The sequence below is a fragment of the Microcebus murinus genome, chromosome 11 (genome assembly GCF_040939455.1).
Source record: "Microcebus murinus isolate Inina chromosome 11, M.murinus_Inina_mat1.0, whole genome shotgun sequence".
Lineage (NCBI taxonomy): Eukaryota > Metazoa > Chordata > Mammalia > Primates > Cheirogaleidae > Microcebus > Microcebus murinus.
This window is the reverse complement of record NC_134114.1, coordinates 56709910-56998267: the sequence shown is the minus strand read 5'-3', so window position 1 is coordinate 56998267 and position 288358 is coordinate 56709910. Positions and strand designations below refer to the sequence as shown.

Here is a 288358-nt window from a genome sequence, read left to right as displayed (position 1 = left end):
TTCACTCTGTCACCAAGGCTGGTATGCAGTCTTGTCATCATAGCTCACTGCAGCCTCGAGCTCTTGGGCTCAAATGATCCCCCCTCCTCAGCCTACTGAGTGGCTAGGACTACAGGTGTGATCCACCATGACTGGCTAACTTAAAAAAATATATTTTTTTGCAGAGACTGGGATCTTGCTATATTACCCAGGCTGGTCTTGAACGATTGGCCTCACTCAATTCTCCCACCCCAGCCTCCCAAAGAGTTGGGATTACAGGAGTGAGCCGTCGAGCTTGACCTTAAGCACCATTAATAGAATATTTCAAACACTATGCTTGGTGCTGGAGGGGAAGGCTATCTCCCCACCGCCTCTTTTTCCTAAGGAGGAGATAGACACCATCTAAGTGCTAAAATATCCCTTTTATCAATATGTAGGTGGGAAAATGTTAGGACTTTTCATTTTCATGTTTAACACTATGTTAATGAGGTTTTATGTTTTAACACCGTGTTTAATGATGTTTTATGTTTTAACACTGTACAGAACAGTGTTTGCAAACTGGTGACATGGAAACGGAGCCAACCTCTGTGTTTCCTTTGGCAAGGCCAGTGTTTTTAAGAGTCTCACGCTCTACCGACTGAGCTAGTCAGGCATCTTGGGCCAGTGTTTTTTTTAAAAATTGAATGCAAATTGCTTTATGTAGAGCATCCCTCCTTCCTGTTTGCTGATCTGTACCATATCCAGATGCCCTACACTGGTCTGGTTCACAGATTCACCTCATCTTCAAGGCATTTGGGTTTTCAACCTCTACTGTAAATAGAAGGTATATTTGGGGTTATCAAATACATGTTCCCCCATTAGCCACCAAACTGTAAGTTTCACTTGCCTTGTATTTTCCTGCTGCCACTAACCTCAGTTATTTTTCATTATCACTACCTAGGATCACAATAAAATGATGGTGGGAGTGGATTTTCCTTCTAAAACTCTCCCCTCCAAGTGTACAGGTTTTCCTTGGTTTATCTGTGCTGAGCATTCCATTCCTCTGTCTACTGCCATGAATGGCCACACGCAAGCATTGTCTCAACACGCCAGGCATATCAAACCACATCACACAATCACTCCCCTTTAAAGGGCCTTGGTTTCTTCATATGTAAAATTAGAAGTTGAAGGTAGGTGACTTTTCAGCTTTGTTTTTGCTATTGGCTTGGCATCAATTTAGAGCACGAAACAGCCTTTTCCAGAGTGCTTTCTTTGCCTTCCCCTTGTGGTCCGCTAACCCTTCCTCGTCCTGGCTCTGACGGTGCCACTGGCTCCAGCTGATGCCTTCAACTTCTGCCCACGGTTGAGCCTTTGCTTCTGATTCCCGCATTCTTACAGAAACAGCAGAGCTTTTCGTTTTGCCTGGGCTGCTCAGGGCTTCCTTCCATCACAGGTGAAAACGCTTCGCTCAGGGCTCACAGATTGGCTGGCCTGGCTAGTGTCTCTTGGCTTTCTCCAGAGGAGTCCTCCAGCCAATGTTCCTGCTAATTCTGGACACCTCCCAGCATGGCCATTGCGACCTGATTTCTCTTTCTAGCTCTGAAATCTCTTTTCTCCCTCCTTTCCTTTAATGCTTTCTAACAGGATAATGAGCCTGTCACACGCCCTTCTGCTGCTTTTCTTTAAAAAAGTAGATAACTATAACTTTATGAGCACTTACTATGTGGAGTTGGCTGTGCTGCGTGTTTTGTAAGCTTTATGTAATCTTCACAATAACCCCACGAGGCAGGGACTTTGCAACCCGATTTCACTGATGACAATGCTGAGGCGTACAGAGATCAAGTGAGAACTTTCCCAAGATCACATCAATAGTTCGCACAGAGCCGAGGGGTTACTTCAGTCCAGATCATGTAAAGCCAGAGACCATGCTCTTTAAAGTTACTCTTTACTTTCTTTTCAGTGAATTGTTTTTCTAAAACACTTCCCAAACTCTTTATAACTTCATCCATAACTCATGGCCATTCCCACTCACCTGGCCCAACACAGAAGTCCCTTCTCCTGGTTAGGAGAAATTCAGATTTACCAGAATACAATCAGCTACCAACAGAAAACAGTCTGCCCTGTCCAGGCTGTCCCTACTGAATACACCATGACATTTGGATTGTGTGTAATCCCTGGGTTGTTTGGTCATTCGGAAACTCTGTTTTTTTTTTTTTTTTGAGACAGAGTCTCACTTTGTTGTCCAGGCTAGAGTGAGTGCCGTGGCTTCAGCCTAGCTCACAGCAACCTCAAACTCCTGGGCTCAGGCGATCCTCCTGCCTCAGCCTCCCGAGTAGCTGGGACTACAGGCATGTGCCACCATGCCCGGCTAATTTTTTCTATATATATTAGTTGGCCAATTAGTTTCTTTCTATTTATAGTAGAGACGGGGTCTCGCTCTTGCTCAGGCTGGTTTCGACGCCTGACCTCGAGCAATCCGCCCGTCTCGGCCTCCCAGAGTGCTAGGATTACAGGCGTAAGCCACAGCGCCCGGCAGGAAGCTCTGTTGTTGTTTTAGATGGGTATTGGAAGAAGAAAGCACCAAGTTCTTGGAATAGCCATACAAATCTTGGTTTTCCTCATCCTTGTGAGCTGCTGAAAGATGAACTAGGACATCTGTTACCTCTTTGAGAGGTTGAGGTTGAGGGAAGAGGTTGCAGTGGAGGCTGAGACCCCCTTTTCGCAGTGTCTGTGTGGTCCTTCTGCTCCAGCACATGGTTCTTGATCTGGGAGTCGTGCACCAGGGACAACCCTGTGACTTGGTCTAGACCCTGCAGAGGAAAATACGCAGCAGGTTGGTGGGGTGTGTGGTATGAGAACAGAGAGGTGGTGACATAAAGAAAAGATCAACCTCAGCTCAGAGAGTATCTGGTTACAGTGGTATGAGGTGTGGTTTCTGACCCAGGGAAACGTAGACACCAGCACCACACTGCAGAGTTTTCATTTGACGGGAAACTCACTACCACTACCATATTGGAATCAAAGGTTTCCTCCCCTCCCCATTTTTTTCCACAAAAAAACCATGCTGTTTTCTTATTTCCATTTCCTGTTGGTTTGCACAGAACTGTTTTACTAGTCAGCTAGTAAAACTGAGGAGTATTTACTGAGAGCTTTTATCATGGTGCTGATGGTAGAAATCTTTGTTTATGCAAAACATTTCTTTGGGGTGGGCTGCTACATGACTTAAGATTGTTACTAGTACACACTCCTCTGTTGACTAGCAAAGTAATAGCACATGTCTGAGTAGAAAAATTGTCATCCCAGCAGCTTCTGAACCTCAAGAATACAGGAATGTATATTATTTTCAAGTTAACACATGCCTATAAGAACCCCAAGTATTAAAAAATGATATATATAAAAATAGGATTTTTTTTTGAGACAGGGTCTTGCTCTGTCGCCTGGGCTAGAGTGCAGTGGTGTCATCATAGCTCACTGCAACCTCAAGCTCCTGGGCTCCAGTGACCCTCCTGCCTAAGCCTCCAGAGTAGCTGGGACTACAGGCATGCACCAGGACACCTGGCTAATTTTTGTATTTTTTGCAGAGATGGGTCTTGCTCTTGTGCAAGCTAGAGCTCTCTTTAACTTGCACTTTCTAGTTTCAGCTTTTTTGGTATTTATAACCTATCCAGCTTAAGAAAATTCTGAAAAAAGTTAGTACTTCCAAAGAGTGGCTTCCAGTGATGCCCTACACACCCACTGGAATAACTACAATGAAAAATATGAAATGTTGGGGAGGATGGGGAGCAACTGGAACTCTTATCACTGTTGGAAGGAGTAAAAATTGGTACAGCTGTTTAGAAAAAATGTTTGGCAGTATCTATCAGAGCTTCGCATATCTGTACTGAACAATTCCACTCCTAGGTAAAAATGTATACAAATATTCTTTCAAAAGACGTGCAAGAAAGTTCAAAGCAGCCCATTCATAAATGGCCCCAACTGGGAACTACTCAAACACTCATCAACAATAGAATGGATAAATTGTGACATATTCACTCAATGGAATACTATACTCAATGAGAGTGAATGATATAACTACAATATGAACGAATCTCATAAATATGGTGCTCAGTAAAAGAAGGCAGATACAAAAGGGAAATACTATAAAATTATATTTATATGATGGACAAAACATGCAATACTTAACTATGCTATTAGAAGTCAGAATATTGATCATCCTAGGGGACAAGAGAGTGACAAGAAGCGATTGAGGTGGTGGTGATGTTCTTTTTTTTATCTTAGTGCTATGTACATGACAGTGTTCAGTTTATGAATAGTCATCAAATTGTACATTTACAACTTTTATGCTTTTTGTATATATTGTACTCCAATAAAAAATAAAAATAAAAATGACATAAAACAGCTTCTTGGCCTTTTGTGGATTCCAGGACAGGCTCAATAAATTAAATAAACTAAAATAAACTAATCTAGATTCTGAATACAGTTGTGTCACTGGTGGTAAGCAATTATTTTGACAATGTTAACTCCAATAAGTTTTCCTTATTGTAAAAGTAATCCATTTTGAAGTATAAATTCAATACTTTGCCTATATATGATATCCAAAACTTAAAAGGTCATTAATTTTTTTTTTTTTTTTTTTTTTTGAGACAGAGTCTCACTTTGTTGTCCAGGCTAGAGTGAGTGCCGTGGCGTCAGCCTAGCTCACAGCAACCTCAAACTCCTGGGCTTGAGTGATCCTTCTGCCTCAGCCTCCCGAGTAGCTGGGACTACAGGCATGCGCCACCATGCCCGGCTAATTTTTTTTTATATATATATATCAGTTGGCCAATTAATTTCTTTCTATTTATAGTAGAGACGGGGTCTCGCTCTTGCTCAGGCTGGTTTTGAACTCCTGACCTTGAGCAATCCGCCCGCCTCGGCCTCCCAAGAGCTAGGATTACAGGCGTGAGCCACAGCGCCCGGCCAGGTCATTAATTATTAATGAGATTAACTATACAAACATGATCTAGGATAAATAATAAAAAGGAAAAATTAAAATGCTATTTCAGGTTGTCAGTTTCATTTTATTTTTAAGTGGCTGTTAGAGGAAACCGCATAATGTGTGGAAGATCCCTTTTTTAAAAGTTAATTAATCTCATTTAAATTAATTAGTTAATTGATTAAGACAGGTAAGATAGCCATGTGGTTCAAAATTCAAAAATTTTTTTTTTTTTTTTTTGAGACAGAGTCTCGCTTTCTTGCCTAGGCTAGAGTGAGTGCTGTGGCGTCAGCCTAGCTCACAGCAACCTCAAACTCCTGGGCTCAAGCGATCCTCCTGCCTCAGCCTCCCGAGTAGCTGGGACTACAGGCACGAGCCACCATGCCCGGCTGAAAATTCAAAAATTTAAAAAGAGCAATCTGTCCCTAAAGCATCCAATTTCCCCAGTCAATTAAGTTCCAGCTCTTTTGTGTCCATTTAGAAATATTTTATGCATATACAACAAAGATGGAAACATTCTTTACTCCCCATTTAATCAAGTGATATTGCACTATAAACACTATAAGCTGCTTATATCTTGCTTTTTTTGTTTTCTATATTTTTTTTATTCTTTTTTTTTTTTTAGCCGGAAAATCTTTCTTGGCCACACCTGTATCTTGCTTTTTTAACTTACAACATATCTTCAAAATCATTTCCTATCAATACACAAAAAGCTTCTTCTCTTTTTAACATCCTGTTGTATATGTTTACTAGAATGTATAACTTGTCCCTACCAATGGACAATAACATTATTTCCATGATTTGTTACTTCAAATAAAGCCAGAATGAATGAATAACTTTTCACATGCATTATTTCAGATATTTGAATAAATATCTATCTGGTAAATCTGGAAGATGACTTAACGTTGTATTGTCAGATATTCATTTACTTTCTCTACTAGGTCATTTTTGTTTTGAACTTAGAACGATCAAAAGTGAGTTTTAGAGTTACAAGTTATAAGGATTTCCGGTAGGAGAGAGCCATTCATTCATTCATTCATTAAGCCCTATTTAATGTCAGACACTATTCTCTGTAACAGACAAAAGAGATAAGATTTCCTGTTGTCTGGGGTGTGTGGGGAGGTGGAGAGAGGAGACAGACAATACACAACATAAATAAATAAATTACAGTCAGTCATGTGCCACTTAACGTTTTGGTCAATAACTGACTGCATATGCAATCGTGATCCCATAAGATTTCAATGGGGCAGAAAAATTCCTATTGCCTAGTGATGCTAGCCATTGTTATGTCGTATTGCAATGCATTACTCGTGTTTGTGATGATGCTGGTGTACTAAACAAGCCTACTGAGCTGCTAGTAATGTAAAAGTATAGCACATACAACTGTATACAGTACACAATACTTGCTAATGATAATACATGACTATGTTACTGGTTTATGTATTTACTATACTATTAATATATTTTTATTGTTATTTTAGAATGTATTCCTCCATCTACTTATAGAAGAAAAGTTAACTGTAAAACAGCCTCAGGCAGGTCCTTCAGGAGGTATTCCTGAAGAAGCCATTGTTATCATAGTTGATGACAGCTCCATGCATGTTATTGCCCCTGAAGACCTTCCAGGTGGTAGAAGACAGTGACATTGACGATCCTGACCCCGTGTAGGCATAGGCTAATGTGTGTGTTCATGTCACAGTTTTTAACAAAAAAGTTTAAAAATAAAATAATTTAAAAATAGAAAAAAGCAGCTGGTCACAGTGGCTCATGCCTATAATCTTAGCACTCTGGGAGGCTGAGGAGGGAGGACTGCTTGAGCTCAGGAGTTTGAGACCAGCCTGAGCAAGAGCCAGATCCCCCCCCATCTCTACTGAAAATAGAAAAAAATTAGGTGGGTGTCATGGCACAGGCCTGTAAGTCCCAGCTACTTGGGAGGCTGAGGCAAGAGGATCGCTTGAGCCCAGGAGATTGAGGCTGCAGTGAGCTATGATAACACCACGGCACTCTAGCCTGGGCGACAGAGCAAGACTGAGTCATCCACCCCACCCCTGCCAAAAAAAGAAAAGATAAAAGCTTATAGAATAAGGATATAAAGAAAATTATTTTATTTATTTTATTTTATTTTATTTTTTGAGACAGAGTCTCACTCTGTTGCCCAGACTAGAGTGTTGTGGCATCAGCCTAGCTCACAGCAACCTCAAACTCCTGGGCTCAGGCCATCCTCTTGCCTCAGCTTCCTGAGTAGCTGGAACTACAGGCATGTGCCACCATGCCCAGTTAATTTTTTCTATTTTCAGTAGAGATAGGGGTCTCGCTCTTGCTCAGGCTGGTCTCGAACTCCTGAGCTCAGATGATCTACCTGCCTTCGCCTCCCAGAGTGCTAGGATTATAGGCATGAGCCACCGCATCCGGCCAAGAAAATACTTTTAAACATCTGTACAATGTGTTTGTGTTTTAAGCTAAATGTTGTTACAAGAGTCTAAAAGTTACATTAATTACCTTGAATTAGGTAATTAATTAGGTCCCCTTCTCCCATCGACATTAGGAAGCTTCCTCAGGTAACATGCAGGTAGTGGGAAATAAAACCCCACGCCCAGCCATGAGGGGCAAGAATGAAGTGATTTCAGGGTGATGTCTGCTGCAACACTCATATTTATCCTCATCTTCCTCCAGGACTGGCTCCAGGCTTCTCCACTCAGAAGCTGGGAAGTGACAGGCGGGCGTTTCTCGTTGTCTCCTCTGTGGCTACACTGGTCTCAGCTCCCATCAATGCTACCTGGCATGTTACTTCTTAACCTTGTCTTTTTACAATCTAGTCTCAACCCAGCAGCCAGAGCAAACTTTTAAAATGTCAGTCAGTTGAATATGGGCTGTATTTAGTGACTGGCTTCCAAAGAACAGAAAATAGAAAAGGAAAAATACTAACTTTATAGTGGAGAAACCTGGCAGACCCACCTTACCCTGGTTAACCTCAGGTGACTATCCTGTGGTCCTAATAAAATGTGGAATTCTTTCCCAAAACCCACAACCCCAGCCTAATCATGAGGAAAACAGGCAAATCTAAACTGAGGAACATTCTACAAAATTCCTGATCTGTACTCCTCAAAACTATCAAGGTCATAAAAAACCCAAGAAAGACAGAAACTGTCAGAGACAGGAGCCAAAGAGACATACAGGCAATGTGATAGCCTGGACTGGATTCTGAAGCAGGAAAAGTAACGAAAAAACTGGTGAAAACCTTTTAAAGTCTGGGGTTTAGTTAACAGAAATATGCTAATGTTGGTTTCTTCGTTTTGAGAAATGTACGTAGATGATGACATCAGGGGAACCCTTGAGGTGAGCGCTGTCAGCGCCAGGTGACTCCGAGCTGCACGTGAAGTTCAGTCAGAGGTGGTGGAGGGGATGGGACATGGGCACCAGACCTGTCTGCTCTATGTCGGGGGTCCCCAACATAGAGTTGTATAATTATTTCATTATATATTACAACATAATAGTAAGAATAGAAATAAAGTGCACAATAAATGTAATGCACTCTAATCATCCTGAAACTTCCCCCTTCTCCATCCAAGGAAAAATTGTCTTCCATGTGTGGGGGGAGTTGGGGGAAAGGACATTTATTGAAACCTTAAAATTTGTACCCCCATAATATGCCGAAATTAAAAAAAAAAAAGAAAAACAAAACAAAAAAAATTGTCTTCCATGAAAATGGTCCCTGGTGCCAAAAAGTTTGGGTGCCATTGCCTGTATGATGAATTGTCATATACAAAACGGCAGGCACTGCTGTGGCTTGAAATTCTGGTCTGAAACCCACTACAAGGTCACAATAGGAAACCAATTCTGGAGGCTTACTACTGCCCATTTATTAATATCTGTACAACACCCAAATTAACATCTCTGTGAGATATTCTAGGAAGATAGTATTCTCCTAATTTTTTTGTGGTGAGAGATATATAGCATAAAATTTACCATTGTAACAATTTTTAAGTGTACATTTCAGTGGCATTAAGTATATTTCATTGTCGCACAACCATCACCATCATCCATCTCCAGAATTCTTTTTCATATTCCCAAACTGAAACATCATACCCATGAAACATGAAACAATAACTCCTCAACCTCCCCCTTCCCAGACCCTGGAACCATTTTACTTTCTGTCTCTTGAATGTTAGTACTCTGATGCTATGGTTTGAATGTGTTCCCTTCAAAATTCATGTGTTGGAAACTTAATCCCCTATACAACAGTGTTGGGTGGTGTGGTCTTCTGGGAGGTGTTTGGGTCATGAGGTTCTGGCCTCATGAATAGATTAATGCCATTATAAACAGGCTTCCTCCCCATTCATTCATTCATTCATTCATTCATTCATTCACTCACTCACTCACTCACTGACCCTGCATCATAAACAGGCTTGACATAGGGAGTTTGATCCTTTTTTTGACTTTCCACCTTTTGCCATTTGAGGACACAGCACTCCTCTGGAGGATGCAGCATCAAGGTGCTGTCTTGAAAGCAGAGAGAAGCCCTTGCCAGACTGCCAAAGCTGCCAGTGCCTTGATTTCGGACTCTCCAGCCTTCAGAACTGTGAGAAATGGATTTCTGTTCTTTATAAATTACCAAATCTCAAGTATTCAAGTATTTTGTTATAGTACCGCAAAATTGACTAAGATATCTAGATATTCTTTTTTTTTTTTTTTTTGAGGCAGGTTCTATTGCCCAGGCTGGAGTACAGTGGCACCATCATAGCTCACAGCAACCTCAAACTCCTGGGCTCAAGTGATACTCCTGCCTCGAGTAGCTGAGACTACAGGCTTGCACCACCACACCTGGCTAATTTTAAAATTTTTTGTAGACACAGGGGTCTTGCTATGTTGATCAGGCTGGTCTCAAACTCCTACTCTTAAGTGATCCTCCTGCCTCAGCCTTTCAAAGCGTTGAGATTACAGATGTGAGCCCCTGTACCCAGCTGGTGGATAGTCCATGTAAGTGAAATCAGATAGTATAATATTTGTTCTTCTATGACTGGCTTATTTCACTTAGCATAATGTCTTCATGGTTCACCCATGTTGTGTCATGCGACAGGTTTCCTTCCTTTTTAAGACTGAATATTATTTCATTGTATGTATATACCACATTTTGATTATCTGTCCATCTGGTTGATGGATACTTGAGTTGCTGCTTTAATGCAACTATGTTTCTTTAATGCTACTATGAATACAAGTATGTCAATATCTGTTTGAGTCACTCCTTTCAATTTTTGGGGGTATATACCCAGAAGTGGAATGCTGGATCATAAGATAATTCTATTTTTAATTTTATAAGGAATTGCCTTACTCTTTTCCATAACAGCTGTACCATTTTACATTCCCACCAACAGTGCACAAGGGTTCCAATTTCTCCACATCCTCTCCAACACTTGTTATTTTCTGTTGTTTTGGGCTTTTTTAATAGTAGTCATCTAATGAACTTGAGTTGACATCTCATTGTGGTTTTGATTTGCATTTCTCTAATGATTAATAATGTTGAGCATCGTTTCTTATGATTGTTGGCTGTTAACAACTTCTTACTATTTTACATGGACAGCTGATGGGTTTTCCTACCACGTTTTGAAGAAGAGACTTATTAGGTGACTGCAGGCCCTTCAGTGAGGACATCCACTTTCCCTGCTCTCCAGATTAATCCTGAAACACCAATGCTAGCAAATGCAGGCCACTTCCGGGTATGGTGCCTGCCACACAAATATTTGTCAAGTGAATGCCACGATGCCACACACAAAAAAGAGAGGCTTTGTAGGGAAAGTGGGCCCAGGTATTTGATTTATCCGGGAAAAAGGAGCAGTATTTCTACACTGTTGCCCCTGGGGAAATTGGTTTTGTTCCTCTCATTCTTCATGTCTGAGACTTTGGGATACAGCTCTCCTGGAAGGGGGAAGAAATAAATGTCTCTGAAACACAGCCAGCAAAGGAGCCTCTCTAGCTGGATATTGAAGGGAGCAAAAACCTAGGCCCTTTTGACCAAAGCATCCTGCTCCATGACTGTATTGTAGAAGGCTCTGAAAAAGGCTTCTTGGAAAAACAATGAAACTATTTAGCCTTTCAACATGATTTCTTTTTCAACAATGAACTTCAGTAAATTTCTGAACTTCCCTCAGCCTCTGTTTTCTCACATCAACAATTGTGGAGTTGAACCAGAAAAGATCTTCTCCTTGGGTTTTAAAATACTGTATATATATTTTACTATTTCAATTGAAAGAAAAATCTGCAAAAATAAATCAAGCAGGTCTAATAGTTAAATATAAATATTTTAAATCCAATCCTCATGGTCATTAAAATTTCTGGAAAACTTAAATGGATTCTCATCCCCCTGATTATTTTTTATTTCTATTATCTCTGATTTGTATTCTCACCTTATGAACTCAAATATGTATTAAATATGATATATATATCTCCTATTAATACATATGATTTGATAATTACATAATAATATCATTGGGATATTTCTAGTCAATTGAACATTTGATTTCTTTTTTTGTTTGTTTGTTTGAGACAGAGTCTCTGTTGCCTGGGCTAGAGTGCCGCAGTATCAGCCTAGCTCACAGCAACCTCAAACTCCTGGGCTCAAGCAACCCTCCTGCCTCAGCCTCCCAGAGTGCTAGGATTATGGGCATGAGCCACTGCACCTGGCCCAGTTGTAGGTTCTTTAAAAAGTTTTTAGTCCATAACATACTGTGACTGATGCTTTAGTATGCTTTATTTATTCATTCAACAAATCTTATGCTTAGAACTGGAAATGATATGGTAATAGGATATCAGCCCTGTCCCTGAAAGCACACCTGTGTTATAAAGCTGAGCATCTATTCCTGGGTGACTTAATAATTATAATAATGCTGAACATTAATGAGTGCTTACCCTGCTCCAGGCTCACGTGTTAGCTCCTTGAACACCTCCTACGACTCTAAAAGTAGGTACAGCTACTATTCCTACTGAGGAGAAAAGCAAGGAGCTTCCTTCCCCAAGCTAAAATCACTTGTTCAAGGCACCCAGCTACTAAGTAGTAGGGCTGAGATCCAAACTCAGGCAGTCTGGCCCCAGATCCCACCTCCTTAACACCCCTCTATGGCTGGATATTCATGTCACTGTGAGAGTTTTGATTTAGCTAACACCATTTATAGTCTTCATTTTTGAAACTGCTTCCCTGTCATTGTAAAATTGAAAGTCAACAGTCACAATTGAACCAGGAAAGAGTAAAGACTCCTACCACCTACTCTCTTTTTTTTAAAGATGAAACTGAGCCCACAAAACCAGACTGTAACCTTTTCCTCAGCTTCCTGCCACAGCTGAGAGGGACTAGAACTTTCAAAAGGATTATTTAAATGCTAAACCTCCCTGTCTCCGCTCTTACTCCTTTGTGGGTTATTTTTAACACAACAGCCAAAGCGAGCCTGTCCCTTTGCTGTTCAAAACCTTCCGTGTCCTCCTATGTCACTCAGAGGAAAAGCCAAAGTCCTCACAGTGGGACTATGCTTGTTTCTCGGGTTTCATCTCCTGTTTCCCACCCGCCTCACTGTGTCTCCAGCAGCCCTGGCTTCTTGGCTGTTCCTGGAACATTCCCAGGATGGAATTCCCTTGGGGACAGGAAGCTCCTTGCTTTCCTCATGGGTAGGAATAGTAGCTGAACCTACTTCGAGAGTTGTAGGAGGTGTTCAGTGAGTTAACACATGTGCCTGGAGCCGTGTAATGTTCCTGCCTCAGGCTTTGGACTTTCTGGACTGCTCTTCCACGCGATATCCACGTGCTATTGTCCTTAGGTGCTCCAGGTCTTTTCTTGAAAGTGACGTTTCTAGTGAGAGCTTTCTGGGGCCTCCCTAGCTAAAATTTCAACCTCACCTCACTGATGTAGACTCTAGGATGACCAGTGTTGGGCCAGGACACAGGAGTTTCCCAGCACACAGGACTGGCAGTGCTAAACCTGGGTTAGTCCTGGGGCAAACCAACCAGGGCAGTTGGTCACCCTTATGCAATCCCAGCACCTTGAACAGTGCCAGTCTCATAACAGCCTTCACAAATATTTGTTGAATTGAATGAATGAATGAATGAATGAGCAAGTAGGTCAGATAAAGAAGTACTTTTAGAGGGAGCATAAGATGGTTTTTATTGACTCTAAAATCAGAACAGATAGGTATATCTGTTCAGTACAGAAACTTGTAAGATTTCTTTAGCATGGAACGAGGCTCAACTTCCCTGAATGGGTGATCAATCTTTTTTAGCCCTCTAATCAGAAAAGTGATTTATTCGTTTTGCTGTTATTGAAAGTGGTTTGGAATAGTGCGTCCCACACTCGTCTTTTAGATGAGCAGTTAAAATGGCTGTGTTGGTTTTACGTTTTTTTAGACTTTCAAATGGTTCCCATGTTTTATTTTATTTATTTATTTTTAAAGAGATGGAGTCTCACTATGTTGCCCAGGCTGGAGTGCCGTGGCTATTCACAGGTGTGATCACAGCACACTACAGTCTTTAATTCTGGGCTCAGGTGATCCTTCAGCTTCTGCTTCTTGAGTAGCTGGGACTATAGGTGCGTGCCATCGTGCTTGGCTTCCATATTTTAAATGGCAATGATGCATATTTAAATGTGCTTTTTTCCCCTATTGCTAATGATCCTGAGCCCCAACTGTCCTAAATACTTCCTCCATCTACTCCAGTTTAGAACTTCCTGGGGTTGTCCCCCCCGAGCCATCCTCCTTTACACAGTCTGCCATTCCACTTCCCGATGCCTCCTCTTTCCTCCTACCAGTCTCAACTTCAGCTTTGAACGACCACAATCTGATGCTGATCTATCACACATCATGCATCTGTTCTTCAAAACACTCTGGGCAAGAGAATTCAACAAGGCACCATAAGACAGTTGCTTATTCATCCCTGCATCCCTTGACCCTAGCATAGTTTGTACATTTATTCACCATTAAATGAAAGTATTCATTCAATACTTTTGAAAAATTTTATAATGTGCCAGGTACTGAGAATACAATAATTAACAAGATATTGTCATTGTCCCTTTGAGTAGGGGGCAGGCAAATAAACAGGAATGACCAAGAGAATATTAAAATACATTGAACTTATTCATGGTAAGTATAGGATACTATTAGAACATATAGGAGTGACCAACATAGTCAAGCACTAAATAAATGTTATTTGAATAATGAATGAGCGATTGAATGGATGAATAAATGAATGAATGGGTAAATATATTATAATTGATTATGAAAACACAGAACCCTCAAGGTAAGTAGTCACCATCAGGTGGAAAGATGCTTCTCCAATTTTACTATTTGGAAGAGGCCAATTCAGCCGGAACTATGTCATGAAAAATACATTTATTTTCCTTTCTCTCTTATTCCTTCCTCTCTGCTCCAACTAAATAATGGAGGTTATAAATGAAATGGGACTGTCAGAGAGCTGCAATGCCACCATCAGCATGCTATCTTCTCTCAAGACCCTTTTAAAAAAAACCCTGATGTCAGGCAAAACTGCAACCTTCTGCAACTCTTTTCAGTGTTTTCATTATAAGTCAAACAAAATGTGTGCTCACCTTCAAGGCAGCTGACTGTACAGCCAAAATGGGTTGCTTAACTTTGGTTACAGTTTTGCATAAGGTATCAAATCATGGCTGTGATCATTGCAAAGCAGAAATTGTTTTTCCAGCTGACCTTCACCTCTAGTTTCAATGCTCTCTTCCAGGTGGTTTCCATGCCAGTGATTTGCTGGGCTGCGTTGCTGATTCTGTGCAGAGCAGGGTTTATCAGAGGGCCATCTGCTATTCCCGATAACTCCCTAGTACTGCAAACATCTGCTGTGAAACTGGAAAGAGCTGGTTCAAACCAGTTTCTCTTAGTTTCACTGGTCACTCTTGTTTTTTTTTTTTTTTTTTTACAATTAACTCCTTTTTAATTTCCCCTAATCAAATCAAAACCTATGGAAATGTTGCCTTAAAAAAAACAGACCTCATTTTTATATGCTGAAATAGTCAAACTAAATTATAAATAGTAATTTAACATTTGGTTTGCATTAAAAATTTCACATGCATTTCTAAGAATCAAGAACATTTTCCTATATAGCCCAAATGAATTTTGATTTCTCAATACCCATGGTATTCCTCAATACCATGTTCAAATTTCTCCAATTGTTTCCCAAACAATTGCTGGTTTATCCAAACCGGGACCGTGCATTGTGCTGGTTTTGCAGATAGATGAACAGACTCAAGATACTGACCTATGGAAAAGACCAAGCCAGCCATCCTGCAGAATACATGATTCACCTGACTGTGGTGTTTACTTTGTTCCTATATCCCTTACATTTCCTCTGAATTGGAAGTGAAATCTAAAGGCTTGGTTAGATTGCCCACAGGCATTTTTGGCTGATACACATCATGGGTGATGTAGGGTTTCTCATTCTGTATCACAAGAGGAAACTCATATTATATGGTTTTTCCCTTTGCAATCAGAAATCTTGACATACATTTTAAAGCTAATTAATAAATTGTAGAAAAAGTAATACCAACCCATATTAACAAGTTTAGACACTAAAAGCAGGATCAGAGAAAAAGAGGTCTTTCTCCTATACCACACTTTCAATCACCAGTCCTTCTTCCATAGGAGAGAAATATTCCTTTCCAAAATATCCTATGTGTACGCAATGGGAGCATACTTCCGTTTAGCAGCATATCTAGGAGATCCTTCCATTTTAGCACATATTGATCTAATGTATTCTTTTTAGTGACTCCATGCTTTAACATCCTGTAGATGTTCCATAATTCACTTAAGTAATATGTCATTGATGGCTATTTAGGTGGTTTCCAGGCATGCACTTTTGCAGACATATATGAACATAATTTCAGATTACATTCCTAGAAGTGAAATTGATCATCTAAGGGTATATAAATTCTAAATTTTGGTAGATATGGCCAAATTGCTTTTCAAATAGTTTGTACCAGTTGATATTTCTACAAAGAGTGTACGTATTATATGAGAACACCTTTTTCCCCTGCATCCTCATCAGCATAGGATATTATTAACTTTATGGTCTTTGTTGATAAGTGAAAAAAGGTATCCCATTGTTGTTTTGCTCTGTAGTTACCTAATTTTGAATGTGTTGCTTATTTTTTCCTATAGTTAGTAGGTTAAGGTAATCTATTTCCTCATTTATAGATTCAGAAAAGTCTCCCTTAATTTATCATATGTGTGCAAATATTTGTGGCAACATATTAGCATTCAGATTGCTTTAATCTGTAAATTTATTATTCTCCCCCACCCCGTGTTTCCCTGCACCCCTCGTTTCCCCACCTCTAATAAGGGTGCCTTTGAGGAGAGAGTACTTCATTTTTCCATTGCTTTTGGTGTGATGTCCTATTGTAATAACAGATCAGGAGGAAAAGGGGTTTTTATGAAAATCTTAAATGGTTGTGGGCATTGAGGGAAATGGGAAGAAGCAGTATGAAGTGTATGTGAGGGACACAGGTGCTGAGATCTGATCCCTAGAAGTTGCCCAAAAAGGGAGAGGACCTACTACCTGGGATGGGAAGAGTCAAGTGAAGTCGGCAGGTACCATGTTGGGGGACAAGGTGTGAATGCTCGGATGTTGTCTGGGCTCCTTGTCAGTGCCTGCAGGTCCAGCTCCTTGGCCCTCTCATCATCCCCACTAGCAGCTCTGTGCTTCCTGGGGCACCTGACTCACTGCATCCCATCCTGCACCTGCAAGAGTGACCAGTAAGTAGGGGTGGTGGCGATAACACCAGTGCTGACCCCAACACTTTGCTTGGTCCCCAGCTGTATATCTCCCTCTCATAACACTGGTAAGCCCAAGAAAATGGGATGGAGTAGGGTTCTGAATGCCAATCTCATAGGTGAGCACCCTTATAACATCCGTGTGGGTCGGGGGAGGGTTGAACTAAAGCAATTCAAGAGTGGTTACTCTGATCCCCATTACACAGTTTTCCCATCTGACTTCACCTTTGTTTAGAGTATTTTTTGTATGTGTTCATATATTAAAATTTTTTTTTTTTCTGAGACAGGGTCTCACTTTGTCATACAGCCTAGAGTGCAGTGGCATCAGCCTAACTCACAGCAACCTCAAACTCCTGGGCTCCAGCAATCCTCCTGCCTCAGCCTCCTTAGTAGCTGGGACTACAGGAGTGCACCACTATGCCTGGCTAATTTTTCTATTTTTAGTAGAAACGGGTCTCGCTGTTGTTCAGGCTGGTCTCAAACTCCTAGCCTCAAGTGATCCTCCTGCCTCGGCCTCCCAAAGCTCTAAGATTATAGGCATGAGTCACCAGCCTAATTTTTTTGTATGGTAAAATTTACCAGATTTTTTTTTCATATGGGATTTTCTTTTATAGACTTATCAAAACTTTGATCAACCTTGAACTTATTCTAAGAGATCCAGCTTTTTGTTTCTAGGTGGTTGATCAATGGTCTATCATTGCTAAATAATCCAGCTTCTCCTTACTGACCTGAAATGCCCCCTTTATCATGCATTAACTCTATTAATATGTAATATATATTAGCCTGTTCCACTGATTTTTTTTAATACAAGTAACCAGTGATTTTAATTACTGTATGTTATATATGGTGATTGTCCAGCAAGGCCACACTTTCCTCACTATCCTTCTTTTTCTAACTTTCCCATAATCCCTACATTTCTTTTTTGCCTATGAACTTGAGAGTTTGCATGTCTATTTCCCCTCGATCCTGATGGAATTTTTCGTTGGGATTATATTGCATTTATTAAGCAGTTTGGAATAGCTTGACATCTTAAAGTAATTGTCTTTCTATGAGTATGTGTACAGATTTATTCAAATCTTATTCTGCATACTACAGTAGCATCCCAAATTTCTTTCAATAGCTCTTGTATATTTCCCATAAACTTTATTCCTAGATATTTAATCATTTTGCTAAAAATGTAAAATAGACCTCTTCTTCCATTGTGCTTTCGACATAGTTGTTGAGTGTATATAGAAAAGCAATGGCTTTTGTAAAGTTTTTAATCAGCCACATTACTGGATTCTCCTATTGTCTGTAACAGTTTTTCAGATGATCTTCTTGAAACTTCTAGCTGTATAACCATTTCATCTGCATAAAATCATAATTTTGTCTCTGTTTTTCCAATATTTTTAACTATTCAAATGTGTTTTCTAGCATTTCCAGAAGACAGAAAGTACTAAGCATACTTTCTGGACCTTATTTTGTTGGGGCATAGTGATTAAACTGGAGTTGAAATGATTTGAAATACTTTTTCTCAATACGTTTTTAATATTACTTAAGGTGTGATCCAATCACTATGTAAATTTTGGAGTCTTTCAATGTAGGAAATCTTTTAAATTTTTACTTTATTGGTCTACTTGCTTATCTCTTGGAAGTCTTATCAACTTTAGCCTCATCAACATCCTATTCCAGGCCATTGTACTTAGTATACCCAAGGTGAAAATGCATGTTTGAGAAACCATAATGACTTTTGTCCTATCAATAATGTTCAGACTACAAGTCATCAAAGCAAAGCAGCACACACAATGAGGTTATTAAATACGCTTCTTGAACACAATTTTCCATGGCTGCACACAATTTCATCAAGTGGGTGTAGCCTACACTATTGCTCAGGCTGATCTTTATGTCACGTCTCATCTTCTCTTGTTACTCTTGGTCTGTCTGCATATCTTCTTCAAACTCATTTTTCCTTATTATTGTCCTTATTCACATCTTTCAACCCATGTCACTCCTGTGACTAATACCTTCTGAAGGATGTATTTTAATTCTATTTTTGCATACATCACAACTGTCAATCTGAAAAGCTGATGATTGCCTTTACTCTTTCTGAAAGTCTAAATGAGCTGCTCTCTGATAATATGGGCCTCCACTGATACTCATTTTTTATGGACCAATTGACCTAAATTTAAAAACACTTCCTTACTACTTAACCATATGTAATTTATTTTTGTTATACCACTTTTAAACTGTATACTGTGAAACCAGACGAAGGTCTTAGTTTGTGCTGGGGCAAACCCAAGGAAGGGATTCAGAGTGGAGGACCACTCCCCTGCCCTACATAGCCTCTTCACGCTTGCTCTTCTCACAGTGCCGTGCACTGCCCTCTCCACACACTAAGCAGGCAGTTATAGTGTGAGCAGTCCACTCCTGGCGTGTGGTGTTCAAGACCAAGTACTAAAATAAGCAGAGGGTTTGATAACAGAGTATGCCCAGAAGAGAGTCAGTCACCATGAGGATGAGGGCTGAAAATCAAGTCACATAATTATATTACACTATATAATGTGCAATGGCTACCTACTATATTCCAGGCACTGTGCCTAAGTATCTTGTTATCTCATTTAATCTTCATAGCACCCCAATAAGGATGGTTCTATTTCATTTTTACCATCATTTTACAGATAAGGAATTTTTTGTTTTTTTAAGAGACAGGGTCTTAAAGCTCTGTTGCCCAGGCTGAAGTGCAGTGGTGCGATCATAGCTCACTGTAGCCTCAAACGCCTGGGCTCAAGTGATCCTCCCACTTTAGCCTCCTAAGTAGCTAGGACTACAGGTGTATGCCTCAATCCCCAGCCAATTTTTAAATTTTTTGTAGAGGCAAGATCTCAGTAAGTTGCTCAGGCTGGTCTCGAACTCCTGTCCTCAAGCACTTCTCTCACCTCAGCCTCCCAAAATGCTGGGATTACAGATGTGAGCCACTGCACCAAACCCAGATGAAGAAATTAAGATAGAAAAGTTAAGTAATCATCTAATATCACACAGGTTAATATATGACAAAGCACATCTTGAAAACCTTTGCGTTTTTGTTGGAGGAAATCAAGAGTAAGTATAGGAAAGCATTAACAGCTATCTTTAAATTTTTGAAGATTTATCACTTATCACATGGAAGAAACCATAAATTTGTTCTATGGGTGTCAAAGTCTAATATTTGGGCCAATAAGTGGAAGTTGTAGATAAATAGGTTTCTGGTTGCTATATGGAATAATGTTCCAAGAATGAGATGCAGCTTGAAAAGAAGTAAATAATCCTGAGAGGTAGTGAGTTCCTGCTGGAAGGTAAACAGAGACTGGATGGTCCTTGTTGGAGATGCTGGCAAAGATATTCAGGCGCTTAATTAGCAGTTTGGATTAGTCACTCTGAAGGACCCCAGAGGCCTTGAGATGAAGGTAAATTATTCATTCTCTAATTTCCAGCAGGGTGGGGTTGTGCAGTATTATGGGAAAGTGGCAACATTGAATGAATTCTAGGTTGTCAACATTACAGGAACAACCATGTCAGGACTGAGGGAGTAATTTATAGCAAGGGAAGTTGATAAAAATACCTTAAACTCAGCAACAGAAAAATGTGGACAGACTTTGATAAAAGCAGCAGCTGTGTGCAGTGCAACAGGTTGGTTGAAAACATGGATTCTAGAGCCAGACCATGTGAGTTCAAATCCCAATTTACTAATCCCACATTTACTAATTGTGTGACCTCAGGCAAGTTACTTCATTAGACCTCAGTTTCCTCATTTATAAACTACTACGTTAAAAACACATTCTCATTTTTAATTCTTGTGGAAAAAATATATGTGTGTGTATATATATATATATATATAAAACAGTATATATATGTGTATGTATATTTGTTCTTCTTTATATATATTAGAACAAAGTTTAGGACATAATAGGTAATAAATATTTGTTATTATTGTCCCAAAGAGTGCCTGTGAAATTTTAAATATTCAAATGCTACAAAAGGTGAGTTATTCTTAATTTTACTAATTGTCACAAATTGATACATTGTTGTGAAAAAAAGAGAAACCGGCATATAGCAAATAACACAAACATAAGAAAATATTAGACCAAGATAGATTTGAACTCTGACTTTTAAAAAGATCTTCTGTTTCTCTATTTTTACTTATTTTAAACAATTAACAGTAAGTATTTCATTGAGCATCTAGTATATTATTATGTCTAACACAGTGCTAAATAAGGAGAATTGTAAGAAACTTATCACATGATCTTCACCCTTACACAGTTTATAACCTAGTTATTTGTGATTGTAAAGACATTTAAAAAATTCCAGGACCTAACACCTTTAAGTGAAAATCATCTTTGAAAGTAATCACTTTGGAAGGTTATACACTTATTTCAATACTCCTGACATTGTTCAAAACATTTTCTCACATCTTTTCTTTTGGGATTGTCTTTGGAGTTATAACACAAATCATTTAAAGGAAAACATACACATTGCTCTAGAGTGTTGCTCCATCTCCCCCAAGCATCTAGCTTAGTCGCTTGAGCTATTCACTAGATTTGGTTTTCAGTGACTTCTGATTATTTTGAAATGTCAAATTCACCCTAGACAAGTTCGGCTGTTCTCAGTGATCTCCAGCAGAAGGCCCGGCAGCATTCCCGGACGGTAAGTCCGTAGGGGACGAGCGGCATCTCCCCCTTGCATCCCCGGCAGCATCCAGCATCCGTGGAGGGGCTTAACCACAGCACGAGCTCAATATGCAGGCATGGGTCAAACTAAAGGGGCTGCAGCACGTCACCTTCTCAGCAGCTGGTGACAGCAGGACAGGCAGAGGATGATGGTGAGCAAGTGTTCCACGTGGGGCGGAGGACAACTTCTTTGATCTTTCTGATCTATTATTTCAGTGTTTTCTTTTACTACTCATTAGACATCTGGCTTTGATAACGAAGGACAGAAAGGCCTGCCTGAAGCTGGCAGCAGATTTTCCCAGTACTCTCTTCTAGCCCTGTGGTTTAAAATGTATGTGATTAATTAATTAAAAGAGTCATACCTATTTTATAAGTCCAATAGGTCACACATGTGCATACACATACACACACACACACACACACACACACACACACACACACGCTCAAAATTTGGTGAACATCCAGGATAAAGTGAACTTTTGTTTCAACATACAGACATAAAAACATATCCATATCTGTTAATGCCAGGGGATTTTCTGACGCTTTTATCCTCAATAACAATCCTTAGGTTTCATACCACCTTTCAGAAATAGACAATGAGCCGGGCAGGGTGGCTCACGCCTATAATCCTAGCACTCTGGGAGGCCAAGGTGAGTGGATTGCTTGAGGTCAGTACTTTGAAACCAGCCTGAGCAAGACCCCGTCTCTGCTATAAATAGAAAGAAATTAATTGACCAACTAATATACATAGAAAAAATTAGCCAGGCATGGTGGCGCATGCCTGTAGTCCTAGCCACACGGGAGGCTGAGGCAGCAGGATCGCTTGAGCCCAGGAGTTTGAGGTTGCTGTGAGCTAGGCTGATGCCATGGCACTCACTCTAGCCTGGGCAACAGAGTGAGACTCTGTCTCAAAAAAAAAAAAAATAGACAATGTTTCAATTTTACATGCTTTTATGAATTATATTCATTCTGAAATTTCTAAGAGTCTTTCTAACTCTACTCAATATTTCAATATAGTGAGAGGTATAGTATATGAAAACAGTTTTTAATGTAATGAATCAAAGATCAAAAGTAAGAAAGTAATACAAATTATTTTTTTTAGTATTTATTTCTTGTTGTTAGACAAAGAAGAGTTCAAAGGTTTCTGGTCAGACCTTTGTGTTAAATATATTTTTTCAATTTTTGTCACATTATTTACAAAACAATAAATCAATATTTTTAGATGATGAAATGTCAGAAATCTGGGGTTTATACAGGTTTTTTGTGTAATCATAAATTTCTGCAAGTATCAGTAAGTTTGGGAGTTCAGGGTATAAGGAGTGTCTTGCTTTAGTCTATAGAATAATGTTTGTTTGTTTGTTTTGAGACAGAATCTCACTTTGTTGCCCAGGATAGAGTGAGTGCCATGGCGTCAGCCTAGCTCACAGCAACCTCAAACTCCTGGGCTCAAGCAATCCTCCTGCCTCAGCCTCCCAAGTAGCTGGGACTACAGGCATACACCACCATGCCTGGCTAATTTTTTCTATATATATTAGTTGGCCAATTAATTTCTTTCTATTTTTAGCAGAGATGGGGTCTCGCTCTTGCTCAGGCTGGTTTCAAACTCCTGACCTCGATTGATCCCCCCACCTCAGCCTCCCAGAGTGCTAGGATTACAGGCGTGAGCCACCTCGCCCGGCCTAGAATAATGTTTTGATTCTAATAGCTAATGAGCTTTCAGGATTCCTAGCAGATTATAATTAAATAAGCTATTTTTCATTTATTTACATTATTTTAATTATCACCAAAGTATGCTTTCCCCACTTTTTAATTATATTTATATTTAGTGCTTTTTTATTTTTTCTAAATGTGACACCTGTAAAAACCATCTTCTCTGGTAAATATCCATATCTCTCAGAAGAAAGGTTTGGCTAAATGGTTTCTTGCCTACTTTTACAACCTAAATAAATTTACATTAGGAACGTTGTTCCAGTTCAAGTATAAAGGCTACTTCAAATCCCACTGAAATGAATAAAGAAATGCAAAGTGGATTAAATACATAACAGCACTGAACAGAGGGGAGAATATAGCACAGATTGTACTGGTTTCTAGGAGATGGGGTGGCATTGTGTTGATAGATTTTTACAAAATATACACATAAACGTGTGTGTATATATACATATACATATATATTATGTGTGTGTGCATGTGTGTGTGTGAAATATATATATATATAGAGAGAGAGAAAGGGAAAAGAGAAAAAGTATATCACACATGCAATAATCCGAAACAGAACAGTAATTCAGGGGGCCCTAAGAAAAATGTCTTCAATAATAAAGGATTGACTGTAACAAATAGTATAATTTAGAAATTGGAAGACCTCAGAGAAAGTGAAGGCCTGTTATTTTTTTCAGCAATGAAAAAGGAAGTTAATTAGAAACCCCTAAAAAACCAAATGCTGTATAAAGTCAGTCCAAGTCTGAAGCATAGTGAAATACTGCATGGATTTGGATGGCCCATAAAATGTAAGAGAAGAGAATCCATTTGAACTTGACCCTTGGAACATTCTCCTACAGTGGTTCTACTTTTACAAAATAAGATTGTTTGTCTTTCTCCATGGTCTCATGCATACCACTTTGTTCTGCAGCGAATGTTTAGAAAATCACTCATTGAATAGGCTATTAGTTTAGAAGTTCTATTGGAGGCACTGAGATATGATAGAAATCAGGTATTAAAGAGAGTTGCAAGACAGACACTTTGCAGAAATTTCAAATTTGGTGGCCAAGAACCAGTCAGATGACTTACCTGACTCTATACTAGAATGTTTGGATCACAAAAGAACAATGGGCCAGCTACTTTGCTTGTGAGCAAAGAGGGTGCTCACAAGCACAGGTGTGGGGTCAGACCACACTCTCAGGATCTGCCTATAGACAGGAGGGGTGAAAGCCATTTTGAGCCTAATGGGAGCGAGAGAGCCAACTTGAAGTATCTAAAATCTGGCCCAAGAGAGTCACCCAGAAGGAAAAGGGGACCCAAGAATACGTTATATCTGGAGTGACTTACTGATATAGCCAGGCTCTGAGGGAGAAGTAGCAGTCAAAGAAAAATGCCTGTGGCACGAGAAGTACAGACAAAAGTTTCCAGTGGGTGGCTCTGATGGACCATGGAAGTACTCATGAAGACCTGCCAGGCTCGGAATGCAGTCTTCCTGTCAGGCTGCCAGTCAAGCACTAATAGTCTTACTCCCTTTCCCATCCTCTCTCTTCTTACTTGGAATCTGCAGAGGGCAGATACCCTGGTAGCAAGATGAGAAGGGAGGGTTGGAGGCACAAAGCAGAGAGAGAGAGGGGCAGATTGGCCTTTCCTGGTTTCCTCCCTGTTGAAGGCTTCTGCTGGACAAAAGGAGAAGTTTTCAGTTCAAAGTAAGTTTTAAGTTCCAAGTTTTGGTTTTACATGAAATCAAACACTTTTGATTACTGAATTGAGACTCTGTCTGTTAAATAAAGTGATTATGGGACTTTCCATTGTCTAAGAGTGCCCAGAGAAGTCCTGGGGCATGTCAGTGTTTTCAAATAGGCACAAAGGAAGGAATTTACCCATTGAGCAGGTTTAAATAGACAAAACTAAAGTTGAGTTCTGATTCTATTTCATGAGTCCTGCTTATTTAATAACAATTATAATAATATTGTAATTGACATTGTCTCCCCCCACAACCACGCTTGACTAGCTTAAAAAAAAAAAAAAGAAAAAGAAAAATAATATTGTAATTGTTATTCACTGGCTTTATATTTTTAGCATCAACCTACAGATAAAGCTTAGAGGAATTAATGATAATAACACAACAGAACATGATGGTTATTAACCTTGATGATGTAAAAGTAATGGCTTAACTTAAAGAAGCCAAGAGGTAGATGAGAGAGGAAAGGTGGAGAGAAGCAGAAGGGAATCAATTCTTATTTTACAGACAGTGGAGTCAAGAGATCCTGCCTTATATTGATGAATTAAGAAGCAGGTGGTTAAATATATAATTTCAACTTAAAAGATAACCAATAGAAGAGATAAGAATATAGTGAATCAAAACTGGGAAAAAGAGAATGGGGGTGGAGAGGAAAGTAGAAGATTATGTGACTTAAATTTCTTAGCTTTCATAAAAGTTATCAATAATTACTGCCTAAAACTGATAAAACAAGAAATAGTCACGAGACTTCAAAACACAAATAACAAATTGGTTTCCTCTGTGCTATGGTCTGAATGTGTCTCTCCAGAGTTTACATGTTGGGACCTTTGGGAGGTGATTAATTGAGGAGGGTGGGGCCCACACGAGTGAGATTAGTGCCTTTATAAAAGAGGCCCCAGGAGGCTGCCTTGCCCCTTCTACCACGTGAGGACACCGCAGGACAGCACTGCCTATGAAATGAAGGCCTTCACCAAACGCCAAATCTGCTGGTGCTTTGGATCTTCAATTTCCCAGCCTCCAGAACTGTAAGAAATAAATTTCTGTTGCTTATAAGCCACCCAGGTTATGATATTTTGTTTCAGCAGCCCAGATGGACTAAAGATACCTCTAGGAATGAGACTGGTGTCAGGAGGGGGCAACTTTTGTTTTTCATTTTATAAATTTCTAAACTTTTTCAATTTTTATTAGTTACCATATGCATGCATAGAGTTTACAACAATAAAACGAGATTAAAGAAAAATAATGAGAATATAAATTTAAAAATTCCTACCTTGCTCTAATCCAGGGTTTGGTGTGCATATTGAGACCACTTCCCCAACTACCATGTTTTTCAGATGCCAAAGGCAAAAATCCCCTTTCAGGGGCCAGCTCCTCCGCGATTGCCCTGATGTGGTAGGGCTCGAATCCACAGCACCCGCCGATGTACCTGACCCCCAGGTTGTAAGCCTCTCTGGCGTATTTTTGTATGTCCCATCTGGTGGCGGCTCTGGGCTCCAGTCCTGTAATGAAATAATTATGGCGTTTCCATCACTGTTCCCATTTTCAAATGAGAGATACCCTGATGGATGTTTGTTTTCCCAGTTAAAACACTGTAAACTTTACATTATGCATTCTTCGGACAGCTCATTTTTGGCTAACAGTTTTTTTTTTTTTTTTTTTTTTTTTTTGAGACAGAGTCTCACTTTGTTGTCCAGGCTAGAGTGAGTGCCGTGGCGTCAGCCTAGCTCACAGCAACCTCAAACTCCTGGGCTCGAGTGATCCTTCTGCCTCAGCCTCCCGAGTAGCTGGGACTACAGGCATGCGCCACCATGCCCGGCTAATTTTTTATATATATATCAGTTGGCCAATTAATTTGTTTCTATTTATAGTAGAGACTGGGTCTCGCTCTTGCTCAGGCTGGTTTTGAACTCCTGACCTTGAGCAATCCGCCCGCCTCGGCCTCCCAAGAGCTAGGATTACAGGCGTGAGCCACAGCGCCCGGCCGACAGTTTTTATCTTATGCAATCTTGTATTACAAAACTTTACAATAGTTTATTGTAGCTGTTTGAATTTTGTCATGATGACAAACACAAGGACCTCAAATATGCACCTGAGCTTACCAAAGGGATATTCTGGGAGATCCACAAACCCGCCTTTGCCACAGTCCGGCGTGTGGAACCCCAGGGACTGCACCATAAGGTGGGTCTTCAGCCCCGTGGCCCCAAGGCCCTCCTTCATGAGCTCCACCGTCTTCAAGCTGGTCCCGGGCCCGAATCGGCAGTTCACACCAACAATGGAAGCCCCTACACAAAGAAATAAAGGACTTTTACATTTTATTACCCATTTATTTGTTTGTTTATCCTATGTTTTAATAGTTTTTAATAGGTGCCTTAGAAATTAGTTATCTCCCTCCACCTCCCAAGATTTACAGATAAGGAAACCAATTCCAGTTCATTCTTTTATTTCCAAACTACTCTCACAATACCAGGCAGACTTTGTTAAATTTCATAAACAACAACTGAACTTTCCCACAGCATGGGTCCAGATTACCTGCCTTCACCAGCCTCACGGCGCATTCCCCAGGCGGTACACCGTGCATGTCTCCCGCGGGGCCTATGCACATGGTCGCTGCCACCGGTTTACCCGATTCTTTTAAGACTTCCACAGCCCACACAGCTTCTTCGACATACTCAAAATACTAAGAGAAATGTCACTTTTTCTAGTGGTCCAAATATAAGGCAGAGTTTGAATAGTAGAAAGCAAATTGTTGCAAAACAGTTGTAAGAATTACCAAATATATAATTGTGATAAAACTTGCTAAGAAATGTGTCTCTATCACATTGACTAAAGAACACTTTTCTGAGTAAATATTTTAATTCCTTTAACAATAGTATATAGTTTTTCATTCAGGGGTCATTGATTCAGTGAGATGATGACTGCTATTTTTAAAAGGGTTTAAAAGTAATTGAGTATTTAAAATCATAATTTTGAAGGAACAGAGGTTTTACTAACAAATTTTGGACTGATCTTTTATGGAACTAGAGTAATCTCTGAAAAATAATATAGTTTGGGCCAGGTGGTGGCTCACGCCTATAATCCTAGCGTTCTGGGAGGCTGAGGCGGAAGGATCACTCAAGGTCAGGAGTTCAAAACCAGCCTGAGCAAGAGTGAGACCCGTCTCTACTGAAAATAGAAAGAAATTAATTGGCCAACTAAAAATATATAGAAAAAATTAGCTGGCCATGGTAGCTCATGTCTGTAGTCCCAGCTACTCAGGAGGCTGAGGCAGGAGGATCGCTTGAGCCCAGGAGTTTGAGGTTGCTGTGAGCTAGGCTGACGCCACGGCACTCTAGCATGGGCAACAGAGTGAGACTCTGTCTCAGGAAAATAATAATAATAATAATATAGTTTGCCATGCTTTATACTTCAAAGTGCTTTTAATTCACTTCTACTTAGATAATCACAAGTGCTTCACTAAGTAGGAGGGGAAATATGATGATTCTCCCAGATAAGAAAATTGAGGCACAGAGTGGGAAAGACAACAACTAAGTTTCTTTGCCAGTGGTGGGTGGACAGGACGCCTTGGCTGGTAAACTCCACGTACAAGGTGCTTCCCAGGAACACCCTTTAAGTGACACAATTGAAAAGCTGACCTTACAGGCAACTGGGAAAAACCCAGCAGAAATCTCCTTTTTCCCTCTTGAGTTAGAACTGCTTTTGCAATTCTGCAAAAACAGGGTGTGAAAAGTGACAGACAGAATGAAAAGACAGGTTCTTAAACCAAGCTGTGTTCCCATCCATCTGGAAAACACAGAGGGCAGAGTCCATGCCAGTCTCCGCAGGTGACTGTTCCCAGGTGGGCTGGCCAGCCTTAGGCAAAACAGAGCCTTAGGGAGGCTGATGAGGTAAGGTTTGCATTAGAGATCAGTAGTGTGATTGGGGCAAATAACTATTTGGGGGCTACTTTCTTGTTCAAGGGGAAGACTTAGGTTTAGGACTTGACCCCAGGAAGTGGCAGTTGTGTTGGGAAATGGGGAATGAGGGCTTTCTTTCTGGAGGTGGAGGGAAGAGAATGTTCTGGGCCTTCATGTCAATCAGTGACAATCAATTCTTACTGATTCTGTCTTCAAAATGTCACTCATGTTACAGTTTGAGCAAAAGCAGAGAGGCAGGAGTGAGCACGGCATGGATGGAGAAGGATAAGGCGGGCAAGTTCTCTCGGTGCTAAGAACTCTTGGTGGGGCCCTCATGAGGCTGAGTAGCTCCCCTCTCCCTGGGTTTTGCTCCCACACAGCCCTGGCCCACACACGCAGAGCCTTCCGGCCTGGCCTCTTCCTTGGGAGAAGGTGCTCCATGAGCCACTGTCCCCTCCCTCTCACCCCAGGCTGTAGGGTGCCCTGAGTCAGCTGCTGCAACCACCAGACCTTAGAGAACCAAAGGCCATGGTCAGGCCACTCCCGAGTCTGTCCTTTGGCTCCACAGAGCACCTAGCACCCAAGGGAGGGGACGTTGGCCTTGACTTCTGTTCATTTAAATAAACCTTTGACCACCCACACAGAAGAAATGAGGGCATGAGCCAGTCCAATACCCTCGTCAAATGTGAAGACTATGCAGTTATTCTTGTCAAAACAGGTTTAATCTTTGTCCTCTAATACTAGGCTTACCTCCGCAATCAAGAAGTCCACATTTTCCCTGGTAAAAACCTCTAGCTGCTGTCGAAAAAGTTTTTTAATTCTAGCTTCATCCTTGTGGTATTTGTACATTGATGTCTGGCAGATCCCCCCTGCCACCAAAGCATCACCTTTGCCAGCCACTTCCTTGGCGAGGTCACAGGCAGCAGCATTTACATCTTCCCACTGGGGTGAGAGGGCAAGAGTTCAGATGGGGAGCCTGGCATTTGAAAGGTAAAGTGTACCAGATAACCAAGGGGAGCCATGAGCAAGTAGGATGAGTATAAGTCGCCAGTATAAACCACAGTATGAGAAGACCAGCAGAGCAGGGGTTCATCTCCTCAGTTACCATGACCTTCTATTTCCAATATCGTACTCACTACGCTGGATTATAATACCTTTATTTGTTTGCCTCCCACACTTGACTGTGACCCTCTTCAGAACAGGGTCTATGCCTTTGTAGCATCTTTGTATCTAGCAGAGTGAATGGACTACAACAGGCACTCAGTACATGTTGGTTGGTTGAATGAGTAAATGGGCATTAACACTTACAAGTATTAGTATTTTACATTTGCAGAATATTTCACAATGCTTCCACATCCTTCATCTAACCTATTCTTTGCAGCAGGTCTAAGAACTTAAGCATTGCTGTTACCTCCATTTTGCAGAGAGAAAACCAGTGTTCAATGGAGTTAAGTGTCTTATATAGTCACACAGCCAATAGGTGGCAGTTGGATGTCAAATCCAATTTTTCTTATTTCTAGGTCAATGTTGTGGTTTTTTAAAGGACCTCCTTGTCTCCAAATGGACAATGGGGAAGAGAAGAATGTGAATTGAGAAGACAATGAGAACATCTATGAAGTGTTCTTTCTCTCCAAAAAATAGCACGGAAGGATGGCCATGCCTTTCCAGGGGTTTATTCTCTCCCGGTTATCCCTCCTCTACCTAAAGGGGCAGGAAAACCTCATTTATTTAGTATATATGTTTATATAATAAGGAATCAATAGAAATTTATGCGCATTTTGTAACAAAGTATAGTAAGTTTATAACAAAGTATAGTAAGTAACTGACATCAAGTCAGTTCCATAGCTTCCCACAAAGAGGTTATTTTTGTTACAGGCGATTCCTCCTCTCCCACCATCGCAGTTACCTTGCTTTCCATATTGTCTTCACTGGCAGAAAAGGTGAAAGTCTGCATGACATTTGCTCCGGCTCTCAAGAATTCCATGTGAAGCTGACGAACTACAAAGTAGTTTTTTTTTTTTTTTTTTTTTTTTTAGTTGAAATAAAAAATTAGAGAAGCTACCATTTGCAGCAGCAGCTCACTCACTCCCATCTCTTTCAATCACACCCAAATTCAAACCTGGTACTGATAAAAAGTCACAGATTAAAATCAGTAGAATTCAAGGGCAGGGCGTACAGTTAGAGGAGGCTCATTTTGTCTTGCTGACCTCAGGGCCTCAATGGCCGGTGCAGACACATGCAGAGATTAAGGCCTCTTTGGCCAATCGTCCCTGGGTCTCTCGGTTCAGAGAGGTCTATTCATAGAGCAGTGTGGTGAAGGATGTAGCTGGTCCACTGCAGTCAGTGTCGGCAGCCCGCAAAGTAAAATGAGGAAATTCGCACAGAGAGCAGAATGCACCTGGGTGGCACCCACATCAAACCCATTCAGCAGCAAGCGTTGGGGGACATCAGAAAACAGTCTGAAAGCTGTCCTGGGCCTATCGGAAAGCCATGCCTTTCTCTCTCTTCACTACCTTTGACCCCATTCCTATAGCCTTCATTTAGCTATTTCAATACTTTCTTCCTGGTTTAGCAGAAAGATCATTTAAAACTAAGAACAAGTCTTCTTCGGTCAGATGAAAACGTCCTGCTGAGCACCAGAGGCACAAACTTTGTCCTGTCCTACCACAGAATTCTGGGTGTCTGATGAAACAATAATAGTGGCCACTGGGTCGTATGATATGCTGGGCACTTTGTCTGGGTTAACTCTCCAGTTCTCCCAATAAGTCCATGTTGTGCCCCCATGCAACAGAGGAAGAAATGGATTCTTGGAGAGGTCAAGTAACTTGTCCAAGGTCCCATAGCTGGTCAGTGGAAGAACCAAGACAGGACCCTGGGTTTGTCTGATACACTTTGCATATATGAATAAAATCAGAGTGTTGAATCAAAAGTTCCATTCTCAGCTTGTACTCTGTTTCACCCATTCATTCTTTGGCTTTCTTCTCCCACTTTAACTAAGAGAACAAATACATAAAGATGGGTCAGAATAGAATTAAAGTTCCAATTTGATGTCACAAACCAATCCCATCACATTTTCTACCTCCAACTAGTTTTTGTTTTTTTCCAGCCAGGAGTATGACGTAAAATTGCATTTATTTCTTTGCTGGTCACACCCCCAGAACCGGGCTGTCCGTACTCTGTTAAGCTGGTGCCTCCCACTACTCATCCTCACTGTGCACACGGTTATGCCATCGTATGCACATCGTCAGCAGGATGAAGACGAAGCAATAACAGTTTCGCTATTTTAAGGAAACTGAACATCTACCAGGTAAATCTTCATGGGACAAATATTAAGGTATATATTTTAGCACTGCCTATACATGAAGATGCAAGTGTGTGTATGTGTGAGAGAGAGAGAGAGACAGAGACAGAGATAGAGACAGAGAGAGAGACAGAGAGAGGTCATTTTCTTCCATATGCTTCAGCCCACATACTGCCATTGTCTCCACATCTTGGCAATTTTAGCAGGTGAAACAGAGACACTTGTTATAATTTCTTGATCTTCTCTCAATCATATTTAAGCAAAATGTCACTCAGATAAACACTCTCAGGGAACGTGGGCACCGACCTGCATCTGGATGTTCCACTACTGCCTCTGGAGTCCAGAGCCCAGCTTTCACGTAGCCTCTCTTCTCCAGAGTAATGAGAAAGCTGCCATCTCCAATCACAACCTCCCCACCATCCAGACGTTCCAAAATACCCTGAAGAAGAGAGAAAAAAAGTCACCCAAGCTCCCCTCCACTTGTTTTTTTCTAAAAGCAATTTCTAATTTTAGGTAAGGGGGGTATTATGTTCTCAGGGCTCTAGTTCTGTTAACATCATGTCTAGTAGTATTTCAGAAAGATTGAGCATACTTTATTTCTTGGCTAATCCAAGTACCTATTTTGTGTAATCAAAGGACTGTGACTATTTTTTCCTCAATATTTAATGAGTCAAATTAGAGTGAAAATGCTGACTCCATCATAGTTATTTTGGTTTTTCAACACGTTTGTGGTGACACTGCCAGTTGCCTAACTAATGTGCATTCTCTCTCCTCTTATTTGGTAATGTATTCTGTGTTGGGAGACAATGTTCCCATCTTTTAAAAAATTCCCAGGCTCCCTTGCTGCCAGGAATAGACCTGTGACACAGTGCTGGCCAGTGGGACTCAGGGGGAATTAGCAGAGGGTTCCTGGAAAAGTTTTGCTTTCTTGTTATGGACACTCACTCCCTTCTGTCTTGTCTATTTTTCTCCTTCCTTGCTGGAATGTTAATATAATAATGCCTGGAGGACTCAGCAGTCATCTTGCAGCCACACCATTGAAAGCTGCAAGCCAAGGCTGGCAAAATCAACTGATAATAGTTTTTTTTTTTTTTTTGGACAGAGTCTCACTCTGTTGCCCTGGCAAGAGTCCCGTGACATCAGCCTAGCTCACCTCAAACTCCTGGGCTCAACCAATCATACTGCCTCAGCCTCCCGAGTAGCTGGGACTACAGGCATGTGCTACCATGCCCGGCTAATTTTTTTTTCTGTATATTTTTAGTTAGCCAATTAATTTCTTTCTATTTTTAGTAGAGACGGGGTCTCGCTCTTGCTCAGGCTGGTTTTGAACTCCTGACCTCGAGCGATCCTCCCGCCTCAGCCTCCCAGAGTGCTAGGATTACAGGCATGAGCCACCGTACCCAGCCTGATAATAGGTTTCTTAACAACATCCTTGCCTAGCTACAACAGCCATGGGCTGCCCACCTCTAGACCTCCTGTTAGGTGAGAAAAATAAATCTCTTCTTTGTGTCAGTCACTGAACATAATCCTAACAGGCACAATGTTTCATAATCATGCCCTACATCTGTCCAGTGTGTTCCTGTACATGTTATCATTTAGCACTCCCAACAACTCTGTGAGTGAGGCAGGACAGACGGTTTTCATTCCCATGTATAAACGAGGAAACTGAGGCTCAGGAAGGTTGTGACTTGCCCAAGATCACAGAGTTAAGTAAGTAAAAAAGCAGACTGCCTAGCCTTTAAATTCCTAATCTAGTCTCTTTCTAGTTTACCACCTTTCTATTTAGCCCACCCCTAACTTACTTAGGAGGTTGTGTACAGAGCAGTTAGCCGTGGATTGAGGTTCCCTTTGTCTAAAACACGCCTTTCCCAGATGCCTGCATGGCTCACCCCCACACCTTCTTCAGCTCTTTCGTCAAGTATCATCTTTTCAGACATGCATTCTTGATCACTGCAACCCTCGACATCCTGCCCCCACTCCACATAGCAATCCTGATCTCTTTTGTATAGATTGCATGAGTTGAAGATACAACCTGTTCTTGAAAATAGGCCAATTCATTTCAGACCTGCCCATAGCTGGACACAAGGCAACATATGGATTGGGGAGAAAAGCCTCAGGTGCTGGTTCTAACCAGCCATAGCAGTTCTGTGAAATCACTAGGAAACCTATCAGTTCCTGAATCCAAGGAAGACAACAAGCAGGGTATATAGAGGCAGCTTATTGGGCTACGTGTTGGGTTTCGGGTGAAGCTAAGCTGCTATAACAAAAGAGTCCTTCCCAAACAGTGGCTTAAATAGAAGTAGTGTATTTTTTTTTCATGTAACAGTCCCAAAGTGCACAGCCCTTTCATCACAGCACTTTGCCAACCTCCACAGCACATGGACACCTACAGACCGAATCTGGCACACAGCCTGTGTTTGCAAAGACAGTCCTACTGGGACCCTGCCCATTGGTTTGCATAATGTCTGTGGCCACTTTTGCACTACAACAGCAGAGCTGAGTAGTTTACATCCAAGACCTTATGACCTGCAAGGCTGAAAATATTTACTATCTGGCCCTTTACAGAAAGTGTTTGCCAACTCCTGCCCTAGGGTACTGTCCTCTTCAGCATGGTTAGAACTGGATCAGAGTCATGTTCATATTCTGTCTCAAATGGTGGGGAAACACATTATGGTAAAGCTCATTCTAAAGTTTTTAGCTTGGACCTGGAAGTGACCCATATCACTTATACTCACGCTCCCCCTCTGTGAGAATTTAGCCACATGGCTACGCCTCACTGCAAGGGAAGGCAGGAAATGTCGTCAGCAAATGCCCCTGTGTCCAGCCACAACTCTGTTATCATAGAAGGAGGGAGATAGATTTTGGAAAGAAACTGGCTTGCTTTGTTCTAGCGTCTGGCACCTGCTATTTCTCCTCTAATCAATCATCACCCAAAGTCACTGGCCCAAGGTGTCAGGAGCAAGCTTCCTAGGACACTGAGCAACAAAACAATTGTGATCACATTTTGGCCACAATACAAGATATATTACTTTCTTCAGTCTTTTTCCAGGAGGCTGGAACACCATAAAGGCAATAAAGAATAAGAGTGAAACTAATTTGATCTTGGTTACAGGAGTCTTTGTTCTTACCTGAGTTATTCCTGGATCTAATAAAAGCAACCAGGAATTCAAGCAGACATGTGAGGATCTTCCCACAGAGCCCCTTTTGTTCTGCTTCTCAGGACAGCCCTGTTAACAGTACTAAACCAAACGAGAGACAAAATATGGCTTGAACAATTTCTCAATCTGCATTGAATGACTGACAAGGGAGGGAGTTCATTCTGGCTGTATCCCCTGTGTCCAGTTCAGCTGCAGGAAATACAAACCACTGCAGCTATTTTGAGCAGAAAGGAGTTTAATATAGAGTAATGGGTGCAAAAAATTTTGCACTGGGCCCCCAGGAATGACTACTGGAAAAACACTATTGAACTGGCCTGCCTGGAACTACTTCCTCTGCTACAGCTAAAAGAAGTCAGTATGGAACTGCTGGCTTCAGGAATATATTATGCAAATGCCATATAGGGCGAAAGAGGCTGCTATAGTTACCGACACTGGAGTGCTGCACTATGGCCATGCTGTTATACTTCTACCTTCCCAGACTCATACAGGTATATCTGATTGGGGGTCCTAATTCTTATCAGAATCCTAGCTGCAAAGGAATCTGGAAATGTGTTTAGCTTTCTTTCTTCTGCAGAACAAGAGAGTACATTACACAGGGTACATTTGGGGCTAAGTACCAGGTCACCATATCTACACCATCTCCTTTTTGCTGTCCATGCAGAAGGCAGGCAAATGAAACACAACTGTGTGAGCTGTGTTAATCATAAACACTGTTTTGGCAGAGAGAACCCCTGATTCTGGTTATTTTTCCATTTCTATATCTAAAGCTAAATTTTAGCTGAATATGGCATAAATGTTAATATTTACTATGATTCTCACCTCTCTACTTCCCCCATAAAATGCAATTCATTCTTTTCATTTTGTACTTTTGAAACATAAAAAAAAAACCAACCTTAAACTTTAAGCTTTTATTGAGACCTTCCTACATGCCAGATATAGTTCTAGGCAAGTGGGGTAAACATTGGAATAAGACAAGGTCTCTACCTTCAACAAGCTCAAAGTCTGGCTACTTTGGGGAAGACCAATAGGTCAACAAATAATCGCAGCATAATGTGATAATTGCTACTGAGAAATATAGAAAAGAGAATCAGAGGAATAGTCATTCTAGACAAAATGTCTTCTTGAAAATCTGGTATGTTTTAATACACTAACCACATTAAGAATCAAATTTAATATTACACACCAAACAATTCTAGAGGAGAAAAACATTGGCACAGAATTTGGGTGTGATAGGTTAGTCTCTTATCTCCCACATCCAATCTGTCACAGGGTTATGACAAGAGCACCTATTAAACTCTTGTCATATGTCCCCCCATCCTCCCTCCACTGGATTCACTCTAGCTCTCCTCTAAACCATCTTCCTTTGCTGCCAGAGCAAAGCCTTGCCCAACCCTCGCTCACTTGTGATTGCCCGTCCTTTGTGACTTCCTTACTTTGCAGATCCCCCATTCCTGCATCCACCTGTCTTGCAGTGTCTGGTTACTTACCTGTCTCCTCAGTTTGATGGTAAGATGCTCAGTTTGATGCCAGATGCCGGATGCCATATCTTATTGGTCTATATCCCTACCACCTCATATTGTACCTAACAAGTAGACCGTTAGTAAACTATGCTAGGAATAAACAGAGAGACAGGACTGTTTTGAAATTGTCAGATACATCATATGCTAGATTTTTTGTCCTAAACAATGAGAAATAATGTCACTCTTCAGCAGAAAATTAGCCGGGGTTTTAAGGAAATTATAGTACATATTTTCGCCTTGTCTTCATGTAAGGAAATACATTTTCATTTGTTATCTGGATGTTTGTCCAACATTTAAAATTTGCCATTTTTCTATACAGCCATCAGCAAAATAAATTACAAAGATTTGAATCCAGAGCATCTTTTAGCTCCTCCTTCACTGCTTTTTTTTTTTTTTACCACCTCAATTAATTACTACACCAGTATGATCTAAAGACAGCTCTGGAATGACAAAGATTGGAATGCATAAACTAAAGAGCACGTTAAATTAATTTGCAGTACATTTATATTTTCATTCCATCCTCCCTTCAGTTTGGCAGTGAACCTGCCTTAGATCTGATAGTGAGCTCTGGGATGCATTTATGCCTCCCTTTTGCAGATATTAATTCCTAAGACCTCCATGTGTAAGGTCTGGCCTCAGGGCAACTCCATTCATACTCAGAGGAGGAGATCAATTTTACCCTGTGGTGGGAAGTGACCATAAACCCAATCTTCCTAAAATATCTCCCTCTCTTGCCTAGATTTGCCAATAGGACTGCTCTTTTGGATTAAAGAACTACTTGGAGGTGTTATCTGTGGCAATTAAATGAATTCTTAAAACGTACCTGTTAGTTGAGGTGAGAGTTGAGATTACGGTCCCTTCCTACTAACACCTGAATTTATAGGTACACATTAATATAGATTAGTGTGTGACGATCTCACAGAGTCCCTGGATAAATTGAATAGGGACAGAGGATTTTACAAACCTTTTTTTTTTTTTAATGAAGAGTAAAAATGAACACAGCATTAAAGGAATTTGAGAGAAAGAAGTCAGCACAATGTTCTTTGCTTCTTTTTCTATTGAATTTATTTCCATTAATGTCCACATTTCACTTTAATAATCCGAAAAGCATATTCCCAAACATATTTTTAAAACCCATATTCCACTTCCTATGTAACTATTACCATTATTGTGTCCTTCTTTACAGTGTGTACATATAAATATTTTTTGTACAGTTGGTGTCAGCCTTGTGTAACTTAACATTGCCAAAGCACTTTGCCTGTTCCCATGCTTAATTTTTTAATTGGCTGCCTGATAACCTATAAAGTGGATGGACCTTCATTTATTTAGAAAGTCCCCTATTGTAAGGCATCTTGGTTGTTCCTTTTTAGTATAAATAAATCGAAGGTGCACATTTCCAGGTATATATTCCCCTCGTCCCTGCCTTCTGAATTAGCCGGCTCAGGTGAGTTACTTTGAAGGGTTCCAGCATGTCCTTTGTCCAAGTTGAGGCCCTTCCTAATCTTATTGAGCCACCCCTTCCCTCCACCCCCAGCCGCACTCTCAACGTAGAAATGGGGGGTTGGGGAATAAAGCCAACACCTGGGGACCTTACCGGGAAAGGGGCCTGGAGCCAGGGACCGCCAGGTGAGAGGAAGCCGAGCCCCCTCCCCGCCCCCCGCCCCACCTCCACCCGCCCCTCGGCTCCGGGGTGTCTGCCAGCGACTGGTTTCAGGTCGGCCAGCGACGCGCAGGGCCAGGCTGCTGACTTTCCCAAAACGTGAGGGAAACTCTGAGGAGCTCTGGGGCCCATTAACCCGAGGAGCTGTGAGTGCCGGTCGACTGAGGGAGGAAACTGTGCGCGCGCGGCTGAGTCCCCGCTCCACCCGACAGTAGATCGGCGACCCCGAGCTAGTCGCCTGACTCGCCGAGCCTCAGTTTCCTCACCTGCAAAATGGACGTAATTTATGGAGCTGAGGAGATGATTTGCGTAAAGCACTCCGGTTACAGTGCCAGGCACCGCACAGGGCTCCGTAAATGTCAACCAACTCGCGGCTGGGGAAACCGAGGCTGGGAGCCGTCCAGCGCAGGTGCTTTGTCGAGGCCCCGGGGCTTGGCTAGTGGCCGAGGCGGGAGTTGAACTAGAGTCGCTCAGAGCCCAGGGACCAGGGGCTCCGCGAGGAAGGCAGCAGGGAAGACACTCACCTTCTTGGCCCCCGGGGCTCGGGTTGATGCCATCGTGCCGGCGGTGGCTGTGCCGACCGGGTCCCCGCGCGCGCCCCTGTCCGGGAGCCCGCCCTTCGCGGGGGAGGGTCCGACCGCCCCCGTCCCCTCCCCCACCCCACCCCCCACCCCCGCGCCTCGGGCGGTCCCAGCCTCGCAGCAGGTGCCTGCGCCCTCGGCCTCCCCTCCGCCTCGTCCTAGCCATGCTCCGCCCGGCGGCGCAGCGGCTGCGGGGCCTGGCGCTGCGGCGCGGCCCGCTGCGGGGCTGCCCCGGGCGCACGAGCTCCGGCGGCGGCCGGGAAGGGTGAGTGGGGCCCGGCCAGCGCGGAGGGGCGGCGGCCGCCGGGTGGGGGCGAGCGGCTGAGGCGGGCTGTCTCTCTGGGGTGAGGAGCTCCGGCCTCCTCCTCCTCCTCGGAGAAATGGGCCTTGGAATTTCTTCTTGAATTACCTTTTAGTTATAAAGTGAAACGGTATCAAAAGGTTCTTCGCGTAAAGTCTCTCCTGCCGCCACCCCCTTGCCCAGCCAACGACTGTTCATAGTGTCGTCTGCGTGTAGGCAAACGCGGGTGGATATACGCTGTTCCTTGGCTTATGGAAACCTTGGTTTTCACAGTTATCGATATGTCTTGGAGACTGTTCTGTTTCTGCACATATCGATTTGCCTTATTCTTTTTAAAGGCTGCATAGTTTTCCATCTTGTCAATATTCTGCACTGTAAGCAATCTATTCATTAGCATTTGACTTGCTTCCAGGTGTTTATTACTGCAAATAATGTGCATGTGGAAATTCTTATGTACATGTCTTTGGGTACATAGGGCAGACTGTCTGCAGAATCAATTTTTAAAAGGAAAATGGCTATGTGCATTTGAAAGATTCACAGACAGCAACAAATTCTCCAAGTGGGTGACAATCTGCATGCCCCTACCAGTGTGTCTATTTCCCACATCTTTCCTGGTTCCTAGAGTAGCAGGTTTTTTTTTTGTTGTTTGCTTTTGTTTTGATCTTTGCAAACTCTTATAGGTGAAAATGGTATTTCCTTTTGATTTCCTTATGTTTATAGATTATTCTTGGCTGTAAGGTAAGGCTTCTCTTTACTGCATCGCTCAACATTATTATGAGTTGACTCAACTTTTACTTTACACCCTATGACCTGAAATTCTGGGATCAGAGACCTGTTTTGAGTTACATCCATCCATTCTTTAATTCAGCAAGTATTTACTGAGTGTCTGTGATGTGCTAGTCTTGTCCCTGGTGCTGGGAACTGTAGCTACCAAGTCACAATTCCTGCTCCATCAGTTATGTAGAATGTGACCTTACACTTCAGAACTTCAGTTTCCTCATCTATAAAGTAGGGATATGAATATTTGCTTTGCCTAACTCACAGGATTGCTGTGAATATTAAATAAAAGAATGCATGTGAAAGTGCTTTGTAAACTGTAAAGCATCACAAAAATATTTATAATAAAGATACATTTTTATACAATGCAAAACGAAATAGAAATTTAACAAACAAATTGATCTGTTTAAAACTGATAAGACAAATAAAATTTCAGGACTATCCAAACATAAATGTTTTGCTATATTCCTTTTGCAATGTGTAGTTCTATATTGAACAAATCAAAATTCAAATTATTTTATTTCTTTGTATTCTCTCTATACCCAATTCCAAACTATCAAAAGGATTTTTTTTATTTTAGAAAGCACTTGGACAAGCACACAGATAATTAAAAAATTTCCATTTCTAATGTAGAAGATAGGTGACCTGGGTTTTTAGCAGAGTTCCTATTTTACTTTATTTCAAATACAGTTATGACTATCCCTGACTGCATCCAAAAGGAATTTAAGATAGTTATCCTCATAATTAAAAATACCATACCCAGTCTGGAACATATTATGGCATGCTGGGCAGAAGGAATATTATACATTTAATACAACTTTATTTTATATTGTCAAATGGAATCTTCACAGCCCCATTTTGTAGATGAGGAAATTTTAAGATGTTTGTCTAAGTTTCCCTAAAATAGTTATTTCACTGGACTAGGGACTCAAACCCAGGTTCCTGATTTTTTTTTTCTTTTTTAACTTGACCACTGTCCTAAAAGAAATCATCTTCTTCCTTTTGAACACACTAAAAAACCTTTAACATTATTACTGTTTGTTACCACTATAGTGATTTCAACTAAAATACAAGATGTGCCTAGGCCATTTAAAATTGCATTTCTATGCAGAGTAGTCGAGTCATATGTGCATTATTTTTTTCTTACATGGCACACAAAGAAATGATAAAAGTCATTTAAAAACCAGTTAAACAAAAGTACTAGAACATATTGTGGCACCAGGAAATGAGGAAGTACTCCAAGAATCATGTGGACATGTCAAAAGGATGCAGGAATCAACATAAAGAACCTCCTCTTGGCCAAATCTGAGACAATTTGGCATTAAAATAAATGATGAATAGTAATGGATTGTAACCCACCGAATACAATAAATGCCCATAAGTTCATGTTAATATAAACAACAAACAGAAGTGAAAGGAAAACCCTTACAGTAGACTGCCAGCTGATAAATACAATAGAAATGATGGGATTAGGAAATAAACAATAGATACTAAAACCACTCAGGAAAAGTTTAATAAGGAACAGGATATTTACGTGGCCTCGAAGTAACACTCTACATTATTACTTATACAAAAGAGAGAATAGTAACTTTACAGGATAAATCTGACAGACACTACCTTAAGCAAGCCATCAGACATAACACCAATACTGGGACAAACCAACGTCATATGCTTCCTAATCATATGCACTGGGAAGGACACAGCATCACTTCTGTGATATTTTTGCCAAAACCGCATAACCTAAATCTCATCTGAGGAAACACCAGACAAACTCAGAGTAAAATAGATCCTATAAAGCTGAGGTCCCCAAACTCCTGTCCACAGATTGGTACCTGTCCACGGGCTGTTAGATACAGGCCGCACAGCTCCGCTACTCTCCTTCCCACTCCTGTCCTTAGAAAAATGGTCTTCTATGAAATTTAGGAAGAGGAGCTTGCACAGCAGGAGGGGAGTGGTGGCAAGCGAGGAGGGAAGCTTCATCTGTATTTACAGCTGCTCCTCGTCGCTGGCATCACCGCCTGGGCTCAGTCTTTCACTGGTCCCAACCCGCCCCCCCCCCCCCCCCCCCCCCCCCCCGCCCATCTGTGGAACAATTGTCTTCCATGAAATGGGATCCTGGGGCCAAAAATGTTGGGGTTATACTGCTATAAAGTAACTGGCTACTATTCTTAAAAATGTCAAGGTCATGAAACACAAAGTAAGTCTGAGGAACTGTTCTAAATTAAATGGGACTAAAGAGACAGGACCGTGGGTTTGGTTCTTGACTGGAAAAAGTAGCTATGAATACATTATTGGGATAATTGATTACACTTTAATATGGATTATAGATTAGATAATACTATTGTATTGATGTTAAATTTCCTGATTTTGATAACTATGATGTAGTTATGTAAGAGAATGTCTTTTTTCTCAGGAAACATAGCACAGAAATATTAATATTTAGAAGTAAATAGGGTTGATAGCATCAATTTACTCTAAACATTGTACACATATGTAATGTACGTATTATACATATATTTACAGGCATGCACTGCATGACGAGGTTTTGATCAATGGCAGACCGCATATACAACGGTGGTCCCATAAGATTATAATGGAGCTGAAAAATTCCTATTGCCTAGTTTTTACTATACTATACTTTTCATCATTATTTTAGAGTGTACTCCTACTTATTAAAAGAAAAAAAGCTAACTATAAAACCAGCTCAGGTAGGTCCTTCAGGAGGTATTCCGGAAGAAGGTATTTCTATCCTAGAAGATGACAGTGCCATGCCTGTTATTACCCCTGAAGACTTTCCAGGTGGTGGAAGATGGTGATATTGGTGATCCTGACACTGATCCTGTCCATAAGTTCATATTTAATATAAACAACAAACAAACAGAAGTGAAAGGAAAACCCTTACAGTAGACTGCCAGCTGATAAATACAATAGAAATGATGGGATTAGGAAATAAACAATAGATACTAAAACCACTCAGGAAAAGTTTAATAAGGAACAGGATATTTACACGGCCTATGATCCTGTATAGGCCTAGCCTGATGTGTGTGTTTGTGTCTTAGTTTTTAACAAAAAAGTTTAAAAAGCAAAAAAAAAAAAATTGTAATAGAGAAAGGCTTATAGAATAAAGATATAAAGAAAGAAAATAAGCTCTACAGTGTGTTTGTGTTTTAAGCTAAGTGTTATTATAAAAGTCACAGAGTTAAAAGAAATTCAAAAGTTTATAAAGTAAAATGTTAAGGTTAATTTATTATTGAAGAAAAATTTTTTTTGTTAATTTATTGATATTTTAGCCTAAGAATGCAGCATTTTAAAGTCTACAGTACTGTACAGTAATGTCCAGGCCTACACATTCACTCGCCACTCACTCACTGACTCACCTAGAGCAAATTCGAGTCCTGCAAGCTCTATTCTATAGTAAGTACCCTCTACAGGAGTACCATTTTTGCTGCCACATTTTGACTATACATTTTCTATGTTTAGATATGTTTAGATACACAAATACTTACCATTGTATTACAGTTGCCTGTACTGTTATGCATAGTAACTTGCTGTACAGGTTTGTAGCCTAGGACCATATAGCCTGGATGTGTATACATAGTCATGCATTGCTTAACAACAGGGATATGTTCTGAGAAATGCATCATTAGATTTCATTGTTATGCAAACATTTACCTACACAAATCTAGATAGTATAAACTACTTACTATACAGCTAGGCTATATGGTATAGCCATTATAATCTTATAGGACCACCATCACATATGTGGTCTGTTGTTGACTGAAATGTCCTTATGTGGTACGTGACCATATATAAACTATATATAAGCGTGTGTGTGTTTATTTTGAAATATTTGAGAGTAAATTGCAGATATCATTTCCCTTCTAAATATTCTAAGAGTTCATTGTACAATTCTTGTAGCTCTTTTGAAAGTTTGGAATTATATAAAAAGTTCCTCCTCAAATAAGTTAAACCAATAAAGAAAACTATAAGTCTCTGGTCTAGAAAAAATGTTGAAGGCAGATTAGAATTTAGATATTAAGACTCTTTAGCAATGTTATAGTCATAAATATATCACCTCCTTCCAAATAAAGATAATAAAATAGATAATATAATTAGTATCATTGTATCAATCCTAAGGAAAGTTTCTATCTGGTGTTTTTTTTTTTTTTTCAGTTTAAAACTCATCCTCAAAACTACAATTTTTAGACTGTTGTGTTACCTAAGTAAAATATGAGGAATCTGCCCAGAATTCTTTTTTTTTTTTTTTTTTTTTTTTTTTTTTTTACTGACTGTGATATTAAGCCAATCTGCCCAGAATTCTTAGTAATTCATGTTGTGAAATCTCTAAGTTGGAAGTTAACGTAAAAAAAGGATTTGTGACTAGGAAAGATGAAAATAGCAAGAATCAGGTATTAAAAGCCTATCATTCATTAATATATTCAACAGCATTTATTGAGGACCTATTGTTTTTGGTGCTCAACATACAGCAATGAAGCACTAGACTGAAAGACAGCCCAGGGCTCCCTTGGGACCTTATCTCCACACAGCAGCCTCTGTGGCCCTTCAGTGCCCTGGATTCTCCCAGTGCTTTCCTGCCATGTAACTGTCCCCATAACCTGGAATAGCCTTTCTTCCCCTCCCTCCCTCCCTCCCTCCCTCCCTCCCTTCCTTCCTTCCTTCTTTCCTCATCCTTCAGACCTCAAATAAGCCACCTTCCTGCATATATACTCTCATGGAGTCCTTCATTCCTCCGTTATAGCAACTTTTATTATTGTAGTCTCCACATTTGTGTTCTTATCTGACTGCTCTCTCTCCCCTCATCTATGTTGTTCACTTCAGAGAGTAGAGATGATGTTTATTTTGTCTAATCACTGCTCTGTAGTATAACACCCTGTTCATGAAAGGAAATACTCAGGCAGTACTTGATGAATAAGGGAAGAATGGATGAATGAAATGTACGTATACAAAGTATAACCTGTGGTGATAATTAACAACACCACACCTCCACCCCCACCCCCACTAATGAGTGCTGCCTCTGCTGGAATTGAATTCTTTGGGGGATTTATGCAGCAAAATACGATCAATAGAGGCTAGATTATCAAATGTATCCATTCAGCATGCATACTAGAGATGGGCACTGTGCAAGGGCCAGGGATCAGTGACGAATAACACATTGGCTCTGCCTTTAAGAAGCTCATAGTGCAGGTAGGAAGACAGTCATGCAAATAATCGTATTAACCACTGAGTAATATTAATAATTACAATTAGAGAAGCAGGTACACAATTAGAGGAAGGCAAGTGAGGAAGATCATTTTATTCTGTCTGCCTCTCTTCAGCCTGAAGTGTACTGGTGGCAGGTGGTGATCCAAGATCTATAGGTGCTGAACTTCATGATTATGGCTTCTTTATGGAACAAAATGATTATATATGTGTTATTTAGGTAGGAAAAATTATTCTCTAGGTTCTTTGAAAAAGAAAAAGCTGCTTGTTCATTTCTTTAGCTATATTAGTTAGAGCGCACCAGAATCATTATATGGAATGGGGCTCAAATGTCCCCTCCCCCTCCACTAACCAGGTTACCTAAGTCAGGGTTTAGATGCTCCAAATTATAATACGAAATCAGCACCATGCAAATTTCACAGTCACAAGGTGTTAAGTACAGAGAAACGAGTAAGAGGAAGCACATTAGTCAGACCAAAAGTGTAGTTACCATAGCTGAGTAACGTTACTATTTTTTTAAAAAATTTCTTCCAGAGAGGAAAAACCACCTTTATCTACAGAAACAAAATGGAAAGACAGAGCAGAAACAGTGATAATTGGAGGTGGCTGTATTGGCGTGAGTCTGGCCTATCACCTGGCTAAAGCAGGGATGAAAGACGTGGTCCTGCTGGAGAAATCGGAGCTCACAGCTGGATCGACTTGGCACGCAGTAAGAAAAGCACCCCAAAACTGTCCTATGCACGGGATTGTGCACGAGTGTGATCCATTTCCTTCCCATTCGCAACTCCCCAGTTCTTTAGAGCAAGTTCCCTTTCAGTAGGGCTGGAAGTACAACTGCAGTTTAACTGGCATACTTCCAGGCAGGGTACAATATTTATAATGTCCTTATCTTGAACAAATGGTGTCTGGATGCAAACCCTGGCTTTACCATTTTCTACCCATATCCATATGACTTCTAGCAAGTTACCTAAGTTTCCATTTTCTGATGCCTTAATGGGAATATTAATAATATCAACCTAATAGGGTTGTGATGAAGATTGAGTTAATATGTATAAAGTTATTAGACACATGGTAAGTGTTTAATAATAAATGCTAGCTTTTGTATCAAAGGATATCATCTGGGTGATCCTGAATATGGGCCCAGGACATTTACCTATACTCCCCTTGCCTGCATTTGGTGGTCCTTTTATTTATTTATGATTTTAATTTTATATGGTGAGACAATAGCCTGGCCTCATGAGGACTTAAATAGGAAGGCTACGAATGTGTGCCACAGCTTCTGTGTTAAATAAAACACAAGACCAAGTCAAGCTTGCATAGTGAATGGTACATATAATGGTTCCAGTGCTGTACTACAATTGGGCTTAACTAGAACGCTGCTCAAGTCAATGAGGTGTTGGGCGCGGCTCTCTTATTGCCAAACTAATTATTTCTGAAGCCGGCCAACGATAGGAGAGGAAGTTTTTATGACTGCTGGTGCAATTTGCTTTTGGGGGAAGATTTGGGCAGCATTTGCTGATGTACATCATGCCTTTTTGTCATTAGCTTTCCTCTGCTGAGAAGAGGGAACCCTGCTTTCAAGGGGCTTTTGGATATTCAGCACTTGCTCAAAGATGGGGTTGAGGGGAGTTTTGCACAAGAAAGATCTCCTGCCTCTGGCTGACTCTGGGGGACAGTGCTGCCCAGACTGAAGCCCCATTGCAGTCTTTGCCCTCATGGAGGTCATATTCTAGTGGGGCAGACAGAAAACACACAACAGTGCTAGAGAGTAATCAGCACCATGAAGTAAAATAGGGGTAAAGGATGTAGAATGATGGGGAAAGAGGAGAAGGAGAAGTTAGGAAGGCTACTTCAAAGAGGTGGTACGTGAGCAGGGGCCCGGATACAGTGAGCAGAAGGGCAGTGAGGCTATCCAGGCAAGAGCATTTAGGTGGAGAGAAATTTAGGCAAGTGGAAACATCCTGTGAGGGAGGGCTTGCACCCCTCACCACTTCTGGAATGTTAAGGAGGGCATACACTTTAATGTTTGAATTACTTATTTACTCGTTCATATGCTGATTGAATGTGGCCTGCATTTTAGAATAGGTTGTAAGATTCCCTGGGATTTTATTTCTTACATGTCCCATAAATGAAAAGCAACATACCCTTAATCTAAGTCCTTTTAAGAAAAATGAGCAGAGTTTTTAAGGTGATAGCTTCTTGTTAAAAGTCAACAATGCAAAATCATTTTCCTTAAGCAAAAGATACCAAAGTGAGTGGGAAAAGGCATTATCTCACCTTATAGACAAGGAATTATGCTGTAATTTACAAAATGAGGCTTCATGCAGTATGAGGTCAAGGTGGAATCAAGCATCAGGAGCTAGAGGTCTTTGGCCTCCTTGGAATAAAAGAAAAGATGAGAGAGTTGTCCTAGGAAGCTGATTCTAGGCTTTGTTTTCTTTTCTTTTCTTTTCTTTTTTTTTTTTTTTGTGGAAGTCAAAGGGGCCTCCCTGTGAGGAGCAGCATGAAGAAATTCCATATGTTATGAATTTTTAACACAGAGAAATTTGTGGAGCAGATAGGAGAATATGGAAGGTTGGGAGCCAGATTTAAGGGGCAGACTATAAAAATCAAGGCAGTCTCACTGAAGTATAATATGTGCTCAATGACAAAAGCGTCTGGAGAGTGGAGGAATCAAGTGCTTGGGGAGGAAGGCACGGCTTGCAAAGTGAATATTCGAAATAGAATCACAAATCCATAAATCCTGAGGTTTTGATATATTTTAACAGGACTGCTTTGTCAGCTCATGACATTGCTAACAATATAGAGCATTTCATGTCGGGTGGAGGGAAAGGGGAGAGGTTGGAGTGAGAAGCAGTTTGGAGCACAGGGTCCCCAGGAGAGGGTGCCCCTGGGGATGGTGCCAAAGCGGGTGTTTCGGAGAGCCAAGGACTAAAGATGCAAGGCAATCCATTTGGGGGTAGGAAGACGATATTAAAACTTTCCATTTGTTTTTATCTACAAATGTAAGGAGGAAATTAAGCTTTACTAATATTTGTAAATGGCCCTTGAATTTGATGTAGGTGACGTATTGTGTACAATTTCAAGGTTGACTAAGTGGGAGGTTAGCAGTCCATGGTGAGAGTATCCTCGTTTTTTCTTTTGTCTTCTGTATATCGTGACGTAGTGCAGATTACATGTTATAGGATATCATCATTGTGATTAGTTTTATAGAAACAGGGCTTTAAACAATATAATTTGTAATGAAAGGGTGAGGGGATGAACTTGCGAGGGTTATACTACACAGAGATTTGTTGGTTATCTCCCAACAATAGTTAAAAGAGTTTTGAAACTTAAAGATAAGTTTTTCTTTTACAAAAAGACAAGTGTCTCACATTTGCTGACCTTTGTGATGACAAATGGATGTCAGTCATTTCTACATAGCAGATTATATATTAAAAAAATAGATGCAGTCTTTCTCTTCCAAGTAAAAGTGAGGCTTTCAATAAGGGAGAAATAACTGCCTTTTTCAAAATAGTCCTTTTGGGAAGAGAGCATTTTGAAAATGGATATTTGTAAACGTCGGTATTATTATTAGATTTTCTGCCAAAATAATACGTATCACCTAGAAAAACGCATATATGTGAGAAATAAATTTTTTAACTCACATAACATTTTTCTGAACATTTTTCCAACTGAAGAGTTTCATTGAGCTTTGTCACCATTTATTTAAAATGCAAAAAAAAAAAAAAGCAATATGTAGTCCAGTTAGTTTGTAACAACAACAGATGGACAAGAGAACATGAAAAATTACAGTCAAATGTCAACAGAAACCTTTGTATAGGTGTTGACTGGGATGGAGGAAAGGGTGTCAGGATGCGGAGAACACAGCCAAGCCTGCCCCTCCCCCACCTGTGTCTGTGTGTCACTGAGGGGTGTCTGCTTCAGCTGTCGCAGCCACCAGAAGCAGTCTCAAAGTAAAACAAACCCAGAACCAGGCCTTTACATTGATGTATTACACCTGTTAATGTAGTATATATGTTTTAATAATGAAATACGCCAATCACATAGCTCTTGCTAAAATGTTACCAATAAGCTTAATATTCAAAAGCTTTTCTACACAATAAATAACTTACAAAAATTAGTTTAAATATTTCACTCATTCTAGGTTTTTGTGTGTTTATGATCTCTATTACTATTTACATATCATGTGTAAAGGAAGAAATATACATATTTTAGTAGTTATGCTCAAAAATGTTCATAGGATATATAAGTGTATGGATAAAGGATTTTTAGCCACTGGAATATAGGATGGGTTGAGATCAGTCACTGGACTCTTTGAGGCAGTTGAGGTTCCTGAAAGAGGGAAAGGATTATTGAAGAGTAAGGAAAAGCTGCACTAGTAGCACCCATCGTGCTATCCTTTATTTAGTATCCATTGATGATTTTTCAACTCCATTATTCTTTTCATACTTATTGTCAGTCTAGTATAAACAGGAACTTTCTCTTCTCCCCTACTGATTTACTTATTTATTTATATCAACAAGGATTCATAAATTCTTCATTTATTCAAAAGGCTATAATTCTTAATGATTACATCTCTGTTTTATCTTCCCTCCTTTATGTTCTCCAACAACTATAATCATTTTCTTTCTTCAAAGCTAAAACCTCTTCCTATTGAAGACTTCTGTGACCCTTCTAGCATCTTCTCTTCCCTTGGTTACCCTAGTTCCCGTGTCTTTCCTGTGCCTTTGATTTAACTGTTTCATGTATAAAAGTTTCATGACCTCAACATAAAAGTTTTATGACCTCATCCATCAGACTATAAAACTTTGAAGGAGAAGATCAATGTTTTCTCCTTCTTCAGACTTCCTCTTTAATATGTTGTTGTTGAAATCATAGAAGAGTAAGACATTGTGCCCTCTTTATATTTAATGTTGCAAGACTAATACTTAAATTAATAGTAGATACCATGCAGATGTTACATTCAAATAATTTAAATAGAAGCACTAATGTAAACCCTAGATTTTGAATACAGATTAAAAGGCAAAAGCCAATTCATAAGAGTATAAAAATTAAATACTTTTTATGCCTGACTGAGAAAATGGAATCCATAGCTTACTTCTGTCTATCCTAGCAGCAAGAAGAAGAGGGTAGTATGAATGTTCAGTAGAAGTAGGTCTACTATGGCAGTAAGGGAGACTAACTTTTCCTTGACCACGAGTTTCTAAAAGAATGAGTTACCTAAACAAGTACACTGGGCCAAATGTCTTGGATAAACTCACCTTTACAAAAGTGAGCCAATATGACTGTTTCAAATGAAGCAAAATTAATTTATAATTTTAGGGATGAGGAAGATGAGGATTATATAGTGTAGACAGATAACTTTCTGGTGGTCTGGCTTGACCCAGGTATAAAACTTAGAAGATCTTGAGGAGTGAATGGCAGTCAGAACCCTAGGCCAGTTTTCTCACTGACAGGAGATATACTGAAGACAAAATCTGGGTCACTAGCAGATACCTGAAGGCCAGGGGTTCTCTTTTACGGAATCAGAAAAGTTTGTTTGCACACTGGATAACAACACATAAAAGGAGAAGGGGATGTTTGACCATGAAGTCAGAGAGTCTGACTTGCAGTTCCATTGTAGTGGAATCCCTTCTCTCCTCCCACATGGAGCTGTGCTGCAGGATGACTGATAAGTCAGACCAGGATTGTTCTCAAAAAAAGAGCTCTGTGTATGCTCAGATGCTTGGACAAGTACCAGGTAGAAGCCCAGGGTTTGGGTTCTTAAAGGATGAATTATAAATTTTAATGGGGTGTTTCTGAGTTCAGAAGGACCAAATGCTCACTACTATCATAGAAGCACTGTATAAATACTCCTAAATAGATTTTATTGTGAACAGGTTGTGTTTTGATGAGCTTTCCAGGATAAATTAGCTGCAAAATGAGGTCTCAGATGCCTAATTAAGAGAACCTACTTCATATCATTGCTTAGAATTCTTTGTCTGGATACTAGAGTGCATCTTCCAGAGTTGGTAAAAAGGGTTTTGGTGTAGCTAATATTTAGATATTTTTCCTGAGAGTAACTAATCAGTATTTACTCAACAAATATTTCTGGAGTACCACCTATGTGCTTATGTAACAGCTTAAGCTTTGACAAAAATCTGTTCACCTAAACACCAGGCTCTGATTAGAAGGAATTTTCTCATTGTTGAATTTTGCAATTTCAGGAAAGGGACAGGAGGGCTGCTTTATTCAAGTGAAAGGTGGGGATGGGCTTTTAAAAAATCCTTTGCTAGTCCCTTCCTCTTAAGGGAACATACACGGTTTGCTGGCTTGAGCCACATTGTATGCCATTCCCCTATACTCTCCTTAATAGTGCATATTCCTAAACCTTCCATCTAAACCATCCCATTTCTGATTCTCTAAACAGCCCTTTCCTGGTAACTCTTAGGGACTGAATGTGTGTGTTTGCTGGCTGGCTCTCACTTTACTTACATGGTTCAAATTGCTTCTTATAACCCGCTATGAGCCTTATGCTCTGGTGTGCTCAAACTGCTGCTGATGCGTTCTCATCCCAAAGAATTGGCTGGTGCTTCTCAGTTTCTTGCCAGCATTAAATTACTTCTTAACGTATAAACTATCAACATTTTAAGAATGTTAACTTTTTTAGTATTTCTTTTCCTCCTTGCTTTTAAGGCAGGTTTAACAACTTACTTTCATCCTGGAATAAACTTGAAGAAAATACATTATGATAGCATCAAACTGTATGAGAAACTGGAAGAAGAAACTGGGCAGGTAAATGCATTTAACTTAAAACCATCTGTTAGGTCATTCTCTCAGAAACATGTATGATTCTGAAGGATTCTGACAAATCATCACGTGTGTAGAGACATCATTGCCATGTGTGTTTAATTTGGTAGAGAAATATGATGAGAGTTTATAGAAAAGAACCCATAGAGTTTGCTTGAAAATCAATTTAATTTCTTGATTTAATTTCTCTTATCCATGTAATTAACTCTTTTTTATTTTGTAAATGAAGAAAGAATAAAAAAGAACTTTCAAAAACATCTTTAGACAGTTACTATATCTAGAAACTAAGAAATTGGAGCGTTTCGTCAATTGGATTGCAAAGGATCTGAGAGCAGCGTGTGCCAGATTGTCACACGGCTTTGAAAAGTACTTCACTAAAAGCTCCCCCCAATTTTTATTTTTATCTGTTCTCATATTTACTTGTACTCTCAAAATAAAGTGGCAGGCAGAGGGTATTCATAGGCTTCAATCATAAGATTGAAATCTACTCAAATTTGTCATGCTCTCTCCCTTGCTTAAAACCATCAAATGGCTCCCCACAGTCTACAGGATAAAATCAATGGATTAGCATGGCCTTAGGAGCGTGACCTTCATCGGCTGACCTCTACCTGCTGTCCCAACATTTTCTCTTGCCACTCCTCCCTTGGCTTATATGCTTCAGCTATTCTCAATTACATTCTGGAATGTGCTAAGCTCTTTCAAATCACTGTTTTTTTGTTTGTGTTGTGTTCTGTTTTCCCTGCTGCCTCCTCTGCCTGAAACTACACTTCCCCTGGCCCCATCTTCAACATTCACCCTCCACCCTTGGGGGGGGGGTCCGCCCCTTGGAGAGGCCTTTCTTAACTGTCCCTGCCTGCCTGGTATGCCAAGCTGGGGACACATCTCTTGGTTCTAAAAGCAGTTGGGCACACCCTCTCTCACAACATCTCTGTTGTAATTGTGGCATTACTGGTTGGTTTTCCCTACAGATGATGAGCAACTTGCAGGCAAGGCCTGCATCTTTTCTCTCTGTAAGCCAGGGCCTACCCAAGTGCTTGGCAAACTAAAGGACTTCAGTAAATGTCAAATGAATGTTTAATTGAATTCAGACCTAATCTCATCGTCATGACATTTTGCTTCTTTGTAATCTCTCTGCAAATCCTTTATCTTTCTCTTTTTCACATAATTTTCTTTCTCTGTGTACATTAACACTCATCCTATGTTATTGCAATTATGCATTTAGCTGTCTCTCTTCAACTGTAGAACTGTTCATTTTGACATCTCTGGGCTTGGCATAGAAGGAGGCACTTAAGGTATAATCACTGAATGAATTGTCTTTTTATAAGATGCAAATTTTTATATAGTTATTTTTTTTGCTCATAGTAAATCTCTTTTCTTGTATAGCTCAATTTTCATTGTGCTGGAGAAGAACCAGGTTTGAGTGCCAAATAATGATTTATTTATGGACTTTTATTGGAATTATTGTCACAGGTGGTGGGATTCCATCAGCCAGGTAGTATCAGACTTGCTACAACTCCTGTGAGGGTAGATGAATTTAAATATCAAATGACTCGGACTGGCTGGCATGCAACAGAACAGTATATTATTGAACCTGAAAAAATTCAAGAAATGTTCCCTTTACTCAACATGAATAAGGTATTTGTCTTAAGGGCATTTTTACCATTTGTTGAATTGAAATTAGAAAAAGTTATTTTATGAAGTTAATTTAAAATAGAAAAATGTTGTACACATATTTTGAATGGCAAAATCAGATGATTAATGCTGGAATTTGTATAAATTACAAGGTGGGCTGTTATATATGCTGAATAAAATATGAAAAATATTATTAGTTTGCCACCTATGACAACTGAGAAAACATTTGTAATACTTTTCTATTACTGCGTCCCCCAGATCTAAGGGTTTCCATACATAAACATTCTGTTTGAGAACTGTAGAGAGAATGATAACTTAATATGATAAATAAATGTCTAGAAAGATTGTGTTATTAAAATTTTTTTAAAATTCAAATTAAGAAGTACCATGCTATATTATTCCACAAATATCACCTAGTTCAAAGCTGTACTTCCCTTACAGACTCTGTGCCAGATATAAATCTAGATTTATACCACGTTTGCTCGAGAGAATCCACTTGACAGGGAATTTTGTGTTTTTTTCTACAGGAGGATAAACTCTTTTGAATAATAATACCAATGACTAACACTTACTATAGTATATATTTATGTACCAGTTACTGTGCTAAATTCTTTACATGCAGAATTTCATTTAACTTCACAACAATATTATGAGGTGTATATTATAACTAAACAGGAAATTGTAGCTTAGACAGGTTACATAGTGAGCCTGAGCTCGTTCATTAGGAAGACCTGGAGCAGAGATCTGAATTCAGGCTTTCTGACTCCATTGCACTGTACATACTGCCCAAGTGTCCCAGGTGGGACTGTTTGGGAAGCAGATGTTTGTTTCCCTGCTGGTAACTACTGCAGTCCTTCTCATCTCCAAGGAAGATTGATTTGGCCTGGGGTCATTTGCTCTTGTGGATTTTCACAGGCAGCTGGCACTCCCCTGTCTGTAGTTTTGTGTGACACCAGTGTGATGGCAGATTGGTGTTGCACTGCATTGCTTGCATGGAAATTCTATTCCCACTATAAGTAAGGATTCACTTTAATCTGTTTATGTGTCAATCCTGGAATGCTTTGCTGGAAGTCCTCACCATCAATAATTTTTCTCAAGGGCCTTAGGCAATGGAAATACGTGTCATGGGCATTCTCTGGATCTTGGGCAGGGGACTGGATCAAACAGATATGGGATCACTGCAACAAGGATATATCTCTGTCAAAGCACCAATGTGACATTTGCAAGCCTTCAGAAATGTGAATTCCATTAAAATCAAAAGTCCCTTGCACTAGACCTATACTAAGTGAAAGGATTAAATTAGTGATCAAAAACTTTCCTCAAAGAAAAGCGTGGGCCCAGATGATTTCACTGGCTAATTCAACCAGACATTTAAAAAATTAATACTAATATTTCACAAACTCTTCCAAAGATAGAAGAAAAGTGAACACTTCTCAACTCATTCTGTGAGGCCAGTATTGCCCTGATACCCTATCCGAATTAGTCAAAGACATCACACACACAAAAAAGAATGACTGGTATCCCTTATGAATATATATGCAAAAATCATCAACAAAATACTAGCAAACTGAATTCAGCAACATATAAAACGGATTATACAGCATGACCAAGTGGAATATATCCTAGCATTTCAGGGTTGGTTTAACATATAAAATTAATCAATGCAATAATACCACATTAATAGAATAAACCACACAATCATTTCAATAGATGCAGGAAAAATGTTTGACAAAAGCTTCTTGCTTGTATTTTGTGCTCAGTAGATTTTTCTTGAATAGATGAAACCTATCAACTCATTTCATACTCGTTTCTTTCTCCTTTGTTTTCCTAGCCTAGCCTGAAGCCCTAACACAAAATAGGGATTCAAGTCATTGAATCAAGTATAAATTTTCCTGACACCAGATATGTATTTAAAATGTGAATTTGACAGTATTAAGCAATTAAATTTAAATTATAATTGATATATCAGTTAGGATTAGATTTGACTTCAAATGTCAGAAACCAAAATAATAATGCTTAAACAAGTAGAAGTTTATTTCTCTTTCATTTCACAGTCCAGGACTTGAATGGTGGCTCTTTTTCATGAAGACTTCAGGGGCTCATTCACTTTCCAGATCAAGAAACACTTTTAAAGTCCAGTTTTATTAAATATTTGCTAGCAGAATATATTTAGTCTGAGTAATAAATATATATTCATTTGAATATTGACTCTATTATGGTTGATTTAGATTTTAGCTGGATTGTATAACCCTGGAGATGGTCACATTGATCCTTATTCTCTAACTATGGCCCTGGCTGCTGGGGCTAGGAAATATGGTGCCCTTTTAAAATATCCTGCACCAGTGACTTCTCTGAAATTCAGGTCAGATGGAACATGGGACATTGAAACACCACAGGGATCTATGAGAGCAAATAGAATTGTGAATGCTGCAGGTAAGCATCTTATCTTTCTTTTAAAAAAATCTGTTTTTTTAAGTGGCAAAGAAATAAAATAGCCATAAAGTAATGTTTTATACTATGGACATTGGTATGGAGCACTGTGGTGCTCCCAAGATAAACATTTTGTCTGTTCCTAAGCTACAAAACCCTCCTTCCACCATTTCACTCTTGAGATACTACTCTGTCCTTGGTTATCCACAAAAAGTTGATATTTTTCTCCATTCTCTGTTTTCTTTTGCTCCAGATTATGTTTTATTAAATTCTACTTCTTTTTTCTTCCTGTGTTCACTGTTTATTTATACTAATAACCAAATTCTGGTGTTCAAATTCATGAGCATTCTCTTTGTTTTCAATCTGCTTATTTAGGGCAGATTTGATCACTTGTACTATCTTATCCATTTCTGAATACTTTTGACGTTAATCATAAAACTCTTAACCCTTTTCCTTTGAGAACATTATTAAACATATTCCATAATCTTCTCTTTAGATTGTTCTGTTACAGTTTAGACTCACAGAGTAATGAAGCCAAAAGGGATATTTGGGATAATCTAACAACACATTCATTTTCCATTTGTAGAGGGCAAGGTCCAGAAGGGTCATGTTACCTGGCCAAGCAACACAGCTAATTTTGTCAGAGATAAGACTGGCATCTGGGTCTTTTGATTCTTGAGTTAATATACTTTCTAACAGATTGATCTTATGTGAAGCCATTTTAAACTATCAGATGTGCAAAAATAAATTTTAGTGAAAATGCTTTTGAAGCCTAAATAGGGCTAATAGTTTGTATTTTCTTATAATTCATAAGGGTTCCTTTAGAACCTAAAATAAGCATGAGGCAGTGACTGATTTTCTTTGAGTTATTGCTTAAATTACTAATAAAAACAATCTTTATTATTTGATATGCCATAAGGACATGCCAGAAACACCTTACCCTTATGATTCTTTCCTCTAAATTATAACTTCTGATCGATTTGTTTTGTTTTGTTTTGAGACAGAGTCTCACTCTGTTGCCTGGGCTACAATGCCATATAGTCAGCCTAGCTCACAGCAACCTCAAACTCCTGGGCTCAAGGGATCCTCCTGCCTCAGCCTCCCGAGTAGCTGGGACTACAGGCATGCGCCACCATGCCTGGCTAATTTTTTTTTATATGTATATTTTTTAGTTGTCCAGCTAATTTATTTCTATTTTGTTGTTGTTGTTGTTGTTAGTGGAGACGGGGTCTTGCTCTTTCTCAGGCTGGTCTCAAACTCCTGAGCTCAAAGGATCCACCCACCTCGGTCTCCCAGAGTGCTAGGATTACAAGTGTGAGCCACCGCACCTGGCCTGATATTATTTTTTAACAAAGCATTTTTAGTGGTCCTAGAAAAAGTCATGTCTTCAATACGTGAATCTAAGTTAGTATTTCTGAGTCTCTCTAATCATGCCTCCCATTTGAAAAACATAAAAATCCCATGGTTTCTTTAATAGAATTTGAAATTAACAATAATGTAAAATGACTTGCCTAAAAAATAAGAGCAATGGCATAAAATAACATTGCTTTGTTTCTGAACCTCACTTGCCTGTCCAATCTCCATCTGATACTCTCCTCTTTTCTGTCTTTGGGAACCTCTGGTCTAAATTCTGTTAGAAGATTTAAGGCAATGGAATTGTTCATGCTTTTTTTCCAAGTAGCAAGGATTCTTTGTAATCTTACAACTTTTTTTCTAGTCTCATGAATTCAGCCTCTAAAATATTTGATTGTTTTCACAGTGATAGCATATGCTAAATGAACATACTCAGACTCCCACATCCGGTTGGTCCCTGAGGCAGACATTGATAATCAATCACTGCACTTATTTCAGATGAGCTTGGACAAAGCCCCACCCCTTTTCTCAACACAGTACATTAGGCAGTCCCACATTCCTAGTTGATATTTTGAAAAATAACATAGAATACCTTAATTTAGCACATTTATCCATTGTCTTCCTAGAATGGATAAACTTAATTACATAATAAATTGCCATTATTATAATACATTTTTTCTAAACCACACACTTTAACAAATAAGGAATTAGTGAGAAGGAAGATAGAATGATCTCTAGAGAGATCTGACCTAAACCCAGCACAGTGGTTCCCTATGGAAGTTTTCTGTGCAGCTGTGAAATCTTGTGGTGTGATGGGGTTGGGGAGAGCAATGGCAGAAGGTCCTTGAGAACCGCTGTCTCCTGCTGGCCTGGGAAAGCATATCCCTGGAATTAGGTTGACAGTGTGGCTCTGTGTGGAGTGGTGATGCCTCCCCGTGTTCTTTGTTCCTGGTGCCTTTTGCCCAGCAACATCCCCTCCCTTGCCCTGGTAACTCCAGGCAGCTCTTTGCTGAAAGTTGTGCAAACTATCCTGTCTCAATTTTCAATTCTTTCTCTCATTCAGATCAGATCTCTGCCCCATAATCTCCTTTCCCCCCCTTTTTCTCCTCCATCATTTTTCTTCCATTGGGCAAAAGTTACTGGAGAAACTCTAACTGATTACATATTTGTCATCCACAGGTGGTATGGAGTAGGGTGTGTGTGTGTGTGTGTGTGTGTGTGTTTTCAAAAACACTTTATTTAAAAGATAGAAGCTCTCCAAAGGGTGAGCCTCAGTAGCTGGAGACAAAGGTTTGTATATTTCTGCTTCTAGAATTGAAACTAACAAAGATCAATTTTATGAATAAAAGCAACCATCTGCAGAAGGCATCATGCTGAAATGGTCTGAGAATGTGTGGCTGGTAGAATGTTTCCCAGAGTTACTCAATGAGACCAGGAAGTCTCACAAATTTAGGCAACCCCCTCGGGCCAGCTCTGAAATCTGATTAAAGTAACCAGAAAAAGCACTTGGAAATATAACCGAAATGTAAATGTTTCTGGGTCTTCAGGATATCCATAAAAAGTCTAACAGAGTCTAACAGAGAGTTGAATGATGGTTACCAAAGATTCTGCAGGGGGGATAAAATGGGGATGGTTAATGTGTGCAAAAATATAGTCAGATAGGTAGAATGAACTGGTAGCACAACAAAGTGACTATAAGCAATGATAAGTTAGGGTATACTTTAAAATAACTAAAAGAGTAGAATTGGAATGTTCCTAACACAAAGAAAAGTTAAGTGCCTGAGGTGATGGATACCCCAATTACCCTGATTTGATTAATTCACATTTTATGCCTGTATCAGGACATCACATGTACACTATAAAGATACAAAACTATTATATTTTTAATTATAATTAATTAATATAATTAAATTTAATAGAATATATTTGATATATTTGACATAATATAATTTAATTATATCTTTAATTATGTACTTATAATAATTAAAAATAAAGTAAAATAAAAAGGACAATCTGAGAGTAAAGATTTGTCAGTTTGCTGATGTGCTTCTAGCATTGCCCATGGTAATGGTGCTCTCTGACCCAGAGACATGCATTGTCAATTAAGTGACTCAGGCAAGTTACTCATTTGTAAAATAGGAATAATATTGCCCATCTTGAAAAGTTATTATGGGTGGCAAATAAGCTAATGATGTATAATACCCAGATCAGGGATTACCATGTAGAAAGCACTAAAAAAATTAGGTATAATAATTATTATGAATGATTATTACAATTATTTCCTTGATAGTCTATGCCCTAGTCTGGGGTAGCATCAAGCTATGATAGCTTCTTACTACTAGCCTTAAGATTGCTCAATTTCTTTCTTTTGCCCTGTAGGCATCCGGCCCCTATTCTGCTAGTAAATTGGCTTCTCAAAGAGCTTGGTTACCAAGCTAGTGTGCATAAGAATCACCTTGGGAAGTTTCCCAGGCTTCGAAATGATTCTAATTCAGATGTTCTGGGTGGGTGCTCAGAAGCTGCATTTTAAATAAGTACTCCAGGTACTGTACTGCCCGTACCAGAAAATTTGCAAAAATTCTATGTAGAAACAGCATTCTATGAGTGTTCCTACAGGACAGAGAATGTAGTGAGTGTATTCTTTTTTTTTTTCTCTTGCCATTTGACTTTGCAATAAGTGACTGTATTCTTTTTTCTTTTCTTTTCTTTTTTTTTTTGAGACAGAGTCTCGCTTTGTTGTCCAGGCTAGAGTGAGTGCCTTGGCGTCAGCCTAGCTCACAGCAACCTCAAACTCTTAGGCTCAAGCAATCCGTCTGCCTCAGCCTCCCAAGTAGGTGGGACTACAGGCATGTGCCACCATGCCCGGCTAATTTTTTCTATATATATTAGTTGGCCAATTAATTTCTTCCTATTATTTATAGTAGAGACAGGGTCTCAATCTTGCTCAGGCTGGTTTCAGACTCCTGACTTGGAGCAATCCACCCGCCTCGGCCTCCCAGAGTGCTAGGATTACAGGCCTGAGCCACCGAGCTGGGCCAAGTAACTGTATTCCTGAGCAAGCAGAGCTGTGGAAGTTTCTGACACTTCCGGCCTTTTGGTGTGCGGTAGTCTAACTTGCCTTTAGCACTGGAAGCTTTCAAAATTGGCTTCATTCTACTCCTTCCCTCAGGTGCAGCTCAGAGACATGGGCATATGCTATTTATTATGACACAAGCTTTTTCTCTGCATGGTGTTGTATGTTCCTCTTGACCTCATTTCCAATTGACTCATTAAGCCCAAGATAACTTTGTAAAATTTACTTAAGAATTTTCCTAATATGGTAAATCAGAAATGTGCTTGGATCATGCTAATGTGAAGCCCAGTGCTCAGCCAAAAAGAATAGCTTGATTTTGTCTGATATTCTTCGTTAAAGAATAAAACCATTATTGTCACTGTATAAACCATCTAGTAGAAGTAAACTTGTCCATGAACCTTCAGCCTGCATTTCATTTCTATTAATCACTGCTCTTTTAAAAAATGGAAGTCATTGCCAGTGGTCATTTTTATTGACTCTTCTGTTGTTTTTCAGGTGATAGTGGTAGATTTTAGAATGAGTCTCCCACATTTGTCTCTTTTCCCTTTGATCTTGGTGGGTGGGTGATCTAGTAGGAGATGAAGGGTAATCCTGGCTAGATTTAGGCTAATTTGATTGACATAGAGAGGAAGGGAATGCCAACAGATACCACCCCCATAGGGTAAAGCAGCATAGAGCTTCCTATGGGATTTGAAGTAATATAGTTATATGATACTTATGCATACATTTCTACTTATTTAATGATACAGTGCATTAATAAGCAAGTAATTAGACTCAGAAATTCATATATGTTTGGATAAAACAGAATTTATTTTCTTCAATTTATGTTTTTCTAAATGTTAAATAATAATTTATTAGTTTTAATTAACCTATGCATTGTCAGTGAGGGTCCTACCACCCCCAAGGGGGTAAAAATGGGTTCTTTTATGTACAAAGTACAGATACAGTACATAAATAGATATACAGTACATCTGTGGTATTAAAATTACATGGGGGTTGGCTGGGTGTGGTGGCTCACACCTGCAACCTAGCATTCTAAGAGGCTGAGGCAGGAGGATCACTTGAGGCTAGGAGTTCAAGACCAGCCTGGGCAACATAGCAAGACCCTGTCTCTACCAAAAAAAAAAAAAAAATTACATGATAGGGGAGGCAGAAAAAAATGTTTAACAGTTCCTGGGTCAGTAAGAAAACAAAGTTATAAAAAAGGGCCTTTAATGTAGCCAATGGAGAGATGCATGGGATGTCAGCAACACGGACAGGGGAGCCCTGGAAGTACTTAGGGGTGGCTCAGCAGACTGGGAAGGGCCTGAAAATTTATGTTTTTAATTGAAACAAGTATATTGAGGATACTGCAGTAGTTTGAATTGCTAAGCTAAATATTTTGACTTTTTATATTTTAAAACTGCTCAAGCATGTATAACTAGAACAACATGTGTCTTTACTACATTTTCCTACAACATCCTGACATTGGTAATTTGTATCTTCCTACTAGCAAGAATAAATTATGTCCCTAAATTATTAAAAGACCAACAAATAGCTCTAATGCCCACAGGTCAGATTTCTAGTTTGCAAACAGGTACCCATTTCTGGATTTATTATACAAGTGTGACCAACTTAGCTGTTAGGCCAAAACAAAACAATAAAACACAAGGGTAATGTTTAGATGATTAAATGGAAATAAACTTTGGCACATATGAGCACGTACTCTGGATTCCCAGACTGAGTTATAATTGATGATTCGGTGTCTGGCTCTGAACTTCATAAAGATGGAAACTTCATAACTCCTTATTAGATTCAGAAAGAAAGAAAACAGAAATGGCTAAAAATTTAGAGTGTGCAACACTAAAAAAAAACTTAAATAGAATTCTCTAATCATTTGAATAATTCCTCAAAATTATTATGAAATGAATAAGCAAATAGAACTCCCTCCCCCCCAATAATCCATTGATGAGTCAGATGATACCATATCCTTGCCAAACAACAATAATTTTTATTATTTTAGATTCTAAAATACCTTTACACAAGTGGAGGTGCCTTAGATTTTTAAAATAAAGTCTTCTGCAGCAAGAAACCCAATAAGATGTGTTGCTTACAGGACATCCCCATGTGACCTTGGGTATATCTTACCTGTTTGGACCTTGGCTCCCTCCTCTGTGTTCTGAAGGGTCAGCCTGAGAAAGAATCAAAGGTCCCTTCAGCTACAAATTATCCAGTTGTGTCTTTTTCAAATGAAAAAAATAACATTAATTTCCACCAATAAAGCCCTGTTGTGGTGGCTCTTAGCACTCTGGGAGGCCGAGGCGGGTGGATCGTTTGAGCTCAGGAGTTCAAGACCAGTCTGAGCAAAAGTGAGACCTTGTCTCTACTAAAAAAAATAGAAAGAAATAAGCTGGACAACTAAAAAATATATATAAAATATTAGCCAGGCATGGTGGCACGTGCCTGTAGTCCCAGCTACTTGGGAGGTTGAGGCAGAAGGATTGCTTGACCCTAGGAGTTTGAGGTTGCTGTGAGCTAGGCAGATGCCACAGCACTCTAGCCCGGGCAGAGTAAGACTCTGTCTCAAAATAATAATAATAATAATAATAATAATAATAATAATTTCCACCAATAAGACAGTCCCCATGCAAATCGTGAAGTGAGAAACGTTTATTTGGGGAACTCCCCACCTACTTTTGAGCCCAGTCTTCCCCTTCCTCTGGCTTCTCTTCTTCCCCATTTTTGACTCCTCATGCCTTCGTGCCCTTTATGAGAAAGGATCTTGCAAACTTACTCAAACTAAACTTTTAAAACAGCAAATATTAAATAAAACTTAATGTGCTCTCTCTCCCAAAGTATACACATTTTAAAATTTTAAGTTAGCAGCACAATTTTGTGTTTGTAGAATTTTAGGCATCAACAACTTGGAGGGAATAGGGTTAGGGGATAGAGGAGTTGACTTGCAGGGCTTTATCGTGTGCTGTCCTTATGTATTATGTTGATTACATCAACATGGGGCCTCTTTGCCTGACAACCTGTCCACAAGTAGGGTCAGTCTCTTACCGTACTTTCTATCAACATCAGTACATTTTATATATTTGGGTTGTTTGTTTTTTCTCTCAAATAAAATTTTTTGGGTTGTTTTCTGCCTACCTTTGCTTATGGGCAAAATACTTTTTCAGGGGTTCCCTTAGATTCCAGATATCTTCAAAACTCTGGGCAATGCAAACTATTGTCTTGTCTTCTCTTCCCCTATTTAATTTTGCAATGACGAAAATGTTAAAGATTCTTATGACATTCTTTAGTCCTTGCCATGAGTACTCAAACCTTCTATTTTATTTTAATAAAAATTGCTATCTATATCAGTGTCTGATATGGTATGCTTATATATGTGCTGACATTTTTAAATGGTTTTCTCGTTTAAGGATTTTGGGCACGTGAAGTAGGTAAAATGATTGGACTAGAACATCCTCTCATTCCGGTTCAACATCAGTACGTTGTTACATCAACCATACCCGAAGTGAAAGCTTTGAAACGAGAACTTCCTGTGATCCGTGATCTGGAAGGATCATTTTACCTCCGACAGGAAAGGGATGGGATTTTGTTTGGTCCATATGAAAGCCAGGAGAAAATGAAACTTCTGGACTCCTGGGTCACCAATGGAGTTCCTCCAGGTGGGTTCACCAAATGAAAGTGTGTGCGGGTCCCACACGTATGGTTCATTCTCTCCATGATGGGGGCTGGCTGTAGAATAAGATGACACTATAATATTAGGCTGTAATACACCAGGGGCTTTGGAAGTGAGGGGTTTGAGGTGAGCTCTGTTCTTTTATCCCTTTGAACAATCACGGCAGGGAGTAAGGAAAGAGAGAAGATGTAGCAGGTGGTAGAGAAGCTGAAGAAACCTGTTCCAGCTGCTTTGCAAGGCACCAGGTATATTTTTACCAGCCTCCTGCCTTCTCCCTTCCACCTTGATCTGCCGCCAGCATGGTTACTTTCAAGATTTGAATATAGCTGCTATTGTGCTTTTACAGTTGGAAACATGACAGGTATTAGAGGCCAGATATCCATCCTACTAAGAATGAAAGCCTAGGCGTCTGTAACAGAGCAGGGTAGGTTGGTACTGCCAGCTGAGGCCCTCCCGTGCTCGCTACATAAATGCACAGGGAAAATGCTCAGGTCTCTCTGCTAAAGCAGGAGGTACTATGTAGTTTCTCTTTTAAGTCCTGTCAGGGAGGCAGGTCTGTTTTTTTTTTTTTTTATTTTTCATCAAACATTTTTACAGTGCCAGATTAAAGATGGGGTGGCCTAAGGAGGTACCTCAGGTTTTAATCCAAAGGGAGCCAAAATATCGTTGGGATACTGAAATGTTACAGGAAATATAAAGAAATAGAGGTAATGGTACTTTCTAGAATTGCATTTTGATAAGCTCCTTGACATAGGAAACGAGTCCTCCTACTCCTCAGAGAGTAGGCGCACATCACGGCAAATGATCACTCAACGGCCTTCCCTGGAAGTTGGGCCGGCTAGCTTCAGGGCTTTAGTTTTGCTGAGTAGGTGCTGCACATTTGGGCTAGAGCAGAATGGTTCCTGATCCCAGAGGGAAGGACCTGCCATCTGGAGCTCCCTCTCTGCTCTTCCCCCATGCTGCCAACCTTTCCTCCAAATAAATGTTGAATAAATATTTAAATAATACCGGTTAGAGGGAGAGCCATATTGTTAGCTGTCTTTGGGTATAGGTGCCTTTATGTCCTAGTCCCACCCTGGTGGTCTCCAGGCCTCCACGCAGCTGACCCAAATGCAGATACCAGGAGGAGCTGCTGCCTACCATGTGGGAATGTCACCAGTATTTGTAGAGACTTTCTTCTAGAAGCTCATCTCTTGCCTTGCCTGCAATCACAGTGACTTTTAGGACAAGAAGACGACGATTGCACTCCAAGACCCTGCCTCTTCTCAGAGAACTCCAGCCCTTGCATGTATGTGGGAGCAGGCTGGAGGAAGGAGGCCTCCATGCCATTCCTTCCCTGCTCAAAGGAAAGTCAAAAGGGATATAAAATCATCTTAGATCCTAGAGTAGTATTCCACTTTTCCCAGTGTCCTGGCATGACTTTGTAAACTCCCATTTGCCCTCATCTGGGGGAAAGAAACAAGATCTTATGATTAATTAAAAGATAAAAATATCACTTGACAAACCAAATTGCTTTTTTTTAATTTGTGATTTGATCAAATATGGGAAACTGTTAATAGGCAAACATTTGAATTTTCTATTAATTAAAAAGATAAACTTGTGTAATTTTGCTTTAAGAACAATAACATTATTTTTCTCAGTGATATCACGGGCACCTATCTGTTGATAGTGAATGTCAAATTTAGACTTAAAAACAAAAGGCAGTACCTTCCTAACAGGCTGTCTTTAAATCTAGGCTGTGTCAGAGACCTAAATCACTTTAGAGTACTTGTCCACACAGCTAGCGCATCCTGACCACAATGCATATCTTTTCAGGTTTTGGACAGGAACTCTTCGAGTCTGATCTAGACCGAATCATGGAGTACGTCGAAACTGCCATGGAAATGGTTCCGGTCTTAAAAAAAGCTGACATCATCAATATAGTCAATGGCCCCATCACCTATTCTCCTGATATTCTGCCTATGGTGGGGCCTCATCAGGGGGTCAGAAACTACTGGGTGGCTGTAGGCTTTGGGTGAGTATCTCCATGTAATTCAACATTTATAGTGGAGCCACTTATTTTCAATAAGTCTGGTTCCATAATCTCAGACCATAAATGGAAAATGTGGGAATTGGTGGAAGAGAGAAAGAGAGAGAGAGAGAGAGAGAGAGAGAGAGAGAGAGAGAGAGAGAGAGAGAGAGAGAGAGATTTCTCCCTTTCATGACCAAGGAATAATACAAGGAATAAAAACTTTCAGTTTTAAAACACTGATTATACAATGGTTCAATCACTTGTGTAGGTTTTAAATATTAGCACACAAAAGGGCAATGATTTCCTGGAACTTTCTCTTTGCATATTTCCTGCCATTTCCATTATTTGTGTCTCTTTTCATGCTGTGTATCTTCAGATAGATCAATTTGCCCCAATTTCATGAAGATGTTTTCATAACACAATGTGACAAAGATAATTCAAAATATCAAATGTATAATACATAATAGCTGATGCATTTTTCACCATAATTCATGTTTCTCCAACATGATTTGTTTCTTTATAATTCCTCAGATTGCTTCCTATTTATAATTCCATTGCCTCTTTGATGTTTCATTTCTAATATTTGTTCCATTAATTTGGTGAATATTGATGTCAAGCCCACTTTACTATCATGTCTCAGCTTCTGAGATTCTATTTTTCTTGCATACTTTATTTGGCAATATATTTAACTAACAGTTAATGATTTCCTGCTCTGTGCCAGGCATAGGGCTAGGCGCTGGGCTGCAGCTGGGGCCAAGGCAGCGCGGTCTTTCTGGAGGTGGAAGGCTGGCTGGGATGCTGTTCCGCCGATGCGGTAGAGAGTCTGGGTCTGAACTAAGATAGCAACAGTGAGGACTGAGAGATAGGAGATAAAATTTTTTGGATTTGATGATTGATCGCATAGGGTCTTGAGGGAAAGGAAAAAACAGGAAGTAATGGCAACCTTTCTAACTTGAGCACTGCCTGGATACTGGAGCCATGCATGGGGAGAGAAAACCAGGAAAATAATGAGTTCCATTTTTGATGGATTGGGTTTATAGTGTTACGTTTGGGTCTGTGGGACACCCAGAGGGAGAAGCCAGAAGGAGATATGGGACGGGAAGGTGTAATGTAATTGAGGGCTTACATGATCACCTATCCTATAGAGTCCATCTGTAGGCATGTACATGTAGGAGTGCTTCTCTTGCACATCACTTGTATATCTTCTTTGGAGATATGTCTATTCATGTCTATTCAGAAGTGTCCTTTTCCCATTTTTATAATTAAATTGTCTTTTTATCATTAAGTTATAGAAGTTTTTTAATATATTCTAGATACAAGACCTTTATGAGGTTCATGATCTGCAAACATTTTCTCCCATTCTGTGGGTTGTCTATTCACTTTCTTGATGGTGTCCACTGAAGCACACAAGTTTTTTTGTTTGTTTGTTTTTGTTTTTTGGGTTTTTTTTTGAGACAGAGTCTCACTTTGTTGCCCAGGCTAGCGTGAGTGCCGTGGTATCAGCCTAGCTCACAGCAACCTCAATTTCCGGGGCTCAAGCAATCCTTCTGCCTCAGCCTCCCGAGTAGCTGGGACTACAGGCATGCGCCACCATGCCTGGCTAATTTTTTGTATATATATTTTTAGTTGGTCCATTAATTTCTTTCTATTTATAGTAGAGACGGGGTCTCACTCTTGCTCAGGCTGGTTTCAAACTCCTGACCTTGAGTGATCCGCCCACCTTGGCCTCCTAGAGTGCTAGGATTACAGGTGTGAGCCACCACACCTGGCAGCACACAAGTTTTTAATTTTGATGAAGTCCAGACTCTTTATTTTTTCTTTGGTCACATGGACTTTTGTGTCTTTTATAAGAAACCATTGTCTAACCCAAGTTCATGAAGATTTAAACCTTTGTTTTCTTCTAAAATTTTTATAGTTTAAGCTTTTACATTTAGGTTTTTAATCAATTTTGAGTTAATTTTTGTATATGATGTGAGATAGGTAGCCAGCTTCACTCTTTTCATGTCTATAGCCAGTCGTCCCAGCACTATTTGTGGAAAAGACTATTCTTTCTTCATTGAATCGTGTTGGCATCTGAAATGTCTTTTTTCTAACACTTCTCACAACAAATGTGTGGCATTTTCCAACACCACCAACAAATTCTTCAGTTCTTTAACACCAACTGAGTGTCTAACAATTCAATTCGATTCTGACACCAACTCCTGGAGTTAGTGTAGATTCCACAGATTGAGGGATCAGTCCCACAATACTGCTCCCACTTCAGACACCAGTCTCAAGTCTCAGGAGCTACCCATACTTCTGACCACTGCTATAAATTTGAGTGTTCTGACAGCCTTCTCCTCAGTTTCAATAATTCACTAGAACCACTCATGGAACTCAGGAAAATGCTTTACTTATATTTACTGGTTTATTATAAAAGATGCATCTCAGGAGCAGACAAATGGAAGAGATGCCTAGCACAAAATGTGGGGTGGGGGGAGGAGCGTGGTGCAGAGCTACTGCACCATTTCCAGGCACGCCACCTTCCTAGAACATCAATATCTCACCAACCCAGAAGCTCTCTGAATCCCATCATTAGGATTTTTATGGAGGTTTCATTATGTAGGCAGGATTGATTAAATCATTGATGGTTGAACTCAATATCCAGCCCTTATCCACTGCCTGGAGACTGGAGTAGGGAGTGGGGAGTGAAAGTTCTAACATTCTAATCACATAGTTGGTTTTTCTGGCAACCATCCCACATCCTGAAGTCATCCAGGACTGCTCTCCTCTCCCTACAAGAGCCACCTCATTAGCATACAAAAGATAATGAATTCCAAATGTTTTAGGAATTCTGTGCAGGAACTGGGGACAAAGACCAAATATTTATTTTTTATATCACAGTGTTCTTGTCATAAATCAATTGACTCTAGAGATATGGGTTTATCTATAGACTCTCAATTCTATTTCATTGATCTATGTCTATTCTTATGCCAGTATTACACTGTCTTAATTACTGTAGGTTTGTAGTAACTTCTGAAATCAAGAAGTGTGAATCTTCCAACTTTGCTCTTTTTCAAGACTGTTCTAGCTATTCTATGTCCCTTAAATTTTCATATAAATTGCAGGACCAGCTTGTCAATTTCTGCAAAGAAGTCAGCTGAGATTTTGATAGGGACTGCCTTGAATCTGTGGATTGACTTGAGGAATATTGCCATTTTAACAATGTTAAGTCTTCTGATTCATGAACATGGGATATGTTTCCATATATTTAGGTCTTTCAAAATTTCTTCCAACAACGATTTGTAGTTTTCAGAGCATAAGTTCTGCACTTCTTTTGTTAAAGTTATTCCTAAGTAGTTTATTCTTTTTGATATGGCAATTGGCTTTTAGTAATAGAAATTGAAGATCACTGACTATAAGCCTCAGAACTGACTGTTCTGAGCTGTGAACAAGTGACAGTGTCACTGATCTCATGTGGAATACCTAATAACTAATTGCCCAGGAAATTAGGAATGAGCTCCCTTTAGAACACTAGTTACTTATTATCTAGGAATTGTATCTACTTGCATACAAGCTGATGTCAAACTCCAGCTCTAATTGCTCTGGCTAATTTTTCCAAGTTGTAGATATTGGGAGGTGGATGGAGAAGATGACCGGTGGAGAAGGGAGGTGGGCAAAGTGCCTCACTCTCTCTGACAGGTTTGTTCTAAACCAGAAAAACCTTCCCATTACCTAAAAGTTGAGGTCTCTAAGATATTTCTTATGTAAAATGATGGAATACCCACACTGGCTGTCCCTCCTGGCCTCCATCAGTGTATCTATCCCATGGTTCTGGAGGCCAGTGGTTCTCATACCTGAGTGAGCAGCAGAATCATCTGAGGAGCATGTTAAAAAGCAGCATCTCAACCATGTGGTTAGTCACATGCACATTTTTTATCCTCCCATACCTCTCATCCATGAAATTCCTGTTGTCATTAGAACCCATGGGGCTTAGTTTGCTTGAGCTGCCATAACAAAATACCATAGACTGGGTGACTCGGACAACAGAAATTTGTTTTATCATGGTTCTGGAGACTGGAAGTCTGATATCAGGATGCCAGCATGTTTGAGTTCTGCAGAAGGTTCTTTTTCTGGCTTGCAGATGGCCGCTTTCTCGCTGTGTGCTCATGTGGCCTTTTCTTGTTGTGTATGCGTGTAGAGAGAGACAGGACACTCTCTATTGTTTCTTCATAGAAGGGCAGTCATCTTATCATGAGAGCTCCACCCTCGTGACCACATCTAACTCTAATTACCTCCTAAAGGCCCCATCTCCAAATACCATGACATTGGGGGTTAGGGATTCAACAGATGAATTTGGGGTGGTGTGGAGACACAGACATTCAGTTCATAGTATCATGAAAGAGGTGTTCAATCGGAAAACAAGCAAACAAACAAACAGCTTTCCAGACATCATTCCTATAGATTCCAATTCAGTGGTCTGGAGAGGGGCCCAGGAATCTGTGTTTCAGTATTGTCTGTAATTTTGGTACAAACAGTTCAGGAAATAGGTGTTTGCAAACCATCTACGTATGTACCAGTGCTCATTTACCTACTCACAGAATATCCTTAATCAAAGCTATTTTACTTTGGACATTTGTTGCAATTCTAACAAGTTTTTCTGCTTCTAGGTGATCAACACAATGCCCCCAAAATGTTTTATGAATTGGATTGGATTGGATCTGGTTTTCTTGATTTAGAATAGATTATAAACAGCAAGTTTAAAGAGAAGAGAGTGCTCTAAGATGTAACATCTGATAGTTTAACAGAGTTATCATAAAAATCAGACATAAACACTCAAAAAGCATAGCAGCCTGAGGTCATACAGAAGAATCTGGTTTTGCAGATTAGTGCTAGAGATAGAAGAACCTGACTCTGTCTGCTGTTGGTCATAGTAGGGCCCTATAGCCACCATGTATTGCTTGCTTACTATGTGCCGTGCAGGGTACTAAATGATTTTAAATGTCATGATGATTAATTCTCCACCAACACCATAAAGAAAGTGTCCATATGAGAAGACTGAAGTCCAGGGTGGTTATATAACTTGCCCAAGGTTATGAGGCTAACAGTGGCAGAACAGGAATCATACCCAGGTCTGTGCTGTTATACTTTTAGCTACTAAGTCAGGTGTTCTTAAGAGATGTTTTGCAACACTCAATTGTATGGCGTTTTTTACATATAGATTGTTAATGGTTAGAGGGCTGGTTTCTAGAAGATTTACTTTTTAAAAATGAGTTAGATTTGATTCAGGATCCCCCCAAGCTCCTCCCAAATAACCGCAATGAGCTGCATTTGTTTGCTCATGTGCATCGTTGAAAGGGAAAGAACACGGTGTTGTAGCAGTTGGACTACAGGAAACTAAAGTACCATCTTGGCTCTGCCCTGAGTGTCTGCAAAGATGTAAATACTACAGTATCTGTCATTGTGTCTTGTCTGAACAAAGATCGAGAACCACTGAAGACAGTAAAGTCCAATAGCAAGGAGTATATTTTGGGTCAGATAACAGAATATGTATCCTGAATCTGGTCTTTATTGCTGTGTGACCCTATTTAACCCCCGTGTGGGGGAGCTGATTTTCTCACTGGTAAAATAGACTTGCTAGAAAATAAATCAGCTCATATATGGTAGATGGAAACAATACGTGGTAAATGGTAAGCACTTGATTAATCTCAGTAAAACTTTATAAGGCTTCAATTCTTGTAAACAGTATCTATAACTCAAAAATGGTAACTGTTCTACATATATCAACATTAAGCCTGGTTAAGTGAATGTGCTAACTTTAATAAACATTTTAAGTACATACTTAATAATTTTTCCTGCTTTCTTGAAATTTAGAGAGGTTGGTTGTAGATCATTTGAATGACCCATGTTTCTGTTTTAAACTGCCCAGGGAATTGCAAATTGTTGCCTTTTTTTCTTCCTTGAGAAATAGTCTTATAACGAATTTAGTCACTCGTTTTTATAAAATAGCAAAACTGGTGTCTTGTAGGAAAGTTAGTTAACATTTCTAGCCTTTCTAAAGTTCCTCCCATGCTCTTCGAACCGGTGATCCTGAGTTTCTGTGTCTTGATATCTGCTATGTAGCCCCTTTTCTTGGTTCTCGCCCCATGCCTCCTGGCTCATTCAATTCCTCAGAAGCTTCTCTTGACTTAAGCCACAATGAACCCACCATCAAGGCCTTCGTTAGACAAGAGCTAGGGGAACTGCATGTGGCCAATGTAAAACTGTGATCCCTCCATTCTGCCTGATAACAAAACCCCTTTATTTGACACAATCCTGTTCTTGGTTTTAAAGCATCTTCTTATGGAAATAGAAAACAAGCCCACCTTCCCCACCAAGTGACCCATTAGTTGCAAAACACAGGGGCCAGCATTCCTTTCTATGTCTTCCCCATAAGTCTCCAGTGAAGGACTCTTTGGCTAAATGCTCCTAACATAATGGCTCAAGTTCCTTGCACAGAAGTCATTGCCTAAGGGGATCAGAACTAAACTGAGTCTGAGAACAGGTGGACAGACAGACACTCTAAAGTACACGTTTCTCCCACAAGGTTGCCTGTCAGTCAGGATAATCATAGCCCAAGACAGCTGGTAGGTATCAACCACATTTGCCTGTTTGCTTCCTCCCCTCAGCCTCTCATTTTCTTAAAGAGAAAATCCTTACCAGCTAGAAATCAAGGATCATTGAGCCTTTTCCCAATAAGGAGCTATTCTGCAGGTATGCCTCTCTTGAAACTGCAGAAATAAACTAGCTATCAAGTCAGGCACATTTAACTTGGATGCTAAATGTGTCATTTTTAAGGAAAAAGTTGGTAGCATAAAGATTATGTTGTTTGTGTGTTCTGAATAGCACAGAACACTCCAACTTTGGGGTCCTGTGAAATATTTGGTCATGTTTCATTATTTGAAAACAACACGTGTTAGTAACAGATTACCTGTCTCTGTATTTGAAAGATATGGCATAATCCACGCTGGTGGGGTAGGGAAATATCTCAGTGACTGGATCCTGCATGGAGAACCTCCTTTTGACCTGATAGAATTAGATCCTAATCGCTATGGCAAATGGACGACAACTCAGTATACTGAGGCCAAAGCAAGAGAATCGTATGGATTCAACAATGTTGGTAAGGTGCAAATTTACTGTTGTCTACAAAGTGCTGACAGATTTGATTTGACTTGTAGCATCTCTGACTTTAGATGCTCTTTATTCTATTCATTGAGGTGTGGGTGGTTAGGGACTTTAAAAAGCATTGTGCCTCTAAGACACAACAAGGAATACATGTGAATATATGTATTTAATGTGTGAAGTCTATCACTGGTTTTAAATTGTAAGTATATTTCTACATTACTCTTTGATGATCAATATAGGTGACAGCTTTGTGTTTTACACAAAGATTTATATATATTATTAATATTATGCTTCTGGATTTTAAGTGCTGTGTTTTACATTTTGTGAATTCTGTCAACGTATTTTATTGTTTGGGTTATATGATACTTAACATACCAATTTTCCTGTTTCAGTTGTTTATCCTAAAGAAGAACGGTTTGCAGGTAGGCCGACTCAGCGAGTCAGTGGGCTTTACAAAATCCTGGCGTCTAAGTGTTCCATGGGGTTCCACTCGGGCTGGGAGCAACCACACTGGTTCTACAAGCCAGGCCAGGACACTCAGTACAGGTAAGTGAATGAGTTAACCTGCCTGTGGTTCTGACCGAGGGATGAAGCAACAGGACAGCAGAAGTGCTCACTCCCCCCTTCCACCCCATCGCTCCACCACATTCCAAGGAGCATTGAGCCTTTCCTACGAAAATTATTTTCTGGCATTGGAGTCATTATTCTAGCCCACATAACAAACTGGTCCACATCTAGGACCCATGTGGCTCTGAGAATCTCATAACTAGCCCGGGTGAAGCCTATTCTACTTGGCATTTACCAGAAACTCAGAGGAACCTTCCTTCCCCACCCCCCTTCCAAATGCCCACGTGGCTCCAGTTGGCTCCTGAAGGTTTGCTTTGATTTAGGATGTTTGGTCTAACCACGTAGTGTACAACCACAAAGTGAAAGGTACCTAGAGTTGTGGATTTTCTATTCATCATGAAATAGCTCAGAACAACTGCTTTCTAAAGTGTGTTCACTGAGCCATGCAAATTGTATGTACATGTATATGATAAATTAGGGGAAAAGATCATTTGCATAGCATTTCAGATTAAGCTAAAACATAAAGTATGTCACTGAAATGATTTTCTGAATTCCTGTAAACTGCTACATGCCACTGTTGCACTTGGGATTAATAGTGATTATATATATTTTTTTCCCATGAGAATCTATAATACAAGAGAAAACAAATTGCAAATATGTCAGTTAAGTTACCTTTATTTCTTAGCTGTCTTTTTGCTTATCTAAACAGGTTTGGGTTTTTTTTTTCTTTTTCTTTTTTTTTCCTTCCCTTTCCCTTTCCTTCCTTCCTTCCTTCCTTCCTTCCTTCCTTCCTTCCTTCCTTCCTTCCTTCCTTCCTTCCTTTCTTTCTTTCTGTTTTTTTTTTTTTTTGAGACAGAGTATTGCTCTGTCACCTGGGCTAGAATGCAGTGGCATCAGCCTATTCACAACAACCTTAAATTCCTGAGCTCAGGCGATCCTCCTGCCGTAGCCTCTAGAGTAGCTGGGACTATAGGCATGCACCACTGTACTGGGCTAATTTTTTTATTTTTAGAAACTCTGTTGGGTTCTACAAAATTCTGGAGTCTAAGTGTCACTCAGGCTGGTCTCAAATTCCTGACCTCAAGCAATCCTCCCGCCTCAGCCTCCCAAAGTGCTAGGATTATAGGAATGAGCCACCGCGCCCAGCCTTCACCAGGTTTTGATGACTTTTTAAAGACCAGATCTAAATGGTACAAAGTGTAGTAGAGGGCCAGTTGTTGAATGAATTTGGGCTCTACAGGCAGTCAATCTAGATTATTTGGTGGCCAAATATTTGTTTGGTTTTTCCTAAATGACTCTGATAAATGCCAGCTTTATTCTTCACTGTGTGATATTTGGATCTGGCCCATGCTTCTTTGACCATTTTAATAATTAAACTACTGAAAGCTTATTTTGCAGACTTAGCATCTTGCTTTGAAGTTAAAATATTGCATTAGAAGTCCACATCATAAAGTAGAAAGGATCCTTAGTAATGAGTCAGGTGACATTTGTTCCTGGCCCAGCATATTATTAACTAATACAAAGGCCTCAGATGTCACTCTGTGCCTTTTCTGTGAAAAATGAAGATATTGGACCAGATCTTTGCTTGCTCCAGGTGTGAACCAAGAGCATGGGCATTGCCTGAGTGCCTGTTAGGATGCAGACTATGGGGTCCCACCTCAGACCTACTGTATCAGAACCTGGACTTTAATGTTCGAGAAAGCACTGGATTAGATAGCTCCACCTCTTAGATATTCTGGTTTAATTACACCCAACCACTAATATTTTTTAAATGCTCCCCAGGTGATTCTAATATGCAACCAAGGTAGAAAACCATCAGACTGGTTGACTTCTAAGCTCTCTTCCAAATCTAGGAGACCACATGTCTATCTTGTTTTCTAGTTAATTAATACTTCATTCACTGTAAAATGGGCCAAAGGAATAGATGAGTAACTTTAAACAGTCAGATTCCAACATACATACATGTATGCTTTGCAGAATATAATTTTAGGTTGCATGTTGTCTTCCCTAGTAGGATTTTCCAGATGAGTAGAGTTTATTAAAATATCCTTATTCTGTAATTTAAAAAAAATGAATGATAGTTTTAGGACACTAAACGTTGTGTTTCAGGCCAAGTTTTCGCCGCACAAACTGGTTTGAGCCGGTGGGCTCTGAATATAAACAGGTTATGCAAAGAGTAGGGGTGATTGACCTGTCCCCGTTTGGCAAGTTTAACATCAAAGGCCAAGATTCCATTAGATTGTTGGACCGTCTCTTTGCAAATGTCATTCCAAAGGTAAATAGCCTTGTAGGGATACAAGGTCCAGGATTCTGACCTATTTAATTCTCCATCCTCTCATTCTCCCTCCCCAAACCAATATGTTATTTTAGTTCACCTATTGATTTCAGTATGAATGCTAGAACTCTTCAACTAACCAAAAGTACAGAAGCTAATTTTCAAATTTGAATATTTGTTGAGTAAATTATCAGGAATATTTGTTGAGTAAATTATCAGCCAAAGACCTTATGACTTTGCTTAATTGTATCAATGGGAACTTAAAATTGACTGCAATTAAATGAAGTGTAATTTTTATGACAAATAATTTTAAATGATTGTTTAAGTTGAGAACTTCAAATTAATTTGGGGTTTAGGTTTATAGGTAATTCATACAGTTGATAAAAATGCTAAGAGTCAGATGATTTTTATTATTAACACTCACATTTTTATTTAAATGTGTGTTAAAAGGATGCATAAGATTTTTATTTCATGCTATGGTAAATTTAAATTTCTTTGTGTAGGTGGGTTTTACAAATATAAGTCACATGTTAACACCAAAAGGTCAAGTATATGCTGAGTTGACTGTTTCTCACCAGTTTCCTGGGGAGTTTCTATTAATAACTGGTTCTGGATCAGAACTTCATGATCTTAGGTAAGTGCACACCAAGTAAGAAAATTTTGTACATATTTTATATTGACTCAATCTTACACTGAGTTTTTCCTTTACAGTATTTGAAATTATAACTTTAATTATTCTTAAATATGATCATTTCAAATAAAGTTCATGTCTTTTGTAGAAAAATATTTGAAGTGAGGGTCACCACGCTCACCAAGATAATCTATCCATAGGAATCTAACAATATTAACTCCTATCTATTAGGCATAATCAATGTGCCAGAATCCATTATAGATATATTATAATACCTCAATTAATACTCTTAATATTTTGCAAGATATGTGTTATTTCCATTTTCAGATGAGGAAGGTGAGGTTTGGATTAAAGTAACTTGCTCAAGCTAGTCTTTTTGATTCTGTCTCCCACATTCAGTTCACTTCAGTAAGCTGCCTCCCTGAGTTGTCTTCTCCCTTTGTGAAGCTTTGTGCTTTCTGGCCCACAGCTGGATCTAAATTGTTGACCTGCCAAGTAGAGCCTTTGAATGAATCTGTAATCTACTATAAAGACATTAGTTTAATATTGCAAAAATGTTTGGAATATTATTATTTAATAAATGTCTTACTCTAATAGATTCTCACCTTAGTTGTAAAGTGATGCAAATTATATGTTCCAATCCAAGGTGTATTGGGGGCTATCTTCATAGCTTAGCCTTGTGTAAATCCAGGTGAATATTTTGTGATAGACTTATATAGCTCCAGGGACTGTTCAATAGATTATAAACCAGCCCTATAGCTGGGTTCCAATAACTCACCAAGACTTAGACATTGAAACTAGAGTTTTTATCTTTTCCTTTTTTTTTTGAGACAGAGTTTCACTTTGTTGCCCAGGCTACAGTGAGTGCCGTGGCATCAGCCTAGCTCACAGCAACCTCAATCTCCTGGGCTCAAGCAATCCTACTGCCTCAGCCTCCCAAGTAGCTGGGACTACAGGCATGCGCCACCATGCCCAGCTAATATTTTTCTATATATATTAGTTGACCAATTAATTTCTTTCTATTTATAGTAGAGACGGGGTCTTGCTCTTGCTCAGGCTGGTTTCGAACTCCTGACCTTGAGCAATCCGCCCGCCTCGGCCTCCCAGAGTGCTAGGATTACAGGAGTGAGGCACCGCGCCCGGCCTATCTTTTCCTTTTGATTGTCAGAGCAATTATGTGTCTGGTGGCAGGCACATTATTAACCTTTGGCAACACAAATGTGTCTCCTGTGTATAGGCATTGGAGAAAATTTGGATTTAAATTAATTTTTTGAAGATTGAATCATTAGTTTAAATGTAATAGGTCTGTCACTATTTAAAAGAACAGTGTGGCAAAGCTCATTTGAATGGAAGGATCCTTCTGTACTGTGGAAAATTACCCCCAAATTTATAAGTGGCCGATTTAAAGAGAATCACTTAACATCTCAGACAGTTGGGTTCCTCAGCTTTAAAAATCAGATGATTTTATGAAATAACTCCATGGGGACTTTCTGATAATTCTAGACACAAAGCATGTCTTCAGAGAAATAAAGTTACCAAAATGCATTTATTCAAGCAATATTTAACACAATGTTTTTGACTCAAATACAGATGGATCGAAGAAGAGGCGGTCAAAGGTGGATATGATGTTGAAATTAAAAACATAACTGATGAGCTTGGAGTCCTTGGAGTTGCAGGGCCACATGCAAGAAAGGTCCTTCAGAAACTGACCTCTGAAGATCTTAGTGATGTTGTTTTCAAGTTTCTTCAAACCAAGTCCTTAAAGATTTCCAACATTCCTGTCACTGCTATTAGGATATCTTACACTGGTAAGAATTGGAAAATAGCCTAGAGTAAATCTCTGAAATGTAAAAGATGCTACCAGAATTTTGTTTGTGTGTCTTTGAAGGAAGATTTCTTCTGCCCAACTCTTACAACAAGTCTGTCTATTCACTCCTAGTCTGGAGAGTGCTTCCACACATTCCCACTGTTGCTCCAGTCCCATAGCTGCCTACCAGCTATGGAGTCTGGAAGGGCAGATAAGAAAGTAGGAAGAGGATGGCTGTTGGAAGAGGTGGAATACTCAGGACAGCAACTCTACCTGGGAACATTCGAGCTGGTCTCCTGGAAATAGAATCTCCCATAGAGACCATCTTGCATGTATCAAGCACCTCTCCTAGAGCATTGCCAACCATCCATCTTTCCTTTCAGACTGGAAGTTCACTAGGAAGTCTTCACTAGCACCTGACCTTGCACGTAGTAGGTATTTGATACAGAACAGAATGAATGCTCTTCAGTTCCCCAGTGGTGCTGTAGGTTTACTTTCGGCTTCCTATAGACTTTCTCATCCCTTCACAGGGGGAGTACTTCCTGCCCAAGCATTTGCTCAATTACATGTTGCTCTTATTCTGATGTCGTCCCATAAAAACACATCACTATGAACCCTTGACCTCAGGGAACAAGAAGAACACATAATATTAAAGACCAAAGATCTTCCACTCTACCTGTCCCCTGCCCTTCTTCTACCCAACCTTGGCAAATTGGTGACCAGAATAAAAAATAAGCAGGACTGCTTGGGTTGGTTTCATTTCTTCTGATTTCTGCCCACAGCTCTAATGGCGAATGAAATGACCAAATAGGGAAGAAATGGGGAGTATGGGAGTCAGAGACTATGGCTGTCCCACAATGTAGGCAATTTGAATAATTCTCAGTTGACTATATTTTTAAGCTTTGTGATTCTTAGGCAAGGGCTTGGGATTGGGGTTATGTAAACTGTGTACACCTTATCTTGGTAAACTATGCCATGGTAATTATTCACCTAACATCATTGTCCCTGAAAAATAGTCAAGCCTCATTTATGAAGTGAGGGTCAAGGCTGGAGATTAACTCCTGCGTTCCAGTCTTTCTGTGTCATGAGAAGAGGTGTCCTACATACCGCTCTCTGTGTGGGAGTCAGGATTGGACAGAAATGCACCTGTGATTGCAACTTTTTATGAACCGGTCTTTTAAAGATGGACAATGTCTATGTTGCATAAGTAGAATTTCTCCTGCTTCCGTGTGTTTTAGCTAATACACATTAGACCTAGTGATCACTGTTCTCACTCTGGCATGGCACCTGTGGATTTATTTCAGGTGAGCTGGGTTGGGAGCTGTACCACAGACGAGAAGATTCTGCAGCACTTTATGACGTCATCATGAATGCAGGCCAAGAGGAGGGAATTGACAATTTTGGAACATATGCCATGAATGTCTTAAGACTGGAGAAAGCTTTCAGAGCCTGGGGGTCAGAGGTTTGACATGCTAGCATCTTCATTAAAATTTTATGTTTATTGTATCTGCTTTTTTGCATAAGAGATAGTTTTAACTGCATTAAATTGGCTCTGGCTATAAAAGAAATTACATATTATTAGATAACTTTATTTTATTTGGGGAAGAGGTATTTCTCCTCAATTTCCCAATCGAAAGTTCATTGAAATTCTGACATAATGTTTATTTCTGCCTTAATCCCTCCTGGTTGGCCGCAAGCCCTGGATGTCTCTGCCTGTGCAGAGCCCGCCTACCCCACAGAATTTGAGTAGCACTTCTTACATTCTCTCCTCCTCCTCTGTCAGTGGTCCATCCTCATTTTCTTCTTACCTTGCACCTTTTGGTGAATTAACATTTCTTTCTGAGGGGCAGGAACCATGGTCTAGGCTTCCTCCACCATTAATAATGGCAACTAATAAAATCAACTACAGAATCAAATAAAAAGAAATAAATATTGGCAACTAAGAGTTAGTTTCTATTTGTATAGTGCCTTACCCATTTACACATTTTCATATGCATGATTTCATTTACCTTCTTGACTACCCCTATTCTATACATGATCACACGAAGGCCAGAGAACAACTTGGTCTAGATTACATATAACAGTAAGTGGCCCGACTGTGGTTTTCAAACTCTGTTCTCCTATTTTATCTCCAATGTGGCAGGCAATCTCTGGACCCGTTAACTTTTTAAGATTCAGTAGTTGTTTCCTTGGGAGACATTGAGGCCTGAGAGGTGAGAAAACGGATAGAGGTTAAGATGGACTCAGAGTGGGGACTCTGGTTTGAATTTATCCTCCACCGCTTGTACCAGCTTTCTGGCCTAGCCCTCCAGAACCTGTTTGCTTTTCTATAAAATGGAATATTTATCCTACAGAATTATCATAGATATTAGAGATAGCTTATAGAGTGCCAAGTACATAATAAAATGAATTTAACTGGAGGGCACAGCATATTTGAAAGGCCAGGCAGGGACCCTTGGGCATTTAGAACATGGGCAGAAGCAAACAGGCTTTGCAGGGGAGAGGCAGCCTACTGCAGCCCTCGGTCAAGGTCTAAGTGAGAGGTGCTCTGGGAGGGGCTTCTGACCTACAGCTGGGGCCTGGGCTCAGGCTAGCTGCAGGGAGAGAAACAGAGGACAGCTCTGTTCCCACACTCTCCAAGGAATGAAGCAGCAGATTTCTCAGCCTTCCTCTCCCTGCTTCTTCCTCTGGATAGCTTTTCTCCTTCTCTGTCCCCTCTGATTTCCCGGCAGTGCCATGGCGCCCTCTAGTGTTGTTACAGAAATCAATCTTCTGTGCTTTTTATTAACATATATTTTTTTTTCCTTGAAGAAATTCCAAAACTTTGAGCAGATAGAAAATAATTTTAGGGTAGCTCAAATTGATTAGGAAACATGAGACCAAGTCTTATATCATGTAAAACAAGCTTATATTCATTTGATTTATGTGGTGCTGTGTTGTCTTTAAAAGTTTGACTACTTTTTAGAGGTTTTAGACTAGTTCTCTTACAGCAAAGAGAACTACAAAACAAACAGAAACTATTAACTCCGGATCTGTTACCCAATACTGGCTTTAGCCCCTAATTTGAAGTATATTGTAATGACTCAACCATATTTGAAAAGATTGAGATTCAATCTCTATTTTTTCCTTTTTTTCTTTCCTGAACTCTAGAAGTCATGTTCCTACCATCTGCTTTTCTCTGACCTTACTCTGATTCTTGGCTAACTGTAAGATAAGTAAATTACTTAATAACTTTTCAAAAATGAGTTACGTAAAATTGTTATATAAAAACATGTGAGAGCCTTGTTTCTGGAAAGGAATATCATGTGCTATCCTCAGATGTTTATTAAAATGAAAAAGCTATGGGAACAAACTGAATTTTAGTTTCTATATTTGTTATATTCAAATGGCAGCATTTGCTGAAAGGCTACATTTGAATTTTGGATAAAAAATTGCTTTAGAGATAGTCCCTAACTTGCCTTTTTCAGAATTTGTGTTCAAAAATCAAAAAGTGTTCTTTCTCCTAAAAAAAATATATGAAAGTGATGTTACTGAAATGATTCGCACTCATCTAAGATTTAAAAATGTGTGTTTCCTCTTTAGATGAACTGTGATACAAATCCCTTAGAAGCTGGACTGGAATATTTTGTAAAGTTAAATAAGGTATGTTTACATTTTAAAGTATGCTTGAAGTCAATTTTAAAATTTCGATGCTATTTCCTGAGAGAGCCATGCTTTAAAATTTACCCAAGTGTGATTGTAGGGGAAATGAGTTGAACAGAAATAGTAAGCATTGCTTAATTGCTTCATATTAACCTTTTGTCAAAATTTAATCAGTTCAAACTATTGGAGTGTGCTTGTAGATTTAAAGTAGCAGAATCTAGTATCTTTAAGGGGTAAGTCTAAATTCTAAAATGAAAATTAGTGAGAATAAGATGATTATCTGTCAGATTTTAGCAGACATTTTTGTTGGAATTGTACCATGTGTGTATGTTACAATAGCTCCTGGTGACTTGGGAAGCTAGTTGCACATTAACTGATCAAACACACTACCGATGCCCTTGGCACAAAGTGGCCTTGCCTCAATAGATCTATCCATCTGCTTGTGAAGCATCTTTGTATGTAGTAATTGCAACATCTGACTGTAATAAATGACACGTTTCAGATGTGTACAGCATAAGATGGATATCAACTGAGAAGCCAGTACAGGCCAGAGAATCATAACTGAGGTGAACACTCCAAGGGGAATCTATATATCAGTGGTTTTCAAAGTGTGGCCTCAAACTAATAACATCAGCCTCACCTGGGAGCTTGTTAGAAATGCAAATTCTCAGGGCCCAGAATGTCTACGAGTCAGGCCAACAAATCTGTGTTTTAACAAGCCCTGCAGGGGATTCTGATGCATTTAAGGTTTGGGAAGCTCTACCCTAAATAATTATTGTGAAAAAGCATATCATGAGGCCAATTTATTATGGAGTAGCTCGTCTCTGAGAGTCTTACAAATATATATGAGGTTATCCCATTGAGCATGACCTGAGTTCTTATAACAAAAATAGACTTGCAGTTAGTGGTACTATGAAGGACAGGAACAGCAGCTGCTGCTGTTTAAGGTACCTGTTAGAATTACAAAAATAAACCATCCTGCCCTGGGTGCTTATAAGCTAAAGGCTGTTTTCCCATCCTGTGCAAATATGTGAACACATGTATATGAATCAGGCTAAAGAGAACTTTTTCATGTCCCTGCATCAGTCTCCAAATTCTAAGCTAAAATGTTAACATAAAATATGTGTATTTATAGTATTAGATTTAAGGAAAAAGAACCCCCTAAAAGGTTTTAAAGGGAATATCTTTCTGTACAATTTTCCCATGGCTTTTATTTTTATGATGTACCATCTGCCTCCAGACCAGAGAAAGCAGGTGCTTGGAATCAGGCAGACCCTAGCAGCAGATTGCTCCTTCTGATAACAGAAGTTTTAGTTTAGCTGTTTAAAATAAGGATAAAAATGGCCTGACTCTTGAAAGCACTAAAGTTATGTTGTTGAGAGCCAATAGGTAGATTGATGACTGATTCTTTTGTTTCAGTGTTTGGATATTATCGTTTGGGGATAAGGCATAGATAAATGATCTCTTCATACTAAAATCAGATTTTTAAAACTCTCTTTATGATCATTAGCAGGTGTGGATTTGGTATTTACTAGTTCTTTGAAATTATATAACCAAATAACCAAAATTTGGCTCAGAGCAAAGTTGTTTAATAGATACTTATTTTGATTTACGGTATGTTTTTACAACTTCTGAATTTTTGGTTCCCATTTAGGCATCACAAAGTTAACTCTTAACAATTTTATTGGGTAAAAGTTCAGGTAGCCCAAGGACCTGGCCCTAACTGAGCCAGTCTTTTTCTATGATGTTGATTCAGGTGGTTAGTTGGTATCAACCTAATCATAGTGATGCTTGTTAATCTCTGGCGAGATTAGATTGACTGGCGAATAGATTGACTCAATTTTGTTTAGACCCTATTTGGTGGTTTCACAATAACTTTATCATAGTTTTGTAGCAGTCTATAATGTGAAACAGGTTCCTGAAAAACTTAGCAAACCAAGCTTTGTAACTTGGTAATTCAAGTCCTATGCCTAAAAACCAAAATGTTACCCAAACTGGCTTCATACAACATTTTAAAACATAATGCATTATAAATCTATATTGCTCAGAAAATTGATGCTATATGAAAACAGAAGCAGTGGCTAATACAGAGGGATATCTATATTTGATGCCAAAACAAACAAAACAAAAACCCTGGCATTTTACAATTGTTTGAAAACAATTCTTTCCTTTCAAAGCAAACATATAGAATTCTCTGCTTGACCCTTATGTGTTTACACTGTGGTTGTATAGGCCATAATGTTAGGAAACGAGATAGAGAGGCAGACTGTGTAAGAGTTAGAAGGGTCCCCTAGAAACCCCTCCCCAGCACCCCTTCTTTACTGAGGGTGAGGAAACTGAAGCAGAGAGGTAAAGTGACCTGGGGGAGGTCATTGCTTTACCTCAGGTTGAACTCGGATCTCTGACCTCATTATGGAACTTTGTATGGAACTTTCTCACCTGCTGCTTTTCCCAACGAGGTCCTTTTCCATAATGTGCTTATCAGACTTGAAAGATTGCCCAGGAATTTTTCTGGTAACATGTATTATTTGCATGGACTATCTTTTATTAATTGATACCTCTTCCGGTCATGTTTTTGTTATAAGTAATTTTGTGTTTTATGGTAGGATCAGAATAGCTGCTTTGCCCATTTTAAGGAGGAAAATGTCTGGATGAGGAGATGGTTGATAAGGCGTCCTTAGGTTGAATTGTGTTCTTGTTAAAATCTGTAAGAAAGTAGGAAAAAGAAAAATGGAGTATTGAAGAAATCTTCGACCACAAAGGAAGATGTTATGATGGCTCTTGCTTCCTTCCTTCTCAGAGTTGTAAGAGCCTTAGTCACCACTGGCATTTGGTTTATGTGAAGCTGATAGACATGTACACACATTCATTCATCTAGTAGACATTTATCAAGTACCATTTATTAAACACCTTGCTAAGCCACAGATCTAAAAAGTAAAGATACATTCCTGATGGCTCTCAGATCTCATGAAGCTTGAAACAAATGGTATTTCAGGAACTAAAGTCGTAGGGGTATGTTCTTAGCCTTGAGAATACCATTCCTCACGAGCAGGGCTGTCTAACAGTAAACAACAGTGCCATCTCGTGGAAAGTGAGCCACAGGGCCCTGAAAGGAAGCATTTACCAAAACTGCGATACAAGTAAAAATAATTGAATATATACTTTTAAATCTCCTTAACTAAAAGCCCTTTACCTGAAACAACTCATATCATTGTGATTAATGCTATTTTCATATGTTCCAAGTAACTTGGGGTGGGGGTAAATCAGTGACTTTTTTTTAAAGTTGGAAATGGAAGAAATACATTAATCAAGAGCAAAAGAAAAATCAGCTGCCTTAGGATGGAGTCATAGTTTTCTTTGGAATTTTCCTCTTGGAAACACTGAATCTTTGTCCATTTCTGGAGAACACCCACCAAGATTCACAGAGACTCAAGTACTAAGTGTAATGTCTTTCAGATCAGAAGAATAGTTTTATTTTTTCCCATAATGTATGTTTTTCCCTCTTTTCCCTCTCCCTTTCCCTCCCCACTCTGTGTCTTGAGCTTCTAACCAGTAGAAACAGAATAAAATGTGGTATATATTAACCACAAGTTAGAAGACAACATTGATTCTAGAAGATGCAGGGTCTCTTTTTGAGGAAAGATTATTTAAAGCATTAACTATTCAATAAGCAGAAACAAAACAACCAAAAAAAAAAAAAAAAAACTGGAAAAGAGGTAAATCACACCACTAGGTCTACTACATCCTAAGTATTTAATGAATAGTAGCTAGTATTAAAACATCAAAGTCGAAAAAAATCATTGTCCACAGGCAGTAAGTTAGAAAGGAATTTCTAATATGTTATAGTGATAAAAAGTATCCAACTCTTTTGGGGAAATTTGAGGTAAATGTTTATAGGAATTGAGAAGGCAGAACATTTTCAGTGATTCAGTCTTGATTGGACATTAGAATCACCTGGGGTATGATTCATTTAAATAATACGTTGCTTTAAAAAAATCCCAGGGCCCAGATTGCACACAAGAGCAATTAAAAAGAATCACTGGAGTGGGGACTCAAGCATCAGTTTTTGCTTTCTTATTTTTATTTTTTTCATTTCCCCAAGTGATTCTAGAAAAGGCTGAGAATGACTGTTTCAGACCAATGATTTTCAACTGGCTGAAGATTACTATCCTGAAGAACTTTTTAAAATTACCTGATGCTCTACCCCAGTGGTTCTCAAAGTGTGGGCCACAGACCAGTAGTACCAATGTAACCTATGGTTTTGTTAGAACATCCAAATTGTTAGGTCCCATCCCAGACCTAAAAAAAATCAGAAACGGCCAAGGCAGGGCCGTTTTAATAAGCCCTCCAGGTAGTTCTGATGCAGTTTGTTTAAGAACACTGATCTACCCCAAACCAATTAGATCTACTCCGGGTTATAGGATCCAGGTTTCTTTTTAAAGATCCACAGATGTTTTTTATGCAATGAAGATTGAGAACCACTGTCTTAGTTCTCTTAACCTCATACCACCTGCAATCCTGAGAATAAACAGGAAAGAAGAAAAACAGGTGGACCTGCCAGAGAACGGTGCTGTGGAATCTGTAGTGGATTGGAATTAAGTTAGCAGATCTGTAACCTCCTCTGGCTAGGCCACCAGTTAATGATATTCTGCCCCACATCTTTGTTTTTTCTTTTAGAACTGGGAAGTAAGTGAATATTTTTATATCCAGCCACCAAATTCTAGTTGGGTGGCCTGGGAAAGCCATTTAGTTTCATTTTGTGCCAGAAATATTTAATCTATAAAATCTCCCTTTGCAAGTCTGAAATTCTATGAAGCACAGTGGTTGAAGACATTGGTGCTATGTTATCTTTATGAGCCACATAATTGTGTCATTTTAATTAAGCCATCCTTATTCTCTCACCTACTTTAGTTACTGAGTGATAAGGGGAAGGAGAGGAGTGGAGAGGGGAGGGGAAGAAAGGGATAGGGAAGAGGAAGGAAGTAAAACTTAGGCTGAAGTATAGTTTATCATTCCTGAAACATCTGTCAGAATGTATTAAAATAACAGCTATTGAATCATTATTCTCATATATATCCAATTTCTGTTATGAAACAATACTTTATTTCTACCCTAAAAGCTTAAATATGCTGTTTAGCTGACTGCTTTAAAATTTGGATATCCATGGAAACCCAGATCTAGGAATGACTGAAGTAATTTTTTAGATTGCTTTTATTTTATTTTTATTATTTTCATTTTAAAAGTGTAATTGAACATGTAATACATTGACATATTTAAAGCAAACAATTTCATGAGTTTTAGTACATGCATACACCAGTGAAACCCAAACCACAATGAAGATAGTGAACATATCCCTCATCCCCAGAAGGTTGTTCTTGCCCCTTGGTAATCCCTATATCCCAAACCTGCCCACAGCCTCCCATACCCCCAGGCACCCATTTATCTGCTTTTTGAAACTATACATTATTTTGCAATTTTTAGAATAAATGAAAATCTATATAAATGGAATCACACAATATATACTCTTGTTTGTGGATTCTTTGACTTCACATAATTTGAGAGTCATCCATGTTGTTATTTTTATCAATAGTTCATTCCTTTCTATAGTAAATACTATTCGTTTGTATGGCTATACCACAATTTATTTATATACTTACTTGTTGATAAAAACTGAGTTGTTTCCAGTTTAGGGCTATTACAAATAAAACTACAGTTGTGTCTCTATAGATCCAAGAGATTGGTTCCAGGACCGTGCAAGGATCTGAATCTGCCTCAAGTCCTGAGGTCAGCCCTATAAAACCCATAGATAGGAAAAGTCGGCTCTCTGTTTACATAGATTGTGCATCCTTCAAATACTTTAATCCTCTTGGTTGAAAAAAATTCACGTATAAGTGGACCCATGCATTTCAACCCCATGTTGTTCAAGGGTCAACTGATACTATGAACATTTGTGTACAAGTATTTATATGAACATATGCTTTCTTTTCTCTTGGGTAAATACCTAGGATTGGAATGGCTGGATAAAATGGCAAGTGTATGTTAACTTTTTAAGAAACTGTCTTGCAAAACAGTGTACCATTTTATATTTTACCTTTCTACCAGCAGTATATGAACATTCCAGTTCCTCTACATCCTTGCCATACTTGTCATGGTCAGTTTTTATTTAACTTTAGCTATTCTAAGACATATGTATGGTGTTTCATTATGGTTTTAATGACTTAATGACTAATGATGTCAGACATTTTTTATGTGCCTGCCTATTTACCATTCCTAGCTCTTCTTTTGTGAATTTTCTGGTCAAATCTCTTACTCATTTTTACTTGGGTTTGTTTTCTTATTATTGAGGTGTTAAAGTTCTTTATGGACTCTAGATATGAGTCCTTTATCGGACATGCTTTGCAAATTATTTTTCCAGGCTGTCTTGACTTTTCTTTTGTCTGATGGTGTCTTTTGAAGAGCAGTTTTTGATTTTTGAATTTTTAAAATTCTTATCAATTTGTTCTATTATGGATCATGCTTTGGGCTTATATCTGAAAAATCTTTGACTAACTCAAAGTCACAAAGATTTTCTCCTTTGTTTTCTTCTAGAAGTTTTATTATCTTACCTTTTATATTTAGGTCTATGATCCATTTTTAGTTCATTTTTGTATCCAGTGTGAGGTGTAGATTGAAGTTTAATTTTTTTGTGTATGGATGACCAATTGTTTGCCAGCACCACTTGTTTAAAAGATGTCATGTTCCGTACTTCATTGTCTTTACCTCCTAGTCAAAAATCAGTTGTCCATCTATTTGTAGGTCTATTTCCAGACTCAGTTGTGTTCCATTGATCCATTTGTCCTTCTTGATGCTGATGCTACACTGTCTTGATTTCTGTAGTTTAAATAAGGTTCGGATAGTCCTGCAACTTTGTTCTTTTTTAAAGTTGTTTTGGCTATTCTAGGTCCTTTGAGTTTCCATGAATTTTAGAATTAGTTTGTCAATTTATACCGGAAAAAAAACAACCTGCTGGGATTTTGAATGGGATTGAATTGTGTCTTATAGGTCCATTCAAGTCTTCCAACTCATGAACAAGGTGAAGGGATGGAGAGGAGGTTGTAGGACATTGTCGAGGAACTAGGAAACACAGGACAAGGGGTGTGGTTTGGTGATGGGAGGATTTGGAGGATGGGAGGGCTGTGAAATAGCCAAGTGGAGAATCCTGGAAGGCAGCTGAGCACACTGGTTTGGAGAGCTCTGTTCTGGAAGTATGGCTTTGGAGCCTCATATATAGTTGGTAACTGAAGTAGAGGAGAGTTGGGAATCCCTCTTCTTAGCACTCTGTACTTACCACTGACATTGTGCCTATCTCACCCTCATTCATGGCCACCTCCTCAGCTAGACAATGAACACCCTGGGGACAGAGGCCGAGAATCCTTAGTACCCATTACTGTGTCTGATCATTAGTAGAGACTTACCAATTTTTTTTTTGCATTTATTTGTATTTACTTATTTATTTGTTTATTTTTTTGAGACAGTGTCTTACTTTGTTTCCCAGGCTAGAGTGAGTGCCATGGCGTCAGCCTCACTCACAGCAACCTCAATCTCCTGGGCTCAAGCAATCCTACTGCCTCAGCCTCCCAAGTAGCTGGGACTATAGGCATGCGCCACCATGCCCGGCTAATTTTTTCTATATATATTAGTTGGCCAATTAATTTCTTTCTATTTATAGTAGAGATGGGGTCTCGCTCTTGCTCAGGCTGGTTTCGAACTCCTGACCTCAAGCAATCCACCCGCCTCAGCCTCCCAGAGTGCTAGGATTACAGGCGTGAGCCACTGTGCCTGGCCCCAAATATTTCTTGAAGCATTTGAATTGTGGCTGTGCCACTTACCGCTTCTAAGACTAAGCAAATTGCTTAATCCATAAGCACTTTGGTTTTCTCATCTATAAAATGAAGAAAATACTCACCTCCTAAGTTTGTTATAAGTATTAAATGAGACATTTGGTTTCTCACTAAATGTCAGTTCCTTCCTATCTTATAGAATTGAATCTGAACAAATTATTTAGGGAAAAGCAACTATATGTGAAATCCTTTCAGTTTTTTGAGACCCCAGCAAATAAATTATTAGGTCCTTATTAAGGACTCAGTTCGTCATGCTTTTCTTATTTCCTTTAATAATGACTTACTTTGCATTTTGGCTTAAGTGCTATGCTTAAAACACCAAACAGGCAATTATTCTTCGTTCTAGTGTAGAGGATGAAAACTATTATGAAAACTCTATATGTAATAGTTGCTAAAGCAGTTAAACGTAAATCTGATAAAGCCACAGGTCCATTTCATAGTTTTCCTTTGAATCATTAGATTAAAAAACTGAAAAATAAATGTTCGCTTTAATATTGAATCTAGTAAAAGTCTTAGAACACTGGTAAGGAGGGCTATTTTAGTTTTGAATAATCTGGTTTGGTTTGAATGTTATTTAACCTGATTATTGGCCTTACTTAGGAATGATATTTTAATTTTTTTCCCCAGGTTTCTATTTTATCCTCTCCTTTTAGCGAATAGTGTCCCTTTTCAGTTATACTAAAGACTTTTTTTTTTTTTTTTTTTGAGACAGAGTCTCACTTTGTTGCCTAGGCTAGAGTGAGTGCCATGGCGTCAGCCTAGCTCACAGCAACCTCAGGCTCCTGGGCTCAAGCGATCCTTCTGTCTCAGCCTCCCAAGTAGCTGGGACTACAGGCATGTGCCACCATGCCCGGCTAATTTTTTCTATATATATTAGTTGGCCAATTAGTTTCTTTCTATTTATAGTAGAGACGGGGTCTCGCTCTTGCTCAGGCTGGTTTTGAACTCCCGACCTCGAGCAATCCGCCCGCCTCGGCCTCCCAGAGAGCTAGGATTACAGGCGTGAGCCACCGCGCCCGGCCTATACTAAAGACTTTTGAGAAGGACTTCTTAACTGGTCAGTAATTTTGGTTAGAAAAATGCTAGACAAGTTGTTTCTTTTAAATTGCTAAGTGCAGAGAATGAAAACTTCATGTATGTGGGAGTGTTCATTTCTCCAGCCAACAATAACAGACTTTAGTTGCTAAACTAATAATTTAACATTTTGCTATCAAAGAGATATTGAAATTGTGGTGGTTGTGAATTTGTGTGGAATGTTAAGAAGAACTGCATAGTGGAAAAGAGACCAAGAGTTTAGAAGCCTGGGTTTGAGGTTTGGTGCTAACTCACTTTGTCACGGTAGCCAAGACCCTTAACTTTGTTGGGCTTAAGTTTTCCCATAAAAAATGAGATTGAACTAAGTTTTCTGCTTGCCTAAGGACTGCTGTGATTCTAATTCTGTGAATATGAAGTGAATAATGCTATACTTTGGGCCAGGCATGGTGGCTCACGCCTGTAATCCTAGCACTCTGAGAGGCCAACGCAGGTGGATTGTTTTAGCTCAGGAGTTTGACACCAGCCTGAGCAAGAGTGAGACCCTGTCTCTACTAAACAAATAGAAAGAAATTAGCTGGACAACTAAAAATATATAGAAAAAATTATCCAGGCACCATAGCACATGCCTGTAGTCCCAGCTACTCAGGAGGCTGAGACAATAGGATTGCTTGAGCCCAGGAGTTCGAGTTTGCAGTGAGCTAGGCTGCCACCACGACACTCTAGCCCGGGCAACAAAGTGAGACTCTGTCTCAAAAATAAATAAATAAAATAATTCTATATTTGTCTTGATGGGGAGTGTTAAGTCAATCCGTTCCCCCACAGGAATCCAGTATACAGCTTTATCAGTGTTTGTGAGAGACGCACAGGTGCATAGGGCACTGTTCAACTGATGGAAGAAAGTTAAGATTTGCATAGACTGCAGGTGAGTTACGCCCACATGCTTTACAAAGGGATTCCTGCCAGTATTATTTATATGAAGCCCATTTAAAATGAGAAACTTTTCAGGAAAGTATTGAGGGACGGTGGCAGAGGCCTGCCACCCAGATCTCCTTCTCTGCTCTGCTACTTGCAGTAGCTGGTGACCAGCAGGGGCTCTCTGCAGCTGTCCCCAGGCCTGTAAAACCCAGGAGCATGATTCCACGGCTGGTGCCGGGCCTGCTTTCCAACGGAAGCTTAGCTGGGATGCAGGATGTTACACTGATTCATTCCCTTATGTTTTTAGAACTTTTGATATTTAGGTGAAGAGGATTTTGGCCAAAAAGTTAAATCAAACTGATGACTTCCTTGACTTTTCTGACGGGTTCTGACCCCACACAGATGGAATAGAAAAGGTCTAAGATCACATTTTCATAATCTCTGCCCTGATCCCAGATAGCCTGCTACCCTGACTCTTCATGTCAGACCCTACCACTGCTGCTGTCAAATCTGACTTTACAACATATCTGAGAACTCTCCATTACCCTAAGAACCACAACCAAAAATATGCTGATTGAATTTATTTCATTTACATGTCCTTTCAGGTAACATGTATGCTTTTAATAGGGCTAATAAGAGATAGGTAATTTTATTTCACTTAAAATCTACTTAATATATTTTCATATAGGTGGATGTTATATTTATGTTAATATGTAGTACAAATGGCTCTTATTGTAATGGCTCTTATTGCTACTTAAAATTACTAAGTTTTTTTTAAAAGTCAAGACTATTTTTAGGCTATAGTCCCAGTGCCCCAGCAATGTGTACATTTTTCAAACACATTAACAGCTAGTTATATAGTTAATTTGGCAATGACTCATTAAAGAAATATATTTCCATTCTTGGGTCATCCTGAAAGCACCAATTTTAACTACAACATTAACCTTCAGACACATTTTCTTCTCATTTATAATTAATAACTATATAGTAGAGTAAAATCTACAGTCTTGGGAACAAAGCCAAGTAAAATGAGAATGAAATGCCATTACCTCACTTTAAATCTTCCTAAGTGAGGAGCCTAGTTATTTTGGGAAAGGGGAATTATGTCAAAGGGCAGGTGCCATCTCCTATCTGTGCTGTAAGTCTGTGTTTCTTGTTTTCAATGATTTTTCTTGTTGTTTTTATTTGTTAGAGTATTGTTTTCACTCATGTCTGAGGATGATGTTACTGACAAAATCACTTCCTTATTCGGGGTTATATGGATATAGATGTCAAATTTCATATTAACCTTCAATGATGTTTTAAAATACTTTCACATAGTACAAAAATATTATTATGTAATAAATGTCATTCAAAATTGATTCAGATGACCTAGAAGAAATTTAAAAGAAACATTCTCCATTTAGAGCATTTATATTAAATATCAGCTGTGCTTTCCAGAGACAGACTCCAGGCCCAACATTTTAAAAAAGATGGATAAAATCTAAAAGTGCTGATTTACATCACCATGTAACTGAGCCTCAGTTTACTCTTCCATAAAGTGGTGATCCAAATATTGGTCTGATAGGGTTGTCATGAGAATTAAATGAGCTCAGGAATGTGATGCTCTAAGCACAGTGTCTGACACACAGCAACTGCCTAATAAAGTGTAAATGTTACTTATTAATTTTTTAAGTGAATTTACTACTGTAATTTTTTTTCTAAAGAAAGTTTTCTGCCCCTACCCTTTGTATTTCTCTCCTGATTAGCTGATACTTACCTGATGTTCCTCCTTAGCCTTTAGTAAAATTGCGAATTTGGCAAAGGTAGAGTTAGGCTCCCCTTCCAACACATCTGGCCCCTCTCCCGGCACTTACCCCCACAGCTCTCATCTGGCTCCCCCAAAGGCCCCCCTTTCTGAAAGCCTTGGTCGTGGCCAGCTTGCCCCACATCTCCTCCAGAGATGGAGCAGATATTGGCTTGAGTGGCTCAGTTAGGGTCACTTTCAGTAGAGGAAAAGAACAGGGTTGGGACTCCTGAGGTCTTGGTTCTTAACCAGTTCGTTGATTGCCTATCCTAGGCTGAGTTAATTCACTGCTTTCAGACCCTAAATCCACCATCTGTGGGCTGTTGTGAAGACTAAATTATAATGTAAGTACAAGCACCTGTGGACAAGGCTGTGCAGACGATAGTTATTATGAAACTTACTCAACTTTCAAAATGCAACTCAAGCAACTCCTCTCTGTGCAATCGGTGCTGACAGAATGCTGCCCTCAGCCCAGGTAGAATGCGCCATACTCTTCCTTGGGCCCCCACTGTCCACACCTCTATCGTAGCATCTATAAGCTTGCATTTCTGCTTCCACATAGTAGACATTCTTTGTTTTAAATTTACAGAACGTTTGTGATTTTTACACTCTCATACAACAAACAGAACCAACCATGAGTCATGTTTTAAAATTGGGATCACTGATTGGTGCCATATACTATCATGTGCCATGTTCTACCATGTTTCCAACAACCTCAAATTGTTCTTTTCTCCTCTGGTATGTTGAGGAGATATAATAATTTCAGGGCTGGGCATGTTGTGATGTGTAGGGAAGAGGGTCACATTTCCCCAGGGGCTCCCCTGAAACTATAAGACCATGTTCTCTTAAGATCTGAATACTCCATGCCTAACACAGAATCTGACATACAGCAGGGGTTTAACAACAGTTGAATAAATAATTAAAGAAAATTCTTTAACAGAGGACTCAGAAGGATTAAGAACCTTCAAGATCTGAATGAGTTCCAATAATAAAGATTCAGATTTTATGACAGGAGGTGAAGAAACAATTTAGGACCTGCTGGCACTCCGCAAGTCACACTGTATAGTGCATTGGAGCTCCATATTGGTGTAAGTGCTTTTCCTCAAAATAAGGCACTTGTATTCATTGTTGACTCCATTATTGACTCCTATGTAGACAAGAACTCTAAAAAGTACCCCTTGTCATCATTTATCTATGGTGGCACGTCTCCTTTTAAAAAGATAGCAAAACATTTTGTTGTTATAGCATTCTTTCTATATTCAGATGTACAGAATGTATATGTGGGGGATTACACCAATACCGTATTTTCCTTCAGCATTTGGTTCGAAAAAATCTGAGTATAAGTAAACTCATGCAGTTCAAACCAGTATTGTTCAAGGGTCAACTGTACATGTTTTAACTATAGTGAACTTTGGTTTGTGACTTTTGTTATCATGAATTTATCCTACATATGAATTCAAATAAATCAAGCTCTTCCTGTGGTTTTTTTTTTTTTCCTGTGTGAAATGACATGAATTCTAGTCTTCTTTAAATTGTTTTGATCTAGCTTCATGATAAAGTTTTATCATTGGTTCTCAACATCTGGATCACCCTGGGGAAGGAGGGAGTATTAGACTTTGATTTTGGACATTATTTTAACATTGCCTAATGGAAACTAGCTTCCTGTGTAGGTCGGTAATTTAAAGTTCCAATAGCCATAGACATCATATTTCATTGTGGGGTCATCTTTCAGGCTCTGAATCAGTAAAGGAGCAAACTAAGGGGGTTCTCAGGTAGAGAACCCCTCCTGCCGCTTCTCTGGGAGGTTAGGGGGTTTTACTGCACTTAGTCCTAAGTATTTCATGTGCAGAAAGAACTATATAAGTCCTAAATGTTAGTGAGGGGGGACATCATTGGCAAGAAATACTGCCAATTTCTTACAGCCAGTGAAGAAATTAAAGTTTGTGCTTGCTTGCTCTCTCTCTCTCTCTCTCTCTCTTTCATCTGTATATGGGAACTGTTTTGAGAATCTTGCTTTCCACATTGTAATCTCTCATTAAATCTTCCTCGCCAGAGATATGACTTGTATATCACAAATTCCCTCTCCCCTCAGCCAAGATAAGAGATGCTTGTCTGAGCACAGCATTTAGAAGCCTCACCCTAGCGTCCCTCAGGGAACTCTCCTTGCTCTCTCTTTACCTCTGACTAGCTTATCACACTTGCCTAGTGTCCCCTGGCATCTGGTTGGGTAGAACTGTATCTCCCTCATTAGCTAAGTGTCTCCACTGAGGATCATTGCTCACCTCCATACTCTATGCAGTTGTAAGTTGTATTACTAAAAAATGCAAAAGTCTTCAAGTTTGTCTGATTCCTACTTTTTTTTTTAAACACATAATGGATTCAAGGTTATCCCTGTAACAATGTCACTTTTACTCACTTGCATGGCCTTGGGAATAACCCTTACTGTGCCCAGGGGAGTGTATTAGGACTCTGTCATGTGTTGCAATGGAAGAAGAAGGGGGAAAAAAGGTCAAAAAGAACAGCGTTAGAGAATAAGCTCTTTCATCGAAATGTCTGTGTTTGTTGTTGTTACCCGCACAGGGCCCAGCTAGCATGATGCCTCACACAGAGCAAGGGCTCAATAAATATTTCCTGGATGAACTAATGAATGCAACCCAATGGGTTAATACATTCCAGGGACCATTATTCTGAAGAAGGAAAAAAATATTCTGCATTTTGGGGTTGTTTTAGTGTCACACTAAAAAAAAAAATGTCTTTGCTTCTTGTAAAAGCCTTCCTATAGGTAGAAATTGAGTTGCACTGTGCTCACTGACAGCCTGTGTCACTGTCCAGCCCTATTACATACAAGGGTCACTTTCATAATCCACCATCACAACATGCCTTATGTTTTTCCGCCTAGGTGGTTGTGATAAAATTGTCGTCACAAGTTATTACCCTTAAGTCTAACATATTCTGAAGGAAAGGGTGGCTGAGACTGTCATTTGAGGACTAAGAAATATTTGTCTAGACATTTGATCCAATCTGTATTTTTATTTAATGTGTAATTGGCGAGAAAATAGCAAAGACAAATTTAAATGCATGCATCTCTAACCTTGTCACAGTGTCTGAGCATTCATTCATCATCATTATCTTGGATTCCTGCAGCCCGCAGACTTCATAGGAAAGCAAGCACTGAAACAGATTAAAGCCAAGGGGCTGAAACGAAGACTGGTCTGCCTCACCTTGGCAACAGATGATGTTGATCCAGAGGGAAATGAAAGCATCTGGTACAATGGCAAGGTGAGTGCCGAGGACCCCACTGCCAGGGGACACAGCGTCTGCAGCAACAGAAGCTCCCCTCGGTCCTATATGTTTCCTTTCATACTCTTTTGCTATTAATTGATTTATTTATTAGAGGGAGGACACACTTGATTTCTGAGCTGACATTGAAGAAAGACAAAGCAATTAACTGAGAGGAAAATGAAATGCTAGTCATTTTTGGAAATATAAAATTCTTTATGTTTTGTTTAAGGAAAACAAACCCAGAGATTAAAAAATACATTAGACAACGAGGGAGGCACAATTTAGAGGGTAAAACGATCGATTTGCTTGCCACATCCGTATCTGTGAATGCAAAAGATGGGTTTTATAAAGAATTTGGCCTTCTGATTTGGCTTCCCATGAATCTTTCAGAAGGAGGCAATTAGCATATTAGCAGGAAAAAATTCCACATGAAAACATCTTTGACAATAGAGGGCAAGACTTTAGAGAGTAAAGTGAAAAGTGGAAACCATTTGATTCTTCAGGAGGAGTAAAATTACCTTTTTCTCACTTTGGAATACTTTGGGATTACCTTCTCACTTTTCATTTTCTCTGTTTGTACTCACTAAAACCAGGGTTAGTCAGATAACTTATCAGTGGGACTTCATTTTCTCCACTTTTTATCACCATTTGTAAAGCCCAGCTGGGCTCACCATGTGGACCTGTTTTGGCTGGTGCTTTCAGGCATATGTGGGACCCCTCCCTTAGGCCATGGGCAGGCACGGCCCCGGCAGGGCTCATCAGAGCAGCTGTTCCATATTGAACAGGGTCAACTGGTCCATGCCCAAGACTCAGAGATTCTGTGCCCGTGCTTGTTCTCATTTACTGCAGGCTGCTTAATATTACTTCCATTTTCTCCATCTCTGTAGCAACAAAGAGAGTGCTAGCGGTGTGGAAAGCCAGTGGTGTCAAATCACAGCCTTTGGGTTACTAAAAAATTAGCAACTTGGGCTAAGGCATGGACCAGTTTGATGTAGAACTGACAGCTCCTGAGTTCTTATTCTATACCAGATATTTTTCATGTACTCTCTCATTTAATTTTTTAACACCCCTGCCAGATATGTATGAGCATCTCCATTTTAAAGATCAGACTTTGGGGGCTCAGAGAGGTTAAGTAACTTGCTTGAGGTTACACAGCCAGTGGTTGATGGAGCTGATTTCTAACCCAGGTCTAGTTGGACTGTGAATTTCTGGTCCTTTCTTCTAAGGGATGCCAAATATTCCAACCTGTTCTCTTTTCTGCCTCCACTGATGTTCCCCTGTAGTCTCTTAAGAATTTAATTATATACTCACAATTCTTGTACATCTGAGTAGCAGGTGGATGTTATCAGACACTGTGAAGCCAACAGACTTTTCTCAGATCTCAAGTTCCTTCACCGTTCTGTCAGACTTGACAACTGACCTTCTTCCTTTACTTCCTTCTGAAATTGGGTCGAGTTTGCTCTTCTGTTTGAACTATTCCTACTTTCCTCCTTATCTTCTCTTTGTGTTATGTATCTCTGGTTCGGTCCTCTTTTCTTAATATATGTTCCTCCTCCAATTTCAGATTTGCCCACAAGAATACTACTGATAACCAGCTCTGCTACTAACTAACTGCTTGACCTGATCCTGATCCTGATCTCTGAGCCTCAGTTTTCTCATCCATAAAATGGAGCCATTGGAAGAGATAATGTCTAAATCTCTTTCTACTGTAATTTTTTCTCAAGTTGTTACATTTCCTCCATTTCATCTTTCCATTGTTTTACATTCTTTACTCTATGCCCATCCAACTTTCTCAGTACTTCCTAATACAGTCTATACTTATCCTTCCACCAACATCCTGTTTCACTTAGCCATGAAGTGAAAGAGATATTATGTTATAATACTCTACATGCAACTCCTGCATCAACCATGATCAAATGACAGATTTTTAGCCATCTTAAATATGATGATTCCCCAATTAAAGTTTTAAAAACTCTGAAAACCCAAGTTCCCAAAATTTTATTTCCTTTGCCCTGTTTGTACACTAAGTTTATATGCCGTATATGTCATCTTTCCTGCCACATGCCATCTGCTTATAGAGCTGCTAATCTAATTATAGGATTATATTTCTTGGATTTCCTAATGTGCACTTGCCTGCTTTTTGATGCTTAGTAGGGTCATCATTTTATCATGCAGATGGTTCTCTTTTTGATCTTTTTCAGGGGCCCTCCTTTGATCCTCTGTATACTCTGGAATGATAGGGAATATTTTTTTGCTTTTTATTTCCCAACTTTGTCCTGATTTGTCCTGCTTTTTGTATTTGGTATTTTATTCTTGCAAATATCCCCAGTGCTGGAGATAGAGTCCAAATTTATTTATTTGTTCAACAAATTTTTGAGTATCTACTATGTGCCAGCACTATTCTAGGCACTGGGGATATAGCAGTGAGCAAAACAGACAAGAATCTCTGTCCTCATTGAGTTTACATTCCAGGGGAAAGAGAGATAATGAACAAAATAAATAAAGTATGACATATGGCATATCAGATGGCAATGAATGCCTTGGGGAAAAGTAAAGTCCAAATGGCAGTGCTAGAGAGATTATAATTTTAAATTAGGTTTAATTTTTAAAAATCAAGGCATAAGACTGGTCATGAGAAGAGTTTGTTTTTGTTTGTTTGTTTACTTTTTTGAGACAGAGTCTCACTCTTTTGCCAGGCTAGAGTGTGGTAGCATCAGCCTAGCTCACTACAACCTCAAACTCCTGGGCTCAAGCAATCCTCCTGCCTCAGTCTCTGGAGTAGCTTGGACTACAGGCATGGCCACCACAACTAGCTAATTTTTTCTATTTTTAGTAGAGACAGGGTCTTGCTCTTGCACAGGCTGGTCTCAAATTCCTGAGCTCAAGCAATTCTCTGCCTCAGCCTCTCAGTGTGTTAGGATTATAGGTGTGAGCCACCACATACAGCTGAGAAGGGTTTTCATTATGTTTGGTGGCTTAGTTATAAAAGAAGCTTAGCTTGGAAGGAAGTTTTTATAAATTTTTTTTTATTTTAGCATATTATGGGGGTACAAGTGTTAAGGTTACATATATTGCCCATGCCTCCCCTCCCCCCTCAAGTCAGAGCCTCAAGCGTGACCATCCCCCAAACATTGCACATCTCACTCATTGTGTTTGTATATATGGAAGGAAGTTTTGAAGAAGAGGTTTGTGGGGGGAGTTGGAAGGTTTAGAAGGTTTTTCTTTTTCATTATTTATAAACTAAAACACACAGGGACACCAAAAGAAAACCATGATACATCATCCAACTTAAATTATGTTAACTTCCTTCAAAGGCCATTTGCCATATTGTCTTCTATAAGTCTGTTAGAGACTTCTCATAATTTAAGAGAGGAATGAGAGAGGGTTAAAAATAAATGGGAATTATTTATGTTGGTAAAAAAGATAGTCAATGTTCAATTTAACAAAGAATAAGAATCCACTAGGCAGAGGGTGGGGACAGGTTGTTCTTATACTTTATTGAGCAAAAAAAAAAAGAATGGATTAATTGAACCTGGAAGATTTTAAGGTAGAACTATTTAAAATTTATGCACAGGAAAACATTTTCCCTGGAGATTTAGTAATAAGATAAAAGGAAAAGCCAGACTTCTAAAATACTCTGGGCTGCTAACCCCCGGATTAGAGAGAAATTAAAGTAGAAGTGAAAGTAAATTCTAGCAGAAAGCAAAGCATATTTTAAAAATAGCACTCACAAAATAAGGACTCTATTCCTTTAGGTTACTAATGCAGAAATGACTGCAAGATGCATTACTGCTGGGATGTTAGGAGGTGCGAAGGGCTGAGGAAATGGTGCATGTAGTCTCTGGAGGGCAACTGTGGGCTTTTGACCCAGTGAGTCAGGGGATAGCACCCTGAGACTTTGCTCAGGTCTTTTCCTGTTTTCTCAAGATAAGGCACAAAAAGCAAATCATGTTAACTCTCCTAGGGCTCCAAACCCAAAACTCGGTTTTACAGACTGGGAAGTGAAACCAAGGTTACCAGGAAAGCCTTTAAAAGCAATGATCCAACCTCCCTGACCCTATTCCCTGCCTATACCACTTAACTATGATCTAAAAAAGAAAAGCAATTTTAAAGCATGTGTCATATCTCGACAAATCTATTCAAGTTTGTTGCTGTTTTTAATCAATCAGTTCTCACCAGAATAAGTTTGGAAATCATATGGAGAGCTTCTGATTTGGGGTTTCAAAGAGATAATTTAAAAATGGGACTACAGAGATAGGAGTCTACCTTTAAAGTCATAAATGTGTTAGCATCTCAAAGATTAGAAGTGTTATAGTAGGACTGTTGACTGTAGTGAACAATTTGCTGAGGCAGCTAAACAATCACCAGGCTGATTCATATCTGTGAACGTTTTGAACACCAGCTCTGAGCACTCACTGTGCTAGACAGCGGGGCTGGAAGGAGCAGCGCAACATTGTGTGGCCAGGAGAAGCCATTGTGAGCAGGGGTATATATCATTTTCTGTTTTGTTGTCTTCCTTTTATTTTTTTTTTCTATGCAGTATTTTGACTTGACAATTTTTCAAATTTTCTGCTTTTCCTTCTCTTTCATCTTTTTTATTAAATATGGTTTCCATTAACTGTCTTATCTTCTAGTCAGGCTTGTTATATTGATTTTTTTTTTTGATGGCATAAATCCTTTGTTTTTATCTCCTGAGATTTTATTTTGTTTTGTTTTGTTTTTTGAGACAGAGTCTTACTCTGTTGCCTGGGCTAGAGTGCCACGGCCTCAGCCTAGCTCGCAGCAACCTCAAACTCCTGGGCTCAAGCGATCCTCCTGCCTCAGCCTCCCAGGTAGCTGGAACTATAGGCATGTGCCACCGTGCCTGGCTAATTTTTTCTATTTTTAGTCGTTTTGGCTAATTTCTTTCTATTTATCGTAGAGATGGGTCTCACTCTTGCTCAGGCTAGTCTTGAACTCCTGAGCTCAAGCAATCCTCCCTCCTCAGCCTCCCAGAGTGCTAGGATGACAGGTGTGAGCCACCGTGCCAGGCCCATCTCCTGAGTTTTGATTCCTTATTTAATATTGTTCTCTGTTTTGCCATCCCAAGTTACCTTATTTCATCCACTTTAGTTTTCATTGTTTGCTTCTTTGTTCATCCCTAACGCCATGTCTTCCCTCATCCTGGAAGATTTCATCCCACTTCTCTGCCAACCTAATTCTACCCACCTTCAAGTATAGAAGAATTTTTTGTTTTGTTTTTTGTTTTTGTTTTGCAATGAGATCTCACTACATTTCCCAGGCTGGACTAGAACTCCTGGGCTCAAGCAATCCTCCCACCTCAGCCTCCCGAGTAACTGGGATTACAGGTGTGCCCCACCACACCCGGCTCTTGGCTCACTCATTACTCTTGAAGTGTAAAGCTGTGGCTTCCTGATTACATTTTCTTGTATCTCTTTGTTAATTTCCCACTTAAGCTGTATGGGCAGGTACCAGGACTCCTCTTATTTCTCTACGGTGTCTAGCAAAATATTTTGTACATGGTATGACTAAAAGTGTTAAAGTTACCATTTATGTAAGTGCCTTATACTGTTAAATATTAGATATACTACATATAGTCTTTCATATAGAATGTTTACTTCACACTGACTACTGATATATTAAATAAATAGTTTAATTCTGCACTGTTTTGGCAGGCAATTTTCTAAACCCCAACGGGGACAGTTAACTAAGTTTCCATTTGGATTTTTAGATGTTCCCTCCTCTTATCTACTATTGCCATGCTAGTTTGATGATAGAGGAGAGGGTTTTTTAAGTTTAAAATGAAGGTACCTCAGTCTTGTTCCTATCAGATTTCTTGGTGTGAAACTGAGCAAAATGGTGCTGGGTATTAAGAAACTAAGTGCTATTACTTAAAAATGAGAAGTTTCAGAGTAATACAGATGTGTACCTTGAGAATTATTTTTCATAATTTGTAAATTTTCATTAATCTTCTCAAAATGTGAAAATTTTCTCCTGTGTCTTTGGTGTTATCCCCACAGACAGCATTTCATAAAAATTCCATATTGTAAGTTGACTCTATAGTTTTTTCACCTGGGGATGTGGAGCACAGAGCTGTGACTGAGACACTGGGGATTGTCGGGTCTTGTTTTCCAGGTGGTCGGCAACACAACATCTGGAAGCTACAGTTACAGCATCCAGAAAAGTCTGGCTTTTGCGTATGTCCCTGTCGAACTAAGTGACGTGGGACAGCAAGTGGAGGTGGAACTATTGGGCAAAAATTACCCAGCAGTCATCATACAAGAACCCTTGGTATTGACAGAGCCAGCCAGAAACCGGCTTCAGAAAAAAGGTGGAAAAGTCCCTTAGCAATCAACTGAATTATAGTTTGCTATATGACTGTATTTGAAATTATTATAATTGGTTTTCAGGGGAATAGAGGAAATCAAGAATTCATTTCAGAATCATCATAATCTAGATTTAGAATCTTAACAAAACCTCTGATTTTCTAAGCAAGATAAAATAATGGATTAGTGACTTACATTGTTCTTTCAAATGAAGAAATTTGAAATGAATGGTTTTTATTACCCCATATTACTCAATCAGCAAAACATTTAGGTGTTTGCTAATATACAATCATTGTTGTAACTGAATTTAAAGGACATTATCTAATTTTAGTAATATATGCAGATGATTCTTGATAGCTGAAAACAAATTAATAAATTATCTTTTACATAAAAACAAATACAATATTGTTGATGGATTTACTTCCTTGAGAAATCTTTCCTTAGGTGGTGTTAGTTTTAATTTTTCATAATATATCTATGATGAGAACAGTACATTTTATTTTTTTTTTTTATTTATTTATTTTTTTTTTTTGAGACAGAGTCTCACTTTGTTGTCCAGGCTAGAGTGAGTGCCGTGGCGTCAGCCTAGCTCACAGCAACCTCAAACTCCTGGGCTTGAGTGATCCTTCTGCCTCAGCCTCCTGAGTAGCTGGGACTACAGGCATGCGCCACCATGCCCGGCTAATTTTTTATATATATATCAGTTGGCCAATTAATTTCTTTCTATTTATAGTAGAGACGGGGTCTCGCTCTTGCTCAGGCTGGTTTTGAACTCCTGACCTTGAGCAATCCGCCCGCCTCGGCCTCCCAAGAGCTAGGATTACAGGCGTGAGCCACAGCGCCCGGCCAGAACAGTACATTTTAACATCAGTATATAACTAACATTTGTCTTCAATTCTCTGAAATATGTATTATTTTCTTAATGAAAGCACCTTTATAGGACATTAGTATTGCCTTTTCAAAGGTTGTTTTAGAAGAGAAATTACAAAAAAGAACAGAGTCTTCTAACAAAAGTGGTACTTGTAAACCTTCAGAAATGAAGCTGAAACATAAATAGATTGTGCCAGTACAAACACAGTTTGAATACTGAGCACCTCTCTTTGGGACAGAATTAATGCAAGTTGACATCACATGGTAGTGTTGCGAATATCATTTCGCAAAGCATTTGACAAAGCAGGTCAAACAAAAACTTAAGAGCTGACAGGATTGTCCTTAGCTCTATATACTGTAAGAAAAAAAATCTACTTAGAAATAATTCTTTGATATGCTTCTTGAAATTATTTGGGTTTAGTCGACCAAATAAATAAAACAATTTTTGTAAAAGGTGGTTTTTCATTTATAATTAATTTATAAATATGCATTTGTTACACATTTATTGAACTTTTCCTAAATATTAAAAAAACTCAATGTGAAACATGATAATATTCTGTAATTAGAGTAAACTTTAAAATGATTTGTTAACTTGTAAGTTTTGAAATGGTGCCAAGTTTACATTTTAAATGTTTTATAACAGTAATCATGTATTAGAACTTTTCAAGATGCCATTTATTTCTGTTTTGTAAATCCTCTTACATAAGCAAAGAGGGAAATCCCCTCGGTAACAAACATTTCCTAACTATCTCAAATGTTATGTAGGCTCTCTGTCCTAGTTCCCGTGTTGGGTGCTGGTTAAAGCCTTTGTCTGAGAATTGGGAGATCCACTTCTCATCCTCTGTCTTTCTGTAGCCCTTTAACTTCATGATGGTTACTCACCATTTCTGGGTTCTTCTCTGTGAAATAGTAATAGGTTTAGACTCTCCCAGTCTTTTGCATATTATAATGGCAAGAAGAAATAAAGTTCAGCAATGAATTCATGTCATAAAGTTAAAACAGCACTAAAACCAATAAATAATAAGAAAAGAACATTTAGACAAATATTAAACTTTTAAGGAAATTCTACCCGCAGCATAAAAGAAGTCTGCTTCCTAATTTCCTTAAGATTGTTCCCTCTTTTATAGTATGTTAGGTGCTATTAGGTTTTGAAGGTCATCCAACCCCCACGCCCATCCGACCATTGTCCTGGCCTCAGCACCAGGTTTAGCATCCACTGACCAGGGACCTGCAACACAGCTTGTCCTTGAAAAGATAGCTGAGTCAACCAGATTTCTTCCATGAGAACTTGAACTGTGAACCATCAGAGAATAAGCTGATTAGTACTAAAAGCTGAGGCTGCAAAGATACGCAGAAAGAAAAGTCATGAAGCCTAGGAGCAATAAGCGCTCCCCAAAAGGAGGAAGACCCTAAGAGAGAGACAGAGAGAGTGAAAGGTCAGTTCCTGAAGCTTTCAGCTTCTTGGCCAGTTCTTGAATAAGAACCTTGACTTAAAAGAGCCCAGTTAAAACCACTAGCTTCTGGAAAGTGGACCATACACTGAGAGAGGCCTCAAAGGAATGGGCTCAGGGTTAGTGTCAGCCTTGAGCAGCCAACAACCAGCATGTTTGAAAGTACTCCAGTAATGTACAGAAGCCTGTGTCTACAGCTGAGAAAAAACATTCTCAAGAATGTGATGATGAATGATAGGCACTTTCTTCCCTTGAAAATACACAAGGGTTGGAAAACACTGCAGTCTTTTCAACTGAGACCTTACAAGCCAGAAGCAATTGGGGCCTCATTATTAGTCTTCTCAAATAGAATAATGGCCAGCTTAGAATTTTATATCCTGCAAAGCTAAGTTTCTGATATGAGGGAGAAATAAAGACTTTCTCAGACAAACAAACACTGAGGGAATTTGTCAAGATGAGACCTGTCCTGCGGGAAGTACTCAGAACTGCATTATACACAGATTAACACGATAGACACCCACCAGTGTAAAATTACCCAAAAGCTAAAGGTCAGAGCCCAGATACTACAATGGCTCAAGAGGTGAAACAAAGCAATAAAGATCTACTCAACAGAATGAACGGAAATCCACCTCACTTATCAATTCTTTCAATAAGTGTGAATGCCTTGAAATCCCTATACACCAATAACACTTAAGCTGAGAATCAAATGAAAGACTCAATTCCTTTCACGATAGCAACAAAGAAAATAAAATACCTAGGAATATATTTAACCAAGGAGGTGAAAGGCCTCTACAGGGAAAAATACAAAACACTGAGGAAGGAAATTGCAGAGGATATAAACACATGAAAAAACGTATTATGCTTATGGATCGACAGAATCAGCATTGTTAAAATATCTATACTACCCAAAGTGATTTATAGATACAGTGCAAACCCCATTAAAGTACAAGTGTCATTTTTTTCAGATCTAGAAAAAATAATTCTATGCTTTGTATGGAACCAGAAAAGACCTCAAGTAGCCAAGGGAACCTTAAGCAAAAAGAACAAATTGGAAGGCATCACTTTACCAGACTTCAAGCTATACTACAAGGCTATAGTAACCAAAACATCATTATATTGGCATAAGAACAGAGACCTAGACCAATGGATCAGAACAGAGAATGCAAATATAAAACCATCATCATATTTCCATCTGATCTTTGACAAAGCAGACAAAAATATACACCAGGGAAAGGAATTCCTATTCAATAAATGGTGCTGGGAAAATGGGATCGCCATATGCAGAAGACTGAAACAGGATCTACATCCCTCACCACTCACAAAAATTAATTCATGACGGATAACAGTCTTAAACCTAAGGCATGTAACTATAAGAATTCTAGAAGAAACTGTTGGAAAAACTCATATATGTATTATATATATATATATATATATGCATGCGTAGGCAAAGAATTTATGAAGAAGACCCCAAAGATAATCATAGCAACAACAGAAATAAATAAATGGGACCTGATTAAATTAGAACGCTTCTGCACAGCCAAGGAAACAATCAATAGAGTGAATAGACAACCTACAGAATGGGAGAAAATAATTGTATGCTACACATCTGATTAAGAGCTGATAACCAGAATCTACAAATAACTCAAGCAACAACCCCATTAAAAAGTGGGCAAAAAACACAAACAGAAGTTTTCAAAAGAAGATAGACTAATGGACAATAAACTATGAAATAGTTTATCGAAACTAATGAAAAACTACTCAACCTCTCTAATCATTGGGGAAATGCAAGTCAAAACCACAATGAGATATAATATAACTCCAGTGAGAATGGCTTTTATCAAAAAGTCCCAAAACAATGATGCTGGCATGGATACAGAGAGAAAGGAACACTTACACACTGTTGGTGGGACTGCAAACTCTATGGAAAGCTGTATGGAGATACCTCAAAGAACTAAAAGTAGACCTACCATTTCATGTAGCAATCCCATTAGTGGGTATATACCCAAAGGGAAAAAAGTCATTTTATCAAAAAGATATGCTCAACCATTTATAGCAGCACAATTCACACTCACAAAGATGTGGAATTAACCCAAGTGCCCATCAATACATGAGTGGATTAATAAAATGTGATATATGTATACCATGGAGTACTACTCAGCCATAAAAAATGGTGAATCAATATCTTTTGTAACAACCTGGATGGAACTGGAGACCATTCTTCTAAGTGAGGTATTATAAGAATGGAAAAACAAATACTACATGTACTCACTATTAAATTGGAACTAATTGATCAACACTTGTGTGCACATATGGTAGTAAAACTCAACAAAAATCAAGCAGGTGCGAGGAGGAGGAGGGGATAAGTAAATTCACACCTGTGGGTATAATGCACACTATCTGGGTGATGGGCACACTTATAACTTTGACTTAAACTGTACAAAAGCAATTCATGTAACCGAAATGTTTGTACTCCCATAATATTCTGAAACTAAAAAAAAAAAATAAGGTAAAAGGGCCTCAAAAACACTTTTTTTAAAGTCTGGTTTATGATCTTACAGGCCTTTAAGAAGACCTTCTCCTCCTCATTTAGATATAGTAAGAACAAATCCATCTCTAATAATTTCTAGAACCAAATGTATCATGAAAGTAATTTAATAGCTGGCATCTTAATTAACAAAGTTTGGGTCTTCTTTCTTATGTTCAAGTCTATCTCCTTCTGAACTGGTCAGAGTAGTAATGGGGCAACGAGTAACACCAACCGCAATTTACCACATATAGTTAGTGAACTTCAGGTTTTCTCTCTGAAGAAACACCTCTTACCATGCTTATCTCTTTATCTTTTCTTCTTCTATCTCAACGGCATTAGACATCTAGAGATAAAGTGCTTAAAATTGCTTAGTCTTTGTATGCAATATTTATCATATTCAAAGGCATTGGAAAAAAACGGTTGGTGAGAAGCACTGAAACTCCGGAATCCTGACTTCTGAGTATAACCTATAGCCAGTCAGCACAAGCCAAGAACTAGGGGCTTTGTAAAGTACAGAAATCAAGAGGCATTAACGTTAGCATCTATGAGAGCCTCTTAGTACACAGCCTTCAGGTTATATTTTTTTTTATTTTTTTAATTTTTTTTGGAGACAGAGCCTTACTCTGTTGCCCTGGCTAGAGTGCCGTGGCATTAGCCTAGCACACAGTAACCTCACTCCTAGGATTAAGCAATCCTTCTGCCTCAGCCTCCCGAGTAGCTGGGACTACAGGCATGAGCCACCATGCCCAGCTAATTTTTTCTATATATTTTAAGTTGTCCAGCTAATTTCTTTTTATTTTTAGTAGAGACAGGGTCTTGCTCTTGCTGAGGCTGGTCTTGAACTCCTGACCTTGAGCATTCCTCCCACCTCGGCCTCCCTGAGTGCTAGGATTACAGGCATGAGCCACTGTGCCCGGTCCTTCAGGTTTTATTAATACAAACTTTTTCATAGGGGAAGACTTACTCTTCACACTCTGTTCTCACTTATAATTAATTTTACTTTCTGTTTAAATGTATATTATGTTATTGCCATTATTATTAATATTAGAAAGAGATGATATATGCACAAAGTTTAACATTTAGAAGGTATTAAAAGGTATATGGTGAAAAGTTAGTCTCTTTCCCATTCCTGTGCCAAATCAACCAATTTATCAAAAGACAACCAATCTTATAATTTCTTCCGTATCTTTCTTGAGATAGTCTATAAATATGAAAGCACCTTTCTCTCTATATATGTGTACACACACATACATATATTTCTGCACACAAATACATATATTTTTAAGCAAATGAAAGCATACCAATCATGTTTTTTGCCTAACTTGTAGAAATTAATGGTATATTGGGATTATTTCATGCCATCCTTTTAAATGATTATTGAGTATTCCATGATTAATTTAAACAAGCCCTATTATAAGCCTTTTTCTATTACAAATAAGGCTAAAATGAACATCTTGTTGTATATGGTATTTCTTACATTGAGTATATCTGCAGGATAAATTCCTAGAACTGGAATTGCTGGATTAAAGTGTGTGTGCATTTTGATAGATGTGCAAAATTGTTCCCTTTAGAGGTTGTACCAAATTTCATTTCTGTGATTAATGCATAAGAGGGCTTGTTTCTTTACACCCTCCCCAAGGTAGTGAGTTATCACTAGTATTAGTGGTATATTATTGATGTTTCTATTTGAATTTCTGAGCGAGGTTCAGCATCTATTCATATATACCAGACACTTATATTTCCTTTTCTGTAAACAATTGTGTTTTTATACTTTGCCCATTTAAAAATTAGATTGTTATTCTTTTTCTTATTGACTTTAAGAGTTATAAGAGATTTTCACTATGGGTTGAATAGGTTTTGTGAGGGTTAGAATGCAAACCAGGTGATTATGTATAATGTTTCTCTGTAAAAAATACATTCTGTGTTGCAAGCACCCAACCTGCCAAACAATTAACTTTTATCCCACTTGTAAATTGGGAGATGCTTTTATTTATGTACCAATCTCTGCATCTCTTAACTAATTTAAATTGTTTTTACTGATATGACTATGTACTGGGAAAGCCCTAAAAATACTAATGATTAAAGTAACTCAAACAATAGAAGAATTTAGTAATTAGTAGGATGCAAATTACCATACAGAATTATCATACTATCAGTAGCCTTCAAGTCCACAAATAATGACGAGGTAAAAGTTATAATGATAGAGAAAGCCCCCATTTCAACAGCAAAAGTGAAGATAAAATATCTAGGAATAAATCTAACAACAAAAACACAAAATTGGAGGAAAAATTTTAAAAATGAAAAGACATCCCTTGTTTTTAGATATGATAACTTAATATCATAAGGATTTTGGTTCTCCTCAAATTAATTTATAAATTTAATTCAATTCCAATAAAATTTCCAACAAACTTTCTGATGGAACTAAATAACTAATGTTGCTATCAAAGTTCATATGAAAAATAAACATGTAACCCCATAATATGCTGAAATTAAAAAAAAAAGAAAAATAAACATGCAGGAATAGCCAGGAAAATACCACAATTGAAAAGCTATGAGGAGTGACTAGCCCTGCTATACATGAAAACATACTGTAAAGCCTCTAGAACTGAGCCAGTCTGGCACCATAAGTAAACAGATAGGCAAGTGGATAGAACTGAAAGCCCAGAAATAGATCCAAGTGTATATGGAAATTAAGCATATGATAAAGGTAGCATCTCATATCACTGGGGCAGAGATGGACCTCCCTATGAATAGTGCTAAGATAACTGACTAGCCATTTGGAAAAAGAAAATTAGATCCATATTTCACATCATACACAAAAATAAATGCCCATGGATCGTGGATCTAAATATAACAACTGGAACCATACAAGTGTTAGAAGAAAACATGGGTAAATCTTGTTTTCCATTTGGTATAAGAATAGTCTATGACTCAAAATACACATGTAATAAAATATTGATAAATTTGTCTAACATTAAAAAAATAACTTTTGCATAGTAAAAACACCAATTTGACAACTGACAGACTGGAAGAAAACATTTGTGATACACATCACAATTAAAGGAGTAACTTCTCTAATATATAAAGAACTCAAAATTGAGTGGGAAAAGACCAAAAACTCAATCAAGAATGACACAATTTACAAAAATGATGTAAAAATGGCCCTTTATCACATGAAAAGATGTTTAACTTATTTATAAGAGAAATGCAAATACAAACACAAAGAAAAAACTACAAAGAAAAAAGACACAAAGAAAAAATCATTTCTCAAATCAGATTAGCAAAAAGTAGAAAGTACAGTACTTTTTAAAGTACTTTTTATAAGTAAAAATGTACTTTACTTTTTTTATAGAGAGTACAGTACTTTTTTATATTTTTAGAGCAGTTTTAGGTTCATAGCAAAATTGAGAGAGGAAGGTACAGAGATTTACCATATATTCTTGGTTCTTATATACATTGCCTCCCTCTCTCATTATCAACATTTCCACCAAGGTGGTACATTTGTTACAATTATGAACCCATATTGACATGTAATCACCTAAAGTCCAGTTCACTTTAGGGTTCATTCTTGGTGTTGTACATTCTGTGGGGTTGGATAAATATGTAATGACATGTATACACCATTATCGTATGGTAAAGAATAGTTTCACTGCCCTAAAAGTCTTCTATGAGTCACCTGTTTTTCCCTCTCCCCACCCACACCCATACTCCCAGCCCCACCTGCACACTCAACCCTTGGCAACCACTGACCTTTTTTTACAATCTCCATGGTTTTGTTTGAATATATTTTGAATCATATAGTATGTAGCCTTTTCAGAGTGGCTTCTATCACTTAGTAATATGCATTAAAGGTTCCAGCATGTCTTTTCATGGCCTGATAGCTCATTTCTTTGCTGAATAATATTCCATCATCTGAATGTACCACAGTTTATTTATCCTTTCACCTACTAAAGAATAACTTTGTTGCTTCCAAGTTTTGGAAACTATGAATAAGGCTGCTATAAACTTCTGTGTGTAGGTGTTTGTGTGAATATAAGTTTTCTACTCTTTTGGGTAGATACCAACGAGCATGATTGCTGAATGACAGGGTAATAGTATGTTTAGTTTTGTAAGATACTGCCAAACTGTCTTCAATATAGTACTTCTTAGTTGCTAATGACAATGAAAACTGGTATAACCTATACTCATATGGAAGGGGGGGAGAGAACTGGAGGTATTCACTATGAACTCATGGTTATATATATATATGTATAGATATTTTAATAGTATGTGGGTGTGTATATATAAACACATATATGTGTGTATGTATATACGTACATCTAGTTCTTACCTTTGTCTTGTGAGAGATCCTAGAAGCAATGACAGCCCAGTGGGCAGTGAGCACACCTAAAGCACAGATCTTGGTTTCTAAATACCATCCTCCACTAAAAAGAATTAGGGTTCCTTGGAGAAATGCCTCATTCTAGGGATAGGGAAGCACAAGTACAAGATGAGCCTAGAAAGTCTCATTGTACCAAAAAGTAAGTAAATGCTCAAACATTAAAGAGGATATGCTGAAAGGATATAAGAGCCAGATTAAAGGGGCTCCCACTGGCCAAATCAGGGAAAATTTGAGCATTGAAATAATTATAGTGAAGGATTATAGCATATTGATTAAAACAAGAATCCATGAGTTCATAGTAAAATTAAATAAGAGAGAAAGGAAAGTTCTTTCTTACCATAGAAGGCTATTAATACATATAGAAGAAATGACAGAAATCAGTAGCCATCCTAATTATAACTAAGGTAAAAAGCACGATGCTAAAAACTAATAAGCAAAAGTTTGAGGAATAGGATATTTACAAATTCTCAAAATATCTCTTAATCTTATTAATAGGGCAAACTATTAACTTACAGTGGAGAAACGACAACCTTAACAAAGGTATCCCATAAGAGAGCAAATCAACATCATGTGCCTCTTAATAGAAAGCATTGAGGATACCACATCACAACTGTGATATTCCTGCACAAACCCATAATCTGAATCTAAGTATGAGGAAACACCAAGAAAAAAAAACTCCAATAGAGAGATTTTACAAAATAACCTATACTACACATTATAGATGTTCAATACATAGATGAAAAATAAAATTAACTCTCCCAGGGCCAGGCATGGTGGTATGCACCTGTAGTCTCAGCTACTCAGGAGGCTGAGGGAGGAGGATGGATCAGTTGAGCCTGGGAGGTGGAGGTTGCATGAGGTAAGTTAGCACCACTGCACTGCGGCCTGGGTGACAGAGCTGGACCCAGACACACACACACACACACACACACACACACACACACACACACACACACACACACACAAATTAACTCTTCCACTTGTATATTTTCAGAAGCATTATTAGTATAAGCTTTTATTTGAAAAAACAAGATGTAAGAAGGTTCAGGGTAAGTTTAGCTAGTTTCAGGAGCAGTTGGTTAAGGGAATAATTGTTCCTATAGATTAGCAGCCATTGTTTGGGCAATCTGATTTTTATCAAGAAGCATAGGGAGGAACAGTTATGGGAGAGAAGGACCATAGTGGAAATTCTCAGTTCTTCAAGATCTCTTATAGAGTAAGACTAAAATTTTGAAATCCTTAAATTGTAATTTTTTTCTGTTAAATTTCATTGATTCCACTAGATAGGAAAAGTGGGTATAACATAAATTAATCTATTCATGGAAAGAAAAAATTTATAAGTATATAAGAGGGAAACATTTCATGTGTTAAAGGATAATTCTCAAATTAGAAAGGTAAAATCATGTTGCAGCTCAACGAGGTTCATTTGCCAAGAAGCCAATATGCTGAGCCAGCAGGTTTTTTGGCACAGATCTTTATACCCCATAGCACTAAGCCAGGAGACAGGAGAAAATTCTCAAATCCATCTTGAGAACTTGAGAGAGAGGGTTTTAAAGGATAGCTTGGCAGGCAAGGGATTAGGCAATTAGGTTTGTTAGGGCAAAATTATTAGGAGTATAGGAATCATCTTGTGTGATTTCAGTCCCTGGGGTCACAATTCCAGCTGAGTCGGTTTCTTGGTATGGGCTGCTGGTTGGGGTGGGTCAATCAATCCACTGGAATGCTGGCTCTGGAAAATATCTTAAAAACTATCTTCAGGTTTCAAAACGGTGATGTTATCTATGGAGAAAATTAAGAATCTTTATGGACACCAGTTATAGGGAGAAGAATCTTATGACCACCAGCTGCATGGTACCGGAGTGGCAATTACAGAGGACAGTTACTAATTATTATCATTATTTTTAGCTAGGCCCTTACCATAGCTCTCGTCTTGCACCCTGTTATTGAAGGGCGGTTTCAATTATGACCCTCATACAAATATAAAAGTGAATACATGATAAGATTTTATTTAAATAACTAATCAATGAGGAAACTGGTAAGGTGTTCAAAAGACAATCCAAAGAAGTTATTAGGAATATTAAAATAAATGTGCAAGTGGAGGCCAAACAATTTTTTCCTTGGTGGTGGTGGAGGGGGTGGGTTGTCACTTCTTTGGATAGAGTTCATTTGCATATGTATAAACAAAAATTATTTTCTATTGTCATCATTTATCTACAATTTATAAACATGTAAAATAACTCCCATGGAATCAGACTTGCCTGAAAGGATGTGTTCTCTAGGCAATACAAAACATTTTTGCCTATTCCTGTTAATAGCTATAATCTTTCTCCAGACATAGAGTAGACAAAAAGTCTTGGATAGCAACAGGAATACACTGGTCATAAGGTTAACTTCCCAATTCAGTAAGCACGTGGTTAAAGGGATTTTTTTCCTTCCACCCACAGATATTTTAGGCAAATTTAATATTGTACTTCTCTGATTCACTGTGTGGTCAGGAAACCAGCTCTGAGTGGGCTCACACCTGGATAAGTGAATGAGCTACTTAATGTCCACACACTTCAAAACAACTCCCAAGGCGACCTGGAAGTAGAACTGCATCTTCATAAAGGCACTGGGCAGCCGGACTGTGTATTTGGCCCCGTTTGCTAGTGGGAAGTGGTTTCATGGCTGTACCCTATTCATAAATTAATCTGAAACACCATCTAGACCTCTCCCTCTTCAGGTCCTCTCACCGTCTCCAAGTTGGGCTCTTGAGCTAAAAATGACTCGCTAGTTAAAACATCATGGTTAGGATCTGGAGTCAGAGACTCAACCATTTACAAGCTTTTTTATTCCGAAAAATGAGCACCAATTATAATGCCTAGCTGCCAGGGTTGTTGCAAGATTTACAGGAGCCGAGGGCTGTGAATGTGCTTTGTAAACTGTCAAGTGTTATTAAAGGGAACACATCCCTCTTTTAGGATGCCATGGTGCAAAGTTCATCGATGGGCCTTGGTCCCTTTCAAGCGTCGGCCCAGTTTCCACGGAGGTGGGCTGCGGGGGCCCACGGGTCCGTCGCGGCTGGCTCCTCCCCCGCCACGGCCCGGCCGGTCGGAAGCAGCGGGGGCACGCGCGCCCGGCCTCGCCAGCCCGCGGCCCGCTGGGGGTGCAGTCCCGCGCGGGGGCGGGGCAGGCCCCGGCCGCTCAGTTCCTGCTTCTATCAAGCGGTACCCGGGGCTGGTGGCGCCACAAGCGCCCGGACCGCGGGCCGCTAAGATGGGCCCGCGCGGCACGGCGAGCCTGCTCCCAGGCCCCGGCCCGCGGCGGCCACTCCTCCCCGCCGTCCTCCCGCCGCTGCTGCTGCTGCTGCTGCCGGGCTCGGGCGCCGGGGCCGGCCGGCCGCCCCACCTGGTCTTCGTGCTGGCGGACGACCTGGGCTGGAACGACGTGGGCTTCCACGGCTCGCAGATCCGCACGCCGCACCTGGACGCGCTGGCGGCCGGCGGGGTGCTCCTGGACAACTACTACACGCAGCCGCTCTGCACGCCGTCGCGGAGCCAGCTGCTCACCGGCCGCTACCAGGTACGCCGCGGCCCGCGCTCCGCTCCCGGCCGCTCGCGTCGGCCCTCGGGCTCCCCACCGCACCGCTTCCGGCCCAGCCGCGGGACCGCGCGCGCTGGCAAACACGCTCGGGGTCCCGAGCCGGCTGCAAGCCCGGCGCCTGCGCCCTGGAGACCTCGCCCCTCGCAGGCCGGCGCCCGCCGCGGCCTCTGCGCATGCCCGGCCCAGGCGCCCCGCCTCTCCGGGCGCCCAGCGCGCGTTTGTGTTTCGTTTTCTAAAGCGGGGCGCGGGGTCGGCGTGCGCGCGGCGGGCGGCCCTGGAGTGCGGGCGCGGAGAGGGCGCGGGCCGGGCGCCGGGGGCAGAGCAGAAACAAAGGGGGGCGTTAAAAATGAAAGCGTGCCCGCAGTGGGTGCGACTCCTTTCCCGAGAACCCAGAGGTCATAGGTTAGGACTGTCAGAATACAGATTAAAGTAATTTTTCCAGGTTCTCAGCACCCGTGGAAGGAAACCTGCTTATGCTGGTGTTTCTTGGGCTGCTGACATTTAACCTTGCATTGAACTCCTCTAAGCATCTTCATTAGCTCTTTAAAAGCGCTCTGTAGAGGCCTCTCTGCAGTTAAAAGAGAAAATATGCAAGTAGAGAGTGCAGAGGTGTTAGATGACTTAGGATAGCGAGAACATTTGCATAGTGCTTTGCTGTTTTTAAACTTAATTATTGAAACAGCCCATGAGGTAGTGATTATCTTCAACCGCCTTTTACAGATGAGGAAATAAGCCTGCATAGATTCTATGACATGTTGACAATCACACATGTGATTCATAGAAAGTGGTCACGCTGAGTGTTACGCTTTTCCTGCATCCACTAGTTGTCCCAGGTCTGTAAGACTGGAGTAAAGGGATGTTCTAGCAAAGAAGGAAAGGGAGGCCAGGCATGGTGGCTCACGCCTGTAATCCTAGCACTCAGGGAGGCCGAGGCGGGTGCATCCTTTAAGCTTGGGAGCTCAAGACCAGCCTGAACAAGAGCGAGGCCCGTCTCTACTAAAAATAGAAAGACATTAGCCAAACAACTAAAAATAGAAAAAAAAATTAGCCCGGCATGGTGGCACATGCCTGTAGTCCCAGCTACCCGGGAGGCTGAGGCAGGAGAATCGCTGGACCCCAGGAGTTTGAGGTTGCTGTGAGCTAGGTTGATGCTGCTACGGCACTCTAGCCTGGGCAACAAAGCAAAGTCTCAAAAAAAAAAAAAAAAAAAAAAAAAAAAAAAAAAAAAAGGAAAGGAAGAGAAGGCAAGGTTTGCTGCAAAGGGTTGTGCATTTGCTCTGAAGTAAGAGAACTGAACTCAAGTTGCAAAAGAATGGAAGGGCCATTCATTTCTCCAACTTCCTCCCTTCCAACAGACTTAAACAGAAAAGCAAACACCAACTTCAAAAACCTGTTCCCGTAATTGGCTGCTTTTTGTCCCCCAAAACCCTCCCCTACCAGTCTTGGATAAAAAAATTTGAGGATTTAGAGTATTCCCTAATAAGTGAAGAAAGAGAAGAAGCTAGGTGCTCCCCAAACAGTTTAGAGACCTCTCAGTGTCAAAAAAGCAGGCTACCCTCCCCAAACATTTTTCATGACTTTTTTCATCCACTTTATTTTGTTAAAGTTCAAGAGTCCCAATTAGAAATTACCTTGCATTAGCAAGCATTCCCTTTTAAAGGAGTAAATATTTCAGAGAGGGCTAAGGAGCCACATTGCCTTCAGGTACTAAATGCTGGTACTGTTCTGAGCACTTTACAAGTATTAACTCATTTCCTTCTCACAGTGACCTTATCAGATAGATACTACTATCATCATTTCATCACACCTATTTTATAACAAGGAAGCTAAGGCAGGAAGAGGTTAAGAAATTTGCCCACCATCACAGGACTATAACTGGTAGATGAGAATTTGAACTGGGCATTGTGGCTCCAGGGTTGGTGATTATAACCACTAACCCATATCACAAACTCAGAATTATTAAAAATATCACAACAGCTGCTTCATATGTACTAAGTTATTCCCTATTATTTTTGGACATTTAGGTCATTCCTAAACATCTCAATTTAAAATCAACCTGTAATATTTCTAAGTTAGGAATTGCCTACATTATGTGTAAAATAAAAATGGATTTTATTTCTGAATCATTTGTTGTGCATAATTTTAAACAATAAAATAAGGGACATTTTTGACTATTTCAAAATTAGGTACTTCAAAGAACTGCATAAGTATTGTATCTGTAAACTTGGAAGTCATGCTTTTAAGTTAATGTTTAGAGACTCCTTTCCTATAAGTAACTTTAGAGAAGACAAGCACAATGGTAAGCCTAGACTAACTGATTGGACTTTGTATTCTCATGAAATCCTGAGTTTTTTGGTTTTTTTTGTTTACAGAAGTATGTATTGAATAAAGAGGACCGGTTAGGAATTATGAGATGTAGGTGTCAGTCTTGGCTGTATCCAACTCTGACCTCACTGAATATCATCTCCACATCTGTAAAATAGAGGAGTTGGACTGAACTTTAGGCTCTTTCTGGCTCTAAATTTCTTTGACTCTAAGGCTCTTGTGTCCCTTTGGGCAAGTTTCTCACCTGGCAATATATATTACTATACCTATTAACCCTATTGGTAGAAAAAGAGATTAATCTTGTCCAACACAATACACCTTACAAACTGCATGAGCTACTTGTTTTGCTGCGAGAAACTTATTTAAACAGGAATATAAATTCTGCCTTTTATATTGAGATGTTTAATCATTCAAAATCCTCACAAATGAACCTTTTAAAACCTGTATGCTTTGGTGAAAAATGGATAGAGCCTGGGTGGGGGTCAGGGGGTCATGGGGAGATTGATCAGCGGATCAAGTAAGTAGTTACTGGTCAATCCAGGAACTAGAATTCAGGCCTCTCTATACTCAGGCTAGTCATCTTTCCATGGCGCTGAGATTCACTCATTCATTCATTATTTGAAACATCTTTTTAAAAAAATCTATATTTATTTTTAAAATAGAAAATACATTCACATGGTTTAAAAACTCACAAGTTACTAAAGGGCTTGTATTGAAAATCTCCCCCAACTATACACACACACATACTCTCTCTCTTTCTCATCATCAGTTTTTATATCTGCATAATATTTTATTAAATGGATATATTGCAATTTATTTAACCAGTCACATAATGATGGACATGTAGGTTGTTCCCAGCCTTTTGATATATCAAAGAATGGTGAAGTCAGTACCTTGTATATATCCCATTTTGCACGTTTGAACATATTTATAGGATAAGTTCCTAGAAAAAGGATTATTGGGTTTTAGGGTAGATACATTTGTAATTTTGATAAATATTGCAAAATCCCACTTCAAGAGGTTACACCAATTTACATTTCCACCAGCAATATATGATACTGATTATTTTCCTCATTCTTTTTTTTTAAGTTGTAGCTCACATACTACAAACTTTACCATTTTAAAATGTACAATTCAGCGGGTTTTTTGGTATAATCATGAGGTTGTACAATTAATATTTTCATCACCTCAGAAAGAAACCACATAACCGTTAGCAGTCACTCCCTAATCCCCCAGTCAATCCACCAGCACCTGGAAAACCACTAATCTACTTTCTATCTGTGTGGATTTGCCTATTTTTGACATTTCATATAGTTGGAATCATACAACAGAGGTCCCTTCATCTATGTTCATATCCTGTACGTTTCCCTTTTATGGCTCAATAGTATTCCATTGTGTGTATGTGTGTGTGTGTGTATCACATTTTGTTTATTCATCAATTTTTTTTTTTTTTTGAGACAGTTTCACTCTGTCACCCAGGTACAGTGCCATGGTGTCATTGTAGCTCACTGCATCCTCAGATTCCTGGGCTCAAGTGATCCTCCTGCCTCAGCCTCCCACGTAGCTGGGACTACAGGTGCTTGTTATGACACCCGGCTAATTTTTTTATTTTGAATAGAGACGGGATCTTGCTCTTGCTCTCGCTCTTGCTCAGGCTGGTCTCCAACTCCTGAGTACAAGTGATCCTCCCGCCTTGGCCTCCCAAAGTGCTAGGATTACAGGCATGAGCCACTGTGCCTGGCTTCTATTCATCAATTGACGGAAATTAGGTTGTTCTACTTTTTGGCTGTTATGAATAATCCTGTTGCAAATATCCATGTACAAATTTTTGTATGAACATATTTTTTTTCTAATTCTCTTGGGTTAATATCTAGGAGTGGAATACCAGATCATATGGCAACTCTATGTTTAACTTCTTGAGGAATTGCCAGACTGTTTTCCATTGCAGCTGCACCATTTTATGTTTCCACTAGAAATGTATGTGGGTATTAGTTTCTCCACATCCTGGCAGGCACTTGTCATTATCTGCCTTTTTGATTATAGCCCTCTGGCCATCCTAGTGCTATGAAGTTGTATCTTATTGTGGTTTTGATTTGCATTTTCCTAATGACTAATGATGTTTGAACATCTTCTCACATATTGTTGGCTATCTCTATATCTTCTTTGGAGAAATATCTATTCAGATCCTATATTTTTTAATTGGGTTATTTATCTTTTCATTGTTGAGTGATGTGTTCTGGATACTAAACACTTACCAGATATATGATTTGCAAATATTATCTCCCATTCTGTAGGTTGCTTTTTACTTCCTTTGATGTACATCAGAAGTTATAAATTTTCATGTAGTACAGTTTACCTGCTTTTCTTTGGTTGCTTGTGCTTTTGGTATCCTAAGAAATCATTGTCTAGGTCGGGCACGGTGGCTCACGCCTGTAATGCTACCACTCTGGGAGGCCAAGGCAGGAGGATTGCTCAAGGTCAGGAGTTCGAAACCAGCCTGAGCAAGAGCAAGACCCTGTCTCTACTGAAAATAGAAACAAATTAATTGGCCAACTAAAAATATATAGAAAAAATTAGCTGGGCATGGTGGTGTATGCCTGTAGTTCAAGCTACTCAGGAGGCTGAGGCAGGAGGATTGCTTGAGCCCAGGAGTTTGAGGTTGCTGTGAGCTAGGCTAATGCCACAGCACTGTAGCCTGGGGCAACAGAGAGAGACTCTGTCTCAAAAAAAAAAGTTTCGTTCATGTGTGTGTGTGTGTGTGTGTGTGTGTGTGTGTGTGTATTAGAAGACCTTTTCATCCTGTCTCCCAGACTTCCTTCTCATTGGTAGCCCCTGTTTATTAGTTTCTTGGTATCTCTTGGAGGCAAGGTATGCATATACGGAGATAGATTTTATAATTATTTTCCTCTTGTTCAAAATCTCAAGATTAAAAATATTAACATTTAAATCCTTCGGCTTTTCAAATAGAACTTGTAGACTGCTTTTAGTTCAAATAGAAGACTTGAAAATACTAATTTTCCATATTCTTACACATTGACTATTCAATACAAAATATTTATCATATTTCTGTGTTCCTGGTACACATGTAATTACGGTCAGTTGTTCTGAGGTCTGAGTTCTTGGTGAGATTGCCTTGTTTGTCTTCGGCCTAGAGAAATGCGTAGTGTTGAACAACTAAGTGAATGAATGCATAAGCACTTTAACACAGGAGCAGTTCCTGAAAGAGCTCACTATCTGAATTAAGCTGCTCAGGACTGACATGTCGTTTCTAGTCCTCTTGCTTCTTTGTTAAGAAATTTGAAAGATTAAAGGGTAAAAAAAAAAAAAAATGATACGCCTAAGTGCAAAACACTTTTTTTTTCTGGGAAAAAAGTAAAGAAAAGTAACTCTGGTTCTCAACTGGGAATGTTCTTACCTTGGGACCACGGGGGCCAGTCCCTCAGAACTCTGTAAACCTTGGCGGAGAATAGAAGCAATGAAAGATGACGCCAAGGCTTCATTCTTAAGGGACCCAAACCACATCTTTCTTAATCACATTGATAAACGGACATGACACTTTCACGGCTTTTCACTCACCCCTGAAGCAGAACCTTGGACAGAAAATATAGGAAGGAGGCCACGAAGGAGCATCGTGGATAATTTTTGAGTTTTGCTTCAAGAGCGCGAGCAGGCAAGAGCCACGCCTGCAGGCGGAAGGAGCCTAGCAAGAAAGGCGCTCTGCCCGAGGCTGCCATCCCCTCCTTGCTCTGGTCCTCGTGGCCCTCACTGACCTGCCTGCTCTCCACATGCCTGTCCCTCAGTGGACTCGTGTCCATGGTCACTGCTCCTTGGGCTCTGAGATTAGAAGTGGAGCAAAGAGGAGTGAAGAGCTGGAAGAAATGGGTGGAAGGCTTGGGGAGCGATGCACGTCACAAGCTGGGGCACTCCCGGGACCCCCTGGCAGAGGCATCCAAGGAGGGAGATGTCAGAGAAGCCATAGGTGCCTCTGAAGGGAAAGCACTTGTTAGTCTTCCTTCTGTGCTCCTTTTGGGAAGAAACAAAGGATGCATTAGCCCTGTAGTGACAAGCACATCAGGGCTCTGAAACCTAGCTAGGGCCAAGGGGCATTTTCCCTGGATGGAGAAGCATGCCTGGAGGCCTTATTCTGCAAGTATTAAAGATATTCTAATGAAACAATTCCAAATTTTATATCTTTTACCTCCCAAGAAATTGAAAATGAGGACATATAAAAATAAGTTTGGGGCTGAGTAGAATATGACCAATGGACGTAGGCCATTTTTTTGTTGCTTGATTTATGAGGTTTATTATTTCAAGAATTAGTTTGAGTAGACGCTGTTGCTCTTTGGTCCTTATCTTTTGTTTTTGGTTCCTTAATCATATCCCCTTACTAAAAATTCTTTTTCCTCAGCTTTCTTCATATTTCCCTTTCCTTTTTTGGGCTTTCGGTTGGATTTATAATTTAAACACAGGAAGACACTGAAATCATTTCTGCCTTGTTTATTCTTTTTACAAACAGTGTCCCCTTGTGGGTTTAGTTAGAGATTTGCACTCTTTACTAATCAACACCAAAATAAATAGACCCTTAAAACTGTCAGTGACATGGGCCAGTTCTGCAGCCTGAGTCCTGAAGGGCCAGGCCAGATGGCAGAGCCAGGCCCCTAACACACATAATGTGTGTTCTGTAGCTCTTGGCTTCAGCAGCATGGGCAGCTGACTGCTTTTTAGAAGACTTCCGGGGGAAGGGAGCAGATTTTCCACCATCCATTTGTTCTGTGGGGCATCTCCAGGAATAAACCCTGAGGTGGCACGAGTGGTACTCGACTGTGGTTAAAACCTGCCATGTGCCGGCCAAGGCACAGGCTGGAAATTCTGAACTCCCGCTTGGCCACCAGCATGTCCCATGATTGTGTTCTGGTCCTGCAGCTTCCTGCTAGGCTCTCTGATGTGTAAGATGGAGGGGAAGAGCTGCTCATTTTTCTGAATTTTCAAGCACTGTAGCAGGAGGTTTTGCACACATATGAGTGCAATGAGAATATGAGTTCTTCTCATGTAAGTCAGATTGACCGAACAAACCCTGTAGGCATCCTCAAACTATGGCCCGTGGGCCACATGCGGGTATTTTTGCCCGTTTGTTTTTTTACTTCAAAATAAGATATGTGCACTGTGCATAGGAATTTTGCTGCACATAGGAGATATGTGCAGTGTTCATAGTTTTTTTTAACTATAGTCCGGCCCTCCAATGGTCTGAGGGACAGTGAACTGGCCCCCTGTTTACAAAGTTTGAGGACCCCTGGAACAGACTCTCCCTTGTGTTCCACTAGATATTTGTCAGTACTGTTGAGGTTAAATTGCATTCATTGCCTCCTGTGTAGCAGTGGTTCACTTAGACCCTGAAAGAGTTTATTACGAGTATAGCTGAAATATTGTACTCTGAGCTCACCAATGGATAATTAATCGATAGACTGCCTGGATCTCTGAGTGGGAGATCATAAGAGGTTCTGATGTGGGTGCTACCTACTGTCTTCCTCTCCCCCAGCAGGAGGCTGGTTTTTCTCAGTGAGCTCATGAGACTACACTGCTGGTGTTTCCTGAGTCTGCAGAGGACAGAATAACTCACTGGACCAAAGACATTGTTACATGCAACTAACATGTAAACAAAGATCTCTCACCAGTGATTTCATGGAATGAACATGGAAACAAGCCAGATCTCCACTAGGTTTGCGGTTCATTGATGGCCAAGTAAGATCTTAGGAGAAGCCGGTTTTTGAGAGAGGATTTCATTTAATGAAGAAGAGATAGTCACACATGGCAGATGGGGAGGCAACTCCTTTGGACTTTCACATATTATTAATACACACAGGGCTTTCTGCATTCACATATACTCTCTGCACATGGAAGATGGGTGTTAGGATAGAATATGTTTTAGATCCTGTTTTGTTTGCAAGGGTACCCCCATTATTTCTTTTGACTCCTATTTGTGCCCTGTCACTGTCTGGCCCCACAGGGCATGGCGCGGCTCTATCATTCTGCGCTATGCAGAAGGGCTGGGCTGGAACCAGCTTGACATTTGTCTGTTTATTGCTTCTCTACACATTACAGCTTCCTTACTTCAAATAGTGTTTGAACAGACCAAAAACATGTTTTTGGCTGTCATCCAGAGTTTGGCTTCCGCTTCCCAATAATGCCATAAAAATGCTCTGTCAAATAAATTCTCAGGAACTGAAAAGAACAAATTCCCTGCTCCATATGAGTGCGGATAATGGAAGCAGGCTTCAGCTGACCACCTGGCCTGGTGCCTGTGGCTTCGCAAAACCAACTCACAGCGCGTCCCTTGGCAGTGCTTCTCGGCGATCAGAGTTAATTCTCCGCGTGTGATGGATGAGCTTCCCATTTAAGGAAATTTGCACATAGCGTTTGTCTCCACTGGGGCTTTTGGATTCCATAAAATATTATCTTTATTTATCTTGCTTGGTTACCAATTAGCGTACTGGACATTATAAGTTTTTGAGCTCTAGGATCAGTTTGCTATGGAGAAAACTTCCAGTGTTAACCATGGAAAGAATCTTTCTTTGATTTGGGGTGTGTGTGTGTGTGTGTGTGTGTGTGTGTGTGTGTGTGTGTGTGTGTGTGTGTGTTGAGAGCAATTTTTCCCTTTCCCAGCCTTATCATTGAGGGTCCCAAATGGAAAGAGAGGGCACATTCAAATTAAGATCATTTAGGGAGGGTTTATTTAGAAAGGGACTATTTAAAACCCAAGTGCCTGTCAATTCATGAGTGGATTATTAAAATTTGGTGTATATATATACAATGGAGTATTACTCAATTATAAGAAACAACAGTGATCTACCACCTCTTATATTTTCCTGGATTGAGCTTGAGCCCATTATCTGAAGGGCGGTAACACAAGATTGGAAGAATAGGCTCCATTTGTACTCAACATCAAATTGGTACTGACTGATTAACACTTTGGTGCTCACATGGTAGTAATATTCTCGAGGGATTAGGGGGTTGAGGGGTGGTAAAGTCACAACTAAAGGACATGGCGAGCATTGTAGAGGGGAAGGGCGTGCCTCTAACCTTGGCTAGGAAGAGGCAAAGACATAAAATGTAACCAAAATGTTTGTACTCTCATAATAACCCTGAAATAAAAAAAAAAAAAAAAACTCGTGGGAAGGTTGGGGAAGCACAAAGGACAGTGTAGTAACTCAGGGGATCTGTTACTACCCTAGGCCATACGGGAGGAAAGGAAGGGCGGTTACCAGAAGCTAGAAGGAAAGAGGCAGGTAGAGAAGGTGCCTCCAGAATGACTTTCAGTAGAGACATACTTGGACAGGCTGAAGCAGCCTGGCAGCCCGAGGCCACTCACTCTCTTCCTTCCTACTCATCTCCTGTCGGGGCTCCCCACTGGCTGAGTCCAGAATGAATCCAGAGGCACAGGGGTCCTTTGATTTGGTCCTCAGAGGTCAGCCTCGCAGGGTGGAGGGCAGGACAGAGAAGGCAGAGAGGGAGTGGAAGGCACCCGGCACACATCCCAGTGTAGGTGCCCAGCAATTTCTAGCAGAGGCGTAACAGTCTCAATGGAAAACTGAAACTCACTTTACTTTTAGACAACTTTATTGAGTATGACTGACATACAATAAACGGCACATATTTAAGTAAACAATTTGATAAGCTTTGATAGGTACATACCCATGAAACCATCACCACATTAAGACTGAGCTTATCCATAACTCTCAAAATAGACCCACTTTAACTTAACATTTAAGATATTCCATATGGTTCCTTCGAGAGGGCGTGGAAAGATATCATGAAATCAAACAATAGTAGGTGCAGTTCCTAATGAATACAGTTACTGAAGTTAGTGAGTTACTGAAGTTGCCGCCCAAGGTTACAAAGCTCATTAAGTGACAGAGCTGGAACAGGATTTAAGTCCCTGAGCTTTATGCTGTGCTGTGTTACATTATAAGGCAAATCACTGGCAAACACATTTTTTACCATTTATTAGTAACAAATTGCTTGCTGCCCACCTTACAGCTGATAGAAGCACCAGGCACGGCCCAGTTGAGAACTGGCACTCTCATCTTCTGTGTCCCCAGAGCCCATTTATTCTGGGGAAATCAGGAGCTCCAGGGCTGGAGAAGGCTGGCCTCTGGTGCACTTCATACAGAGAAGAGCACCGCCCTGGCTAAGCCAGGACAAGGCGGGGAGGTGTCAAGTTTTAGGGAAGAGTAAGGTTGGGCAGGCAAGGAGAGAAGCCCCTGGGGACTCCCTGTCATGTTGCAGTAGGGGAGTAGTGACCCCCATCAGCACTAGAGCTCTGGCAAGGGCCACACTGGCACCCGTGCTGGCCTTTTGAACTTGCCAGGCAAGTTCAGGTCTCGGGGCCTTTGTTCATTTCATTCTGTAGGCCTGGGTCACTCTTACCCAGATTTCTGCAAGGCTTATGCCCTTGTTTTGTTCTGGTGGCTGCTCAAATATCTCCTCAGAGAAGCATTCTTTTGCCACTCTATCACAAGTGTCACTTCTGTCACTCTGTCCCTCTCCTACTTTATTTTTCCTCATAGCAGTGATCACTGTTGAGGCAGTAGAGCTTCTGTTCTCAAACTTTTTGGTCTTATGACCTCTGCACTAGCTTAAAATTTATTGAAGACTACAAAGAGCATACATTTATGTTGGTTACACCATTCAGAATTTTACCATGTCAGAAATTAAATCAGAAATTGTAAAAAAAAAATCTTATTCAATGAAAAACAGCAATAATAAACACATTATAATTAACATAAATAGCTTATGAAAAATAGCTGCATTTTCCAAAACCAAACAGTTAAGTAAGAAGAGTGGCATTGGTTTATTTATTTATTTTTTTTGGTACATCTTTTCTGCTACTAGAAGATAGCTAGCTTGTTGCATCTGCTTCTGCATTCAATCTGTTAAGATACATTATTTTGATAAACGTCGATGAAAAAAATCTGGCCTCACACTGATATGTAGTTGGAAAAGAGAGGGATGTTTTTATAGCCTTTTCATATAACTGTGGCTATTCTATTTAACATTACACCGAAAAACAAGTGGTCATTTCTTAAAGGTTAGTTGTATGGACCTTGTACTCCAGGTATACTCATGTAAGCCATTCCCAAGCAGTCAGAGGGTTGCTTTTTAAAGGGAGAGTTGATCATTATCTATTGAGATTATGGTTTATATAAAGTGGGATCAGAAATGCAAATCATCAGTTTCATTATACTGTTAAATACCTCTTTTAAAAATCACTAAGTGTTGGAAGATTACAGAAGCTCCTTCCAATCAAACACCACCTTCTTATGTATACAGGAATTGGAACACTTTTTCTTTGATAGCTTCATGCCTCAGGTTATTGCTACTTTTTTTGAGGTTGGAAATGAAAACTTCCAACTACTGGTTTCTAACATACTGCTTTAATGATTATTTGTTGAAAATATCTAATGTTTGTTGGAATGCTTTTGTTCATCTTTTCAAATCCCATTTATGTCCATTACCTTATCCAATTAAGAGGATTCTGCCTTTCAGAACTATCCTTAAGCCAGTGCAGGAATAGAGTTAAAGCATCCAAGTCAACAGATGTGTCCAGTAAATTAGGCAGCCACTTTATCTGCGTGTTCACAATGTTTCAGTGTCTTTAATCCATACTTTTATATTTATCTCTTTAAGATCCGTACAGGTTTACAGCACGAAATAATCTGGCCCTGTCAGCCCAGCTGTGTTCCTCTGGATGAAAAACTCCTTCCTCAGTTACTAAAAGAAGCAGGCTATACTACCCATATGGTCGGAAAATGGCACCTGGGAATGTACCGGAAAGAATGCCTTCCAACCCGCCGAGGATTTGATACCTACTTTGGTAATGGAAATGCACATGTTTCTTTAACAACTCAGACTAACTATGGCCATCTCGTAAAACACACCCAAGTGCAATCAAATGAAATAACTGGAAACTTGAACACAGAGTGAATCAGCCGGCACCACAGTGGGCCACTTTCTAATGTTACCCCCATAAACGTGGCTCTGTGCTCAGCTCATGGCATGCATGCACCCACAGCAAGGCAATTACCTTTGCCTGAGTACTACATGCCACCTTAGGGCCTTGGAAGAGTTTACTACCTCCACATAGGAGACCATTGTACTCTCAGAGAACCTTAGTTCCAAAAGGGGATATGGATTGATTTTTTTTTTTTAATTTCACGCAAAACCTAATACAAGAATATTTCCTTCACAAAGGTTAGGTACATTTTTTCCCTCCCCGTGGACTGCATTCAAAGGTTTTTTTTTCTCTGGGGAGGGTGGGGAAAGACTCTTTTCCATTGGTATCCCTCTGCCATCTGTGAGATCTGGTTTTGAAATCCCTACGTTGAGGAAGATAGATTTAAATAAATAAAATGGGCCAGGCTGGATAACACATTGAGACCTCAACTCTACAAAAAAATTTAAAAAATTAGCCGGGCATGGTGTCATGCACACTGTAGTCCCAGCTACTAGGGAGGCTGAGGTGGGAGGATTGCTTGAGCCCAGGCATTTGGGGTTATGGTGAACTACAATCGTGCCACTGTACTCCAGCCTAGGCGATAGAGCGAGACCCTGTCTCACAAACTAAACTAAAATAAAATGGGAAGGGCACATAACAAATAGTAATAGGAAGGATAATAAGATATAATGAGAATTATTTTATAAACTTTATAGCCCTCTAAAATGAATGTGAAACCTAGAGTTTGTTTTAGAATGTGTCCTCTTTAAACCTGTTATAAACCATGCCTTAATTAATAACCTATTTATCTTGCCAGTGGCTATATAACTTTCTGTCAAGTTCTTTTTATATTGAGCTTTCTTTCTGTCTAGCTACCTACCTACCTCCCATCTGTTTCTTCATTTATTTACAACCTGCTGTAACCCAAAAGGAACACATATTGAACCCAAAAACTTTAAATAGAATAAAAAAAATCAGGGTGAATAGAAAAAGATGGAATAGTTTAATGGCACCAAATTACAAAAAAGGGTGCATGTCTATAAGCAGCCTTCACATTTAAGTCTGAGATTTGAGATTTTTTTTATGTCCAAAGTAAAAAAAAAAAAATAAAAGGAAAAGGAAAAGGCTATAAGAATTACATTATTTACAAGATAAATGGAAACCAGCTGTTCAGGAAGAGCAAAGCATTTTTTGGCTCTTAGGTCTGAGAGAAATTTCTCCTTTGGGAGAAGGTAAGGTGGACAACATCCTTAAAAATATATTTTTAGTAATAAAGTGGTGGTGTTCTTGTAGGTGTTTCTTGAGGTATTTACTTCCATTCAAGCTAGGGCCAAAGCACCAAAGTGCAATTCAGTAAAAATAATTATGTGGGGGCCAAAACTATGTAGTTGAAGCACACAACTCTGAAATGCCTCCTTGGACGTAGGGTTAAAGTCAAGACGCAAGAACATCAGACAGGAGAGAACATGTGCCCCTCACCCATCCAGGTCCTCTGGCAGACATCACTAATCAATCGTAGCGTTTTTTTCTTGATGAGCCTGGATATATTCCCAGTTTCCTCAGATAGCTGTTAAAAATCAGACTTGGGTGTAAGGTCACTTTGTGATCTTAGAAATTCTAGAGCCTGTACATCCTTAGAAACAGCCTGTGCATCCTTAGAAACTTTCAGTCAGGTCTTTGCTTAAAAGATAGGTCTATATATACTCTGGAAAGGGGGTGGACTGCAGACATTTTGAACTTTTTATTAAAATCAAGTTATGTACTTAAAAATTTAGTTGTATAGAAAGTAGAAATGATATCTTTTTATGAGAATTAGGAAGCCTAACCTGGACTTAGATGAATATGCACCCTGCATTTATATAAAGGGAGACTTGCAGCCAAGAAGGGTATGATGACCATGCAGCTGTTGTCACTGCTATTACTCAGATTTTCTATTAAAAAGCAGTCAGATGATTGTGGGATGGTTGGTTTGAATGCACTAAAACCAATGAACTGTACACTTTCATTGGATGCCTTGTATGGTATCTGAATTAGATCTCAGTATGGTTGTTAATAAAGCATTCAGAGATGTAGTTGTTCAAGAAATATTTTCTAATTTTTTTCTCCAAAAAGCATAGGCTGCCATCATCTTTAGACTTAGTATCAAAGTTCAAGTTTGTGAATCACCATTATGATGAACAGCTCTATGTGACTGTCACATGGTTGCTTGGTGTCAGTCTGGCCAAGTCCGTGAATAATAGTTTTATTTCTAGAATTCTCCTATTTGTAATATCTTTTTAACATTTATAGTTTGTACATTTTCTAATCAAGTATATCCTATGCATATACTCTCTCAGCTGAGAGAAAACTGTTTACATTTACAGATAAAGACCCTGAAGTGGTTTCCTCAAGCTCTAATACCCAGTAGTTATTAAAAACCTAAAATAGAACTCCAGCGTCCTGGCTGCTCTGATCACCCATATAAGGGCTGAAATTATTTTTAAGGATACATTTCTTTCTCTGTTACGCACTAATTAACAAAAACTTTGCATTTCCCTTTCTGTTATAAATGCGGGAGAAAAAATTACCAGATATAAAAAAAATTACCACATAAAACGTTATCTTATGACCAAGGTAATAATTGTATTCAGGACCTTGAATTTATTGTGTTATGGAAAAGGAGGATTTAATTAAAAATGAATTGGTGTATTATATAGGCTATGTAGGCTCTTAATTGTCATTATAGGGAAAGTTCAGGACTGGGAAAGGGCTGGGCCAATTTTATCATCTTCAAGTTAAGGTTAATAAGCAGTATATGTCAGGAGATAGCTGAGAGTGCAGCAAAGCTTATTTCTTTTTAATAGCTTTATTGAGTTGTCATTCACATACCATACAATTCACCCAATTAAAATGTTCAATTCAATGACTTTTAGTAAATTATAGGGTTGTGCCACTATCATCACAATCCAACTGTAGAACATTTTCACCACCCCAGAAACCCATCTCCATTAGCAGTCACTCTTCGTTTTCCCCCAGCCCCTCCAGCCCTAGGCAACCTCTAATCTATGTTCTGTGTCTGTGGATTTGCCTTTCCTGGACAGTTCGTATAAATGGAATCATGCAGCACAGCTTATTTTAATACTTCAGGAAAATAGGGGATGTTTGCAGAAACAACTATTAGATGTTTCTTCCATTTTCTTCCATGTTGAAGTCTAGGTTGTGGGATAGGCAGTTGATGCCATTTAAATTTGGGGCAAAATTGAGATCATTATAGTTAGAAAAATCTTATTTCAGCGCCGCACTTTAGTTTGATCTCCTGTCTCTGTTGTATCTAGAGATCCTCTATTTGGAAAGGTTTGTATCTTTCACCAGTGGGTGTCAGCATCTGACTAAAGATGACTCCTACAGCCGCTTCTATAAATAACCTTGAAGCCAGTCTCCCAAAGGCAATCACAATAAACATTATTAGAATTCTGCACTCACTGATGTGATCACCTTAGAGTAAAAACTCGTAACAAATCACATTAACCATATATTATTTGTATCACTATGTAGCTTTAAAAGATCAAGACGTTATCACTTTTACTGAATTTGAACTCTGATTTTTTTAAAACTTATTTACTTGGAATTACTCATTTTGAGAGTTACATGATAGAGCCAGTGTTCTAAAGACTTGAGTGAGGAATGGATTAGAAATTTTATATAATAATGTTTAATATCTTCTGCTACCAAATATAGAGATGTTAAGAAATGATGTTCTGATTAGCCTTGTCATTTGATTAGTCTTGTCACGGGTAATCAATTGCATTAGGCAATTAAATACTGAAACATTAGTTGAACAAGTTTTATGTTATGCTGACTATTTTCATCTTCCATTCTTGTTGTAGGATATCTCCTAGGTAGTGAAGATTACTATTCCCATGAGCGCTGCACATTAATCAATGCTCTGAACGTCACACGATGTGCTCTTGATTTTCGAGATGGTGAAGAAGTTGCAACAGGATATAAGAATATGTATTCTACAAACATATTTACTGAAAGGGCTACAGCTCTCATAACTAACCATCCACCAGAGAAGGTAAGTTTTGCCTCTTTACTGGTATCAAAATCTTATTAAACCAACATCGCTTCAGATGAATGTAGGAAAAGGCCACTGTTGTTTAGGGGAAAAAAAGCTAATATGTTCTAGGGAAGTCGTTTTCAAATTTTAGAGCACATCCGAATCAGCCTGGAAGCATATTGAAAATGAAGATTCCTGGAACCCACCTCCAAGCGTGTGATTTATTAGGTCTGGGCGAAATCCATACGTCAGCATTTAAAAGAAACTCTTAAAAAGTGATTCTGATGAGAGTGGTCCCCAGATCACACTTAGAGGAATAATGTGTCTCTAGTGTTCCAGCAGAAACACAGTTTTTTAATTTTGGTGCATGTGCTATGAGTGATTAGTAAAATGGCTCTTTCTTTTGATTGACTGTCTATGTATAAGATGAGGCTTTAGTATGGCAAACTTTCTGTTAAGTGATCCACAGATTTTCCGTTCAGGGCAAGTTCTCTAACTTTGTGTTCCAGCCTCCTACCACATGAATATTTGACTATTTTAGATCTTTTGCATTCTCATGTTAATTTTAGAATCAGCTGGGCAATTTCTGCTCCCCTACCCCCAGGCCAAAAGAGCATGCTTGGATTTGGATTTCATTGAATCTATAGATCAACCTGGAGAGAATGGATGTCTTAACAATGTGAAGTTTTCCAACCTGTAAACTGGTATACTGATGAGCCTGTTTTTCACCTATATGTACTGAATCCATTGTTTATGTCCTGTGCTGAAGTCTTTTGACTTATCTATAGGTAAAAATAGAGTCTGAATGGCCTTTTGTCTCTATCATGTCTAGAGATCTCTTTATTTGGATTTTTGTTGTTGTTGTTAACCTAGAGTTAACCTTATGAGCTTAAAGTTTAAGCTGCATTCTCTTACAAATGCTTTTGAAATGGGGTCAAATATTCAAGTTTTCAGACACTGGCCTCAACATATGGCTTTATGAAGAACTCTGTTGGTATATCCACAAAATTGGTACTTCAGTGAGACCCTGAAACACAGCAAATTGCAGAATGTGCAATGTTATCTGGTTCTTCCAATTTCCTGCACTTTGCCTCTTTCACAATGCCTGAAGGTCCTCTGTTTGCGTTGCTATAAAGGAATACCTAAAGCTGGGTAATTTATAAAGAAAAGAGGTTTGTCTGGCTCACAGTTCTGTAGAATGCACAAGAAGCATGGCACCGGCATCTGCTTCTGGTGAGGGCTTCCGGGAGCTTCCACTTAAGGCAGAAGGTAAAGGGGAGCTGGAGTGGGCAGATCTCTTGGTGAGAGAGAGAGAGGCGGGAGGTGTCAGGCTATTTTTAACAACCAGCTCTGTCAGGAACTAAGCAGATCGAGAACTCACTACCATGAGGACAGTGCCATGCCATTCATGAAGGATCCACCCCCATGACCCAAACACCTCCTACTGAGCCCCACATCCAATATGGGGGATCATTTTTCTACATGAGGTTTGGAGGGTCAAATATCCAAACTATAGCAAGGTCACAGCATAGACTCCGGTTGACATACCTGTTGGGACTTAGTACATGGCTGCTGACTCCTTTTTGGTTTCTTCCCGGCTCTCTTTGCCTACTCTAACTCAGCAGCGGGGATCTTCCCTGGTGTCTGTCATCAGCTCTGCCCTACTTTTGGCTTTTTATCACCTTTACATGCTGATGTCTTTGAGCAACCATGCTTGTTGTGGGACATGAAGAGATGGGAACATTCTCAAATACATAGAAATTACACGAGTTGTAAATCTAGATCTAAACAAACATACGGATAGTTAGAAAGATAGCTGTTAGGCAATTGGCTTAAATTCTCAGTTTTCTTCTAGATACTTGGCATTTCATAGATGCAGCCTAACACTTAAAGAACTAGGTAAGGTCTTGAGGGAACTGTGCGTTATCCTCGAAGAGAGGCATCATTTCACACATAAGCAAACTGGCTTAGAGAAGTTAAGTAGCTTGTTCAAAGTCACAGATCTACTGAGAGTCAGAATCAGAATTCAAACTCCTGCTGTCTGACTCTAGACCTCATGCACTTAATTGGCCTCCCTACTCCACAGCTAATATCCGAACCCTGACTCTGAGTCCCAGCTCATGATTGGGCTTAGTGCTTTCAGCCCTGACCATATATTAAAATCATCTGGGAAACTTGTAAGAAATAGTGATGCCACATATTGTGATCCACTGGAGTGAGGTAGGACCCAGTCATTGGTGTTTCCTTGCCTCCAACCCCACGCCTCCCAGGGATCTTGACATGCAGCCACTGTGGACACCCTGCGCAGTTAGAAGCATTCCACGATGGGCCATTCAAGGCACTCCTGACCTCCAACAACACAGAGGCAAGCAGAAGCCAGCTACCTTTTACAGACTCACAGTCCAACAATGCTTTAATCAAGCAACAACTGTAAGCTTCCCATAAAAAAACAAAAAACAAAAAACAAAATCTCATTCCTATTAAGGGACAATATAATATTCTCTTACAGGGCTCCGGGAACATTAAGCAGATAAGAGGAAGCAGCTGGGGTGAAATAGTTCTTTGTGGGTGGGCTGCGTTACCCTGGTGGACGGGAAAGCACAGGAACCGAGGACAGGGGGAGGCCCTAAGAGCTTCCAAGCCGTGGAAGGAGTGGTGTCAGCGTGTGGGTAACAGTTCGGAAATTGCCAGATGAGAGGCTGGTCATTTCCCTGCAGAGTCTGAAACGTTCTGCAGCAGAATTCCCAGTATCCCCAAAGGGAAGTTTCAAGCGTAGCCATTAACCAATGAAACAGTCACTAGTCAAGTAGTAACCCAAGCATGTTTGTTGAAGATAGCCAGGCAGATGTTTATATTTTCAGTTCTCAACAAAATGATGCATCTCACCAGTTTGAGGAGCTGCACTTTTCACCATTTTATCCTAGTGTTTAATTTTGTGCTAATTTCTCAGGTCCTATATATAGATTGTAGCATAGACAACTTGTTCTAAGATGAAAATCATTAGAGAAGTGCACACGAAGCATCCACAAGCCAACTTAGTATTTTGCCAATTTTAAAAAGCCCTGGAGGGGAAAGAAGCCTATGGAGGAAGTTTGTAACTGAAACATGTTGATGCTGGACTCGGGGAGATGCTGCTGACAGCCATTTCACATGTGTTAAGAAGGCATGTCCTGGCCAGACGCGGTGGCTCACGCCTGTAATCCTAGCACTCTGGGAGGCCAAGGCGGGAGGATGGTTTGTGCTCAGGAGTTCAAGAACAGTCTGAGTGAGAGTGAGACCCCATCTATACTAAAAATAGAAAGAAATTAGCTGAACAACTAAAAATATATAGAAAAAATTAGCCGGACATGGTGGCACATGTCTGTAGTCCCAGCTACTCGGGAGGCTGAGGCAGTAGGATCGCTTGAGCACAGGAGTTTGAGTTTGCTGTGAGCTAGGCTGATGCCACGATACTCTAGCCCGGGCAATAGAGTGAGATTCTGTCTCAAAAAATAAAAAAAATAAAAAAGAAGGCATGTCCTCTCTCACATGTGTTAAGAGGTCAGGTCCTTTCTCTTTTTCTGCAGGGTAATTCTCCATAGCAGAAGCACTACAAAGTGGAAGCAACATATTCATAAAATACCTTCCTGTTAAAAATAGTCCCTCCATAGCACTTCACAGAATAAAACCAAATGTTATCTCACATGCCTAATCTACTAGAAGCTTCCTAAAGAAAATGTTAATTTGTAGTGGTAGACTCTTATTTTTCCCTGACACAGTTTGAGAAGAAATGTCTTAATTTGGAAGTCAAAGAGAAAAAAATAATTTCAAAACTGACTATATGCTTTTTTTTTTCATTTATGCTTTAAATTAGGAAAATATAGTAAGAAATGAAAAATAAGGCTTTCTTCCTCACTGAAATAAAGTTTCTTAGCACAGTGAGGATATTTAGAGCATGTATCTTAGGAGCCATATGGCATACTAAGAAAGGGAACAGAACCCTGCAGCTTAAACATGAACATGCTAATAGTCTTACATAATGATGTCTTACTTTTATGTAATTCTTTCATGTAATTCTATGAAATCATTCGGTCACGATTTCACATCTAGGATTCCATTTCTTATTCCTAGGACACCTGAAAGGGTTACAGTTTGGGTTGATATAAGGCTGTGACTGAGTCGATCAGGGATCTGGACCCAAGAAAAAGCAAAGGGAGATCAGGCTGTAGCCTAAACCCAGAGACCGATGGCAGAGACATCGGGCCCAGGACTCCGGTGTGGAAATCAGGCTGTCAGTAGGTTGGCGTGGATGGACCAGCAGGCCTCCAAAGGCCAAGGCACGGTAGAGCTGGAACTCACGTCAGTAGACATCTCGTAATAACGAGCTCAGCCCCAGCGGGGCGGCTGCTTTGCTTTTTCAGCTGGTGGTGAGCTGGGGCTCTAGTTGGCAGGACTGGGGAACTGGCCACAGCTGTTCCCAGGCAGGTTCCAGGACTAGTGGCTGCAGGTGGTGGTCTTCTCTGTGGTTGGAGATCCTTGGCGCCCTAGTTAATTGTTCTTTCCACTGGGCCACCATGTAGCATTAAATACACTACTTTCTCTCTCTCTCTTTTTTTTCCCCCAGTTTAAAAATAGTATAGAAATGCCTCCCATTCAGCACTGCTGAGGATTGAGTTCTTTCACAAATAAGGTCTACCTTCTGAGTGTTAAAACTTTATTTTTTGCAGTGCGGGATGGAAATATCTAAAATGAGTTGTGTCGGTCCTCACATCCCGAAACGGGCTGCACTGCTCATCATTCTGCCTCCTCCCGGGGCCCACAGCCAAGCCGAGTGTGCGGGGCTCTCTGCCGCTCGCGGAATAGCCCGCCGCTGCCCATAAGATGGGAGAAAAGAAAACTTTTTTGTTCGAGGACTATCTTTATACTTCTAAGTTAGTAGGATCTGGTCTGCAGGGAGTACACGCCCTTTGCATGACCTGTGACGGGCCGATCCTCACCCCTCAGAGGTTTTTTTCACTTCCTTGTCTCATTTATGCTCCCTATATTTGAATGGATAGAAGTCTGACTACTGGACTGGATGGGGACTGCTGTGATTTTATATTTTTAACCCCTCCAGAGTGATAGTAATGTCTTTGACCACAAAAGCAATAATTATCAGATAGATTTTCAGATTACTTTTTGCTATATTTAACAAAATGAGTGCATGATTTCCATACTGAATGTTTATAGGACTCTTTATTGATGGTCCCAGAATAATGTTTTTACCCTGGCACAGTTACTCGAACTTTCTCCCATCACCCTCCCCAGCCGTTGCTGTTAGGAATCAATTGTTGGCAGGGAACCACCTGCCCTCTCTCACTTTCTCTCCCCCACTGCGTGGGTTGCCATGTTGCTGCTAATGACCTGGATGAGAACATCTTCTTCTTAAGCCATGGGCTCCTTCTCTCGTCCTTCCTTTCTGCCCACTGTCGAGAGTCCAGACAGGGGTCACAAGCTCTCATGTTTGCAAGGGTCAGGCTGCTAACCTGAGTAATTGAAGTAGTTTACATAGAACAGTGGGAACATTCTAGAAAATTGGACTGTGGTTGGGGTTGGGGCCTCTGTTTCTCATACTCCAGCCTTTTGTTATCAGATAGAGTATGGACATGGGTTTTCAACTCATTAAAGAATTCTATAGGAGCACAATGAAGAGGAAGCCTTCAGAAAGGCTCATGAAAAAGGAGAGGCTGACCTGGACTATCACTAATGTTAAATGCTGTCAATTGATGTAAGAGGGAAAATTGAATCAGCATGTCATATTTCTTAGTTTCTAGAAACTAAGAAATGGAGTTGTCAGAAATTCTTATTTTTTTTAGAAAATGTGTGTAAAAACAGATTTCTATGTGACATTTCCTGATTTTGAAAAGTTCATGTGGGCTGCAAAGTATTGTAGCCTTCTGACTTTTAATCCTGTCCCCTTCTGGACCTTGGCTGGGGCTGGAGCTGGCCTGACCTAGTACTGAAGACCCTGATGGCTGCTCCCAGCACAGGCCCACATGGCGCTGTCTGTTGGGTCAGATGCCCCAGCATGTCCTTCCCTGCAGACGTCTCAGATGGGTCCTTCCTCACCACCCGGGCAGGTGTCTGCTGGGACACCACGGGCTGCAGGAACACAGAAGTGTTCCCATGTGACTTGTGTGGCCGGAGTAGAAAGTGTGTGTGTCGGGAGTAAGTGGAGGCGGAACTAACATAGTGTTAAAAGTTGTAGTGTAGACTTTTGGAGTGGGAATTTGGGATGTTTTCCCATGGAAAAAATGTATAAATGAAGCACAAGTTCTCCATAATCATTGTTTTCATTCCATCACCTACCTCCTTAGTTAAATAGGTTTGAAAGCGATGACTTTATATTTAACAGCTACTTTTAACTTTTTGATTTTGAGAAAAACATAGTTCTAAGTTCCTAAGATCTAATCTACAAATAAACTTTTGGGCATCTAGTTGAGCACTATAGATGGATGCTCTTTACTCTATCAAAGACATGCATAATATATAATTTAAAATAACTTATAAACAATGAAGAGTGAAATATGAGCCCCCACACCCCAGTTTCTAACTTTTTCCCATTCATTTATTTAAATGCCTCAAATACTTTAACAGAAATATGTGTTTATTCCTGGGTTGGACCAGTTGTCTCTTTGAGAGTTTTCAGCTCATGAAAGAATTCTATAAGAGCACAATGAAGAGGAAGCCTTCAGAAAGGCTCATGGAAAAGGAGAGGCTGACCTGGTCTGTCACTAATGTTAAATGCTATAAATCGATGTAAGAGGGAAAATAGAATCAGTATATCACATTTCTTAGTTCCCAGGAATTAAATTGGTCATATATTTGGTCCTACATCAAAGACTAACATAGCATAGTATTCACTCGTTTTTCTCATAAAATATGTCAAAAAATCCTAAACCTTTCCTAAAAGATGGGGATTTATTTTCAGTTAAAGCAAAAACATCTCTTGGTACATAGCCACATTGTAATAGTGGGGTTTCCAATAGGAAATTGCTCTTCAATTTACCCATTCATCACTTGATGGACATTTGAGTTGTTTGTACTTTTTGGCTGTTATGAATAATGTTGCAATGAACATTCATACCAGTTTTTGTGTGGATATATGCTTCTATTTCTCTAGGAATGGAAATGCTGGGTTATGTGGTAACTCTATGTTTAACAATTTCAGAAACTACCAAACTGTTTTTTCAAAGTGGCTATATACCATTTTACATTCCTACTAGCAATGAGTGAGAGAGAATTCCAATTTCTCTGTATCTTCACCAACACTTGTTATTTTCCATTTCTTAAATTTTAATCATCCTAGCAGATGTGAAGTGTTATCTCACTGTGGTTTTAATTTGCATTTCCCTATCAATGAATGATGTTGACCATCTTTTTGTGTGCTTATGAACATTTCTATATCTTTTATGGAGAAATATCTATTCAAATTCTTTGCCCATTTTGTAGTTGGGTTAATTGTCTTTTATTACTGAGTTGTAAGAGTTCTTTATATATTGTGGATGTTAGTCCCTTTTCACACATATGATTCACAGATATTTTCAATGCATTCTATAGGTTATCTTGATATTATTTTTATTAACTGATAAATTTGCACCTTCTTATCCTTCTACATTTAATGCTTCTATGCCTTCCCGACTGATTTGCACAAACTTTCTTTCTAGCCTCTGTTTCTCTACCTCGCGCTCCAGTCTGTCCACGAGCCCCTTCAGGTGCCTGAGGAATACCTGAAGCCATACGACTTTATCCAAAACAAGAACAGGCACCACTATGCAGGAATGGTGTCCCTTATGGATGAAGCAGTGGGGAATGTCACTGCAGCCTTAAAAAGCCATGGGCTCTGGAACAACACGGTGTTCATCTTCTCCACAGGTAAGCCTGTCAATAGGAAAATCATCTCTTGGCAAAGCCTGGGACATGGCGTTCAATAAATGGAATGAAGACAGATTGGAGCAGTTAGCATTTCCTTATTAAAATAAATGCTAAGTGCAATAGTGGAGACATGATAATAATGGATAGAAAGATGTGTCTAAGGAAAAAGAATTATGGGCTTTCCCTTCTCTTCCTTCAGATATCAAAATATTCTGGGAGTGTGCTTGAAAACAAGCATTTGCTAACTTAGTGAATATGTGGGAACATCACTCATAAGCAGGGCCGCGTGGTGGCAAATCCCTGGAGTGGCTTGTCCTCAGCTCTCTCTACAGCCTGGCCATCTTCCATGACTACAGTTCTGCTGGCTAGGAGGGTCTTTGTGTCAGTGCAAATAGACAAACTGCGACATTATGAAGACAGTTAAGAAATGGAGCCATTCAAATCTAGGCTTGAGTCTCCAAGTTTAGACATTTTTTGTATTAAAACTGTTTTTTGAGAATAAAAGTCATACATATTGATTATAGAAAACTCAGAAAAGAAGGGGAAAAAAACCCTCATAATTTCATGACTCAGAGATAACGTTTGGAAATCATTTTTGTTATGGCAATGCCATTCTGACTCCTAATCTGTTATATAGGTGATTCTTTTCCCTCTTATTAGACACAGTTTTCTAAAATTATACCACGATGTACTTTCGGTATAGATCTTTGTTTATTCATTGTCCTGAGTATTCAGAGAGCACTTTCAAATTGTTATGGGAAATTTCCTTGTATTATTTACTTTGGAATTGTTCAGCCCCTCATCACACCTTTCTCCTATTCTCTCTTTGCAGAAGTCCTGTTATTTTAGTATTAAATCAATCCTCTAATTTTCTTAGTTTTTTTCATTTCCTGTTTTCTTTATTTTCCTTCTACTATTTGGGAAATTTCCTTATCATTGTTTTGTAAACTTTCTATTGAATTTATTTCAACCACCATGTTTTAATTACCAAGAACTCTGTCTTGTTTTCTGATAATTCCTTTTTTGTAAAGTCCTCTTTTTATTCTATAGATGTAATAACTTGTTTTTCCAAAGCCTATGCTCCTAACCATTAATTTTATATGTGTGCATATGTATGTGTATATATACATATACACACATATGTATGCACATACTTTTTTTTTTTTTTAAATATGCTTATATTCTCAACACGGTCTCTCTTTCTTTTGAGCTCTTTTTTGTTTGTGTCTTTGTTTTGGTTGGTCTTTCCTGAGGGTAGTTTTCTCAAACCCACAGTGGCCCTTGGCTAAAAATCTAAAAATTTGATTGGAAACCCCAAGTGTGAGGTCAGAGCTTGTCATCTGGTGAGTGTTACTGTAAAGTGACTGTGGAGGGATGAGGTGGCATGTTGAGGTGTTGAGGAATTAATCTTGGTATTCTACTCAGTTTTTTTTTGTTTTGTTTTTTTAAGAGTTGTTTTGCTTTGCTTTTAATAAAGCATGGTTATTACATCTAGCATCTATTGAGCACCTGCTATGTACAGGGCACAGTTCTAAGTGCTTTACATGAATTAGTTCAGTTAATCCTCACGATAACGAATTCTCTGAGGACTGTTATTATCTCACGTTGCAGGTGTGAGGACAGAAGCACAAAGACACTAAGTAACTTGCCCAAGGTCACGGAGCCCCAGGCAGAGCCAGGCTTCAGCGTTTGGGCTTCATCAGTATCCTGTCTCTGAGATGATGATCTTAGGATCTTTTTGGGTCTCATGATACAGCAGAGATTTCCCCATGGTGTCTGCAATGTTGATCTACTGAGGAGACCCTGGGCATGTCCGGAAATAGTGTCTACCCTGAGCAGCCTTATTCAGTTGTTTTAGGGCTATCCTAATGCTATTTTTTTCTAAGTATGCCCTGCTGTGAAAAAAGATTAGATATAAGATAAAATTTGTTTCCCCCCAAAAAACTTACCCTTCAGAAAAGAGGGAGATATCTTCTTATACTTTTCTGACAAGATCACTCATATCCTAGGAGTCCTTTTCAATTTACATTATTTTGAAGAGCCTAGTGTAGCATTTTGATCAGTTTATAGGTTTGGAATGCCTATAGAGGTCTCTAGAAAGAATCAATAAAAAAAGGAGGCCAGGACATTTAACACTGATTTAGTAATTATTCCTGAGAAATGACCTCACAGTTGCAAGAATGAGAAATCATAAGTTTATAAAACAAGCCTTTGTTGTAGAGATCACAGTTACACAATTTCAGGACAAATGATTTCTTGAAATGAAAGCATATATGGATTAATGTATCATACTGGGGCTAAAAAATGCTCAAACAGAAGTGAAGATGGTAGCTCTGCAAAACTGTTGAAGAAGTGGCCCTTGTGACAACAAAGATATTGATGTCAAGAACTCATGGGAAGAAGTGGAATAAATTTTTTCATGATTGTGAGAATGGAAAAATATTTAAAGTCAGTATTTTATTATGTTATTTCAATGTGTATGCATAATTATATTTGAAAACAGTTGACTCATAAACATCTATAATGTTTTATTTATTCAAGTTGGCAGAAATAATATTTGGAGATTCAGGGATTACCTTATAATAGGGTTGTCTTATATTCTGATACTATGTTATGTTAGTAGATGATACTAATCTTGGACCATCTTTGTTTTCTTGGACTAAATTCAACTTGATCATGGGTATATATTTTTATTACCCATTGAATTCAGTTTGGTAAGGTTTTATTTAGGATTTCAGATCAATTCAGAAATGAAAGTGGGGTTAGTGATTTCTCTGTCAGATTTTGTTGTTTTGGTTATATTCACATCATAAAATAATTTGGATGGTTTTTCCATCTTTTTCTATGCTCTGAAACAGCTTGCGGAATGTTTGAAAGATCCCTCTGGCCAAGGGGGTCCCTGGAACTGTTTTTGGAGGCACTTAAAACAATTATCTCCATAGTTTACGTTTTTTGCTGAATTATATGTATGTGTGAGTCTTTAAAATGTTTTTAAATTAATTTTGTCTGAAATTTAGTGAGTCCTTTAACTGCATGCTGAGATTATTATTCACTCCAGGAAGTTTTCCTTGTTTGCACTTAAGCTTATTGCTTTTGTTCTGCTTGATTTATATTCCAAAAATGTCTTTAATTAATAGGTTGACTCACTGATTCGGCTTTTCTCTCATCCATTTCAGCTGTTAGTCTTTTTTCTCGGCGTTTTGGAGCTCTTCTGCATTACCAGTTAGACATTTCTGTAGCTTTAGTTCTACTCTTTAGTTCTGCAGTGTAGACTAGTGTATATTTAAGATTGTGTTTTTAGTTTTTTTGCAGTCCTTTCTTGGCCTCCATCAGTTCCTTTTTCTTCTAGGCTTGTTGGTATGATAATGACCACTGTTTATTAAATACTGACTGCCTGCTCAGACCCTGTTCTGGTGCTTTTCCTATACTTTATCGCGCATGTTCTAAGCATTAAAGCTCAGAGTAACCTTGCAAGATAGGTTTCTTGATCCCCATTTAGTGATGAAGAAATGCAAACTTCTTTAACCACTTAAAGAAGTTGAGTGATTGCCACACATCTAACAAACAGAAGAGCTAGAATTCAAACCCAGATCTACTTGAGGTCAAGACCTAATTACCCTAATCAATTGTCCTTTTACCACTCATCTTTTCCTTTTCTGTCATCCCAATGTCTTTCATTTCTTCTTTTGGTTTTCTACACATCTGTTCACAGAAACCACCCTTTCCCTGAATCTTTCTGAATAGATAGAACTTTTCTAAAATAGTTTTATATGAAATCATTACCAGCTACATACTATTCCTCCGAGTACAGGCAATGAAAGATCTGCCCACACAGAGTGTGGGGCCATCTCCTGGCCTTGGGTACTGTTTCCTAGTTAATTCCTTCCCAGTTCCTTCCCAAGTCTGTAGCTTGAGGTCAGGTTGATGCACACAACTCACTGAGGTGGCTTTTAGGCATTAAGTTGGCCTATAGACTATTGAACCTGATTGACCTAGTTCCATTTTCTTCTCTTTTGGCTACCTGGTTCTTTGACAGGCTAAAAGAACCCCAGTGTGCAGTTACCAGATCTATCTACTTACCTTCAGGGCATTACTTTTGGGGACATTACCCAAACAGTGTGCCCACTGTCAGACTCTTCTCCTGCCCCCTGTCTTCTGGGAGCTGGGATCTCTAACTGCATATACAAGTTGAGGAGATGATAATTTTCAAGTTATGTCAAAAAGTATCACCAAGGCCAGGCACGGTGGCTCACGCCTGTAATCCTAGCACTCTGGGAGGCTGAGGCGGGCGGATTGCTAAAGGTCAGGAGTTCGAAACCAGCCTGAGCAAGAGCGAGACCCCGTCTCTACTATAAATAAAAAAAAAATTAATTGGCCAACTAATATATATAGAAAAAAATTAGCCGGGCTTCGTGGCGCATGCCTGTAGTCCCAGCTACTCGGGAGGCTGAGGCAGAAGGATTGCTTGAGCCCAGGAGTTTGAGGTTGAGCTAGGCTGACACCACGGCACTCGCTCTAGCCTGGGCAACAAAGCGAGACTCTGTCTCAAAAAAAAAAAAAGTATCACCATCCCCATCCCACTCTCCAGCTGTCTTCCTGCCTCCTTTCAGGTAGGTGATAGCTCTGTGTCATGAGACAAAGCCAGGCAGATCTGTCCTTGTTTCCTCAGTCCAGGTTCTTTGGCCTATATCAGGGGTCCTCAAACTTTTTAAACAGGGGGCCAGTTCACTGTCCCTCAGACCATTGGAGAGTGAGCACTGTGGGCCCCGGACAAATCGGCTGCTAAGCAGGACACGCAGCCATGCCAAAAACACCTGGAGGGCCAGATAAATGTGCTAGGTGGCCTGCATGTGGCCCACGGGCCGTAGTTTGAGGATGCCTAGCCTACCTATATAGTCTAAGGCAGGGATGGGGAACATTTTTATTTTGAGGGGCTACATTAATTTAGCTGTAATCAAGTAAGGCTGCATTCAAGAAACTTCCATTAACTATACTTAAAAATGTACATTATTTTATAAAAATCTAACTACTATGTACTTAATAATTTCAAAAAAATGAAAATTATTTGCTAATTTTAAAGTTAACTAACCTTTTAAAGACTTTGTTGTGTCTGCTGTTTGTTGGAAAGCATTTGAATATTTGGTTGCTACATGGAAGTCCGCAGTATCAGTTGATCCTCTAAGTGGGTGTCAGTCATTTGTGACTTTAAGGGTGTCTTGATTTGGGTTAGGTGGGAGAATGTAGATTTGCAGCAATAAGTTGTTGAAAAGCAATAAAGCGTTTTTCAGGCATGTTGCCAAAGGCATGGGTATTCTACTGCATTTTCCACATTTCAGTTGGATCTTTCTTAGCATCAAACAGTGACTTTGAAATGTCATCTACTAAGGGCTCAACCAATTTCATCTGTAATTCTTTAGGTGCCTTGGTGATATCAACTAGGAGAGGCCAAAATGCTAATTTGAATGTGATGTCATGATTCTCAAAGTCAGTGAACCTTTCATTGTATTCTCTAATTAATAGGTCTATAATAGCTGTGTATTTTTCAAATGATTTGCATCATCGTCCTGCTCATCAATGATCTTTGCTAACTGGGGAAAGTGTTCATCCAAAATTTCCTTTTGAAGAAGAATTATTTTGAAAAAAGATAGCTTTTTTCGAAATGCTTGGATTTTAGGCCACATATCATATGTAGACTTATAATAGTCTTACCTTGCAAAGAAATATTCAATTTGTTTTGATTTGACATAATAGCACACAGAAATGCCACATTCCTGTAGAAATCTTTCAGTAATTCACATTGCTGATTCTGCTCTTCATAAAATTTAACAATTTGTTCTCACAGAGATAAAATTTTGGCTAACACCTGTCCCTAAGATAGCCAACACACTTTAGAATGATAAGGCAAATCGTCGTTCAACTCTGGCATGTTACAAAACTGATAATACTGTGTTGCATTTGCATGAGTATAGTTAACAATACTTACAACTTGTTGCAAAATGTCACTTAAAATAGTAGCTTTAGCATAAAGATTTTGCTGATGCAAAAATAAATGAGCATGTGGATCTGTTAATACTTTTAAAAAATCTGTGCAATAAACCCTTCATGTTTTCCTGTCATGGAAGGTGTACACCCATCTATACATACACTCACTAAATTTACCAAATTCAGTCCAACTTCACAACTTCTATCTTGAAAATTGTTGAGGATATCTTTTCCCTGTGTTCTATTTGTAAGAGTGCCCAAAGTGAGTAACTCTCTGTAGCAAAGAAAATCTCTGTTATGACATGAAGTATAAAACCTGCACCAAGTCAGTAGTATCAGTTGATTGACCCAAAGCAATTGAATAACATGTATTTTCCTTTTGAAATATTGCATAAAGTTGTTCTGTTAAGTTGAAGGTTAATTCATGCTGCTGATCAGTTATCGTTCTCCTTAAAAGAGGCAGTTGTTTGTATCTTGAAATGTTATTGGGGTCTAAGCATCTTACAACTTTGGCAATACATTCTTTCACAATTTCTACATCACTGAATAGTTTCCTTTTTTCCCAAGTATATAAACTACTTCATGAGTTGATTCAGTGGCATTATTTTTGGTTCTTATTGCTGCTTGCAAGAATTGTGTTTGCTTTTGCTTTTCATCTTTTAATTTCTGTAATACAACCTTTCATGCCTCTCCCTCTAATTTAAAATATTTGTGGTTCTTATGAGTTTTATAATGCTGATGAGCATTGCATTTCTTTAATGCTGATATTGCAGTATCACAAAGCAAGCAAATCATCTTATCGTTAGCAGAAACAAGGTAATATTGCAATTCCCAATCCTCATTAAAAAATCTGTTTTCTTCCTCCAGCGTTCTCTTGGTCTTCTTTGACATGATGGGCTGTTAAGCAGACAGAATTAAAAAAGACTGTCGAGCTATGCAAATATTCACAAATTCCACATCAAACAGAAACACAGTGCACTGTTGTCAAAATCTGGTAACAGACTGGCATACTCGACCCCCATAAACTCTTGCCAACCAGCTTCATGCAGTAGTGGCACCAGTCAGGGAAGTTAGAACTAAATCTTGAACATAGCAGCTGTCAATTTAGCCCTTATGGCTGACTAATGTTCTAATTGTGCCGGTCAATCTGGGAGGATTCAACCAGGGATTCATAGTGTACTTGACACTGGGAGCAGACAGCATTTAGAAATGTGCAGAAATGGCTTTGGTTGTCACAGTGACTTAAGGGAGAAGTTGCCACTTGGTGAATAGGCACCCGCAATGCTCAGGCTCCTTCTGCACAATGGAGAAGTGTTCTGCTCCAGACATCGGCAGCACCGCCAATGAGGACCACTGACTGGATCCTGTTCAATAGCACGTTTCTGCATAGACATGAATACAGTAATTTATGGCGGAACCTTAACTTTTAACATTTATGACCTGAGCTTTCATAATATTATTTGTAACTTAATATCTCAAATGGAGTTAATAAGGACTCTTAACTAATTCTTCTAAATCTTATGTCCCTTTCTCCCTTACATGTAGAATTCCCTTCAAAACTGGTAGCTGGCAAAGGGAGAGCTCCTTAAAGGTTTTAAATGTACTTATGCAATTGGCAGACTTATTAAAATATTACAGAAATTCTCTGCCAGGAACAAAGTAATATGACTGCTAGCAAACCAGTCTCACTAGGTTCTTCAAACATTTAAATGACTTTCTGACAAAGCTTAGGAAAAGCTGTTAAGTGAATAAATCAGATAGTATGTCTGCACTGTCTTTTTCTTTGCAATTATGCATTTATTTAGCACATCTCTCCTAGAGGGAAATAACAACACGTGACTCAAAACTGTGAGACTAGAATGATCCTTTTCATAGCCAGACATTAATCCATGCCACCTCTTTAGATTTGACCTGTTAATGTCCATACAGAGAGCATGTTGGATCACTTTAAAATTTATTAGTAGAGGTACTAACTTGTTGATTATTTTATAGGGTGAAAATAATAACCAATACGTTTTACTGAACGGCCACTCTGATTTGGCGGCTCCTTTGGGCGAGTTACAGAGCAGAGTTTCCAGGGTTGGGGATGATCCTGACTCCCCCTTTGTCTCTGGCTGTCCTCAAGGGACATGTCTCCCTGAGGCATTTCTGATGCTTCCTGCGGGACAGGCAGAATGGACAGGTCTCCTGCCAAGGAACTCGTGATGGCGGGGAAGCTGGTTTTCCACCCTGATCTCACTTTTTCCAGTGTAGAAACTGTGAGTCGGGGGAAATTTTCTGTGCACTTGGTGCTGGGCAGGGTGGGGACAAGGGCGTCACAGATCAGGACATCTGATTCTCTGACCATGTGCTTGGAGTTTTTTCACTTCTCTGTGGCCCGGGGAACAGACTCATCCTCAAATTTGATTCGAAGATATTGCTGGTGATAATCTCGGCACTGGATATTTGTTTTCCGTTTTCTGTGTCAGGGAGAGAAGCCTGCTCGCTTCTGTGCCGCCATTTTGGAACCAGAAGTTCCAAATTCAATAACCGATACATTTTAAAGCCCTCACCCCCCCAAACAGTCTTGCATTTATATTCTCCATGACAAACCATTGCCTTCAAAATTCCAGAGTCTAAGGCAAAAATGCCTCTCAGTCCCTAGGCTTATCAGATCTTCAATGTTTTATTATATTGCTTAATATGTGCTGGAATATAATATTGTCTTGTTGATATTCTGAATTTTTAGCAGGAGAAACATGAGGTAATCATTATTTTCACACTTCTGTGAGAGGACAGCACTGTGGCCTTTCTCTGAGTTTATAATTAATGGAAGATACATATTGAACTGAGCATATTTATTGACTAAATTGCAAGAAGCTTTCCAATTTGCTTGGGTTCACTTTCTCCTCTGCTTTTGCATTCCATTTTAAAGGTCACATCTGAAATGAATCCATTTCTTATATTGTACACTCCTTTCAGAATTCATTGGAGCCAAAATTCCCTGTGAGGCGAGAGGAACGTTGTGGGGGACAGGTGGCGCTGGAGGATGGAGCGGGATGAAATGTAGATTCTGTGTAGAAATAATCACCTGGAAATCACAGCCACAGCAAGAGGAAGGGGTTAAAATAACATCAGGTCACCACAAGCTGGAAATGCATGTATTACATGGCATCTCATCTAGTACCCACATCTGCTGTCTCCTGCAGCAGTCTGACCAAATATTTAAAGATATAAAATATAGAGAGACAGACTAATTGTTAATGTGTGTCTGTGAACTCTGCAAACAAATGTGATTGAATGTGTTATTGTTAGGACTCCCATGTGGACCAGTAGCTAGGGGAGCCCTGTCTGAGCATAAAGACCTATGCAGCTTTTCAGACCTCAAGATTCTGCTGAATAGAGATGAGCAGAATCAATAATGAACTAATTAGAAGGCATCTGTGAGACCTATAGCCTTTGAGAAACCTCTTGAGATGTATGAGCGTGGCAGCTTCCTATGTGAGCAGAGGTTTGTTCATTTGGATTAAATCAAGTTAAAGGCAACTTGACCTTTTGTATTACACCTGTCTACCACCCTTGCTTTTTGAAAGAGTTCATCTGATCTAAGAAAGATGATCTGAGATGATCATTTTAAAAGGAATTCCTCATGGTTTTCAGTACACAAACGCTAAAAAAGATCTAAGATGATCTAAGATCTTAGAGATGATCTAAGATCTAAGATGATCTAAGATAATCTAATCTTAGAAAAAAATCAAGACCCAGAGAGGGACTGGTTTTGTAATACTTATAGAGCAAACTGCCCGGGTCTAACACTCAACTCTCATATTCTGTTACTTAGGCAATCTTGGACAAGATACTTCAACTTTTGGTGCCTCAGTTTCTTTACCTGTAAAATGTGCATAAAAATTATACCTACCTGATAGGACTGTTGGGATTGCAACAGCTGCTGACACACAATAAGTGCTTTATTGTTGTTAGGTTGTGGGATATAACAATAGCTAAATGGCTAGCAGCCAATCCATTTCCAGCCTTTGGTCTCAAGTTTGCTTTTTGTTTGTTTTGGTCTTTATTTTGTCCTATATGGCTTCTGTTTCAACCCATTGCTCTCATCAGGCCATTCGGGAATACCTATGGCCATTCATTACTCATGCATTCATTTACTCTCAGCTGCACGTCTCTATGGGCCATACTCTCTGCGGAGCCCTGAGAAACAGCGGGAAGGAGGCTGACCATCCACAGGAGAAAGTGGTTTGTTTCCTAATTTAACAGTCTGTTAGTGGGCGTCAGGAATGTCAGGAATCCTCCTTTTTCAACTGAAGATGGTTAGCAGTCTACAGCAATTATTACAACAAACTTTTTGCTTACATTTTTTAGCTTTTGTGTCTCCAGAACCATGAGGAATTCTTTTTAAAAGCAGTCTTTTGTTTTAAAGTTTGATTACTGAGAATATAACATGTTTTGAGAACCTTATTGCTTCCTCTGATACTTTCTTTTCTTCATATTTCTTATATTCTTTGTTATGTTTAAATTGAAAGGTGACTTATGGAAGCTATTGGATGTATTTTGTAGTTGTTGCACCATTAATTATAAAGGTAGCAAAGTTCAAATTCTGCTTTAAATTATCTCCTTTTATTTGGAAAAATTTATGACCTAAAGGACATTCAATAAGCAAAAATTGAATGTGATTCTTTTAAAAAAATTTTTTAGATTTAAGGGATACAAATGGTTTCTGTTACTTGGATATATTGTATAGTGGTGAAGTCTGAGCTCTTAGTGTACTCATCACCCAAAAAGTGTGCATTGTACCCAATAGGTAATTTTTCTTCCCTCACCCCCTTCCAACCTCCCTCTACTGAGTCTCCAATGTCCATTATGTCACTCTGTATGACCATGCAGACCCATAGCTTAGCTCCCACTTGTAAGTGAGAACAGGTGGTATTTGGTTTTTCCATTCCTGAGTTACTTCACTTAGGATGAATGTGATTCTTAAAGATTGTTTTGTTTAATGTCACAATGCTATTTTACCAAATACTACTAGAAAAATTGAAATTATATAATTGATTTTGTCTTATATTGTTTAATTTTTATAAATAATTATGGTTTTATAGGGATATAAGATTATTCCTAAAGTTACTTAGTTGTCACACTTTCTCTTTTATTAACTATTCATTCATTTTTCTATTTTTTAACTATTTTAAACTATTTAAACTATTTTTAACTATTTTAAAGTTCTTAAGTATATATAATATTAGCAATTATATATATTATTTATATAATTATTATATATATCAAAATATATAACATTATGATATTAGCAAACAGTTACCATTGATGATTGAGGCATTTTACTCTTAAAATAATAAATTTTTATACTTGGTTAGTATTTTAACATATAAAGCAAAGTACCTAGGAGTTTTTGTTTTTTTTTACTCAAAATAACATCTAGAATGCATATCTATATTTGAAGGAGACTAGTCAGATATCAGTAATACCAAGTATGCACCTGATTGTTTTACTGATATAGTGACACTGATTAGCTATGACGGTAAACTACAGCTCATACCATTATTGATCATGCTCAAGTTCAAGGATGCCAGAAATGACATTAAAGTGGGCAATGGGCTATTTGGTCTTCTAGAGGCTAATGCAGAAGCTGAGTAACAGATCTGATTGCTTATTGAGTCGAATCCATATTTACTATATATATTTTTTTACTTTAACACGTTAGTGATTCTTTTTTATTCTCCCATTTCAGATGCTCAGTCCACTTTAAAAAGGCTTTAAAAAATCCACTGGCGTACACATGGAATATATGCAAATTTTCTGCTTATTCTTACTCCTCTGATTTGAATTTGATTTGCAACGTTAACCCAAAATGTTCCTAACAAATTTCTTATACAGAGCCTAAATGTCATTTAATTTCTCTACCATAATGATTCATACTTTTTGTTTAAATAATGTAAAGTATTCTACTTTGCATAAGGCAGCATATAATAAATAATAAATAAATTTACCTATTTGGGGAATATAGTTCGATTATTTTTATTATTTAATGGAAATGTAGTGCTCTAGTTTTCTATTGCTACCATAACAAATCATCACAAAATGTAGACAGCTTTAAACAAGACATTTATTTTCTTCCAGTTCTTCAGGTCAGAAGTCCAACACAGATCTCACCAAGGTAAAATCAAGGTGCTGGATGTGAGGGTGATCTGGTTGTGACGTCTGTCACCCCGTTGATTGCCAGGGTTGATTTGACTGATCTAGCTGGCTAGGCGGGTGGCCCCTTCTTCCCTCACAGCGCCATGTGTGTCCCTTCTGAAGCTGCACGCTTGGTTGAAGAGGACGACCTTCCCCGATAGAGGAGGACCATTCGTCTTCCGTCAAGGGATATGAGCAGCTGCACTCCTCCACTAGAACCTCTAAACAAGCTCTCAAAATCGAGGTGTCAGCAAGGCCACATTCCTTTCTGAAGGCTCTAGGGGAGGATCTGTTCCTTCTTATTTGGGTTATTGGCAGAATTCAGTTCCTTGTGGTTGTAGGACTGAGATCCCCATTTTCTGTCTGGCTGTTAGCTGAGGGCCGTTTCTAGCTTCTAGAGGCTGCTCCTTCTCTAGAAAGAAGAGAAGACTCTCTTCTTCCATCTTCAGAGCCTGCAACAGTGGGTTGAGCCCCCCTCATGTTTTGAATTTCTCCACCTTTTTCTGCTCCCTCATTTCTCTGGTCTTTGGGGCCATAATTCTACTTACCACATGCAGTCACTCAGGAATGATGGACAATTTTCAGTATTCTTTCTGATCATCTCTCATCCTCTACTACTGTTCCTGGGAAAACCATTCGCCACAAACATGGATGGTCACACAGATACTTTTGTGGTGGCACTAGAGTTCCCTGCCCACAGGGCAGAGGGCTCAGCTGACTGCTCTGAAAAACAGATGATAGTGACTCCCTATCACCATTTACCTCCTCAAGAAAAGCAACTGCTGCAAGCCCAGGACCTCTGAATGATAAGGATAATTAACTGTTTAAAACATTGTCACTTGTGAGTGACTATGAAGATAAGAACAACTCAGAACAAATAGATGCTTTTAATGGGGATTATACCTGAAAGCCTTTGAAACTTGAGGAGGGGCTGGCTCTAGTTTTCTTTGGAATCCATGGAGTCATTTCTTCTACTTAGGAATTTTGTTGTACATCCTGAAAAATACACAGGAAGCTCTAAATGATTATAAAAATTGAGTTCTCCAATCCACAGCCGCACATTTGACAACTTGGAAATGTGCATTAATACTTTTTTGTAAGATAAAAACCTCAACTTACCTGTATTTATTGAGCACCTTCTGTGTAATGAGCAATGCGCTCATCTCTGTGTTTACACACATATAAAAGTTCTAGATTCTGCTTTCGAGAGCTTACATTCTCATCTGAGCAGTAAGACTGGCCGTCTGACCCCATCGCGAATAGCATAAGGCTTGATACAACTAAGTTGTGGGTGGTGTGGCAATGACAGTGACAGCACGTGCTACAGCATTTCCTAGTGGACGGGAAATACGAGTGGGGGTAGCATGGGAAGACTTCGTGGAGGGGGTGGGATTCGAGCTGGAAATGGAAGGGTGCTGAGTTTGGATAGGCAGAGGGAGAGAAGGGTCCATTCCAGATGCCTCTATGAAGATGATGATGATAATGCTGATAGTAACAGCCAGTGATTCAAGAGCACTTGCTGTATCCTAGGCATTGTGCCAAGTATTTTACACGTGTCAACTCATTTCATAGGTACTACTATTGTCCCCAGTTCCTAGACGAAGAAATAGGTACTTGGAGAGAAATGTAACTTGTTCCAGTCCTGCATGGCACTGCAGGGGTGGACTCAAACTCAGGCCTGTCTGATTTCACAGCCAAGCTAATGATCACTGTGTCAGAGGCTGTGATCCCCAAGGGGAACGCAGGGCAGCTCAGAGCCTGGTACCCACATAGACGAAGTCTGGATCAGCAGAGTTCTGGAAAGATAGAGCTGGAAAGGAATTTTGGAGACATTTCCCCTATGATCTTTTTTTTTTTTTTTTTTTTGAGACAGAGTCTCACTTTGTTGCCCAGGCTAGAGTGAGTGCTGTGGCGTCAGTCTAGCTCACAGCAACCTCAAACTCCTGGGCTCAAGCAATCCTCCTGCCCCAGCCTCCCGAGTAGCTGGGACTACGGGCATCCACTACCATGCCCAGCTAATTTTTTGTATATATATTAGTTGGCCAATTAATTTCTTTCTCTTTATAGTAGAGATGGGGTCTCGCTCTTGCTCAGGTTGGTTTCGAACTCCTGAACTCAAACGATCCGCCAATCTTTTCATTAAAAAAAATGAGGAAACAGAGGCCTAGACAGGCTAAGTGATTGACCGATGTCAGAATTAGACTTAGCCTGTCTCTTGCTCTAACCCCATGCTCTATGCCCTCCCCCACCACAGCGGGGTGAGTCCATCTGATAATACTGCAGAAAGGTTTGTGTCGCCCTGGTGGTGCCAGAGTGCAGCTGAGGGCTGCTCAGTCACCTGGGAGGTAAAGCAATATCTTTTATAAAACCCCCTGGGAATGGATTCCACATGGGAGAAAGTAGCTCACTGAATTCCAGCTGAAACAAAGAGCTACTTGACTGCTCTGGCAACAGTATGTCTTTTTGATATACATGCAACCATCTTTAAGAATTGGGTGAAGATCAGCATAGAAAAAACTGTATATACCAATGATGTGGAAACATCATGCTTTATAGAATTCCATTATTCTTGTCTAGCTTTCATTATACCTCCCACCCCAACTGGTGGTGAAACGGGCTGATTGTGTTTTTATCTTTCCCTACTTCTCCTCTTCCAGTGGAAATAGGAGTGAACAGTGAGATGGCCAGAGGCAGCTGGAGGCGGAAAGTGGGGACCAAATGAGGAATATGAGTTTATGAATCAGCAGAAAGTAGATTGTGTGGCGGGTGTTTTGGGGCTGGAATCATTTTAACATTGTCGTTAGTAATAATAGATGCAAGACACAACTTTAGGTCTCAAAGGGGGCCACCAGTATTATCAGTTGGAAAACACAAGCTGTGCCTTGTTCATACTCATCTCTTCTAGAATATAAATATAAGGATTCTACCCTCGTAGTGTTATTAAGAAAAAAACTACAAGAGTTGTTAAATTTTAGCTACTAGAGAACCAAAGCAGTCTAATTCTTTCCCATTTTCCTCTCCTCTGTGGGGTTCTCCTCGAGGGTAGTGGTGACTGCCAATGCATATGTGTGGAATATACTTGTAACAAGGCATTTGCTCCAAAAAATAAGAGAGTTCCAGGGCTAGCTTTTGTGGGCATTCTGTCCCAGATTCCTCTCCACATTGGGTTTATACAGAGATTGCTGTGGTTTTCTGACTTGGTTTAAGGCCCTCCCTCAGACAGTGGAGGAAAGACTGCAGTCTCCTTCCTCCCCAGGAGTTTATCCGAGACTTGCTCTTCCGAGGAGGCCTGGGAACCGGTGCCTGAGCTCTTGGCAGGAGACCGCCCTGCTGTGCTTGGCCTCAAACTGGCTGCTCTTGTCCTTTGCTTTCAGAAGCATGAGTTTGCCCCACCAGGCCTAAAAACAAGAATAAAAATATATTGAAAAAATCCCCGGTCGCTTCTCTTGCTGACTTTGGCAATTAGGTACAAAGCATCAACAAAACCTTGTATATAGAAATTCTGCCTTCCAGGCTTGGTCCCTTCTTACAGAACAATCCTTAACCTTGTAGGGCTCCTTTTTCATGTTTTCTTAATGAGAAAATATTTCAGAGATTATTGGCACCACAGGTTTATTCCTTTCCGGTGGTTTTCACTTTTTTAACCAACTACAATCTCTATGATCTCTTTTGTATTTTTCTTTCCTAGTATGGGCCACATCTAATCTGTCTCTCCCAGGATGATTATTCAAAGAGCAGTGTCTTTTCTTTTTCTTTCTTTCATTGTTTTTAATCCTTTTCATCCCAGAGCACTTTTAAAATTATGTGTGTGTATATGACTGTATCTATATATTTAAATAAGTATTGTTTTTAAAAAATTTAACCATTAAAAATAACATCTGCTGTGAAAGCTACCAAAAAAGTTATATATCTGTTCTCAAAACAGCCTGTGATCTGGTGACATGTTCAGACACACTCCGATTAGTCAAAAGTATAAAAGGGGTAGGGGGTGAAGGAGGTGCTCTGTTTGGACTGACAATGCTGGTGGTATGGTGCCATTTTAAATTCCCACTTTAGTGTCCCATTTGTGGTAGAAGGTCCTTCTCAAGTCCAGAGATAATAGCATGGGCTGAATTGCGGGGTCCTACGTAAACCCAGTCCCCAAAGATGCCTTGTGGACAGTATGTGCAGCTCACGTCTGTGAGGCCTGGAGGGAGTGGTGTCTGTAGCAGGTGTGGTCATCAGGCTGTTACCAGGTAAGGTCACCTGACCACTCATCATTTTCTTTTTGGTAACAAGAATTAGTTAATGAGCGTGATTCTAACAAGCATGATTCTATACTTTATTTCAGACAATGTATTGGTCCTGGGGAGATCCGAAGCTAAATAAGATATGGTCTCCTGTCTTAAAGAACACCTAGCATAGTGGTAGTGGTCTTTCATTCAGTGTGAGGCACAGTATCAGATTCCCCTGGGGGTTGGAGGGGCCAGGCAAGCATAGGATGTAGAAAAGGCCTTTCCCATGTCTGAGGCCATGATCCACCCCTTGGAAGGGCTGTGTTTATTCCCTGACCTCCAGGTTGAAAATCACTTAGCATAAGGAGACATGTTACCAATAAGAGTGTGAATTGTAAGTCAGGGACCAAAAAATATGCTGGGCCACTCGTCCAGCCCAGTGCCTGGCAAAGAACTCAGGGACTGTCAGAGGTGCAGGAGTGTGCATGGTTTCTAGAGTCATCCGCATGCTTGCACAGGCCACAATTTCAGGTCAGAACAGAAAGATGAAGTTTGGAGGGGAGAGGGGTCCCCAGGAAAGGCTTCCCAGGGAAGGTGGGTCCATTCATGAACATTCACCGGTGTATGGACACTGAGAGCAGGACATGTCGGGCATGTGCAGTGGCACACGGACGCGGGAAGAGGAGAGCAAAGGCGTGTTCTGGGCGCGGCAGCTCGGCCAGTGTAGCCTTCCCATTGGTGTTCACAGAGGCACACGAACCGCAGGAGAAGCAGGGCGCATCTTCCTGAAATGTTCATTTTGCTTGAATACAGAAGATGGAAAATTAAACAACTTAACTGGTTAATAATTTAAAACATTTTTATATTTTTATATAATAATTTATATATAATTACAATTTATATATAATTTATAATTTATATCTTATAATTTATAATATATTATAATATTTTATTTATTTAATATTATAATATAATATTTATAAAATTTATAATATTTTATAATTTATAATTTACATATAATTTATATATTTATATAATTATAATTTATATTTAATTTATAATAATTTATATATAATTATAATTTATATATAATTTATATAATAAAACATTATTATATTTTTATATTAAAACAAAGGCAAATTATGGAACAGAATGCAATTTAATTTCATGAATTTTTTTCAAGTTCAAAATCTCAGGTTTGTACTCTTTTGATTCTTTGATGGAAGAATTTAAACTTCTTTAAAGGAGATCAACTCCATTCTTTCATTCCCCAAAAATAGCAAAACCAAACAGGGATCACCCATCAGCACTTGGCTCTTGAGGCACAGGCTCTGGCTCCTCTCAACTGCCTGTGGAGGCTGCAGGACTTTGCTGAACTGCGGGATGCCCCAGTTCGAGGCCCAGGAACTCGGGACTCATCCCACTTGTCCTGTGCTCGTTGACACCACAGGTTCTGGATGGCAACTCTTGATGGTGGCTAGTGTGGCTCCCCCTAAAGGACGTGGCTCCATCCCACGTGACAGGCGTGAAGCATCCCAGCGCACAGGTCCTGGCCAGGGAATCTGCACTTTCGCTGAGGATGCAGAGGGGCCTGGCTGCCTTGGTCTCCCTGGACAAAGAGATTAAGGGTCTTCAGAGGCACTTCCTGAGTCTTCAGTTTCCTCTCCTTTCTCCCCCACTGGTCCTAAGCGTGCCATTCCCATCTTCTGGCCTCTCAGGCCCCCTGCTGTCCCCAGGTCCTTGCCTCTTGTTATTCCTTTGTTTTCAGCTTGTTTGGGTTGTGAATCATTAGGTAACTGAGATAACAGGCGCTGTTTTTCTTAGACAGAGACAAACCCTTCCTTTTCAAAGCTGTCTTTGGCCTTTTCTCAGCTTTGAGAAGGCCGTGTGCAGCCAGATCCAAGCTACCTTGGTGACAGAGGCCAACCAGAGGCAGATCTAGAGGTGCCTCTAGATCTTTCTTTACCATTTCTGTTTTAATTTTTGTGCTTTCTGGTATGTGTTGGATTAACTTTAAGATTTTCTTTGTTAGAACACCAAGCTCTGCCCAGTGTTATAAATAGTGTTCTTGTACCATAGTCATCCACTCACAAGTTAAAGGAATTAAGAAAACGACAAGAAGAACTCATTAATCCAATACTAAATAGTGCCCTGGCCTTCATTATTCAGGGACGAAAAGGGGCCTGGATCTGTGCCATCCAACAGGTGGCCTCTAGCCATACATGGCTGTTGAGCATTTGAAATGTGCCAAAGTTGAATTGAGATATGCTACAAGTGTAAAATACTGAATTTCAAAGACTTAATATGAAAAAATGCAAAATCATATATCTCAATAACTTTTTATATTAGTTACATGTTGAAATGGTAATATTTATTGATATATTAAGTTGAATAAGATATGTTATTAAAATTAATTTCAATGGTTTTTTATCTTTTTAAAGTGTGGCCACTAGAAAATTTTAAATTATATTTAAATATTGCATATTTCTATTGGACAGTGCTACTTTAGATTGTAGCTGCGTAATTGCAGTAAGTTGTACCTCTTGGGAGTTCTTGGGGATTGTTCATTGAAGATTTTTCTTTCAGTGATCAAGATGAGATGAGAATAACACATAGTAGACTATAAGGGCCTACAAGGCAATTGCCGTGTCTGTTTAATATACTTCTTTGGAGTCATGAGTGATATGGTAGTTTTGCTTAGTTTTGCTCATAAACTGGCTTTGAAGGCATTTCCAAAAACAGCTTTGAGCATCACCTTTGAAATCAGGGTATTGGCTTCCAGTGACTCCATTGAAAAATGCAATTCATTTGGTTGTATGAGTCTGGGGTTGGAATGTTTAAAAAAAAAAAAAAAGGAAGCAGCGGCAAGTTTCATGCTTCATTACTTGAAGTCCTTACCTCCAGTGGGCCTCAGCATGGAGGAAGGCACTTGGGCAAGAACCGTGATCATATCTAGTGTGACTCTATCAATGCAGAATGTGACATGATGGGGCCAGAAAGGGGCAAGAAAACCTTTTCCAATGGCTCCGGAGAAAACTCAAAATGTTTAACTTGTTCACTGTGATGTGACACTCCTTCCTCCTTGGTGCCAGAAGAAAAATGGTTACAACATATAATAGGATTGTGGAACCCCAGATCAATGTGTTATTCAATGCCCATATCATATAACACATTTTCTTTGAAATTTTTACCCTTAGTAACTACATAGTTCAAAGATACTACATAGTTCAAAGATAGTTTGAACTACATAGTTCAAAGATACTGAAGGTTAATGCATCCATGTTCAGACATCTTTTTCTTTTTTGTGATTATTAAATCTTTCTTTAGACAAGTTCACTATTAGTGAAGTATTTCTCCATAAAATAGAAATAATATTTTCCAAAAAAGAAGGCTGTTATTTTCCAAGATCTTTAAAAATACCTTTTGTTGTGAAGCATGCTTTGTCTTCTACTTCTCTGCAGTAAGTTAGAAATATCACCTTTTTATAACTAGGGAAACGAATGCAGGGAGGTTATTTGTTGGAAAGCACAGGAGAGCAAGGATAGAAATGGTTTGAGAATGTAGATATTTGTTTTCCACTTCAGCGACTGCATCCATGGTATGACGTGGCTATATGATTACGAAAGTGTCTTTTGTTTGCAATAGAATATGCTCTTTTGAAAAATGAGGAGGTGTGTCTCATTTTTAGGTGCATTTCTTTTTCTTAAATTCTACACTGTGCTTTGGTTAGTAATATAGTTATTTATAAAATATAGGGAAAGTTAAGAGTGGTAAGGGAGAATTGAATTATTGATCTTGATCCTTTTCCTTTCCTCCCAATGGTAATAAAAAGGACTTAGGCATCCTTGCTGGCTTCTAGGAGGCGAAGTCACTGTGAAGCCGTGAGACCTTCAGTTGTCACATGCCCACTGCTTCGTCAGCTCATATTTGTGAGGAATTTAATCAATTTTATTGCTATGAATGACTGAAAACTGATGGCATTTATTTTCTCTGCAGGAATTTATTTACTCTTTTCCTTGGATGGCTGTCCCTTTGTTGATAATATTTTCCCAAGTCTTGAAGTACTAATTGATTTTGGAGCTTAAGCAAGATCACTTTGTACACTGAATGCAGACACTGTTTTCCTGTGGATTAGTGCAGGGTTTGTGTAAACATCAAATGGAGATCTTGCTGAGAATTGTAAGTGAGAAAGAAATTATGGGTCATGATAATAAGGTGCGCTGATTCTGAAGATTCAGAAAGGAGCAGACATAAACAGCCTCTTCCTTGGAGACACCCAACCAGTCATCCAAGGCATGTTTCCTTAAGCATTCAGGACTTGAAAAATGTATAGAACCTTGAGAGTGTGTCTGCAGGTGTAAAAATAATGGTCAATGGATCTTTCTCCCTGTCATGTTTATATACAATGTGGGGGAAGCCAGAAACACATTTTTGAAAAGAAAAATGATTTTTAGTGTTGACATTTCAGGACAATGCTTTGCTTTTAAAGTTACTTGCCATTATTTCAACCCCAATTAAGTCTATTCCCTGAAGCACATTCTACTCTTCCCCTTGCTCTCTTTTACTATTCTTGGCTTTGGGCATATATTTCTCATCATAGAAACTTGATAACAATCCCAGATTTAATCCTAACTCAAAGAACACGTGAGGAATTTATAATAAATTTTAACTTCAAAAGACTGCCCAAGTCAAATGACCGATAGGGCAATATAATGTGCCAAAAAAAGATTCCAGGTCCAGACAGTATAGAATTCCTTGGAAAATCTTGTTAGTAGTAGACTTAACTATTTGGCATGTTGGGAACAGGGAGAGGATGGGAAGCCAGGTCTGGAGGAAGCCATGCATAGGAGGTGGAGCTGGCTATAGGACTGGTTCCAGAAGGTTGACAAGGAGGCTGATTTATAATGGCAAATTTGGGATCCACCTTGGAGAGACAGCTTGACACAGTGGTTAAGATAGAGCAGAGCTCTGTAATCAGACAGACATGAGGTCAGATCCTCATTGTACCACTTACTAGTTGGGCGACTGTGGGGTAAACTCCTTTTCTGAGCACCATTTCTGCAAAGTGGGGATAAAGCTTATTCACAGTACTATGGTGAGGATTAGATGGGAGAATTCACATAGAGCACTTGGTACCAGGCCTAGCACAAGCAGGAATTTAACAAATATAGCTATTATCATTATTATTTTATCTATATGGGCTTTTGCCATTTGCACTGGTTGGTGAGGACACTGTAGCAGTATTCTCTGTCTGGGCAGTATGTTGAGGACCTTATTGTACCTCAGGACCTTATTCATCTGTGCTGTGTACACAGAGCCCAGCACCCCCTGGAAGAGGAGGTTCATAAGGGCTGGGAAGAGTTTGGAACCTCACTTTCGGGAAACTGGAATGCACATTTGGAAACCAGGCAGAAGCCCACACATAACACTGTAGTGGCAGGGGTAGCTAGAGGAGCGAGAGGTGGGAGTGTGGGTGACAGGGAAAATTGTGGGCTCCAATATGGAGCAGAGCTCCTGAGCAGAGCTGAACCTATAAGTTGAAGGCTTCAGAATCTACAACTGGGTGGGGCTGGAGCAAACAGGAACCAATGACCCAATAGCTTATTCCTGTCTTTAAATATTACCAGAGGTTCTTAAAACTACTGAATGGCAGCATTCTGGTTTTAAGCCTTCTCCAGAATGTGAGCTAGGTATGTTATTCTCTATTTTTCAGATGAAGATATGGGCTTAAAGGACAGTTATCCATAATTTAAATGGTAGCATCAGCATTGTTAAAATGTTCATTTTTTTTTTTTTTTTAATAGAAACAGGGTGCTCAGGCTGGTCTTGAACTCCTGGCCTCAAACTATCCTTCTGCCTCAGCCCCTAAAGTGCTGGGATTACAGTTGTGAGCCACTTCACAGGGCCCTATTTCTTTTTCATACCTAATTGCTCTGGCTAGGACTTCCAGTACTATGTTGAATAGAAGTGGCAAGAGTAGGCACTCCTGTCTTGTTCCTGATCTTAGAGGAAAAGCTTTCAACTTTTCATTGTTAAATATGTTTGCTTGGCCTTGTGATATATGGCCTTTATTATGTTGAGGTACATTCCTTCTATTGAGAGTTTATTTATCATGAGAGAATATTAAATTTTGTCAAATGCTTTTTCTGCATCTATTCATATGATTGTATGGTTTTTGAACTTCATTCTAATGAAGAAGTTTGTTTAGTATATTGCATTTATTGATTTGTGTGTGTTGAACCTTCCTTCCCTCTTAGGAATAAATCCTACTTGATCATGGTGAATGATCCTGATGATGGCGTTGAATTCAGTTTGCTAGTATTTTGTTGAGGATTTTTGCATGTATGTTCATCAGGGATATTGGCCTGCGATTTTCTTTTCTTGTAGTATCTTTGTATGGCTTTGTTATCAAGGTAAGACAGGCCTCATGAAATGAGTTTGGAAGTATTCCCTCTCTTTTCTTTCTTTCTTTTTTTTTTTTTTTTTTTCTTATTTAGCCTAGCTAAAGGTTTGTCAGTTTCATTTATCTTTCTAAAAAACCAACTTTTAGTTTTGTTGATCTTTCCTATTATTTCCCTAGTCTCCATTTTATTTATTTTCTAACTTTTGTAATTTCCTTTTTTCTACTAATTTTGGGCTTACTTTGTTCTTTATCAATTTCCATGAGGTGTAATGTTATGTTTTTGAGATCTTTCTTGGTTTTTAATGTATGCATTTATTGCAATAAACTTCCCTCTTAGAACTGCTTTTGCTGTATCTCATAAGGTTTAGTATGTTGTGTTTCCATTTTAAAATATCTCAAGATATTTTTGATTTCCCTTTTGATGTCTTCTTTAGCCCATTGGTTGTTCAGGAGCATCTTGTTTATTTTCCACAAACTATATTTGTGAATTTTCTAAATTTTCTCCTGTTATTAATTTCTACTTTCATACCATGTGGTCAGAAAAGACATTTGATATGATTTCAATCTTTTCCATATATGTAATTTCAAATAGCCACATTGTTGAAAACTAAAAAAACCGGTGAAATTAATTTTAGGAATTTTTTTAGATATTGATTATATCTAAAATGTCATTTCAACATATAATCAGTGTAAAAAGTTATCGATGAGATATTTTATAGTCTTTTTAAAAAATGTACAAAGTCTGGTGTGTATTTTATACTTGCAGCACATCTCAATTCAAAGTAGTCACATTGCAAGTGCTCAGTAGCCGCATGAGAACAGCTCATTTGAATAGCTGAGTTCCACAGTGAGTGAGCTAGAAAGATGGCTAGTGGTGATTGGAGAGTGTGATACTTGAAATTGAGATTATGGAGGATTTGCAAATATTTGTAACCTTAAGATCTGGGGTATAACTCTGGGATTAGGTTGTGGTAGCAGGGTGGAAGATTAGATCATTGAGGGAGAAACAGTCATCTCATTGAGGGTTCAGGTTTTTGGAAAGATCACCTGTGTCAATATTGAAATCATCAAGGTTTATGACAGCAATGGTACCAGAGAGAGTCTAGGATGCTGGGTCTTAAAATCTTCAAGGAATATAGCTGGAGTGATCCAGAAGTTTATACCTCTATTACAAAGTAGTTTAGTCAGTTGTATGTATAGTCTGATGGCATGGGCTTCAAACCTGGGGGTGTGGCAATTAGAAAGGAGGGCGGGAAAAAATTAGGAAGTGCAGAGATGAGCGGTGAGGCTGCCAGAGGAAGCAGTGTCCCCAGGGGAGAGCCAGATTTCAGTGTGAGCCAGAGGCTCCGGGTGTAAGGACTTCTGCTGATGGTGGTCTGTGAGGAGCAGAAGCACAGAGGAAGGGCTTGGGGGCTGGAAGAGGCTTGGACTTGGAGTCTGACCCCCAGATGTGCAGAGCTCCACAGGGACGAGGTCTGTGTGCTAAGGGACGTTGTTCCCCTCCGCCGTGATGGAGGCATGCTCCCTGCTGTTCCCCAGCCTCACTGCCCTCTGAGGGTTCTGATAACCCCTTGGGGACAGCCATGCCCAGCAGCATAGATGGCCTCTGAGACCTGAAGTCCCGCAGTGTATCCTTCCACCCCTCGCTTCCATCCTGCCTCCTGTTTGAAGTGTTCCTCAGATTACTGCACGGTAATCTTTTTCTAGATAAGCAAATTCATCCAGAGTTCATTTTCAAATAATAATTTATTTTCTTTTTTGAGCAGATAATGCATGAAGTACAAAATTTTAAAATTACAAGTACATTTGAGTGAAAATTAAGCCGGTCTCCTTATCGCTGCCCTACAGCCACCTGGCTTGTTTCCCAGAGAGCAGGATCATTACCATTTCCAGAATTCATTTGTAATGGGCGGCTCCTCTGCCCCGTTGCCTCCTCCTGCCTCTCAGTGTTGGGATGTGACGGAGCTGGTCTTTTCCCCCTGAAAATGCATTCATGCTCCCTTGGACAATGCCTTGCTAAGCAGGAGTCTGGGCACTCAGCAGCCACTGGGAATCTATGCTCCGAATTCAGATGGGACCTTCATGGTTGCCTTATTGGAAAGCCCTTGATTTCTGGGCTCCTGGAGCTGCATATAACTCAAAATTTCTGCGATTCTTTTAGGGGTAAATCTTCACTCGTTGATATATTTAACAAATAGTCTCTCAGTGGATTCTCTGTGCAAGGCTCCGTGGCAAGCCTTGCACAGAGGGGAATCCGACTTGACCAAACTCCCTCAGGTATTGGACTGTACTTTAACCCTGCCCGAAGCCAAGGCCAGGCCAGCTACTAGCAAGGGCAGTCTCTCCATATTCAGGAAGCTTCAGGGTGTTGCAAATGTGCTGACATTTGTAGTGAGTAGACATTGTTTGATAGAATAAGGACTATGTGGTCCCCCTGTCGTGACCACTGTCCAGTCGTGACTGTGTCCAGTCTGGGCTGTCACAGGCTCGCTGGCACATCAGGGTCACTATAAATTGCTGTATAAACTCTGAGAGGCGCTCCCATGAGGACGGATGGAGCTCCATTCTCCCTGCCTCACCCCCTCCTGCTCCCAGCCTGGAGAACGGGGTTCTGAGCTTCTTGTATGGAAATTGTGCCAGTTATAGGACATCTCGCACTGAGGGAAAATCCCAAAGCTTACTTGACTTGTTTGTTCTTTCTCCTCTGCTGTCATGACGAACTGTAGCATTTTACATTGATGGTGTCATGCAGAAGAGAAAGGATTAATTTCGGTAACCTTTATCAGCAGAGAAATGAAACAAAAAAAATATTTGCTCGAGTACTTCACACTTCTGGGAAAACCCAATTAACACCCTTTTGTGGTTGTAATTTCTAATTACTTTTTGAACTGAGAAAAAATGTTTTTGCTAATTAGATAATTATTTGTTAGTGATCTTTTGGTAAAAAAAATGCTTTGACTCTAAAAATATCTGGAGACGAATTACTTAATTTAATAAATCGCTGTTATTCTAACATTTTAGAAAATCAGGCATTCTTAAGAAGGGGTCTTGAAAGATTATAATTTTCAGAAATACCACATTGCGTTGGAAGTTTTCCAGGTGTATGTATGTATGTGTGTGTGTGTGCAAATGAAATTGAAATTTTTACAGCCCAAAATATATGGGGTTTCCTTTTGGTTACGGTATCAATATAATTTAGAAAAGTCTTTGATGATGTAACTGAGAAGCTAAAAAAAAAAAAAAAAGAAAGCTAAGGGCCTAGAAATGTCAACTAGATAGATTGTTTCAATTTTAATTGATTAGAAATGGCAGCAGTAGTTAGTTGGTCAGGTAATTTTCAGATAAGTCAAAAAGGTATCCAGGAAATGAAGGGGAAACAAAACCAAACTGATTGCACATGGATAGTGAAGACCAGATTATATGACAAAAGGGAAAATTTCTGCCAGAATTGAATTATGTCTCTTCTAGGCAAACATACACATGTAAGGAACAAGGAACTGAAGAAAGTAGTCCATTGCTTAGCTTAGCAAATTATTAGAAAATTAACAGAAATGTTTAATATCCCTAAAAAGACTTTCATGAAATATAACAAATAATGAGGTTTCTCTGGCGCCATCGTACCGGGTCTGAGTATCTGTGGGCCGCTCCATGCTGATATGTGACCCGTTCTGTTCCAACAAGGTGTGGTATTGGGAAGGATGGATGGAGACGTTGAGAGCTTGTTTCATTTTGTATTGTTTAATAATATGGTGCTAAAATGTTACTTTTTTCTCTAAAAAAAGGTAGTACTCTCTACTTCATTTCTTTCTTCTTTGTAAGATAACATTTAAAATAGTACTTTTGGCCAGGTACGGTGGTTCATGCCTGAAATTCCAGCACTTTGGGAAGCTCAGGTGAGAGAATTGCTTGAGATCAGGAGTTTGAGAACAGCCTGGGCAACATAGTGAGATCCTGTCTGTACAAAAAATAAAAATAAAACAATTTAGCTGGAGTGATGGCACATAGTTGTAGTCCCAGCTACTTGGGAGGCTGAGGCAGGAGGATCACTTGAGCCCAGGAATTTGAGGATGAAATAAGCCATAATCGTGCCACTGCACTCCAGCCTGGGCCATGCTTATTTTAGATTTAATGTCAGCTTTTAAAAGAAATCCTTAGTATTTCCTTGTTAATTTTATTTGAAAATTACTTTAATCATGTTTCTGATAAAAAACTAATATATGATCATGGTAGAAACTTAGAAAACTGTTGAAAGATATAAAGAAGAAAATGTAAATTAATACTATCCTACTCCCAAGGTAAATGTTTAACTTTCTGTGGTGAAAATTTTTCTGACTTTAAAAATTCTTTAAAAACATGGATTTTAATAATAACAGTCATTTCAAGAAATCATGATTTAGGTGGCTACAGCTAGCAAAGAGAGCTAAGAGAGTTCTTTTCTTCTTTTTCTTCTTCTTCTTCTTTTTTTTTTTTTTTTTTGCTAAAATCTTGGATACCTTAATATGATACTTTGGCATAAACACACGTAGTAGCAGAGAATAATTGTGATGTATCTAAGATGGCAGGTCTGTGGATTTCAGCTCCAAACACAAATATGCAACATTGAACAAGAGACTCTAACACACTTTTGTAAAATAAACCAATAGGAGCCACATTTGTGTTTCATCATAGCATGAGAAGCTTGAGAATCAAATGAAATACGTAAGTTCCATCACATAACAGGGTAGGAAAAATACTAAGTCTACCCAAAACTGATATATTTGTCTGTGATTCAGCCTACTTATGAAACTCAAAGTGAATTAACACTGTATGTTAAAAGCCTGGTTCACATCACCCTTTGGGCTGGCTGGAAGAGGAGTGTGAAGGCAGTCCTGTCCTGGCTGACCAGGGGAACAGTCTAGAGGATCTCAGGGATTCGCTGAGCCCTAGTTCCTAGCTCTGAACATGTTTACAGTAATCTTGCAAAAAGCTTTTAAGTGATCGAAATGATACAATGATTCTAATGCCTTGAATATTCTTTCAGCAAAGCTGCTTTAAAAATAATTTCTGATTGTATAGATTTTATAAAGAAATTGGCTGAGCGCCGTGGCTCACACCTGTATTCCTAGCACTTTGGGAGGCTGGGGCAGGAGGATCACTTGAGGCCAGGAGTACAAGACCTACCTGGGTAACATAGTGAGACGTTGTCTCTACAAAAAAAAATAGAAAATATTAGCCAGGCATGATGGTACGTGCCTGTAGTCCCAGCTATTCAGGAGGCTGAGGCAGGAGGATCACTTGAACCCAGGAGTTTGAGGTTGCAGTGAGCTCTGATGACCCCACTGCACTCTAGCCCAGGTGACAGATGAGACCTTATCTCAAAAAAAGAAAGAAAAGGAAAAAAAATAAGAAAAGAAATAGATGGAGGTATTGCAATATTGCAAATTGATTCCAAGAGGAAAAAGTTCCTATAGCATGTATGTGCTCTCATCAGATAGTTGGAGAAGCTCCTGTCTGACCTCTATTCCATGCTATGAGCTCAGAACATGCCTCTTCACTGCTGAGTGATGTCACGTTGGTTGAGTCAACTGTCACTGTTGCAATGGTTTGGATCAGTGCTGTGCTGCCTGACCCACCTGCTGTGTTGGTAAACCTGAAACCACCATGGCAAATACGTTTATTTGCTTTTTCCCGAAATGTGCTGTTCCTTTTTTACCTCCTGTAGATAAAACTGACAGGTCCTTTTCCTGCTAGCCAAAAACAGTGATGAGAACCAGGTGGAAGATACGGCTTTTAAAATGTAGTTTTAATTCACTTTGAGTCCCATAAAGTGGGCTGAGTCACAGACAAGCTGTGGGCCTCACCGAATCACTCCATGACCTCACTTTCCTCCTGGCAGCCCTCTCTCAGTGCAATGCTGTGCTGTCGCTAATGGAGTGTCAGAAACAGCTTGCTGCAGAGAAGCATGCCTGTGAGCTGGTGAGGTTGCCAGACATCATTATTATAGTCCATCTTCTCTCTTTTTTCTTCTTCTCCAAATCTGCATGGTCTTTGTGTACTAAAATAACGTCAGTAACTAACCTTACTGGAACCACTTAGGTTGTAGATGGCGAAGGCCTGGTGACATTAAAGTTTCAGAATTGATGAAAACCTGTGTTGATTCCTCAGTTTCTTAAAATGGGTACTTTGAATGAAACCACTGGAATCTCCAAGATGATAATCAACCTTTCTGGTGTGTACTGAAATCTCTCTTTTGGATTTTCCCCAAGTACCTCCTTTTTCTATCTTTTTAATTATTAGTGCAATCTCAGTCAAATAATATGGTAGGCAGAGATTTAGATGGGCTTCCAGAAAAGAGGTTTGATTGTGGCTTTGGCCCTAACTAGCTGTGCAGCCTCTAGAATGTCATTTAATCATTCTTTACCTCATCGTCTTTGTGTCGAGATTCTGTGATCCAGTCGTGGAATTCAAATCTTCCTCCGTAAAAAGCTGTGTCTCTCCATAATTCAACACTTTCTCTTTTATGCAGGGCAGAGCATCTTCTAGGCAGCTTCACAATCTTCTCTGCATTTCCCAAGCATCTTGAAAGTCCTTTCCCAAGGTTCCAGCTGCCCAAGTGATACTGTGGTGTAGCCAGGATAAGAACCCCTGGTATAGGGTCTACACTCAGAGACTCATTATTATAAAACCTCCACCTTTGCCACACCTTTTCACCCTTAAGTAAGGGACAATTTTGACCTTCAGAAAGTAAACTATAGTGCCTTTATAATTTACTCCTTATAGAAGTTAAGATCCAGCCATTTTTTCTTTGTGTGACTTTTCTGAATTTTCTGCATTTGACTCTGTCCCCCATATATTGCCTGTTTTTCCAGTCTTACCATTCAACTTGACCAATGATGCAAAAGAACAATAACAAAAAGATACAGAGTAAAATTGGTTGATATTAATGCATTAGCCATTAAATCTCTCTCTGAAGAAGTGGTTCTCAAAGTATTGTCCTAGGAGTAGGAATCTCACTATTTCTTGGGAACTTGTTAGAAAGGCAAATTCTCAGACCCCTCCCTGGCCCAGAAACTCTGGAGGGGGGACCAGGCAATCTGCACTTTCACACACCCTCTAGGGGATTCTACATGCTGTTGTTTGGGAGCTGTTCTAGAGAGATTTTATATTTTCAGTTAGTGGGATTGTGTGTGTGTGTGTGTGCACGCGTGCTAAAAAATCTTGAAGTTTTCATTGCCTGGACTTACTTGGTCTGGAGATAGAAGGGATGTTACATTTCTAAAGGGGCTATTTCCCAAACCTTCCTATCTTTTTATCCTTTAGAAGTTTTCTTATTCTTTTCTGCTCTTAGATCTATTCATATGTCCGCATATTTGCACACCAAAATTTGGTCTTAAGTTCTATTATCATGGAAACTTCGAGATAATTGATGCTATTTCAGTGATCTATTGTGACACATGATGTCATGTGACATCATGTGTCACAATAGATGCAGCAGTGACTAATGAAACATTTAATTTCTACTTATTTATTTATGGTTTATGGGAACCTTAAGGTGGCATTCTTTTTGCTTTAGAACCTAGACACAGGTGACTTTTTAAAGTGATTTTCAAACAAATGGAATTGTTTTATAATGGACCCAAAGCTTGCTCTTGTCAGAGGGAAATGTTTACTAAGTCGAGCAGTCACTCGGAGGGGTGTGAGCATTAGCTAATGTCATAAATTAAATGATGAAGAAGAGGATAAGGGCATCTGGGCCCAGGAGAGGAAACTTTAACCCAGAAACCTTTTGCAGCAGCAGGAATAGACTGAGAGTCCAAGTCTCCATGCTTCCAGTTCAGTATTCCTTGCATGCAATGTCACTGCCTTTAGAGACTATGCAGTTTACCTAATTGGCTGGGTCTTTGTCAAGAGCTCAATCCAAGTGGGTTTTTTTCTTTTTTTCTTTTGGTTTAATATATAAAGCATCTGCAAGTTCTTTCAAGGCAGCACATAGCTTGATTTAACTCCCTCAAGCCCTCTCACCTCTGTCAAGTTGCACCAGGAAATTCAAGGTCTAGCCGGAGGCCCCCAAAAGAGTTAAAAACCCAAACAGCCTACAGAGTAGAAGAAATTGATGTCAAAAACAGATGTTCCTCTGTGGGCCTCGCTGGATTCATAAGTCAGGGTAAAGCCAGCGTATATGCATGCATGTAAAAAAAAAAAAAATCTTGGCCAGTATTGTAGAGAAATGAAGTGTTGTCTCATCTGCAATTCCTCTTCAGCCCTCGCTGAAGGACTTAGTTGGGAGCACTGGCTCCCCAGAGACTGGTGGCTCTGACACTCGGGCCATTAACTGAGAACACCCTCTAATCCCTCCTTTTCATTGTTGGTGTTCGGTGCTGCCCGTGCAGAGCCCGCTGCGTTTGCGTTGGCTGCGGGGATTGTTATTGGAGTGGCCGACAGCTGTCTGCCAGGCGGCTGCATCGGCCTTCCTGTGCTCTCCCTCCGCTGCCGCTCCCCTTCACAGCGCTATTGTTCCTGTGGAGCCTTTTTCTCCAAATCTTTCCCAGCTGTATCCTGATATGGTAAACCACTTAAATTAGCTCCAGATTGTTCTGTTTATTTTGTGTTAGATAAGCGACAAAATACAGTCTCAGCAGCAGGCCAAGAGTGGGGAGCAACGTGGAAGTGGGAGGAGGGGGATGGGAGGACACAAGGTCTTTCACAACAGGAGGCCGGGCTCCCAGACACCACCGTGAACAGGGTACAAACGTGTGATGCAGTCACCGGTCCCGCCATTTATACGTGGCTCCTCCGATGGGCTGGAGCTGAGCCCACCGCATTCCAGAAAAGAGAATCAAGACCCCAGCATCAGGCCACACTAGAAGGAAGCGGAATGTCTGTTACTGGGAATAGAGACAGCATCTCTGTGAGGCTGGTTGCTGTGCCCGGCTGTCCAGGTACCAGGCTTGATGCCCTGACTCGCACAGGAATACACCCCACTTTTTAAGTACCCTTGTCTATTGCAAGGCATGGTAACTGGTGGGCTCAAAAACGGGCCCAAGTTTGCCAGTCTCCCTCCATGCTTTCTCCTCTGCTGTAATTTAAAGCTAGAAGTCCAAAGGCCTTAAGTCACCAGCATGGGTATTTTCCACACAGCTGCAAGTGGAACTGCACAATGGCCCGGCCCCCGTCTGCTCACGCTCTCGCCATCTGTGCCGCCCTGCGACTGCGGCGGCCTCCCATGCTCGCGGTTGTCTTCTTCTTCTTCTTCTTTTTTTATTTTTTGCTAACCACTACACAAATGAGGATTGTGGTTGTCTTCTAACAGGGGCTCTTCATGCAAAGCCTTTCTGAATACTCAACAACAAAAAAATACTTTCAAACATAATGAATGCTGTCCTAGAATGAAGACACTGCCTTTGTGATTTTTAGGAATTCACCCAAATCAAATATGAAAAATAAACTTCCGAATGCTTTAACTCGGCTTAAAGCACACAAGCGATGCCAGCAGCCGGCTGAGTTACGACAGTCACGGAGAGTTTTGTCTGTGGTAATTCAAGATTCCCCGGGAAAGAGCTCACGACTCGCTGGGCGTGGCGGGGCCTCCAGTCCTCACTCTGAACCGAAGTGCTGGAAGCCCTTCCCGCCACGCGGAGGGGAATGCCATCTGGAGTAACAAAATGCCCCTAGAAACCGCCTCTCACTTTCCTTTTGGGAAAATAAACTCACTGTGTAATAAAAGGGCACCAAACCAACTTTGGAATAATAATTCTAAATTAATTCCCCACCACCTCCCCTTGCCCTCTGGTGGAATGCGCCTTGTCTTCTCCACCAAGGTCTAGTGGACTGGCCTCCGTGTCACCTTCCAATCCCCTGGTTTTCGTCTCTCCCCGGTTTATCTGTGTCTTCTTTCGCCCTTAGTTGTGCACAGTCTTGTATTTTTCACACGGGCTAGGCTTCCTTATAGATGTGTCCTTCAACAGCAGGGACCACGTGTTGGACTCTGTTGTCTTTCCCAGCAGGACCAACAACCGTAGTGGGTCCCCAAGCCAGGGCTTAATTCAGGTGTTTCCAATAATTGATTCCTTTTTATTCTTACCTGACATGAGGCATCATTCATTATGCCCCCATATGAATTCAGACAAAGGTTAAAAAATAAAAACCAAGACAGACATCACAAGTCCCCATGGTCCCTTCTCGTTAAAATCACCAGCATAAACTCCCTGTGCCGGCCGGGATGGAGTGGATCAGTGAACGCCTGCCTTTCTCACTGATGACAGCTAAAAACTCTGAATAATACGGAAGGCAACTACGGGAGGCTTCTTAAAAGTAAACAATAGCGGGTAAATGGCAAGTGGGGAATGAAGTCACAGCTGTATTAGTCCCTTGTAAAAGGGGTGAATTTTAGGGTTTGTTTTTTTCCTGGCTCTGACCCAAGGGCAGATGGAATTACAGGACTACGCAGCAAGCATTGGCAGCAGAATCTCCAGGAGAAACTCCCTGTTTCTAACCGGAGGTCTAGGGAAAGCGTCCATTGCTGGAGAAAACAGGGGATTCCCATTCTATTTTTTTTTTTTCTCCTTTCTTTCTTGACCCTGCCCCAAGGTAAGCCCCAGCTGAGGATCTGCCTTGCTGTTGCCATGGGGTCTGGGCACCTAAAGCCCTAGGAGAAGACCCACATTTCTGACTAGAGTGTGGGAGAATGCCCATTATTTTCTCTCTCTCTTTTCTCTTGCTGCCTTGCTCCCGGTTATGCAGAAGTGCAAGACAAAATGGGAGACTAAAAGCTGAGAGAAACCTGTCTTTACGACCATAGACACCACACAAAGGGGGCCCTGGGAGCAGGAGAGTGCAGGGAATATACAGAGAGGAGAGAACTAGAGAAGAAGGTCCCCTGATTCTGTGTACGAGCTAAGTCCCAGGCTCACCCCTCCAGCTGCGCATATGCCACACAGACTCAAGGGGACAAAGCAGAAGCTTTGAGAACTCAACTGCCATGTAAACCACTGCCCAAGTCCCAGACTAACCCCTGAGGGGAGCATGTACTGGGCAAACCCAGACCTCATAGCAAAGGCTTTAAAAACTAAATTGACATTAGAACCATTCTTCACAGAAGGTGAGACAAAAACTTGGGGTCTGAATCTAACCGGGTTGATTGTCTGCACAAACAAACATCAGCATCCTTGATAGGATTTTAATAAGATTATTCTCTCAGAACATAATATTCAAAATGTCCAGGATACATGGCCAGGTGTGGTGGTTCACACCTGTAATCCTAGCACTTTGGGAGGCTGAGGTGGGAGGATCACTTGAGGCCAGGAGTTTGAGACCAGCAACTAGGCAACATAATGAGACCCCATCTCTACAAAAAATACAAAAACAAGCCCCGTGTTGTGGCACATGCTTGTAGTCCGAGCTACTCAAGAGTCTGAGGCAGAAGGAACGCTTGAGCCCAGGAGTTGGAGGTTGCTGTGAGCTATGATGATCCTACTGCACTCTAGCCTGGGCAGCAGAGTAAGACCCTGTCTCAAAAACAACAACAACAACAACAACAACAAAAAACCCAAAATGTTCAGAATACAATCCAAAATTACTAATCATGAAAAAAAAAAAAAAACAACGGGAAAATGTGAGCAGTACTCAAGGGAAAAGACAAAATATATGGCCAGCTTTGAGATGACCCAAATATTGTAGTTGCCAAACAAAAACTTTAATGCAGCCATTATAACCATTCTTCATGAGATAAAGTTGAACACTCTTGAAATTAATGGAAAAATAGAAGTTAGCAGAGAAATAAAAACTAAAACTAAACAAATGAACAAACAAAAAATGAAAATTGTAAAACTGAAAAATACATTATCTGAAATTTAAAATTCACTCTGGGCTGTGGGAGTGTGAGGGGAAACTTCCCCTTAGCTCCAAAGGTTCAAAGGTTCACTGAACGATCAACTCACAATAAGGCAGATTAATAAGAAAAAGGTTTATTCACCCAGCCCATGGAGAAAATCACAGAGTATTTACCCAGTATCCCAATGGGGTCCAGAAATTTATATACCCTCGGTTTAGTGTGCAGATGAGGAATGTGGGTAATTCTGTTTAGGGGCCATAAATGGTTACTAGGGAGGATGAATAGATACTTGGGAGAATGAACGGATTGTGGAGGGAGGGAAACAGATTGACTTGTAAATGATTTTCTTTGGAAATTAAATTAACATGAGAGACAGGTATTATATTTAAAATGGTTTTGGACCAGGTCTGGTTGCATTCTTGATCTTCTTTCCCATAATATATTGAGATAACAGGGAGGGGAGAATGAAAGACAATTGTTCCTTTTGATTGGTCTGTTGATCTCTAAGGGCCTTTAATTCAAAACTGTTTAATACCAAGGAGTCATATGTTGGGGTGAAATTCCCTGAGCTCCTTCAAATGCATTATGCCAAGTGAAATAAGCCAAACTAAAAAGGTTACACACTGCACAATTTTACTTTTTTTTGACATTCTGGAAAAAGCAAAACTTGAAAAGATGGAGAAAACATCAGTGGTTACCTGAGATTAAGGCTGGGTGTACTGTTTGGCTGCAAAGGTAGCACGAGGGCCTTCTCCTGGGGTGATGGAATGTTCTGTGTCTTGATTGTGATGGTAGTTATATGATTCTATCTGTCAAATGCATAGTGATATATGCCCTAAAACAAGTGAAATTTGTTGTATATAAATTTACAAAAAAGAAATCACCGGCACACCATTTCATATCTGATGGGGTTAACATATCTTCATGACTGCATGAAGAATGAAAAGATTCATGTAATGTCTTATCTATTTTGAAGTCATTTCTCACTTGATTCCATATTTAAACTGTTAGGAAGCCAAAAATGGAATCAACAATGATGCAGTCTCTGAGTACATACAAAAATCTTTCCAAAAAAGAATTTTGTGTTCCATGTGCCAGGCAGATGTTTTGTAGGGTCAGCTCACTACAAAAAAGTCCCTGATGAAAAATAGAGGTATAAAAGTTGGAGTCTGTCTGTAAGAGAAAGAGAGACACGTTGACTCCAGAAAAGATCTGCTGTGTTTTAAAAGAGGCCAAGTCAACATGATAGAGTGGTGAAAACCAGGACAAAGAATCTGAGGTGGCCTGGAAGCGCTGAGTTTTGATAATTGGGGTGGTATCTAGTTTGCACTATCTGGAGGAATCACATCTGTTGTACTGAGATATATCCTGGCCGATGTTCTGAAATATGCAGGGAGTGGGCAGGCTTGGATTGTTTCCACCGAGCAGAGTGTATACATTCTTGTGACAGCAGGAAGGGTTTTCCTCAATGTAGGATTTCTTCTTTAACTCACCTCTCATGCAAAAGGCAAAACCTGCAGGGTGAGTGCTTCATTGCAGTGAGATCCCAGCAGCTGACCAGAGCTGCAGTTTTCCCAGTGCTTATTCTCTCTTTGAAGTTATCTCATCACTCTGCTTCCTCTTACACCATCACGGGCCTTATCAATTTTTATATACAAATGTGTAAAGAAAACCTGTTGGTTTTAAGAAACCTTTGACCTACCCCAAGTTACAAAGATAATACTCTTATGTTTTTCTACAAAAGTTTTATGGTTTCAGCTTTTACATTTAGGTCTTTGATCCATCTTTCTTAATCGCCCCCCTCGTACAATGCTGTTTTATTGAGATATAATTCACATACCATAAAATTCACCCTTTAAAAACATACTGTTCACTGGCATTTAGTATATTCATAAAGTTGTGCAATTATCACTATTATTGTCTAATTCCAGAACATTTGTATCACCCCCAAAAGAAATTCTATACCTATTAGCAGTTGGTCCCAATTTCCTCCCTTCCCAGCCCCTGGCAACCACTAATCTACTTTCTATACAGATTTTACTACTCTGGACATTTTGTATAAACAGAATCATCAACTATATGGCCTCTAGTGTATGGCTCCTTTCACTTGGCACATTTTCAATGTTCATCCATTTGGTAGCATAAATCAGAACTTTATTCCCTTTTTGCTGATGAATAATATTCCTTATATTGCTGTACATGGCTGAAAATATACTGTATTTTCTTTATCCATTCATTAATTAATGGAAATTTGTGTTGTTTCCATTTTGGGGGAACCCTTGGAAATAATGCTGCTATGAATATTCATGTATAAATTTTTGTGTGGACATATATATTTTCATTTCTCCTGGGTATATACCAGGAGTAGAATTTCTGGATTATAGGGGAACTCTATGTTTAACTTTCTGAGGTACTGCCATCCTATTTATGTGGTTTGAACGTGTCTCCCAAAAATTCATGTATTGAAAATTTAACTCCTCTGTCCTCATGAATGGATTAATGAATTGATGAAGGCTGTGCCCTCATGAATGGATTAATATTGCTGTGGCAGGAATGGGGTCATTATCTCAAGAGTGGCTTTGTTATAGGGGCAAGCTCTCTGTGACTCTCCTGCTCTTGCTCTCTTGCCACGTGATACCACCCAACATGGTATGACTCTGCAAGAAGGCCCTCAACAGATTCCAGCACTATGCTCTTGGACTTCCCAGCCTCCAGAACCATAAGCTAAATGAATTTGTTTCTTTATAAATTAACTAGTCTGGTTTTCTGTTACAGCAACAGAAATGAACTAAGACACTGTTTTTCAAAGCAGTTTCACCATATTACATTCCCACCAGCAATGTATGAGGGTTCCAGTTTCCCCACATCCTTGCTGCTACTTGTCATTGTCCATCTTTTTTATTATAGTCACTCAGTGGGTATGAAGTGATATCTCCTTGTAGTTTTCGTTTGTACTTCCCTGATCACTGATGTTGAGTATAGTTTTATTTGCCTATTGGTTATTTGTGTATCTTCTTTGGAGAAATGTCTATTTAAATCTTTTGCCCATATTTTAATTGAATCCTTTGTCTTTTTATTATTGAGTTGTAATATGACCTATCTTTAATTAATTTTTATGTGTGCTATGAAGTAGGGGTTGGTCAAGATTGTTTTTATGGTTTTGGTTTTAACATATAGGTATCCAGTTACTCTAGCATCATTTGTTGCAAAAACGATATCCCCCTTTGGTTTGTTTGGTACCTTTGTTAAAAATGAAATGACCATTTAAATGTGGTTATTTTACTGGGTACTCTATTCTAGTACCATGATGTCTTGATTACTATAGTTTTATAGTAATTCTTGAAATTGGGTAGTATAATTCTTCCAACTTTGTTCTTCTATTTGAAAATTGATTGTAATCCTGGGATAAACCTTAATCATCATGATTGAGGTAGGTAGAGAAACCCCCCCCCCCAATCTCCAAATGATGTGCACACCCCAGAGCCTAGAATCTGTGAATATGTTATGTTACATGGCAAAGGAGAAGTAAGGTCGCAGACCAAATTAAGATTTCCAATAAACTGACTCTAAGATGAGGGGGTTATCCTGGATTATCTGGTTGAGCCAATATAATCACAAGCACTTTAAAAGAAGAAGAGGGATGAAAAGAGGAGGCCAGAGTAAAGTGATATGAGAAGAATTCAACTAGCTTTGCTGGGGCTTTGAAGATGGAGGAATAGGGCCATGAACCAAGGAATGGAAACAGCCCCTAGAAGCTAGAAAGGCAAGGAAATGGATTCTCCCTAGAGCTTCCACAAGGGAACGCAACCCTCCTGACACTCTGATTTTGGCCCTTGCATCGGATTTCTAACCTGTAGAGCTGCATGATAATAAGTTTGAATTGTTTAAGCTGCTAAGTGTGTAGTAATAGAAAATTAGAACAACAGAAACTAATACAATGATGTATTATCCTTTTTATATACAGCTGGATTTGATTTGCTAAAATTTTGTTAAGGATTTTTACACCTAGCTTCATTGCAGTTTTCTTTTTTTGCAATGTCTTTGTTAGGTTTTGGTATCAGACTAATGCTGGCCTCATAGAATAAGTTGGAATATATAGGCTTCCCTTTTACTTTCTGGAAGAATTGGTTTAGGACTAATATTATTTCTTTCTTAAATGTTTGGTAAAATTTACCAGTGAAACCATGTGGGTCTGGAGTTTTCTTTGTGGGAAGGTTTTTAAGTATTAATTTCACTTTCTTTAATGGATATAGGGTTATTTAGGTTATTTGTTTCTTCCTGAGTGAACTTTAGATTCATCATTTTTGAAAACTTAGTTGCTGGAAAAAATGTTTAAAATTTGTTTAATTTCCTTTTTAAAGATAGAAGCTTTCTTTCAGTGCATTTTTTGAATATTTATAGTACAATTTAATGTAATATATTTTAGATCTGAAAAATGATTATTATGAAATTGCATATATTACAAAAATACAAATATTTATTGGGAATAAGACATACCAAGTCTCTGAGTCCTTGTTCACCAGGAGATCTGATTATGATTTGGCTTCTCATGCATTTATGCCACTCACATGGGCCATGAACTTGCCAGTCGCTGTGGTAGATAAATTTACTTTGTATGTCAATTAATTGGCCACCTGATCATATATGTATCATTTATAATAGTTCTTCTGAGAGGTGGAGCCTCATCCCATATGCTGATAAAAGTATTTATAAGCTTACAGAGCTTTAGGCCAGATCCCAAACTGTTAAGTTCACCACAAGGTGTTAAAGTACTAGCCTATGCAAACCTCTTGAAAAAGAGGTCCTACCTGTGCCTGGCCATGTGTCCCAATCTTGCCATTATGTTGGGCAGTGGTTCTTACTGGAAGCATTTTAGAAATTCAGTTGAATACTACTGGCACTCAGTGAGTAGGGATGCAATGCCCCTAATGATCCTATGCAGTGAGGAATTGTCCCAAGTCATATACACCTGCACACATCCTGCTCGTTAGTCATGCAGTTTGAAAACCTATTTATAATTTTCTGAGTCTAGAACCTAAGTCTGTTTTTCATATAAACACAAAGTAATTTTTGTATGATTTTTAATACACACTTAGTATTCTAATTTTCCTTCTAGCATTCATTCCCTGTTGCCTTTTGCTTTTCTTCTAGCATAAAATGAATGGCCTTAAGTCCAAATTTATTCATCTATAAGTACATACAATCATCTAACCACTTTGCTATGTCTTTTAGGATTGAACCTGTACATTTTCATGTGAAAGACATGTTTTATTATAAATTGCTTTTTTATCTTCTGTGCTACATGGAGAGTTATTTTTAAAATTAGATGTATTATTTATGAATTCCATTTCAGGATAGTAAAAGGAGCATGACAAAATATTTGTTATGAAAAGCAGGTATTAGTTTGAAAGGCTTGAGAACCATGTTATAGAAGCAAGCTTTCTTCTGATTTTCATACTTTTTCTAGCATTATAGTTGCAATTATATGAAAAGGTAAAGCCTGTGAATGAGTCCATAGGTGGGTCACGTATTACAACATCAAAATTAACAAAATAATAAAAAAGGATTCAACTTCTATTTCGCCTGCAAAATATCTTAACACAACTATTATATCCCTGAAATACAGCCATAATGCTCACACATATGCATAGTGACTACAGATTTCAGTGCACAGACTTAGATATGCAAGACGTATGACTTGCTTCTTTTATCTCCTTGTCACTGAACTCAGTACTGCTGGGGCCCCTATTCTGCTGAAGAAAAGCAGCGTTCGGTCAATTCAGATCATCTTGGCTAATTCATGATCTCTTTGTCTCATCCTGGCTCCTCTCCAGGGAGCCCACACACTGGAGCAGAGGGAATGTGTGGTCCACAGTCGTCATCCCTACACAAGCCTCTGCAGAAACATTCCTGTTCCTGGCTGGCCTTTTGGTATTATCCATCTGGATCGCATTGTAGCCTCCTTGTCTGCAGAGACTCTTTGGACCATCTCTGTGCCACATTTGTGCTCTTCTCAGCGGCAAATCAAAAACATCCAGCTGGGCGCGGTGGCTCACGCCTGTAATCCTAGCACTCTGGGAGGCCGAGGCGGGTGGATCGCTCAAGGCTAGGAGTTCGAAACCAGCCTGAGCAAGAGTGAGACCCCGTCTCTACTAAAAATAGAAAGATATTAATTGGCCAACTAAAAATATATGGAAAAAATTATCCAGGCATGGTGGCGCATGCCTGCAGCCCCAGCTACCTGGGAGGCTGAGGCAGGAGGATTGCTTGAGCCCAGGAGTTTGAGGTTGCTGTGATCTACCCTGACACCACGGCACTCTAGCCTGGGCAACAGAATGAGACTCTGTCTCTAAAAAAACAAAAAGCATTCATCAGTGGAGCTGCAGCCTCTTCTATACTATGGCATGAGAGGCATCTGAGCCTGCCTCCCGTCACTGGTACAACCGTTGTCACCTGCTGCTGCTACATCAGCCTGGGTGCAGGGAAATGCAGGGAGCCTCGCTGTCTCCTCCTCTGGCCCCACCCAGGCTCCTCCTGGGAGATGAGGCAGAGTTCTTTCCACGGTTGGAGCTCTACGTCCATCCTTCCTCCTATGCTGGCATGTGGTCCTCGGGGCAGGGTCCAGGGTGTCTTCCTGGGGTCACAGCCATGTCCTCTTGCTTTGCTTCTAGTCTTCTCTCTTCCCCTAACTGCCTCTTGGTATTAGCTCATCCATCTGGTGACTGTCCCATTCCCAGAGCCCAACCACTGATCGCCCTGCCTACTTCCTGGGTGGGAGGAAGGTCACAGGGTTATGGGAATTACTAGGAATGAAAAAAGCAGTTATTATTTGGAAACATTACTCCAGTAGAGATGTAAGGTGTGCAAGGCATCCTGTTTGGCCTGTAATCATTTTCTATCTTTTCCATCTGTGCACCTAACTTTATTCCAGCATAGTGAAAGTTTTTATGTACTTATAGTTGTGACCTCTGCTAGGTGACAGGTGAAGACGATCACCTTACATTGATGTCGACAGAATCAGTGATAGGGATATGGAATAGAAACCTTTTAATTAGGTCTAAACCATCCTTAACTATACCATGAGCCTCTTATTATTTTAATAACGTACAGTCATCATTTTAATTTTTTATGGAGTTATGCTTTATAACAGTGGTATATTTCATATATATCGGTATGGATCATTTAATGCTGGAAAAACAGGTAAATACGTTTTACTTTGTGGTTTACTTTTTTTTTTTTTTTTTTTTGAGACAGAGTCTCACTTTGTTGCCCAGGCTAGAGTGAGTGCCGTGGCGTCAGCCTAGCTCACAGCAACCTCAAACTCCTGGCTCAAGCAATCCTCCTGCCTCAGCCTCCCAAGTAGCTGGGACTACAGGCATTCGCCACCATGCCCGGCTAAATTTTTGTATATATTAGTTGGCCAATTAATTTCTTTCTATTTATAGTAGAGACGGGGTCTCGCTGTTGCTCAGGCTGGTTTCGAACTCCTGACCTCGAGCAATCCGCCCGCCTCGGCCTCCCAGAGAGCTAGGATTACAGGCGTGAGCCACCGCGCCCGGCCTGTGGTTTACTTTTAAAATTCATGTTTTTCTTTTTCATCTCTCCTTCTGCGAGACCATCTCCAGCAGTATGCACCTTCTTAACTTGCAGGTTCTAGCCCGCTATGCAATTAGGGAGGCAGACACCACACATATTCCTAGAACTGCATCGGAGACTGAATAGGCCCTGCGCTAGTCGCTGACTGCATGGACTTGGTATTGCCTGTTGCGGTTACTCAGGGGCATTTGTTTTGATTTGTTTGAGTTTGGTCTTGTTTTCTATCCTAGTACATGGCTGTTCATGGCCCTTAGTCTCTTGCGGAAATGCCTCCTGTTCTCCACTTGTCTCTTGCTGGGCACAGAGACCCAGGCTGCTTCTCCTCCAGTGGCTTCACTGCAGTGGCTGTCTTCACCTGCTTGGGTTATCCAGTGTCACCTGGATTTTGCCCTCACTCCCACTGTGCACAGCCTGGCCAGGGGACACACTGCTGCCCAGGGGTCAGGGCACTCACAGGGTTTATTTCACTTTGGCCTTGGAGCAAGTGTCATCTGTAGATCTGAAGGGAATCCTATCCTTATATCTTTATTAAATATGCATTTGGTATTATAAATACTTTTAATAAACTGCTTCATATTTAGGTGTATTGAATTATGTTTGTTTCTGCTGTTAAATGTTTCACTCTTCTGTTGTTCTTCAGAGAAGACTGTGCTGGTCAATGTTCTTGTGACTTTTGTTTGCCTCTCCTGGCATTGAATACCTAAACACCAGTGAAATCCCTTAGCATTTGGCAAAACTTTAGAGAACTCTGGGGAGACAAAATTGCCTGCCCGCTCGGTTTGTTTTATTGGTTTTTCTGAGTAACCCTAAAAGCATATCCTACTACTTATGAAGCAGAGATTCATTAAAATGTTTCTGCTTCAAGGATAAAAATTCAGAACATTTAACTTATATTACATGTTTGGAAACATAAAGACAAATTACAGTAAGTGATATGTGCCCAAATAGAATATGCCAGCTTCCTCTGGTTTAACACTCTATGGAAAACCATTGACCTCAGTTTTCATCTCACCATGTAAGTTGTTAGTACACCTGTTATTTTGAAACCACAATTCTACTTTTTCCTGTCTGTGGATGGTGTTTTCACTTTTCTCCCGCTGTCCTTGAACTCGTAATACTCTCAGGCAGTTCTGTGGTACTTTTCTCATCTATTACTTCTTGCTTTGGCCTTCCTGAAGGATAAACTACTGTCTAGTAAAAGCATCATCTGGCCACCTTAAATGAGTTTTAGGTCTGGAAGCGGGGGGCTTCAGTATTTCAGTAAATTATAATAGTCCCTCAGGGTACCAAAAAAAATTGAGTTAGCCCTGAAACTCATTAGTTAAAAATACCAAGCATTTTTTCAAGATTAAACTGTAGGAACTACAAGCAGGGTTTTAGTTGTAAAAAAAAAAAAAAAAAATGAGTAGAACAAACATTTGGTACTAAATACACCCAAAATTTGCTTAATACACCAACTCTGGGTCTGCTGTGCTGTTTGTTATGGGATCCAGAAGGGGGAGGTTAAAGCTAGCATTACCCATGCCTCCCAAGCGAAAGTGACTCATGACATTTTATACTTACCTTACAACTTTCATCTAAGGATCTCCAAGATCTACGACTACTTTAAATGACAGGAAAAAAGTTCGGTTGTTTATGTAATAAATCAGGACACTGTTTTCCAGTTCCCAGCTCCAGTTTAACTTGTAGAGAACAAATGTTTTCAATCTTTCAACATACTCTGGAGTCTTTTCATCCTTAATAAATTTTAAAGGAGAGATAAAATCCCATCGGTATCTCATCATTATAAGCAATGACATTAGCCCCATTAAAGTAAGAAAATCTTTTACTACAACCCTTTATAAACTTTTTCTTTTCTTTTCTTTTTTTTTTTTTTTTTTGAGACAGAGTCTCGCTCTGTTGCCTGGGCTAGAGTGCTGTGGCGTCAGCCTAGCTCACAGCAACCTCAAACTCCTGGGCTCAAGCAATCCTTCTGCCTCAGCCTCCCGAGTAGCTGGGACTACAGGCATGCGCCACCATGCCCAGCTAATTTTTCTATATATTTTAAGTTGTCTAGCTAATTTCTTTCTATTTTTTTTTTTTTTTTTTCACAGAAGCCCAAGTAGTTCTATCTTTCTATTTTTTGAGTAGAGATGGGATCTCGCTCTTGCTCAGGCTGGTCTTGAACTCCTGACCTCAGACGATACACCCACCTCAGCATCCCAGAGTCACGCCCAGCCAACATTTTCTTTTTAATCCCTATTCATTCCTGATTTTGCCCCATTCCTGCAACCATCTTCCTTTATCTTCGTGTCTTTTGGTGGCTGTGTGGGGTGTGGCTGCCAATTCCCCTCCACCAGAATCCTCCTCTTGCGAGCTCAGCAGAACCCTCCCCTTGCTGGTGCTCTTGGTCAAGATGTCAGGTCCGATTAGTGTCTCCCTGTGAGCTGGCGGCCAGAGCACTTATCTACCCTGAATGCTGCAAACCACTTTAAACCTTTACAGATACTCCAATGAACATGCAAACAAATACTGGGTTTCTGATGTTTAATCTGAATCCCAGGCTATCGTTATAGTGCCTCTTCCTTTGATAACTGATGTCCTTTATTTAAACTCACAGAAACAGAAAGAAGTTATCCTGGCTCTCCCCCAGTAATAACAACGCCCCTTACCATTCATTATGGTTTTATGGCTCTCAAGAAATTACCTGTAGAGTAGAGAATGCAACCTAGAAGGACTCCATGCTTAGAATGCTTTCTTCTAATGAAAGCATGCTGTTTTGGAGTGTGGCTGTCTTCTCTAAATCCAGTATATGTTTAGTGAATGTCCAGATTGGAGCCCATTGTGCGCTGCTTCTGGGCCCGGCCACTGTCACCCATCAAAATGGCTCATGTCTATTCAGCTCTGCTTCTACGCCAGGCACTGCATTAAGGTGGGCATTGCTGTGATCCTCACGTTTCAAAGGAGGAGGCTTAAGCTCAGAGATTGAATGCTTGCCCAAACTCACAGTGCTTAACTCCTTTCCCTGAATGTGTGTCAGGGAAATTAGAAATGTGGCAGGAGGGATGATTGAGAAAAATCATGAATGTCACAAAACCACTAGACACCTTTTTGTTTATATTAATATCCTTGGAGCTCAAGTGTTCCTTCAATTCTGGCAACAGAGTATACTTAAAGAGTATGGATAGTTAGGCTTCAGTCAAGAAGAAACCTTGACCCAGACACCCCACTCTCTTGTGTATAATTTTGTGAGGCCCCAGAGCCTCCTGTCCCTGCGCCTGGGCTCTCTGCTCTCTGGCTGTCGTGTGCTGGCTCTGTCCTGTCATTCTGGTTTCAGCTCCTCGGAGAGCCTGGAAAGCAATCGGGTCTTTAAACGTGGATGTGGCCTGATTAGTTTGGGCTTTACAAACGCCTCTGGTGGCAACTTGAAGCAGTGAATAAATTAGCGTTGGAGCCAAGGTGAGAGGAAGGCCTGACCCATAGCGGTGGGGCTGGAGAAGGGGGATAGATTGGAAAATCATTTTAAAGATAGGCTTGGCAGAGTTGCATGCACGTTCGGTCAGAAACGATTCGATGGAGAGCAAGAGGGAAAGAAGAGGGATTGAGAAGAATGTGAAGTTGTAATTTGAGTATCTGGGTAGTATTTTCTCCAAAATAGGAAAAGATTGAATTTACCTAATACTTGAATTTATGTAGTGTCTAAGTAGTCTTAGATGCCTACTAAGACATATATTAACTCTCTCATTTGTATTTTATTATAGTATTAATAATTAAAAAAAAAAAAGGAATCCAAAAGGATCAACCATCAACAAACAGGTACTTTTTGTGGGCCAAAGAGGCTTCTTCATTTTTGTAATTATGTTGCCTGCTCATTTTTCAGTCACTCTCATGGGGGACCCTGTTCAGAAAGTTGAGGCCCTGGAACCTTTCGTGCTTTTCCTTCTATGATGCCTGAGTCAGAGTGAGGAGGATGCCTGGGGTAAGGCCAGGCTGCAGGGGACAGAGATGGTTCAGGGCAGCCCTCCATGGCCAAGCCACAACATTAAGTTGTTTGGGGGAATAGTCCTAAAAATTAATGTTGTTGTCATGGTTTCATCTTAATTTTTATCAGCTGCATACAGATGAGCCTTCGTTGTCATATACTTAATGTTTTTGCTCAGATCTTTGGCTAACCAATGTTTTTCCGTGACTTTTTGACAGTTATTTTTGTTCAATGATGAATAATAAAGTGAGATTTACAGTCTGTATATGACAACATTTGTTTTATTTTGACATTTCTTTTCTAAGCAACAAAGGTTTTATAATTAGGTTTTCCCTCTGCCAGAACATTGCTGAAAAAATGTTTCAATAGCTTCCTTTCGTAACTAGAGTCATCTTATTTTGATTTGGGAGTTTTTTCATAAGTCAGTCAGGAAATGAAACAAAAATTTTTCTTGAAAATGAATTCTTAACAAGAAAGAAATTAAATTTTGCCGAAAAGAAAAGAGAGAAAATGAGGAGACACGTGTTTGAAATGCTGGTCGTTCCATAGTCTTTTTAAATTTGAACTTATCTCAGCCATTTTGTTGTTGTTCTTTGAGACAGAGTCTCGCTCTGTCGCCCAGGCTAGAATGCAGTGGCGTCAGCCTAGCTCACAGCAACCTCAAACTCCTGGACTAAAGTGATCCTCCTGCCCCAGCCTCCCAAGTAGCTGGGACTACAGATGTGTGCCACCATACCTGGCTAATTTTTATATTTTTAGTAGAGATGGGATCTCACTCTTGCTCAGGCTGGTCTGGAACTCCTGAGCTCAAGTGATCCTCCTGCCTCGGCCTCCCAGAATGCTAGGATTACAGGCGTGAGCCACCATGCCCGACCACTTATCTCAGCCTTAAGAGAGCAATGTAGGACACTCCCTTTCTACCTTGTTTCAAATGAGTTTATTTTATTCTTGCTGCTACTCTAATCAGTTTTATGTTGAACTCTTTGAAATACCTGGGAGACTGAGCTAGAACTGACAAACAGCACCCTGTTTCTCATGTGTTTAACCAAACGAAGGCCTAACTCGGTGGATTCTGCTCCTTTGCTGAGAAGTGGCAACCATCAGCCAGGTGCCCCCTGCAGAGGGACAAATACCGGTGGGGCTGAACTGCCCTTGTCCTGAGGCCACATCTGCGGTTGGCTCTGTGACAGTGGAATCCAGGGCAAGTTGCAGGTGTGACAGTTGACAGGGCTTTCTCTCTGGAGTGCTCTTGACAAAATGATTAAGGAAGCCACATTGGTAACTGTTGATAGAATTGCTGATCATTGCTAATGGCAAAAACATCACAGATAGCTAATTGCAGAAACAGTCACACTCATTGCATCAGCGTCCTGCCCTAATGATATGTGGAAACACTTTCCAGCTCCTACAGTAGCAATAGTGGCCAAATTCTCTTTTATAGTCCAGAGAATTTTCCTTTCTGAGTCATACCCTAAGGGCTGCTCCTAGGATCAGATTCCAGACGCAGCCACCCGTATCCCCATCATCTCCTCTCTTATTTCCACCACCATCTTTATCCAGTATTTTGTTATTGAGCACTCACAAATATGCGGAACTGCAGGACACCTCATAGAATATCTCAGAAAAGTGTATGTATTTAAAACAGAGACAACTGGCATCTTCTAAAGCACTGAGCCAGTGTACTTTATAGCAATTTAGACAACAGAGTAAAATAATAGTTCTGTCTCAGCCATTCTGGACATCACAGGTAGAGCATAAACACTTCCTTCCGTGTATTTTTGTAGCGTATGAACAACATCTTCTTTTAAGTTTCAATACATCGGTTGTGGGTGACTGATACTCTGGGGTATCAGGAGCGTGGAGGAATTTCTTCTGTCCAAAGATGGTTGCCCCTTGGTCTGCCCAGCTTGGATATGAAATGCAATGTGTGTTCCATAAACTGGCTTGAGTAAATAAATGTCTGGGCCTTGGGTTTTGTCCAGAAGAGACATGGTGAGGTTTGAGCAAAGGTTCTTGTAAGTCTGTGATGTCAAATGATGGATCTGTCACCCACCTGTGTGTTGAAGAATTGTTTCCTTCATCTAATCTAGCTGAAGATTGTCCTCCACTGTCCTTCGAGAAGCACAGAAAAGAACAAAGGACCTGGTGTGCCAAGGGCTCTATCAAAAGCCTCCTTGGCAGTAGAACCTTGAATTAGTTCCCCATCTGCAACAAAGGTTTCTCTGAAACGAATCACCATCACCTTGAAATAACTGTCCTTCTGCTGTCTCATAGGAAGAATGTATGCTTTGCTGAGGTTGACTGTGTTGGTGGCTTTCATGGGAAGTGAAGGTTTATGTGGCCTTCATGTGTGAGCTCACTTTTCTAGGGACAGCAGGAGCCTGGTGCTCTGGGGCAGAGGCCTGGGGGGGGGGGTGGGGTCACACAGACGGTGCTAGAATCCTAGTGTTGCTACGTATTAACTGTTTTGCCTTTTCTAACCTCATTGATTCTTAAGCAACAAAATGGTTACAATGCTAGACTATTTGGGTTGTTGTAAAATATTAAAAACAACAATTACTACCATTAATTGGGCACTTAGCTTGTGTCAGGAATCCTGCCAAGAAATTATCGTAAATGGTGTCATTTCATTCTCATCATAACACATGAAGTAGTGCTATGGTTTGAATGTGCTGTGTCCCCACCAAAACTCATTTTGGAGTCTCATTGCCAGTGTGGCATTCTAGGGAGGTGGGGCCTAGTGGGAGGTGTTTGGGTAGTACAGGCAGATCTCACGAGTAGGTTAATGCCATCTCATGGGACTGAGTTCTTGCTCTCGGATTAGCTCCCACAAGAGTGGGTTGTTATAAAGCAAGGTTCCTCCTCCTGTTTGGTCCCTGTTTTCATACACCCACTTCCTTATCCACTTCCCTGCCATTTTATAAAGCAGCCCGAAAGCCCTCACCAGAAGCCAAGCAGATGTGGTGCGTGCTTTTGGACTTACCAGTCACCAGAATGGTGAGCCAAATAAGCCTCTCTTCTTGATAAATTACCCAGCCTCAGGTATTCTGTTATAGCAACACAAAACAGACTAAGATAAATTATTTCCACATTAAAGATGAGGGAACTGAGGTCGCATGTTGCCCCTGGTCACAAAGTTAGTTAGTGTCTTGCCTCAGGTCTGTCTGACTCCAGATTCTGTGAGAGAGAATGTGAAATCAAAGTGGTACCTGGTGCTTAACAAATGTTTGTCCCATGTGCATCTGTGGCTTTGCCAGATCTTTGACTTCTGTAACAGATGTTTGTATGTAACGCTCTATACAGCACATCTGTCATACTGCCCTCACGTGGTTCGTTTGGATAATAGTGTTTTTAAATAAACATTAAATTAAAGTATAACATGCGCAAAGTAAGCGTTATTTAAAATGTGTCTCTAAAGTCACCTAAGTATATGGATATTTTTAGAGCTTGTCTGATTCTGTAACCTCAATATACAAGAAATATCACTTTTTGTTCTCTGCGGTCCAACTTAACACCTAATTCTGAGCCCTCTTCTGGCTGGTAAGGTACTTAACTTGAGTCAATCCAGTGGCTTCTACCCTGTCTTCTCCAGCGTCCACCATTCCCTCTGTTGTCTTGGAAGAGAAACCTTCTCTTCCCTGGCATTGCACACGATGAAGCTTTATCTCGCCATCCTGTCAAAAAGGGAAGAATTTTTCTCGCAATTATTTTTGCCACCCGGCTGCTCTGTTTATGAAGACGTTTATAAACCACTGGAGAAATCTTCAACTTTCACACTTAAGAAAGAGCTCAGCTCAGCTCACCATTTAAATGCTGGAACATTTTTCCAAGAGAAAAATGAAAAGGTTTGCTGTCCCCACTTACCAGGAGCTTAAAGTCACTAAGTGAAACTCTGAGTTTTCTTTTCATATACAGGGAAGGCCCCAGCCTCGATGGACTCATTCTCCTGTACTACTCAAAGTTGCACACACGCATCTGAGACTTAGTCCATTGCTGGCCACGGGGATCTCTCCAAAGTTCACACCATCAGGGGAACGCCTTGTTTTTCAGTGGCTCTACACGTGGAGGATTTAAACGTCCTGTATCAGACATGTGCCACCGTGGACCCGGGTTATGGTTGTGGGATGGGCAGCAGTGTCAGGTGGGGGTGGGGTAGTTAGCATGGAGAGGGAAGGAGTTTTCTTTCTTATTCCTTACGCACCATTCAGTAAAAACATACATAGAAGTCTCTGTTCTGAAATGTATTGAAGAGTTAGCACCATCCTCATGCCGAGCCCCACCTGTGTTTCAGATAACGGAGGGCAGACTTTGGCGGGGGGCAACAACTGGCCCCTCCGAGGAAGAAAGTGGAGCCTGTGGGAAGGCGGCGTCCGCGGGGTGGGCTTCGTGGCGAGCCCCCTGCTGAGACGGAAGGGCGTGAAGAACCGGGAGCTCATCCACATCTCCGACTGGCTGCCCACGCTCGTGAAGCTGGCCGGGGGGCACACCAACGGCACCAAACCCCTAGATGGCTTCGACGTGTGGGAAACCATCAGGTACCTGCACACCTTCCGCTCTCTCCTCCCCGGACAGACGCACCAAGAGCAGCTTGACCCTACTGGGTGGGAAGGATAGCTCTGTGTTAAAACGACAGTTCAGCTTACAAATATATATTTTTGGGGTTTTTTTTTTAAAGTGCCTTTAGAGATATCATAATTATATATCTGTTTTTTAATTTCTAAATTTGAGATTGTGGGTCTGTGTTTTACATGAAGAACAAGATGCCCCAGCCTCTCAGCTCTCTGGAAGGTCTTTACAGCTGAGAGGTTTTGTTTAGAAGTAGATGAGGGTGTCGTTAGCTTTCAGCAAGGGGTCAGGGAACCTGTCCTGTTGCCTGCTAGAAGAGTGGAAGACTAAGCAGGAGGGAAGAGCTGGAATAGGAGCCAGGCGTATGTTTAGTTCAATTCATTAATAAGTATCTTAGTTCAATTCATTAATAAGTATCTAATGAGCACCCACCATGTGCCAAGCCCTGTTCGAGGTGCTTAGAAATTAGGGATGAACAAGACAGGCAAGATTCTGGTTCTCAAGGAGCTTGTGTTCTAGAAGGGGGAGAAAGTATCATTCAAGTAAACACATATATAAGCAAGATGACTTCCAGTGGTGAGAGGAGCTATGAAGGCAATACAACAGTGTGTTGTGCTGGAGAGAGCTAGCAGATGTTAAGGAGATAACATCCAGGGAGCAGGACCCGGATTGAGCTTTGGAAATAGCAGTGGTTCTTTTCCAGTTTCGACTCCACAGTGCAGAGCGAAGCCCCAGGGAGGGGAGGCATGTGCCCTAGAGGGTGAGAGATGCTTCCTTGGAGTGCAGGCAGAAAACGTTGAATCTTGTATTTGAATTTAATTTTATCTCATCATTTTTAAAGTATATATTTTATAAGGTACAGAATGTATTAATATATTTTTATATATATCCTATTAGAGGTATTATTTTTACAGATGGAATGAAAATTGTCTAGTGCAATGGTTTTCATCCTTTGTTTGGTGTTACAGCTCTGTTTGGGGTGGTGGCAGCTAATTGGCTGGTCCCCTAGTTGCCAGGGGGAGAAGACCCTTTCATGCCCTCTCTTCCTCACACTCTGGGTGTCCTAGCTCAAGAACGGTAGTTTTCAGGTTTCTATTTGTAGGAAGTACACAATGAAGTATTTAGGAGTAAAGAGCCATGATGTATTTAACATATCAGGGATTCAGAAAAAAAAATTGTGTGTACAAATATGTACACGTGTGTATATAGAGAGAGAATTCAAATGGACTCCAGTATTAACAAATAAAAGATTATAGGTAAAGGGCATAGGTATTCTTTTACTATGTCTTATTTTTATAACATTTTATAAAGTTCAAATTATTTATAAATAAAAAGTTTTTTAAAATAGGAAGGTCTGGCATCACTGGGCCCACATTTCCACAAGGCCACCAACTGGCTCCATTGCGCCCAACTCCCAGCACAGGCCCACTTTGCTCATTCGTGCTACCTGCCGTGTCCCTGTAGGCGTTTCAGTTTATAGTCCACAGTGCACATAATCACAGTATTTATATGCCGTAATCTAGCCAATCCCAATTATTGGGCATGTAAGTTATTTCGTAGCTTTTTATATTATCAATTTTTCTGTAATTAATAATCTTCAACGTAAAAAAGTAGGGTTTGGCATACGATGATATTGTACAAAGTAAGTTTGACAGCTATTAAAGATTAAACCTTAAAGTTTAAAGTCCTCTGAGTTTAGGAGTGGATGGAGGAAGCACTCGGCCAGGCTGCTCAGCCTCTCACACCGTGGAGTCAGTGGGGTCCTCATGAGTTGCATGCGGAGGAGTGAGACTAGGAAAGGTACTCTTCTCTTACAAACCCAAGGGAAAATCTGATTCAGTTAGCTTTATAGTCTTCTTTAAATGATTCCTCAACACAAGGTTCTATGTTTTCCTTGGAGAATTCAGCAAATTGTAAAGATCACTTTTGAAACAGTAAAATTTAGAGCATTGGGTAGTCATTTCTTTACCTTTCCCAACTATTATCTTAGTTCTTCTTATAAATCATGTTATTTTCATATTATTTTAAAACCCTCACCAACCTCAAATTGTTTCCTCTTGTTTTTGCCTGTAAAGTTGATTTTTCAATTTGGAGTCAAGGATTAGTTTGTGATTAGCCATTTCCAGAACACTCAGTAGCATCCAAATCACAGCAAAGTTAATGCCACTGAACAGCTAAGTGGAGGTACAAGCAACACAACTTTGTTTCTCATCAATTATTTTGAAACTTTATACTCATTATTTGTTCATTCATATGAGATGAGTTTTTTCTTCTTTAAGATATTTCTGCTTCTATCCATGATCTAAACTTGATATGTTTAATTTAAATTTAATTTAATTTCCCCAAGTGTCAATAATATGTGCTCATTGTGGATAATTTACAAACTGCAGAAAATAAAATAAACACTCAAATTCTACTTGGAAAGAGCTACTGTAAAATTTTTTTTACTATATCTTTCTTTCCCATTCAACAGATCATTGGTTTGGGGGTTTTTTGTTTATTTTGTTTTGTTTTGTTTTAAGAGATAGGGTCTTGCTGTGTTGTCCAGGCTGGAGTGCACTGGTATGGTCATAGCTCACTACAGCTTTGAACTCCTAGGCTCAAGCAATCCTCCCATCTCAGCCTCCAAGTAGGTAGAACTACAGGCATGAGCCACCACATCCAGCTAATTTTTAAATATTTTTTATAGAGACAGGGTTTCACTATGTTGCCCAGGCTGGTCATGAACTCCTGACCTCAAGCAATCCTCCTGCCTCAGCCTCCCAAAGAGCTGGGATTACAGGCATGAGCCACTGTGTCCATGTCTGATCATTGGTTTTTGATGTCATCCAAGAAACTCATTGTAAACACTATTTCAGTGACTGTATATTCATTCATATGGGTGTACCTTGATATATTTAACCATTCTCTTAACTTTGATTTTTAAAAATTTTTTTAAACAATGACCCTGAAATGAACGAGTTATATAAAATCACTGTCTACATTTTGTATTTTTCCCCTTAGATATAAGTGATATGAAATTCAATTGTCAAGCTAAAGAAAGTGACCATTTTAAAAGTATTTGCTATATATTACACAATTGTTTTCCAAAAAGACTGTACCAATGTACTCTTATTCCACTGGTGGAAAGTGCTCATCTTCCTCATGGTTTTTCCTTAGATAGCTTTAAAAAAATCTTTGCTAATATTCTAGACAAAGTGGCTTTGTTTTTAATTTGATTTTTTTATTGTTAAAGAGATTAGTTTTAACTATTTATATTCCGTTTGTATTTTCTCTTTTGAAAATATTCACTTCATGTCTTTTTACATTAATTTACATTAATTACTTGTTTTCTTGCTGACTGGCTTCCTTTATGTCCAGTTTTTTGACTATTATATTTATTGCAAATATTTTTCCTATTTTAAATTTTGTTGATGTTTTTGACATGGATATCTTCCCCATGTGAACTGTGAATGTACAGAAAAAAATACCCAAACATATGCACAAAAATATAGATAGAATTTATTTTATGATATTATAAATTTATTAGACACATTCTTTTCTACATGATTACAAATAGAAAACCAATGAAAACCATTCTTAACAAACCTATGACTTTCTTGCTCATTTTAATGCAAAACTTAATGCCCACTGCATGATAAAAAGGAAATAAAACAAAAATTTCCAAGCAAAGCAAAACTTGAACTTCAATTCAGGTTATCACCAACTTTCAATGTAAAGCCTGTAAAGGTTTGACTTGAAGTAGGAGAAAGGTCTGAATGATTTTGATATGACAACATTTCTAGCATGCTTGACATCCAATGAGTTTTGATTTTTGTTTTGTGTTGTTTTAATGGCAAAAATGTTATAACCCCTGGCTCGTAAAAGCACACAGTAGCGAATGGAATCAAAGCTCTATAGCACCCTCTACCAAGTGAAGGTAGGCTTGAGTTGAGAAACAGTTGCATTCATTATGGGTAATTTCCTTTGCCCTCAATATACTGAGGTTATTATCTTTGGCAAAGTTCACATCATTGATGTTGATCCATATAGGCAAATTTTGGATTATAAATCCACATTTCAGTCTTAAGATTACCTTGATCAGAAGCAACCTTTTAAGAGTTTGGCTCACATTTGCTTCTGCCTGTGGAGAAATTGGAAAAAGTTTGGTTACATTTAGCCCCAAATTGGAGGTCTTTCTTCAGTGTTAGCATGTTCTCCTAGTGACCAGTCTGTTACGGAACAGCTCTTTTATTCAACAGTATACATAATGGTGACTTCAGGGCTTTAACCAAAAGATGTGGCCAAAACTATTGTCCAAGTATGCTAAATCATTTTACTTAAACATAAAATTTCTGCTCAAAGTTTAATCAAGCATTTTAAGACTTGTTCTCTGGAAATTCAGCAAATTTCCCTTTAGTAAGTGAAGAACCACTCTCATTATGCCCCATTTCTTAATAAAAGTTCCTTTAAAAATGATTCAGCCCCTGGCCCAGTGAAGTCGTTGCCTCTCATGGCATTAAGTGAGCCTTCCTTCAGTATTGGTGGCAGGACATTTAGCACCGGTGCCTGCTGATAGAGAGATCCACCAGCCAGTCACATTGACGTCTGGAGCTTCTTTTCCAAAGCAGCAAAAACAAATGGACGGCCAAATGTCAGAGACACTTGATCTGTGCCCAGAGGTCTGGAACTTTTTTTCCCAGAAATGGAAATACCATTCTCAAGATAATGGTAGTTTTTGAAAATTTCGAAAGAGGCTCATGAAATAGGAATGCCAGTAAAGGGTGAAAAATAGAATTGTCTGTGCTGAGAGCACCAGAGGTTTAAACTAGTTGTATAGTTATCAATTTCTCTTAAAGCTGCTTCAAAATAATAAAGTGTTTAGAAGACATATCTGCAGTTCTGCAGTAGCGACATTATTTGCAATAAGAGATCCTTCAACTGCTTCAGTTTTTCTTCTTTCTAAGCCACAGACCACGTTTGTCTTTTCTAGGGAATATGGCTTCTCTAGCTCTTCCAATTCCATAGGTTTTTCTTCTCTTCAACTTGATAAGCAGCCTATAGGTTGTCTGAAGATATTTCGATTGTTTGACAAAAAGGAAAACCAGAGGATTCATATTTCATAAATTTATTTTTAATAATTTTATCATTCATTAAACTTAAAGATAAGCTTAATTAAATTTCAGTTAAACTTAAAGCACAACCCCTGATCCCAACAGTAGGATTGTTTTTTCTTTTTCATCAATAGGGAACTCTTTTAGATGTCATAACATGACAATGATGACAATTGAATATTATCTGATAATGTAAAATATCTTAAAAACTTAATATGTTATAAAGACTTCCTCCCTCCCCATGGATATCATTTCAAGAAGAAAGTTAAAGGAAAAATAAAAAAAAAAAAACACTTTTCACCCCACTTTCACAGATACTATGAAGCCCAAGGAAGCATGATGGTCCATGAGCCAGATTAAGAACCTCTGATCCAAAGTGATACTTTATTCTGAATATTGACAAGACAACCTAGACTGATTATTGAATACTATTTCCCTTCTCACTGATTTATGGTACTACTTTAATTGTATTTTAACTTCTTACTAGTACTATGATCTGTCTTAGTGCCCTCTGTTTTACTCCACTGACTTACCTGTTCTCATGTTAATACCATACTGTTTGAAGCTTGTATTTTTAGAGTATGTTTAAATATCTGGTAGAAATAGTTATCAGCCTTTCCTTCCTTATATTTCCTTCACAAAATGTTCTTGACAAGTCTCACTTTTTAAGTTTTTCTGACGAACTCTAAAATTATTTTGTTAAATTAAAAGAAAAGCTTTTTATAAATTGGATTGAATGAGAGTAAGCCTGTCAATTAATTCAGGAAGAACATACATATTCATTCTTTTCACTTGGACGCTTGAAGTTGTCCCCCAGCTTACTAGTTCTCTTTTCAGTTTTTAAAAGATTCTTTTTTGTCTGTATTTTATTTTAGATAGATTCTATTGTTAAGCCTTCAAGGTTTTAATTTTTTTTCTCAATGTCTAATCTTTGATTAATTCCATCCAGTATTGTTTTAGCTCACACATTGTAGCTTCTAGAAATTCAACTTGTGTCTTTTTAATATCCTCCATATATCTATTTATATTTAACTTTCTGAACATACAGAATACAGTTATAATAACCATTTTAATGTCCAAAGTCTGTGTCAGTTCTGGGTAGATTGTGATTAATTATTCTCCTCATTTAAAGGGTCACATCCCTTTAAATCTTTGATTTGATGCCAAACATTGCACATTTTACCTTGTTGGGTGCTGGATATTTTTGTATTCTTATAAATCTTCTCTCTTTGTTCTGAGATGCAGTTAAGTTACTTGGAAACAGTTTGATCCTTTGGGGTATTGTCTGTATGGTTTATTAGGCAGACCAAGAGCAGTGCTCAGTGTAGGGCTAATCATTCATTCCCCACTACTGAGTCAAAACCCTCTCTAGTAACCCACCCAATATCCCGTGACTTAGCAGTGTTTCCCGGCTGGCTGATGGGAGTAGGTGCTGCTCCCAACCCTGCTGTAATGCTGAGCATGGTTCCATGTAATCTTACCAGATGATTCTTTCCCCAGTTGTGTTACTGATAGTTCACTCACACACATCTTCTGATCATTACTCAGCTAAATGCTTTAAAGGGGTCTTCTGTAAATTTCCCGGATCCTCTTTCTAATACAGCTTTCCCTTCTCTGGTATTCTGACCTGTGAACTCTAGTTTCCTTGGTCTCTTTGGACTTTCAGCTCTGTCTCCTTAACTTGGGGAGTCCACTGGGCTCCATTTCAGTTGCCCTTCCCTGCACCAGGGCTTGGAAACTGTCAAGGTAGCAAGCCGGGCAATGACCAGACTGGCCTCCTTTGTTTCCAATCTTTCAAGGATTATTGTCCTTTGCTTGATTTTCAGTGTTTCGAAAACTGTTGTTTTTTATATTCTGTCTGATTTTCTTTGGGTTGTTTTAGGCAGAAGGGTTAGTAAATCTAGTTTGTTGGTTACTCTGCCTTTGCTGGGAGCAGAGTACCCAAAGAAAAATTAATTGTGCCTTTACTTTCTTGACCAATATTTTCCTGCTTATTTCTCACTTTCAAGTATTTATTAATTCATTTTAGGATCATAGACCTGACTTTTTGAAAGAGAATATTATAAATCTTACAACTATTCTTTCCAAAAGAAGTTTCTTCTTCTGCATTCAACTTTGTAATCACATGTAGTGAAATTATATACATATAGATTTATGTTTAATTATCTTTAATGTTACCAATACTTTTATAACTTTTCCATTCTTTAGTTCTTAAGTTTAATTATTTTTTTGATTAGTTGGTTAATATTTTAAAGTAGTTTTTCAGGAGTACGTAAATGGTAAGTTTTTCTGAAATTTTTCTTTTTCTTTTTTTGAGACAGAGTCTCACTCTGTTGTCCTGGCTAGAGTGCCATGGCGTCAGCCTAGCTCACAGCAACCTCAAACTCTTCTATTTTAGGTAGAGATGGGGTGTTACTCTTGCTCAGGCTGGTTGAACTCCTGAGCTCAAACGATCCACCCTCCTCAGCCTCCCAGAGTGCTAGGATTACAGGCGTGAGCCACCGCACCTGGCCTAAGTTTTTCTGAATTTTTGCATATGAAAGAATATATTTCTATTATCTTATTGGTAAGTATAATAGTGAGAATGGTGCAAATGATGATTTCTTCTTTGACCCATGTATTTAGAAGTATGTTGTTTAGCTTCCAAGTATTTCATCCTTTCCCTAGTTATATTATTGATTTCTAGTTTATTTCTGTTGTGATCAGAAAACATATTTTTTATTATTTCAATCCTTTTATAATAAATGTGAGATTTGGCTCAGCATGTGCTCTTTCTTGGTATCTATACCATGTGTTATCAAAAAGAATATATGTTCTATAGTTGTTGAATATAGTGTTAGGTTTTTCTTTGTGCACCAATCTGAAAACATTTTCTTTTAGTATATAAGTTTATATGTATTGCTATGACTGTTCTTTTTATTCTTAACTTTGTCATATTTTGTTATGTTTACTTTTTATCTTTGATCTTTTATTTACTAGTTCTTTTAATATTTAGAACAGTTTATATTTTATTATAGTATTTACCATCATACGAATATCTTTATATAATTCTCTTAGTTCCTTTATTATTTATTTTTCTTTTTTCTTTTTCTTTTCTTTTTTTATGAGACAGGGTCTTGTTCTGCAACCCTGGCTAGAATGCAATGGTGTCATCATAGCTCACTGCAACCTCAAACTCCTGAGCTCAAGTGATCCTCCTGCCTCAGCCTCCTGAATAGCTGGGACTACAGACACACACTACCATGCCTGGCTAACTTTTCTATTTTTTGTAGAGGCAGGATCTTGCTATGTTTTCAGGCTGGTCTCGAACTCCTGGCTTCAAGCAGTCCTCCTACCTCTCCCAAGTAGCTAGGACTACAGGCACCACCACACCCAGCTAATTTTTCTATTTTTTTGTAGAGACAGGGTCTCACTCTTGCTCAGGCTGGGTTCGAAATTCTGGCCTCAAGCAATCCTCCTACCTCAGCCTACCAAAGTGTTAGGATTATGGGTGTGAGCCACCACACCTGGCCCTTTTTTCTTATTTAGGACCCTCTATTTGGTTTGTCACCTTTAAATGACATCTTCAACTTCTATTTAGTACCCATAAAGAAATCAAGTAGTTTATGCAACTTTACCCTCTCTCTCTCCTTTCTCTTCCAATTTTATTGTAAGTTGTATTATTTCTACCTTATCAGAGCATATGACACGTAATACTGTTCTCTCTTTATCCACAGTTTTTAGTCTTAAATCTATAATAATATATTCAATTCTGACCACTTGTTCACTTTTAAAGCATTTTAGTTCCTTGAGTTATTACCTCTATTCTATTTTCCATAGAGGTTGTACTATTTTGCAGTCCCACCAATAGCATATAAGTAAGTGTTCCTTTCTCTCTGCATCCATGCCGCCATCTCTTGTTTTGGGACTTTTGGATAAAAGCCATTCTCACTGGGGTTAGGTAATGATATCTCATTGTGTTTTTAATTTGCATTTTTCTGATGATTAGTAACCTTGAACATTTTTTCATATATTTGTTGGCTATCAGTCTATCTTTTTTTGAAAAGCTGTTGTTCATATCTTTTGCCCACATTTTAATGGGGTTGTTTGATTTTTTTCTTCCTGATTTGCTTGAGTTCTTTATAGATTCTGTTTATTAGCCCCTTATGGAATATATAGCATGTAAATATTTTCTCCCATTCTGTAGGTTGTCTATTTGCTCTGTTGATTGTTTCCTTGGCTGTGCAGAAGCTTTTTAAGTTAATCAAGTCGCATTTATTTAATTTTTTTTTTTTAATTATTTTTTTTTATTTTGTCATATTATGGGGGTACAGATTTTAAGGTTTCAATAAATGCCCATTTCCCCCCCTCCCCCCAAAAGTCTGAGTCTCCATCATGACCATCCCCCAGATGGTGCACATCTCACTCACTATGTATGTATATACCCGCCCCCCTCCCCCCTCCCACCTGCCCAATACCCTATTACTGTAGCACCTATGTGTCCACTTAGGTGCTACTCAGTTAATACCAGTTTGCTGGAGAATATATCTGGTGCTTGTTTTTCCATTCTTGGGATACTTCACTTAGTAGTATGGGTTCCAGCTCTAACCAGGAAAATATAAGGTGTGCTATATCACCATTGTTTCTTAGAGCTGAATAGTACTCCATGGTGTACATATACCACATTTTATTAATCCATTCTTTGATTGATGGGCACTTGGGCTGTTTCCACAGCCTTGCAATTATGAATTGTGCTGCTATAAACATTCGAGTGCAGGTGTCTTTTTTGTAGAGTGTCACTGGATCATTTGGGTAGATGCCCAGCAATGGGATTGCTGGATCAAATGGTAGATTCACTTGTATCGCTTTAAGGTATCTCCATATTGCTTTCCACAGAGGTTGAACTAGTTTGCAGTCCCACCAGCAGTGTAGGAGTGTTCCTCTCTCTCCGCAACCACGCCAGCATTTATTGTTTGGAGATTTTTTGATAAAGGCCATTCTCACTGGGGTTAAGTGATATCTCATTGTGGTTTTGATTTGCATTTCCCTGATGATTAGAGATGTTGAGCATTTCTTCATATGTTTGTTGGCCATTCTTCTGTCTTCTTTAGAAAAATTTCTGTTCAAGTCCTTTGCCCACTTTTTAATGGGGTTATTTGATTTTTTCTTCCTAATTTTCGTGAGTTCTAAGTATATTCTAGTTATCAGTCCCTTATCGGATGCATAGGATGCAAAAATTTTCTCCCATTCTGTAGGTTGTCTGTTTACTTTCATGACTATTTCTTTGGCTGTGCAGAAGCTTTGTAGTTTGATCATGTCCCATTTATTTATTTTTGTTGCTGCTGTGATTGCCTTTGGGGACTTCTTCATAAACTCTTTGCCCAGGCCGATGTCTAGGAGAGTGTTTCCAACTTTTTCCTCTAGAGTTCTAATAGTTTCATATCTTAGGTTTAAGTCTGTTATCCAGCGTGAGTTGGTTTTTGTGAGAGGTGAAAGGTGTGGGTCCTGTTTTAGCCTTCTACAGGTGGCTATCCAGTTTTCCCAGCACCATTTATTGAAGAGGGATTCTTTTCCCCAGCGTATGTTTTTGTCTGCTTTGTCAAAGATGAGACGGCTATATGAGGATGGTTTTATATCAGGATTCTCACATCTGTTCCACTGGTCAATATTCCTGTTTTTGTGCCAATACCATATTGTTTTAATTACTACAGCTTTGTAGTATAGTTTAATATCTGGCATATTAATGCCTCCCATTTTGTTTTTGTTGCCTAGAATTGCTCTTGATATTCGGGGTCTTCTTTGGTTCCATACGAAGCGTAAAATTATTTTTTCTATATCTGTGAAGAATGCTGATGGGATTTTAATAGGTATTGCATTGAATCTGTAGATCAGTTTGGGTAGTATAGACATTTTGACGATATTGAGTCTGCCGATCCACGAGCATGGTATGGATTTCCATCTGTTTACATCCTCTGCTATTTCCTTCCTCAGTGTTTCATAGTTCTCCCTGTAGAGGTCTTTTACCTCTTTGGTTAAATATATTCCTAGGTACTTTAATTTCTTTGTTGCTATTGTGAAGGGAATTGAGTCTTTGATTTGGTTCTCAATTAGATTGTTGTTGGCGTATATGAATGCCTCTGATTTCTGTGTATTAATTTTGTATCCTGAGACTTTACTAAATTCATTGATCAGTTCCAGGAGTTTCTTGGTTGAATCCTTGGGGTTTTCTAGATACAATATCATATCATCAGCAAACAGTGAAAGTTTGATCTCTTCTGCCCCTATTTGGATACCTTTGATTCCATTTTCCTGTCTGATTGCTGTAGCCAAGACTTCCAGCACTATGTTGAATAGAAGTGGAGATAGTGGGCAGCCTTGTCTGGTTCCAGTTCTAAGTGGGAATGATTTCAGTCTTTCCCCATTCAGTATGATGTTGGCTACGGGTCTGTCATATATGGCTTGTATCATTTTTAGGTATGTCCCTTCTATGCCTATTTTCTTAAGTGTTCGTATCATGAAAGGGTGTTGAATTTTGTCAAAAGCTTTTTCTGCATCTATTGAAAGAATCATGTGGTCTTTGTTTTTGCTTCTGTTGATGTGGTGAATTGCATTTATAGATTTACGTATGTTGAACCATCCCTGCATCCCTGGGATGAAGCCCACTTGGTCGTGGTGGATTATTTTTTTGATAAGTGTCTGGATTCGGTTAGCTAAGATTTTGTTGAAAATTTTTGCATCTATATTCATTAGGGATATTGGTCTGTAGTTTTCTTTTTTTGTTGCATCCTTTCCTGGTTTTGGTATCAGAGTAATATTCGCTTCATAAAAGGTGTCGGGGAGGTTTCCGTTCTTCTCGATGTTGTGGAATAGTTTCTGCAAGATAGGTACTAGTTCTTCTTTGTAAGTATGGTAAAATTCAGGTGTGAAGCCATCTGGACCGGGACTTTTCTTTTTAGGGAGATTTTTAATTGCTGTTTCTATTTCAGCTGTTGAGATTGGTCTGTTCAGGGAATCTATTTCTTCCTGGTTGAGCCTAGGGAGGCTGTGTGTTTCTAGAAATTTGTCCATTTCCTCCACATTTTCCAGTTTGTGTGCATAAAGATTTTTGTAGTATTCATAAATTGTATCTTGTATCTCTTTGGGATCAGTTGTGATATCTCCTTTTTCATTCCTGATGGAGCTTATTAGAGATTTCTCTTTTCTGCTTTTCGTTAGCTTAGCCAATGGTGTGTCAATTTTGTTTATTTTTTCAAAGAACCAACTTTTTGTTTTATTAATCTCCTGAATAGCTTTCCTGTTTTCAATTTCGTTTAGTTCTGATTTGATCTTGTTGATTTCACTTCTTCTGCTGGGTTTGGGGTTGGTCTGTTCTTCTTTTTCCAGCTCTTTGAGTCGTTTCATTAGATTGTCTATTTGTGATCTTCTTGCCTTTTGGTTATAGGCATTTATGGAGATAAACTTTCCTCTCAGAACTGCTTTAGCTGTGTCCCAGAGGAGTTGATAACTTGTCTCTCCATTGTCGTTTTCTTCATAGAAGTTTTTTATTTCCGTCTTGATTTCTTCATTTACGAAGTAATCATTTAGTAGGAGGTTGTTTAATTTCCACGTTTTTGTGTAGAAATGTGAGTTTCTGTTAGGGTTGATTTCTAGTTTTATTCCACTGTGATCTGAGAAAGTACATGGTATGATTTCTATTTTTTTAAATTTCTTGAGATTTTCTTTGTGTCCTAGGATATGGTCAATCTTAGAGAATGTCCTGTGAGCTGATGAGAAGAACGTATATTCAGTGGATTTTGGGTAGAATGTTCTGTAGATGTCTGTCAGACCCAATTGTTCTAGAGTTTTGTTTAAGTCCATTATTTCTTTATTAATTTTCTGTTTGGAGGATCTGTCTCGTGCCGTCAGTGGGGTGTTGAAATCTCCGGCGATTATGGAGTTGCTATTAATCCATTTGCTTAGCTCCAGTAAGGTTTGCTTTATGAATCTGGGTGCACCTAAGTTGGGTGCATATATATTTAAAATTGTTATCTCCTCTTTTTGGACTGTGCCCTTCACCATTATATAATGACCCTCTTTGTCTTTTACTACTTTTGTTGGTTTAAAAACTAAATCGTCTGAAATTAGAACTGCCACACCAGCCTTCTTTTGGTTTCTATTTGCTTGGAATATTGATCTCCACCCTTTTATTTTTAGTCTATGTGCATCCTTGCAGGTTAAATGTGTTTCCTGAAGACAGCATATACTTGGCCTGTATTTTCTTATCCATTCAGCCAGCCTATGTCTCTTGAGTGGAGAGTTTAAGCCATTCACATTTATTGAGAGAACTGATAGGTAAGGTAGATTACTGATCATTCTGTTGGGTTGGATGTTGTTGCTATGATTTCTGTCTTGAGCCATTGTAATATCTGGCCTTTAATATCTTTGGGTTTTGGTTGTTTTTATATCCGTGGATTATTATTATGATGTTCCGTGCATAACGCTGTTTTAAGTACTTCTTGTAGGGCTGGTCTTGTCTTGGTGAATTCTCTGAGCCTTTGCTTGTCTGAGAATGTTTTTATTTCTCCTTCATATACGAAGCTTAGTTTTGCAGGGAATAATATTCTAGGCTGGGCATTGTTTTGTTTCAAAAGAGTGAGAATGGGGCCCCAGTCTCTCCTTGCTTGTAAAGTCTCATTAGAGAAGTCTGATGTTATTCGAATTGGCTTTCCCTTGTATGTCACTTGCTTCTTTTGTCTTACAGCTCTTAGAAGGGCCTCTTTAGTTGATACTTTGGTCAGTCTGATGACTGCATGACGTGACGTCTTCCTGTTTGCATTGAATCTCCCAGGGGTCCTCTGGGCTTCTTGAACTTGTATATCGAGATTTTGAGCAAGGCCTGGGAAATTTTCCTCTATTATATCTTCAAAAAGCTTGTCCAGCCCTTGAGTGTTGTCTTCCTCCCCTTCGGCTAAACCTATGACCCTCACGTTAGGTTTTTTCACATAATCCCACAGCTCTTGTAGGCTTTGGTCTTTTCTCTTGTTTCTCTGCTGTATTTCTGTGACTGATTTATTTAATTGGAAGGTGTTATCTTCAAGCTCTGAGATTCTTTCTTCTGCTTGATCTACCCTGTTCTTGAGACTTTCCACAGTATTTTGTAGTTCTCTGAGTTGATTCTTCATCTCCAGGACTTCGGTTAAAGTTTTCTTCACTGTGTCAATCTCTTTGTTGAACCTTTGTTCCATTTCTTGGAGGTTTTTTGTGTTTTCTTGGTGTTGGTTATTGAGTTGTTGTTGCAGCTGGGTGAGTGTTCTTATGATCCACATACGAAATTCCTTTTCTGTCATATTGGTTGCCTGATTTTGGTCGGTGTCCGTTTCTAGGGGGCTGGTGCTCCTCCTTGGGGGTGTGTTTTCCGTTTGGTTCTTCATATTTCCTGAGTTCTTTCGCTGACTTCTTCCCATGTCGATCAGTTGTTGTTTCTTTCCTTAGGTTATTGTTTGGGTATTCACACACCTTGTTTAGTTTCTGAGGCGTTAGGTGGTGCCTGTGGGTGAAATTGGACCACTCCCTGTATATTGAGTCAGTGGATGCCGTGGAAAGGCTGTGCAAGATGCCGCCCCTGTCAGTAGGTGGCGTTTGCTTGGAGGAACAGGCTATGGTGTTGATTTTGAGTCCTGTTATCAGCTCTCGTTCTGGGCGGAGCTGGGTTGGGTAAGCCTGCCCTCAGGCCGTTAGCAGGGGTCAAAGTTCTGTTCTCAGCTTACAGGGAAAGCTGTCAGGGCAGGGCTGGAATGGTCCCGCTCAGCCAGAAAGTCTGGAGGTGGGGGTGGGGCTGTCTGAGACCCGCAGTCTGGAGCTGGCCTCGCTTCTTTCCACCCTCCCCAACTCTGCAGCTACTCCTGGGCCTCTGCCAGCAGGCCAGACCACAAGCCACCAGGCCTCCCCGGACTGTGGTGCCGGCGGGGAGGTTCCCTGCACAGGAACGCCACCTGGGTTGGGCGCACGGCCTCCTCCTGGGAGGAGGGTTGCCCTCTAGGACGCCGATCCGCCCCTGGAGGCACACAGCCCTCAGTAGGCTTATTTAATTTTTTTGTTGCTGTGATTGCCCTTGGGGTCTTCTTCATAAATTCTTTGCCTAACCCAATATTTAGAAGAGTTTTTCCAACATTTTCTTCTAAAATTCTTATAGTTTCATATCTTAGATTTAAGTCTTTATCCATCTTCAACTAATTTTTATGAGTAGTGAGAGATATGGATTCTGTTTCTATCTTCTATATGTGGCTATCTATGGATGGAAATAAAACTCAATGGAAACCATGTAGGTAGAGGGAGGAGAAGGAGATGGGTGAAATCATACCTAATGGGTACGATGTACACTATTTGGGTAATGGGCACACTTTTAACTTTGACTCAAGCAGTACAAAAGCAATCCATGTAACCAAAACATTTGTAACCCCATAATATTCTGAAATTAAAAAAAATAAAATAACACAATTAAATCCCTAAAAAAATAGATAAAAATAAGATAATAGATAAAAATAAGCTCTGCCAATTGTATGACCTTGAACAATATTAATGAACCTTTAATATCATTTTTGTACAATGAGTATAATGACATTTCATAAAATTGCTATGAGAACTAAAAACATATCTTAGAAAAAGACCTGAGCACTAGGCCTGGCATATTTCATGCACCCAATAAATGTTAACTATTTCTATTCTTTGATATAATAAAAAAAGCACCATATATTGCTGCAGTGAAGTGCAGTTTCTTTTAATAAATGTTGCCTCCTTTCTTTCTGCACTGCCTTCTCATGATTCTAAGATACTATGTTATTTTAGGAGAACCCTGGTCTTTGGCCACTTCCTTCTTTCCTTTTACCATCCATCTTTCAAAAGACACTTGTTCTTCCTCTGCTCGTCTCTCAGCATGGGGCCTGCCCCAGACAGCCACTCTCGTACTGCACACTTCTGTGTCCAAGTCACTTCCTTGGACTCTCTTTGAACTCCATTGCTCTGATCCACTAGGTATCAGACCCATATCAACATTTTGTCATGTAAGGTGCAACCCTCTCTTTCTGGGGTTTGCCTTATCAGACATGATCTGAGTCCCTTCCCCTTTTGTACCCACTCAGCGCCTTCTGCATAATCCTAGCCTGACTCTGCCCTAGGGTGGGTGCTGACACTGACTCTTCAGAGGGTTATTTCCTCACTTTATCATCTGGGGTTTAAATATGCTGTCTCCTGCTTGTGTTGTAGGCTTGCAATTTGAGTGGTTTTACTCTCTTTCATTATCAATGTGGTTTTTAAGGAGAACGGATGGGGAGATTTAAATTTAGATGGCTGCCATTATTCTATGAAAAGCTATAAATTCACACATACTTAGGTTCCTGCTCTTCTTTAAGAAACACAGCACTAGAATCTGTAGACAAAACATTATACGAATATGCTGAAATAAAAAAAAAAAGTAAAAATTAAAAAAAAAAACATTATACGTATGGTTTGTGAAATAAATATAATAGGGAGCCCCAAACAGTAGCCCTGCATTCAGAGACTGCCATTCAAAGACTATCTAGCTATGTGTGTTTTTAAGTTAAAATGAAATGTTCAAGGAAGGATGTGCTATTTTTGATTCCCTACTTTACCATCCTCTTTGCTAAAAGGCCTTCTACCCTACCCACAGTGTTGAGTGCTCTGAGGGTTGTTTCAGATTGTTTTGTTGGGTGGTTGGTTTCAGATTCTAGAAAGCTACACATCATGCCAAGTGTCTTCCATGTCCTTCCATCTTAGTCTGGTATCTCCAGCCCAGGTGGACATAGAGAGAGAGGCGGCTGGGGATGGGAGCAAGGGCAGGGGTGAGGGACCAGCTCTGAGGACAGTTAGTGGGGGATCATCACCCACCTGTTTAATGTAGCCACTGAGTCCTATTGCTTGAGGTAGACAAAGTGAATCCATCTTTTTCTACTTTCTTTGGGATTAGAGTTTGACTCTTATGGTAGAATCTAAGAATATGTTGTTAATCTCCTCAGCACTGGCATTAGTGAAAATCCCCTTAGGACTCTGGCATCTGGTCTTCTCTTTAATTTCTAACACTGTTGCCAGTTTTCATCTTTTTGTAATTCTTCATGGGTATTCAAATGGTAATTGGAAGAAAGGCATATTAGGCTCTCTGGTTTAACCCAGAAGTCTGACCAATTATTTTTGAGCAATGAATGGGAAAAGATCATATTAAGGGTATGATTCAGTGATTTTTGATAATATTACTTTTTTCTTGAGTAGCCTACTTAAAAACTTAATAAGCCCCCTTAATAAAAATGTACATGAAAAAATATCTCCCCAGATATAACTCTATAACAAATGAATTCAACATAGATTAATATATTTCTTCACCAAATTTAGTCAACATTTTATCATTTCCATGCCTAGCCTATTCATGGTAATATTTGCATGTTAAAATGGCTTTTCAAAGAGCATGGGATTTATGCAAACCCAATGTCACTTTCACATACACAATGAAGAAAATAAGTCTTGCAAGGACTTTCACTAGCATAGTGATAAAAATGTGTACACTGTCATTAGATCTCGTTCAAATCCTGTCTCCTCCATTTATTATTTGTATGATATTGTGCAAGTTACTTAACGTCTTTAAGCTTTAATTTCCTTGTGTAAAGTGTGACAATAGCAGTGCCTTCCCCATAGGCACTAACGTGAGGATTTAGTACCATGCTTGGAACATAGTGAGAACATAGCTGGAAGTGAAGATGGCTGTGATGATGACGATGCTTACAAAGGGTTAACAACGTGGCAATCACCCTGTGGATGTCTCTTCACTGTTTTAATCAGTAACTGCTTGGGTTTTTTCCTGCAAGATTTCCACTCAGAAAACATTGTCATGGCTATTTCGATTTCTGAAAATTTGATACTGCCTTCCAGGGTGTGTCTTTTATGACAGATGGTCAGCAGCTAGTGGTAAAAGAAGTATGGAATGTAATAGCATTTCATTTATTTATGGGAAATGGTTCACTGTCCCACCCTTCAACTAGTAGGAAAATGAAAGTCAAAAACTGGAAACCCTATTTATAAATGGACAGCACTGTGATCTCAGTGTCTGAAACTGTAGACCTTTAGAAAATATTTATAGCATATTGGAAACAAGTCACTAATCAGTGAGTAGCCCTGCTTCTGTAAATAAAAAAAATCTAGAAAATGTGAAATTTAGGGTAAATTTAAATGGAATCCTGATATATCATTAGAGACAACAGGTTATCAGTTAATGAGTCTTCAAGAGAAGAGGATGAAGAAAAATGATTAACTCTTTTATTAATAGAGGCATTTGCAGTTAATAGAGATATTTGCTTATGGAGCCTTAAAAGTAAACTAGATGGATGGAAGCAACACATTCAAGGAGACTCTGAGGCCATGTGTACATTTTACTTAGGGGACAATTTAGTGCAGGTGGTAAGGAGCAGGGAATTGGGAATCAGTCTGCCTGAGTTCCAAACCCGGTTCTATCACCTGCTCAACCGTGTGATCTTTTTTTTTTGAGACAGAGTCTCACTCTGTTTCCTGGGTTAGAGTGCCGTGGCATCAGCCTAGATCACAGCAACCTCAAACTCCTGGGCTCAAGTAATCCTTCTGTCTCAGACTCCCAAGTAGCTGGGACTGCAGGCATGCGCTACCATGCCCAGCTAATTTTTTCTATATTTTTAGTTGGCCAATTTAGTTGGCCAAGGCTTTCTTTCTATTTTAGTAGAGACGGGGGTCTCACTTTTGCTCAGGCTGGTTTCGAACTCCTGACCTTGAGTGATCCTCCTGACTCGGCCTCCCAGAGTGCTAAGATCACAGGCGTGAGCCACCACGCCCAGCCCATCAACCACGTGATCTTGTGTCAGCCACTCTGTGCCAAGGTTGTCTCTACCTCACAGTGCTGAGGATTAAAAGAGATATTACATGTAAAGTATTTAAAATGGTGGGTGGCACATAATAAATACTGTATGAATGCAAGCTACTATTATTCAAATCAGCCTGGCCCAAACAAACAAAAACCAGAAATAACTCCAGTTTGGTTGTAAACATGCCCATTTCACTGGTTTAGAAGCAGGTTTCTGTCATTAAGCGGTGAATGGTGAACAAAATAGTTCTGTTCTTTTTCTTATGTAGTTCTTTGAAAGCTACTATGTGCTGGGGTAGGGAGTGAGCACCCGGCCCGTAGATGCCACCTTAAAGAAGCCAGTAGAGAAGATGCTCCCTTCCCAGCAGCCTGGAGCCCAAACATCTGCTGTAATGAAAACACTCATGACTTTGGTTCACCTAAAACTAGGGCATTTCATGAACTTGTGTGATTATTGAGAAATCATTTCTTATAAACAGCATACATCATTATTCAGAGATTTAAATTTCACAGATGGAATCAACAGTCGAATGAAGCCAGTGTTGCTTACACAGCTAACCTATACCATCTGCCTAAACCAAAAAATAAGAAAAATTCCTAGATAACAAATTTTTATATTTTTTTAATATATAGCTTATGATGAGTAGACTGTGTGACTTAGCTATGTTGAACTGATATTTTTCTAAGTAGAGACTCTCACATAGGAGAGAGCATCATAACATGTCTTAGAAATTAAAGTTTTGACTCGAGGTGGGAGGTGGGCATGAGCAATATACGTAACCTGAACACTTGTACCCCCATAATACACTAAAAAAAAAAAAAAAAAGAAATTAAAGTTTTATTCTACCCCAGTGTTTCATAAAGGGAGCACTTGCCAGCAAGAAGAATGGGTAGGAGTATTAGTGCTCCATTTTATATTCATATTATTCTTGTATCTGTGTCTCAGGTTATAGTCTTGTGTCTATGGTTATATTCTTTCCAGGTCTTCAGAGTTAGGATCTGTATTTTGCAATAAAGGGGGCTTTATTGCCTCAATTAATTCAAATAACAATCTTATAAGATAGATATTATACTTTTATCTATATTCTGCTAATGAGAAAAACAAGGCTCAAGTTTATATAGCCAGCAATTTGTGGAGTTGAGACATACACGCCTTTGCTCTCAAAGATAATGTTGTACTGCCTAAAAGACAGTGAAGCCTTCAAAATTGGTCAGAAGGGCCCATTTTCTGGTGCATTGATAGTATGGAAATGAAACTTTGGAACAATATAATATACAAAAGAATCACGGAATCCTACAGCATTGTAGCATTACCTGTAAATGAACACATACATAAATGTATGTATATGGAGATATATATAGAAGATATAAGCTAACACATATTATAATAGTAAGCAGTCCCATAACCATTTTATGGATCTGATAAGGCCACTGTTAGTTTTACAAGACTGTAGTTGAACACAGTTGATGTTGCTGAAACTGCGTTATGAACATATAACATATACTTTTTTTTCTCCAACCCACTTCAGTATACACAACTTTGAGGAAGAAATTATGTCATTATGCTAAAACTTTATGTTTAAAATATTAACATTCATATATAGGGGCATATTAAGAGACTGATTATAGGAAGTTATTGACAAATTTTATTTCTTAAGATAGTTTCTGAGAAACCAGGACTTCCTTTCAAGGGGGAGCCATTATCATTATATATGGGCTTATTACATAAGTGCCCTAAAAACTAGACACCCATCTTTTGCTCTGGAGGAAAAAAATCAAGCATTTAGAACATATAATCAAATATGGTGACTTCTTGTAGCAAGGCTAGAGAGCAGTGATTCTCAACCTTCGATGTGTATCAAAAATCAAGTTGCATTTTTTACAAGGATGCCAAGATAGTTCCATTGCGAAGGAATAGTCTTTTTTTTTTTTTTTTTTTTTTTTTTTTTTTTTTTTGAGACAGAGTCTCACTTTGTTGCCCAGGCTAGAGTGAGTGCCGTGGCATCAGCCTAGCTCACAGCAACCTCAAACTCCTGGGCTCAAGCGATCCTTCTGTCTCAGCCTCCCAAGTAGCTGGGACTCCAGGCATGCGCCACCATGCCCAGCTAATTTTTTCTATATATATTAGTTGGCCAATTAGTTTCTTTCTATTTATAGTAGAGACGGGGTCTCGCTCTTGCTCAGGCTGGTTTCGAACTCCTGACCTCGAGCAATCCGCCCGCCTCGGCCTCCCAGAGAGCTAGGATTACAGGCGTGAGCCACCGCGCCCGGCAGGAATAGTCTTTTCAACAACTAGATATCTACATGCAAAAGAATGAAGATGAGAGAATGAGATCAGCAGGATGGCCGACTAAAAGCCCTCACATTCATCCCCCCTCACAAAGACAATCAATAATAAGAGGAACTTTTGAAATTGTACGAATACATGGAAATTAAACAACATTATTCTGAATGACCAATGGGTCAACGCATAAATTAAGAAGGAGATTTTAAAATGTCTTGAAACAAATGAAGTAGAAACACAACATACCAAAACCTATGGGATACAGCAAAAGCTAAGTTGGAAAAAATTCTGAGAGGAAAAAATTCTAAAATTTGTATGGAACCACAAAAGACCCTGAATTGCCAAAGCAATCCTGAGCCAAAATAACAAAGCTGGATGCATCACCCTACCTGACTTCAAAGTCTACTACAAAGCTATAGTAACCAATACAACATGTTACTGGCCTAAAAACAGACACATAGACCAATGAAACAAAATAGAGAACCCAGAAGTAAATCTACATATTTATAGCATACTGATTATTTACAAAGGCACCAAGATCATTAACAGGGGAAGGGACAGTCTCCTCAATAAAGGGTGCTGGGAAAAATGGATATCCATATGCAGAAAAATGAAACTAGACCTCTGTCTCCTACCCTATACAAAAATCAACTTAAAATGGATTAAAAACTTAAATATAAGATCCTAAACTATGAAACTACTCAAAGAAAACAGGGGAAGCACTTTTAGTACATTGGTCTGGGCAAAGATTTTGGGAAGACCTCAAAAGCACAGGCAACAAAAGCAAAAATAAATAGTATTATATCAAACTAAAAACCTTCTGCACAGCAAAGAAAACAATCAATAGAGTGAAGAGACACCCTTGGGTACTTTTATAAATCTTTGTGCCCAGGCTGAAACTCAGACCAATGAATCAATCTTTTGGGGTAGAATCCAAGCATCAGTATATTTTTTAAAACTTCTCAAGTGATTGCATTATGCAGCCAAGGTTAAGAATCATTACTCTAGAATCAGTCATAATCTAAATGAGTTTCTAACGTAAGAGATTCCAGAAGAGTTTAGATTCCTTGTAGGACAGAGGACTCCAGGAGGCTTCCCTGAACCTTGATACTCAAAGTGTGGTCCTCAGACCAGCAGCATCAGTATCACTTGGGAACCTGTTAGAAATGCAGATTCCTGGGTCTCACACAACTCAAATAAACCGGAGTTCACAGTTTAACAAGATCTGCAGGTGATTCACGTGTACATTACAGTTTGAGAAGCACTGCTCTTTCATGCTTGGCTGTACATTGGAATCACCTGTAGAGTTCAAACACTACAGAGCCACCAGTGTTCTTACTGGTATGAGGCACAGCCAGTGCATCTGGGTTTGACAAGCTCCCCAGGGGATTCTAATGTGCCGCAAAGTTTGCAAATAACTAGTATAAAAAATAAGACCTTTGATGACAAAGAAAAGATGGTTAATAAACAAAATTTGTTATTTTCTTTTTCTTTTGAGAGAAGGTCTCGCTCTGTCACCTAGGCTAGAGTGCAGTCATAGCTCACTACAACCTCAAACTCGTGGGCTCAAGCCATCGTCCTGCCTCAGCCTCCCGAGTAGCTGAGACTACAGGCATGCGCCACCATGCCCGGCTAATTTTTTCTGTATATATTTTTAGTTGTCCAGCTAATTTCTTTCTTTTTTTTTTTTTTTTTTTTTTCAGTAGAGATGGGGGGGGGGCTCACTCTTGCTCAGGCTGGTCTCGAACTCCTGAGCTCAAACAATCCACCCGCCTCGGCCTCCCAGAGTGCTGGGATTGTAGGCGTGAGCCACCGCACCAGGCCTGAACTCTGCTTTTAAAGATGAGTGGTTTAATAGTAATATATTGGCCCTGAAAGTTGGGGGGTTTCCCCCTGTAGTCCAGAAAAATTCTTAATAGTTACTCTAAAATTTTAACACATATATTTTACTTAGCTAAATCTACTTTCAATCAATACCCTCTTTTCAACCAATACAAAGACTTTAAAATGCTTTCATTCTGATTTCCCCTCCTCACTTACTTGCTATTATTATCAAGGCTTTTAATTCTACTTGCTTGGCTTTAAGCCCATCAATTAGACATCATCATCATCATCATTCTTTTTAGATTTTCTCATGTTTACCATTTTCTATGCATATCATCCCTACTTGCATTCAGAGCTTCTAAGCTCAAACCCTAGTTCCTGGCATTTTGAACTGGTTGACACTCTCCAGGATAGACAGGTAGTTAAAGTGCCATAGAAAGAAAATGAGAAGAGAAGGGTCCCAGGACATGTGCCTTACCCCTCCAGTCCCACCCTGCACCCCACCCTACGGCACTGCCCTGCTGTCCCCGGGACTGCCAGCATGCCGAGTGTTTCCCTCCCACTCTCTCTAGCCAGTGTGTTTTATGGAATACAAGACAACAAAAATCTTATAGACCACTAACGTTAAATATGTTCAATTTAAAGTACTTATTTATTCTGAGATTATGTCCTTCTAACCACCTTTTTTTGCTATTAAAATTAATTTTATGAAATTATGACAATTACTTTTATGGTGATGGTAGTTGAAGCTTTTTTGGTTTTGTTTAAATTAATTAATTTTTGTTTTAATATTTCCTTACTTGGAAAATACAAAGTTGCAAATCACGACCCAGATCTTTTTAAATTTTCCTGGCCCTTGAAATACAAAACCACTGCTAGAAACAACCAGCTGTGAGTTTGGGGTGTAGACACTGGGCCACCTGAAAGCATGTCTTCTTGGTTACATCAAGACCATCATTGGTTTTTCAGATTGTATACAAATCCTATGGTGTCAGCAGTACTTTGGAACTTCTAGTACTTAGCTAAACAGTAATGGATTATCAAGTAGTCCTCAGTACCTTCCCAGTGATTTAAATTGTGTTTAACAAATTCCTAAGGCTGAGTCTATATTAGCAAAATGACGTGAGTACTTCATGTGATTCTCACATACATCTGGTGGTGTTTATGCTCCCAATATTTTAAAAACACTGCTTTGAGAGTCACAGAACCCAAATTTCTACCAATAACTTACCATGTACCTTCTTCATTTGTAACAGGAGAGGGTTGAGTCCAAGTGATCTCCAAGTTGCTTTTCAGAACTAATGTAGGTTGTGATTGTACACGTATGTACACTTTTTACAAAAATCTTAAAGAGATCTATTTCACATGTAATTATATTCAATCTAAGATCTATATTGCAAATTTGGATATGGAAGACATGAGTTTTTCTTATGTAGGCTAGTCTTTAAGACTTATATTGCATCTGTAATATTGATGCCATTATTCTGGCATACGCTCTTTCTTCATTTCCTTGTAAGTGTCCAGTATGAAGTTTATCCAGGATGACTTGAGTTCTCATTTGTCTGGTGTAAACAAGGGCATATTTAAATACAGCCACAATGTTTGTTGCAAAGGGTCCCAGGTCTCTCTTATAAAGTCATCATATGCTTGACACTGAAGTTTTTATGTGAGGTGTTTAGTCATTGTTAAAATGTTGACAAATGATGACTACTTGAAGATGTACCAACCACAGATTTTAGAGACCTCCAAATTCATGACAAAGTTGTTAACTGGCAAGTTTGTTATTTCCTACAAGTACAAGGAAAGGAAGTATTAAAATAACTCATGCCCATTTGAGAAAGGAAATTAACATTTCCTAAAAAATTCTTTTGCAGTGAAGGAAGCCCGTCCCCCAGAGTGGAGTTGCTGCATAACATTGACCCGGACTTCGTAGACTTTTCCCCATGTGAGTACTCAGCTCACTGCTAACGTATTATGTCAGCTTGGCTCACAAAGATGCTTTTATTACCCAGTGTGCCTCTAGCCCAGCTTTCTCTTTTTCCACCCGAGTTGCTGTGAAGGTAAACGGTTCTTCATGACACATCTTCTGCTAATCTCTCTGTGACGTTGGTACCACAGAGTGCAGTCTCCTGTGGGAGGAGCACCTGCTTGTGAATCAAGAAAGGTTACTTCTACTCTTGGCTCTGCCTTTTAGTAGCTGTGTGGCCTGCAAGCCCCTTTACTCGCCGTGCCTCAACTTTCCCCATCTGCAGAAGGAGAACCCATGGGATCTCTGAGGCTCCTTCTCCCCGCAGATGTCATGTTGTGGCCCTGTCATTACCTGCGAGCTCCAGAGCCACCTTCCAGGAAACTCATGGTTAAATTAGCCACCGCTGGGTTCCAGGGTAGCGTGAGCCACCATGTCATCTGATCGGACTGGCCAGGTGCTGTCCAGCACCTGCTGGGTCTCACAGGTGTGACTTTCCTAGCACTCCTAGAAGCAATTCAGCTTGATTCTGCCTACTACCTAAATGAATCCGTAAGGAGTCCTATTACTTCCTTCAGGGCAAGAAGACATTTAGTGCTCCCAGACCACAACAGACTATAATAGTCCCGTGTAAACACCCTGGGAGTGGCTCTAATGCCCTAGCATAGCTAACTGGGGCCTAGAAAGCCTCAACAAAATTAGACCCTTTGCCCAGGTTCCATCATAGTGCTTATCTTGAGATGAGCTTCAGAACACAGTGCACTTACATTCCTTTATTTACATGGGCGCTCACATCCCTTCCTTTCTGGAAACACCGCTACCCGCGTAGTTCAAGCTCTCCTTTCTTCTTTGTCCTCTGCAGTCTGTGCTATAGCTCACCACAAGATTTCCCTGCTCAGAGAATCACCCCACAGTAATTCTAAATGTGTCATCAGGCAGCCTCAGTAACATAGCCAGCCTCATTCCGGCGCACTTTGTCATGTTCTTGCCTACTAGACACTTGCCATTTCCAAGGACACATGTCCTCATACTGTGTCTTGGATATGCTTTTCCCTATGCCTGAAATGCATTTTCCCCACGTTTCCACATTTTTTCTCATCCTTTAAAACCCAGCCCCATGTCCCCTTCTGTGAATGCTTTCCAGAAGCCCCAGAAGAAACAGTCACTCCCTCCATGCATCCCTTTGTGTGCGGCTCTGAATAGCTTCCATCACATTTCCATGTTTGTGCCTGCTAAGCCGAGAGCTCCTGGAAGTCGGGGACTATGTCATGTTAATCTTTTTGTCTTCATCGGTTAACACAAATACCCAGCACTTGGTAGCCACTCAGTAATGACTGCTTGGTGACTGAGTGGACGATTGGAGAGCTGGGATGCAATAGAGGCCAAAGTGGACACATTAGATCTGGACAAGAAAGGGCCCTGAGACAGGCGAGAATGGCTACCTTATGGAGAAATTTCTATTTATGTTGGAGTAAACTAATGTCAATGAGAATGGCATGGGGAGGGTTTGAGCCCTGGGGACTATAAGAACAGCTTACATTTGTGCTGTCCAGGATGGTGGCCACCAGCCACATGTGGCTATTTAGCACTTGAGATGTGGCTAATTGTGGATTGAGATGTGCTGTGAAAACAAAATACATATCAGATTTTATAGACTTAGTATACCTATATGATGTATATATCATATTTTATATTACATGTTGAAAAGATAATACTTTGAATATATTGAGTTAAATATATTATTGTTTCACCTGTTTCTTTTTCTTTTTTTTATTTTAGCATATTATGGGGGTACAAGTGTTAGGGTTACATATATTGTTCATGCCTCCCTCCCCCCTTGAGTAAGAGCTTCAAGCGTTTTCATGGCCCAAATGTTGCACATCTTACTCGTTGTGGTTGTATATACCAATCCCCTCTCCCCCCTCCCAACACCCGATAAATGTTATTCCTATATGTCCACTTAGGTGTTGATCCATTAATACCAATTTGGTGGTGAGTACATGTGATGCTGGTTTTTCCATTCTTGAGATACTTCACTTAGTAGAATGGGTCCAGCTCTATCCAGGAATATACAAGAGGTGCTATATCACCATTGTTTCTTAAACCTGAGTAGTACTCCATGTTATACACATACCACATTTTATTAATCCACTCATGAATTGATGGCACTTGGGTTGTTTCCACAGCTTTGCAATTGTGAATTGTGCTGCTATAAACATTCGAGTGCAGGTTACCTGTTTCTTTTTCCTTTTTTAAATGTGGCTAATAGAAATTAAAGTTACGTATGTGACTTGCATTATATTCTATTGGTCTAGAAAAACTCTCCTAGAAGGTGCTAGGAAATGAGTTGATCGACTGTGTATTAGGATCACAGAGCTGTGACTAGTTCCTATGAAGCCAAGTCAATGGCTCTTAAACTTTCTTTGCCCCAGCACATCTAAGAGATAGGACACATTCCAGTCATATCAAAATCTCTAAGGGTGGCTGGAGGAAAATAGTGGGAAGGCAGGAATGGTTTAAAAAACTTACAAGTAATTTAATGCACTGCAAAACCCAGGATAACCTGGGCGCAGGGAATGTGTGGGAGAATGCTGCCCACATTGTAATGGTTGTACACTGTCTTCACCTGCTAAGTTCTAGCTACAAATGAAAAGCTTTAAGCCCTCCTTCCTTACTAGGCTGTATTTGGGTTTGGCATTAGAAGTGGGAGCTTGAGAACTATATTCCTATGTAACCACCATGGCACTGCATGCTGCAGGATTCATAGTGCAACCTGCTGTGGTTTTTGCTGTCTTCCTAACGTGTCCCAGCAAAATAATAGCACAGGCTTCTCCGTGTAAAAATTAGTGAGGGCATGGAAATCAGAATAGAGAATGTGTTCATCTTGCCACTTGTGGACTGTAAGGATGTTTGCTTTTCTTGGACTCAGTTTCCTACATATTATGCGGTGGACTTGGTACGGCAGCCACAAATTCAGGGATGCTCCCCCGCTTTCTGCTGTGCCTTGACCATCTCTGAAGCCCACTCCAGGCCTGCATGTTGGTGTTCCCTGCCAGCCTGGGACTCCTGCTCTGACTTTTGCATGTAATGAGGGACATTGCCAGGCCCTTGCATTGACGTAGAACCACGTTCACTGTCGGTTCACGCAGAGTGTTCTCTATTGCCTGTGCCTGCAGGTGGCAAAGTGCCACCTTCCTCCTCACACGTGGGCAACACTGTGAGCCTGTTCTGCCCAGTTTTATATTCACTTCAATCTACTGAGAGGCAGAGTGGAAAAAAGGAGAACTATCTTTGGGAACCTGCTCCTTTTTTAGGAGGATAATACCAGCCCATTTCCTTTTGTATGTAATTAATTTATGGGGAAAAAATTAAATCCAGCTATTAATAAGTATGTATTTATAGGACAGCCAAGTCTGGAAATCATATTCATAGAACACAGAGGCTTTTGTGGAGTAAAATCAGAAAGCCACCAATCTAGGGTGTAAATGAAGGATTGACAATTGAGTCAGTGTTGTCACAGAAACATTTCTGTGCATTCCAAATCCTGCACTTCTCAGATTAATTACACTTACTTAGGGGAGAAGAGGGTAGTGTTCCACCTCCACCTCCCCAAAAGCCACTTCTTTGGTTTCCTCATCTGTGATCCCTAAGGTCCTTTTTGGCTTCCATCTTCTGTGGGTCTCTATATAAATGGGATCTCAAAGGAGCTTACTCGGTTTCTCTCCTTTTTCCCCCAGGTAGAAAGGGTGAACTCATTAATAAGCAGTGATGTTGCCAAAGGCATGGTCATAATTAGATGAAAAAGTGAAGATGCTAGAAACACTATAAGCACTAGAGTGATTTGAATTGTTATTTTGTTATTCCTACATCCTGCCCACCTTTCCTATCCCTGTTCTGAAATATCATTTCATCAATCCACTTTTCCCTCTCTTCTCTCCCTTTAGTGGATTGTCTTGGGGGCTGTGGACCCAAGTTTCCTCTGATCATGAATCACATGAATAGGCATTAGACATTTCCTGGGAAAGCCCTGCCTTCTACTTAGCACCAGATGCCCTCAGCAGCTGGCCTCCTGGATTTTAGCAGCTACACCACACCCCCTCACTCAGAGCGCAAGGCTCCCGCAGGGGCAGCTCCTGCTGGTGGAGCCAGGACTGTTTTCATGGTCACAAACCCTTGATAGGTTGTGGCTTGAGTACTAACAATAAAAATACACAAAGACTGGTGCACACACACACACAGGTTACAGGATCTCTCATAGACCAGGAGATTCACCATTCTGCAGTAAAACATAAAGAAATCTCAAGGATGCGTAGATCACACACGCATTGGGAAGACTACTATCAAAAAAAAAAGAGAAAGAAAGAAAGGGACAGAGAGAGAGAGAGAAGGAGGGAAGGAAAGAGAAAGGAAGGAAGGGGAACATAACAAGTGCTGGTGAGGATGTAGAGAAATTGGAACCCTTGTGCACGTAGAAATGTGACATGGTGTAGCCACTGTGGGCAACAACATTATGGTTCTTCAAAAAATTAAAAAGTAGAATTATCATAGGAGCCAGCAATCCCACGTCTGGGGATATTCTTAAAAGAATTAAAAGCAGGAGCTCAAATAGATATTTGTATACTCATGTTCATAGCACCATTACTCACCACTGCCAAAAGGAGAAGCAGTGGATGAACAGATAAAAAGTGTGGTATATACATACAATGGAATATTACTTAGCTTTAGAAAGGAAGGAAATTCTGGTATGTGCTACAACATGAATGAACCTTGAGGACATTATGCCAAGTGAAATGAGCCCGTCACAAAAGGATAAATACTGTATGATTGCACTTATGTGAGGTATCTAAAGTAGTGAGATTCATAGAGGCAGAAAGTAGAATGGTGGTTGCCATGGTTGAGAAGGAGGGGACAATGGAGAGTTATTGTTTAATGGGTATAGAAGTTAAGTTTTGCAAGATGAAAAGTGTTCTGGAGATGGAGGTGGTGATGGTAGCACAACAATGTGAATGTATTTCATGCCACTGAACTGTACGATTAAAAGTGGTTAGAACAGTAAATTTTATGTTATTTGTATTTTGCCACAATTTCAAAAAATAAAAAATAAATAAAATGTAAACCTCACACACTCCTACCCCCACCCAAAAGAAAAGAAGAAGAGGAAGAAGAGCAGGTCCATGAAACTAGGGTCTCTATCTTTTGCATTTCCTGCCATATGCACAGTGAGGGCTCCATAACACAGAGCCTAACATCATAGTAAGTTCTCAAAAGATATTTGTTGATGAGTGAGGAACAGATCAACTGGTCAAAATCATATGTATTGTCTCGTAGCCTTTCTTGAGCCTAAAAGTACCTCCAGGTGGCAGTTCACTCTCTCCTCTTAAACACTAAACCTACATCCTACGTTTTGTGCCTAAATAAAAATAACTTAAAAGTCACAAGCCACTTCTTAATTTGTAATTGACATTTTTATAATACAGATATTTGAAACTACTCATCTGCTTGTAAGTGCCCGCCCTCACCATTCCCTGCATGGAAAAGATCAGCCAGAAGATCTGATGTGGGACTTGCCCTGCCCATCTCATTCCTTTTCCCCAGACCTCCTTGATAGGCAAATACTGATTTCTAAAGCCCCTGCCTCTGGCCTCGCTCAGCCACATCTCTGAGCCCAGGGCTCTGCCTCTTCTTGCTGTTCTGTGTTTGGTTCTGCTCTTGCCTTCCTGGGAAGTCCCCTTTCATTGCTTCATGGGTCCTCAGTCCTCTCTGTGCCCCAACCCTGGCTCCCCTCTTCTCCCTTCCTTTCCCTCCCCGTCCCCCAGGTTCATGGCCAGTGTCCAGTGTGTGGGCTGTGATTGGTCTCCTGTGTGCTCTGAGCGAACTTAGGTCCATCTTTGGAGGCTTTGTTCTGAGGTAACCTTGGAAAGTGTTTTGGTCTCTGTTCAGATAGTACCTTTTCCTTTTCCTTCCTTCCCTTCTAAGAAAAATCCTAAGAATTATTTATTCCCCCATGTCTTTAAAATATTTCTTCCCAGTAGGCTGACCCAGACTTGGCGTCTTTCTCTAGCAGGACAGGGTGGGCAGGTGAAACCTGTGAGAGAGCCTATGGAATGGGATGGCGCCATTCAAGGTGATATATGGGAAAGTCTGGAAACATCTAAAGTGGTGGGCAGCAGCCATAATCTCAGGTTAGGCCTGAGATCCTGCAGGTGTGAATTCAGCTCTCCATGGTTCTGAGGGGCCTCCGGCTCCAAACCTCGCGTTTTGCCTAGCTGGGTCCCAGCCAGCACAGCCCAGACCAGGAGGACGAGCATTTCAGGGGCATTAGTTTGCCTTAGAGAAAATACACAGACCCATCCTGCGGGTGTCAGGCTTGATCTTGACTGCTCTGAGGTGACGACCCTAGCCCATCTGAGACCACACAGCTCGCCTTGGAAGGCAGGCGTGGCCTTCTGTGGTGGTTAGAGCTCTCACACACACCCACTTGTGTGTCACACATGTATGCCTACCACACGCACACTCACGAAACACTCAGCTTCTGCTGGTAGAAGCTTGATTACAGACGAGGGGCACTGACAGACGTTAGCATTTTCCACACCACCAAAGGCCACATCTTCAAAGCGATTCTGTACAGTTTTGTGACCATTTCATTTAAAGGGCCTCTTCTCTTTAAAAGTTCTAATGAGATGTTATTTCTCCTCATGATTATAGGGTGAAAGAACAGTCTTCCCTCCCTCTCCACTCCCTCAAACACAGTTTCTGTGGTACAATTCCCAGATTTATGCTCGAGATCCAAGAGTCACCCAGGTTTGAATGCCTGGAGCTGCTCTCGGTTTCCTCCTGAGGGCAGCATTCAAATCCATTTCCCTGTATTCTGTTGCTATTTCGGAGATTATTTATTCAGTAAGTACTGACAGCCCACGATGTGTGAGGTACTGCTGTAGGTACCAGAGAGCAGTTAGGCTTTAAGTCTTGTTAGAAACTAGTCTGGAAGAAGGCGTCCACCGCCTCTCCCCTTGCTGCTTGAAGGCTGTCGGTGGTCCCAGCTGCCCCTCAGCAAGCTCAGCCCCCCAGCCTGCCTCCTGCAGCCCCAGTCATCCAGCTGACAGGGGTTCCCAGCACCACGGGAGTGCCCTCCCGCTGTACCCCTGCTGGTCCTCTGTTCCCCTGCCCCTTTCTTAGGGCCCAGTTCCCATCCATACCCCTGAAGCCCTCCCCAGTCCTTCCAAACTTGAGTCCCTTGAGTTTCTCTGGAGTTTCCCAGGACACTGAGCTCTGGCTACTTTGTGTGTATTTATATTCGTGTGTTTTCCCCATCCAGAGCTATCAGGAGGGCAAGATTTCATTTGTATAGCTCTCTCAGTGCCTGATGTATAGGAGATTGATACATACTGAAAGAATGTGTGCTAATAAACGCATAATTTGTTTATCATCAACTCATTTGATTAGAATTAATCCAGCAAGAGCAATAATAATACTATACATTATTTTCAAGGCACCTTCACTTCTTTTGGAGTATATTTGAGAAGTAGCAACCCAGAGGCAAATTTCCATCTTTCAGCCTGAACTTAGATATTGAGCAGAATGAAAAGAGTCAAGTAGACTGCATGAGGCGCACAGCCACGGAGTGCTCACCTGTGCACAGGATACCAGGGCTAAAGGCACCTGGGCATAGCTTGTCCACAGCCTTCCTGATGCAGATGAAGAACTGGAGACACTACATCACGAACAGCTGTTGAATATCAGAGCTGGACTTAGGGCTCTCCAGGTCCAGGCCCCTCACGTACATCACATCCTACTGACTTCAGGGATCTCTTAGCTTTGTGTCCTACACTTGTCTTATGGGAAAAGGACACCCAGATCTTACTTACAATCATCTCACCTAAATAACAGCATATTGGTGGGGCATCATACCTTTAAATAAGGCTGGAAAAGTGGGCCTAGTAGCAACACTAGCCTTGCTAGATTCACCTGTCATCCGACGCTATAGCTAGTAGCAACCCCTGTTTGTACCGCTAGTCACCTGAGCCCTGTCTGTACCTCCCTGTGGTCCCTTGGAGCCTTGGAGGGTAGTGGTAGGAGTGGGGAGGAGGGTGTGGGCCTGGAGCAGTGTCCTGTAATGGAACGTTCAGAGTTTTGGAGTATCAGAAACACCTGGATTTTCATACTAGCTTTGCCTTATTTCCTGTGAGTCTAAGTTTTTGAAGCCATCTGTTTCATCACCTATAACTGGGGACAATTATAACAATCTCATATAAATATGTCCAAACAACAGTCAACAGCAGTTACAGTCTGGCTATTGGGATTGGGGAAGGGCAGAGAAGCTGCCCTTTTTACTTTATGTGTTTCTCCAGTTTTAATTTTTCATAATGAGCACATATCACTTCTATAATCAGGAATAAAGCCATAAAGCTCCGAGGGTTTCTGGTGAGCCTGTAATATCTGTACAGCTGCTGGGTCCTTCCTGCGTGGGAGCCATCACCCCTGGCGCCCGCCCGCACTAAGTCAGGAAAGCTAGAATTCCGTGTCTCCTCTGGCTGCCAATATTTGTCTTCAGCAGCTCGTCAAATTTTCCTGAGCTGGTACGTGCCCTCAATCCCTGAGCCAAAACACAGATAACTTTCTCCTTTTTAACTTCTCGCCTGCCTCCTCCACGTTGGGGCACACTGAAGCCTGTTTGGAAACGTGGCCTTTTCGAGGCGGAGGGTCCCACAAGCCTCGTATCCCCAGGCCCACTTGACACGGCACAGCGCGGGGAACACACATCAGACCTTCCTTGTTAACACTCGGTGCTGGCATCTTGGCTTTCATCCCAAGAAAATACACAAACCAAACCAAATCCACAGCACTTCAGAAACACTAATTAATCCTCACCGCTGCCCTGGGTTACACAGAAATAGCAAATCCCACTGCCCCCATTGTGTGTTTATAGAAATCACGGAAAGCAACTTTTTTCAAGGCTTCTCAGAGTCAGATAACAGAAGCCGACTGGAAGGGCTTGGGCCGGCCCTGCCCCTGGGAGTTAGGCCACTTGACCAAGGGCCAGTGCCTTGCCAAATGCCATCCTGTGCAGACCATGTGGTTACTGCCCCTAACCCCATTTCCAGATCGGCTTTCATTTTATTCCCAGGGTTGCCTTCATGCCAAATACTCTTATTTCCAACTGACAACTTATTTATTTGCTCACTTTTCTTTAATTCTGGTAGAGCCTAGAAATTTTAACCATAGCTTCTAAGAGTAGCCTGTTAATTCTAGTTGATTAGAAGGTCTGTGCTGATTTTGATACTCAACACAAAAGCAGACCAACTTCAAATAGTCTCTTTAAAGTCCAGCAGCTTCCACACAGGAGCCTACCCAGGTCTGTTAAAGATTTGAGCATGTCCAGACTCCCTTTTTTTCCTCTCCCAATCTAGGTCAGGCATCCTCCTACCTCAGTTTCCTAATCTTGCAACGTATAAGGACAGATATATATATATATACCTTTCTTGAAAGAGTCAAACATAAAATTCTGGAAAAATACAAAACTTCACAGAATTTTATGGGACTTATCCAATAGAACCAAAATATAGTAAGTCTGCTTTCTAAATATTTATTCATCTGGTCAGATTTTTTTTAGGGGCTTTAGGGTACATCTGAATATGGCTGAAATAAAACTTTAAAAAATATTTCTGGGAAGTAAGCTACTGAAAGCTGACTGGATGGTCTGCCTTGAGTAACCCACAGTGTAAGATGTTAGTGATCAGGCATTTATAGGCTGAAGTCTGTTACCTCTGGCAGCAGATACCTAGAGAATGAGTACATGGCCCCTGCCTCTTCAGAGGAAAAAATAGGCACAGGAAAGGATATTAACACAGTTATAAAGTAGAGTAGCAACAAATTATAAGTCTATAACATAAATTGAATACGTAAGCACTAAGGAGAAATAAAGAAATAAGAAGCATTTGGGTGTGATTCGGAAAGGCATCCTCAAAAAGGATATTTTTAAATTTGTCTGATATTTTTACAACTTTGGTTTTATCATTCTTGACTTAATGGGATTTAAGGAAAAGAATATTTAATGCTATTAATTTTCTATCACTGATCAAACCAATTTGTGCTTAAAACAACACAAATTTATGTTTCAGTTCTGCAAGTCTAAAAGTCTGACGCGGGTCTCACTGGACTACCATGCAGGGTGTCAAATGTCAGGGCTGCGCTCCTTTCTGGAGGCTGCAAGGAGAATCCATTCTTTGCCTTTCTTGCTTCTGGAGGCTGCCTGCATTCCTTGGCCCATGGCCTCCTTCCTCCGTCTTCCAAGCTAGCAATGAAGGATTGAGTCTTTCTCACAGCACATCATTCCAACCCAGCTTCCTTCATCACATCTCCTCCTCTGACCTCTTCTGCCTCCCTCTTCAACTTTTCTCGACTCTTGTGTTAACATTAGTACCGCCTAGATAATCTAGGGTAATCTCCCTATTTAAAAGATCAGGTGAACTATGGAGAATGGTAAGGAGGTTCCTGAAAAAACTGAAAACAGAACTATCATATGACCCAGCAATCCCACCGCTGGGTATATATACAAAGGAGGGGAAATCAATATACAGAAAAGATACCTGCACTCCCATGTTCATTGCAGCACTATTCACAATAGCCAAGATATGGAATCAACCTAAGTGTCCATCAACAGACAAATGGATAAAGAAATTGTGGTACTTATACACAATAGAATATTATATAGCCATAAAAAGTTAATCCTGGCATTTGCAACAACATGGATGGAACTGGAGAATATTATGTTAAGTGAAATAAGCCAAGCTCAGAAAGACAAATCTCTCATGTCCTCTCTCATGTGTGGAAGCTAAATATTAAAAACAATTGATCTCATGGAGACAGAGAGTAGAATGACTGTTACCACAGCCTGGGAAAAGCAGTGGGAAGGGAGGGATAAAATGGAGATGGTTAATGGGTACAAAAATATAGTTAGTTAAATAGAATGAACAATATTTGATAGCACAACAAAGTGACTATAATCACAATAAGTTAGGGTATACTTCAAATTCAAAATAACTAAAATATAAAAAAAAAAAAAGATAATACAAATGTTTAAGTTACATAAAAAAAAAATAAATAACTAAAATAGTATAATTGGAATGTTCTGAACACGAAGAAAAGTTAAGTGCTTGAGGTGATGGATACCCCAATTACCCTAATTTGATTAATTCACATTGCATGCTTGTATCAAAGCATCACATGTACCTTATAAAGATATACAACTATTATGTACTCATAATAATTAAAAATGAAATATACAAATAAAGGTCAGGTGATTAGCAATCTACCTGCAGCCTGAATTCCCCTTTGCCACATAACCTAATATATTCACAGGTTTCTGGGGATTAGAACAGAAACATCTTTGGAAGGTCATTATTCTATCGCTCACAAATACTTTGCTGCCCTAGACTTTATGAAAAATACAAAGAGTAGTTCATAAAACCTGGTTGGAGAGAAGAACAAAAACACACAAAAAGTTAAAAGACAGTGAAATAACAGTTGAAGGCAACATTGGTAAAGACGTTACAGGGTGTACCTGACTGATTGTCAGATCATTTCTGCAGAGTCTGACAGAGAATGCTGTGACAGTGAAGGAGGGCTAAGCCCACCAGCCCTCCTTTGCCTGCCCTGAACCTCAGGGAGTTACTGAGGTGGAAAAGGCCAGCATAGAATGTAGAAGACTATGAGTAAGGCCGGGCCCGGTGGCTCACGCCTGTAATCCTAGCACTCTGGGAGGCCAGCCTGAGCAAGAGCGAGACCCCGTCTCTACTATAAATAGAAAGAAATTAATTGGCCAACTAATATATATAGAAAAAATTAGCCGGGCATGGTGGCGCATGCCTGTAGTCCCAGCTACTCAGGAGGCTGAGGCAGGAGGATTGCTTGAGCCCAGGAGTTTGAGGTTGCTGTGAGCTAGGCTGACAACACGGCACTCACTCTAGCCTGGGCAACAAAGCGAGACTCTGTCTCAAAAAAAAAAAGACTATGAGTAAAAGAATGTGCAAGCCTGTTCAGGGGATAGAGGGAAAGCATGAAAGTAGATGTGGGATAGCAAAGTATGGATAGTATGTCATTCAGGCTAAGATTGGACTTGATCCTGTATGCAATGGGAACCTCCCTGTTTGCTTTTATATAAGTAATAATTGGGGGAGGGGTAGTAAGATATTTTGAAAAATACAGAAAAGCTCAGAGATAAAGGTAAAAACATTACCCAAATCCCATTATCATGCCACCCCAAAATAGGCATTGTGGTTATTTTGGTGTGCTTTTTCTATTTCTCTCTCTTTCTCTCACTCTCACCCCCTCCACTCAGTGACTGGCACACACATATACACACATTCATGCAGATTTCAGAGCATATGATATATTTTTTCACTAACTAATTTTTTAACACAAGTATAGAAATTTTTTATTTTTAAAATTCTTGTGCAACAGTGTTACTAACGGCTGCACAGCTTGGTACTCTATGGCATGGAGCCACCATTCTAACATAATGAAATGCTTTTCTTAACCACTATTCTATTTTTTCATTTTCAGGATAATTTCATATTTTCACTAATATGAATAAAGCTTCGATGAGCATCCGTTATTTGAGGGGTATAAATGTCTAAAATCAAAATTCCTGGGTAAAAGAGCACAAACATTTTGAAAATTCTTTGATACATGTGGCCCAATTGCTTTCTTGAAATATTGTATGGATTGATAGTTCTACCATCACTATATGTGAATTATTTCTTGGCACTTTAACTATAGGATATTAGCATTTTTAAAACATTTGCCAATTTTGTAGATAAAATAGTCAGTCCATTGTTATAATTTGGATTTCTTTGATTACTGCTGAGGTAATCTTTCCCTGTGTTTATTGGCTACTTTAGGGCCATCATTACTAGTTCCTATCCTTCTCTCATGTTAAGAAAAAATATTTTTCTCATTAACTTAGAAGAACTTTTTATATAGTAAAATATTCTTTGTTAGGAATCAAAAATTTTTCTTTGTTTGACTTTTAATTTTATAGTGTATTTTAAATGTAATTTTTTTTATTTCATTTTGCACAATTCTTCATTGAGTTCAAATATTCACCTATCTTTTTTCTAGTCTTACAAATGTAAATCTTTTACATTTGGCTCTGTAAGCTGGGTGCAGTGGCATGTACCTATAGTTTCAGCTACTCAGGAGGCTGAGGCAGGAGGAGGCTCACTTGAGCCCAGGAGTTCAAGGCTGTAGTGTACTATGATTACTCCTGTGAATAGCCACTGCACTCCAGCTGGGACAGCATAACAAGACCCCATGTCTAAAAAAAATTTAAAAATACAACATGTGCCTATTAGAGTGAATGCAAAGTAGCTTTATAGTTTAAAAATAGCAATAGTAAGACTGGAGATTTACAACAATATCAGGTCTTCCTCTCCATGAACAAAGTACATCTCCACTGATTTAATCTTCTCTAGTGACTACTTCCCATAAAGTATTACAATTTTCAAAATTTTTTATAAGATTTGTTTTTAGGTACTTTATGGTTTTGCTGCTATTGTAAATGGTCCCTTTTTCTTTTTGAATTCTGTTATTATATAGGAATGCAGTTGACTTTTGGATATGCAGTTGACATTGTTAAACCCTATTATGAAGTCTAATTATTTGTTGGGTTTACATATCTGTAGGAAAATTATCTGTGAATAATGACAATTTGTTTGTTTTGTCTTATTGCACTGTTCCTATGTAGTATTGAATAGAAGTCATGATAGTGGGCATCTTTGTCTCAATCTTGATCTCAGAGGGAGATCAGAGGGAGAGCTCTCAGAGGGAGAGCTTTCAACATTTTACCGTTAAGTATGATGGTGGCTGTAGATGTTGGATACTCTTTATCAGAGTAAGAAAACTCCCTCCCATTCTTAGTTTGTAGAATTGTTAAAACAGCTATTGCCGTTGTCCATGAGAAAGACCCTTCACACCGGAATGATTTTAATTCCAGAAAGGAGAAAAATTTGCTAATTCCACAGTTTATATAGACGCTGGGGTTTCAGCACTTCCTGTTTGACTGGAAACTCAGTGAGGTAGAAAAAGAATTCAGAAATCATGGGTGTGCATTTATCATTTCCTCTCCTCATTAAAATATAAGTCCTACAAGGGCAGATGTCTTTTTCCTTTTGTATTCATTTCTATACCCAAGAATCTATAACAGTGGCACAGTGATAAGTAGTTGTTGAATAAATATCCTTCTTTATGTAAAGAAAAATGAAAAAGGGAAAGACTCTGACAAACCTTTAAAGATCTATAAAAAAGAGATTGGATAGATATCAGAGGTATTTGATTGTAATAGCTAATGCTTGTTTGTAAAGTAAGATGTAAGAAGTCTTAGATTTGGCTTAATTGACAGCAAGTTAAAGAGACCTAAGTTTACTTAAAACTGACCCTAGTATAAATTTAAAATGACTTAAAGAGGAAGTCACAACTATTTGGACTATTTATATTCATTTCAGATCCCTTCTTTTATATCATTTTGTAAAACTGCTTCCAAAAAGTAATTCAGTGCTTATAGCTGACTTTTGGCTCCTTTCTCAAAAGGGAATAAAATAGGAGGAGAGAGAAACTCAGCTCAAGTATTACCTTCCCTTATCTTTTGATTCAAAGATAATAATTATTTGTAATATAAATGTATTTCACTTAGAGAATGTTGAGAATTGGATCTGGGTTATTTTTTGGACAAGTATAATACTTGACTTCTAACTGTTAACAACTCATGTTTAATAAACCAAATGTTAGAGACTGAAAAATAATCTAAACCTTTCCCTTTTTCTAATTTCAAGCATATTTTCAAATTTATATGAGTTTTTTCTTAATCTTTCCACAAATTATAAAGAGCAGCATTTACCCTGCACTGAGCTCAATTAAATAAACATTTTTCAAAATGAAAATAATGACAGTGGAAACCAACTTAAAAAAGAAAGGAAAGAGATGTACATAAATCATCAGACACTTGGAAGACCATATAGGCAAATCTAAGAACTACATTTTTCATAATTCTACATTTTCCCTTTAAAAAATTCACTTTCCAAATTGTTGATGGTTTGGCAGCTCCTGGAATGACATCAACTCTTCCATTGTGCAGTATCTGCTTTCTTTTAGTTAACTTGGTGACACTCATCAAGTTTTGGTGATTAAGCTGAATTAAAAAACCAACTGGGTTTGAGTTTAAATTCCCCTAATTGCTAAACCAAACATATGTCTGACCCTTTTGAACACTCCTGAAAACCTACATTGCCCGTACGCTGCTTTACTTCTGGAAACTGAAGTAGGCAAGTGAGAGAAAAAATGCACCCTTAGAGTTACTAATCGTAGCCGTCAAAATGTGCTGTATTATCAGGGCAGTGCCCCAGCCGTTCAGATGCTTTCAGACCAACCAGGGTCTATTCTGCCTATCTAACCTGACCCAAAACCTAGAGGATAATAATCTTGGCCTTGTTTTCCCACTTCAGAAACTATCACAGATAGTTGTCTGATCTCCAGTATCTTAGCAGGTGGGCGGGGGGCAGGTTCTGATGCTCAATAAGGTAGTGATGAAAACATAATACCAGAAATTAGGCTGTTAATGAGGAAGAAAAAAGCAGGCTGTGACAGAACTCACAACTTTCCTGTATCTCCTGGGAACTCACCTGTGACCACCAGGTGGAAAACTTGCATTCCAGGCACCTGGTCTACTCTTAAAGGGGTGTGTCTTAAACTTGAATGTGCACATGAATCCCCTGATTTGGTTGAGCTGGGGGTGGGCCCTGAATTCTGCATTTCTAATAGACTCCCAAGTCGTGCAGATGTTGTTGGTTCTTTGACCACAGCTTGAGTGACAGGCCCCTAGTCTACAGGACTTTAGCCCAATTTGAAGCTCAAGATTTATATAATTTAAAATATTTGCATGAATATTTGATCTCTCTTTGTGAGAGGTATGCAATTAGAGGCAGAGATACAAGATCTTAAATTTCAGAACTGTTTTGTAAGTGTTTATAATTTCCTCTCCCAAGTTTCTATTTAGGGTAGTTGTATAGTGATTTACATTATCTTTCTGATTATCCAAATCCCAAAATGTTTTTCGATCCTAAAGTAATATGGTGTGTTTGATGAAAAAAAATTCAAAATATATTCAAGCCAGCAAGGCATGAAGATTTTAGAGCTCATCTCAGAAACTTGGTCCCTTTTCCTTTTGTTCTTGATGTTCTCATTATGGCAACATTCAGAAAGAAACTCCAAGCAGTGAGGTGAGTATCCACTGCTCTGGCAGTGGGTTCCTGAAAATAAAAAATGAAGTAGCAGAATTCTCTCCTACCCAAATTTCTATTAAGACTCTAGTTGAGCTGTGGATTCGAACTCTTTTCAAGTACTTACTCTGATCTTGCGGAAGGATTGTAGGTGGGTGTAGACAAACCTCAACAAGCCGCCAGAAAGAATAAGTGGAGAAACTAGTAGACAACCAAGAGTGCTACTTCTGGGTGCAAAGAAGGAAAATTCTCCATGCTCTTGCCTCCGTAAATGGCTGTGAGGTTACCCTGGCCTGGTGTTGTACATCATGCCTCTGTTTGGCCCGTCAAATAGTAGCTGGGACACTGTCTCTGAGGGACACAGAGCAGTCGTCACTCTGAGGGACACCAGTGTCATCATTATGGGAGCTAGACCTGCATCCTGGACTTGTTGAGCCTGTTGTCTCACCTCTCAAAAATAAAAGCATAAACACGTCTACAGTTTCAGAGAATGTGAAAAACGGATCTTAATCACTTAACAGCGTTCAGAGGGAAAATAGTAATGGTAGAATTTAATGATCCTACAGTTTTCTTTAAGGTGTTTAGAGATTAGAAAGAAAACATATGTAATAATTAAGAGAAAAAACACAAAATACAAAATGTTATGTTCAATATCATCTCAAATTATGTGTAAAAAAATAACATAGGCATCAAATCAGGATTAGAAAGAATATACCAAAATAGTATAATGATTAATTAGCTTGAGGGGTAAGATTATGGATAATTTTTATTATCCTTTTTATTCTTTTCAGTACATGTATTACTTTTACAACTAAAATTTTAAAAAACAACAAAGAAAAAAGAAACAAAGCGACACTGTGATCAGGCTGAAAGTCTCCTGATAATCTCCTTCCAGCAAAAGTGTCAAAATCTCTGTTCAGGGACTTGGGTCTGTAGTTAATTGTTTGATATTTTTATGTGGTATAGATCTGTATATCGCCTTAGTGACGGTAATAAATTAGAGTGTCTCGGTAAAGACCAAACTCATCAATTTTCCCAAAATCTGTATTTGATTAATTCTCCAAAGGTCCAGGTCAATGTTATTCCTCAAACCTTATTATTTTAACAAAGAAGCCCAAAGGGTCCAGGTTTGTCAGAAAATTCATTATCACCATAAAACGGCAAAAGGTCACAAAATGTCTCCTTCTACAATAAAATAGCATATAAGAAAAATCTCTTTTCCTCAACCATTCATTACCCCAGCAGAACGGAGAGAAACCTTTGACATTTCAGATCCTTTTGCTTCAGGGGAAATAAACGTTCCATAGATCATGGAGAAAAATGACAAACAAATTAATGAAAAACAAATACACTCCTGCAGCATACCCAGCCATGCCAGACCAAACACAAGTCAGAGTCAGCTTCTATTCTCAGGTCTTTCCAGTTCTGGAGAGCGACAGTTTCCATAATGGCATCAGCACTTTAGTTGGAGAAAGCTGTACACGCACCAAAGGAATACAAATTAAAGAAACATGTGGTAGAAAAACAGAAAGAGAAATGCATGTCATTTCATGCATATTTAACTATAGTGGGAAAGTCATTGCTGGCAAGGCATGATTGAAATCTTGAGCTAATAAGTGGAAGCATTCTAGCAGTTGTTCACCCCCCTCATCATAGTGCTTTATACAAAATTATAACTTGACTGAATTTAGCAGCGCTCAGTTTTCCCACATTCTAAAAATTCCTTCCATTAATTCTGCCTCACTCTTGCCACTAAACCTGGTCAAGAAGTAGTTGACGTGTACTTTCTCCATATCTTCAATTTCCATTCCTTAACTAATTTTAATACCACATTTTCATTATTTCTTTAGCCACAAGCAATATGGATAAGGCCAAAATTCATTATGACCCTCAGACCTAGTGCCCCTCCACAAAGGTGACCACTGCTAACAGTTTTGTTCTTCCAGAGCTCTTTAGATGTGTTTATTTATGTAATATAGATTTATGGAATCGTGTGTGTGCATGTGTGTAATACTATGATAAATGGTATCACATAAAATGTATTTTTTTTTTTTTTGCCACATACTTTTTTTCTCTCAATAATCTGTCTTGGAGCTCTTTCCAGGTCAGTAAGTATAGATCAGCAGTTCTCAACCAGGGGCTGTTTTGCCCCTAGGGGAGACTTGGAAATTTCTGCAGACATGTTTGGTGGTCCCAACCTGAGTGAGGGGTGCTGCTGGCATCTAGTAGGTAGAGGCCAGGGATGGTACTAAGCACCCCACAGTGCACAGAACGAACGGCCCTATGACAAAGAATCATCCACCTACAATGTCAATACTGCCAAAGGTGAGAACTCTTGATATGAATTTACTTTATCCTTTTAACTGCTGCACAGTACTCTATAGTTTATTTAGCCAATCACATAATGATATGCATTAGATGAATTTTTCAAATATGTCTATTTGTGCCCACCAGTGCGTGTTTCTTCCATTTACTTTTAACCCAACTGCAATCAGCCTTCTTTCCTAAACACCCCTAAGTCCATTCCTGCTGCTATGACTAAATGCCACAGACTGGGTAATTTATTAATAACAGCAATGTATCTCTTACAGTTCTGGAGACTAGGAAGTCCAAGAGTAAGGTGTTGGCAGATTTAGTGTCCATGAGGGCTGGTTTCTATTTCCAGGATGGCACCTTGTTGCTGCATCCTCTGGCGGGGAAATGCTGTGTCCTCACGTGGTGGAAAGGACAGAAGGAAAAGAGGGATGAGCTCTCTCCCTCAAGTTCTTTGATGGGGGCACTAATTCCATCCGTGGCGATGCATCGCTCAAGGCCTAATCACCTCCCAACAGCCTGACTTCTTATTATCATCAGGTTGGGAGTTAATTCTGACATATGAATTTTGGAGGGACACATACATTCAAACCACAGCAACCCTGGAAAGGTTACCAGTGGATTTCCTAATCCCTTGGCTCTTTATCAGGATGTGCCAACTTGGCCTTTCTGTGACATGGGCCAGTGCTCACGATCCCCTTCTCCTTGAAGCACGTGCCCCTGGCCCTGGGACCCAACCCCATCTCTCTGCTCATGCTGCCCCCGTTGGTCTCTGCAGCTGGCTGACACCATAATGCCGTGTCCCGAGCTCTGTCCCTTTCCCAGGCCCTGTGCTAGGCATCAGGGGTATGAAGATGGAGGGTGGGAGGCCTCTGGTCTAGACGACCAGCACACACACCGATCAGGCAAAGGGAAGCATCACCTAATCAGGGCATGTGTAAAGTTTGTTGAGTGATTGAATAAATGATTAGAAAGAGTATAAAAGATTTTAAAGGGGAGTGGGAAATGTTTTGCCTTCACGATTCAGAATTTACTGCATATTTTATCTTCATGACTCCTTCCTTCACAATATACATTCAAAAAAATAAATCAAGACAAAGGCTTGCCTCAAATCTTCCCACTCCTTTTTCCTGCTTTGAAACAGCAACTGCATTGTTTCACCTTCCCCCTACAGGGAATGCGCTTGGCCTTTGCCAAAGCAGAGAAAGATCACATTAAAGCAGCAGCCCTGCTTGCTGCAGGCCGAGGGGTGGGAAGCCACGTTGGCCCTCAGACCTTCTCTCCAACCTCCTCAGGGTGGTGGGACCCTCATCTCCCAATGGCCCCATACTTACTCCTGTGGGGAGATTCCAGGAGTGGACTGAGCTGTAACCACCGCCTGGTCCTTGTCTCTCTGGATCAAGGGATCTTAAGCACCTACCTGAAACCTGACAGCAACAGAAATCTCAACCATAAATCCAACTCAGCGCTGAAATTAAACCCTTCACCATGTATTGGATGCTCACTGTGCAGGCCATGGGGAGGCAGAAAGATGAATGGGACGTGGCCCCTGCCCCCAAGGAGCCAGATGGGGCCCGGGAGGAGGGCACAGATAAACACCACTTACAATGCAAAACAGAATAAAGTTAGTCCTAAAAAGAGGGCTGAGCAAAGGAGACTGCTTAAGGAGGAATGGGGGGATGAGTTATGATGGGGGATCAAGCAAGGCACTTGAAAATTATTTCCCTTCTCTCTTAAAAATAAGAGAAGCTTTGTTTGATGGAGTCTTTCAACTTAAACACAGGGAAAGCGGGGTTTCTGCGAGGAAGTAAATGCCAAGAGAGGTAGAATCTGGATTGCCGTTCTGCTGAGCACCGTGTAGTTTAGGTAGTGTCCCGAACCTTACAGATGGGAGTTTTTATCTCAGATATTTACCTGGGATGTGGGATATTTAGCTCAGATATCACTAAAAATCCAAGATTGCAGCTGTCTCAGCCCCAAATGCTCAAGTCTCAGCAGCCCTAGTTGTAGAGCAAGGATCTTAATTTGACTTATTTCCGTTCAAGTGACATCATCAGATTCTCAAAGACATACCCATCTGTTGCTCCAGATATGACTGTAGATACACCTTGCAGGGTCTATGTGTACATTTGTCTTTATTTATATTTCTACCTGCTTGTCTGGAAGCGGGTGGGGTCCTAGGAACATAAAGGGTATAGAGCTCAGAGCATAGAGGCTTTTACCATAAAGTGCCAAAGCCCAGCTAGACAAGGGCAGAGAGGAAGATCTGGCGGGTGTGTGTGATTGGGGAGGGAAGGACAAACAGGGGAGAGGGAAGCAGTTAGCCGAATGGGTCAGTGAACAAGGACAACATTAATCATCCCAGCTAGTGTTATGTTAGGTCTACTAATGACTGTGTTTTATCTCTCCAAGTGGAGAACTAATTGAACTTGAGTCTGGAAGGCAAGGAGGGTACTGCTGTAGAAGTTCCCAGAGGGCTGCTGTATTCATTTCCTGTTGCTGTGTAACAAATAACCACAAATTTAGCAGCTTAAAATAACCCTTGCTTAATACTCCACAGTTCCCCAAGTCAGAAGGCAGGCTGGGCTGGCTCAGTGGCTTCTCAGCTCGGCGTCTCACAAGGCTGAAATCAAGGTGTGGGTCAGGCTGGGCTCTTACCTGGAGGCTCTGCAGAAGAACTGCTTCCAGGCCCGTTCCAGCAGGATGTAGCTGCTGTGGTTGTAGGACTGAAGTCCCCATTGCCTTCTCAAGGACTACTCTCCGCTTCTCAAGTCCTTGCCCCGTGGGCCCCTCCACATCAAAGTCAGCAGAGAACCTTCTTCTCGTGGAATCCCACTCATATCTAGAATCTCTCTGACTTCTTTTCTGCTACAAGCCAGAGAAAAGTCCCTGCTGTTAAAAGGTTCGTGTGATTAGGTCAGGCCCACACAGATCATCTGCCTATAGTAACATCTGCAGGATTCCTTTTACCACCTAGTGTAACGTAAGCACTGGAGTGAACCCAGGGGGGTGAAGGCCATAGAGGCCATCTTGGAATTTGGCCACTCACAGCTACCCAGGGTGTGGTTCCACCCGACCTTGACGGGATACCTGGAAATCTAGTGTCCAGGGACCAGAAAACTGTGACTGAGAAGTGGGAAATGATACAGGGAAGGGACATATTCTCTGGAAGCCAGAAGAATTTTGGAGTCAGAATCAGATGACTGTGCTGAGGACTAAGCTCCTTTAATCAAGAAGTGTGTTTTTGTTTGTTTGTTTTTGAGACAAAGTCATACTCTGCCACCCTGGGTAGAGTGCAGTGGTGTCATCATAGCTCACAGCAACCTCCAACTCCCCAGCTTAAGTGATATTCCTGCCTCAGCCTCCCAAGTAGCTGAGACTATAGGTGCACACCACGACACTCAGCTAATATATATATATATATATATATATATATATATATATATATTTTTTTTTTTTTTTTTTTTTTTTTTTTTTTTAGCAGAGACGGGGTCTTGCTCTTGCTCCGGACCTTAAGCGATCCTCCCACCTCGATCCTCGCACCTCAGCTGTGAGCCAGCACTAATCAATAGGCATTTTGCTGAGCAGCTGCTTTTCTAGGCCCAATTAGGCACTATTAGTACAATAACAAAGGAGGGAGAGCTCTTGCCCTTTAGGTATTCACAGGCCAGTGAGTTTGTAAGGAATCTTCTAGAGTGGAAATACTGTCCTAATACAAGTTTACCCTGAGAAATCTATGTATCTTCAGGAAAATATTTGTGTGTTTTACAGACAAGCCTGAGTGCTGCTGCTGCTGCTGCTCTCATGGTATGCGAGGCAGGCACTTCAGAGCCAAGGTGGTAGTTCTGAAAGGGGCCCTCAAGGCCTCGGTGGCTCCAGTGGAAACAGCAAAGGCAGGAACTAGGAGCCGGGCATTATAGGAAAAGTACCTTCACAGGGAAAGAAGGGGCACCAGGAGGCCATCTTGCTTAGATCAACCGTAAACCACCACAGATGGGTCGTAATATTATTTCAAAATATCTCCAGGGATGAGAATTCCTCAGTCTCCCTCATAGTCAAAAGTTCTTTATTTTACCTTTTTCCAAAAGTAAATTCCTTTCCCTTTATTCATTCCTTTGTGGAAATAAAATGCAAGTCCTTCACACTTGTCTTACAGTAATATGTCACGTGCAGCTTACTTCTGAGCTTTCAACTGAATGATGGTTGGAACTTTCCTTATTACACAATAACATCTGGGCCTGAGGAAAAAAAGAATAAAGTCAGATAAAAACAGACATTTGGAAAAGCTATCTTCAGGAAAATGTGGGAGCAGAGATGGTAGGCCTAAGTGCTTTCCTCTATCTTTTTTGACAGGCCGCCACATACAGTTTCACAGGTTGCTGACTGCCCAAGGGCACAGCCTGTTCTCCATTTTTAAAATCACGCTTCCTGGCACAGAGAGGGGTGTCTTGTTCTAATCTGAACAAGGCACTCTGTAAACTTGTGCTCTTTGCCGCCTGCTCTCTCCTTATGTTGAACCTGCATGCCACAGTGAGATGGGTGAAAAGCAACATAGGCAAAAAACAGGGAAGGGGCAATAGAGACCAGAAGGAAAGCCAGAGAAAGGATTTGGGGAGAATGTCAATAGGGAAGGGTAGAGAGGAGAAAATGAGGTGACAAATGAGGTGACCATCTGATCTCCTGATTAGGAGTATAGGGGAGACGCCTTATTCAGCAACCATGAGACTAGAAAATAAGCATTCTCTTTAAAATAACACTTCATGGACAGTCAACTTTGTGAGGAGGTAATTGGGTTGTGATTAAACTTATAGACATAAACTAAATAATTCTAACTCCTTCAATTTTGCACATTGTTTTTTATTTGGTTGCTTGGTTTGGTTGTTTTGGTTTGGGGTTTTTGCTTTGGGTGCCTTTGTATAGTCCACAAATACTTCTTGGTACTGATTATGTTCATAGCACTCTGTTAGTCCTTGTATATAGTTCTTTGCAGACAGTGGTCCTCAATCTCTAGTGTGCATAAAAATCAGCATGTTAAAAATGCAGCTTCGTAGCCCTCCAATTAGCTTCAGGTTCTGAGCTATATTTTAATGAAACACCTGGGAAATTCTGACGAGTCAGAAGGGGCAGGTGGGAAGAGGAAGAACACTCCTAAATGGAGTTCTCAGAACATTTTGAAAAAGGGGTTGAGTTTTAAGTAGGCCTTTAAGAGAAAGAAGAGGGCATCTCAGGTGGGGAAAATATGTAAATAAAGGCACAGTGGCCTCCTGTGGTGGCAGGCAGCTCAAAAGAGCTTAGGAAGAGACCAAATCTGTATCTCTTCATTGCTTCAGGATTCTTCTTGAGCCACACATTTGTTCTTCTTTCTTATTAGATTGCTTTTAAGAATATTTCATAAGAGATTGCACATGTACATGTAAAAAGACATTAATCACATTTGAAATGTATGAACTGAGTTGTGTATAATTTTAGGTTGATTTAAGTGTCTATACTGTTGAAAAACTATATAGATGCCAAATGGCATCTGATTATTAAATTCAGATGCCAGAGTCTTTCATTAACAGCATATCTTTTTTGCTCTGTATAATTTCCTTCAGAAGTGGCAGGCCCATAGACATTGCAAACTATACTACAAATCAGTGAGACAGAGGAAGTGGTCACGAAATTAAATGTGAAAACACTCAACCTTTTGCAATATGAAGCGTTTGTTTATTCATATCATCCATATTTGGAGCTCATTCTTTTTAAATGGATCTTGAAGTGTTTTTATTGGAAGGTGTCTGATACTTGTGTTTTTAATTCTTCTTTCTCACTCAAACAATTTTGAATATTAGAATACAATTTCAGCAAATATTTTATATTCTGTAAAATGGAAAAAAATAAAGAGAACCCTCTCTTTTGCCGATACTCATGATATACACAAAATGAGAAAAGTGGAGATTTTCATAGCATTGCATGACTCTATTAGAGTACAAATCACTGCTGTGTTTTTTTTTTTTAATGATAAATAAATGCTATGCAGCTTCAGGTAGAAACTGTAAAGTTTAATTTGTATAACTGCGTGAGTAGACAAACTATTAGTGAAAATATATGTACGTATTCTATGTACATGTAATCTGTAAACTTTTTCAATCATGATCATAAATTATTATCATACTCATGTGCACCAATATAACTTTAAACCCTCTAATCTGCACCCAATGCTATAGTGTGTGTGTGTGTGTGTGCGTGCGCGCACGCCTGCGCACACATGCGCACACGCGCACTTGAACAGAATGTTCGTGAGACTTTGTTTCTGTAATGTGACTATACAAATATTTGGGGTTATTTTAATCATATAGGCATTTATTCCTACCAAGCTGGTCTTGACTGTTATATAGGCATTTCCAGTCTATTACATATATACATTTTACATATCATTCAAATTTGAAGTTTCCTTGAACAACTTTCCCAGCCTGGTTTCAGATGTTTACTTGTGGAAGAGTTCATCTTCTCTCTCCTCTCCTTCCCACTGTAAATACTCTTTCCTTGGGCCAGGTGGCTGTCCCTTTAAGGGACGAGGAATGTGCTTTCCTTCCTGTCAGTGCCTATGCTCTTGCTTGGGTTTCTCTTGTGCCCTTCCCAGCACCTAGCAGACAGCTGAGCACCTGCCTGCTGCTCTGTGCTGCTCTGTAAATATGGACCCACACCTCGGGTGGGTAGCCTTTGTGCACTTCCTGTTTCCCAGGTGATTCGCTTGTGCATTGCATATGTGGACACATAGGCAGATGACCCTGGTATACTCTTTCCTGCTTGGAAGCACACGCAAGGATATGCCACATTGTCTAATTGTTTAAACAGTCAAATGGATCTGAATTCACATCTTACAAGCAACACTTTGCCAAAAATTCTAAATATTTAATCTCTGGTGCAGGAATGGTTTAGTTGGCAGATATCCTTCCAGTTTAATATATATATAATACATACATACATATATATGGATGAAATATGAATACACTATTAAGTTTTTCATCTGCATTATTAATAATTACTATTTTTTCCAGGTATTAAGTTTCTGCATTTTTTTATTGAGTTTTCAGGGACAAAGTGTGGTCAAGATTCCATAGTCATTGCTTTACACAATATATAGTTCCTGAGATAACTATATAATTCTGAATGTTGATACACCCATAAGAGAGGTTGCTTTTCCCTCTCACACATCTGTTTTGCTTTAGGCGAGAGAACTTTCTCATGCTAGAATGGCTTTCAGTGGATATAGGCAATCTGCTTTATGTTGAGCCTCTGCAACTCACAGATGCAAATGTTTAAAAAGCAGTGAGGTTAACATGGTTATTTCTTCATCTGAAACAAATGTCCCCAGCCACTACTTTTGTCCTTTTTTTTTTAAAAGAAAAATATCTTATTGTGTTATAAATCCATTGTGTGTAATCCTTATACCCTTGTCTCATAATTCTCGTGTTAGAACCGAATTAACTCTTTAGTGGCCCCCTCTGATGAATTTCAGTGTCCTAGTCTATTGCTAGTTTGATTATTGTATTCTCTTGATGGCATTTAGGTTCTTATGGAGGGAATGAGGGAAGCAGTTTCACTGCTCAGAGCAGAATACCACTAACCAAAAGAATGCCCCCCCACCCCTGCAAAAATGTCCTAGCCTATCAATGTGTGGCTTCGATGATTTTATCAACAAATATTACTGAGCAGCCGTCGTTTCACTCTGATAGGAAATGTGGGCAAGACAGAATAATATACAGATACTACTAACCCTGACAACTGTGCAGTCGAATTGAAAAGATTCCACCTAAACTAACAATAGGATGTCGTTGTGGTTTAGTGTGGAACACATGCTTCTGTACTGCGCTCTGGCTGCCCCTACAAGCAGGGAGAGTCTTCAGCTAATCATACCCACAGCTCTGGGCATTTTTTTCAAAATTTTAAATTTAATCCAACATTTTAGGACCTAAATTTTCTATGAAAACTTTAACTTTTTTTGTATTGCTAATTTCGTATAATTTGGGTAAAGCCTTCTGTGTAGGGAAACAGTTTAACTGTGTTAACACTACGTCAAAGATTCAAGGCCTTTGAGAGCTGGGGAGAAACCCAAACACAGTCGTTTTCTGGTTCGACTGAACACAGGACTCTGATTGAAAGTTCCTGAAACTCCCAAAGCACCGGAAGGCTGACTGCAGATCCTAGTTCAAGATGTTTCACTGATATAGTCCCTGGTGGTGTTCACTGTTTGCTGAAGGAAGGCCTTGTATTTTCTTAAAATGCATCCTAAGTAAAAACTCAGAAGGCACTCAGTGCTGATTAAAGTTTTGTGGTTGAAGGTATAGCTTTGTTGGTGTCTAGAATTAGAACTGTGTAGTGTGTCCCCCAGAAAATGAGCTCTCATGGAAAAAATAGACAAAATCCACCCCCTGCCAAACTTAATGTCAGCAGAAATCCAGTCTGCTTTCTGAAATGGAATGTAGGTTTCCAAATTCTCTAGACAATCTCTTTCCAAAGCAAATGAGAAACAAATAACTCACAGGCACCAACTTCACTTTCCATTTAAAGTTAGAAGGGTTTGCTCTGTGCTGTTTCTACCTGTCTGTTTACAAGTTAGTTCTCTCTGGAGCACTTGTACCAATGGTACTAGAAATGTATAGGATCAGAGAACTGGTTTTGGACATAAATTTACATCAGTCCCACCCTTATTTCCCCTTTCCTTATTGCCCAGATGCCCTGAATAGCAGATTCTGTCTGTGTCTGTTCCCAAAAATGACTGTCCTACTCCGAGCACTTGAAGAAGAGACCATTTAACACTCTACTTTGGTAGGGAGGTCTGAGGCAAGCAAGTGTAAGAAGTTTGAGAAGTGAATGGAGATTAGGAGAGCAAAGTTAGCTCAGGATGCGCTATAGAGCAGTGCCATTCCTTTTGGGACAGCAGAGGGTCACTGTCTGCTGGATTCAGGGGTCTTGTGGGATGCTCACCACACTGGGCCACCAGACCAAGGTTTGATGGCGAGGGCCCAGGGATGGGTCCCACTTGCACAGTCTACACCTTCTGCCAACATCAGCTGCCACCAATGCCCCTCTGTGGCCAGGAGTCCTAGGGTCAGAGGGCCAGACAAACGATCCTGCAGCTTGAGAAGTGTGTCAACAGTCTGGGGCTCGAGGCCGGGCCTGCTGTGTGGAGAGGTCTGACTGACAGGTTGCCAGGACGTGGTTGTCACAGCAGGAGCATGGGGTGAAGGGCGTCTGGCAGCAAATGTGACCAGACACCCGGGACCAGACAGCTGCAGAGTCGCTCCTGCCTGGTGTCGGGCCTGGCCCTGGGCTCTGGCGGGCTTTGGCCTGATCACAGAATGGGTCTCCCAGCTCCAGCTGACGGTTAGAAGTGCTGCCAACTTGGGAAGCTGAGCCAGACCCGGCAGCCCCTGCCCTCCTCCCTGAACAGACCCCAGAGTGATCTGCCTCCTGGTTGTTCCTCAGTCCTTCCAGGTCCTCCATGGGGCTGGCCCTTGGTGGAGACATAGGAGAGAAGCCATGATATGTGCCGAAAAGTCTGTTACCCGACACCTCCCCCGCTGGCCGGGGTGGGCCTGAAATCCTCTCCAGGAGAGTGGCCGCCTACTTAGCGTCCCTCAGTGAGTCCCCAGTGCCTGCTCCGGGAGAAAGCTGGACTCCAGTCCCCTCTGCAGAGGCCACGCACAGGCGGGGCCCAGCCGAGAGGTCCAGCCTCACTCCCTCACCCTCTCCCCGCAGCTCTCTGCTCAGCAATGCCAGATCCTCCTCCTGTTCCTCAAATATGCCTCTTGTTTGTCCTCGCGCTGTTCCTTTTGCCTTGACTGCCCTTTCTTGCCTTTCTCTGCCTGATCAAATCTGGCTCATTCTTTGAGATGCAGTTTTCCAGCGTAACCTTCCTTGGCAAGACCTTCCCAGCCACCACCACGACCTTTCCTGGCGGTATGAAGCACTAACTGCCACTCCCCAAGTGCGCACTCGGCATTTTCAATGCACTTCCAACCCAGTATGGTAGGGTTGTTCGTGCACATTCTTTGCTAGATTCTGAACTTTTCACAGACAGCGTCCTGGACATCTGTCCCTTCATCTGTGTACCCCTCCCAGCACAGTGCCTGGAACATAGTGTCATTTACATGTGTCTGTTTTGCGAATCTGTTATCTGAGATGGACGCCTTTCGTACTCATTCCCATTTTAGCTCTGAACAGTTTGGAAAGTCAAGAGCAGGGCGCGTGGAATAGCTAACACACACTGATGGCCTCCTGTGTGCTGGCCCACCCCGCCCACGGCCAGCAGAAAAGTCAGCCAGGCCACCGAGGGCATCTGGGGGCCGCCCTGGCTCCCTTCAGCACCACTGCAAACAGGGTGGGGGCACCGCGGAGGCCGGAGCCCCGAGCTGTCCTGAGCTGGGAGTGAGACATATCCCTTGTGGCCTTCAAAAGTATTTGGCCTTCCGAAGCCGCCTGCGTCTCCGGAAATCAGGGAAATGCTTTAATGGGAGTGCTTCTCCGTGCTGGAGGTGTAAATGCTGCATGAAATGAATCTCACTCCACCCAGTACAGGATGTGCCCCGCGGGCATGCTGGGCTGCCCCGCGCCAGCTACGTGCCCCGGGACCGTGTCCTCCCAGCCACCCACGGGGTCCTGCTGACCTCCTCAGAAGAGCGTCTTACAAACCGAGTGGAGTCAGACCTTGGGAACCTGACATGGATGTGTGAAACTATTCGGGAATTATCGTTAATGCTCTAGAAAACATTGCTCATTTTTGCACATGAAATCACTATTGATATGATAATAGTGTTGTGATGATAGGGCCTTATTTTTTTTTTTTTTAAGGAATCTCTGTCTCTTAGAGAAATGTGCTGAAATATTTACAGATGAGATGTTACAATGGCTGCGATCTGCTTGGCAATGATCTGGGGAGGAGGGAGTGGGAAGTAAAGACAGAAAAGATTGGCCACAAGCTGATGGTTGTTGGAGCTGGGTGTTGGGTACATCTGTGGCTTTTATGCTATTCGGTCTGTTGTGTGTGTGTTTGACATTTCTCATAATAAGGGGTGTTTTTAGTATGTGGGAAAGAAGGTGGAAAGAAGGTTATTTTGTTCTCATTCCCTTGTTTCTTGGATTCGCTTTATTGTCTCTTTGCCTTGCCCAAGGTCACCTCTGAGGTCACCTCTAGCTAGGGAAGAGGGGCCAAATTAGTGGCACATCTACCCCTTCGGCACCTTCTTAAAAGGCCTTTCCTTAAGGTTCCTCAGATGTGTTTCAAAGTCTTTGAAAACAAGATGCATTTCCTCCCATTGGCTCTGGGGGGGCGCGGAACTGCAGGAAGTGCTGGGGACCAGACTGGGGCTCAGGCCCCTTTGGAGGTTAATCACTTGCTTTCTCCCACGAGGGGTCACTGCCTTCCCGATGACAAGTCAAAGAAGAGAAACGAGCCGTGTTCACTGTGTGTGTATCCCAGGGGAGGTGGCATGGGGGCATTTTAAAGGAAAGACACTTTCATTGGGCCAAGTCTACTTGGCAGCCAACTGATAAAGATGTCTCATCTGTGGAGCCTGGGGACCACCAGCCGACTGGGAACATAAAGTGGCAGCCAGGCTCAGCGCTGAACTTTTCCATCTCTCAAATGCTTCTATTGTCTCTCCTTCCACAGACTAGAAGCCCTCAAGTCTATTAGCTTAACATTTCCAGAGTGGATTTTCCACTGGCTTTATGTCCACCGCCCTCCTGTTTGGAAACCCCACTCCCACCACCACACCCCAACACAGAGAGCTCTGTGCTCACTCGGTTGTCCGTCCGCCCAGCTTTCTGCCCGTGCAGACCATAGATGCGGTCATGGGAGAGTCTAAAGAATCGCCGGTGAGGAGGTGACAGGGATTGGCAGAGTTAAGCATGATAAGAGTGTGCCAGCTGCCTATGTCTTAACAGGGCGATAGAGTTTTCAGGGGTATCTACCCTTTTGAGTTAACCATCTGTCTGGCTTCCCATCCATGTACCACTTTCTAGTGGCGTGACTTGGAGGAAGCTACCAAAACAATGTTTATCACATTCCAGTTGCCACGGGGGCTCCAGGTGATAGTGAGCACAGAGTTCACTAAGTCGGGATCCAGGAGGAGTTGACAGTCGAGAATAGTGAGGCAACTCTGACAGGTTGGCGGGTGATCGGGTCAACGTGGAGTTCGGTGCGTGGGGACAGGCAAGGAGCACACTGAGGAGGAGGGGCAGAATGGGAACGCACCTCGAAGCACCAGTGTGATGTGGCTGCACAGAATGATAACTTTTTTTAAATACAGTGGGTGGATAAAAGAGGCTGAAAACATCAATACTGTAATATACTCAGAGGAGGAGCACCAGTCGAGACATCACATTTTTGTTCTGTAAGCTTCTGAAGGAGGCCGTCTCTGTAAATGACAGCTGTGATATGAAAGGTATTGTTCTATCTTTGATGGTGTCTGATACTGCGTGTGGCATGGCAGAAGATGATCTATAAAGATCTTATTAACAGCCTCAAGGCATCCTTCAGACATAAATTTGTTATGCAGACCAAGGAACACTTGTGATGCTGTCATTGGTTTGTATTGTCTGAGTACCAGTTAATTTTGTTGTTACTGTTGTCATCTCCTATAGTTCCTAACTCACACAATGGGGTATTAGAGGGGAGGGTGGTCCAGAGCAGATTTTATAATATTAACAATAATAATAACAGTAACAATAAAGACCACCCTATTTTCTTGCTATTTTGTGCCAGCCGCTGGGGCAGCACTTGACATTCACAGAAACCCCATGAAGGTTGGTGGTGGTATTAGTCCTCCTATTGTACAGAGAAGTAAAGTAAGTATTAGAAAAGTTAAGTGATTTGTCCCCAAGGCTGCCTGCTAGAAATTGTGGGGCTGGGGTTCCAGGTTCCTCTATGGCCAGAGTCGAGGTTCACAGTGCCCCCCTCAGGCTGCCCTGTCCCCAGCAGAGAAGAGCTGCTCTCTAAGTGCCCTTGCCGGGATCCAGCTCTGCCATCAGTGCCACAGGCACATCGTGTCTGGGTGCACACGTGCCACGGAGCCCACACAGCCACCTGGGTGCTAAGTCAACGAAAATCAAAAATTTTACATGTGCTTCAATTGGACCATCCTGCTCACCCAGCCACTTTCTTTATCAGAGGGCAAAGGCATGTTGACTTTACATTTATCGGCACATATTATCATTCCTTCTCTTCCCTGCTGTTTTTCTAGTCAAGGTCAGAAAGAACCAGAAAAATCAAGTGCTAAGAAGAGTGAGCTTTGTTTTCTCAGAAATAGTTCTTACTGTCGTGGAAAGCGGAGGAAGCATTTGTATCAGCCTCTTCCTCGAGTTTAGAAGGTGGATGGAAGGAAAATAATTAATAGATAGAAACAAAAAGATGTTTTCTTCCTAGCAACCTCATTTTGTTCTCCTTCTAATCCTATTACATTTTCACAGAGCTGGTATACAATCATTATAATGTAGGTTCTGATAATGCAATGTTAGCTGCCTGTGTGCCGTGCTGACTTCATTCTGCTCATGTCACTCATAGGTCTATTTCTCACCACAGATAAGCAGGGGATGCAGAAAGTAACTCAGTGTGCAGTAAACTTTGATGCAATTATTAGGAAAAGGCCTGGGTGTTTTCAACAGCCCCATTGAGATGTTACTTACATCACAGCACGGGTCTGGGTCTCTCTCGCTCTCTCATGAACATTCCTTTGAGTAAACCCGTGAGGAACCTCCTGCTTCTAAGAAACAGTGTCCATGAGTCACTGTCACAAACCCTGCAAGCTGATGCTGAGGCCCTGCCCGTGGTCTCTGGTTGGCAAATATTCACGGGGCTTTTCCTGAGCCAAGTGCTCAGTAATATATGAATAAAAGGAGCTTGAAGGTGTAGTCCCTGTCCTCAAGTGGTCTTGATTGTACAGGAGACTTAGACCTAGAAGCCACAGGGAGCCTCTGGCAGCACTTCCCCAGTCCCTAGGAGTGCACAGCTGTCGCAGCCGTAGTCTGGGAGTGGGAGGTGGAGGTGGACAGACTGTAGCCCGCTGGGGCCGATGGGCCAGTCCCTCCCAGGCTATCAGGGAAAGTAGGGACTGCCCATTTTTATGCACCCTCCAGCATGCACCCTCTGGAAGCATTTGGGTGATTACAGCTTCCATTTCTGCCTTTGGTTGTAGAGTTTTAGTGTATTAATTATCCACCATGTCAGATTTCTCCTGATTGCTCTGTCGCTCTCCCTTTTCCTCCTGGTGGTGTTTTCACTCTGCGGTAAGTCAGTGGTTTTCATTTCTTCTGTCACATGAAAAGTAGGCAGTTTCCAATCTTCTTCTTCTCTCTAACTTACTCTCTCCTTTTTTCCTTAAGGGAAGCTCTTGTGATTATGTTGACTGAGTAAGTCCTCTGACCTCAATTATAGGGTGGGCTTAGAGGGGGCGGCAAAGAAAGGAAAGAGGAATCGGAGTAGTTTCGATTAAAAAAAAATATTCCTGAGCTGGAGTGAAACAGACTTTTTTTTCTTTCCACATTTTGGTTACATCTGGAATGAGTAATCACTAATTCTGGGAGACATTCTCTTCCCTGGTGTTTCATTGTACAAGACTCTGACTGTACATAGGTCTCATGTGAGCTCCTGAAACTAAAGAACATTTAATGGCTAAAGACTCTTAGAACCATTTGGGGACTCACTTATGCCTTTGACTCACCAGGACCACCAAGCGCCCTGTCCGGTTGGTGGAAGAGTAAGGGCATCGAAACAACACACAGGCCCTTAACTAGACCTCAGGCTTCTTGCCTGCCGGGAATAGCACTGGAGCACGGTTCCCAGTACATAGTAGATGCTCAATAAATAATCACTGAATGGAATAAAACCAGGTCCTAGCCCAGCACCAGGCACAGGGTAGATGCTCAATAAATATTTGTTGAAATAGTAAATAAATGACCATATCTCATGGGGGAAGAACTCCAGTCTTTATAGAGCTTGCATCATCTGAAGCTCTGGAAGGGATGTGGGCCGCCATAACCAGATGGCTGATTGAGCCCTCCAGCCAAGGAGACCAGCAGTGATTCTGTGGGAACCTGGATGCCACTGACCTCCCTCAGGGACACTTGCCAGAGTGGAACCATCCATAATGGTACAGTCTAGGGCCTCTGCTGCTCCCTTTGGCAATCTGAGAGCAGCACACACTTTACTTTGCCAGGTCCCAGCTCTGGTGGCTTTTAACAGCTCAGTAATTATCTCCTGATCAAGGGAGGCAGGGATGTGTGCAGAAATCACTGTTTAGTAGCAAATACTTCTTTTTGAAAAGCCCCAGTAAGCTTCCGGCTTTCTCTCCACTGTTCTAAGGATACCAGAGGACTGACAGGCTAATTTAATCACGCTAATAATACAAGAAACACCCATCACCATGCAGAGGGGAGTGTTTTATGGTGAATTGTCAGTTTGGGGGTTGGAGCTCCAGCTCCAACATGTGAGTGAAAATACTCTCTGCGAGAGCAGGTGAATCCCATGGGGACGGGAAAAATGGCTCTTTCCGGGTCCCAGGATGCTGCTCTGTGTGGCCCTGAGGAAGCCTCTTTATGGCATCCTCAGGAGAGCAACCACAACCAAATGAGGACCTGGATGTCCCTTCCTCACACTTGCAAGCAGTCCCCCTTCTCTTTAATCCATTTAGGAGAAAAGACCCCGGATGTAAGATCTCAGGAGATACCAGTTCATTTAAGTCCATCATGAGAACTTCACGAGGTCCCCTCGGATCTGGCAGTAGGGTCACAGGTTTATCCTGGACACAACTTTAAAGACTTTGATCATGTTCCCTCTCAGTTGTCAATGCAAACAGAACAATGCAAACTCTCTTAGCATGACTACAACACTGGACACCACCTTGGGCACCCAACTAGCTGAGTCAGAGAACTTCACTTTTATTTCCTATCTATGCACAGGGGTGCTTGGGTTACATGATGTCTAAGGCCCCTGGGAGTTCGAACTTTCTTTATTCTATAGTAATTATCTCCTTAATTATTCTAGTTTGTTTTCTACAAACCGTATTCTTCTACACTGACTCCGTTTGGGGGTGCAAAACTAAGTGGTAGATGCTACATCCCAGTGTGTGTTTCCCAATTTTGTATCTCCACCTGCCGTACTGCCCTCTCCACCCTCTATCTGTCCCTACTTAGGTCACTCTCAGCTCTAACTTTGGCACTCCAGTTCATTCATTTATTCTACCAAATTTATCAAGCACACACACAATGCGAGGTGCTCGGTGTATAGTACACTGGTGAACAAAAGAGTCATGCTATCTGCCTTTTTGGATCTAGTACTTTCCCAGGGAGGTATATATTAAATAGACAGATACATAATTATGGATTGTAAAATATCTTATGGAAGATTAATGCAGCTGGCTTGATTTAATTTGGGAGGTCAAAAAAGGCTGCTCTGAGGAAGTGTCATTTGATCTGAGACCTGGAAAAGGAGTTATCCAGGCCAAGAGCTGTAAGAAGTGCTCCAGTTAGAGGAAAGAGCAAATGCAAAGATGCCTGCAGCCAGGGAAAGCCAGTCTGGACCAACAGAGCTTAGCATGCCCAGAGAACCGAAGGAAACCAGTGTGGCTGGAACACACGGAGTGAGGGCAGGGGAGTGCCCTGAGACCGAGCAGTGAGATGAGGTTGGCTGCTGGGACAAATCAGAACTGAATAATAGTTCAAACAGTATAGACATTTATTTCTCAATCACAGAAAGTGCAGAGGGGGTATTCCTGAGCACTAGGCAGAGCTCTTCCAAGTAACGTCTTGGGGACCACAGCTCCTTCCACCTTGCAGCTCTGCCGTTTTTAACGAGCTGCTAAGGCCAAATGCTTGTCTGCAGAGAGTTGTGCACAAGAGGGTTTTCTGCACTCACATTCCATCGGCACACATCTAGTTGCAAGGGAGGCCAGGAATGTGGTCAGACCATGATCCCAAGGAGGAGGCAGAGCAGATGCTGCAGGCCCGGTGGGCCATGTTGCAGTTGCGGTTTTATTCCTAACGCACTGAGGAGCGTGCACCTGCGGCAAATCCATCATCGCGTCTACGCCTACATGCTGATTGCTCATGTCACGCAATGTGCCTAAACCAACTTCATCATCCCTTCCAAAAGCAGCATCTCCTCTCGGTGTGTTCCTCCCGTGATGCCATTCCAGACTGAGTAGTCCTTTTTCCTGCTCTCTTGGTCATCTGGACTTTCCTTCGGCCTCCCAGGCCTGGACTGGTTCAGTACTCGCCCAACCAGACTTTTTGGTTTCTTTCAGCTCTAATATAAAATGCTGGTTTACACATTTACCATGTAGAATATCCCCTTCCAGTGTCACGAGTTATTCCTGGCTGTCATATAGAGCAATTCTTTCATAGTATCAGGTCTTCTGAGAAGCTTAATAATCACAGCGTAGTGAATATGGAGAAATATCTTACAAAAATATGCCTTTCATCCCTGCTCGAAAAATGTTACTGGCTTCCAGTAACCTACTGAAAAAGTTCTAACTTCTGTAGTTTGGGGGAAGTGACCCAACCCATCCTTTCCAAACTGTTCTTACCCTGCCCTCCCTCAGCCAGCCAGAGTGCCCAACTATTCAAACGGACCTGGTGAATTCCTACCTCGTACTATTCCCCTCTGCTTGGGATGTCCTGTTCCTACCTGCTCTCTCTGAATCCTACTGATCCTTTAGTGTGAGCCCTCCCCAGCAAGTCTCACTCTCTCTGGGACGCCATCTCTTACCCCACTAACCCAAAATAGGCTTACTGTCTCTGGAATCCTACAGCACTTATTCCCCAAAGCCCTTTGCACGATGGCTCACAAATACTAGGTGCTCAATTAATGCTTAGATTATTTAAATTGCATCTTACCAGTCCTTTGGCATTTGTCATATTGCCTTTTATTGACATTTATTCTTCCAATTTGTTCTAAGATTCTTAAGTAGAGATAGGTCTCCTGGTATCTAAAAGAGTACCTGGCATATTGTCAAAAAAAAGAATCAATGCTTTTCTGTAATTCCTGTGACACCTTGCACAGTTTCTTGAACATAGCAGATGCTCAAAAAATTCTTGATGATTTATTATTTTTTTTTACTATATGATCCCTTCTTTTATTTTTAATTTTTTAGAGATGGGGTCTTGCTGTGTTGCCCAGGCTGGTCTGAAACTCCTGGGCTCCAGCAGTCCTCCCACCTCAGCCTCGAAAAGTGGAGGCTACTGTGGTGTGAGCCACCATGCCCAGCAATATATGATACCTTCTAAAGTGCAAAGCCTTAGTCAGTTAAGGGAGAATGCTTTTTTCTGGGAATTCCAACCCCAAGAGGAGGTCTTTGGGCAAAATGTTTGGTTGTGATGGAGCCTGTGAATACTCCTCTACCCTCTGTAGGCAGCTTCCTACTTTGCTTCTTTTGCCTGTTCAGGAAGCAGACTCTGGGTTTGTGATGGTGTGTTTGATTACAAATATTCCCACTTTCCTATTCACAACCCTCCTTTCCCCAAGAAAGAGGCTGCAGGGTATAGTGGTATTGCCCCAGGGGGTCTATCTTTTAAATTTTCCATGCTATCAAGATTTGCTATGTGCCAAACCATACTAGAGCCAGGAGAGGGCATCAGATCAACCAGCTAAATTTTCAAAATTTACCCTGACACTGTGAGGTTTTGCTCACCTAAACCTCCATAATGTACCATCCTCTAATAAAGTGAAACTTCAATATGATGGTAGGCCCCTCCATTCCATTTCTAAATCTGCCTAATTCTAAGCATTCTTATTTGAGTCAGATGGAAAATTCAGTTCTGTCTCGTTTTTTCCCCCATCTTAATTGGTTTTCCATATGCAGGTTGAGACGTGGGTTTTACTGTACACATCATTCTTGATGTGAGTAGGCCAGCACCAGTGTCAGGGACGGAGAAGAGGAAGGGTGGTGCTCAGAGTTAAGTACCTCTCAACTGCTTCAGCAAAATGACTGTTAAGGAGACAGTGCCTCTCCAGGCTGGGTCGGCCAGCGCGGATTCGGATCCTGCCCCCCTGTGAGTCATTTCATGAATGTGGGTGAGGTGCCCTGCAGCTGGCATCCCCCAGGAAGCACTTGGAGATAATGAATGTGAGAGTTACGCTGGGCTGTTTGAGAGACGACCAAGGCTTCAGGAATCTCGGGTATCTGTTGGACTCAAGCTGTCAAATTCAAATCATGAATTTGATTTACAAATCCATGAACATGTAAAGCGGGTGCTTTGTGGACCCGACCCTTTTCAAAGCTAATCTGAAGAACTGGTGGCACCTCTTTAATATTTTATTCTCCCTAAATCAGTTATAGAGCAAAGAAGCCATCTTTGCCTACTGTCTGAGATGTCTTCCTGTTTTCGTTGGAAAGAGAGACTGTTCTGAATCCCAGTTTAGGTGAGACCCTGATAGCTTCTCAAAATATAAAACATCCTTAGTTTCAACTGGGCTGCTGCCAAGAACCGGGGTAGGCTAGAAAGAGTTGTCTCAAATTTTTGCTTTTTTACGTTTGGCAAGCAGCACCTAGTGGCCCTCATGTCGGTGATTACAGGGTCTGTGTGACATGCCGGGGTTTGGGGCATGGGTAGCAATGCGGTGGAGGGCTGCCCTTGGCAGAGTGCCAGCTGGCTTCAGTTTTCTGCACTGTGATTGCTGCTGCTGCCGCCCCACTGTGGGCTCCCGGGGTCTCGAGGGGCAGCGTCTCCAGGCTGCCAGGAGAGGCCAGGCCCAGCTGACAGCCAGCATGGGCTGATTCCACGAGCAAGGCCCCCTTTCAAACTAAGTATTAAAATAGCATTATTTCATCCCTATCCAGAATTGTGCTCAGAGCCTAGACGCGTCTTTCCTGCACACTGGAATATGAACTGCACAAGGCAGAAAGAGCTTGGCCTTCAGCAAGGCGTTTTGGACCGTGAGGCTTTGTGGTCGGTATTTCACTAAAGGCCACATTGGCGGGGAGTTGGGGGGGGGTCTTTCTTCTTTCATCCTTAGCCAGAGTGCGGGCGATTCAGCCTGGCTCATGCTCATCATCTTAATCACAGGCTGAAGATGAATATTTTTGGTTTCCCTTTTTTTTATATACACACAATGCCTATTTATAGCTATTTGTTGACAGACTCTACCAATTACTTTAAAAACGTGTATTTAGAGAGAGACAGACTAAAAATGTGAATTCAATGGGCAGCCATAGATCTGTGTTCGATTAGCCTGGTGTGCGGCGGGGCGGGAGTGGAGAGGGTGCTGGCACGTGGACACTGCTGCCGGAACTGGAAATGGCCATCTGCTGTCACTTTGGTTGGAGGATGATTAGAGAAAATACAGTCTTCTGTCTTATCCTTGTTGTTACAAGCTCGTTGGCCCCCAAGTTCATGTTTATGGTGGGATTTATATGTTAAAAGCCCAGTACAACCTCTGTCTCCTTGTCATCGGTGACATCCCATTTGCTAAATCCAGTGTTCTCCTTTTGTACTTTCTCATATTTTTCCTCTCTTTGACATTACCCGTTTTCTCTGTGGAATATTTCCCTGGCTTCCAAGGTGTTCTAGTCTAACTCTTCCTCTCAGTCTTTGAGAGGCTCCTTCCCCTAGGAAGGAGCCTTTCAAATGGTGGTTCTCTCCAGGGTTCCATCCTCCACCCCTCTCTCTTCTCAGCCCTTATGTGTCTTCCACCTTACAACTGAGACGTGGGGATAAGGCACCCAGCTGGGAGTCCAGGACTTGGCAGTGCAGATGGGATGTCAGAGGGGAGTTGCCCTAGACACTGTCTCCTGAGCAGTCAGGGATACTGGATCCTTCTGACCCACGCCCCCACTCCTCACCCCAGCACAGGGCTGAGAAGAGGCAGGGCGGCTCGTCGGGGGCAGCAGAAAGGTGATGAAGCCCCAGAGAGCCACATAAGCTGTCATCCATGGAGGCAGGGGAGGCGCAAGCTGAAGAGGTTGAACATGTTTGGAGAGCAAGGCCAGAAACGGGAGGGAGACGTCAAATCCCCTGTCTGCACATGCAGGAGTGGAGCACTGATCGCAGGGGCCACGTGCAGGAGGCGTCCTGGGTGGGTTCCCCTGGGCTAGAGGGCCTGGTGTCGGAGATTAGGTTTGGAGTCTAGAATACCCAGGGGAATGCTGAGCATGGGACCTGGGGAAACACTGAGGAGGCAAACAGAGAAAGCAGCAGCCAGAAAAGGAGGCTGAAAAGAATGCCAGATAGAGAAGAAAACTAGCCCTGATGGAGCATTCTCTCTGCGCCAGGCACTGCGCAAGTGCTCTGCATGCATTTCCTCACTCGGACTGGAAAAGAGGAAGACACCTTAGCGAGACGATTTCAAAAAGAGAGACCCTCCTTCTGGAGGGTCTGGATCATCTTTGTCACACTTACTTTACCTGTCACTGCCATCCGTCCTTAGGGCCCAGCTCACAAGCATCACCTTCCTGCATCCTCCTAGGGAATTAATATCTCCTTTGGAATCTCCTAGCACTTTGCGCATTTTATTCATTCGGGCAACAAATGTTTATTCCACCATTTTCAAATTTATGGTGTTTGAATGAAATTATTTTATTATTACCTGCCGGACTGTGGCTTAATCATTTTGAAGATTTAGCCTCTAGCACATAGGGTGATCAGCAAAATAGTTATTTAATAAGTAAATGAATAATATAAGTTATTTATTCAAGATTTAATTTACACCAAAGCATGAGAAGATCTCTCATGAGCCCATTTCAGATACAGATGGCTTCATTTACTAGGATGGACATAATTTGAGGATTCATTGAATCCTTGTTTTCTGTTGTTTTAGTTTATGCTGCTCGGTTGACACTCCTGGCCAACGTTAGACATTAGCCAACTGTTGAAATTCCCTGTAACACCGGCACATTCTCTGAATACTTATTATGCACCATTCAATAATGATTAACATTTGAACTACGTCTAGGCTGAGCAAGCCACATCAAAGCCCTTTTTTCACTAGGACTTTTAAAATATCGACCATGGACTGAGTGAGTAGGTGTCAGAGAAATTGACTTTGTAAACTGAAAATCATAAACTCAGACTCATTTGAAATCCGTCATGTGGAGTGCATACATAAAAATTATGGGCATTTTGATTTCTCCCTTGTAGGTAATAAATAACATCTGTAATTTTCCTCCTCACCTTTTTATGATCAGCTTCAAGTCTGGCATATTTTTCCTGACAGTCCTGTTTCACGTCGTGAGGATTTTGCCAAGGACAGGCAGGATCCTAAAGAAGTAGTGTGAGCGTAAGAGAAAACTTAAAGCCATCAGGTTTAAGTTCAGAAATGAGGGGAAATGTGGATGGCGGTCAGGCCTCTCCATTCTACTCTTCTCTGGTACACACGGGCAGAGCTGCGGGGCCCCAAGGGAGGCAGTGCCCACTGTGACCCAGACCTACAAACCAGCCACCCCCCACATGCTGGCCCCGCCCCCCAGGCCCTCACCTGCCACTCGCACCTGTGTCTTTATGGGGGGCGTGCAGCAGAGTGTCCTGTGCAATGGCTTCCACCTGGGCTCCATGGAGCTCTGCCACAGAAGAACCTAGGTAGACGATGGATAGCTCAGCTTTTAGGTGTTTGTAGATGATGGGTGGCTCTGCATGATTTATTTGGAGGAAATATTTTTGCCACTTAAAAAGTTTGAAAACCACTGCCTTAACTAAACTGTGTAATTTCAACAACTACCATATTTAATTAAAATAATACTAGTTGACATTTATTGAGAGTTTATTATGTGCCAGGGATCCTATTAAGGGCTTTCAATGTACTACCTCATTTAATTCTCCCAAGAAATTCTAAGATAGTTGCTCATTTTATCAGTGAGAAAACAGGCTGAGTCAAATGCCCATGGTTACAGGGCTAGGAAGTAGTGGGGCTGGCTGGGGCGGTCTTGGCCCCACAGCCAGAGATCTCAGTTTCGATGCTAATATTGCCGTGAGTTAGCTCCGGTAGAAGTGGCATGGCAGCTTGGATAACTGAAAAATAACACAATACGTGGTTATTAAGTGCCTGTTAGAGTAAGGCATGAAATGATGCTGAACCCCAGCTACTCTGAGCTTCACTGTATGTCCCTAACCACACTGACCTTACCTAATTTTGGAAAAGTCTGACAAGTAGAGAGGCAGATAAATACAGGTAAAAAGTAAAAGTTGGCTTGAAAATACTCTCTGAATATTTTGGCTGATACAATATTCCTCCTTCTCCTCCTCCTACTCTTCCTCCTCCTCCTCCCCTCCTCCACCATCTTTCCCTTTTCTTTCTCCCCTGCCCCACCCATCTTCTTTCTTTTCCATTTTCTTTTTGCTTCCTTTATTGTTCCTCTCCTCCTTTCCTTGTATTAGATTCCTCTGGCTCTTGTTTCTGGCATAAGACCAGGACAGGTTACACCTGCTCTCACTTCTACACGCTCCCCTCTCTTTACTCGGCGTTAGTAAACTGGCCTCAGTGAACACTTCATGTTTTTATTTTGCTTTATGTTTGTGCAGTCGAAGACTGTTGAGTCTGTTCTATTTTGTTCCAAATTGATATGTTAATTAGAGCTGCCCTTTTGAGCCAAGAATTTTAGTGGTTTTTGGTTTTGGTTTTGTTTTTAAACAGGGCTATAAGACCAGGAATGAGAAACTGGCCCATGAAATTAATGGCAAGCAAATTTAGACTCCAGTATACCTAGAGCCTAGAGTGAGCCTGAGCAACAAACTCCCATGGGATGAGACTCATTCCAGCGCTGTGGTTAGATAAATTCAAAAAGCCTAAAGAAATGTTTATGCTAAAGTTAAAGTTGCAGCAAAAACTATATAACTTGAGAATTTCTGGTGTCTAAATATACGGACTCTACAGAACCTACCACATCACTCTATGCCTCCGCCCAGGTCACTTTTCCACTTTATACCTGTCTTCCAACCTCCCCCCCAAAATTGCAAAAATCTTTCCAATGCCTACTTAGCCTTCCAGTTTCATCTTAGAGTTCATTTCTTCAGGGAGGTTTTCTCTTTCCCTGGACTGGTCAAGGTCTCCACCTTGAGCTCAGAGAGCCCCTGTCCCCGGTCACAACACCTGTCATAATTCATCTTTATTGCTTGTCTGCACGTCTTCCCCCATCTGGCTGTGTGCCCTGCCACTAGGACTAGCTTGAGAAATATTTGTTGACTGAGTAAATGAATCTCTACTTCTTGGAGTCCCATGGCCACATGGTCCAGACACTTCCCAGCTCTCTGCTCTCTCCTTCCTCTTTCTTTCCAGACTGATCTCCAAAACATTTCTCTTTTGTTTCTTCGGTTCTGAAATTTACTAACCAACTGAGGACATTTATGCCATAGACATTTGATTTACATAAAAATGCTGATTGCAGTAGCTGTGCAAAGACCATCACAAGCATAATCAGTGCTGCTGAAGATGTTAATTTCAGGTCACTGAAGGTGGCAAGAGGCCAGGCAGCCCAGGCTGGGCCAGCCAGGAGGCCAGGGCTGAGCTGGGCTGGACTCAGGGAGCAGACTTAGGTGCTAAATGGACTTCAGGATTCCAGTGACCCCAAGGTAGAACCAGAATTGGGAATCCCTGTTTTTCACAATTTTGGCAAGACCCCTGGTTTAGCATATAAAATTTAAGTAGTGTTGCCATATTCCCCTCCCATAATTTTCTAACAATACCTTGTTCCCTTCACAGCTGGTTCTGATCTCACCATCGTAACAGGATTGGGCAGTTGGTCACACCTTGGCTTTGATGGCTGTCAATCAAAGGGCACACGTTAAACTCAAATGGAATTGGTTTCTTTCACTTGATCAATTGGTTTTGCCTATGTGCCCAGTCCTGTGGCAACTGCTATTGGGAATTCAAGAGACCTGAGGTTGGCATCTTTATAGTTTTGGTGCACAGAATGCTCACCACACATAGGATTTTATTTCCTCCTCGCACTCATCCTGCGAGGTAGGCAATATTTCTACCCTCATTTTGCATGCAAGGAAACAGAAACTCAAGTGGTTAAAAGATTTAATAAGATAGCAAAAAGAGATCGTTCTAAAAGCTACTGAAATGCAATGATCTCTCCAAGTTCATGTTCAGAACTGGAGCGTAATGGTGTAGGGCGTACTGCTGCTACATTCCTAACAGTTCCGCACATCCCAGCTTGCAAGCTGGGCAGGCCCTACATATGGCTATTACAGGTTTTTTTTTACCGGCAAGAATTTAGCAAAGAGGATCAGTACAGCATCAGCTCAGAGTGTGGGAGTTCTAGTCCAGTGTTTTTTAGGGAACTATTTTTAGAGAAAAATTTCTATTTTTAGGTCTTCATGATTTTTAAAAGCAAGAATCAAGACAGCAATGCATACATTCACATCTGGATATGTAAGTCCTTACCACACAGCTAGATGAGAGGCCAGCATAGGCCTAAGCCCACAGTTACTGAGACACGTAAAACCATGAGCAGACTGGAGATTTGCTCCACATGTGCCCAAGCCCGTCTGTCCAGATGCAGCCTGGATATGCTGTGATCTGGGAAGGGGACACCTGGGCCGTGGACAGTGGGCCTCCCACCAGCTGCCACAGTGTGGACCTTAGTGACCTGAACTTCCCTTCAAGTTTGAGATCCTTTGAACTTTTATTAGATTGAGCCACAAAGAAATGGTCAACCAATCAAATGTGTCATGTAAATTAAACTTTGATGTAAATAAACTTTAAGAGATATTTAATTTACATAATAAATAAAGAAACAACTTTTAAGAATTTTTAATTTCAACACCAAAGTCAAAGGTAGTTGCTGCTAATTAAACCTAAATCTTGCCTGTTTGTTAAAAACATACTTGGCAAAATTCCAGAACCAAATTTCTGGAAAAGCTGGGATTTGTTTACCACTTAGCCAACATGAGTAAGTTTCGCTGTAGGCAAATACACATGCATCATTAAGTATGGAGATGGCACCCTCACTAGCAGGAGAGTGAAATTTTAAACTGATCTTTGTAAATTATAAAAATAGTCAAAACCAAAGAGCTCAGTAGAAGTGAATAGCAGGCCAAATGGGGCAGAAAAAGGACTAAACCCTAAAAGTGGCAAATTATAGCTCACACCCATAAATACTTCTTTTTTACCTTAACCCTCTTCAGATTCTGGAACATGAATGGGGGAACAAACATAGGTCCTCTCTAAATCCAGAGCAGAGAAGAGGGTTTGGTGGTTTGGTTTTGTTGGGATTTTTTTGCTTGTTTAGGTTTGTTTATTTTTTTGACATAATAATGGCATGTTTAAAAAAAGCTATGTTATACTGATAATAGCTAACATTCAGTGATAGTTATTGGAAGACATTTTTACGTGTTTCATAGAGCTATTGCAAGCATTAAATTAGTTAAACATGAAACACTTAGTGTTCTGTGCTTATAAGCATGTAGTAAGTGCTTGTTAAATATCAGCTGCTACTCTCTTTAATGTTGACAGTAGTTTTACAATATGCCAGATACTATGCTAAGTGCTGTATATGCCTTATCTCGCTTGCTATTGTTATTTCTTTGTTTTTTTGTTTTTGTTTTTTGAGACAAGGACTTGCTCTGTTGCCCAGGCTAGAGTGTAATAGTGTCACAGCTCACTGCAACCTCAAACTCCTGGGCTCAAGTGATCCTCCTGCCTCAGCCTCCTGAGTAGTTGGGACTACAGGTGTGAGCCACCACACCTGGCTAATTTTTTTTTTTTTTTTAATTTTTTGTAGAGATAGTGTCTGGCTCTTGCTCAGGCTGGTCTTGAGTGATCATTCCACCTGGCCTCAAGTGATCATTCCATCTCGGCCTTCCAAAATGTTAGGATTACAGACATGAGCCACCGTGCCCAGCCTTACTTGCTATTGTTATACTAATTTTATAGATAGTAAACTGAGGCATGGGAAGTTAAGAAAGTTGCTTAAGATTGTACAGGTGGTAATAATATCTATTGCCCACTTTCTGTATGACAGACTTAGTCCTAAACACTTTCAATGTATCATTGCATTTAGGCTACACAACTATTCTGTGAAGTAGACGCTATTGTCCTCACTTTAACGACGAGGAAATCGAGGCCTAGGGAGGTCAGCTAACACCAAGGTCACAGTGGGCGATAGAGCTGAGACTTGAACCCAAACCGTCTGGCCCCCAGAGCACATGCTCTGCACTGCTGTGCACCATGGCATTCTGGGAGAAGACGTGGCAGAACTTTAGTCACTCAGCCCTTCCCTCCCATCCTTGTAACCATTTCCAGTACTGCCTGCCTTCAGGGTCGCTACAGTAAGTCTTCCTAAGCCCTGTTTTCCAGCTGTGCCCAGCTCATTCTGCTTGAGCAGCATGTCAGAGGGTAAGAGAGCCAGACCACTGAGTCTTTGACCACCCTGCCCAAGCCCTTGCTGATACACCTCTAATGCCAGAAATTCACCCTCCCCAAGAAAGCCATCTCTCCTGCCTTCTGGAAGCTCTGTTAGAAACACATTCCTTACCTTAAGCCAAAATGGTGCTAGGTTTCTAAACCTCTTTGTGCCTCAGTTTCCTCATCCATAGGACTTTCAAAAGGCTTAAATTAGATGCAAAGCACTTAAACTACCCAGTGTATGTTACATCTGATAAATGTTAGCTTCTATCACTATTTTTTTTATTATTATTATTTCTCCCTATGGCTACCACCCCTGATAGCTTTACAGTACAAATTCAGTCCTTCTTGAATTCACCCTTTTCCACCATGTTGTCACCTGCAGCCTGCCCTCACCTTCTGTATCCAGGATACTGCAGTAGCCTCTTGGATGACTTCATGGGCTATTTTCTGTCTCACTCCAATTTGCTCTGCAGGCATAGTTAGGAATTGCCTTGCTTGGTCGTTTCCCTTCTCATAAACCAAACTGGTTCTTGGTTGCTTTCACACTTTGGATGAATTATAAGGTTCTCTGCTATTTTCTTGCTGATCCTCATACACATATTATTTTCTCTGGGCATGAAAACTTTCTGTCTTCTGTGAACTTCCTTCTTATTTGCAAGTCAGCTAACATGTTTATTTTGTTAAAGCATTATATAGTTAAGTCTCAAAGGTTATACACCAAAATATTAACAGCAACTAATAAACTTACAGGTGATTTTTATTTTCCCATTTACATTTTTCTATATTTTCCAACATGTAAATAATAAATATATAAATTACATAATTAGAAAAAATAGTGAATTTTATAGGAGTACTGTCATAGACTATATCAGACAGTCATCTCCAAAGAGTCAGGAGAATGCCCTGTACAGACAAGAGAGCAGGGCTGCCTTTCCTGAAGATCATGAGTGTTTCCCGGCATCCCTCAGTCCCTTCCCTGTTTGGTGAACCCATTGCCTCCACTAATTAGTGTCTTTCAAACTACATTTTAGTCATAGACCCTATTTTTAAACACCAAAAATGTAGAGAAGTACAATATATTTAGCAGATACTATAGATTCTTCCTTAAGGGTTGAACACTGTTGAAATGGAGGTTGGGAACCTGGACCCCTACCCAGTAACTCACGATCCCATCTCAAGACAACTCCTGAGCTGTTTCTAGAACCCACTTCAGGCCTGGAGAACACAATTCTCCACTGAGACCACTGGTCCTCTTCTGGTAACTTGAACTCCTTCTGATTTCTAGGAGTTGCCCAGATAAGGAGCTCTGTAAGTTTACTACATATTATGTAAGATAGTGATTTTCTTCATTTGCCTTAAATTTTCTGCTGATCTCCTTTTTCACATCCAAAGTCAATACACTTGGCTAATTCATCCTATAATTGAGTATTTCTGTCTGGCCAGAAAGCTTTATTATCTCAGAGGTAGCTTTCAGCTCAGAAAGCAAAGAGAAATACTTAATTGCTTATGCTTTTCTCTTAACTCCCTCATTTCTGCCCAAAGGTTAACAAATCCAATGCCCTTTTCTCATCTGTCAAGCTGATAGATGGACTATTTGGCACTTTTGACTTATAATATGAAACCTCAGCTCTGTTGGCTTCTGTGATATCCTGTTTAACTGGTTTTCTTCCTCATATTATTTTCTTCTCTGTTTTATTTGCTAAGCTTTTCTTTGGCCCTCAGTACCCTGTTTCTGGGCTTCTGTTTTCCTCTTGCCTCCCTCTCTAGACAACTGGTCCATTTCCAGGGTCCAGTGATCTCTGCATTATAGGTGATGTTCAGTCAGTGTGTGCTTCAGGCTCTCATACCCAGTCCTGTAGCTCTACTATGTAGTGGGTATTGCTACCTTGAGCTCAAATTAATTCCTCAAAATCAGTATGTCTAATTCCAGAATCATATTCTCCCCACTATTTCCTGCCCCGACATCTCTATTCTGCCAATATCAACAATATTCTCACCAAACTTAAAACTTTGGAATTTTATCTTTTCTAATCCTTTTGTCACCAAATATCTTGGATTTTACTTGCTAAATTTGTCTTAGATGTCTCTTTCCTCATGACTTCATGTCCTAAAATTTCAGAACACAATGTTTTGTTACCATATACAGTTGTTAATCAACAGATATTTCTATAATCTAGATCTACTCTAGCTCTGTCAGAGAAATTCTAAAGTTTGTTAATATTCTAAGAAATCTCTGCCTCCTATCTCTGGTCCTGACAGTCTGTCCAATTCACTGTCAACTTAATAATGAAAGAATAAGAATAGCCAACTCAATCTTGGGAAAAAATAAAAGTTGGAAGACTCAGACTTTCTGATTTCTAAACTTACTGCTAAGCTCCACTAGTCAAGATAGTGTGGTACTGGCATAAGAATAGACATATAGATCAATGGATTAGAATTGAGAGTCTAGAAGTAAGCCCTCATGTTTATGGTGAATTAGTGATAAATATATATATATATATATATATATATATATATATATATACACACACACACACACACACACACACACAAGTATACCAAGAGCATTAAATAGGGACAGAATAATCTTTTCAACAAATGGTGCTAGGATAACTGTGATATCCACATACAAAAGAGTGAATTTGGACTCCTACCCCTTACCCTATATTTAAAAAGTTCAAATTACATTAGAGACCTAAACATAAGAGCTAAAACTATGAACTCTTAAAAGAAAACATAGATGTAAATCTGTGTGACCTTGTATTGGGCAATGGTTTCTCAGATATGGCACCAAAAGCACAAGCAACAATAAAAAAATTTAAATAAATTAGAATTTATTAAAATTAAATTTTGTGCTTCAAAGGACACTATCAAGCAAATGAAAAGACAGTCCACAGAATAGGAGAAAACTTTTGCATCTGATAAGGGACTTATATCTAGAATATATAAAGAATTCATACAACTAAATACTAAAAAGACAAATAACCCAGTTAAAAATAGGCAAAGGATTTGTGACAACATGGATGAACCTAGAGAACATTATGCTAAGTAAAGTAAGCCAGATACAGAAAGACAAATTCTGTGGTCTGGCACAGTGGCTCACGCCTGTAATCCTAGCTCTCTGGGAGGCCAAGGTGGGAGAATCGTTTGAGGTCAGGAGATCAAAACCAAAAAGACAAATTCTGCATGATCTTACTTATATGTGGAATCTAAAAGAATTGAATTCATAAAAATGGAGTAGAAAGGTGGTTGCCAGGGGCTAGAGGAGTAGGGGAGAAAATGTGAGAGATGCTGGTCAAAAAGTACAAACTTTCAATTATAAGATGAATGAGTTCTGGAGAGCTAATGTACAACATGGTGACTATAGTTAATGTATTATATACTTGAAATTTGCTGAGAGAGTAGACATTAAGTATTCTCACCAAAAATTTAAAAAAGTAAATGTGTGAAGGGATGGATAGGTTAATTAGCTTGATTGGGGGAATCATTTCACATTGTACACATATATCAAAACAACACATTGTACCCCTTAAATATATGCAATGTTTGTCAATCATACTTCAATTTTTTAAAAATAAAATGGGCAAAGGATCTGAGTACACATTTTTCCAAAGATATACAAATGACCAATAAACACATACAAAATGCACAACTTCACTAGTCATTAGGAAGATACAAATCCAAGCCATGTGAGAAGCCACTACACACAGGGCAGAGTGATTGTAATCAAGACAGACACTATCGAGTGATGGCAAGGATGTGAACTAACTGGAACCCTCATACACTGCTGGTGGAAATGTCACATGGCTCAGCCATTTTGAAATACTCTGCAGTTCCTCAAGAGGTTAAACACAGAGTTCCCGTATGACCCAGCAATTCCATTTCCAGCACATACCCAAAGGAAATGAAAACATACATCCACACAAATATAGTATGTGAACGTTCATTGCAGCATTCTTAATAATAGACAAAAAGTAGAAACAAACGAGTATCCATTAATTGATGAATAGATAAAGAAAATGTAGTGTATTTTCAGCAATATACCACAATGAAAGGAATATTATTCATTAATAAGAAGGAATGAAGTACTGATAAATGCTACAAAATGGATGAAACTTAAAAACATTATGCTAAGTGAAAGATGCCAGACACAAAAGGCCACATATTGTATGATTCTATTTATATGAAATGTGCAGAACAGATAAATCCAAAGAAACACAGAGTAGGTTAGGGGGTGCGCAGGGCTGAGGATAAGGGAAGGAATGGGGAATGGTACCAGGTTTCTTTCTGGGGTGATGAAAATGTTCTAAAATATGTTATGGTGATGGTTACACAATTCTATGACTGATGACACTAAAAACCATTGAATTTTACACTCTAAGTGGGTAAATTGTATCGTATGTGAACTCTGTCTCAGTAAAGCTGTTAGAAAAAAAATAATCCAATCCTCAAGAATATATATTTAAATTCCTCTTGTGGCTCCCTATTGATTAGAAGGAAAAGTGACAAACAATTCCTTAGCCTAGTATTTAGCATTTCCTTGAATTCATTTTACCCCATCTATCCAAGGATCTCACCTGCACCTTCTACAGCAGTTGTATCACCCGTCCTTCAAATGCACTAAGTCACTGGGGCTGCTTCTCTCAGTCTTCAGTCTAAAATTCCCTTCTTCACCTCTGTCCATCCAATCCTTGGTCACCTATTGAGTTAGTAAACATTGTTGAGTGCTTACCGCTGATGTGCCATGGTGCTAGACTATCTTTGGGGTTACAGGGATGAATCAAACATAGGACATACCCTCAATTTTTTTACACTGGAAGTGGGGTTGGGTGGTGGATAACAAAGAGGTGCATTTTTAAGTCTTACCTAAAGCCCTCCTTCCTTCATCAGGTTTCTTCTGTGCCTCAGCCTTTATCAACTTCCTCCTACCATGACCTTTTATGATATTTGCTGTCTGACCTCAATCATATTCTGCCTCATGTCATTATTTAACCATTTCATACATAATATCTTATCTTTCTAATTAATTTATAAGTTTCAAATGGCAAAGCTCCATCCCTATTTGTTTTCTATTGCTGTTATTACTGCGGTAATAAGTTACCACAAACTTAAAATGACGCAGGTGTATTATCTTACCGTTCTGTAGGTCACAGGTCTGACAGGTCTCAGAGGGCTAAGATCAAGGTGTCCCTTCTGGGGCTCTAGTCTAGAGCCCATTTCCTTTCCTTTTGTAGCTTCTAGTGGTTGCCCACATTACTGAGCTCATGGCCCCCTTCTTCCGTCTTCAAAGCCAGCAATGCTACAACCCTCTAACCTTTCTCCTGTGGCCACATCTCCCTCCAACCACTGTCAGGAAATACTGTCTGCTTTTATGGACTGGTGTGATTCGATTGGGCCACATAGATAATCTGGGATAATCTCCACATCTTAAAGTCTTTACCCTTAATCTTATCTGCAAAGTCTCTTTAGCCATAGAAGATAACATATTCTTCAGTTCTGGGGGATTAGGATGTATACATCTTTGGGGGCAATTATCATGCCTACCACACCCTGTTTTATATTCTTCATATTGCAGAAGAGCTTCATACCATGTTGACAGATGGGTGGAAAAAAATATATTATGCAAGGACTAACAATAACAACAATGGCAGCTAAAAGTGGGGTGTCTACACATCAGACAAAGTAGACTTAAAGGGGGAAAGCATTATCAGAATTAAAGAGGGATTTTTCAAAATGATAGAAAAAAAAAACCAGTCAACTAGAAAGTTATAATAACCTATAAATTTGTAAGCACTTGATAATATAATCCCAGAATGTATGAAGCAAAAAACAACAGAACTAAAAGGAGAAATAAATTCTCAGTCATGGTGAGAGATTTTTAATGTACCTCTCTCGGTAATTGATAGAACAAGCAAACAAAAATGGCCATAAAGTTTTTAAAGATTTGAACAGCCTGGTTAACAAACTTGACTTACATGATTTATAGATCACTGCACCCAACAACTTCAGGCTACATATTTTTTTCAAGTGAAAATGAAACATTATACAATTGGCTATATGTTCGGCCATAAACCAAGTATCAACACATTTCAAAGGATTTCAGTTATATACTATAAATCTAAAATAATTCTAAAATTAAAAGTTTTTATAAATTAGTAGTTATGTTCTCTAATCATAGTAGAATTAAGTTGATAATTAGTAATAAGATGATAACTAGAAAATTCTCAAGTGTTTGGGCATTAATATACTTTCAAATAATCTGTGAGTTAAAAAAGAAATCACAATGGAGATTAGAAATGTTTTTATCTGAATAATGAAAATGCACATTTAAAACTTATATCACAAAAAAATTAATGCTTGGGTGAAAATTTACAGTATTAAATTTATACATTAGGAATGAAAAATACTAATTATCTATTGTTCAAGAACTTATAAAACAAAAAATTAAGCCCAAAGAAAATAATAAAGATAAAAGAAGAAGTTAATGAAATAAAAACAAACATACTATAGAAAGGATCTATAAGGCCAAAAGTTGGTTGTTTGAAAAGACTAATAAAATCAATTAACCTTTGGGAAAATTTATTATGGGAAAAAAATGAAAAGCATGAATTGCCAATATCAGGAATGAAAGGCAACATTACTACAGATACTACAGACATTTAAAAGATAATACAAGCGAAAGAACTCAGGAAATATGAAGAACCAAACGGAAAACACACCCCCAAGGAGGAGCACCAGCCCCCTAGAAACGGACACCGACCAAAATCAGGCAACCAATATGACAGAAAAGGAATTTCGTTTGTGGATCATAAGAACACTCACCCAGCTGCAACAACTACTCAATAACCAACACCAAGAAAACACAAAAAACCTCCAAGAAATGGAACAAAGGTTCAACAAAGAGATTGACACAGTGAAGAAAACTTTAACCGAAGTCCTGGAGATGAAGAATCAACTCAGAGAACTACAAAATACTGTGGAAAGTCTCAAGAACAGGGTGGATCAAGCAGAAGAAAGAATCTCAGAGCTTGAAGATAACACCTTCCAATTAAATAAATCAGTCACAGAAATACAGCAGAGAAACAAGAGAAAAGATCAAAGTCTACAAGAGCTGTGGGATTATGTGAAAAAACCTAACGTGAGGGTCATAGGTTTAGCCGAAGGGGAGGAAGACAGCACTCAAGGGCTGGACAAGCTTTTTGAAGATATAATAGAGGAAAATTTCCCAGGCCTTGCTCAAAATCTCGATATACAAGTTCAAGAAGCCCAGAGGACCCCTGGGAGATTCAATGCAAACAGGAAGACGTCACGTCATGCAGTCATCAGACTGACCAAAGTATCAACTAAAGAGGCCCTTCTAAGAGCTGTAAGACAAAAGAAGCAAGTGACATACAAGGGAAAGCCAATTCGAATAACATCAGACTTCTCTAATGAGACATTACAAGCAAGGAGAGACTGGGGCCCCATTCTCACTCTTTTGAAACAAAACAATGCCCAGCCTAGAATATTATTCCCTGCAAAACTAAGCTTCATATATGAAGGAGAAATAAAAACATTCGCAGACAAGCAAAGGCTCAGAGAATTCACCAAGACAAGACCAGCCCTACAAGAAGTACTTAAAACAGCGTTATGCACGGAACATCATAATAATAATCCACGGATATAAAAACAACCAAAACCCAAAGATATTAAAGGCCAGATATTACAATGGCTCAAGACACAAATCATAGCAACAACATCCAACCCAACAGAATGATCAGTAATCTACCTTACCTATCAGTTCTCTCAATAAATGTGAATGGCTTAAACTCTCCACTCAAGAGACATAGGCTGGCTGAATGGATAAGAAAATACAGGCCAAGTATATGCTGTCTTCAGGAAACACATTTAACCTGCAAGGATGCACATAGACTAAAAATAAAAGGGTGGAGATCAATATTCCAAGCAAACAGAAGCCAAAAGAAGGCTGGTGTGGCAGTTCTAATTTCAGACGATTTAGTTTTTAAACCAACAAAAGTAGTAAAAGACAAAGAGGGTCATTATATAATGGTGAAGGGCACAGTCCAACAAGAAGAGATAACAATTTTAAATATATATGCACCCAACTTAGGTGCACCCAGATTCATAAAGCAAACCTTACTGGAGCTAAGCAAATGGATTAATAGCAACTCCATAATCGCCGGGGATTTCAACACCCCACTGACGGCACGAGACAGATCCTCCAAACAGAAAATTAATAAAGAAATAATGGACTTAAACAAAACTCTAGAACAATTGGGTCTGACAGACATCTACAGAACATTCTACCCAAAATCCACTGAATATACGTTCTTCTCATCAGCTCACGGGACATTCTCTAAGATTGACCATATCCTAGGACACAAAGAAAATCTCAAGAAATTTAAAAAAATAGAAATCATACCATGTACCTTCTCAGATCACAGTGGAATAAAACTAGAAATCAACCCTAACAGAAACTCACATTTCTACACAAAAACGTGGAAATTAAACAACCTCCTACTAAATGATTACTTCGTAAATGAAGAAATCAAGACGGAAATAAAAAACTTCTATGAAGAAAACGACAATGGAGAGACAAGTTATCAACTCCTCTGGGACACAGCTAAAGCAGTTCTGAGAGGAAAGTTTATCTCCATAAATGCCTATAACCAAAAGGCAAGAAGATCACAAATAGACAATCTAATGAAACAACTCAAAGAGCTGGAAAAAGAAGAACAGACCAACCCCAAACCCAGCAGAAGAAGTGAAATCAACAAGATCAAATCAGAACTAAACGAAATTGAAAACAGGAAAGCTATTCAGGAGATTAATAAAACAAAAAGTTGGTTCTTTGAAAAAATAAACAAGATTGACACGCCGTTGGCTAAGCTAACGAAAAGCAGAAAAGAGAAATCTCTAATAAGCTCCATCAGGAATAAAAAAGGAGATATCACAACTGATCCCAAAGAGATACAAGATACAATTTATGAATACTACAAAAATCTTTATGCACACAAACTGGAAAATGTGGAGGAAATGGACAAATTTCTAGAAACACACAGCCTCCCTAGGCTCAACCAGGAAGAAATAGATTCCCTGAACAGACCAATCTCAACAGCTGAAATAGAAACAGCAATTAAAAATCTCCCTAAAAAGAAAAGTCCCGGTCCAGATGGCTTCACACCTGAATTTTACCATACTTACAAAGAAGAACTAGTACCTATCTTGCAGAAACTATTCCACAACATCGAGAAGAACGGAAACCTCCCTGACACCTTTTATGAAGCGAATATTACCCTGATACCAAAACCAGGAAAGGATGCAACAAAAAAAGAAAACTACAGACCAATATCCCTAATGAATATAGATGCAAAAATTTTCAACAAAATCTTAGCTAACCGAATACAGACACTTATCAAAAAAATAATCCACTACGACCAAGTGGGCTTCATCCCAGGGATGCAGGGATGGTTCAACATACGTAAATCTATAAATGCAATTCACCACATAAACAGAAGCAAAAACAAAGATCACATGATCCTTTCAATAGATGCAGAAAAAGCTTTTGACAAAATTCAACACCCTTTCATGATACGAACACTTAAGAAAATAGGCATAGAAGGGACATACCTAAAAATGATACAAGCCATATATGACAGACCCATAGCCAACATCATACTGAATGGGGAAAGATTGAAATCATTCCCACTTAGAACTGGAACCAGACAAGGCTGCCCACTATCTCCACTTCTGTTCAACATAGTGCTGGAAGTCTTGGCTACAGCAATCAGACAAGAAAATGGAATCAAAGGTATCCAAATAGGGGCAGAAGAGATCAAACTTTCACTGTTTGCTGATGATATGATATTGTATCTAGAAAACCCCAAGGATTCAACCAAGAAACTCCTGGAACTGATCAATGAATTTAGTAAAGTCTCAGGATACAAAATTAATACACAGAAATCAGAGGCATTCATATACGCCAACAACAATCTAATTGAGAACCAAATCAAAGACTCAATTCCCTTCACAATAGCAACAAAGAAATTAAAGTACCTAGGAATATATTTAACCAAAGAGGTAAAAGACCTCTACAGGGAGAACTATGAAACACTGAGGAAGGAAATAGCAGAGGATGTAAACAGATGGAAATCCATACCATGCTCGTGGATCGGCAGACTCAATATCATCAAAATGTCTATACTACCCAAACTGATCTACAGATTCAATGCAATACCTATTAAAATCCCATCAGCATTCTTCACAGATATAGAAAAAATAATTTTACGCTTCGTATGGAACCAAAGAAGACCCCGAATATCAAGAGCAATTCTAGGCAACAAAAACAAAATGGGAGGCATTAATATGCCAGATATCAAACTATACTACAAAGCTGTAGTAATTAAAACAATATGGTATTGGCACAAAAACAGGAATATTGACCAGTGGAACAGATGTGAGAATCCTGATATAAAACCATCCTCATATAGCCATCTCATCTTTGACAAAGCAGACAAAAACATACGCTGGGGAAAAGAATCCCTCTTCAATAAATGGTGCTGGGAAAACTGGATAGCCACCTGTAGAAGGCTAAAACAGGACCCACACCTTTCACCTCTCACAAAAACCAACTCACGCTGGATAACAGACTTAAACCTAAGATATGAAACTATTAGAACTCTAGAGGAAAAAGTTGGAAACACTCTCCTAGACATCGGCCTGGGCAAAGAGTTTATGAAGAAGTCCCCAAAGGCAATCACAGCAGCAACAAAAATAAATAAATGGGACATGATCAAACTACAAAGCTTCTGCACAGCCAAAGAAATAGTCATGAAAGTAAACAGACAGCCTACAGAATGGGAGAAAATTTTTGCATCCTATGCATCCGATAAGGGACTGATAACTAGAATATACTTAGAACTCACGAAAATTAGGAAGAAAAAATCAAATAACCCCATTAAAAAGTGGGCAAAGGACTTGAACAGAAATTTTTCTAAAGAAGACAGAAGAATGGCCAACAAACATATGAAGAAATGCTCAACATCTCTAATCATCAGGGAAATGCAAATCAAAACCACAATGAGATATCACTTAACCCCAGTGAGAATGGCCTTTATCAAAAAATCTCCAAACAATAAATGCTGGCGTGGTTGCGGAGAGAGAGGAACACTCCTACACTGCTGGTGGGACTGCAAACTAGTTCAACCTCTGTGGAAAGCAATATGGAGATACCTTAAAGCGATACAAGTGAATCTACCATTTGATCCAGCAATCCCATTGCTGGGCATCTACCCAAATGATCCAGTGACACTCTACAAAAAAGACACCTGCACTCGAATGTTTATAGCAGCACAATTCATAATTGCAAGGCTGTGGAAACAGCCCAAGTGCCCATCCATCCAAGAATGGATTAATAAAATGTGGTATATGTCCACCATGGAGTACTATTCAGCTCTAAGAAACAATGGTGATATAGCACACCTTATATTTTCCTGGTTAGAGCTGGAACCCATACTACTAAGTGAAGTATCCCAAGAATGGAAAAACAAGCACCAGATATATTCTCCAGCAAACTGGTATTAACTGAGTAGCACCTAAGTGGACACATAGGTGCTACAGTAATAGGGTATCGGGCAGGTGGGAGGGGGGAGGGGGGCGGGTATATACATACATAGTGAGTGAGATGTGCACCATCTGGGGGATGGTCATGATGGAGACTCAGACTTTTGGGGGGAGGGGGGGAAATGGGCATTTATTGAAACCTTAAAATCTGTACCCCCATAATATGCCAAAATAAAAAAAATAATTAAAAAAAAAAAAAAAAAAAAAAAAAAAAAAAAAAAGAATACAACTTTACTTCTTAAATAAAAGGCCTTATTAGAAAAAAAAAAAAAAAAAAAAAAAAAAAAAAAGATAATACAAAGAAAAAATTTGTATGAACTACACAAATTTCTAATAAAATACAATTTACCAAAACCATCAAAGGGAGAAACAGAAGATCTGAATAATCTTATGTTTGATAAAGAAATTAAATTGTTAATTTCAAACCTTTCCACAAAGAAAACTCTAGGCCTAGATGGTTTCATGAATAAACTCTTCCAAATATTTAGGAAACAACACCCATCTTACATAAACTCTTCCAGGAAATAATAAAATAAGGAATACTTCCCAATTCCTTTTATAAGACTGATATAATCTTGATTCAAAAGCATGATAAAAGAGATCAAACTTTCACTGTTTGCTGATGATATGATATTGTATCTAGAAAACCCCAAAGATTCAACCAAGAAACTCCTGGAACTGATCAATGAATTTAGTAAAGTCTCAGGATACAAAATCAATACACAGAAATCAGAGGCATTCATATACGCCAACAACAATCTAATTGAGAACCAAATCAAAGACTCAATTCCCTTCACAATAGCAACAAAGAAATTAAAGTACCTAGGAATATACTTAACCAAGGACGTAAAAGACCTCTACAGGGAGAACTATGAAACACTGAGGAAGGAAACAGCAGAGGATGTAAACAGATGGAAATCCATACCATGCTTGTGGATCGGCAGACTCAATATCATCAAAATGTCTATACTACCCAAACTGATCTACAGATTCAATGCAATACCTATTAAAATCCCATCAGCATTCTTTACAGATATAGAAAAAAATAATTTTATGCTTCGTATGGAACCAAAGAAGACCCCGAATATCAAGAGCAATTCTAGGCAACAAAAACAAAATGGGAGGCATTAATATGCCAGATATCAAACTATACTACAAAGCTGTAGTAATTAAATCAATATGGTATTGGCACAAAAATAGGAATATTGACCAGTGGAACAGATGTGAGAATCCTGATATAAAACCATCCTCATATAGCCATCTAATCTTTGACAAAGCAGACAAAAACATACGCTGGGGAAAAGAATCCCTTTTCAATAAATGGTGCTGGGAAAACTGGATAGCCACCTGTAGAAGGCTAAAGCAGGACCCACACCTTTCACCTCTCACAAAAACCAACTCACGCTGGATAACAGACTTAAACCTAAGGTATGAAACTATTAGAACTCTAGAGGAAAAAGTGGGAAACACTCTCCTAGACATCGGCCTGGGCAAAGAGTTTATGAAGAAGTCCCCAAAGGCAATCACAGCAGCAACAAAAATAAATAAATGGGATATGATGAAACTACAAAGCTTCTGCACAGCCAAAGAAATAGTCATGAAAGTAAGCAGACAACCTACAGAATGGGAGAAAATTTTTGCATCCTATGCATCCGATAAGGGACTGATAACTAGAATATACTTAGAACTCACGAAAATCAGCAAGAAAAAATCAAATAACCCCATTAAAAAGTGGGCAAAGGACTTGAACAGAAACTTTTCTAAAGAAGACAGAAGAATGACCAACAAACATATGAATTAAATACTCAACATCTCTAATCATCAGGGAAATGCAAATCAAAACCACAATGAGATATCACTTAACCCCAGTGAGAATGGCCTTTATCAAAAAATCTCCAAACAATAAATGCTGGCGTGGTTGGGGAGAGAGAGGAACACTCCTACACTGCTGGTGGGACTGCAAACTAGTTCAACCTCTGTGGAAAGCAATATGGAGATACCTTAAAGCGATACAAGTGAATCTACCATTTGATCCAGCAATCCCATTGCTGGGCATCTACCCAAATGATCCAGTGACACGCTACAAAAAAGACACCTGTACTCGAATGTTTATAGCAGCACAATTCATAATTGCAAGGCTGTGGAAACAGCCCAAGTGCCCATCAATCCAAGAATGGATTAATAAAATGTGGTATATGTATACCATGGAGTACTATTCAGCTCTAAGAAACAATGGTGATATAGCACATCTTATATTTTCCTGGTTAGAGCTGGAATCCATACTACTAAGTGAAGTATCCCAAGAATGGAAAAACAAGCACCAGATATATTCTCCAGCAAACTGGTATTAACTGAGTAGCACCTAAGTGGACACATAGGTACTACAGTAATAGGGTATCGGGCAGGTGGGAGGGGGGAGGGGGGCGGGTATATACATACATAATGAGTGAGATGTGCACCATCTGGGGGATGGTCATGATGGAGACTCAGACTTTTGGGGGGAGGGGGGGAAATGGGCATTTATTGAAACCTTAAAATCTGTACCCCCATAATATGCCTAAATAAAAAAAAAAACACACAAAAGCATGATAAAAACATTAAAAGAAAGAAAATTATAGACCAATTTCTGTCTTGAGCGTAGGTGCAAAAATCCTAAACAAAATGTAAATCCAGCAAAGAATAGGGCCGGGCATAGTGGCTCACACCTATAATCCCAGCATTTCAAGAGGCAGAGGTGGGAGGATTTGCATGAGGCTAGGAGTTTGAGACCAGCCTGAGCAACATAGCAAGTCCTCATCTCTACAAAAATTTTAAAATTAGATGAGTGTGGTGGTGTGCACCTATAGTCCTAGCTACTCAAAAGGCTAAGGCAGGAAGATCACTTGAGCCCAGGAGTTCCAGGCTGCAGTTAGCTATGATTGTGCCACACTGTACCCTAACCTGGGCAACAGAGCAAGATCCTGTCTCTAAAAAAAAGATTAGAATTAACAAGTGAATTTAGGCAAAGTCCTTGGATACAAGGTCAACATATTAAAACGTCAATTATATTTTTATAAATCTGCAATACATATTTAGAACATGAAACACATTTTAAAATACCATTTATAATAATATCAAAAAACATCAGCCAACTAGGGAATAAACCTAAGAAAAGATGTTTAAGACTTCTACACAGAAAATCATAAAACATTATTTAGAGAAAACTTTCAAAACCTAAGTAAATGTTCGGATCCACTGTATTTATCAATTAAGACTCAATATTTTAAGACAAAATACCTATAAATTGACCTCTAGAGTCAATACCATCCTAATCAATATCTTAGCAGGTATTTTGTGAAACTTGACAAGCTAATCCCAAAAGTTATATTGAAAATGCAAAAGGCAAAGAATGATGAAATTAATTTTGAAGAACAACAAAGTTGGGAGATATATACTGCCAGATAGAAAAACTTATAAATCTACAGTGATTAAGACTGTTGTGTTAGCACAAGGACAAATAGATCAGTGGAACAGAATAGGGACTCCAGAGCTAAATAGCTACTGCTATTTCATTTGCTCAGTAGATACACGTGGTTAGTGGCTGTAGCATAGAAAATCACAGATACAGACCATTTCCATCACTGCAGAAAGTTCCACTGGACAATGCTGTGCTAGAGACAGACTCATCCCATGTGGACATATGGTTTTTGACAAAGGTATCCCTACAGATGAGTAGGAAAAGGACACTCTTTGTAATCAATGGGGTTTGGTTAGTTGAAAGCCATATTTTGAAAAAATGAATCTTGATGCCTACCTCACTTCATAGACAAAAATCAATCCCAGGTAGGTTTTAAAATTAAATATAAGAGGTTGTGGAAATTTTCATACAATGGAATAATATCCAGCAATGAAAATGAATGAAGGACTGGAAACAGGCTGATTCCTAACAACATTGATGAATCTCCCAAACATTATATGGATCAAAAGAAGCCAGAAATAAAAGTAACATACTATATGGCTTCCATTCACACTGAGTTCAAAAGCAGGCAGAAATAATCTCTGCTGTCCAAAGTTAGCATTGCAGTTACCAGGGGAGAGGAGGGTAGTTATTGTAGGCTGCTGCCGTGGGTTTCTGAAATCTGAGTAATGTTCTGTTTCTTGATTGGGCTGGCGTTGACGGGGGAGAGTTCAGTGTTCATCAAGCTTTTTAGTTTAATGAAAAAAAAAAAAAGATGAAGTTTCTGTTAGAGTTTTTACATAGACAAAAAATTTTAAGTCTGAAATATCCGATATAGGATATGGAGAAATGGGGAGATGATTAGTGGGAGGGCCAAGTAGTATGTGTTGGAAAGTGGAAAGTGTGCACACCCTGCAACTCAACAGTTCTATTTCTAGACATACATTCTGGAGAAACTCTAGCACATTTGCACAGGGAAATATGGATAATACTACTCATTTCAGGATAGTTTATAATAGCAAAAAAAAGAACATTAAAACAACTTGAATGCCCATCAACAGAGGAGTGGGTAAATAAAATGTGGTATATTTATATAATAAAATATTAAACAATTAAAAGGAATATATGAACATACATAATCACAGAGCTCTAAATGCATAAGAGTGAATGATAAAGCAAGTTGCACACTATGTCTAACATATCACACAGGTACATTTTAATTTAATTTAATTGATACACAATTGTACATATTTATGGGATACACGTGATATTTTGATACATGCATATAATGTATAATGATTAAATCAGGGTATTTAGGATATCTATCACCTCAATCAATTATCATTTCTTTGTTTTGGGACCATTTCAAATCTTCTTTTCTAGCTATTTTTAAATATACAATAAATTATTGTTAACTATAGTCACCCTACTGTTCTATCAAATAATAGAACTTATTCCTTATATCTAACTGGATTTCTGTACCTATTAACCATGCTCACTCCCTACCCCTGCCCCACTCTTTCCAGCCTCTTGTAACCATCATTCTACTCTTTACCTCTATAAGATCAACATTTTTTAGCTCCTACATATGAAGGAGAACATGCAATATTTGTCTTTCTGTGCCTGGCTTGTTTCATTAAGCATAATGACCTCCAGTTCCATCCATGTCACTGCAAATGACAGAATTTCATTCCTTTTTATAGGTGAATAGTATTCCAGTGTGTATATGTTCCACATTTTCTTATCCATTCATCTGTTGATAGATACTTAGGTTAATATCACATCTTTGCTATGGTGAATAGTGCTGCATAAACATGGGGGCGCAGGTACCCCTTTGCTGTACTGCTTTCCTTTCCTTTGGATAAAATCCCAGCAGTGGGATTGCTGGATCATATGATGGTTCTGTTTTTGGTTTTTTGAGAAACCTCCCTACTGTTTTTCATAGTGGCTGTACTAATTTGCATTCCCACCAACAGCACACACATACATTTTTAAAGCATAAAACAGTACTATGTATCATTCCTTGGCACATGTGTGTTCTACTGTCCTTTGAAATGGCTGAAGAATGTCCTGAAGTCATGATAGCAGCCTGCTCTGGAGAAGCACAGGAAGGGCCTGGGGTTCAAGATGGGACAAAGGAGATTTCATCTTTATTGTCCAACTTCTTTTATTTAAAAAAAAAAAAAAGCAAACATGTCAAAATGTTAACATCAGTCCATTTAGGATGATGGCTCACAGAGTGTTAGTTATATTAAGCTTTGTGATTTTTGTCTTTGTTTCTCTAAATGAAAGCCAATAAAATTGAGATAATAGTATCTTTCGTTGTTTAGTCTTCGTCTTATTTATTGTTTAGGCATTTTATGTTCCTGTTTGTTTTAACACAAAAAGTATATAAATATAAGTATAGCTGAGATCAATTTCCTTTTTTTAATGTTCACAAAATATGCTTGTTTTATTTAACGTTCTTTGGTATCAAAACGTGACCTTCATACAAACTCATGAGGAGGAAATCATGAGGGCTCACAGCCTTACCGCAGTCTGTGTATTAAGAACCCACTTCCGGGGATAGACATCCTCACGCACCTCAGTCACTAGAAGCATCGGCTGGATGGGCGCCACTGGAGCCAAAATAGCCACAAGCAAGGAAGCCAGAAGTCAAAAAGATTCTCTTCTTTGGTGCTAAAGATGTGTTGTTGAGTGACTGTTCAGACTGCAGCTCTGGAAGCACCGATGTTTATTGGATCAGCCTCCTCTACAGGGTCATTTCCAAAAGACTGTCAAAATAGTGGGACTTGCCGCCTTTTCCACCACGGACAGGGCTTCCTGCATCAAACCCTGAGGAGCACAGAAGTCCTGCTTTGGCAAGGAGGAGGGTGCTCTCGAAGTCAGGCAGATGGCAGTTCGTTATTGGGCTGGTAATTAAGCAACCTTTTGAAGTGCTCTCAAGATGATGGCCCTGACCATATTTGCAAAGTTAACAGATAAATGTGGGCTTAAAACAGATTATTATTCAGCTAGACTCCAAGTTGAGGCTTTGAACTATGCGCAAGTCAGAGTAAGGCGAGAGACCTCCATAGCCTGCCCTCATGATCCATCAGTGCCTTCCGCAAGAGTGGAAGGACCCTCACTGCTCCTTACTCACCCCTCCCCATAAGCAGGCAAAGGAGGGAGTTATCCAAAAGGAGGACTGAGCATCCTTTTGTCTGTCTTGTTCCTGAGCCAACCTGTCACCAAGCTGTATGTGCACACTCTGGTCTGCTCTGGGCTGTGCTCACGGGAGCCCAGTGGGTGTCCAGCAAGGTCAGTGACGGTGGCTAAGTCCTTTTGAATCAAGGGTCAGTTATCAGCAAGCTCTCCCTGCCACAGATGTGAAGCCATGTTCTCGCCAATCGATTTTGTCAGTAACAAAAGTAATATTTTTTGCTCCATCTGTCTAGCTTCTACCTCTTGATGGGTTCCAAACTCCAGAGGAAATAGGTATTAGTAATTGCTCCCTCAAAAACCTGATGATCAATTAATATAAAACCTCAAAATGATACGTTAATGTAATCCATGATACCAACCAATAATTTGTATACCAAATTTATCGCCATCCTGTCTGAATAGTTAGTTAAACACTGCTAACTTTTATATTTCATAGTGTGGTTAAAAAATAAATATATCTACTCTTTGACCAGGTGCAGTGGCTCACGCCTGTAATCCTAACACCATGGGAGGCCAAGGTGGGAAGATCGCTTGAGCTCGGGAATTTGAGACCAGCCTGAGCAAGAGTGAGACCCTGTCTATACAAAATACAGAAAAATTAGCTGGGTGTAGTGGTGTGCACCTGTAGTCCCAGCTACTCTGGAAGCTGAGGCAGGAGAATCGCTTGAACCCAGGAGTTTGAGGTTGCTGTGAGCTAGGCTAATCCCATGGCACTCTAGCCCACAAAATGGAGTGAGACTCAGTCTCAAAAAATAAAATAAATAAATAAATGTACTCTTTATAATAGCATGATTGAACTCTCATAGCTTGAGATATACTCCACTGAAATGTACATTTTATAATTTATCATACTATCTACATAGGAATTATGGGAAAATATGTTTAATTTAAACATTCAGCAGCAAAAAAAAAAGAAACACAAAATACCCACCCACACTGCTGTAGAAAACACTGTTCTGCACATGGCCAGCTGTACATTGGCAGAATATAGTGATTTTAAGGATGAATTAGTCTTCTAATCTCTTTGGGATTTTCTTTATATTTGTGGTGGTGTATGACTGACATATAACTATAGCTTTCTGTTTGCATTTAATAAAAGATTCATTTCTGTGGCAAGATACACATTTGCACTCCAGTGTTGAATAAAAGCTACTGTTCTGCAAGAAGCACATAAAATGCTGATTTATTACGACACGTTCCAATAACAGCGATCTAATTCTTCCAAACTATTTCTTCCCAGGTCCTGGGAACGGCATGGCCCCAGCAAAGGATGCTTCTTCTCTTCCAGAATATTCAGCTTTTAACACATCTATCCATGCTGCAATTAGACATGGAAATTGGAAACTCCTCACAGGCTACCCAGGTACGATGCTTAGCTTACTGAGCATACTTCCCTTCCCGCGGTAGACAGGGCAGGGCAATGTCTCCAGTCTGCTTCCCCTCGTGGGGTTATATTTCTTTGGCCATTCCTCTGGAAAGAGAGGACATTATCACACTTGTTCTAACCACTTCCTGCCTCTGTGGCCATCTTTTCCTACTTGGCTCCTTGAGGTTCCTAAGCCCTACCACTCACCTCATTTTGCTCAGACACCTGAAATGTTAACTTGTCTTTCAAATCTTTCATGATCCCTCCTGAGATGTGTCATAAGAAAGATGACCATTTATTCAAGGCTTTCGTTTCCCACTTGTAAGACTCGGCCTGTTCCCAGTGACACAGCTTCCATTGTTGTCCTGGCCCATGTAGGCTTTCCCACCAGAACATCAAGGGAAACTTTTACCAAAGTAACTGCCTTTTGCAAAACATCTCTCTGGGGCAGCTGAAGGAGGAGGAATGGTTTCATCTACTGATCCTCAACACCTCCCCCCCCTCCAAAAGACCAAAAAAATTGAGAATTAACTGTAGTGGGGGTATAAGGAAAAATGCTACTCCAGTGCTTCATGGAAAATACAGATTTCAGATACGTGTGCCTACCGAGCACAGTACATTCTGCGAGCAAAGAGAATCTCCAAGAGCTACACCCTCAGCTGATGGCAGAGCTGGGGAAGGAGGTTGCTTCCCCTGACCATATTCTCTAAAAGTGACATCTTTTCAGTACTTTTTAAACACATGGTGTGATGGTTAAGGCTGTGAGGCCATTAAGCAGTACTTATAATGGGGACATTCTTGGCATTTGCAACAAGACAATTCTTCATTGTTTGGGACTGTCCCATGTATATCACAAGACATGGTGGCATCACTGGCCCATGCCCACTCACTGCCAGGCACACCCCTACCCCCAGTCCATGTGACAACTGAAAATCCCCCTCACACGCACACACATGCACACACACTCCCGACATGCCTGGCTGTGCAGCAGCGAGACATGTCTAGTGAAAGCACTGGAAGTCAGAGTCTGAGACAAAACTTAGAGACGCCATCAGGGGCCACATCTTTTCATGTGTCCACATCCCCACCCCAGAGCAGCCCTGTCCTCAGACCTGTTCTGGAAATTAGAGCCTGCCCTCCATGCTTCTCCCTCAATGACCTGTTTTGTTGCTCTGCTAGGCTGTAGTTACTGGTTCCCTCCACCGACTCAATCCAATGTTTCTGAGATACCGTCATCAGACCCACCCACCAAGACCCTCTGGCTGTTTGACATTGAGCGGGACCCAGAAGAAAGGCATGACCTGTCCAGAGAATATCCCCACGTCGTCTCGAAGCTCCTTTCCCGCCTACAGTTCTACCATAAGCACTCCGTGCCCGTGTACTTCCCCACGCAGGACCCCCGCTGTGACCCCAAGAGCACTGGGGCGTGGGGGCCTTGGATGTAGGATTTTGGGGAGGCCAGAAAACCTTCCTGCTGCAAAGTTGGACTCCAGGCCTTTACTCTCGTGACTCTCGTTTCATTTGTTATCCCAACCTGGGTTCACTTGGCACTCGTCTGGCTCCTAAAACCACGCTGAGGGATCTAATTTCAACCCCTAGTGCATTTACGAAGCTGATAAAATCTAGAACACTCCTGTTATTGGCCGGGGCCTGCGTCTAGCGGCAGGGGTGGCTAGCTTCATCCCCTTTTCCTAAGCCGTGGGACAGCTGGGAACTTGAAATAGGAAGTTCTCAGAGCGTCCTGGAGGCTAGAGCAGCTGGCTCTCTTTGCCTCACAAGTCAGACGTTAGATTTCCCCGTGCCAATAGCCGGTTTTATTGGAATGACTCAAATTTCTTGTAACAAATGAAGGGAGCAGACAATTGTTAATGGTTCTGCTGGCCGGGGGTTCTCCTGTCTGAGAGATCGTGTTCAAGCATTCCATGTGAATGACCTTCCTTGGTTCACCCCCCACTCACTCATCTCATCACTGGGCATGGGGCCCATTCCATTGTGATGGTCAACATGGCTATTTGCCTGCACCTTAGTTTTTGGTTTTTACAATAAAGAAATGTGTATTTATCCTAGATTTTCATTCCCCAGCCATGGCTCACTCTGTCTAGACTTCCTGCCACCCCCAGCTCCCCAGTGGCTCTTTTCCTGCCTTTCTTTTGGCCCCCAGTGTCCTGCCTGGGGAGGCCTCTGTGCCTCTCCAGCCTGAGCACCCCTGAGTTTTGGAACTCTGCCAAGCCCTGCTCCCTCTCGCCCCTGTGCTGAAGCTGCAGCCCCACTCCCCACCCCGCCCGGGCAGGTGGTGGAGTCGCCCTGTGAGTATGCTGTTCAGTGAGGATTTTCCTATGTTGCACGGAGGTTATCATCGTGATGGGGGCTTTATCTCATACTATATTAAGAACTGCACTGCTGTTTCCTAGCAGTGAGATAAAAACCTCAGGACAGGATAATTTTGTCCTGAGGTGATGGAGGTGGGCAGTTTGAGAACGGAAATGGCCAGCATCTGGGGTACTGGGCATTGGTAAAGCAAAGAGGGCACACCCACGTTCCTCTTATTCCCTGCTTCACTGCCTGCATTGAGGTCCCAGAGTCAGGGTAAGGATGTACAGTCTGACCTGCAGCCTTTCTTAGTCCCACTAACATCCTGCTAACAGGAATCAGTCCAGATTGGCTCCAGGGAGTGTCATACTCAGAGACATATGTGCAAAAGCAATACTCCTTTCTTCATCAGCTCCACTGTCTTTTTCACTGCTTATCCCCAATGTATAGAACAGTGCCTGCTACCTAGAAGGTACTCAATTTAGTTTTTAAATAAATGGAAAAATGAGTAAATGAGAAAGTGTCGCGTGAAAGATGCTAGCCTGTTGAGCCCAATACAGGGGTGATATAAATGTCTTCCAACTGTTGTTATTCTGTTCTTAAGCTGCCTCTGCTGACATAGTAGCATAATCTGCATATCTAGGTAGCCACAGGACACTCTATAGCAAGGTTGTAATGCCCTGGGGTGGGGGGGAGAAGGAACTGTGCCTACCAAAGTTACTCTCTTGCCAACAATCTTCATTTTTATTCTTCATGGGATACCAGAAACTAAAACTATGGAATAATACAATATAGGCCCTTGCATAGTCATCATTCAGTTCAGTAGCAATATTTTCTGGTCACTACTAGCCTGTATTGTATTAAAGAGTATTGGGAAGAAATGGTGCTAGAACTAATGATATCTATTCCCAACCTTTGCCCAACTCCTGGGTTGGCAGATAGCTGGCCAAAATCCCATCACCTCTCACCCTGAGGCCTGTGGCAGATGAATAGTATGAACTGAGCCCAGATGTTCCTTCTGTACTTTTCTAGTCCCAGGGCTGTGGGCAGCCATCACTGTTATAAGATTGGAGGCCCTCACTACATGACACCTATTTGCTCTCCCTATTATAATCCCAATAGCTTCCCCAATTCCAGTTCCTTGATTACTATGCACAATAGGGATGTTCTGCATTCAGTGCATTTAAAGAGTTTTAAAGGCTAATTTTTTCGGAAAACTAATATTTGAGATTTTGTTTTATCCATGATGGAAGGTACCTCATTAGATTTTCTTATTCTGTACAAGAATGTGAAAAGATTTGTTTGTTGTCCTTAGTGATATTAATGTTCTTTCTTCCTAAATGTGTTTACCTTTAAAGAAGGTTTTATTTCATTTTGAACTAATTTTTCTTTGTTACTACATGATTGTTCCAAGTTTGAAGGACAAAATAAAATTAATATTTTAAAATGTGTGAACCATGGGTATGGAGCTTCCATACTAGATAGTGGTGATGGCTGTACAATGTCACAAATGCACTTAATGCCACTGAATTGTATACTTAACATGATTAAAATGGCAAATTTTATGTTGTATGGTTTTTAATCACAATTTAAAAAATATGTTAACCATTTTATGGTATGTAAGTTATCTCAATAAAGCTGTTAAATAAATAAACATAGCAAAAGTATCAGAGCTAAAAAAAAAAAACAATGTCAGTCATTGCTCTAAGAATAAAATCTCTAAAATAAGGTATTGGAGGGAGGTCAAGGAAGGTTAGGAATGAAAACAAAGGGATAATAAGAGAGTGTATTTGTTCTCTACTGCTGTGTAACAAATTACCCCAATATTTACTATTTCACAAGTTATATGAGGGCTCATGAGATTGTATCAAGTGTTGGCCAAGGCCATCTGAAAACTTGAGTAGGGCTGGAGGCTCCACTTCTGAGATGATTCTCAAGGCTCTTGGCCAGAGGCTTCAGTTCCTTGCCATGTGGGCGTCTCTGTAGGTTGCTTGGATGTCCTCACACAGGGCAGTTAGCTGCTGCCAGAGCAAGTCATCCAGACAGAGCACAAGCAGGAGGTTCAGTGCCTTTCATGACTTCATCTCCAAGGTTGGACACTGTCACTTCTACCTTTTTTCTAGTCATTAGAAACAAGTCACTAAGTCTAGCCCATACTCAAGGGGAGGAGAATCCCACTTTTTGAAGGGAATATCATATTTAGGGACATATTTCACACCACAGCAGAGGAGAATGGACACATTTAGCCCACTGGAGAATAGATTGTCCAAGGAAGTTCCCGTGCATTTATCAAATGCTGCTATTTGAAAAGAGATGGTAGAAAAAGCATCCAGCTTTGCTATTCAGTGGTAGAATAACCACGGGCAAATCACATAATCCTCTCTTTGCCTCGGTTTTTTTCCCTGATAAAATGATAGGTTGAATTAGATAATCCCTAAAGTCTCTTATAACCCTAGTGTCCAGAATGATGTCTGGCACATAGATGTTCTGTAAATGTTGGTTGACTCTCAAATGACTGAACTCCATTGTAAGGATGTGAAATAATACTGTGCTAAAAAATAGCCTGAGATTATGCTCAATCTTTTTTTTTTTCAAGACAGAGTCTCACCCTGCTGCCCCGGGCTAGAGTGCCGTGGCATCAGCCTAGCTCACAGTAACCTCAAACTCCTGGGCTCAAGCGATCCTTCTGCCTCAGCCTCCTGAGTAGCTGGGCCTACAAGCATATGCCACCATGCCTGGCTAATTTTTTTTTTCGAGTGAACCTTCCACCTCGGCCTCCCAGAGTGCTAGGATTATAGGTGTGAGCCACCGCACCCAGCCTGTGCTCAATCTTGAAGAAGTATCTATTTTCTAAAAGTATTATAATAAAAATTATGTTTTGAGTGCTTATTGTATACCAGATAATTGCATTGGGTGCTTTAAAAGAATTATCTTGTTTAATATAATTTTAAATAACCAGAGGTAATGTTTGTAAAATTTATTCAGTCTTAATTATAAAAGGCTTGCTTGGTTTTCACCTCTTCCATTTTTTCAATATCCAATCTTTGTCCAAGCATAAAATTACAGTAGATCCTTGAACAACTTGGAGGTTAAGGGCACTGCCCCCTGCCCCCACCATGCAATTAAAAGTATGCATATGAAATTTGACTCCCCCAAAACTTAACTGCTAATAGCCTACTGCTGACCAGAAGTCTTACTGATAACAGAGTCAATTAACACATATTTTGTATATGTATTATATGCCATATTCTTACAATAAACTAAAGAAAGCAAAATGTTACAAAGAAAATCATAAAGAAGAGAAAAATATTTACTATTCATTGAGTGGAAGTAGATCATCATAAAGGTCTTCATCCTCATCATCTTCATGTTGGGTAGGCTGAGGAGGAAGAGGAGAGGTTGATCTTGCTGTCTCAGGGGTGGCAGAGGCAGAAAGTAATCTGCATGTAAGTGGACCCTGGCAGTTCAAACTCATGTTGTTCAAGGGTCAACTGCATTTAAATCAAGAAAATAAGAAGGAACAATTATGTCTTTTTTAAAAAGTACATCAGAGAAATAACCCAAGTGTCCATCAACACTCAAATAGGTAAACAAAATGTGGTATATCTATGATGAAATATTATTCAGCCATTAAAAGGAATGGAGTTCTGATACATTCAACAACATGGACTAACTTTGAAAACATTATGCTAACTGAAAGAAGCCAGACACAGAAGAACAAATATTATATGATTCCACTTATATAAAATATTGAGAATAGGCAAATTTGTAGAGTCAAAGTAGATTAGAGGTTAGTAGGGTCTGGGGGAAGGGGAGAATGGGAGTTATTGTTCAATGGGTATTGTACTGTTCGGGGTGATGGTTGTACAACATTGTGAATATAATCAACACTACTTAATTGTACACTTAAAGTAGTTGTAATGGCAATGTTATATATATATATATGTATATCTATATATATAGATATATTTACCACAATATAAATAAACAAACAAATGGGGAGGGGAGTGCATCAGAGAAATTCTGAATTGGGAAGTGAGAGAAGTAGAGACTGTAGGAAGAAAGCAATAGGTGGGGTCTAAGGCCTCCATCCTACTTCAATGAAAGTAGCTGCACTTTTAGTTTTTTTAATAGATTGGACTCCCATGTAAAACAAAACTAATTGATGATAATGGAAGTCAACACAGTGGTTTCCTTTGGGGGAGGGGAGATTGACTGGGGACAGAGAGTGACAAAACC

General features: G+C 40.1%; 3 protein-coding genes across 3 annotated transcripts; 2 read left to right on the top strand and 1 right to left on the bottom strand.

The window, feature by feature from the left end:
* Window positions 1-20700: 20700 nt before the first annotated feature.
* BHMT2 (betaine--homocysteine S-methyltransferase 2) lies at window positions 20701-38971 on the bottom strand. The gene is made up of 8 exons (XM_076008140.1): window positions 38879-38971; window positions 32323-32455; window positions 30622-30713; window positions 29466-29657; window positions 27352-27499; window positions 26922-27104; window positions 26093-26321; window positions 20701-21703 (listed from the first exon to the last, which is right to left on the bottom strand). Exons 1-8 carry the CDS (start codon window positions 38909-38911, stop codon window positions 21622-21624), a joined length of 1092 nt encoding a protein of 363 aa, XP_075864255.1. The 5' UTR covers window positions 38912-38971; the 3' UTR covers window positions 20701-21621.
* Window positions 38972-39040: 69 nt separating this feature from the next.
* On the top strand, window positions 39041-105329 carry DMGDH (dimethylglycine dehydrogenase). Its single transcript, XM_020290117.2, has 16 exons — window positions 39041-39200; window positions 45768-45942; window positions 51912-52010; window positions 53496-53660; window positions 55886-56090; window positions 63918-64166; window positions 65996-66194; window positions 73160-73329; window positions 73727-73880; window positions 76011-76176; window positions 76680-76810; window positions 78398-78615; window positions 79919-80076; window positions 82197-82256; window positions 97017-97151; window positions 103290-105329. Exons 1-16 carry the CDS (start codon window positions 39100-39102, stop codon window positions 103500-103502), a joined length of 2598 nt encoding a protein of 865 aa, XP_020145706.1. The 5' UTR covers window positions 39041-39099; the 3' UTR covers window positions 103503-105329.
* Window positions 105330-115879: 10550 nt separating this feature from the next.
* Window positions 115880-284639, top strand: ARSB (arylsulfatase B). The gene is made up of 8 exons (XM_076008139.1): window positions 115880-116270; window positions 128301-128487; window positions 132474-132664; window positions 140332-140539; window positions 190979-191222; window positions 216181-216251; window positions 281684-281806; window positions 282989-284639. The coding sequence occupies exons 1-8, from the start codon at window positions 115965-115967 to the stop codon at window positions 283252-283254; spliced, it is 1596 nt and encodes a 531-aa protein (XP_075864254.1). The 5' UTR covers window positions 115880-115964; the 3' UTR covers window positions 283255-284639.
* Window positions 284640-288358: the final 3719 nt, after the last annotated feature.

Excerpts from the sequence above, each read along its gene's own strand:
- DMGDH (XM_020290117.2), top strand. The coding sequence starts at position 39,100 with ATGCTCCGCCCGGCGGCGCAGCGGCTGCGGGGCCTGGCGCTGCGGCGC. Across the intron at positions 53,661-55,885 it reads CTTTACTCAACATGAATAAG|ATTTTAGCTGGATTGTATAA; the intron begins GTATTTGTCTTA and ends TGGTTGATTTAG. Across the intron at positions 76,177-76,679 it reads TTGCAAATGTCATTCCAAAG|GTGGGTTTTACAAATATAAG; the intron begins GTAAATAGCCTT and ends TTCTTTGTGTAG.
- BHMT2 (XM_076008140.1), bottom strand. The coding sequence starts at position 38,911 with ATGGCATCAACCCGAGCCCCGGGGGCCAAGAAG. Across the intron at positions 27,500-29,465 it reads TGGACTTCTTGATTGCGGAG|TATTTTGAGTATGTCGAAGA; the intron begins GTAAGCCTAGTA and ends CATTTCTCTTAG. Across the intron at positions 26,322-26,921 it reads TCTCCCAGAATATCCCTTTG|GACTGGAGCCCAGAGCCGCC; the intron begins GTAAGCTCAGGT and ends ATTTCATTACAG.
- ARSB (XM_076008139.1), top strand. The coding sequence starts at position 115,965 with ATGGGCCCGCGCGGCACGGCGAGCCTGCTCCCAGGCCCCGGCCCGCGG. Across the intron at positions 140,540-190,978 it reads GGTGTTCATCTTCTCCACAG|ATAACGGAGGGCAGACTTTG; the intron begins GTAAGCCTGTCA and ends CCTGTGTTTCAG. Across the intron at positions 191,223-216,180 it reads GACGTGTGGGAAACCATCAG|TGAAGGAAGCCCGTCCCCCA; the intron begins GTACCTGCACAC and ends ATTCTTTTGCAG.